General features: G+C 37.3%; 1 protein-coding gene across 1 annotated transcript; it reads right to left on the bottom strand.

Moving 5' to 3' along the window:
- Window positions 1-69,255: 69,255 nt before the first annotated feature.
- On the bottom strand, window positions 69,256-261,272 carry AGMO (alkylglycerol monooxygenase). Its single transcript, XM_056336837.1, has 13 exons — window positions 261,092-261,272; window positions 254,443-254,573; window positions 240,984-241,135; window positions 184,262-184,365; window positions 178,309-178,404; window positions 164,530-164,596; window positions 162,883-162,948; window positions 162,699-162,778; window positions 161,382-161,516; window positions 160,780-160,896; window positions 152,447-152,529; window positions 150,835-150,940; window positions 69,256-69,723 (listed from the first exon to the last, which is right to left on the bottom strand). Exons 1-13 carry the CDS (start codon window positions 261,218-261,220, stop codon window positions 69,643-69,645), a joined length of 1,347 nt encoding a protein of 448 aa, XP_056192812.1. The 5' UTR covers window positions 261,221-261,272; the 3' UTR covers window positions 69,256-69,642.
- Between the last annotated feature and the right edge of the window lie 16,941 nt (window positions 261,273-278,213).

The raw sequence follows: 278,213 nt of genomic DNA, 5'->3' as shown, positions 1-278,213 counted from the left end.
CCCCCCAACCTGCAGCACATAAATGCAAAAGGTGTGCAACAGATGTATCAGTAGCAGCTCAACATGACAAAGGGTCATGCTCTTAGCACTGGGAAGGCATCTCAAATGGCAGACACCCCTGGGACCCACCTGTGTTTCCTTTGGATAGTGCCTTCACATACTCGGCATTTTCAGCATCCACAGTAGTCAGGAGACAAGCTGTACCATGCAGCCCATAGGTCAAGGCATTAATGGAAGTACAGGTATAACTGCTGGCGCTACTTGTTGGGAAGTGTGGGCGGGGGGTGAGTGGCGGGGAAGAAAAATAGAGCACAGCTGGATCACTACATAGCCTCCCCTTCCCCTTTAAGGTAATTTAATGCATATTTAGATATACAGAAGTCACTTTTAAATCTCCAGTGTGTAAAACCAATACCTGCTTCATCTCTTGCTAACTGTGGTTATGACTTATTTAACATGTATAAACATTTCTAGTTTAAACTGATAAAGTATATACTGTTCTTGACTACAGTCTACTGAAGCAGAGTTTTAAGGTCAATCTTCATGCACTCCCTGACACCCAAAGCACTTTGAATGTTTCACAGAGTTTTGTACACCAAGTACTTCAGTAAATCAGATTTAACACAAGTGGTATTTATTTTTCACACCTTTCTGCCCCAGTTATTTCCGCTAAATAGAATTCTCCCTTCCCAAAACATTTCTTCTCAGGAAAGTTATTAGTCTGCATGTTAAAAGATAACAAAGTCTTACTTTTCCTATTTTAGGCAATCACCTGAGAGCACATCTACCAGTGGAAATCAAGCCTCAAGCTAAAGTTGTACTATTGCACCAGTAAAACCTAAGCATTATTTGAATTGTAGTTGCTAGAAAATATCAGTGCTATTTCTTGTGAGAGATCTGTAATCTAATGAATTAAAGTAATTTTATTAGTCTGCACCCACACATACAATTTACGTTCTGCAGAATGATAGCCCCTAATAGCAACCTCAGTAAAGTCAAACATTAATCAAAAAAACCCTCTGCCTTATGCTTTCCAGAAAGCAGGCACTACAGACATCAAAACAGTAACTTGAAAACTCGAGACCAAAAGGATTGTTATGTAATTTTCCATCAAGCTAAACATTATCTGCTCACATCATATGATTTTTCTTCATCAAGATTGGTGTTGTTTTGCTGTACTTTCCATTTTAACAGTGATTAATGTCATTAGACCCCAGAAGTGAGGGCTAGGGAGTAGGTGTTTATGGAGGTGGCACAACTGTAACTTTTCAAAACAAACAAACTTTTAGAGTGAAAGATTTTGGCAGCAAAGATTAAGAAACCAGATTTGCTTTTGACTAGAAGTTGACCTCATTTTCCAACTCAAATATGACTTTACGTTAATCTCAAATACAGGCATAGGGAAAAGACTTCATTACTTCTCCATAGCAGAAAACAACAAAACTTGCAATGTTACTCTTTTTAGGAGCAAGTGTATTCTAGTAAGGGGTGGGAAGGGGCACAAAAATTGCTTGTTGGAATTTCTGCTACAGGTATTTTACTTTACCTGGGTGATAACAGAGGATTACATTTTATGAGTCTATGTTTATAGGGGTTGCCCAGACAAAAGATCATAAATAAGTTCTTGTTGGCAGCCAAATTATACTCACTTGCAACTTTTAACAGGGGCTAGAAAACAAGATTTCTAGAGTCCAGATAGTATATCTGAACATCAGTCCCCCTCGTAAATACTTTATTGCCAAGGGGCTACTCCTATTTTAGAAGTAACAATAAAAGAATCTTCAGTATTCTTTTAATACTTCATTGCCACATATCTCACTCCTTTCCAATCAAGTTCAGCACTGATTCTACTTTTGTTGGTTTTGCCTGTTTTCTGATAGAGGGGCATCAGGGAGAAAAAGCAAACAAAAAACCAACAGATATAATGTTTATGCAAATGTTCATTGAAATGAACAAAACCCCCCCCCTGAAAGTTCTCTTTTGAGTGTGTAAGTCTGACCCTTGCAACTAACTCTAGCTGCAGTGAAGCCTCTCTGGTATGATATCTTCCATGTTTATTAACTCTGTGAGTGTAAACTACACATAATTGCCAAGATGTTAATAATAAGGATCTATGATAAAAACAGGGAAGTCACTATTTTTGTAAAATTTCACTTTCATGCTTCAACATTTTCTGCTCCCTGCTAAGCTTCATTTATATACCTTATTATTTTTTTGCATGTCTTCATCATATATACCTAGCAAAGCAAGAGAATCTTTGCATTATTAGCATGCCTACTTATATATACTTAAAAATCCAGTGTTTGTAGTATTTGATGCATAAGAAAAAGCATATTTCATAATTTAAAGTCCTTCAGCATGGGAAAAATACTGCTTTGCCCTGTTCATAATTTCTTCTTTTGTCATTGTGCATTTGTTTTTTTTCTTTTAGCCACTTTTCTGGAGCACGTAAGGGGAAAGTAGTTGCCAACAACGGAAAGACAAGTGGAAAACAACAAAACAAAGCCCAAACCAGGACCACAGTTAAAACAGAGATTTCTCTAGGGCTTTATGAAATGAAATTTCAGTTACCAGCAGGTGATCAATTATCCTGTAAAACAAGTAGAACAGGCTTGATGTTTCCTCTCCTTTGAGAAACCCCTGCAGAAAATAGCGACCTCTATGTGTAAGACTTTGCTTTTTACCCATTCCATAGACTCTAAAGAGATATTCACCCATTTAGAATTCTAGAGGACCATTAAGAGTCTTGGTGAGTCTTTAATAGAGTCTCAAATGTTTAGATTATAAATTTACTGACATCTAATGTGTTTCAGCAGAATAAATTTGATATCATTAGTCTTGCATCAAAGCCTACCTCCAACCCCAATAGTCACAAATTGGTCTGCTAATCACTACAAAAATAAGACATTTCCTCTAGAGGCAGAGATACAGAAGAAAAACTAAATAGGCATTCTCAATTAACATTATGTCTTTCTAACCAGTTGTGTTAACAATGTTGAAGATAACTGGTAGCTTAAAAAACATTAAACCTACATTCTGTAGGTCTTGTCCTGAGGAACTATCTATGATTTTCATGAAAGTACTGCTAAATTTTAACAGATGCGTATCGAAGCTAGGCAACCTAAAACATTAGTTGTCCTAACAGTATTTGAGGTTACATTATCTCTGCTGTCTGAGTGCAAAGTATTTCAGGTAGGTTAAAGTTAACATTTTCACCCTACCTAATAAGCCAGTGAATTCTTATGAGTATTTGCATCATATACTTTCAGCATGAAATTCGTTCTAACAAGCAGGCAGACATATGTATCAGTTTAAACTGACAGAAAGATACACTTCCCTGTTTCACAAGAAAGTTCAGCTGTTGACAGCCAAGCTGACAGCGATACGGTCTTAATTTGAGTAAGATAGTGTCTTTCCCATGTCCTTCCCCTCTCCGCAAACCTTTTCCAACTACAGGCTGGAAATGTGAGCAGCCCATAGCAACCAAGCAGCACATTGACAGTAAGTTTGTATTGAGTTGCAATTAAAAATGCGAATTACAATTTCATCATTACAGAAAGAAATATGAGGTGTGCTGTTAATTTATCTAAAAGAGATAAAGACAAGTATGAGCCCCAGCCAGCTAATACTTGTTGATATTCCCGCTCTGCTGGACACAGTGTTATTGATCCTTGGGGGCATGGGGGTGGTGGTGTCAAGTCAGAAAGAAACGAGTAGCATGCTATGTAGCTATGTATGCTATGAAATGAGTAGCATAGCTATGCTACAAGGGATTCAGATTTGTGCTTCTTCATAGTCCTAAACAGTTTAAATAAGCAAAACACCCTGACAGAATTTTGTGATATTCTTTTTGTGAGAACTAGATTTATGACATATAAAAGCAATTTTCTGCTATACTCCCTATATATGCTCCTTGTATGTATCCATTTTTCATGTTTATCTCATGAAAAAATCTTCTGTTAAGTCCTACCTGGAAGTTTCTATGATCCAAAGCTACATCATATTTTCCCCCTCTTTTTTTTTCTTCTTTCCACAGATCCCACACTCCTGGGCTGAAATACTTATTGAACTAGCACTCGTGTCCCCAACATGCTGTTCTGACAGTATCTCAGTAAAGACTTTGATTAGCATGTTTCCACTCTGTGACAGAGCACAGCACCTGGCTGATGGGTGAGCTATGGCCTACAGTGCAGGTAAGAGAGAGCCTGGAAACCTTATCCAATTTAGCTGGTAACTGTGGAAACTGCCCTGTCAACCAAAAATAGAGGGCAATGGCCGTGGAGAACTACTTGGAGCACCTCAGGGTTCCTACGATCATTATCATGAAGATCTATTTGAACCTGGTACCAAGGCCCTGAGTGCACCAACAGAACCTCAGCTGTCCCAGTCTCACCCAGGACCTCCACCCATTGGGTCTGAGCTCCCAATTTTTCCTGAGGAGAGGAAAAAAAAACCAAACCAAAACCACAAAACCACCAAAAAACCGAAGTGACAGTGGAAAGTTGTGATAGATGACTGATAAGTTGTACATGCCCCAAATCCCACAAGGTATCAATGAAGGAAAAAAAAGAAAAAGTGCAAGCTATTTTGCTGCAAATTGTGCTCAAGAGCAACTCCATTGAAATTAATTTTCAAGAAAGTTGAGTTTTAAGGAGAGAATAAAATAACTTTATGTTCTCGAGTGACAGCTTTTCTCTAAAATGTGTTTGACCTGGCCTCTAGAGTATGACTCAAATCATAATAAATTTAGAGCATACAACTATAAAGAGATGGTTCTCTGACACAGAGTTTGCAACCTCAGGATAAGAGAAGCGAACATATTCAGCAAAGCTAAGGTAGAAGAAAGGCAGGTAAAAACAGGGCAATAAGTAATTTTCACAGCATATCTCTACTTTTCTGCTGGTAAATAACATAATTACTTCTAAGGTACTTTCAAAGTGCAAAAAAGACAGACTCCTTTGAAGCTCTCCTCCTAAGCTTTCTTTTAGTCCTCGTGCAGCCTTTCTTTCTCTTCAAAGGGTTTTTCCTCAAGGGGTTTGGCTAAACAATGTGTACACTTTAGTGCCGTTTATTCTGACTGCTGGAGTTTCTACAGATTTCACCGCAAATAAAAGCCTAGTAGGATTCTGAAAAGCTGCTAAGCTTCTACCTGCAACGTCAAGTGTACAAGTCCTTTAAACTCTGGCATGGGATCAGAGGCTTTTAAACTGGAGCTGGACTAAGTTACGTAACGCGATATTAGGCATGTCAAATGACTGGATGGCTTTTAAAAGGAATAATTGCTCACAGATTTTACTGTCTTCATTTTCTTAGCTCAAAATTTGTCTCAATGTTTCTTTAGCTTAAAGAAATATATCTATAAAATGAGAGATGTTTTCACCTGTAAAAACCCTAACACAACGTACTTATAGGCCATACATGACAATGTTGTTAAACTTCAGCTGTATTCAAGACAGCTTTGAGACTAATGACATCAGCAAAAGAAAAGTTAATAAGTGCTCAAGATAGCGTACTGAAGTTTTTATTAAAGCAATAAAAATAGAAGTTTCATTTAAACTATTTACAGTGCAACATTATAGAGTGATATAGACTAAAGCTTAAGGTAAATGTGTTACAATTAATATTTTTCTGTTGTAGCTGTATTTAAAAGAAAAACAAACCACCACTTGAACCAAAAATCAAACCTTGAAATTTGCCAATTTAGAAAGTAGAAAGAATCACGGGCAAGGATTCTGACAGAGTAAGGACTGACAGAGAAGGTGGTGTGGTTTAATTCCAGCCAGCAACTAAAAGCACCACACAGAAACTCATCCACTGCCCCCGGTAGGATGGGGGAGAGAATAGGAAGAGTGAGAAAACTCATGGGTACAATTTAACAGGTAAAGCAAAAGGTGGCATGCAAGCAAAGCAAACCAAGGAATTCATTCACTGCTTCCCATGGGCAGGCAGGTGCTCAGCCATCCCCAGGAAAGCTGGGCTCCATCATGTGCAAAAGTTACTTGGGAAGAGAAATATCACTCCCAGCATCGCCCCTTCCCCCAGCTTTTTTTGGTGGGCGTGACATTATCTGGTATGGGATATCCCTTTGGTCAGTTGGGGTCAGTTCTCCCAGCTGTCTCCTCCCAATTTTTTGTGCACTCCCAGCCTATTTGCTGATGAGGTAGTGTGGGGAACAGAAAAAGCCTTGACACACTGTAGGCACCGCTCAGCAGCAGCTAAATCATCCCTGTATTATCACCACTATTGGTCTCAAATAAAAAACATAGCCCCATACAATGCAAGCTGCTATGAATAAAATTAACATTAGCCAAGCCAAAACTGGTACAAAAATCTTGGTTCTAAAGTGTTTTTTCTTTCCTTTTGCTTTTCATCACAAGTCTTGTTGTTTGTTTTTGTGGTACTTTTTTTCTCCTCAATAAAGTATTGCATAAAGGCTTTTGCATTATATACAGACAGAAAAAACAGTAAAGAGCTTAATGTTAAACTTGAATTGTTCTGCAGGTCTCCTGAAATCCACTAGAAATATCTCCTCCATTTAGAAACATCCTCATAATACCCATTACTCCCTCCCAAACTTACTTATTTCCTTTCCAGCTTTCTAAAAGTAGTAGGGTAACTAGTGTCAAGGTCTTGTCATAATCAAATTATACAAAACCTATAAAACCCTAGTAAAAATTGTATGGGCAAAAGCTTCAGGAAAAGTATACATGGTTCAAATAATCCTAATGTTTATTCATGGTAGTTTCCTCCCTCAGGGTATTTTAAAGTTCTTTTAGAAACCCATGAAAATCTAGAAGTTAGCTTTTGTTAACCGAAACAAATGTTTTCATTTACGTTTACAGGTACTTCCCATGAATTTCATTAACTATCCATCTGTGAAGAGTCCTTTAGCAGTAATATACAATTCTAATCACACATCTGACAGTGACATTCTTTGGCACAGATACTGGTCTTAAGAATATTGTTATAAACATTGAGGACCTGATGCTTAACTAGAAATAATTACATTGTCTTTCTTCAGGAGTAAAAGAATAAAATTTCAAGTGGAAAAGTTTGAAGTGAATTCATCTTCTTAATTCTACAAGTTTTAAATATGTCACTGAAGTCCTATATCCAATCCTGGTATGAATGGCAACTAACACCAATGAGAAAGATTAATGTGTGGAAGGTGGGGTGGGGGGGTAATCCATCTGTTCAGATTTTACCTTGTTAAGTATTGAAGGCACCTAGCAGAGAAACCAGATAGTAGAGCATAAGAGACAGCCTGCTCTTAAGACAGTGAAAGTGCTGAAGATCAACCATTAAGAAGACCAGAATCAGCTTTTACACAGAGTTATCTGGGACAAGAAAGGGCAGATTAAGACTCTTTAGAGAAACTCAGGAAACAGTACTTGTTTGCTCAAAGTAGTAGGAAAAATATACACGTTGCTGGGATAGACATTGCTAACTTAATTAACTCCATGGAAAAAGGTCATGGAAGACATAGGAGGGGGTTAATCTACAGAATTAGAAAATGAGAGAAAAATCTGTACTTTTAAAATTTTAATTACTATTAAATTTGACTTGTATCTCTCTGATGATTTGGCAGTTTCAACAGTTAAAGCAGGGATAAACGGCAACCTGGCCCCTCTAGTTAGCTTTACTACTGTAACTCTTATATGGCAGAGGGCTTTTCCTTTTCCCATACCCCAGCCTCAGGTTCAAGAGTTAGATCAAATGAGCTACCTTACCTTTTTGACACACCAAACAGTTCCTTTTATTAGTTATATAACTTAAACTACACAAGCTATAGAGGATGCAGCATACAGTCAGTATCTTAAATTGCAGGTAAAGACCCAGTTCAGCTTCCTGCCCTTCAGGTACACCAGTTAAGTTTGAATGTGGCAACGACTTTTTATCCAGCTGCCACCAATAAAAGCAGCAGCTTTTTATCCAGCTACCACCATGAAACGTCAGTACATCCTGCCACTTCCAGGGAGCCCCCCAGCATAAACAGTGTAACACAGGGGGCTTTCAACCAAGGGCACATCTTCTGGGCCCTGGTTCTGTTCAAAAGCCCTACAAGTCTGAACCAAGTTTCAGATTACTAGGAAAGTAATTACTATGATTTACTGCAAAAGGCTAGTTCAGGGGCTGGGGCAGCAGCATGTCCAGGCATTAGTGTGTGAAACTGAATAGCCATGCAGACTTAAAAGAGCTTGCTATTTCTGATTTGGTGAGTTCATTTATTCATTAAAATATCCAGTGATTGAACAAGGGAAAAAACTAACAAACGAACCTTTTAAACCAAAGAAATCTTTCATAGCCACCATACCTGAGCTTCTCTGTCCTTCACATCCAGAAGGACTACAGCAGCATGACTTTAAGCCAGAACAACAGAGGGGCTATTAATGTAATCACAAATTGTGCAACAGGTTTAGGGAGCTCTTCATTCCCAGAGGGCACTTCATCACTCACCACAGCTGCACCATACCCTGCAGAGCTGTGAACAAGCTCTTCCAACTCAGGCACACTGGCAGAAAAAAGACAGTCAATACCCACAGCACTTCTGCACTGCCTGGTTCATGTCACCAGATCTTTGCATTTATCACAGTTAAACTGTAGCAATAACATCTGACCTTCGCAAAAACCAGACCATATATCTTCTTCACATCTGTAGCTGGTGGTCATGTCCAGAAGTACCAGATGTACACAGGAACAGGTAAATGTCCATAATTCCACCAGCAGGAGAAGCTGTACCCTGTTTTGAGGGACACTTGGGAATACAAGTACCTGAAGGATCTACAGAGGTTCCTAGGTTACATCTGACATAAGGCATTTAATATCTCTCCTCTCCCAGAGAGGCAGGAAATGACAAATACTACTTTCCTTAGATTAGTCAGCACTCTAGAATGCCTTAAGTCCCAGCGTCTTTGCCACTGCTTGCTTTTCCAAAGTATACAGAATCAGTTCAGACATCTCCTCTCTCCTGAACAGAAGACCAAAATCTGAATTGGACATCTGGCAACCATTCTTCCCTAAGACCCTGCAAAGTCCACTCCCTTCCCCACGAAATCCCCCTTTCATGACTCTTCCACAACTGCTTCTCACCTGGTACCACAACATCTCCTTTTACAGCAGCTGCTTCCAGGAGGCTCTTTGTTACAGCAGGAATTCGTTAAGCTCTTCATTAATCCCAACCAGGTTGCTGCTATTCCACCCTTCTTAAATAAAGAGTGGAATGGCTTAGGAATACAATATACAGCTTTTTGCAAATCTTGCAGTATCAAATTTGATTTTTCATGTGTTCATATGTACTATTAAGAATAAGGAAAATTATTAATGTAGCATCTCATCAGAATGATTTAATGTTTCACCTATTGGATAAATACTTTGTGAGACCAAAAACTAATTCTTGTAGTTGCTGGAAGATTAAACTTTTTTTCCATTTTCTTAGAGGAGGTGCAGCCAGATAACATATGAAATGTAAACAGATTTTACACTGTTAACTGCCACTAATGAGATTTAGGTGTATTTACATGTAGTTAAAGAGAACATCCATCTGATGGGAAAAACTGCAGAACTTTTCAATTACACATTTAAAATAATTTGTAAGGATATGGTATGAAAAGATGTGAGTCGTGTAGTACAAATGTGTTTAAACAAACAACAATCTGGCCCTGACTGTGGATGACAAGGCACTAGGCAATGAAGCGACATGTAGATGTACCTCATGTCAAAAGCAATTTGGCTTCTAGGAGTTCGGTTTCCCGTCCTTGACACCTTCACTCTTAATTTTCAGGTTGCTGCCATAGATACTTAAAGTTTTGATGACAGATTATCCCATTACAATTTGTAAAGGTACAAATACATTAACAATCAGAGTATTAAGCCAGGTTTTTCTGTGGCTGTAAGTCAGTTCCTTTACTATGGCCTAATATTTATATTTCTTTTCACATAATCACCTCGGAGAAATGACCTGATATACTGCTAATCTTTTGTCACTTCTGAAATAACATTCTAGAAGTAACTAGAAATCTTTGTGATCTATCTTTCTTGAGCTTCCCACTTTGCATGTACAAGTCTTTTTTCTTCCTCTGGAGAAGTCTAAACAAACATGGAATCATGAAACATAGAGAGACAGTAGTTGTTCATAAATATTTATAAGCTAATGAATTCCAGATAGTTCATGATTATTCATCAAAAAATCATACACTGAAGTGAAATGAATTATTTACAATTAGTTTATAGCTTCAGCATCTGAAATTGATTATTATAGATTTTATTCCTTTTGAGTGACTCTGGATAGCATCTGTCATGATTAACGTGGCTAGAATGCACTGTAACACAAATGACAGAGCTCTGGAGAGCGAAAAGTGGAAAGAATAATTTTCAGTTGTTTATATTCTCTTTAATCACCTACATTTCATTAGTTATAAACTGAAAATTTCCCTATATGAGAATGTTATGAACCGTTTTCCATTGTTAAATTGAAATAAGGTAAAAATATAAAAATATCACAGGCAATTATAGTTGTTCTTTCTGTCTTCCTCTCTTTCTTAAAGGAAGATTAAAATGATGGTTTGGGGGTTTTGCGGCTTTTTTTTTTTTTTTTCCAAAACATCTAAGTAAAAAATACAGATGCCTAAAAATAACTGTATTTTCCTTTCTGGAAAGTACAACTCACTAGGGAATGTCTTGTGTTTACATGGAATATAAAGTTCTTTTCTGATTACATTAAAACTCAGCTATTATACTGTTTGGTGGTTGGTTTGTTTTTTTCAAAACCTGTCACTCATAATTTACTTCCTACATACTTATGGAAAAGCAGGTAGATTAAAAAGGAAATAGAATCCCATATGCACTATAAATACCCACATAAAAACGTGTGACCTGAGAAGAAAAGGAATGGCTCATGTTATTATGTCACTTTCTTTGTTTTATATATAAAATAAATGTATTTTCTGATAACACATTATGAACAGTGATGAAAGAAATACGTCATAAATTGTGACTCTATTTCACCTGTTTTCTTTTCCTAAAAAAGTTATCTTCAATACAGTGATCTGTCACTTACACAAATGGCCTTTTGCTGTATCCCTGTTTTCACCTATTTGCTTTATTCATGAGTACTGAACTGAGCTGGTTAAAATTCTCTTCTACGACCCAAAATATCTTCAGATTAAAATTTCCTAGAAAATATCCTTTTTGCTGGACAAAGTGTCAATTTTCTGACTGTACTACATGATTTGACTCAAGTTCTAATAATGTTTTCCTTGTAAAAGGACAATAGCAAAAATATTTTCTTCCATTTCCTTTAGGAGCTATTACTGTCTTTTCTGGGTACTGCTTGGAGGTCTTTTATGTTCCACATTTCAAGCAATGGCTGGCTAGGATCCTTCTCTGGTTAGGGAATGTATTTAGTTTTATATAACCTAAGGCACTCAAAGGCTTCCAAGACAGAAGTGGGAAAGGCAGGTCATGCCACTGGGTACAAAGCACCAAGAAATATGTGTGAGTTGAAACCTGCTGCCTGAACAGATGCCTCATCTTGACGGCTTACTGAGGGAAAGCTGGGTGTGAACCACCATTGGGTACATGCTGGTTTCAACTGGAAAGAAAGCCAGAATGGACAGGAAAATACAAGAGGGCATGTCCTATACATTGCAATATCCGTGGATCAAGACTCCAACATGCATTGTGGAAGACATTACTCTGCTGTGGAGACACAGCCTCTCCCGTGCTTCTTATAGGAACAAATCTTATATTTTTAAGATTAGAAACTATCTATCAGAACCTTCCAGAGATTTGATAAATTACATTTTGGCTTGGTTTTCATAAAATTGAAAGCAAAAAGCCTGTGTAAAAATTGCTGTGTAATATAGAAATATTAGGCATAGCTACTTTTATATAGTTGGCAAAGTTATATAAATATTTGCAATATTACTACTACCAGAGGATTACCATTAATAGTCACTATATGTCAACAGCACTAGGTAGCAGGGGCTTATTCTGATTATTGAAACAGGAATGGTAGGTGTTCCTATAGACATGCCCAGCGTAAAATGAAAGTGGGGCAATTTGACTTGTTATAAATACCTTTCACTAAATGGTAAACTAAGCCATATTACTTGGCTGTGGACCAAGTTTTCTTGTTTACTGTCGCACAACCTGGTTTTCTATTAGTCAGGCTTTGAAGATATCTACAAGTCATGCCTTTGTCACACACTCAAACCTCCAACTGTTTTTCCTTCCATTATGAACCCTTTTAGACTTAAAATTTTCCTCTGGCATCTTTTATAATTACTGAAATTTTAAAGAAAATGTGTGTTAAAATCTTGCGCAGAGAAATGTGAGTTTCTAACTAGACAAGTTACGGGTTTTGCTATAGGCCTTACAAATTAGCAAACATACAAAGAAGCAGGTGTCACACATGATGCAAATCCTAAAATTAAGAATTCTGTGTGTCACCTAGATCAATTTTTTGACTTTATGCACTCACACATACACAAAAATCAACAAAGGAAGAGCTAGCAGAGAACATGGTTTAATCCTTAAATACCCAGTTTACACATTAGAGCAATAATTTAATTTTATGGAAAATAGGTATGTAAAAAATAACCTTGCTTTCTATTGTCTTTATCAACACAGTTGCAACTTGATATTTTTGTCGACTGTCATATTTTTATTGCACAGGTATTTTATTCATAAAATCTACACTACTCTAAGAATTTCACATCACTATTTCTTTAAATAACACTGTTTTAGAGGGAATAAGAGATAGATTGTTCCTCAGATTGTTTTAACATTTTTGCAGAACAGTGAAACTTTAATGATCCCAAATTAGGAGAGAGAGAAATTCTTCCAGACTCAAGGCAGAATCCCATCCTGGTGAAGCAGAGAGTAGAATCTATATGTCTGCACACACTAAAAAAAAAGGGAACAGTGAGTCATTGGCAATCACTTGGAAATGTGTCCTGCCCAGCTGCAAATCAGCAAGGCTAAGAGGTTAGGTACAGATCCCAGGGGAGCATTTGCATTTCATGTTTTCTGGAGCAATGCTTTAACGGCAATAATCATACAATTCTGTAACAATCTGACTCTGTGACAGACTTACAGATAGAACTGTTATATGCTGAATTGTGCACTTCTGACATAAGGAAAAATACATAGGGTATTTACACACAGGTTAACCAGATTCAGATGTTATGCATATGCTAAAGAGGATTCCTAAATTTGCTAGAATTCTGAAGTCTTAAGGTCTTCAAGTGTTTATACCTCACTGATAGCTCAGCTTCTTAGATATGCAAGTTCTATCATGAAATATTTAGTTTATTCTTCGGCTTACAATTCTTAGTTGTAAACCAGAATCCCCTTAATTAGATACTGCACATAGAAATAAAAAACAACCCCTGCCCCAAAGATCTTACAGGCCAACCATAAGAGAAAACAGATGGGCAGAGACAGATGGGGAAACAGAAGGAAATAATGAAACTTCTATGATGGATATAAGAAATGTAATTAGGCTGATCATTTACCCACGCATGGTAAAGTTTGCCATGAATATGATGCTATAGAGAGATTTTATAGAAGTTCTGCATTACAGCCCTTTTCTCTCTCCAGCTGTAACAAGGGCACTCCTGCCACACAAAACAGCACAGTTCAGGAGTAGTTACTTGCTTACTAATTGCCTATTCACATATATTTTGCTTAAGTATCTCTTGGAAGTTAACCAGCTTCTGATCCCTTACACAGTGGGGATACAAGGCAGAGATAGCGTTTAAGGCTTTTGCTGATATTCTGTTTTGTTAATGAGGCATCTTCAGTTTGATAACAATCTGAGGACCACGCTTTCTAACAAGGGAACAAGAGACAATAAACCAATATGATTTTAATATCAAGGTATTATTTTTTCATAAGTAATTTCCCCCTATTCCCACCCTCATCCCCCGCAATGTCACAGGTTTTTTGCAGGATGTTGAAATGAACTCCTGACTGAAATACATTTCTATGTCTTCAGATGTTCACTTATTTTTAATATTTGTGAAACTGCTTTATTAGAAACTGAAGATCTAATGATTTTGTAGTCTGTTATGGTTATGTAACCTTTGGTTTTGTGCATGAATCAAACTTAAGCTCCAGAACAGAAACAATGATTAAGTTAAACAAGACAAAATATATTTGTCGGTTGTTTCATATTACATGTACAGGACATCTGCTCAGCTAGGAAACAGACTGCATGGTTTTGTAAGGTTAAAAAATATACCACAAAGTATCCAAATTAGTATAGTGTGTTTTACTTTTCAAGCAGGAATACATTTTTCTGGTCAAACACAAGGGCCTGTACTATGAATATGGTGAATAGAATAAATGGTTAGCATACATTCTCTCTAGAATTCAGATGAGATATTACAATGCCTCTTTGACCTTAAAATGCATGTGAAACTCTCATTGCTACCCAGAAATGCTCAAATCAACACAAAAAAACTCAATAAATCATAAAGGACATTGGTCATTCTTCCATTAAACAGTGGCATTTTGCTTAAATGTCTTTGTAATTCTTTTATTACACTTGACATTTGAAGAATGATAAAATTCTCTGATTCTTCAATTCTGAACACATATCAATTCACATTTAAAGCAGAACTTTATTAATTATGTTAAATTATGATTGAAATGCAAGTTAGGACTGATGGAAATTATGTACCTACACATACGCTGTTATGGGAGGCAAGGCTAAATCAGTGCAGAGCACAACATCACTCTGGATAAAATGTTAAACAGGCTAATACAATGGAAATAAAACCAAAACATCTGCAGTTAAAAAATCAGATCAAGTAAAGTTGTAACAGTTTTTGATGGACAGCAACCACCATTTCACATGCAAGGGGGCTCTAGGATCTTTATACTAAAGACCTGTGATGTTCAATCTCCTAGTCAACACAAAAGTGCCTGGAATTTATGTAAGTTCCATGTACCAGCAATTTTTCCTTTTCATGCACAAAAACCTAGTTTTGCTTCTCTTTCTCTAAATTAGGAAAAGGGATCAGTTCACAACTGGCCCCACTGAATTGAACGGAAAATTACTGCTGACCTCAGGGTGAAAGAGTTTCACTTGAAAATGTATTTTCTTCTTTTTTCCTGTCTCACAGAAGTGCTGTCAAGTGGCTGAGAGTAAATTTCATCCACGCATTTCATGTTAAGGACCTAGAGGAACTTGGTGCAAATCAGATAGTATCTTAACTGTAATAATAACTGGAGAAAATATTCCTCTTATAACATGTACTCAAGCTACATTCAGTTTTTCTTCATCTTCAGTTATAATTTAAGATTTGAACTACATTAGTACACTACAGGTTTCTGATAGTTATTATTAAAATTAATGTTCCCCTGGAATAGCCATAAATTATAGTCCAGCCAAATTTCTATTCCCTGTTTTTATTTCTTTCAGCAATTTCCCCTCTCCCTTTTGTTTCCACATTTTCCCTTCTTTTCTTCGTTATGTGATGGTAGCTAGCCTTATCTGGACTGGTCAAATTCCCTTTTTCTGTGATATTCCTCTCTACACTGAAATGACAAGCTAGTCTGCAAGCTTGGTCTACAAGCAACTTATGCATCTTCAAGGACAACTTCACCAGCCAAGATAACTAAGATTGATGCACTGCAGGCTACTTTCTCCAGATTCCAACAACATTTATATTTATTCTTTTACCATTTCTTTTATTCTACACAGTTTTACTTGCCACCTCTTAACCCAACCAATCCTTTACACTGTCAAAGAGAGAATGACCACACAGCATTGCACTTACCTCCTCTAGCAAAAATTTGGTAAATGAGTTATAGACAACCTCTATGTGGGTTGCCTTCTTGATAGTGAAAAACCATGATATTGTCATGAAACCAACAAGTAACCACAAGAAAGTAAAAGGTGTCAGAATTTGGCCCTTAATAATATTGTTACTTTGCTAACTTACAGCAAATTTTGTGTCCTTGTACGTAAGTAATTATTCTTAGAAGAAAGTGGTAATGCAAAATTAGGCACTTCTTCAATGTAATTGATATACAAAAAGCACACAAAATTTGTTTATTTGGGAAGAGATGGAGGTAAACTACACGACGGCTCTTTGCTTTTGCAGACACATTTTTTCATTGCATTTGCTACTTCCCCAATGGCGTTAAATGTGTCAGATGTGTCTGTCTTTTGAACGTCTCACACAAATGTAAAATGCTTAGCAAACACCTTTCTTTTAGTGCTTCAGGCCTTGGCCTTGATACTTAGGAAACTGCCACAACTCAGAACTCTCCATCTGGGCTACCTAGCCTCCAAAAAAAAAAAAAAGTCTAAGGACTCCCACTTTTGTTTAGCAGCTTTTTTCCAGAATAAAGAGCTTTGGAAGACTAAATGGCAGGCAAGAGAGAACCTTTGCACAGTTTCTGTAATGACAACCTCTGAGACTGAAAAATGCAATACAAAATAGAAAATACAGTAACACAAAATATTCTGCTCTCACAAGATAGAAAATATCAATGTTCCTTGCATTTTATGTGTCAAATCAGTAATATATAGTAATATTTAAAAATAACCCTTTTTTATTATTTACTACTAGTGTGATTTTCAGGGATGACTTTGGCTCTGGTTTCCAGTAAGGAATGGTAGAAATATGTTTTAAAATAATTTAATGCTTTCAAACAGCCTATTTTTATACATGTTTTTGTAGACATTTGAAAGGTTACAAGATTTAATAACTGAATTTTAGAATGATTGATTTTATATCAGAATGTAATTTGCAATATTTAAAAACAGCTCCATTTATCTTCTGATTTTATAGGTATTATGCAGCTGTGTTACGCAGGGCACAAATGGCTCCAAGAGCTTCATGAAATCTAATAAAAATTGATCTCTTTCAAAGGAAAAGTAGATCTTACAAATGTGTTACATAGCTAACCTTAAGCCTCTAAATGTTCCACATCCTGAATTGCTTGCTCCTAAGAAACTAAAAGAGAACATAATGCCAGCAAGATTTGCATCCACAAGACATAAACTATAAAATTAGGCTAGTGTGAAAAAGAAATAAGCTGTTACTGATAGTGCTCAGTGATATAAAGCAGACAGTGAGGATCACAAAGGGTACAAACCTGACTTTCAGCCATCAAATCAATATGATACATTTTAAGAAGCCAATTCAAAGTGAAACAATGATAGATTTTAGAAAGAAAATTGTATACACAAGTAATCTCCAACAGTCATGAACACAACCAAACCTGTAGGCTGGACATACCAGCATAAACTTGTACTGAAGTCTCATTATCTGTTGGGGATTGGGAATTTCCCTCAGCTGTAAGGTTTGGTTCTTTCTCACATTGTTTGAAAGAATTCAGACATTCAAAAGAAACTTACTGCAATTGCCATGTTGGCAAAAAGTCAGATGGGCAGCAAGAAAGCATTCCCAAGAGCACTGCCTACCAGCCCCCTTGGAAAACATACATATTTCATTCTGGGGTTTTCTGAACATGAGCTCTCATCTGCTTGATTAACGTGAGAATGGTGACTGGTGTATACAACCAACATGCCCAAACTCAAAGTCCAGTGTTTACCTAAGTATATTTTCCTCTGTGTTTGTCACATGGCAAGAAGTCCTAATGAAGAGCTAACCTGTCAGAGGGAAATAGCTGGTAGAAAGGACTAGAAAGGCAATTAAAATGGACAGAAGTATCAAGTAAAACATGGTGCTGAGAGGTAGTGTTGGCAGGTGTTACGGGTGAAGAGGTAATGAGACTGGTGCTATGGGTAAAAAAAATAATTAGAACTAGCAGAATCTGTTAATTCTTAGGCACAGGAGTGGCTTCTCTTGGTTTTCTTTGGTTTATTACACTAGCATTTTATTTCTCTGTTGTCAATTCCAGATTTTTTTTTCTACCGTGTTTTCCCCTCTTCCTTATGTTTTCTCCTGTGCACATTTTCCTCTTAATTTTCAGTTTCCATTTCCTCAGCTCCTTTCCAGCCACCCATGTTCCCCCTCCTCTTGCCTTCTGCTTCAAAGGCATCTGATTCTTGATCAGGAGTGAGGTACTGTTTTCTACAGATCATATCATTTACTTAGGGACATACATTCGGTTTTAGCAGTTCCACTTAAAAGCATTCAAGCTGAAAATATCGCTTTGAGTAATGTTATAGACATTTTCATAATCAGTGTTTTGAACATACAGAAATGAATGCTGTGTCTGGAAGTATGCTTGACATGAAAAGAATTAAGAGTAAGGGAATTTGTGGTGGGAATATATTATGTACTGGCAGACCAGTGTCATAATATATTAATGAAAATGAGAATGACTGTTCTTAACATCGACAGCTACGGGCCGGCTGCTCGATAATATTTTCCAACAGTGTCGACCAGCACCATGGACAGTGACAAACGCGCCTCTGAGGCGGTTCACGAGGTGCCACCACGTCTCATCGCTCCAGGCTCTGGGCAGAAGACTGGGTGACTCGGCACATACCGAGCCTTCCACTTCTATCATGGTCTATCTCCTAGCATGTAACACGCTGTGTGAAACATTCGATTTGTACCACAGAAGTACTTTAAATGTATGCTTGGTTCAGGTTTAATTTTTGCTTGTAAAGATTCTGTATTTTATTACTTTTTTTTCCTGTCTCATGCTAACTCTTGCAGTTCTTTTTAAAATCTATCTAGTTATCTTCAGCTCGTATTAAACTCCCATCCCTTGGCTGATCTCAGATTTCATTAGGAAAAGTCACACTGGGAAGCAAAGACAATGTTCCTATATGAGAATTATTTTGCTTTACAGAAACCTGAACTTTCCTAACAGTTTTCAATTAGATTTAAAAGGTTTCTTAAAACACCATCCTTTCAGACCTTGCCAAGTACCTCAATGGTGAAACAAGTCTTGAGAATATATATCTAAAGAAAGTTAAGGAGATGGATGAAATTTGTTTAAAATGCGTGGACTGTGGAATTTTGTGTGTAGTGCTCGAAATGCCATCATATCCACACTACCATCACATCTCAGCTATTGGTTTTGGATGCAAATGCAAAAGGCCCTCTTCAATGCATCAGCTTTTATATTCAGTAAGACTAGTAGACAGTCTGCAAATAAGAGATTGCAAAGCTGACAATTTAGAATCTCCCCCTATAAAATGAAGCTACTCAAGCCTTAATGCGTTAGTTCATCCCACATCATATAAAAGAAATGTTAAAGGTGCTACCAATCTCACCAAGGATGTCCAGAAAAGACCTACATTAGTATTTCTAAACTGAGTTCATATCAAAAATAAAACTCATTACAGGAAAAACAATATTATTATATTTAGCTCCTTGGGAATAAAAGCGATGCTGACATATACAATAGTGCCACCTTCTCCAAAAGGCTTTGAATCTAAAATACTCTGTCATCCCACAAAACAGGCAAATGTTTTCTGTAATTCTTTTTAATCTCACATTTCAGAACACAGAATAAATCGCTGAAGTACTTTCCCCATATTACTTTGTGTGTATACTGCTGTTCATTGAAAGATTAAAAACAAGTGGAACATCAAGCTGAGCAATCAAGAGTTGATTTTGTATGCTAGCAGCTAGCTTGAAAACAAAACCCCCTCAAATGATCAGCTGTGATTTTCCTGTAGTTTGAGTTACAGAGCCCTGGGAATGCATGTCAATATACTGTATCTTCAGTGCTGCATCTTTTATTTATAAAATTGAGGATTGTCACATTTGATTATCTATCGTGTCACAGACTATTACTTGAGATCTGTAGAATCTATAAAAGTTATATTTGTGCTTTGAATTGTTAGCAGTTACTTTTCAAAATTAAAGCTTTAGATCTACCTGCAGTTTTATTTGTTAAGGACATAACCATAATCTTACAGATAACCACCTAAACCAGAATTAAACAAACAGAAGCCAATGCACTTGTTCTGGTTAGAAACAGAATTAACTCGGCATGAGGTTGAGTTTATCTTCTACCAGGGGATAAGGGAATCCTTAATGCCTGTGGGTTTGCACTAACATAATACCATCATTTAAAAAGCATTTTTTTTTTAATTTCATTTTGAAAAAAAAATTAAAGCTTAGATTTTTTTATAAATTGAGAATAAGTGGGGAAAAAAATCAGTTAATCATGTAGTCTTTTGATTAAATAGATCACAAAAAAACCCAACCAATTGCCAGCCTTGTAAAGTGCGATTACCCCTCTAAGGTTGTTTGGGTTTTGTTTTGGGTTGGGTTTTGTTTGCTTTTGTTTATTCGGTTTACAAGAGGTTCAACATTCTTATGTAAAGAACCACTGCTGCAGGGGACTTAATTTTTTGCTTTCTACTGAAACACACTGGACCCTTAAAAGTTCTTACCGACAGAACTGAAAGATTACTGACAACCATTGAAAGATATAATTTCTGAAAACAGACGTCTGTGGAACTGCTCTAAAATCACAGATGATGAAGTGATTCTGGACCTTGTCTGAAAGCCATAATCCTGTATTTACATTGTTCCTGTTAGCAACTAGATACATGAGTCACTATTTTGTAGTATTTTATGGAAGTAAAGTTTCATATCCATATGGATATTTCATATCCGTAATCCCTTTTCTGTTTTATCCATGGCATCCCTCTGAAACACTGTCCCCTTATTTCAAATGCACTGATGTCTGCAATCTCAGGGAAATTCTCTGGTAAGAGAAGAGTTTGCACTTCTGAGCAGAGTGTATGGGAGACAAATTGGTCACGTTCAACAGCTGCAGCAGAGCTATTTCTAGTCTAAAATAGGCTAGATGGGCTCGGATGTGCAAAGGAAAAAGTGCTTGCTGAGGTGTTACCATAGCAGTAAACAATGCTGTATGTATTTTGCACAGCCTGTGAATGAGCAGTCTTGCAAAAAACACGACTCCTTTAAAACAGAAAAAAAATAAATAGTATATTCACAGGAAATATATAAGAAATTATCTTTTTTTTCCTCAGAGGTACTGTGTCTCCTTATTTCCTATTACTGATCTTTTTACCAAACCCTGCATTTTTGCTTTATCTTCATGCAGAAAGCAGGTGAATCATGCTCTGAAACAGTAGGGTTTCTTACATTGTAGGGTGAGTGGAGAATAATGAACTTTAATTGAAACTGGTTCATGTAGTACCATTCACAGCTTGTGTATAAAACGATATCAGGTTATAATGTGCAGCATGTTGCCTCTGCACTCCACTTGTCTCTATTTGTAGAAGAAGTGAGGTCTATGTCAGATTGCCAAAACCATGCAGAAATCTTTGAGATCCCAGCTTTTATTTTAAGTAAATACAGCCTTTTGTTTCCCCAAATCCATAACATTACCCATTTTCAATGCTACCCTCTCCATTTTGCTAAATTATATTAAATGACATTCTTGTGGATAAAACAATGCTTGAAGTTCTAGAAATAGTTCTTTACCAGCCCAGAGGACAGCAAGTTTCTTAAATGTGTCAATTTTAGTTACCCACTGACTCCAAAAGGCAGCAATTTCAAAGTGGAAAGAAACATGACAAAACACATACCTGTTGGCAGATCCAGTTTTAGTACAGGTCTGCAAAACTACAATCATCTCAGATAAGAATGTCTCACCTAATGTTTATTCATCCCACAATGCCGCATTTCCAACTTTTAATATCTGTTTTGCCTTTCCTGAAAGCCAGATGTGTACAATAGACAAGTGTAGTCATAGAGTCAGCTGAGCAGGTTACATTTTTGTAAGCCTTGTGTTAAAACACTAACAAGTTATCATTACATATATTATCTGTGGTGTAATTGGCTCTGATAACTTTTTCAGTGTATTCCTGTTTTATCTTTTAATACAGAACAATTCATATTAATTAATGCTTGCTTATGCAACAGCAAAGACATGTTAGATTGTATGTATCAAGCTCACATACAGCCTTGTTACTTTGAACACAGATCCAGATGAGTCATTAAGAAGTTCCAATGACCAGAAAGGCAATAAGCAGGAATTGCTATATAAAACTGTATAGTATTCAGAACGTTAAGCTCCTAATAATCCATGCTGTCCTTAAATTCTCCGACTGCATGAATCATTTTACTCAGAAACAGCGAGGGAAAAATTTCACTTTACTTTTGTGACTCTATGGCAACTGAAAAGAGAAGCACTTGGCTTTAATTCTCCTACTGAATTTACCATCAAGAAGCAAAAGAGTTATTTTACCTCCCTTTCAATGTTCTTAATCTCATTAGAATTGCCTAGGAAGCAGCATCATGGCACAGCTTTAAAGTGAATTTGTTCTCCCTATATAGACCATAATGATTGAGATAGGTTAATTTATTCTACAGAGGCAAACCACTAATTTGGAGGTAAAAGTAGCAGTACTCTTTCTGCTTGAGCATCTTGGAACAACAGAAATACAATTCTTACTGCAAATTCTGTACATACTGCTATTTTGAGATTTGAAGAGTTGCAGTACATTTTTTTGTGACAGCTTTAGTTCACAGCATTATATTTTGCCACAGAAATTTAGGACCTGAGCCAAAATGGAGGCAGTGGAAAGGTTCCCATTGACGTCAGTGAGCTTTGGATCAGGCCCCAGACGGCTAAGGACTAGGATTGTTAACATTAATGTGCATCCACACTGGCCTTAGAACAGTCCAGGCAGGAAATTCCTATTTTGCTTTTACAATCAGTTTTAGCATCTTTTAGTGGTAACTTTGAGAAAATATTAATGAAAATGAAAAAAAAAAAAAAAAAAGGAAGAAAGAAAGAAAGAAAGAAAGCAAGAAAGAAAGAAAGAAAAAGGGAAAAAGAAAAAAAGAGGGGAAAAAAAAAGATAAATGTAACTACAGCATTTCCAGGATAAAACAGAAGCTTATACCCAAACCTCTGTATAAGCTGCTATTTGCTGATGTGTAATATAATAACAGAATCCTTACATTCAGCAACACAATGGATAAAAGATAGAAAAGTCACTTTTCTTCATAGTTCAGGATTGTTGCCTTTAAGAGTCTGAAAGCTAAGTAAGGTGTCTACTTATAAAGGAGGAGTCTAAATCTAATCCCTGAATTCAGTGATGACACTGAAGTAAACATTTCAGTTTACAAGAGAGGGCTATTTCTGATGTTATAATGTGTTTACTACAAGTATTTTTAGAGGGATTGAAAAAGATTACCAATGTGGTGTGTCTGACAGAGGATCACTAGTTAATATTGCAGTGAACAGCTTCAGTAGAACTACCAAAGTTAACAGTGACAAAACTTATTATCCTATTTCTTTATTGCCTTTATATCTAAGCCTTTTTCTTTCTAAAGAATGTGTTTTGGCTCTCTACTTTGTAATTTGAGCTTCCATTTAGGTTTGGGTTTTTTTGGTTGTTTTGCGTCACTTATTCTTAAATCTGTAAAAAAATTGCAGACTTATTTTTGAGTTATTAAATATTATCTCTTTGTGTGAGGGAGACATTTTAATGAGTTGCAACTCATCAGCAGCTATATTCATAGCAGAGATGAATCACAGTTACGTGTCACAAGAATGTGATGTGTAATTAATGTAATTGCAGTGAATGATTAGTTCATAGGTTTCATTTCATTGAAATTTTCTAAATATTACCGATAGGGTCTAATATTCTAGTACTTCCTCAGACACTCGTTAAATTAAAAAAAACAACTTAATAAATAAACATCAAAGCCATAGGAGGAAGGTTGATGTAGTGGAAGCACCTGCCCAGGTATTCGCATAAACAAGCTAATGAACACTGAAGCCATTTTTATGATTCAACAGAACATTTAATTTGAAGGAGCAAATCTCCTCTGAACACTGATTACTCATTTAGTATAAAGGTACTTGTATTTTGCTGTCTTACACAGAAAATAATACTGGTAGTCAAATTCATTTCAAAGGAATGGTTGTTTTATAAAGCTTTTATTTACCCTATGGAGAGTAGAAACACTTTCAGGCAATGTTTTATGCTCCTGAAGAACCTAAGAAGCATTTGCTTCAATGAAAATATTTTCCTTCTGAAATGCTGAACATTTAGCACTTACTCATAAGCATTTTATAGCTGTAAGAGACAGTAGATGATAAAAATCACAGTGGGAACTTGGGAAAAATAGTTTGACTTATTGTTCTTGACTACAGAGAATTACAGTGCAAATGTAGAAAGAAGAGTACATGTTGCAAAATGGGATAATGTCAGAAATATTTAGGGATACATCTCTATACACCCATTTCAGTAATAAGCAACATTATGTGCTATGTCACTGAATTCAGCTACAATGTCTTTGGCAACATAATGGAGGGAAATACAGTCACCCTGATCTTTTAATCTGTGGATGACTCATTCAACTAAGTTCTAACTCTAGAAGCAATTTCAGACAGACCTGAGCAAAGACAGTTGGAATTAATAAATTTCAAAGTGCAAAGTTAAGGAGATAACTTCCTGTATTTGGGTATAGTTTCAGCAAATTCATAGCTAAAAAAAAAGGAGGGGAAAAAAGGGAAAACAAATCAAGTAGGTGAGTGTTCAGAATAATCAGATTTTTTCCTTTGACATTTTCCAAAGGAAGTATTTCAACTTCAGTATGCTTTTGTTTCTAAACTGCTTTTAGCTCCTGAAGTATTACAATATTAGAACATTCCCCACATAAAAGCAAATATTCCCACTCAAGCTTAAAGAAGAACCTCACATATAACCTTCACCTTGCAACATTTCTGGCTCAGCCACTGAGCCAAAACATCTATTAATTGTATAGATCTTCCTTTCAGTTTCTCTAGGAATGTTCTGCTTCTCTGGAAGTGGAATGATCATCACCCCCACTATCTAAACTAAACCAATAGCTTTGTTCCTCCTGACAAGGAGGAAGTCAGGCAAAAGTGCCAGGAGGCCTGCATGGATGAACAAGGAGCTCCTGGACAAACTCAAACACAAAAAAGAAGCCTACAGAGGGTGGAAGTAAGGACAGGTAGCTTGGGAGGAATACAGAGAAATTGTCTGTGCATATTCAGATGACATTCTTTACTGTGACGGGGGTGAGGCACTGGAACAGGTTGCCCAGAGGAGTTGTGGTTGTCCCATCCCTGGAAATGTTCAAGGCCAGGCTGGATGGGGCTTTGAGCAACCTGGTCTATTGGAAGGTGTCCCTACCCATGGCAGGGGGCTTGGAACCAAATGATCTTTAAGGTCCCTTTCAACCCAAACCATTCTGTGATTCCATGAAATTCCAAGGTGGGATATGGCCATATACCAAATAAGGCGTTGTCCAGCTGTTGAGAAAAATATCTGGATGTTTTTCTGAACAATTTATAAAGGCACAAATGAAGACAGAGAAAGCATGTTTACTTTGTTGTACTCATCCTTCTCATTCTCTGTTATTCTTTCTCTCCTTACACTTAAAAAGTGCAGAAAATTCATTTTGTAACGTGAAAGGTACAATGCCTTTCAAATATGATGGAAGAATTAAAAAAACCAAAAAAACCAAAAAAGCAGAATCTCTAGAAGTATGGTTATTTAGAACCAAGGGTGCTCTGTCATCATCCGATATCCAGGCGAAAAATCAAAAGCTACTGAAATACATATGTGACTTTATAAAAGCTTGAATATATTTATACATTTAGGGAAACTTAGAAATAGTAAAGCTGTAACAGAGGAGACACAGGAAGGGGTTTCAGAAAAGCAGTTTTAAATGCCTGTTTCTAAGGGACCCAAACAATAAATTCTCCATGGTGAGGACTGCACCGATAGCTTAGTGCTGTTTCGAAATGTATTGTCTATTTAAGCAATAGACAGGGCAGGATGATGGGGCCATACCTGTACCCAATTCTTCCCAAACATCCACTTTTGCAGCAGGAGGGTGGGAAAACCAACAGCTCTCCCTCTGACTACCGCTGCTGCAATCAACCAGGAAAGATAAGGGATCTCCTCTTCTGTGCAAGAGTTAGGAAACCTGAAAAAAAGAGCAAATCACCTCCCAGAGTAGAAACTGAAGCATAATATTTCTCAGCAATGATATCTATTTGATAATCTGGGGCAGGATTTGTAAAGGTCCTGTTAGTCTCCTACTTGAAGAGATAGATACATGTTCAATTGAAAATATGTGTCTATCTTTGGGCTGATGATTCACTCAGCCCCTATCCATACGAATGCAATAGTTAGATGTTTGAGAAACATTATGTTTTTCACACCTTGAGTTCAAATTTAGAAAAATAAGAATCATAAATAAGCTTCTACAAACGTGGGTCATGTCAATTTACTTAGAAACTTTGCCTTCTTTCCTGTTCATTTTTTAAAATACAATTTTATTCTCCATCGTTAAAAAAAACCAAAACAACAAAACAAAACACAAAACTAGGTCCTCCTAAACTTAATATGAGTTTCTTGAGACCAAGATACCAGGTTACTTATAGGTATTTTAAAATACTGAATATATCTATTGTTAGTTAATTAGTTTTAGATGTCTTAAGTATATTTTTGCTGCAGGCAAGACTGACCTCAGCATTTATTTCCTTATTGTACCAATTTTCAGAGTAAACTTGCTGTTTAGCAGCTTTAAATTCTCTTTAAAAAGGGTTACAGAAAAGATATCCATAAAGCTACTTTAATCCCATTCACTTTTAAGACATTTCCTGTACATCTGTCTGACTGTCCTTTCATTCTATTACTACTTTTAACAGGTGAAATCATTATAAATACTGGATGTTTAAACTCATCTTAACCCAGTTGTCAAGGTCAGCTAACAACTTAGCAAATCAATGGGAAAAAATTGAAGAAAACATGGATATTGTCTAATTGGCTCGTACCTTCTTCAGTAAAGTGTAGCATGTTCTCAAAGGGGCAAACCTCAAACACTGTTACATGTCCACTGTTGCAAATGGGTTCTCTTTTCTAGTTAAAAATGATAGTTTAAAATAACTACCTTTGTAGTAACTAAAAAAAAAGTCAATTTGGTGTTGATTGCAAAAGAGCCGAATATTAGGCAGTAGAAAACATATATATTTCCTTGAATCAAAATAATATTCTTCTATCATGTATGATACTTTGGTGTTCAATGAGAGAGTGCTTGTAGCAATTTCTTTGGAATTATATTAACAGAGTTCCATGAATTGACTGCTATAGATGAGATTAACTGACACTTGCAAATATATGAAATGGGACTGGATTTTAAGAGACACATGAGGATATGAGTCTAGCACCCCAGGAGAAGAAACAATAGAAGTACACCACACTTCAGTCAATGACTTAGGATGTGTTTTGCAATACTGTGGTTTAGTTTCTTTACTAAAGGACACTAAAGCCCTGAGAAGCAATAAATTCTTATACGCATAGTAATTACGCAGGATTTTTTGGTTATTTTTTTAAAATGCGTAAAGTGGGGAAACCCACTTATACAGTCAAATTTTCAACACCTGTAGAAACTTCAGGTTATTCCCTACTAAACCTTGAACGCTTCATCTGGATTTGTTGCCTTTTCTTCTTTGCTGTCCTGCATGACATTATGATATCACTGACCAAGAATTTGGACCCATCTGCAAAAGGACACTTAGGGAAGTTAAAGTGAATTAACTGAAGGTGTGAACTGAACTGCATCATCCAACTCTTGTGCTGCTGCTTATTTCATACAAAGGTTCACTTGACTGAAATAACTCAAGGCCACTCTTCTGAAAAAGAATGTCCATGCACATGTAAGGCAATGCAGTCTAACTTCACACCTTCAGCTAATTCCTCTGAATTTCCCCAGTGTCTCTGTTTGGAAAAATATCCTGAAGGCACACCAATCTTTGAATCAGCTACACAATCTTTGACTATAATACAAAATTGGCTACATGCCTGGAACTTGCGGTCTCTAATTTTCTTTCATCCAGCATTTTTTTTTCTAATATTCCAGACAAGTAAAGTCCAGATGTTTTCTGCTGTTCAAGAAAGCAACCACAGAACCCAGAGGGGTTCAGTCTTTTACTTTCAAAGAATGTTTAATTTGGTCCATTTCATTTCAGAAATATAGATGAAGTTTGTGTTTGGATTTCCATTCAAATACTAATTATTGCATAGTACCTTAGGGCTTCCTAGTTTTTGCATGCCTTTAAATGGAATAGGGTCCTGAAGTACTGTGTTCTCCATCACTGATCTGTATTTCTAGAGCATGTAGGGCTTCAAACAGTTAAATTACTCAGCCAGATGGTAAAATTGACTATTTTTTCTGCAAACATAGGTACAGATCTCTATCACAATCAATACTGAAACCAAAGCACTGTTTTCTTGGAAGTTCCTACTCTGTATAATGATTTAACAATTACATGGTTTGAAACATGAAACTGTCTTGGAAATAAAATTGGAATAAAACCTGATTTTAATACTGTTACAGTATTATACTCATTTCTTAACTCTCCTCCCCAGCCATCCTCATGTATCTTTAGCTGGATCTAGACTGGATTTCTTCAGACCCTTCTTGAATAAATACTGTCACTCCTAATGATTTCTAACCCAGCCTTGTGTTTATCAGTGAAAAACAGTAGCTCTTTTGATCCTACAGAGCATATTTATTAAACAGGAAGAAAGAATTTCCATTACCACTATGCCAATGCCATGATTTCACTCATCCTTCTTCTGCAGTTTTTCTCCTTGTTCACTTACGCATTAGTGAGCAACACTTAAGGAAGCTATAGTTCATTATCAGGATTTCTTAATTGTCACTAATGTACTTTTATTTCTTGCTGACTAATTACAGTATTTCCTTTGAACGGTGTCTTACTCATATTTATACATTCTATCACAACTGTAATAAGGGTGTAATTTGGCAGCTTCTTTGGGTCAGGACAATAATCGGGAAGATGTATGCACTCCCTGAATTGTAGGATTCATTGCCTTGTAGAGAACATTGCTTGTGGTCCAGAGACCTGGCCAAGGCATGGTCCCCAAGATGGTGGTGAGCAATAGGTGCTCTTTTGTCTGTTCCTTCTCTCATGCTCCTCTGAAAAAACTGATGGGCTTCCAGTGTGAAGCAGACAATTACAAAGGGTGGCAGAATGGCCACACTATGCTAAAGGTCTTTTTTCATGCCACCAGCTCCACACTAACCTGTTGCCATAGAGCCATGAGCAGCAGCCTTACACCTACCATAAGCCTGACAGCCCGTGGGTAGGGATTCCTTCCTAGCACTTTCGTGCTAAGCTGTGCCTGGTACACCCAGCTCTGAGCAGGACAGCACTGCTTTCAGAGCTTTATTGTTGCACTTCTCGGCATCTTTTCAGACAGCTCTAGAATTTCTGCCTCTACTTTTTGTGCTATCATTCTAGCTTGATACAAGTGTAAATGCCTGCACAGGAGAAAAGGAAAAGTCCCTTTTTCTAGCAAGTAAGAGACTTACAACATATACCTTACTACCTTGGTGATATTACTTATTATGTACTTATTCCACATATTATACACAGGTAAATGTAATGATTAATATAATTTCATTGTATTCTGGCTCCTTCTCTCTGAGCTGAAAATCATCATAGTTGTTTTCATTGTTTAATTTCTCTTATTTTTTTATGAGTAATTCGCTTAGTGGCTTATTGCCATACCATTTTATAACTCCTGGTCATGTTTTAATTAGTTGAAAATTGAAGCAGGAATAAAGACTGCAAAAAGATTTGGTCTTGATTTAGATTTTTCCAGACAACATTCAGCTGTCCCATGTCTGAAAATAATACTTCATAGCATAATTTTTAATTCTTAAAATCAAATCATTTTTGAAGTGTGAAATTCAGATCATTCATTATAAGTGTACAACTGCCACCAATATACTCTCTGAAAATCTTTGTGTTCCACACAGAGTCCAGCTATCACAAAGTCAATGCACTTGCATGCATGGCTCACTTTAGATATTTGAAATTCCAGAAGAGTAGGAACAGTCATGTAAATAGGTTCTCAGGAACAAGCAAGGGGAAAAAAACCTCAACAGATCTATTACTGAATATTGAGGATACATTGAAATTAAGCACATAAAAGTAGTTTCACAGAAACTGTATTTCAAATGCTCAAGATGTATTAAATTTCCTGGGTTGAGAAAGAAACTGCCTATCAATACCTTTCTGAGTAGATTACAGACAGCAAAAGGGTCTTTAAAGAGCGGAAAAAGTTAAAAACCCCAAAGGCTGAAACTTGATGTTGTGTTAGAAATGGGGGTATCAATCTAAGAAGCAGCAATGAAGTTTTCAACAGTTTACCCAAGGTGATAATTTGAAATATTTAATTAAAGATTAAGCTTTTTTTAAATTATGTTTCCGGTTAGGCAGATGTTATGGGCATGTGTCAGAAATTACTGCCTGAAAATACAGTTTGTTGTTGTTGGGGTTTTTTATTATTATATTTCATTTTTCTTGTGTTTCATAATGAAGAACAGATCAGGTAAGCATAATGCTGTCTTTAAAATATTTCCATATTCTCTATGATTGGATTTTTTACCAACTTTTAATTATAATTGTAATAAGTGCATTTCTAAACACAAACAAATTTCAAAATCTAAAATCCAAGCCATGCAGTTCCTTCTTTTGGATTAACAACAAGAACAAAAAAGAAATTCATATCTAGCATGCTATAATCCCCTTGTTCTTTGATTCCATTCTGGTGTCCCTAGTAAAGTGCTGTTGCCATTCCTGAAACGTTACCATTACAAATGATTATGCCTTGCAATTCCTTTGGTGTTGCACGTGAAGGTACGGTACAGAGGACAGACGTTCAGCTAAATCCATGTGGACCTGATTTCCTGAACAATAGATGGGATTGGTACCAGGTCACTTTATGGAGAAGAAATATCAGAGTCGAATTTTTTCAACCTCTAGGATTGCCTAAGTAATTCTGAGAGCAAATCTACCTGTCCAAAAAAAAAATAATCTGAAGCTAGGCAGGCTCTAAAGGAAATAAAAGTCAATATCTCTTTCCCTTTTAACCTTTTCCCTTACCTGTGTATTGCCTGCATACAGCTTACTCAAACACAAAACATCCCCTCTCTAACAGCACAGATATTTCTGATTTGTACACAATTTGTTCCATTAGAGTAAAACTTTCCAACTCACTGATATTTTTTTCCCCTGCCTTTGGTGTAACCAGTGAAACTACTAGTTACTGTCTGCAGCTTTCTAGGCAAATAAGGATTAGCCTGCAAAAAATAAAACACAAACAAACAAAAAAAAAGCAACCCCAAAACAACAAAAAAACCCAAAACAAACCCCAAAACAACAAAAGCAACAAAACCCTAAGAGTTCTAATTTTAGTTAGTTAAGCATCAGGAAACCTGTGTCAAGTGATTTTATCTATTCCTACAGTAAAGGAGCTGGAAAGACATAAAAAACCCCAGTAAGATCCTATTTAAAAAAACCTAGAAAGCAGACCACTATCCAAGAATTTACTTTTTCTTCCCTTCTTACCACCCCTTTCCAATGCTACCATCTGGGGTAGACACTTGTGTGAAGCTGCTGTGGAAGGAGCAAACTGGGAATGGGTTGGTGGAAGAGCACTGGGGAGTTCTACTGTCAATAAACAAACTGAAAAAGACCATCTCTTTCTTTGACCCTTCAGAGCAACCAAAAGATTATTTGTACAAATTGGTGTAAAGCTAATTTGTTTTCCCCTTTTTCCTCACTCTGAGAATTGCTGAAGTGATATAGAGTTTCTTTCTGAACATTCACAAACCTCGGGTGGGAGATTTACAAGGATGAATTCTGTCCTTGTGTGTGCAAGCTTGCCTACTTCTATCTGGGCTTCAGAGGATAATTGCTTACTTTCTACAAATGTTTTAAGGTGAGGTCAAAACAAAAACTGAAGATAATTTATTTGTGGCCTTTATTTGCTTTTGCAATAATGTTCAGGTTGGAACATTTTTTGCAATAGCATTTGTTTCATTTCTATATTTCATTGAAAGAGAAAATTTCTCCCTCTTTTAACAAAACACCATTAGCTCACTGACACACCTTTATATCACCAGTAAAGGAAGAAAGGATAAAATATGGTAGTGTATGAGCAAGCAATGTGTGTGAGAACAGGTTTTACGTCTGGATGGTATGTATGGACAGGCTGGTTTTTCAGTGCCTTTATATCATATATTTTTATGACAGACAGACATTGCAGTATAATCCTTTTCATCACGTTTTCTTCAATTTTTCACTGACATATTTGATGTTACTCTGTGTTCTTCTCCCTTCTGCTATTAGTTGTCAATTTTAAGTATTTTAAAAAATCTGTATCCTTAGAGGATTGTGCAGCAATGTGGATTAGATCAAGTCTTACATTAAACCTACATAGGACAATGACACTCCCAATACATTTTAAAAGTGGGGAAAGCTATCCTACATTTAATATGCAACAGCTATTCTGTACTGGAGTTCTTATGTTACTACTGTAAATTCCCCGTACTTAAATTTTTGTAGGGAACCCAAGTAATTTTATCCCATTTCTTAAAATGTGAAGTTTTATTTCTTGTATATCTACCATATATCGCAACCACTGTAGAGGTTACATGTATTAGCTGAAATAGACTGGAACAGAATTGCTGTGAAGTGTGTTACAGCAAACGTGAGACTTTGGCAGGTGGTGATACAATATGTTGGATTTACTTGCAATTATGATGTGATTAGAAATATCAAACTGAAAAAAAAAAACTTTATGTCTTTGCCAACAGCAAAAATTACAATTAGCCTTTTCACACAGTGCAAACACATGCTATCTGCACTATAACAGTCGCAGATATATATTTTTTTTTCTTCCATGATACTGAAATTTCTCAATTATACCATTTTCCTAATTATCATTCAATTAAACAGATTTGCCTCAAACAACACTTTCTATTTAAAAAGAAAAAAGTTACCTTCTCCTAACTTTACCTTTTATTCACTTTTGATTAGTCTTACCTAAGTAACTTTAGAAATTATGCTAGAGTTACATGAATTTTTAATGAAATGCAAAAAAATAATGGTGAAATGCACCCTGTAAGCTTATCTGGTCCAACCTTCTGTTCCGTGGCAGAATTAATTATTTCTAAATCATTCCCGGTATGTTTGTCCAATTGGTTTAAACTTTCAGTTAGACTTTTGTTTTTTTCCCCATTCTTCACTGCCCTTACTATTGTATTTGATGCTTAAAGTGTTTAAATCTGCCTTATTGTAGTATCGTGCTGCCTACTGTTTATTCCTCGTCATAACCACAATGGAGAGAAAATGTTGTGCTCCCTTCCTATTTGTAGATAACACTGAGATGTTGGAAGACTCTTGTCATGCTGTAGTTTTTTATTCTCTAACCTGAACAACCATTTTTGTTCTGCTTTTCCTCATAGGTCATGTTTTCAAAATCTGCAATAATTTTCACTGCTTTCCACTGTACAATTTCCAACAGCATTTCTTCAATGTGATAACCAGAAGGGGACAAAATACTCCAGCTGCTACTAATACTGTAGTATTAGGCAAAATAGAGATGCCATACTGAATGCATTACAGATGATGATCCTTTATTCAATTCCTAAAATATTTGCTTTAATAGCAGTCTGAAATCATTGGCTCATATTCAGTTTGTAATTCACGGTGAACAGGATCCTTTCCTCAGGAACTAGTACTACTTAACAACAAATGCCCAACCTTTCTTTCCACATTCGATGATTTCTACCAAGGACAGAACTTTGTCCATATTTAAAAGACAAAATAAACTGGAATGTCAAGAATAGCAACAACGGTAATAATAAATGTCTCCAGTTTACTAAGACGCTTCCTTTGAATTACAAGTCCATCTTCAAAAAGAGTTATAGCTACTCTTCATTTGCAACAGCTGGACAGTTCAGTGAACCATGCTGTTGCTGAAATACAGAACAATACCAGAATCAGATATCAATGAAAACCTTCAATGAATACATCCTTTCAATGGGACAGCTAGCAATTAATTGATTCTTATTCTCTTGGTACAATTACCTCATCAGCTTTGCACCCACCTTAGAGCACCTGTTTTTCTAACTTGGAAACCTCTTAGACAAAAAGAGGGGCTAAGAAAGAAGCAGTATGATACAACTTATTCATTATGATGACATCTTACAGTGTATGTTTAACTTCCCTATCAGTATTAACTCCCTCATTGGGATATAAAAATAAGTTTAATTTGGAACAGCACAGTGCATAACCACTAGTTGGCAAAAAAGTTGAAAAGCCATAAGATCTTTTTCTAACTTTATAATGATTTGAAAGGGGTTGAAGCACATCCTGAATAACACCCAGTTATTATCATCCTCATACTATATTGTAGACTAGCATAAAGAAAATACAGCAGTGAGAGAACATGGTGCAGAAAAGAACTCCCAAGTCACAGCTACGTCACCAGGTTGTATAGTACAAGTTTTGCGTACTATGGCTTAGAATGTAACTTAAAAGAAATAGTAGAATAAGACTACTAGATCTCTTCTTAAAAAGTAGAAAGATCAAGTCTAGATTTCCATGGCTACTTCTTCATATAGAAATAACACAGCTGACACTAAGGTTTTAAGTGAAAATAGAAGCAGCAGTCAGCTGAAGTAAAGGGCATGAAATAACTGGAAATAGAATGAATTTGCTTTAGCCTCTTTTTTGATACTGCAGACTGGTTTGCTGCCTGCCCCAAGTGCATTGCTGTTGGGTAACTGAGATTACTCAAACTAAAGTAGAGATTTGCAGCACAGTATGGATGAGGATACCTATGGGTTCTCTGAAAGCACAGTAGCAATATCAAAAAATCATTTTCTCCTCAGTCCATTTGCCTTTAAAACCTCACAAGAAGTATTGTGATCCTGTTACATGTTCAAAGAATAGCCTTAACTTTCTCAGAGGAGTGCTTTTGCCAATTTAAAAGTTGAAATATCTTTTCAGTTCACCTCCTGTAATAAGGAAACTGCATGGAAGAATAATTATGAACAGAATATTCACAAGTTCTCAAAGTTTATGAATGCAGAGACATACTTACAAGAAAAGTACAGATGAGAAAGCAGAATCTCATATTGGTAATTAGTTTTCAGCAAGTCTGAAATACTTTGCTTGCGTCCTTAGACACTATCTTTGTAACAGAGCCTGCACCCTGTCTGTATTATGATACTAAGCTGTTTAAGGACAGTTCAAAAGTGTAGTAAATTTGCTTTTTATATGTAAATTGTAAACTGAGAGATTTCTTTCTTCAAGCTCTGCAGGAAATACATTACAAATAGCTCTGCTTTTCAAGCACCCTTTGCCAAGGAAACCAACCATTGAAGCAGCATGGCTGAGGATTTTAGAACAGCTACAAGTGCTTTGCTCTGCCAGGGAGATGGGAAGTGCAATCACAGCCTTGGCACCCGCAGCCTCTGGAGAGGAGCTCCCCACAAAGGTCTGAGAAGTTACTTCTTTCTTCTTCTGTGAGCCAGCCTGCACAACTTAACCTCTGCAGTGCAAAAACCTGGCCACATACACAGAGAGACCTCTGAGTGTCACGAGATGTCTAATAGCACTTCTTTTTTCATTCTGTTCCTGCATCAGTCTCTACCCATCTCATGTCTCTCTCTTTACTACTCTGTGTGTCAGTGCAGTGAGGCAGAGACCTCTTTTTACTCTATAATTGCATGTTCTGTAGCATGGGATCTGAGGCTTGATTATGGCTCCAAGGTGCTGCTGTAGCAGAAATAATTATGTAGTAGAAAAGGAGAATGGGATGATCTTAGAACTTGGTCTCTGCCTAGGGCCACAGACCCAAATTGGAAAAAGCTCTTCATTATGTCTGCTGAGTTACCAATTGCCAAGTCTTCTGCAGAAGGTTTGTAATTGTAACAATTCTCATTTATGTAGGGAAAGCTATGAACAGAGAATAAAAGCAGAAAGGTATGTTGTGGAGGGGTTTTTTTGCTTTGCTTAGTGTTCACGGGCACAGGTTAAGCATTCACATAATTCACTATGTGTAAAGAATACAGAATACACCACCTTTGATTGCACTTTTGAGCGCAGCAGTCTAACCATTTTATTGCTATCTTAAGTTCTATTCTTGACATACAGGAAAGATGTTGGTAACTAAGCCTTGTTAGTTATTTCCTGAAATCTGAGAAAAGTGCTTTGAGGTGCTTCCTCTGGCAAGGTGGTGTTGTTAGCTAAATTAAAAGCCTTTCTGATAAACATAAGTAATCCTACTGTTATATATTTCCTATAGTAAACTCCATTCATTCTGAGGCAGACTACAGCTGGCATGCTGTAAACTCACAATGTAGAATAAAAACAAACCACAAGCGTGACTTTAGATGCCTCTTGCAAAACTATGTCCTAAACTGACTCAGAGATGAGGCTGTTGGAATGCATGACATCACTTTACTGCAATAATTTCAGTCCCCACAGAGCTTTAAGGCCTTATGGGTTTTGCATAAATCCTGTGAGAGACAGCAGAAAGGCAAAATCTCTCTAAAACTTGCATGTAAAATTTTGTCTGTAGAGAACTTATTCATAATACTTGCTGACTTGTTAGCATGGGAAGAAAATGCTAAAAATTGGGAGTAAATAATTCAAGTTTAAAAACCTTTATTGTCATTATGTATGGCATATGTAATATATGTCACACCTATTGTCATATACCAAAATATGGTATAGACACATATACAGAAGTATCTTACAATTCACATTAAGTCCAGCATAATTTTTACACAACACTATCAATACAGAGCAAAAGTACTAGTCAGTACTTCAAGTCATTTACATTTGGTACATGCAAAATCAAGTAATCCACTTTATAATACGACATACAACCTCACTTGATAATCTAACGGAAACACAAATAATGAAAGCCTAAGCTGAATTAAAAAGAATCATGAATGGGCAAATGAGACTTTCAAAAAATGACAGAAACTATACAGGGCAGATGCATTTCAAGAACGGTCTTCAGAGAATTAACAAAAAAATCAAAAATATACCTACAGTTTTCCAGAAAATCCTGGACAAGTTATATTTCTCAGTTGCCAAAATAGGACATTGGTGTAGTTCAAACCAAAGTGTACAAGATTCCTCCCCACAGAGATACACACCTTTTTAGAGAAAAAGAAAAATAGATTAATAAAAGAATAGGGATGAACCTAGAAGAGGTATGTGAGACAAAAATATAAAGAAATCCTGTATTTTTGTATTTAACAAAGAAAAAAAATGTTTCAGAGTAGCATGGTATACATAATGTTATACTATACTTTTACACCTAGGCTTTTGCTGCCCATCCCTATTACAGTGGTGAAACGGTTGAAGAACATTAGATTGACCACAATTTTTGTATAAATTTCACCCTGTATGACTCCAGTTCTTTTATAACATTTTCTTATATTATCATCATTATGTAACTATGATTAGGTTATGTTTAATATAATAAAATGTTATTCAAAAGTTTATGTAAGGACTGGAATATAGAAACTTATGTTTCTTATTTGTTGACTCAAAGTTAAATTTTCTGCAATACTGAACTTATGATGTCAATTTATTTACTATTAAAAAGTCCAGAGTCTGAGCCATACCAAAATCGAAATGACTGATCCTCATACCTGGCACAAAAACTTGAACTTCAGCCAAATGTAAGGAAGAGCTTTTCTGAAATGGAGCTTGATTTCAATCATATGTGAGTGAAGGATGCTGTAAGGTTTCAAGTCTTGTTTCAAGTCTGTCCCCAGGTAATAAGAAAAGCATTTGGAGTTTTATGGAGATATCTCATCATTTTCTCTTTCAAAGCCTCATCAACTCTGAAGGACAAATCTGTCTTAGCCAAACTGATACTAAAAGGAAGATGTTGGTTTAGTCTAACTTAATCATTTTTTCTTCTTAACATAGGGCAGAAGGGCTTTTGTTTCCATAGTTACTAGGATATTTCCTTTGAACTTCATCCAGAATACTTTTATCTCTTCCACATGCACAGACACACAATCCTATGAAGTATGTATGTATTTGTGAAACACTCTGTGCTTCATTAACAATTCTTTACTGGATGTAGCAGAGGAAATCTAGTCAATTGATAAAGCAAAATTTCTGACTTGATGATTTAGGTATTTTAATATCTAGTAATGTATTACTATAAATTAACTTCAGAATATTACAAGATTAAATCAATAACATTTATTCCAAGAGGCTTTTTGAAGTTATTGTTATGCAAAGCTGATTCTTGGTTATTAGGTGTTTTGAGTCAATATATTTGTATGCTTTGTAAATTAAAGAAAGCATTGTTTTGAAATTAAAATTGTGCTTATTTTTTTAAACTTTGAATCAATGTCTGTGTGCTGGCAATAGGAAACTCAGGAAAGATAGATTGTTGGGTTTTGGGGTTTGGTTTTGTTTGGGTTTTTTTGTAAGAGAAAAAACTGAACTTTAGGTGAATTTTTCTAGTTTTTCTACCTTTGAAAACATTTATATAACTTTAAAAAATTATTCCCATTTTGGCCTTCAGGGTGGAACCATTTGTAGCATTCCTCCAAAACCATTCCCTTTCAATTCAAAGTACAAGATTTTGTCAGATGAAAGCATCTATTCTATCTAGACACCCAACCATTCTAAACTGATAGCAAATGCCCACAAAAAATAATGGAAAAACAAACTTCATTATATTTCTTTTCTTGAAGGATTATTTTAAAAAGTCTTTACATAGAAATATATACAACCAGTTCCATGGAAATGTATAAAACCAGTTCCATATAACATTGTACAAGCAGTTCCATGGTCTATATCCATGGTTCTCAAAGTGTGATTCTTCGAACTAGATGACTTTTAAAGCACTGAGCAAGCTGCCCTAATAGTACAAACCAATGCTCCCACCTTCTCCTCTTACTCTGAGGTCCAGTGCTCCGCATGCAGCTTGTCCTGTGACTCCTTTCGTTGCTGCCTGAATAGCTCACTAAAAAGCCTGGAAATATGGTCTATACTGGGGCTTTCCAACACTGGATAATGGTAGTAGTAGGAAAGCTATGTTAAGGTGATGCTATTTGGGTTACCATCTTCTTTCTAAAGGGCGGGAGGCAACAAGTGGACTCCTTTTTTAGTAGTCAAATAGTTGACATTCCATCCAAATAAAAAAAGGACATAGGGCTGGAGCAAACCTCCTTCCTTGCATCCATGTGGGAGATAAAAGGATAGAAATTCCTCGTATTGTTCCCACTGCAGTACTGCACAAATACCTTTCTTTGATAAAGTAACAGTTGAACAAAACCAAGCCAAAAACCAAACTAGGTTGCCACTAAGGCCAAGAAAAGTTCCTTCAAACATTGTCTGTTAATTTTTGTGGGAAAACACAAAAACATACGTGCTAGCTTAATCTGACCAATGAGTAAGGCTATACACAGTCCACAAAACACCACAGGGGTGCACATTAAAGATCTCCCCCAACTTTAAGATAGAAAACTCCCAGTGCCTTAACCATAAATAGCACCTCATTTATTTATGTTCTTTTATATATCTTTTATATCCGTAGTCAGAAAAATCATCATTCAAAAAAAAAGTGGAATCCATGACTACATGTCCTATGTTCTGCTACTATTAAAGATTGTTAGCAATCCATAGACTATTAGGAATGTCAGCTATTCTTCTACTGAAGAGTTTAGTAAAAATAACCAGTAGTTGAAGTTTTCTATTTGCATTCGTCTAAATACAGTTGTCTAAATATTGAATCAACAGAACAGACTGATCTTTTACTCAGGGAGTGTGAGTGCTCCAAAACACGTGTCATTAACAGCTCAAGAAAGATATACGTGATACTAGGGTTCTTTCAGATAGGAAAGTTGATTTAAAGGTAATTTCTGACCTCTCTGAGAAAGCAAAAAAGAGGCTGTAATAAAAGCTTTTCTAAATTTATGCCTAAATTCCCTCACCACCTGGTATCCCTAATTATCTGACAACCATTGTTAAACATTATGGGAGTGGAAGTTATAGGGACAGAGATCTAAATGATTAGGTCATTCTTGATTCTACTTATTCAAGAATAATAGTGAGCATTTAGCCTAGTTCCCTTCAGATTCATCTGTTACAGCAGCTACATGAATTGGGCTGAGATGTCCACCTAATTACTAGGACCTAATTACTAAATCTGGATATAAGAAAGAAATTTTCTACAGTGAGACCAATCAATCACTAGAACAACCTCCTCGGGGATGCGGTAGAGTCCCTGTCATTGGAGGTTTTCAAGAGGTAATTGGACAGCATGCTAGATCATCTGATCTAACCTTTCATAGGAAAGGGATCCTAAATGAGATTATCTTCCAAGGTCCCTTCCCACCTGGGCTCTTCTACAATACTGTGATTACTTGTAAGTGAGTGATCTGGTAAAAGGTTTAATAGAAGTTACTTTGCTGCATGAATTTTAACTTCACGTAACTATGTATACCCATGAGATATGTGGAGAAGGCATGGAAACAAGGAATAGGTAAGACAAATCAAGTCTGGTGTGAGTGCAGTGACAGTGGTGTATTCTCCAGATGCTCCATTGCTCCAAAGCGTCATTTCATTTATGTGCTCAATGTGTCTGCATTGATCCCAGCAGACTTCAAAACAGGATCATAATTTGGCTGTAAAGAGTAATTTTAAGTTCATTAGACCATTAAAACAGATTCTAACATATCTCATTTATTAAAAGGAAGGCAATGGTTTGTGAAAAACAGCTCCTTATTCCCAGATGGAATAAAAGCTCCTCTCTGCAGTCACAGAGACATTTGGCAGTTGTGACGTGGTGTTGACACAGCTGCAAGCCCTGGCAGCTGAGCCAGTTTCACATGGCTCTGCTCTTTTCATCCTCCCTCTTCCCCCTCAAAATCTAGGGAAAAGTACCGGACAGTTTCTCACCTGGCCTAGCCGGTTTTGTGCACGAGTCATTACAAGACTCCATCAGTGTCTTGTTTGATGTAGGCACGTTTGGCTGTTGCACTTTCCATAGGGTTATGAAGTCAGCTCAGTGCCTTTGACCACAAAGTGGGTTGTCAGCGAGTTGAATGAGGATGGATCAACTAAGATACAACACAGATGAATTAACTCACATGGGCGGGAGTGAACCACAAAATATAAACTCCTATTGTCTGTTTAGCCAGGTGTCTCACTGGATCCTTTGCTTTTCCTAAATGTGAAAGCCTATTGTGTCAAATACATCATACAACGCAAAAAGCAGCATGAGAGGCTGGAAAGGAAGAAGACACTAATGTTTCAATGTTAATACTCACCAGAATTGTGAAATACTTCTGCTTTAGATCACTAAATAGTGATCTGCTACAACTGTTTTGCCTGGAAAAGCACTAGACGAAAAGTAGCTAAGACAGCACAGATTTCCAAGACACTAGTCTCTACCTTCCTTTCCTTTTTTTGTGACTGATGACTAATTGCTTTATATGACAAGCCCATACTGCTCAGTTACATAAAGAGACTCTGATACAGTCAGATTTGTCCCCAAAACAAAGTTTAGAGTTTTCACCCACCCCTCTTTTTAAAACTCCTCTGAACATTTAACATTCTTGTGGCAATTGCTTATCTTGGAATAGTTTCTAGAAGCTCCTCCAGAAAACATTTTCACTGTGATTACAAGAGGAAAAGGGCAGAAGAAAGGAAGCTTTGTTCTTGCAACTTTTCAAGTTTTAAATGGATCCTAAATAGGAACTACTGTGAGAGATACATTATAATTTAAAGGAAGAAAATCTTTCTGCTTATTTTGAGAACTGGTTGATGAATTATTCTTCTGTGGACTACTGGGCGGGAAAAATATGCTTTCTATAGATTATTTTATTGTATTTTTTTTCCATAGAAAGCAAGGTTCAAGGAATAAATAAGGTTTTTAGAACTACTCCCTGTGTGTAGCTACTAATAACTTTCTACATTAAGAGTATACTGAATGCCAGTTTTTTAAAGAGTATTTGAAATAGTTTTCTTTCTGTCACACTAGATTCAACATGTTTTTGTATCCTGTACTAATAGTAAATTACCATTTTTTTTTATGCTTTGACAAATCTTAAGCCAATAAAATTCAATTTGGCAACAATACTTAGTACAGATTATAAAATTTAACTGATGGCATGACAAGTACTTTTAATACTGTATCTAAATAATAAAAAAATATGTATTTTAGACACTATAACATAAGCTTCTTAATTTTACCACAAGGAGAAGCAACAGTTCTCCATTGGCTTTTAAACTGTTGTTATGCAAAAAAAAAAAATATTCCACACTTTCTACAATACCAAAAGCAAATGGGTGACATTTTCACAGTGCTCAGCAGCCCTAGCAATTCTGGAAATTGAATATACCAGAGAGAAGAAATGCAAAAGTTCCTTCTGGGATCAGGGCCTTTCTGGTAAGCCTAATGTTTTATATGCAGTCAATGAGAGAGATAATTGTCTTTTAAGACCTTTGAAAGTAAGTCCTTTATGACTAAATTAGGCTTGTCCTCCTTCCCTTGACAGGCACAGAATTTAGCCTCTCCAGGCAGTTCACCCTAATCACTCCAGGGCTCATCTGTATCTGTGTGCTCACTTCTAGTGCAACACAACCACTCCCACAGGCTTCCCCAAAAGGCAGTAACATCTTGATCGGTCTAAGGTGAGAGTAAAACTGATGGAATTGCTTGCCTCAAACGTTTACATTAGCTAGAAGACAGACAAGTATTTTCCAGCTTCCAAGTGGCCTCTAATCTAGCCTTTGCAATCCTATCAGAATAAAAGGAATTTTATTAGCAGGAAGATCACCATCTTCCTAGTGACTGACTGAAGCCCTAAAAAGGTTAATGTTTTCAAAAAAATTTAAGCATTTGAACTATATCTATCTGCCTAAATTTGGATCAGAACAGGCTATACATGTCTGGCTTTAAACAGGCATTAAATAAAACCTCAAACCCAACAAAAACCACCCCAACAACAACTAAAGTTACATACCTGGGGAATCTTCATACTAAATAGTGCTTAATGACTTTATATACAAAGGATTAACTATCTGGATTTCTGCCTGGGATTTATGTTTTATGCTTACAACTTTTCTTAATGCCTAAGTGGGATTTTGGGAGACTGCATCTCACAATACTTGAGTTTTGATTTAAAATCTATATCCACATTCTAAAGTTAATGGGAAATAATTGTACTTCACAGACTTCACAAAGCAAAGAAATGTGAATAATCAGTTAGAGAGAATGTTCATTCCATGACAATTTTTAGAGCTTTTGGAAGATAGAGAACACACCAGATTTTTATTTAACAGATGAGCTTTAAAAAGCCCTAAATAAAAGAGTGACTTCTTGTAACTGAGTTTATATTTGGAAAATCTGCTGTGTTTTGTCCCATGAGGATTGTAGCTCTGATGCTTCCTGAATAGAACTTGACCTTCTGAAATTCTCTTTGCTAAAGCAGTTACAATACAGATTACCATCCTAAAAATAGTAATTCAAATGATACTTCTGAATTTTAATCTCTTTTTGATTCCCTTTCAGGGCAGTTAGCATGCAAAAAGCCTCTCCTCCCTTTGGAATGAAGTTGAGTATCAAAGCTACCCTAAGAAAGCTTATATCTGGATAGAATGATAATCCTGCAGTTATTTGCTGTATCTAATGAACTGGATACAGCTATTTCTCATGCTTTAAAATCAGAATTGAGGCTTGAATTATTAAGTCTTCTGTAAACCTTCTTCCTCCTCTCAAAATGCATCTTCTTTGGTAGGAGTCTGAATGCTTAGCATAAGGCATGGACCAGCTTCAGAGACGTCATTAACAAAATACTTTCTTGGAATAAAATGTGGTTCTTTACACATTGCAAAAAAAGCTGGAAATTATAACTTTCATACATTGTTTGCTAGATTTTTTTAATGGAAGATCATTCAGAACAGTAGTTATTACTAAGGTTAACTAAAAGAAAGACAGAGTTGTTCTTCAGTGAGATAATCAGATGGCCACACCTCATCTAAGGAGTTGATAACTCTCTTGTTGCCAAGAGCAGATGACACGGTGTTGCAAGATTTTGTTGGTACTTCTTTTCTGACTGTCTAAAAAGCATTCTGGACAGCTCCATGCTTTTTAATTTTTTGTTTGTTTGTTTTATTTATTTGGTTTGTTTGTTTGCTTGGTTTTTTAAACACCACACTTTCTGGGATTCTGGCATATCATTGCCTTCTGGCTGCCCTTTGGTAACTAAGCCTGAGATTTTAGAGTCAAGATGTTAGAAGATAAATATCTGCTGAGGAACTGTTGCGTCTGGATACATATCTCTCACCATAGTGAGACAGAAAATTCTGCAGACTAGAGACACCATAGCCCTAACAGGTATTAATTCCAGGAGAGCATGTGACATTTTGCCTGGTGGCTTTTGAATCCTTCCTGTGGCAAAGTTTGGTATCTACGTATGGAGTAATTAGTCTGTCAAAGCTGTTGACGAAGCCACGGTGTCCTGGAAAATGTAATGGTTCCCAAAAAGGGTGCTCCACTTTGATTACTTCTTACAGCTTGGGTCTGCCTCTTCCAAGCCAACAAGTCATTGATCCAACCACAACCGAGCCACTTCAGTGATTTAATCAGAGGAGAAACTGTGTCTGCACTAACCAGAGACCACATTGGTTCAGTTATCCTTAAGTTTTGGCTTCTTTCAGATGGGTTTCTTCTTCAGACAACATGCCAAGTAATAACCATGGCTCCATGCACTGGGTCTACAGACTACAAGGATCTACCTCTCCTATAGCTTGAATATAAAGTACCAAAGCCACAGCTCTATTTCATGCACAGAGAATGAGTTCCTTAACATCAGTCAACATGTTTTTACTGGATATCATCAGGTAACTATTAAGAGTTTTGAACGGGTTTATCTGCTTTACCTGTATGCTAAATACACAGCGTCATTCTAGTCTTTTATCAGAACCACATGGTCTGTTTATGACATATCTCCAAATGTTATTTTTGGATCTTTTCCAGTCTAAGTGTCTTGATTTTACAATTACACTGGTGCTTTATATAGACCTCATTTAGTCCTTGATGGACTACAGACATCCTGCTTGCTGGCCCATTATCCAGCTTCTTATCAATTTCACTCTGAAGCATTATTTCAGTTGTACGACTACAGTAGTTAGGTCAACTCTTTCTCAAACTACAGTGTTTTAATCTACACTTTCTAAAATGACTTGTTCCAAGTATTTGAGAAACTTCTAACTAAAGAAAATAGAATATATTTTAAGATGGTCACACAGGAAAAGGCAAACAGACCAAAAGGTAATAAAACAATATTATCTGTAGCATGTGAAACAGAAATATCCCTTGTCCAACACCTGCACAAATTAGCATGTTTACAAACAGAATTCCCAACCAAACTAAATGAAGTTTTCCTTTGACCAGGGTTTCAAGAGAGACCTAGCCAATAACCTTAGACTAGAAAACAATCTCTTTGGAAATGTGTTGGTTCAAGCAGAAGACAGGTCATAAGTTTTATTTTCTGAAGACACGCATTGTCCCAGATTGAAGCAAATATTCTGTTTGCAGGCATTGTGCTCTCTGTTCTGTTTGATAAAAGCAGATGTCAGCATGTATAGCTCTGGAATTGCATGTCACACTAAAGGCATACGCTAAACTGACTATGACATACTCTTTTACTTTTTTCAAACACACTGTTCTTCCAAAATGCCGAGGTTTAGCACTAGCTATATAAGGGGCTGATCATAAGAATTCTCTTACAGATGTTACTTCAAGCCAGACACAACTGTTTGACATTAATTACTCACTGATAAGTACAGCCATTTGGAAAAGGAACATTTTAAAGATGCTGCTCACACCAACTAAACCAAACTGACCTCATCATCCTCAGCAGCACACATTGCATCACCTTAACAACACATATACTGCTGATGCAATTACACCAAAGGGTGCAATTCCCATTACATAAACAGGAAGGAAGGAATGAGAGGTAAAGATATCCCCGTGATGACCACTCATAGAACAATAGCTACTTCCAAACTAGTTCATATCAGAATATTTTTCCTTGACAAACTTCTGATTGTGAGAGGCAGAGAAAACAGGCAGTCCAGAATGGCTGTCACCTTCAGCTACCACACACAATTAGATAAAAACATCCATTTTTTAAATGATTAAAGAACTTAAATAATTTTAATAATGATAATAAAATATAATTATAATAATAATTAAACCCACAAAGATTGCATGAAGTTCTTGAATAAGCCACCAAAACATTGTTTTGCAGTTTTACCAGAGAAAGCTGAGGAGGAACTGCAGAATTATTCTTTGAAGGTGAAAAAAGTTTTTAATTCAAGAATGTCATCTGGTCTACCTATTCCCTCAGCCAAACATCTGAAGAGAATAACATTCACTGTATGCTAGCTCCCAGAAAAATTAAACAAGGTACTTCATAGTAATGGTTGTTCATTTTGCAAGTCTGAACCAAGTTGCCAAGGAATGTATCAGAAAAGGAAAATGATCTCTAAAGTTTTGCAACTTCTTTCAGCAAAAACACTGAACTGGGATTTTAGTAGCAGAGAATTACAACCAGTTTCTGCTCAGATTTCCCCAGGCTAAGCAGACCAGAAAAAACAAATTAATCCATTTTCTGACTGAGCATTTCGTTTTCTTGTTGCTTGAAGAAGTTTGGAAACATCTCCCAGTATTTGCTGGAACTGTCATGAAGGCTTAGGAGCATGTCTGCTCTTACAGTGCTGCAGCTGATGAGCCTGGTGCCTCAGAGATCCACGGTGTAGTGATTTATGAACCTCCTCTGTGAGGAATAAACACTATCATCTTTACAAACTTTTTTCCCCTTCATTAAAACACTGTCTAGAAATTTCTGGACTTCTACTCTTTTTCCAGCACAAAACAAATTGCGCATTCACTGACACAAATGAAATGAGTCAAATTATGAGCATTGCATTATTGGTTCTGAAAGTACAAATTTAAGCTATCAGCTTGCACAGCACCAAATATAGACTGACCTCAGAGCACTACAGTAGATGGCTCATTGATCTATGTCACTGTTATAAATCTCAAAGATCAGATTTTACTTTCCACTATTATGAACCCAGCACCCTTGAACTGTGGTAATGTGGTTTTAAACCACTGCATTTTGATGTGGTGTTCTGTTCCTGCTGTTTTCATTAGCTACAACTATTCTACCAGTCTACCATGTCTAGATTAAATTAAGAGCAAGAAGTATACTACACAGTCCTTTTCTCCAGATCTCATGGATTTATCTGGATGGTCCATCCCAAGACTGGAAAAAGGAATTATGAAAACAACATAGTGCTCTTTCTAACCAGGAGGTATTCATACAAAATTGAATGTATGAAGAAATGAAATCTCAGAAATTATTATTCTCCTCTTTTTTAGGATTCTTACGCTTTTTCTTCCCCAGTCTGACTTTAAAATGTTGCTAAATTGATAAAAATATAAGACCGAATGTAACTGTATCATCTGATTTAATAGAAGAACTGCTTCTCAACCTAATAAATGAGGAACAGTGAAAGCAGAACTGATTTTTTTTCTATCTCGTTCTTTGATTTGAGGCTCTACCTAAAGGAGATACACTTTCACACTACGAGGAAAGAAGCAGAAAATTAATCTTCCATTGCTGTTATGCCTTGGTTAGCAGTGGGGTATGAGGTCACACTGCTGCCTCAATAAAGATTGCTCAGCCTCCTCCGCCAAGTGCCGTGGTCCTGCAGAGTATGAACAGCTTGTCTATGAAAGAGCCTCTGGATGCGGTAGCTCTATAAATGTCTAGCCTGTGCTGTTAATAAGGTTTTTCAGCTGGCAAAAGGTCCTGCAGATGACTAAAGGCTATTGAACAGTAGTTTTCCAGCCCTGCAAAATCGCTCTCTCCCCCACCTTCCTCTTAGAGTTCACCCACAGACAGCCACAAATACAGACAGAACCGTAAGTTCCCAAGCTGCAAGATAGAAAACCAGGGATTTAATGCTCACTCTGCCCACCCCCGCCATCATTCTGCAAGATGGAGAATATAACAGAAGGGGATGTGGGTGGTGTGGTAGTGGTTCCATAGGCACCTGCAAAGCAAGTACTGCAGCTACTGACTTCTTAACAAGGCTGGGAAGCATCTGGATCCCACTGTTAACATTACCCTCAACATTACCTGTGTTTCCTCTGCGTGGTGCACAGTATGTCTGCTCTATCAAGCTGCATTTTTGAAAGGCCCACAGAGAAGACAAGGACAACAGCAGCAACCATTTTAGATACATGCAGCCCAAGTTCCTTCTCCCTTTAAAAGGTTTCCACTTGCCAACCTCAGTACAGCAGAATTTAGGAGACTCTACAGCTAGCAAACATCATCTAATACTGGTAATTTTCAACATCATCGCCATAAAATATTCAGCTGCAGGGTCTTAATAGCACATCTTGCAGATCATGTCAGAAAAGAAAGGGGAACAGATCAAAATATAAGCTCACAGGATCGCTGTTCTCCCCACAGTCAAGAAAACAGGTATTCTGTAGCTTTTTGCAGCTCAACACAACACAAAAGCAACTACTCTGGCTAAGGGGAAGAAAGCCAGTGTCAAAGGAGGAAATACAAGAGCAGGTCACTTAGCTTTCTGCTAGCCTCCAACCCGTTCAGTGCTTCATTTGAAGCCCCTCTTAAGCTGCACTTGGTTCCACTATTTTAGTCACTAACAAGCTCACGGAGGAGACATCCATTGTTGGTGACTAATAGGAGTTTTTAACACACACCTTATTCTTTGACAAGAGGTTGTACAGATCAGCTATGTATAGAAAGGACTGTCCCCTTCATTTTGCTTTGAACCTGGCATTGACTACTCAATGCCTACAGGTTGATTTTTGTTATTGTTTTTTGGTTCTTCCCCTCCTACAATGGAGAAACATCACAGCAGTTTTCTGCTCACACTTCCTGTGCTACCAATGCACTACCGTCAAGATTCCTGTCAATTGTCTTCTTTCCCTCTCCCTTGGTTGAGAGCTTCAGCTCTCTAGATCTTTTCTATTTGCAACAGAAAACTCAGGCATGTATAATTCAAAGGCAAAAGAATGTTGTCAAAAAAAAACCCCAAAACAAACAACAAACCATCCTCAAAGTCCCCACCGCATTCAGACTAGAATGCATGGTAATTTTGGAAATCACGCATCTTTTCCTGCACTACTGTTCTAGTTCTTAGGAAGATTATGATTTATTACGCCTAATAGCCAAATTTGCAATTTGACTTAGAGTTATCATATTTTACAGTTTTTAATTATTATTATTTTGTCTCAAAAAAGGAAGCACACTATAAACCTTGACTGTAGGTACTGAACATTTCAGGAAAAAAAAAACCAAACAAACAAAAAAACCCCACACACCTTATTATACTTATTTACACAGAAAAAGCATTCAGGCTTCCAGCTTCCTTCCTTCTTGACACGATAATGCAGTTTATCTACTTAAACGTCCAGTCTTCCCTAGCTTTGTTCTCTTTCTGCCCACTGAGCTGGAGGCCAGTCCAGCCTCCCCAGCCTCCAGCTCCAAGGCCTGGTGTCTTTATTTGCCCACATTCACAAGTCTCTAACCTTCACACACAAATACTTCACAGAGCTCCTTCTCTCTGTTCACACACTATGAAATCAAGCCGACTCTCAGCTCTTCTGCTCTTAAGTCCACAAGTGCCATTCTCCCCACTGCTCCAGTCAAAATAATGGAAATGCCTTCCAGTACCAAATTTCAAATTTCTTTTCCAGAGCTGTCAGTGTCTTGCCTGCTCCTGTGATGAACACCTTTAGCAGTTTTTGTGGTTGGTTTTGGTTTTTGGGTGGGGTTTTTTTGTTTGTTTTTTTTTTAACCATCTGTAGGAACAAATTAGAGGAAATTTTATGCCTCCGAGTCTGATCTTTAAGAAAGACGTTACATTTATAGATCATTTTAAAGGATATAATTATACAGAGCACAATTTAATCATTATGATTCACTGTGGATATGGAAAGAGTAAATCATGTTAAAGGAATCTGGTTACCTTTAAAAAATGAAAAATGTTATTAGCCTAGATAAACCAAGAGGCTTGACATAGCTGCGTTTTTTAAAAGCTTCAAAAGAAATTCAACATGATGAATGATTTTTATCATTAAGAAACTTTTGTTGTGGATAGAGTAAATCTTTATTAAAAATGGGCTTAAAACTTTTCTCCAATATCAAGCACTTGTGACCCAGCATTCATATTTCAAGGTAAGTATACCAAAGTCTGTTTCCCACCCTTGATCTTTAGTTTGATTTTCTGGGGGGAACCTGCTTTCCCTGTAAAACTGTAGCAACTTCAATTGACTCCAGACCTGATGCAGCTGCCTGTCTTCAGGGATCAGCAGTACCAAGGTACCAATCAATACCCAGAAAATCAGGGGATTGGAGGGAAAATGGAAAGGCAGCTGCTGACAGGTGAAGTCCTACAGGGCTGTAGATTAACACCAGCAGATTTTCATATTTTATTCAATGGTCTAGATAAAGCTGTAATAAGTCAGATCATTAATTTTTCAGATGATACTAAAAAAAGGGGAGTATTTAAGACTCAGAGGGATGTAAGAATAATCCTGACATTAACAAAATGGGCTCAGAGGTGAGATAGGAAATTAAATGAGCATTCATTTAATGAAGTGACACACTTCAGTAAAAATAATGCCCAGGACACATACTGAGGCACTTTAAATTTAAATTATACTAAGTCAATTAATATGCAGAGAGAAAGTTACAAGTTATACTTGCATTGCCATTCATACTCATAGTTTTAAAGTATAACAAAAAGACATGGTCCCTATCCTAAAAAGATAACAGATTAGCACAGACAAAATAACACACTGTCATTTAACACACAAGATATTTGCCAACACACTCCAGAAAGGAGGGTTACAGCCCTCTGGGCCAGTCAGTCATTAACAGGGCTCAGAAGAACGACTATGGCCACCACCACTACCTGTGACTTTCTACTGTTCTCTTCTCTACAAATTTATGTCTGATTAGATGTTACTTCAACATCACACGGATAGTTTTTGAGGACATAAGTCCTCAGGTATGAAAAAACCCAATGTTATATTGCCAAGTGTCTGAATAATACTCAACAAAATTCAATGTTTGTTTCTAAAAGGAGGCAAAAAATCCACAGTAAACAAACAAAAACCCCTCCATCTAAAAGTAGGCCTCCAACGCTCTTTCAATGTTGCATAAGAAAAAAGGTCTGAGAATAAAGCAAGGAGAAAGTCAGTAAGATACGAAGGAAAGGGGAAAAATGAAACAACAAAATCAAGAACTAAACAAAACCATCTTGCAAGCACAATAAAGGCAAAGGTCTTTATCTCTAGTTTATATCAAAAAAAACCAACCCAAGAAACACCATTAGAGAAACCAAAATAATTTTGTTTATATAGCAAAAAGCCAAAGCTGTTCTCTATTAGTACTACTGTGCTACTGTGACAGCGTAACACCTACCTCCAGAGTAGAATACTTCTTTTCATTTTACCAATGCAAAGTCTGAGGAAGGCTGAACAAAAAATCCCTCACAGTTTACCCTTGAACCAATGCAATCATTTACATTGAGAACAGCAGGTTCCCTGGCTGTTCTTGGTTTAGCCAAATTTCACCACCTAGCCTATTAACAGCCCCAGTTAACAGCAAGTGCCCAGCTGTAAAGCCTTAGTGAGACCTACTGTTTGTTACAATTCGAAGAACAACATTTCAAGGAAAAACAATGGCAGTGTTAGCAGAGAGAAACTGCCAAGGCCCTATGATTCATTTATCTACGAGCTTAGCAACAAAGGAGAGCTGTGAAATACTGTAATATCAATAAGCCGATGGATTAACATCAAGCAACATCTTGAAGGAGATCCAAGCAGTAAATAAAATTGAAATGCAGTGAAAAGAATTTGGATACAGTGTTTAGTTTCTTAACAGTACAAAACAGTGAATGAATTGCAAAGGACCCACACATCTTAGAGCAACATAAACAGAGAGGAGGGAAAAATAATGCCAGAAAAGATTTACCTCAGTTAATAAGAATTAAAATTAATTCCTATTCTTAAATGAAATATTTTGCTAGTGTCTTTCCTAAATAAATTACAAGAACTCTGATGTTTATAAATAATGTTATCCAAAAATATTTAAACAAAAAGTAGAACAGTTACAGGATATAATGAAATACTATTTAATATTCCCAGGAAACCAAATAATTTATCTAACCTACACTGCAGGAAAAAAAAAAAAATAAAAACAGTGACTCATACTGGTAAGCAAGTCCTCTGCTTTCAGTTTAGAAAACAGTTTGATATGTTTGTGAAAAAAATGCATTACAGTAAGTATATCGTTATCAATCAAGTCAGAGGATCTACGTAAACTATACCGTATTTGGAAGTATTACACCACACTGTAAATAAAGTCCCCAGTCTGTGATGTAAGTTGAATAGAATTTGTTACAATGTCACAAATTCTGAGTAGTCGAGATAGTTTCATTTAAACATAAACTTACCAGAGAATAAAAACCTGTTATGAATGAAGAGCATGCTAGGGGTCTGAATAACGGAGTCACTTGCACTCTGTAAACATGAGTGTATCATCCTTCAGTAGTATCTCCTTGCTGGGAGCACAAAATTACATCTCTAAAAGATTTTACCTTGATCACTTTTGTTTTTAAAGATCAACGTCTAAGCTTTTATATGAATGTATATAAGCGACAACATTAAAAAGCCTAATTTAGCAATATTCTTTCCTATGTAAAACTTTTAATGCTTCAGATACAATAATAAATATATAGAAATGGTTAATTCTTAGTAGTGACTACTATAGAAGTTTGAAGAGGCCCAAAATTTGAAATCCTAATCTCTCCCTACTGACATCTTTAGCATCTCCACTCGTGCATGACACGCCCCCGGGCCCAGCCACCTACCCACACAATTGGACTAACAGTTCTCTGTTGTCTCTGGGTTTGGTTTGCTTTCAATGAGAAGTAAGTCCTTCAAGGTGTCTGCACTTAACAACGTGCAGTCTGAGTGAGTTTTTAGTTAGTTGCATAATTCTGCTTTTCTGTTTGCAAGAGATGGTTAAGAAAGGAAGTACCTATTTTGTTTCTTTCTCTCACTTTAAATTGTAAAAATGCACATATTACTCTGTTCAGGACAAGAAGGGCAAGGAACTCTGATACTACATGTAACCAGTCATATTAACAAGCAATTCCAAAACAGCTACTTCCAAATTTTTATTCTGTATTTACTGATAATTACTTTATCTGTTGTATTTTGAGGCTTCTCTGCCAATTAGTTTACCAACTCCTCTTTTTTTACATTTACCAAGGCCTCAAAGATTATACGTAAACTGCCCTTTATTCTCCCAGGTTCTGGTGTGCATCCCGATTGTGTTCTACTACCTGCTGGCATGTGGCAAATCTTTCCACTTCTTCTTCCACCCCTATGGTACTGCCATCTAGTTATGTAGGTCCGAAAGCAGCATTTGTTGTGTCCTCGATCTGAACAAGAGGAATTCCCTGTTAATTCCAGCTACCTGCAATCTACAGACACCCTGGGAAAAAACATCATAACCGTCTCTTAGCTTTTGATTTATTTTTCAAAAGACAAATCCTTTTGCAGTCTTTAAATAGTCTTGTTGCCTTCTTCTGTGCATAGGTGACTGGAACTCTTTCTAATATTAGAGTATTATGGACGAGAATTCATCAGCATCTTGTGAAAATAGCATTAGGACTTTTCCATCTTAACAAGGAATTTCTTACTGAACACCTCCTTCTTTCCCAACCACAGCCCTTTAGAGACCCCTGGAACTGACTAGCAAACCCAGCTCTTCCTTCTCAGTTACTCTTGGTCACTTGTGTTTCGAGTTAACAGCAGGTTTTTGTCATTAGCCTTTCAGTGAATGGCATAGCTGTTCATATTACTAAAGTTCATTAATTTCTATTACTCTATTCCTTAAGATTATACTATATCCAGATCTGTCCATCCTGACATCTTTCAGCTTTATCAGCTAATTTTCACTTCTGCATTCAAACATTCCCTGCCAAGGTAAAATTAGAGAAAGGTTAAATAATAATCCCAAGACTGAGTCTTAAAGAGTTCCAGTATTAACTCCCAGGGTGGATTTTATCAGACTCTCCTAAGAAAATTAGAACAGGTTAACTAGGTGAGACCAAAATTTCCCTTCTACTTAGATGCTTAGGGAAAGTACATGATTTTTGTGTTTAATAGCCCATGATAGATTTTTTTATTCCATAAATCCATCTAAGTATTTTTGAACTCCATAAACACTTTTTATATTTATTACATTCTGTAGCTGTAAACTTCACAGCTTAATTATGTGGCAGGTGAAATAGTACTCCGTGTTCTTTTGAACCAAACAGCCTATAACTCCATTTGATGTTACCTAGATTTTCCATTATTAAAGAAAGTTAATAAGCATCCTCTACTGATGCCCTTTCTACTTGTGATTTTATAGACCACAATCACATTCCCTTTCAGCATGCTTTTCTTGAGGCTGAAAAGACCCAGTGCATTTAGTCATCCATTTTGTCTGTTTCCTTACATGCCTTATAATTCCTGCATTTATCATAATCTCTCCCGGCTTTGCTAATAATTTCCCATCCAGTATCACATACAATTATTTGTTAAAGTATTGATAGATGACCTATTATGCAGCTCTTGTCTAAAAAATCAGTTACCCCATGTAGAAATGGCAGCAATTTAGTCTGGCATGACCGCGCTTTGGTTAATCCATGCTGCATTTTATTCTGTTTCCTATTTACCTGCGCATTTTTAATTTTTCTTCCTTTTTTAAACACGTTTGAGTTTATTGAGGTCAGACTAGCAGGCATCAAACTACTTCAAGAATTTTCTTCTTTTATCTAATAAAAGTGAGGTATCTGTTACTCTCCACTGATGAAAGCTTCCTTATTCCTCATAATTTTGGAACAGTGCATAATGGGTGCCCAAAGTTGAACTCATTAAGGTTACTTAGTGTTGTTTCAAATAGTTGTTTGCTTTTTTATATAGTCAAAGTCATGAACCATCATCATTTTTCCTTTATGTTCTATATCTTACTCATAATTAAAAACTGAAACAAGGCATTCATTTGGATTTGTAGTCATACTTTTTAAATTTATTTTTCCATTTCTTTTACAACTTCTGAGCTCAATGTTTTGCAGCTTTTAGTTGATCCTTGCTAGTTTTTCCCTTCCTAGATAAAGTTTTCTTTGCTGACGAGTTCTTTTTTCCATTCCTTGTAGATTTATTCCTAGTATATTTTTAACATGATTATTCATCTAGTTGGGTTTAGAACTTTCCCTACGTATGTATGTTCCTTCTTCAGTCTACAAATTCTTTTACCTTTGCAGCTCTGGCTGGACAACCTGTTCAGGTGTCATTGGGAGGGATCATTACTTCAGTGCAGTGCTTTTCTACTACCTTGCATCAACACGGACCTGGTGATGTGCCTGAATCCACACGCTATCCCCACAGCATGAATACTGGGGAAAGGGATGTAGCAGGCATCCAGGTGTCTCTGCAGAGAGTTGCAGTCTCTCACAGCTCAGATGAGGGTGGATTTTAATAAGATAGGACAGGCGCAGGCAGGATGTCTCTGTCCTGTGCTCTCAGGACACAATGTTCCAAGGAGCCTATTAGCGCAGCAAACACAGGCTGGAGCCTTTCTGAGCAACTGTATGCTACAGAGAGGCCTGAAAACCTTTTCTGAGTCTGCTTGAGGATGGTCAGGTATATTAAAAGTTCCTGGCCATACCAGAACCAGGTACCTATACAAAAACCTTTGCAGTGGCCTCACCTTCTGTCTCTTGTGATCTTATTCACAAAGTACCAGCACAGATTTTAGCGAGTTTTACTCATTCCAGTTAAATCAATCTCTCCCTGAATATCTATCTTCGAGTCTAGAGAAAGAAGCTTTCATTTGCTGCTTCTAGTATTCTCTCCTTATATTCATTTGATCAATCAGTGGTCTTGAAAGCACAGTTAGATGGAGAAAAGTGACTCTGCAGTGTTAGCCTCCTTAAACTGATATCACTGAAACTGCTTATATGGCTGCTTATATGAAACTGCAAATGGCTAGAGTACCAAACCCAGATTACTTTGTGTAGCAATATTTGCACAGAGAAGTTGCGATACACTGACTAAACTGCTTGACTCTTTCCTGGTTTATCTTTTTACAGACACTCTTAAAACAAAATAATATGATATAATAGTATTCCTATTAAATAAAAGGTGATATTAATTTGGATATATTTTCATTATAAAAAGGGTCTTTACAACATCATTAACATTTTATTTCTCCTTCAGGCTGTGTAAATGCTGAATAAGAATGGAGAACGTAATAGTGGCTGTAAAAATTGAACATGTTCCACTCAGCAGCAGGAGAAATTGATTTATTATTTATATGAGAACAATAACTGAAGACGTTATCAATTGTTTTATATGGGATATGAAAGGGGTTTTGTATAGAGGTTTGCAAAATATGCAGTTCAGAAAATTGTCAAGTTATTCAAGGTTTTATCAAATACTTTTGCACTTAGATTGTTTGAATCAATTATTCTAAGATTGTACTTCACCTCTTCATTTCATAGTAAGATCCCTGTCTTACTAGCTCCCTGTCTGAGTTGTGTTTTTATTATCATAATGGAGTCAATAGGGTGTAAGCCATGCTGCTACTGGTGAAGTTACACCAGAATAAATAAAAGAAAAACCAGGCCTTTAGATATGTGAGACAATACCAACAAGTAAAATGCAATTAAAGCCTTTGGTTGTTTGAGAAAATACATTTCATTTAAAAAGCAGATTTATCTGAAATCAAATCATATGGAAAAAGACCCAAAAGAAAATAAAACTTTACCAAAATCTATAATCTGGCACAACAAAGAAATCTCCTACTTCTTTCAGCATTGAAATATTGGGGAATCCTTTATCATATCCCTGTAGAAAAGAAGCCAGGATAAAGCCCCCAAAGTCACAACTTCTAGCAAATAAACATGAAACTTTCTTATGAGAATATTTGTCATGGGCCAGATGTTATGGAGAGACATGGGCTGAGGAAAATAAGGCACATTTCTCTGATGTGCAGGAAGGGACTCAGGAGAACAAGGAACAGAAAGGAAAGGGGCTGCCCTGGGGACTACAGCACACTCCTTGTGGGTTTCATATCTCCTAACTTCTGGAGATTTTGTGAGGTAGTGTTACTCAGCACTGCCTACTACTGACACAAGGGACTGAATGCTAGAGTATTCTCATAGTACACGTATTTTAAAAAATTGTAAATACATTGGCTAATTTATTGTAATTTAAACCCATTAGGCACACTTCTTCACTGTGTATCGGTCTTACATCTCTGGACAAGCATACGACACTTGCCGTAAGCTCCAAACCGACACAAGCCATATGCACAATGTTATCCAGAGGTGTGAAATAATCCAGAGGTGTGAAGATGGCTTGCTTAGAAAAAAGAGAGTTAATTTCATTCTGAATGGTCTGTATGATTGTGTCCTATTAACAGCACAGACTTCAGTAGCTTACGAGGACGGCTTGCCAAGTCTGTGCTGACTGGTGAACTGCCACTGTGTCCACTCGGTTAGATTTGGTCTTGTCAATACTTGTCAGTCGTGTGTGTATCTATAGGGGATTCAGTCAAAGCCTGGATTTGTTTCACTTTGAGGTTACAGCTTTGGTTGATGCGTTTCTTCTAAACAAACTTCAGACATCTGAGTAAGTTTCTAAGCTCACCCATCATCGAAAGAGAGAAAGTCACTTTTTTTTCCTGAATCTGATTTGAACTCTTGCCACATTTTTCTTTTATGTATCTTCTTTTGTTTAGACTAAATTTTTTAGTCATTAAACAATTTTTCTTTTACTAATACATATATGGATTTATTTTTTTTTTTTCCCAAAGAGATTATTCTTCAAAGCTCCAATAGATGTCACTATCAAAATATAAAAGAGAGCTGGTTGTGTAATGCAGTCAAAGAGAAAGGCAGCAGGGAAGCTTTACTCACTGGACTGCTTCAAATCCCAGCGTGACAGCACAATTCATTAAGCTAGACACTGAAGTGAGCAGCTGCCTGCCGAACAGTGCATGTCTTTTCATTCTTTAAGCCCTTGCTATTAGATCAAAAATACCTAATAGTTTCACTGAATATGAAAGTAAGACTGAACCTACTGAGTGTCTGGGCTACTAAGCACTTTCCTGTTAGCTTTTTGCTCTCTCTCGATCCAACTACAGAAAATAGCCTACCTTTTCTTTAGCCTACTTTGCACATTACTGCACTGTGTTTTACAAACACTCATTTTTCCTGTTGTTTTGGGTCGCGTTTTGAGTAAGTCTGCTATGAAGCTTTACTACTGCTTTTGGAATGACCTGTCAAAACATGATAGCGCTGCTTGAAACGGATAAGTAAAACATGAGTAAAATGATTTCAGAGATATTTGCCCATGCTACAGAAATCTTCCAGCTTTTGTACTGACCAAGGCGATACTTTGTTCTTTTTTTTCTAACCCTTAAATCTTCTGAAAAAGCATATTTTCTGTGTGCATACTGGAATCTTTTCTTGTTCTGAATATCATTTTATACTGCTTGGAAAAGCAGTATAAACCCTACATAGCTATTGTGTCAGCCCTACTACATGATGTTGAGATGACTCTACCAGCTCTTCTGCCTTGGAAGACCAGCTACTTTAAAAAAATAAAAAAACCAGTTTGTACCCCCTAATTCCTGGGAACACACCAGGGAATGGGAGGCTATCTTCCTTTAGAAAACATAATGACTTTTTCTATAAATCTCTGTAAGCCCATATGTTGAATGGCGTTTTTATCTAGTAGAGCATTTTCACTGGTACAAGTTTTGCAAAAACTGCATCAGGATCCATCCCCAAACTAAATTGTACCACAAGATGTCAGTATCCAATGCAAACAGCTCCCATGTTCATGGCTCCCTATGATCTGCTTGTGAACATTGTTCCAGTTTGCAGTTATTTTGAGTAACAAATACGTCCAAAAGGTTGCTAGTCTATTTCAAGCAACTAGTTGAAGGACCAAAAAGACAAGAGCAGTTGAATAATTTGTTGCAAATGACACGCTAGAGCCCTATTGCTCATGTAGGAATTCTCCTTGCTCTGCCTAGAACCCTGGACCTGTGCATTAATTCAAAGACACAGACACTTGGATGGTTCAAGTGACAAGCCTGTGGCTCCCAGTCTAGGGAACCTTTGTATTATAAATGTCATTGTAAAAAATTTCTGCCCTAAGTTACAGAACTTACAATATGCTACCATACTTATCTTTTAAACTGTTTCTTACCAGGAATTTGGATAAGCCACAATTTAATGAGCTTAGGATGTGAAGAAATTCAGTGAGCCAAAAAGAAAATAACAACCAAACACTAAGGTCAGCACAGCTACCCAGCTTATGTCAGCTAAGAATCAAGCTCTTTTTAGTAAAACACTGTAGGAACAGAACCAAGCTGCTGCTCCTGTTTCATCTGCTGAAACATATTTTTTTTTTTCCCCCAAGACCAGCTTTGCTTTGGGATGATGGGAACCTGCATAAGGTATAACCATCAGTGCATGTTGGAAACCGCTAAGTATGAGCATGCACTACAGGTCGCAGGTTTTCTTTCCACCAGAAATGGCAGCACTTGAGCACATATAATCTAAAATTAGCTCTTAGGGAACACAGCAAGTGGCTTTTTCATTTGCTTTTTACCTGCTGTTGCTTGTTAGAGGAGGGGTTACTCTTTCATCTTTTACTAATCTTCTCTGGTGTGCTACTGACAGCAGGAACCTTATCTGTGAGACTTTTCACTTTAGAATTGGCTTATTAGAGAAAAGTAGAGCCCAGGTCCTCACATACAGTGTCTAAACAGTTTATTTGAGTGATCACTTCCAGAGATTTTGTAAAACAGACAGCCAGAGAGCAGACTGAAAGTGCACAGCGTCACTCTTCCTGATGTAAAGAAATCTTGCATGGGTAATCCATACACAGGAGACGGTGTAGGGTCCTTAGCCTAGCTGGCTTTCCCCATTTGTGTAGTTTCCCTGTAGAAGGTATAAGGAAGGCACTGAGAAATTTCAAAGAATCCAGCAAGAAAAAGCCAAAAGCAGTGGCGTCCAATAGCAATTGCCATAGCACAGCAAAATCATTAATGGGATTGTATTAATCAGATTTTCTTAGTCATCTAAAGTATAGAATTGTATCTAGCCTCTAATTCCATACTGGTTGTAGAGATAAAGAAAACAAAACATGAAGTAAATAATGACCACAGCTATGAAAAGCTGAAAAGGGTGGCGAGACACTGGAACAGGTTGCCCAAAGAAGCTGTGGATATCCTATCCCTCAAAGTGTTCAAGGCCAGGTTGGATGGAGCTTGAGCAACGTGGTCTAGTGGAATGTGTCCCTACCATGGCAGAGGGGTTGGAACGAGGCGCTCCTAAGGTTGCTTCCAATCAAAATCATTCTATGACTCTATGAAAAGGTTGATAGGACTTCCAATGCCTAGTTGAAAAAATTAACCTATTTTCTCCAGACAAGCAAATAAGATGCAGAAACCATGGAAGAAAAATATATTTCTACATACTATTTCTATACCTACACTTTAGCTTACTTCTTCTTAATCAGAAGCTGTTCCCCAGAGGAAGCAAATATGAGAACATAGCCATGTAGTATTATTTTGTACCTTTTTAACCTTAGCGTATGCTGCGTATGTAGTCAGTAAAAACACAGAGGTTATGGTTGCAGTTACCCAGAAATACTAGAGAGTGGTTGAGAAATATGACTATGCCTTCTGGAAAACAAAAGTATATCCACATATCCTATTCTGTAAGGATTCAGACATAAATCTCCACATCTTAGAAACCAAATCTAAATCTTCTAATCAGACAAGCTCAAGGACTCAGGCACTATTAATACTGTTGCATGTGATCTCCTTAACAGGAAAATAGGCCTTACAGTAGAGTATTTTCCACAGATTATATTTAGACTACATAACTACATTTTCCATAAGTTCCAGAAAATGTTCCAGAAAAAACAAAAACATCCCAGTGCACATTTTTGGCAAATTTGACTGAGCTCAGACGGTACAACTGAACTTGAAATGTTGAGTTACTTTTACTAATATTAAAAATACAGTGATTAATATTTTCTAACTCTTATTAACAGTACTATTGGTCATTACTGCTCTTTCCCACTAAAATCTGACTGCAAGATATCTCTGATAATTTCTTCCACACACTGATAAAAATTAACCTCATAGCAACTAGTCTGTGTTACACTGCCTACAACTATATTGTTTGTGAAATACTATCTAGGGGAAATATTACCTGAACACTTATTTATTCTGAAAACTCAGAAGAAATACATTTAATACTGGACATCTGCATCCACTAGAAGTGGTCTCTGCTGGTGATTCATATGTATTGTATACAGCCCTGTGTACTTATCCTGTTAAATGAGAACATTACAGTAGGAAATGTTCTAGATTCTGCACTTTAGTGGATGTCTTTACATCAGCTTCAATGGCCAATACTGCATCTTGCCCATTTTCTTTATCTTGCATGTAAGTGCAGTAGAATCTGACAGGACCACCAAGAAGTGTGTTGCGAATAGATGTCAAATGCTCAAACCTACCAGCATACAATTTCATCTTCTTCATTAAAATATTCATAGAAAAGTGTGTTTTGCACTTACCCTGAAACAGAGCAAGGTCTTAAAAAGATCAGTCAGGATGAGTTTGGTACAATGCTCTGGGTGATGCTCTGTGTTGAGAAAGGAATGTACCCTGAATAATAAGAAAAGTACTCTGAATAAGAAAAGGTTCCACTGAGGACGTTAAAGGAATGTACCACTGACAATGTTAAAGGAATGTACTCTGAATAATTAGAAAAGATAAGGTGGGCACCTGAAGGAGATAAGGAGGCCATGAGTCAGGAAATCATTGACCAAAGAAAGTTTTATTCCACCTAGATCCCACCTATTATGAATGGAATGATTGGGTGTCAAAATCAAATGAATATGTATGGGAAGATGTTGTAACCTCTCACATAAACCACATAAAATACCCAGCTTTTCACTGAAAACTTTGGAGCTAGTTTGTCCGGTGTGAATCGGCTAGCTCCCCAACGTTGCATGAAATAAATACCTTTGCTGCTTAAAGACAAAATTCATCTCTGAGCGGTTACTCTGTGCCGTTTTGGCATAGTGTGATGGAGAACTTCCTGAACAGGCAAAACCCAAAGAAAGAATAACAACAACAGCCACCACCACCGCCCACAAACAGGCCACAGGTACCACTTGTAGACCATCTTCTCTGTCACAGCTGTTCTTTCGAACTTTCCATTTTGAATCAGAGGGACTTCATGCTATTCATGGTATTCACTAATGTCCAATAGGCTTATAACTGCCAACCTTCTGCTGCATCCCCCTGCCAGGGCATACCGCCATGCTGCCCCAGCAGGATCTGCTATAACTTGCGCTCCCCTCTCTGCAACTTTTGCTGCCCCAGTCCATCTCCACTTCCCTGCCTGGAAACGCTGGGGAAGGAAGACTGATCATCTCACCTTGCTGGGACTGCTTGATATGTACGATGTCCACCACTGCCAATGCTCAGATGTCCCTCAGCCACACTCAGAGATGAGTTATTTTTCCTGTCACATCTTAAGAGCCAGTTGATTCCTCAGGGAAAATATTACCAGTTTCCATAAAAAGGTTCAAAGAGGAAGCCTTTAGTAGTGCACAGCAAGCTTCGGTGGTCCTGTAACACCCAGGACTATGCGAACTGAATTCTAATACAACCACAGGGCTTTCTTGCAAGGAAAAGTCCTGGGGGAAAAAACTACTGGGCAATAATTCTGCTTCTGTAGCACAATCCCTTGTTCATTGTTCTTTTTTAATAAGGTCAGTTACATACATTATATCATCCAATTATCAGACATAATTAACCATAATTAACCATAGGCATGAGGCACTCTTAGATTTTCCCATAAATAACAGGAATATTTCTGGTAATGAAAAAAGTATACTCAAGTATATATCTTATTATTGGCAATGAAGGCGTGAATACTTACTTCTCTCTTACAGCTGTATTTCAGGGAAAATTAGTCATACATAAAATAAAACCAAAAGTGATCTGACCTTCAATGGCAAACTGCTGTCAGAATCTCAGAAATGTCCCTTTCATGTCTCTCACTGACCTCTGATCATCAGGCTTTCCTCTGCTAAACACCAGTGTGAAATCCAGTTTGTGGTGATGGATAGGAAACTGTGAGTAGCTGATGTTTTCCAAAAATAAGCATCTTGGTACATACCTGCACTGCTGCAGTGTTTAACACCTTACCCTCCCTCAAAGCATTTTTTTTCACTGTAATTAAAAGCGCAAAAATAAAATATGTGCTTTCAGAATGATTAAAGGTAATGATTCAGCCATGAGTCATGAGTGGAGAGAAGGTAAAGGGCGGTTAGAACTCAAATCACAAATGCTGCTACTTGAAGCAAAGGAGTAATGCCATTATCTTCAAATAACAGACTCATGACCTCAATGCAGACAGACATAAGCAAAAGGCATGATCACACTCAGTAAGTTAATAGGTTATTCTTCGATCTAAAAAACTGTAGTTCAATTGTCTTAACAGTATTTTTCTTTCCTGGCAAACATTTCTATAACTGTAATTTATGTGCTGATAAGTACTCACATTCAAGTTTTGTGGAAATACGTAAGCAGAAGAAATACCACAAACTCCATAGTGCTTAAAATGTTCCATGATTTTCTTTATTAATTTAATCTCTTTTTAATCAAACATTATTACTACTGGGCTTCCTGCCTCCGCCACACTAAAATCAGCAGGTTAGAAAATAGTGCTTAAAAGCTGTAGTAGCACATCCTGAGGCAGAGGGAGACGGTGACAGCGGAGGCATGGCACTGAAGAGACAACAAATAATGACAAGGAATTAACAGCAAAGAAACAGGAGAGGAAATAGAAACTGGGAAAAGGACAGTGTTATGTTACTGACATGGAAATAGAAAATGAATCATTAGAGGACACTAGACACACATCTGAAATAAATAAATATAACATTAAGAATGTATGAGTGGTATATTGTGTGTTTTGAATACTAGAAGGGTCTTTTGACTAACAGGAACAGTAAAGAAAGTAGTCACCTTTACGCAAGTATGTTTGGCTCATCAATTAAAATAAAATAACATATCTGTGGATGTGAAATACGCCATTATGTACCTCCACACATAATGAACCTAAAGCAAGAAAGGAGATTTTTTTCAAAAACAAATAAGCATGAGAGAGAGACAGACAGACAAACAATTGGAAGAAAGAATAAAGGAGGAAGCATTAAAATATAGCAAGGGGCCGCTGGGAGAGGGTTCATTGTGTATCACTTTTCTTTGCCAAACCATAAACACAAGGACACTCAGCAGTTCATTCTTACTCAATGTTTCCACATTTTTCTGCTGTTTTCCATAGGTGGGGCAAAAATGACAAAGGACCGAGCCAAGTTTTCCATTGGCTCTGGTATTAATATGGAAGTGCTTCTCAGTATGTGAGATACCTTATTTTTGCTTTACCTTGCAGTTTGTACCTGCATTTCAAACTCAATATTTTTACACTTGTTTCCTCTATAGAAAGAGAAAACCCTGAAGGCCACAGTACATCTCTTGTTTGCCTTGACCAGAGCTACTGGGAGTAGTAGGTACCACAACATACTGTGGCTGAGGTCTGTGCCTGCTGAGAGCTACTGAGGGTCGTGGGCCCCCAGGGAGCTGGCTCTGTGGTCCGCTTTGTTTTAATTCCAAACTGAATAGGTCAAACACCAGCAGGGAACCAGGAAACCCAGCAAAACTCTGCCTCATGGCCATCGTATAGGGCTGTGCTGGAACCAGAGGTTTTATGGAAGAAGGATAGACCAAGAATAGTTTTTTTGCATTCAGCATTAGCAACCCCAAGAGTTTAAAAATCATGAGTCAAGCCTCATATAATTACTAGGGTGGGTTAAAAGGGAAAATACTTTAAAATATTACCTACTAAAATCTTCTTGTTTGCCTCTAGATTTTTAACCTTTTATAGCTCTTGTTTTTAGCAGTCAGAAACATTTGTTAAAGAAAGCAAATATGCATGGGGGAAAAAAAAAAAAAGAAAAAAGAAAAAAAAGAAAAAGCAGCAGTCACAGGATTCCAGAAGCTAGAGTCTTAAGAAAAACTTAAATTATGGGCAACATAGTTTGCATAATAGTGCAAGACGTGGCAATGCTTTGAGCATTCTCTGAGAACTATTGCTCTTCTTGATGAATTCCATCCCTGAGCCATAGATCTTTGTATCACAAGTTGAAAGGCAAAGTCCAAACAACTCTTACCTTTGGTGCCATTCAGCTTAGTAGTGTCTAATCGCATGACATAAAATCCTGAAAGCTCAAAGAATTTTTTCCTGTAAAAAAGGAAGCTTTAAAAGATCTGATCAACTACCTCCTTTTAGATTATGGTTTAGGTAATGATGTCCTTAATCCAGGACTTCAGAGAAAACTGGAGACAGGACAGACAACAGAAGGGAGTGCTCGGTCCTTTGTATCTGGTATACACAGTTTACAACTTTACCCATCATCATTTATCTATCAAAGGGCTCTCATTTTAATGTAACAGAACATCCTGTTAGCCACTTATGGTAACAAGGAACTGTGCAATTGTATTGCTTTTAATTAATGCACCATACCAAAGCTTGACTTGCAGTAAATATTGCATCATTCTTGTTTTGTTACAGGGAATGCTCTGCCCTGATCCTGAGGTCAGCAGCAAGTTTTCGGTGACTTGAATGACACAGGGTCAGGTCTCAAGAGAACACAGGTTTCAGCTGCTTACTTCTGGGTTTTCAGTAACTTGATATTGCTGTGTACATAGTCCAGGAAAGGCCATGTGTAGGGATGTGACATTACAACAGCTGGAAAGAACCGGGGAAGTCACTTTTTTTAACACTCTTGCTGAAAAAAAGTTCTGTTTATCTACATTTTCCCTCCAAGGTGTGCCACTGGGGACTTTAATGACAAACAAAACCAAAAGGAAGTCTTAAGCAATACTGCAAATATTACAAATGTTATTTATGAAGTTTCTCAGTTGGACATGTGAGCTAGGGCTTTAGCTTGCACAGTGTTTTTATTTCCAGAAACATGAAACAGTGGCTCTCTAAAAGAAAAATCATTACTTGCACAAAATCTATTATATCTGTATCTATCTCTATCACATAATTTACCTGATTTCACTTGATCCCATACAATTGTTTAAACCACACAACATGGTCAAACTCTTAAGAAACAAGCAATGGAATATTAAAAAGGTGAGGGGAGAAGGGTGGCTTACCAAAATATCACTAACATATCCTAGCAATAAGCAATCTTTGCAGTTAGCATTTAATTAATTCAATTAACTGCATGTAATATATTAACTACACATAATTCAATTCACTGGCTAGCTAGTCTCCGGAGTGTCTTGATTATATAAAAACAGAGATCTTTGGGATGACTGTTATACCTTATGCAGTGGCTATAAAGACAGTATGAACTAGATCCTGTACTGGTGCAGGGTGCATAAAATATTGAAATAGTTTATATTTGAAAAAACTCATGACAAGCAAGTTGACAGGGATATAGCTACCTAACATATAGCTAATGGGAGAATGATGTGGCCAAGGGTGTTTCTATTAGCTTGTTGCTGAAACTCCCTCTTCTCTGGGAAAGGCAATCTGTAGCTTCCAGTCTGTATCCAAAAGATTGCTCACACATACCCAGTGGATGTAATTGTAAAGCACAAGAGTCTTGGACACCCATGATGAGTCTGTTCAAGCCTGCAGACAGACGAGTTGTTCTCGCACTTTGTGTTGCTCAGTATGCAGTGGGAAGAATGTTGCTCCTCTCCTGCACCTTGCTTTCAAACAACCTATAGAAAATGCCAAGTCCTTAGAAGTAGGAAATTGGGATTTAAAACCCCTTGGAAAAGAGAAAATTTATTTGTCCTTTGCTTTAATGACTAGGTTGCCTTTATCAGCCACTTTTTATAAGGGATGCCGTTCTGTTAGACATGTTAGATGCTCCCAATAGTAGAACCCCCCCACCCCCTCATTTGGCCAAACTGTGGCTGCCAAATTGAAGCTGAGGAATGTTTCATTTCCAGATTCCCATCAAGCTGAGAAATGAGACACTTTTAAGGTAGGAAAGAAAGGTTTCTGTAGAGTTCATGATCTCTGAGAAAGTAAGCTGTAGCACGGGTATTTGGATTACACTTTGTGCCTGGTTCTTGCATATTTCATTTATTAGAATTGCCCTCATATGAGTACAGCTGTTTTGTTTTGGGTAAGATCTTAGTTAAACTACTGTGCCTTTTATATTTGTCACTAGCTTATATATATTTTTAAATTTATTTGTAGGCAACTGATAGTGATAATTTATTTGTAGGCAACTGATAGTGACAAGAATGAGAAACTGGCGATTTATGTAGAACATTTACATCTTCATCTAACTTAACCTTTGAAATCCCATTCCTTTCATTACTTCATGTAATCAATGGCATTCATTAAGATATCTTTGAAATTAATTTAATTTAATTCAGATCTTCATTATTGTCCTTCCAAGACTTTTAAATGCAGAAAATGTTAAATCTTTATCCTGTTCCTGTCTCTTTTAAGGATTTATTTTGTTAAGGAAACTGAATTTCAATATGACTGACTCTTCATTATGTTGCTTAGTCATTGTATTAAACCGACTTCAAAATATTCCTGTGAGGCTGATGTCACTATTACAAATTTTTACAATATAGATACTCTAACTTATGGGGTGATGTAAGAAGTTTGTAGATTGTATTGTATTTCTGGAATCAGATTCTATAATTTTCTTAAATATTTAATAATAACTTTCTAAGGAAAAGATCTCAAACACAGTACTTTGATTATGGTGAGCAACACCATCAGTGTTGCCATCACCCCTATTGCACAGATGGAGAAATTCAGGGAAAGAGACAATAGGTTTTGGTCAGAATTGGTGGTACCAGAGAAAGCTCCTGGCTACCGCACTGGTGTGTTAGGCACAAGATTGTATTTCCACTCTTAAACTCAGAGGTATTTATTTATCCATTTCTTAAAATGGCACTGGAAACTTACCTCATTTTGAATAAAAGTTGGAATTAAACATGTCTACAAGTATTTAAAATCTGATTTCTTCTAGGCCTTTTTCATGGGACATTTTTTTCATCTTCTCATTATGTAAAGTGAAGAAGATCCACTATTAGTCCTCTATTCAAACCCACCTTCAGTTTAGGAAGGTATTACCCTTATTTTGCATCCCAGATATTAGTACCTCTAATCAAAGTAACACCTGCTTTCTCAGTCAAATATTTCAAGGTCTTTGAAAACAATCTAAAGTGATAGGCACCAAGGCATTTGACACACAAATGGAGTAACTTAAAAATTGAGGTTTTAAAAAAAAGTTATATAAAATTAAGCTGATAGTATCACTAGACAATGGATCAATTTTATTTATGAAACATTACCATGTTTCTGACAATTTATTGGAAACATCCAATTATGTAGACAGTGGCATCTGTTACAGTCAGAGGTGGATAATATGGGTTAATTGAAAGTAGGCTGTCTAAATATGAGATGTCTTTAACATCTTAAAGGAAAATGGAATGCGAAAAAAAACCCAATCCAAACATAAACCCATTTTTTTATCCAGGTATTGAAGCATGCAAGACAGCCTACATATTTTAGCTACTTGACTTTAAGCACTTCTAAAAGTCTTGGAGCCAAATAAAAAGTTGGAAGAGTGTGAGGAAAGAAAAACAACCTAGCTCCAGTATTTTTGCCAGTCCTGCTGTTTGGAGACTCCCTTTACCATTTGTATTTAATTTTCCTATCTTAGTACAAACCATCTTTCCAACAGCTCCTGAAAGACAAGACGTGCATCTCCCCTGAGATCACCCTGGCAGGAAATTACCAGAAATTAAGCGCCCAGCCTTGCAAATATTTTGTCACGTGAATAACATTAGACAATGGGAAACCCATGTGTAAGTGCTGGCTTGATCAGTGTCTAAAGCTGGCAACTGCAGGTGTACTCCTTAAATAATTCAGTCTAAACTGCAAGTCTGCATTATACAACACATACATCAGCCGATCTTATTGAAGATGTTTCAGCTCATACTAGTTTGAGTTATTTTATCATGCTGCTTTTAATAATTTTCTTGCCTCAACTACTCATCCTCATGTAGCTGTATGTTATGAACACCGAATTGGGCATGACACTGAGATTCTGGTGTAATTCAATCATTACGGAAAAACTGACATTCACATATGTTTACGTTTAGCCTCAATAGGAAGACAGTCAGTCACTTTATACCAGGTTACAACAAATATGATTTTAATTATTCCTCTTGTGAAAAATACTTTTCACATAAGATTACTTACAAAATCACTGCAAAATGCAATTAGTTTTACATGGTTTCTAAGACTTTGTAATCCTTTGAATGTAAAATTACATGCTGTGAGAAAATATTTTATCTAAATTTGGGAGAAATTGCAGATTTCTTAAAAAATCAAATAAAAATGAATACACATTCCAATGAACCTTTCAAACTTTCACATGAAATCACAACCCTCTCCTATCATAAGTGAAATGATTGCGATTCAGCAAGATTCATGGCTGACTAATTCCAAGGAACTTCAAAGGTTATTCCAAGGTGATGTTCCCATAATTAAAGTGATGTTAGATCTGTTCTTTCAGCGATGTTTATCTTTAGATGAAGTGATCTGCTTCATAATTTGGATTCCCCAGAATGCAGCGCAGAGGGAAAACAAAACCTACAACAGAGAATTTAAAATGAGGAACATTACATAAGATTTCTTAAATTATACTTGTCTGTAAATATAATGAATGGGTGAAAACAGTGAGCTTTTCAGTAGAGAAAGTATACAAGAATTCTAGGCATACTGATAAATTCACTTCAGGAGCATATGCTTTCTTTTTTCTATGGTTCTTCATTCTGTACGTTCCTGTTTGAATTTGTTCTTTCTGAATGGGACCAAAACAAAATAACTGGCAAAGTCTGCATGACTGTCCCTACTTTGTGATTGAGTTTGGAGTTGGAGTACTCGGAGTCATATATAATAAGACTGGACAATAATTGCACTGAATGTGTGTCACATCTGGTGTTAAAATCTTAACTGTTTTTTTGGCAAATGATCTGAAGAATGCTGCCATGGTAAGTTGCACGGTCAGGTCCATACAACCAAAGTAGCCTTAAATAGAATCTACAGCAAAATAAGTGTTCTAGCTGCAGTAGAATAGATCAGTACTGATGCCTCAACCTACTATTTATGATGAGATATAAACTAGACTGGAAAGAACTTAAAGATGTAATATTCTTTATCTTGTCCTTGGCTTTGTGCATATTTTATTTTAGTCAGTGAATTTTAATGAAAGATCTATTAATATATATATTTAATTAGTTTACTTGCTGAAAACTGCTTTGGGATGAGTAGGAATACTTGCAGGGTAAAGTCTAATTCAGATAATAGCTTTGTCCAAAAACCAAGAAAAAGAGCAGGATAAAACGCATGTGCACGTGTATATGTGAAATTTTGTATTTTAAGTTTTCTTAAATAAACCTTTGTCTTTCATGTAGAAAAATTTCTCTAATTTAGAAAATTGAAAAATTAAGGCAGTTGTTATGGGTTACTAAAGTGAAATTTTTTACTGTGAGTTAAACAAAACATTCCATTTATACTGGAAGATGCCTTGTTGGGGTGATTTTTTTGTTTGTTTGAAGGGACAGAGAAAATTTAAAAGAAAAGGAATTTTGGGGTCAGGTTATAATATTTCTTTTTTCAGGTTAACCTGCAATCAAAAAGATACTGACTAGGAAAGCTCCATTTTTAACATAACATCATTTAACGTTCAACATTTAACAATGCATGGCCCAAAAATCTACTTCTGTCCTCATTTATACAGTCACTCACCAAAGTACATGAGATCTGAATGTCCAACATAAATAATAAATGATCATAATATCTAAAAAGGTACTCTTTTTGCACTCATTGAAGGGAACATAATGGGATCAGGTCTGATCCCTTTTCACAACATCTTTGGGACAGATACAGGCTCCATATAATCTATGCATTACATACTTAGTAGCAGGAGATGGAAATAACGCAATGCATCAGTAAGTAGAATTCCAATCAAATAAAAAAATCCAGTCCCCATTCAACCTCTATCAAGACAAATTCTCCTTGACTATTTTCATTGAAGGCTTTAATTCTTCTTGAGCAAGGGTGGTAGGCTGTGTTTAAAACCTCTGATGACACTGTTGGTGCTGTATTTGTGGTCCCATTTGTAAGAAAGACTCATAAAATTCTCACCTAAAGACTTACTTATAAGAGTTTCAGACCTTTAGGTATGAAAGATTTAACTTTTTTTTTTGCTTGCATTATCACGAACACCTTGTAAAACTGCATAGCTTTATTTTACAGCTATGCAATGGAAAGACTTTTTAAGCATTGCTGCAGGCACATACTCTCCGTGTTTTGTGAGATGTTTTATTCCTTTGCTGAGATGCCTCGTAGAAGAAAACCAACTACAAATAACTCTCTGTATTTCTGATTTGGCTGTTACGTGATTGGGATGAGTATGAATCGTGACATACAGAAAATGATGACTTACATATAACACGCTCTTAACTGTAGAAAAATTCTTTGTTGTGCTATCTCCAGAAACAGATCTTATCCACTTGTCATAATTAGTACTTGTCTGACACATGACTAAACTCCTTTCATTCCTCACCTCAGGAAGATCACTCCTATTCCTGGAAGATGCATTAAATATAGAAGTATTTCATTTTCAGAAGAAGCACGTTTAAGCACATTTAATGACTGAGGTGCAGGGCATTTGTTGGGGATTAATGACTGCTGGGAGATGATGATCACCTGAAGAAGCACAGCCATGGGCCATTAAGCCCCAGGAAATGTCCTCAGCTAAAGACGATTATTGCTATTACAGCCCAAAAATGAAAAAAACATCTCGCGTGATTTTTTCATTTCAAAATGGAGTGATGCAGTTTCTTCTTTCTTAATTAAATTCTTTATTGTGAAGTTCTCAAGCCACACAATCAATGCTTGCGGGGGCGTACTTCAAATTGTAGTTATTACATCCAGAATGAAAAAAACACATACTGCACATTGTGGATCTGCAGAACTAGTTTGGCTTTGTGATTCTATAAAAGTATTGATTCACTGCCTATCAATGTCAGGACTGCCAGTACTCGATGGAAATAACGTAGTCATGAAACAATAATGCTGCAAGGTTGTGGGGGATGAGGTTTGAGAAAAACCCAACCATCAGGGAAAAAAATTAAGGGGCCACATCCTCCCTTCCATGACAGCAATTCTGGCTGGCTCTACTGCTACAATGCTGACCTACCCTGAACAGAGCCAGCTGTACGGGGCTACCAAGCAGAAACTTGCTGTGTAGGTTGGAGCTCAGTTTCTTTTGATTGCTGCTATATATTTTGGAGTTACAAGGCTTGACCCACTTGAATGAACGGTGCAATCAGGTGATGTCAGCAATGGAAAGCCGAGATGATATGTGCCAGAATTTTGAGCAGACAATAGCGTGGGCAGCAGGAAGAAGCAGAAAAGCATTCCAACAGGCAACCTGAACTACAGTTGGCCAGTACGTTTCTAATGCCCCTGGGAAAACATATTTCCTGAATCCTATGTGCAGATATTTTTCTATTTCTGTTCAACTGTCTTGCACCCTAACAGGTTTTGTTTTGGTTTGTTTTGGTTTGATGGGGTTTTTTTGTTGTTGTTTTTTTCTTTGCAGTTTCTAAATCTATTGTCACAGAAATTCTCATTCTTTCTTGTACTGTCCAAACCAATATTTGTCCTTTGATAAAAATACTCACATACCAGTCTCCTAACTCAGCCAGGTTTGAAATAAAGATAGAATTAAATAGTACTTTTCTCTATTTTTACACTGAGAAAAATCCTCCCACAAATAATATTGTATAAGAACAATAGTTTCACTTCTGTCTTCAAATGAAAAATTACTGTGGACAGTGGTCATATATGGAACAGCTAGGCCTAAAAGTGGAATTTCTCACAACTGTATATCCAGCAAAGTTAAATGCAAACTTTGTGCTGCCTTAATATAAGAACTTGTTACATTTACCTGTTCAAGTAACTACAGATTAATTATAGACTGTTCTTTAGACTGTTGGAAAAGGACAGTCCTTTTCCAAATATTTACATTACCTCCTTTCACACAGTCTTTCTATTTCCAAAGGGTCCATATTGTCTCTCTGAACAATCTAAAGAAATGTAAATAACATTACTCACAAGAACAAAGACAGCTTAACTAATGGATTGATTGCAGGACTGAGTCTGCTCTTCACAGGAAATCCCCAGGGGAGTGATCAAAGTTTATTAGGCTGTAAAGTACTTTAAAATTATCAGCTAAATTCAGGCACCCACTTCTGCATTATTAGCTTTGCTGCTGATCACTAATGTAATTTTCTGCCATTTTCTGTTTTGTAATGGCTTTCTAAATCTGAGTTGCCTAGACACTGTGTCTTTACTTTTGCAAATTTAATCTGGATAGAATTAGAAGGCTTTAGACATTGGTCTAGATATGTAGCCAAATGTCCAAAGATAGCCCTGCTTTAAGGAGGGGGAAGAGGCCTGAACCACACCACCTTAGATCCTTTCCAACCTAAATCATTCAGTGGTTCTCTGATATTTCTCAGATTCTGCCCAGACATGTTCACTCCAAATTTCACTGCAGAGGCAGTCTGCAACTGTGCAATGAATTGGCTGTATCTGGGGTACAACACCACATGAACAGCCGTGTTTATGATACTGAATTCTCTGAACATCTCTGTGCTGGCTAATGTATTCCTAGCTCTGGAGAGGGCTCAGGAAGACCAGCACATCCACATAATTCATTAGGCTGGTTGTTCACATCATAAAGTGGACCTGGTACTGGCAAGTATGATAAACGATGAGCCCTCTCAATGTGATACTGGGAATAGTTTAACTGATACTTCAAATCAAACATGATTTGCATGTTTGCAAAACCTAAAAAAAGGTTCTTTTTATATTCTTTATCTACAAATCTGGACATGACTTCTTCAAAGGCTCAAGAAATCATTTCATACTATAAATAACAAGGGCAGCGTAATTTTTAGACTTTATCTGGGAAGACTGTATCTGGGTAATGTCATTGTCCTTTTCTAGTAAAGATGGAGATCATAAACAGACATAACAGTTAATTAAAAATGCTAATATTAATAAAAAATGATTGAATAAACTATCCCAGCTTTCACAAGTACCCAGCCGGTGCATTTTCCCCATTTCTCTGCACAGGGCTGCTTCAGGTGCTGGACTCCACAGAGGAGATAGAAAATATATGTTTCAGAAATGGGGAAAGGGGTTCACTACTTCTGGAAGTCAGGATTTGGGTAATAAATGCATGGATCTTCATTCTCAGTGCAATGTTTGGAGATGAGCAGCCTGAGGTTAGTAGAGAAATGCCATGGCATTAACAGCAGATCCAGAAATCACTGATCTAGTATAGTACACAAATCAAGATTGCACTGGCAAAAGAAGTTGGAATAACAATACCTGGAAAGGGAAGCCAAGAAACAAGAAGGTTCCTTCCCTGTGTGATGCCTTCCACACAATTGGAAATATATGGAGAAGGGAGTGGGAAGCTGAATCTACTTATTTATTCCTTTATTTATTTATTTAGGGGGGTGGGTGGGTGAAGGAACTGCGGATAGAAGGGAACAGGGACAACTGTGACAGTAGTGGCTTCATAGCATTTGTCCAAGATGTGGCAGGATGTCTGGAAATCCTCCATAAGGATTCATGACACACATACAGACTACCAGTGCAGCACACATCTCACAAATTCAGCATGTCCCTGACCTAGAACAAGGTGTAAGAGACAGCTGGCACACACAGGATTAAGCCAAGTACCTTCAACACCCACAAAGGATATTGATAGTTCACTCACAGACTGGTTTCTTGCTACTATGATATGTCTCATTAGTTTTGTACTTCATTATTAACAGATAATGAGAAAATAATAGGCAAGCGATATATGCATCTCCTTCCTATTCTGTTAAATGTTTTAAACATTCCTTCCTTTATTAAAATATGGTCTGAGACTCTAAAGCTAGATAATGCATGAAAACATAGGCTGCAAAAGCCCCCATACCTTAAAAGGCTTATATTACCTATCCAGGAAAGACAAAGAAAGACCTGGAGAAAGGATATATATTCCTCAGTTGCTTTCACAGCTGGGCACATCCCCACTATGAAATCAAGCGCACTGCAGAGATGCCTGAGCTTGCAAGAACATAAGCTGCTAAATCTCCCTCAGCACAGCACCAGGTTGACTCGGTCTTTCCTGGCATTGCACACAAGCTAGTAAGTCCCATCCCTCAGCTAATCACATCAGGATTTTTCACACAGGCAGTGCTACTGCAGTTATATTTAGACATAAAATGGCTTATGTGTATCCAGCACGATACCTTGCATCATGTCCTCCACTCAGGAGAAACCAACCCACTGCTTCTCAAATCACTTGCCTAGATATATGTACCCTATTTAGATGGTACCTATGAAATTCCTTCTCTCTTAGGTCACAGAATAATTCATAACCTAAGCAGCAGGATTTGGAAGGTTTTACCTCATTCCCCAAAAGAGAGAAAAACTCACTAAAGTGAGAAGCTTTTCTGCCATTCATGTGAATAGGAACACCAAACCATTTTAATAATTATTATATCTTCACCTTGTGATGAGCTAATGCAAGCTGGTGACAGTGTATACCCATTAACATATATATAAAATCTTTGTATCTCAGTATAAAATTTGTTTTAAAATATTTTACTGAAACATCTGAGAATACGTCCCACAGCGCTACCTAATTCCATCTATAAATTCTTAGACCATTCTAAAATGTTTAGTGATTTCAAGTTGTCCCCAAAGTACAAACTTGTTAAAAAAAAAAAATTCTTTTTAGCTGTTCAATGAACATTTAAAAATAACTTCTAGAACAAGTCTGCTTCATTGTTTTGCACATAAATGTTAAAAAAAAAACAACAACATTTTGTAATTATAAATTATCAATCATCATCCAGGCTTAAAAATTTAATGAAACCCTCAAACAAAATACATACTTTTTTACACATTCTGGAGCATAGTATCATTTTAGAATTTGTTTATTGTTCCTTCATATTGCTTTAGTTTCATTTTTGACAACACAGTACTAAATAAAAAAGTTCAAAGATCAACAGTTTTAGAAGTCCTTAATTCTGAAAGTCACCGTTTTTATTTTAAATATTCTGCATTTTTTCAGCCTCCATTTTCCCTCAAAGCTGAGAAACAACTGGCATGGAAATTTTCTGGATTACTGTATTTTAAATTAACAATTAAAAATAAAGCTTTCATAAAAGTTAAGATGAAAAAACTTAATCTGTAAACATACCACTTTAATCTGTTGCAGGCTAACAAGCCAAATGAGATTGAAAGAGATATTAGTAGCTGTTCATTGCAGAAACAAAATATTTCAGATATTCCTGTCTTGGTTTGGCTAAAGCTGTCAAGTTTATTTTCTTAAACATTTAAACAGGAAATGTACCCATTGAGATGAAACATCTCATTTACTCTCGCGCCTGTCACCAACTGTAGCATAATTACATACACCCCACTGCATCACCTCTTGCTCAAACACAAGTTGAAGAGTAAACCAGACATCTGCAAAGAACTATTTCACTTCATATGATATTAATTAAATTATATGTAAAGAGCAGTTTAATCTCCCTTATTCAAGAAATATGAAGATCAGTTTAGTTTAATCAATAGTTTACCACAGAGATCTTGTATTTAATCAAATCTAAATTGTTCTCTAAGGCTTAAGGTAATGTATGCTTTAAAATGCAATATTCTATGTAAGAAAGGCTGGACATGTGTATTTCGGTATTCTTTTCATACGGTCATGGGTTTCAGAAAAGTTTAGGTACTGGTTAATCCTGCACTGAAGTAAGTTTTTACTTAAAAGATGAGGCAAATTCATTTAAAGGAGCCCATGCCAGAGGGACCTCTCCTTTATGCCTGCATCCTTGCCTCAAAATACAGAGAAATTGCAGCTACAGAAAGAAAAACGACTGTAGTTTGAACATGGAAGAAAAATTGCTAAACGTAACATTTCAGAATTTGGACTGTATGTTACCTAGCTGTGCAACATTTACCAAATAAGCATCTATGGAGATAGTTCAATCTCTTCTATCCCTTCATTTTTACATCAGTTTAATACTATGCTGGCATTGCAGGAAAATGTCAGGGAAGTCAGTGTCCATTCTCTCCATCATTAGCAGAAATAAAATATTATACGTTTCTACACAGACGGTTTCATTTCAGAGTGTGGCAGTTGTGTGTGAGCACCCTGGCAGGGTGGTGAACAGAACCAAGAGTGCTCTGTCAGCCTGAAAGCTCTGACAAAGGTGGCTGCAAAGTGGAACATCTCCACTCACTGGTATACCAAATACCCTCTTGAGAGACTAGCTACAAGCTCCAAAATGGGAATTTTTCCATTGTGTGGGGGAAAAAAAGTATTAAAAAAATAATCCCAGCCTTTAACTATAACCCACAGACATTAGATCACTGACGGGAAAAACTTTGTTGCAGATGTTGAAAAGAAGTGATGGGAAAAAGCTGGCTACTGTGACTAAAGGCAAATTTGAAAGAAAGGAATAAGAATGTGCAGAGAGGGGTCAAACAACTGAGTGACAAGCAGAAGGGATTTCCAGCACAGTGAAAAAACACCAGAAAAGTATTCTAGAAAGACAGAGGAAGATCAAGGCTAAAAGTAATTTGAAATGAAGATTGCTCTTAAAGCCAACATGTTGTAAGAAGAAAGGAATCCTTTCGTTGAACAATGAGAGCATGGAAGGCTGTTCTCAGCATAAAAACCCCAAACCAAACCAACTGACCAGACAATAAAATCAACTTCTGACCAAATGAAATGGGTTAATATTCATTGGTACCACAGAGGAAAAATCTTGCCATAAAAGATACGTGTCCAAGTTAAAGATAGACAGAACACACCCTTCCTGCCAGCTAATCCTCTTTTGAGGCCAAATGCAGTAAGCTGTGACTTGTTAAGTTCCAAGGAGAAGAAAAATGTGCTGAGGTCAGTTCAGTCCTTTGTCCATCCCTTTACACGGAAAACTAGATCTCCTTCTGGCTATTGGTGTCTCTCCTTCTTGCCTGGTTCTAGACACTCTTCCCGTGTCCTGGCTTGTTACTTCTATTCTTGTCCAGGAAGACTCCCATTCCCAAAACTCACCATTTCTGATTATATAAACCACGAATATATTCAAATGAGCTAAATCATTGATATTGCCACTCATTATGTCAAGCCAATGTAGTTGTATTTTTTAATTACCTTATAGAAAAAAAAGAAATAAAATTAATGGAAATGATCCATGTGACTTTCTACTAGGAAAACTAGGGGACTATGGTCTAAATGAAACTTCCGTGTGGAGGGTACAGAACTGAGCGGAAGAAACTTCTAGAAAGGAAGTTTCAACTATACCAAAATGAAAGGGAAATCAGAATTTAGATGAAAAAGCAGGCATGTATATCATGACATTTCTAAAATGTAAAAAACTATGAAACAACTTTTCCCGGAAAACAGGAGGAGATTTCATAATTCTTTTTTAAAAAAAATCTGGAGATACTGAAGAAAGTGTGTAATTTAATAGAAATGGAAGATACTAGACTTAAGAGAAACCAAATACACATATATGCCTTGAGGAATAATCATTGGTCAGGACTACATCAGAAAAAAATTGGAGTTTGAGCAGTTCACAAACAAAACATCTCAGCCATACAGTACTGATACAAAAAGATCCCAGTATCAATGTGGAAGATATTAACAGAAGTATTTCATGTTAATGTACACCCACAGATATTGATCCAGTCTTCTGAAAGGTGATGATGTCTTTAAGGAAAACATGGATAAGCTGGATATTGCTGTCAAGTAGACAACAAGAATAATAAAGGCTTAGAATAGTTGACCTGTAGGAAAGCTTGAAGCAATACTGCTATGTATTCTTGGGCGGGGGAAGACTCGGGAAAGACAATAAGATCAATCTTCTGGCATGTAAAAACACAAAAAGAAAAGAAGATGATAAGCTACTGCTCAGGGTAATAAAAGCAACAAAAATACCTTTTGTAACTAAAGTGTTCATTACATAAGAGCTGGCTATAACGATGGAATAGCATTGGAATCAGCTATGTAAGGAAGCTGTGAAAGGTGGGTAAATGGCTGGACAGGCATGTGTCCATGGTGCAGCTGTACTGATCTTTCTTCAGTGCAGGCTCCCCACCAGCCTGGTATTTCTGTATATTCACACTGAATACAAAAGGACTCTTCACCTATAACACTTGCTAAGATCTACTTTCCAACAGTGGTTAATGGAGATGAGACTGCTAAGCACATGCAACAACCATTACTTAACAACTTTTTTTTGCAATAACCAACCTTGCACAAGACTTTACCAATTTCATTCTCAGATGTGGTTGTCACCTTAGTAAAAGGACGAAAAGTAGGATTTGTTGCTTCTTTAATTATTTTTGGGGTTTTTTTCCAGTTTCTGGCATTGGACAGGGTTCAACCTGCTTTCAGTCAGAGCAGTCATAGGATTATTACATTTAGAGATCAGCTTGCATTGGCTCTTCAGATGATAGCTGCAAAGACTGGAAGCAGAAGCATGAGACAGCTCACTCCTATTTTATGCTCAGCATATTCTCTACACTTAAACCATGGGACTGCATAGTAAAAATAAATTTGCCTTTAAGGCTGAACAAATAATCAAGGGGTTATGGTAAAAGCCTGGGATGCTCGCATATTCAATCTGCATTATCTGCCATAGATTAGGCAGCATATAGCAAGATATTAAGCCTTTACTGATCCTTAGCTGCAAAACAGAAAATGACTCTGTTTCCTAAAAATGGAGTTACTTTCCAATCCCTGTCTTAACTGAAAACTTCATTCACTACAGTAATGTTAAGACAAAGACATGTCAAAAAGACACAGATGTGGCCCTCTGTGATTTTTCTTTTGACAAGCCTCATATCAATAATTCTGAATTCTTACTTTTTTTTTTAATCAACAATTATGTATTTATAGTAAGACAACAGACATCCTTAAAAACCCATAATTGCATGCATTTCTTATATTGCTCCAGCTATTGAGCAATTTTAGTTCCATAAATCATGGCACTGACTACATGAAGAGCTAAAAACGGTGTGAGAATTTGTTTCCATCTCATGATTACATTGGTTTAAAAAAAGTCACAAATCACTATACTATTAACAGTTGCAGAATGTTGGAAAAAATACCAATCCAGGCTTCAGTTTTATAGAAATATATAATTTTCTTAGACTAAGTTTTTGTGTTGTTCCCTAGGCCCCCCCTTTGCTGAATCCTGGATTAAAAAGGATGTTGTGCCCTAAATACGCTTGTCTTGGAAAGGCTACTTGGTATTGTTGTATTTGTATGTCAAAGGGAGGACTGAAGTCTCAACAATTGTTAACCTCTCCCATGGTGTGCTAATAAAAGGTCAGAGGCCCACATGTGGCTTGCAGCCTGGGGAATTTCTCTCAGTGTTCTGCCAGGGATGGGACCGCCCGAATGGTCTCTCTCATAAGTTCGAAGCCATAAACTGCATCCTACTTGGCTTGCTGTGCCAAAACTGGACCCAAGGGTATCCAGAGTCTTGGCTGATGGGAAAAAATGAGTGCTTCCTATGGAAGCCACAGCTGTTTTCCTGAGAGAGAGAGAGAGCACAGATGCTCAAATATTTCTCTACTTTCCGTTTCTGACTACCTGTTCTGGCAGCAGTTCCAAGAAAGGGGGAGGACAGAGGCAGGCATCCAGCTGCTTTCAATAAGCCTTGGCAGCACAGGTACTGATTGCCTAAACATAAAAAATGTTCAAAAAGAATTTTTTTCAGGATTTCAAACTATAAAAAAGGTGAGACCATGTGCTAATGCTCCACATCTTCCCAACTTGAGCACAAATTTTGTGATCAGGATAAAGACCTTAATTACGAAAGCAGAGACTATTTCAGGGAAAAAATGATACTGCATACCATTGAAAAGATACCGCTCACAGACATGTGTGTGTCTACCTATATATATATAAATGCATGGACACAGAAATCCAAGTGCATATATAAAATATGTATAGCCTATACATTTTCTGTAAAGATTTGTTTCTTCCATCAGACTGTAGGCTGAATGACATAATATGGATTTGATTTTGAATTGTGGGGCCATATTGATCCCTTGTGTAACACTCTGAAATCAAAGAAAATGTATATGCAAAGTTATATTATACTTTGACTTGGCCAAGAATTGTATATAACATCAGCTACTTCATAAATTTCATTGAAATTACATTACATTAGTACGTGGATTGTGATACCGTTCAGTAAGTGTTCAGTAATTATTCATAGCTGCCATTTTTCACCTATATATATTGATGTCCAAAGCTCTTTTCATAGATATACTTGGTCAAAACCCTATGCTTCTGTTCTGGACAGGTTATGTAGCTTGTTTGAAGCCCTTCTATTGATACTGTTCAACATTTTTCTCCAGTTCTACCTTTTGAAGTATTATGTGTTTCTTACATGATTAATGCACACTTAATTAATGTAGATAGTTATAGCTGATAAGTAAACAGCAGAACAGCCCATGCATAAGACTGTAAAACCCCTGGATTTAATAGTTATTAATTGCTCAGTGAAATGACAGAAGCACTATCGGTTAAACTTGGAGTTCACTAGTTTATTTCCTTATTTTAAGGATAGCTCCGTCAGTCTCATTCATGGCTGCACCTGTTTGCTAACCTGCAGTGCTCAGACAGCACCTGCCCCCTCTGTCACAGTCTCTCTTCCTATGAAATGAAAAAACATCTCTATCAACAGGGGAAGTAAGCAGTTGATAAACGTTGCCTTTAGAAAGCTTTGGGAAGGAGCAGCTCTATAAAAGCGGCAATTCTCCCCATCAGATAATCAAAACGGCATTCTTCCCACAAGATGTCTGAATGATGTTTGCTCAGACTCGCAGCAGGCTGCTTGCACCACTCTTGCTCAGGGCTCTCCCTCTGCCCCATTGCTCATCAAGACCTTCCATTTACACTCAGTCTCAAAAGTGTTTTATTGGCAGTCTTGATCACTGCCTAGACACCAGGCACCTATTTCTGCTTCAGCTCAATGATTAAACTGCATTACTGATGTTCTTGCACTAACAGCTAAGCTGCTCTCCTAGCCAGCACATTCCCCCGACAGAGCAATAGCTTTGGCTTGACAGCTTCTACAAAGGTTTTCTGTTATTCAGTGTCTGAGAGCTCCTTCAGACCAGAGAAGCTTTAAAGCTGGTGAAGTCGAGTCCAGCATGGTAGATGCGATATTTCTAAGCCATAAGGATAAGAAGTTTGATCCACTCTGAGTGGTGATCTCATAGCTCAGCCACACAGGCTGCTGCTCCCCTCTTAGAAACCACCAGCAGGATGGATCACTTAAGAATCCTTCTAGGAATGGAACTAGAGGTAAAAAGTGGTGTGGTTTTGCTTGACCACACTGAGAAGTCAGTGAGTCTGAGCTGGTAAGAAAGTCACAAATTCAGAACAAGAACTACTGTATTGAAGCCACAACTTGCCCCAAACTGTTCATATGAGAATTTTGCTGCCTGTGTCATACACAAGAGCTTGATTCTGCCTTGTCTCACTTACTCCTTTGCAACTTGTTCATTGCACCTCCAAAACAGCCAGTGCCTGACCTTTCTGCTTTCTTGTCCTAGTATTTATAACACAGAACCTGGTACCCTGGCAGCTAAAAAGTGAGCAGTCCTCTGTTTCTTTCTCCACATCAAGTGACAGAGGTCTTGAAAAATGTCAGACGGCTGCCCAAGATAAAGTGTCCCTTTCTAACAACAAGAATCAATACCCCACTACCTATTTAAATAAGAACGTAATAATTTTCAATTGTTCATGAAGGATCAAAAAGGTTTTGATTATAGGTAATTAACCTAGAATTAACCTAGGTAATAGTATATGTCTGTCTCTGGTTTTAGTTTAGTTATTTGAAATATTCGGCTGTGCTAGCTCTTTTAACTGTTTTTCTACCCTTCAGCTGACTCATAATGGCACATACCGCATTTTTATTGAAAGTATCTCCTGATTTTATGTCCTTCAAGCACTCTCAGAATAGAAGCTTTTTGTAGTTAGGCATATACATCAGCCAAATCATACTTTCAGCAGTAATATAAAAACACAACATTACTTTTTTGTTGAAAGTATACATACTTAAATATTGAATCATACAGAAAATATGGAAAATAAGTATGTTATCATAAAATTATTAACAAAGGAGAGTGAAAGGGAACAGTGTTACAGAAGTGTAGGTACACTTCTGAAAAATTCATATGTATGTCATAAGAAGTAACCTTACTCACAGAAGTAATCTTAATGAAGTCTATACAGGGGTCCTCAAACTTTTTAACCAGGGGGCCGGCGCACGGATGCAGTGGCAGGCAGTCATCTGCGGCTGCTTGGTTTCCCCCCCAACCCCCGCCGGGGGGGTCTGTAAATACCGGGGGCCTGATTGAGGACCCTGGGGGGCCGTATCCGGCCCGCGGGCCGTAGTTTGAGGACCCCTGCTATAGGAATATGCACATAAAAAAAAACCAACAGGATTAACCCTGAAAGCCTGAAAGAAATCCACTTTTTTCAGCTATGAGAACAAATATTGCATCATAAAACAAATGCTGTCCAGATGAGTAAAATAGCTTAGCAACAAGATAAACTTACAGAAGACTTATAGGCATGTCTATAGTGATGACAGATAATAGAACCTGAGAAGAGGCTATTACAGACAATTTGGAATATGGCATTGAGTCTCATGATTGTTAAAGAAAATATTGTCAGATACTGCAGGAAGATTAGTCTGTAACTAAAGGGATTACTACTAATATCATAATACCACCATCATATTTTTAGAATAAAGGAGGAGTTAACTGATTTAAAAAGTGACTTAAAAGCACCTCAAGCTGCCACTAATGAGAGAAAAAGAAATGAATGAGCTATCCATAGACTGAAGAGAGCTTATCAGAGTCTACAGGATTATGTAAATGCATTTAGGAACAAAGACAAAAAAGAAGAACAAAACGCATCTGGACACAGATGTATTTTTGAATAAATAAACAAGAGTTCTTCATTAACTAAACCCGCACAATGACTTAATTTAAATGCATAGGTTTGTCCTAGCTACAGCTAGTAGTTTCCTGTGGAAACTTATTACAGGGCTGATTCACAGAAGCGGAACTGGGTCAGCATGCTTTACTGTGCGCTTAGCAGGCCATGAGCCATGCTACAATACTGGGGAACTGTAGCACAAGGGGTGACTCCCAGAGGATCTCTGCATCCACTCAGGGTGAGCTGGGACCTGGCATCTTCCACAGGCTGCTACGGAGCAATAGCAAAGGCTACTTTTCAATGGTATCCCTATGTACAGTTTCCAAAATAGGCTTGAAGGGGCTCATTGAAAAGTTGTTCTCCCACACATTCATAATAAGGACAAGTAATAATTGTAAAATGAAAAATGTATTTTTCATAGTTTTGTAATTTTGCCCAGTGGTTTGTCAGTGTTACGATTTCAGAGTCTGTTGATTCCTATGTGAATTTATATTCCGTACTGAAATATAATTGTCTGGACAATGTAAGAGAGAAAGAAGTAACATTTATTTATATATCTTTAACATAGCTAACCAATTTTAGAGTTTAAAAAGCATATGTAAAAGCATTCAGACCTATATTAATTATTTTATCTCCATAAACCCATGCTTTCTTTATGAAGCATTTTACTAGGATATTTTCATTTAAAAACCAGATCAAATGAGAGTTCTATTCTGATGGCTTAAAATCTTAACCAGAGAGTTGTGCAGGTGTGGCTGATTAAAAATGAAATAAAATGTGCAGTATGACATGTATATCTGGCAGTAGGAAATAAGAGTAAACATCTATCATTATTCTGCCAAAATGTACTGAAGCTTTTGTGTGGGATTGATATGACTGGAGCCTGCTACAGAGATGAGGGGTGAGGAGGAAAAACTTATCAACCCAAAAGATGTAAGTGTAGATTTGAGTTTTCTTGCTTGCTTTTTGCATTAAAAAATACAGTTGAAAATTTTCTACCTTCGTGAAGAAGTTTGCTATGTTTCTGTAAGATATGTTTAGATGTACTTTTAGAAGAATAATTTATTCAACACATTTCAATTCTCTTGTTATACACAATTTTTATGGAAACAGAATGACTTCACAATGGATTTTTATAATGACAATTATTTGGCTCTTTCTTTATGGATTCTGCTTTTCCTAGAGATCATGCCATATTAAAAATGCTTGATGTGTCTGCATCATATTATTAACTCAATTTTCTATTATATCTATGTTAAACATACGTCTAACCTTGTATGAAGACAGCCTATTGTATTCCAGACATCTGCCCTGTACTTGACAACTTTCGGGAAGGCAGTCCCTGAGAAGCCTCCAAGAACTGTGTCTTGTCTCTTGAGCCCAGTTGAGCTTATCTGGTGCATCAAGTCTAATACAACGGGTTTTATAGTTACTGGTAACTAGGCAGAAGCATGTGCAGGTTTAACAGTATCCAATCACCCTGATTCTCAGCTGAAATAATCAGATGGAAATTTATAGCTTTATTGACTGGGAACAATCTTTGGCATAAATATTGAATTCTCCTGGAGAAACTGGCTCATAGAATGGATTGGCATACTCTTCACTGGGTCAAAAAAAAAAACAAACAAAACCGGCTGGATACTCAGGCCCAAAGAGTTGCAGTGAATGGGGTTAAATCCAGTTGGTGGCTGGTCATAGGCGGTGTTCCCCAGGGCTCAGTATTGGGGCCAGTCCTGTTTAATGTCTTTATCAATGATCTGGATGAGGGGATGGAGTGCACCCTTACTAAGTTTCCAGGTGACACCAAGTTGAGCAGGAAAGCTGATCTGCTGGAGGGCAGGAAGGCTCTGCAGAGGGGTCTGGACAGGCTGGATCTCCATGAGCCAAAGCCAGTTGTGTGAAATTCAAGAAGGCTAAGTGCCGGGTCCTGTGTTTGAATCATAACAACCCCATGCAATCCTACAAGCTTGGGGAAGAGGGGCTGGAAAGCTGCCCAGCAGAAAAGGATGTGAGGGTGTTGGCCAGTAGCCGTCTGAACATGAGCCAGCAGTGTGCCCAGGTGGCCAAGAAGGCCACCAGCATCCTGGCTTGGATCAGAAACAGTGTGGTCAGCAGGACTAGGGCAGTGATCGGCCCCCTGTACTCGGCACTGGCACGACTGTATCTTGAATGCTGGGTTCAGTTCTGGGCCCCTCACTACAAGAAAGACATTGAGATACGAGAAAGAGCAACGAAGCTGATGAAGGTCTACAGAACAAGTCTTACAAGGAGTGGCTGAGAGAAGTGGAGTTATTCAGTCTGGAGAAAAGGAGGCTCAGGGGAGGCCTTATTGCTCTCGCTGACTACCTGAAAGGAGGCTGTAGCGAGGTGGAAGTCAGTCTCTTCTCCCTGAGTGACAGGATGAGAAAAAACAGCCTCAAGTTGTGCCAGGGGAAGTTTAAATGATATTAGGAAAAACTTCTTTACCAAAAGCAAGCACTGGAACAGGCTGCCCAGGGAAGTGTTTGAATCACCATCCCTGATGGTATTTCAAAGATGTGTAGATGTGGCACTTAGGGACATGTGTTAGTGGTGGACTTGGCAGTGTTAGATTAACAGTTGGACTTGATGATCTTAAGGGTCTTTCCCAACCTAAATGATTCTAGGATTCTGCAGAGTGAAAGATGAATTCCTATTTCACAAGCCAGAGCAAGGAGGCAAACCACTCTACCAGCACTCACTCAAATATGGCTTGTAGTCCAGGGAATGGTAGGTTTCCTAAGGCCGTACAGAGGAAAGAAAAGACCTACAATCTGCCATCACCAGGTCAACTATATAGTAGAAGAACCATTCAGAAAGAATCAAAAATTGCCTCATCTATGCAGAGTGGCACAAGGAGACCTATTTACTCATATACCAAGGCAGTTAAAGAGACAACAAAAAAGCCAAGAGGTCAGCAGCATTTGCGTGTCAGTATATATCCCCTGTTAAGCTCACAAAAGTTAAAAAGATAAAAAAACCCACAACCCCAGGCTCTTGGGACACATAACAAATAAACATATAAAGCACAATGAACATTTGCCTCTTCCACAGAAGAGCAACAGAACTCTCGTGATTTAATTTTTGCTGCTCTCCTGGGGAAAAAGCTCCTCACTCACTGTTGTAACTCCCTTAGTAGTTGTGTCTCTTTTGGTTTTTTTTCTTTTTTTCTTTTCACTGCTACACTCACCATCCTGCTATTACACCAAGAATCTCACCACCAACAGCAATAAAAACAAACAGTAAAGCTCTGCTGGTTTTAGTTCTTCCATTGTCAATCACTTTATCTTTTTTCTCTGCCCTTTAGTCACAGCAGCCTGTGTCACTCTCCAATGGTACTTGTGTACCAATGCCTGGCCTGGCATCTCACCTGCTCTACGAACAACATGCATGTTTTTATCACGTACCAACCCCTCACCCCTCACATGCCCAGTTCCCATCCTGGACAGCTCACATTAGAATCCATCTATGAATATGTGGATGGTGATACCATATCAGAATAAATAATGGGGTAAAAAGGTCAGAAAGAATTTTAGCTAATGGAAACAGTATTAAGGATTTATCATTAAGTATATAAGCAATATGTTCTCTTTGAATAGGGGGGAAAAAAGAACACGTTTTTTCTTTATATCGATATACCATTGAAGGCCTGGAAGAAGACTGCGACTGAAAACTCAGAAGGTTTCAACAAGCTTAGCTTGTGGTTGAAGAAGAGTAGCACCTGGGTCAGAAAAACCCCAACAAACCAAACCCAAAAAAAAAATTCCACCAACCAACCTAGACAGACAGGCAGACAAAAAAGTGCAAATGAGGAGCTAACAGGTAGGGTGTAACTTTTTTTACCTAGGTCATTAAAAGACAAATACAGCTACTGTAGGTCATATCTATGTGAAGTGCACATGATAGACCAATTTGGAACTTGGACTGTTATCACTGCTTAGTTATTGCAGTGATGAAACATTATAAACAAATATACATATATATATACTTGAAATCCATTACATATATCAATTCCACAATATGAAACACAAATGTACAGGAGTTTCATGGGATATGGGTATTAGAAACATATGATTGGAAGAACTTTCTGAAACAAGTTCAGTTCCCACAGTGACAGGAAACCACACAAATATTTTCTCCAGAAAAACCTATAGAACATAACACAAACTAAAGATATTTCCCCAAATGCTTTGCTAAACTTTAGTCTGTAATAAAATCACAAAATCTATAACTGCTATAGACAACAAGAAGACCAGGGAAACCATAGCAGCACTCGTAAGAAGTCCACATAGAATGTGATTACAGATCCTAAAATTCCTGGCTGTATAAACCACCTTTTCTTTTCATGCTCTGGTTAAAATCTAGTGACATACTACAGAATAGAAATATATTTTCCACATCAGACTATCTGAAGTGACTAATGCAGCCTAGAGAAAGTTCTAGAATTCTAAATTACATAACATTATAGTAATCCACATCATGAATTTTTGTATTTATTAATTCACATAAATTAATTAATTATCCCTTAGAGCATTTGTGTGGTTTCTGTAGATAATTGTGTGGCCAGGTAATATGTCACAAAAGATTGTCTGTGTACATTTATGTGTGGAACGCTTAGCCAAAGCAGTACTCTATATCATAGTAATGCACATAGAAAAAAAGACAGGAAACAAAACATGTATGTCAGGAACTTCTTTAAAAGTTTTCTGTACAGATAGAATAGCAGCGTGGCACAGAGCTACAAGTAAAAGTGAAATCCAAAACAACTGAATTGACATAAACAGGTACAACATTTTTTTAAAAAATAAAATGCACGTAGTAAACTTCAGCTATAAAACCTAAATCTTTCATCTTATCAGAAAAAAAATATAACTCTCTAAATCAGAAAAGTTGTGTGGGGTTTTATTGACACTAGCCATCGGAGTGGCCAATTTAAAGTGAGATATTTGTTCCTTTCACATGAAAAACTAGCATGGCAGTTCAGATGGTAGATCACGTTGAAAAAAATTAACTAAGAAATCAGGTATCATTTCATGAAACTCCAGAAGACTTTCTTTTCTGAAAAATATTTACAGGTAGCTCCAAATAGGAGCATCTGGGATGTAAGTGTCACTGACAAGGTTAAATTCCCTCTAAAGTTCCTTTCTCTGACAAAGCAATCTTGCCAAGTTGGTATGCTGAGGAGTGGACATTGTGGCATTCTGTGAAGTTAATCACCTTTTCACATAATTATAAAAAATAATAGTCATTTAAGTCATCAAGTCCTATAGATTGGCATTAGGAGCTTGTTTTCATTTCTATTGCAACATTGCTATAGCAAGTATAGAGAAAAAGATCTTATTTAAATATTTTATGTAACTTAGGGTTGAGGCTTTGTTTTCTTATTGTTTGGCTTTGTTGTGGTTAAAGTTTATGAATCAGGACATGGAACATCCTGTCACCAGGCAGACCTTTTGATACATAAATGATAGTTTGCAAAATATAAGCACACTGAAATTCATTGTCTGAAAATCTCTAGTCTAAACATGTTAGCTGCTTTGTATTTCCCGAGGTTTAAAGTTTTTAAATCATCTAGAAGTTGCATCTTCATCTTGTTATAACCACACACATTTTTTTGTCTTTGTAAAATTGGTACATAATAGCAACATTTTATATGCATTCCTCAAGGGATAAATGACTACCAATATACATGACTGTGGAGAATTAAGCACCATTAATAGTGTGAGTCATTTTAGTTCCTTTAAATGTAATTATTTGTGGGTTTTGATTTTTTTTAACATTAAAAATATTTCATCTTCTAATCTTAGCTATGAAGTAACTAATGATAATGGGATTACATAAACCAAATTTATCCCTTTTGTTTTGTGCCTAATTCTCATTTACGTGAACCTGGCAGTCCCGTCTGAATGATAAACATTTTAAATTAAACACAATTCAAACGACTACTCTGGTAATTAAACTTTAAAAGTTCTCAGCTCAGTATTTTTAAGCCGTCACTCTGACCTGTTAGTTTGTCTGCATTGCCACCTGGAGGACCTCACAGCAAAATCAGGTTGAATTCCTTGGGTGAGATTCTGTGTTAAGGCCCCAGGAGCTGTAGCCTCGAGCTGCAGGAAGAGACCCACCGTGGCTTCCCTCTGCCCCCTCCCTGCAAGAAGGGGCTCTGAAAGGTATGAAGATAGCCTAGAAGATGTACAGCTGCCTAACCAGCTATGTGGTAATCTGCATAGTTAGGAGATACCCTTCTCTAACTTCCCCTCCCCTCCACACTGTCATTTCTCATGTATTTGTTGGCTTACTAATTGTTACATTAGCATATATACTAATTACATTAGTTGTCTTAATCACAAAGGTCTGATACTAGCTCATAGTTAGCTACCACATACAAGAAGCTGAGGAAAAGAGAACACAGGTCCGTGAAAGCTGATGGACAGCAATACAGAGAAGTTCAGTTCTGCTGTCCAGCCTGACTACCTAACATTGTGCCAAATAGCTAGGGAAAAAAAAAAAAATCAGGCAAGAAATGGTTCAATTTTTTTAAAAAGACAAAACAAAAAACCCTACATATTGAACAAACCGTAGTTTTTTGAAACTTCTTTTTAGTCCAAGGCCTTAGATTTACATAAAAACTGAGAAACAAATGAGGAAGAACATGCTATCAGGTTGAGCAACAGAGATTTGAATAATTTTGCATCCCTAGGAAAAACAAAACTTCAGGAATATATCAATTTGCAGAACATGCCCATAAGGCATCGTATTTGGGAAGGAAAACAAGATAATGCTATTTTGAATGACTGTAAATATAAGTCATTTATAACAATTAGATATAAAGCAAAATGCTTTTCAAATAGTGCAAATACAGTGACTCTGTAGAAAGTTAGAGGATAATGTCTGATAGCAAAAAAACAAACAATCATTTTCACCAAAACTGCTGTATTTGCAAGAAGCAAAAATTTCAGAAAAAAATGAAAACTTTTCCATATGTCCCCTAAAGGAACACAATACTCCAGGCACGTTTTGGTTGTAAGTCTAACCAGTCAAGCAAGATACATACTAATCAGTGCAGATCAGTGTCTTCCCACAGATCCAGGTCATGGTGTATTCATGAAAGGAGCAGATGCTACCCAACACACAGAGGTAACACCATTGCACCAGGGAAGAAAGGCTGCTTCAGCAGGAAGGGAATCAGTATGAGTGATGAATGCCCCATCAGAACTGTCCAAGAAATAACTGGATTATCATTTTGAATGCAAGGAAGGAAAATGTGTATTAACCATAAGTTGGACACAGGTGCAGACTGTTAACATGATACTGGGCATCTGACTAATAGGCTGGAAGGGAAAATTTAGTTTTATGGAACAGAAAGATTCAAACCTTATACACAATGGGTGAGCGTGAGCTACATAAAACAATGAGGAAAATCTTGGAAAGTCAGAACAGTAGGTTTTAGCAGAAAACAAACTGTTATAGGCATGAAAATAACATTGTAGGTATATCTGGGTGTTTCAGAACAGCCTTCAGAGATAGAAAGGGAAATGGAAACTGGAAAAGAGAGGGGGGAGGGCAGGGAAAATCAGTTATTCTGATGATGGCAAGGAAGCTGAACCTCCAGGAACTAAAGAAATCATGTGGAATTATTGACAGAGCATTAGCACAGAAGTTACTTCTGGAAGAGGGCAGTGTTTTGGCTGCCTTTCACAGTACCTGGGCACAAAGAACCTTTCTGTAGCCAGGTACAACACCTTCTGCTGCTCTTAACCAGAGGGGAAGATCTCAGTTCTTGCTCCTATCTCTTTCCCAAACTAACTAGGGATTGATACCATTACCACAGCCACACCTTAGTGCCTTAGATTACCACTTTAGGAGGTTATTAGGCTGTGTGTATGCCAGCAGCTCTCTTGTAAAGCACTAGTGGGAAGCGATTGCTGCTGTGCTCCTTCTGTTTCCACTGTGTTTAGGGAAGAGATAATTAATCTGGATGTAAATATTTGTATCAAATACAAATAGTAACATAAGCATACCATTATGCCAAAGCCTCACATTGATGTATGGGGAAGAAATTCCTCTAAAATATTCTGTAGTCCTAAAGGACTATGACTACAATATAAAACATGAAGGATGTAAATAAGAAAACCTCCACGCTCTGACAGGTAAACCTAGGACTCTGACATAGAGGTGAGCAGGGTAGACATAGCACAGGATAAAGCATACAGCCTCCAAAACAGTACGAGACAAACTTGCTTTAGCATGCCAGAACTACTAATCTGGTTTAGTATTATGCTGGATACTCCTTATATTTCTTCTACAGATTTCTACACAGGAAATTAAAGTCTGTACTTACTGTATGGCTGTTACTTAACTGTAACTGTTAGGCTTCACTTAAAGTCTCTTTCTCTAGCAAAAGAGTACTAAAAAATAACAAATCAATAAGCTGCTTGAGACATGTGGTGAAGGATTGATTTGGAGGCCAAAGATTGTTTCCTACTGATGAGAACAGCCTTTCTGCAAACTAAGTGCTTTTTTATATAAATATCAAATCTATGGAAAGAGGAAATTCTTTATAGACAGAATAAAGAGTAAACAGCACATAGAAGGGGGCAGAGAAGCAGCAAAGGGATGGTCCCTGAGAGAATCCTATATATTAGTGACAGAGAGAAAACAATAGGGGGAGAGCAGGGGAAAAAAAAAAAAAAAAAAAAAAAAAAGTATAGAGCCAGAAGAAGGAACAGCAGAGAGGAGCTGAGAAGGCTGCCGGAGACAGAGTGAAATGAACACCATGTGAAAACACCAAAAGAGAAGAGGAAGGAAAATTAAGGAAAGAAAAAATAATAATAGAGATGAAAAATAGAAAATAGAAGGGCATAACATTTTAAAAATTGTAATTACTCTAAAGGTGTGCAACAATTGAAAAATAAGTAGATTAAAAGGAAAAAAGAATACAAATGCTCTCTTTCCATAGTTCGTATACCTTTCTTCTGCAGCCTTGGCAGGGAAAGAGGCTTGCTGGTGTTTCCTAAGTACAGGTGTATCGAGTGGCGACACTGTCACCCAGCGGCAGACTTTGCCATCATTAGTGCTGTGCTGCTGGACTGGGCAAGGGTTATCACAGGAGCTTCTAACCTGGGTTTTTCTGCAAGCGCACCAAACTGTTCAGCTGCCATTTCATAAAGCAAAATTCGTTTGCCAGAAAAAGGGTTAAATTTAATACAGCTGGACAGCTGAGCAGCTGCTTTCATGATTTAAATAAAAATAAGCTGAAATCTTTGCTGTCAGCTCAGTGATATACGATTTGTAATGGGATGTTTCCAACCTTTTCTTCCATATGGTCGCCTACATTAGGTAATACACACAGCCTACAGCGCAACCAGCTTTCCAGAAAACATCTGGGTCCCATTCCTGCTCTGTTAGTTTCAGTGTTGCCTCCCACAAACACAGATGATTCATAGGACAACATCCCTTTGGTTAAGGATCAGATTAGGATGTTTCATTGATAATTTTATCACGCTTCCCAACTGGAGTTATGGGAAAATGGACCTAATTCAAAAAATAATTTCTCCACACATATTTCCACCCTCCTATCTGCAGTTGATAAAGTTAAGATTTCGGAAACAGATTTTAATGACTGCTTAGAAAAAAAAAAAAAAAGTAAGAAGAAAAACTAGCCTGTCTCCTGTGAGGAATGCATTTCCGCTTGATTTCATCTTCTCTCTCACCTAGTTTTAGAGTTTTTCCCCCTTTAAAAATGTGTTCGCTGACAGGAAAATCATAACATAATGCTTATTTCTAGAAGCTGAAATCAAAACCAATTATTTCTTGTATTGATAAGAGATTAGGATCTGCTGTAAAAAAATTATTTCATGTTTAAAAAATATATAATGGAATAAAAAGGAAATGGACAGTCTGCACTGTAGCTCACATAGTGAGTGATACAGGCTGGCTGCTAGAGGTCCTGTTAAAAACAGATGAAGGTGGCAAATACCAGCCAGTCACTTCTCTAGATTAGAAGCCCCAAACTTTAATTTAATAGACCACTTAATTACCTGTTTCTGAGAATTAAGGCCTTTGTTGGTATCCATTACTTCAGTTTTTGTGGTGATGCTTTTGAACATGAATGACTGACATTGCCAGAATTTATGCAACAATTTACTGATTTGCTCAGTTGGCTGCCCACACCAGTGGTTGTGTGTGAATGGCTTTAAATTATCTTTTCCAAAACACCTTAAACTTAGCACAAGTTGCTTTGGTGTGATATATTACCCCATTAGTTACAAAAAACAACAGCAGCTGAGGTATGGCACATTCTATCTATTCAGTTTTCAAAATGCTATTTTTACCTCTCACAATTTTAGTGAGTCACAGAGAGCAGATTAGGGAGATAATTTAATTAGTTGACTATTATTAAATAAGACAGCAGCTTGCAAATGCATCTCTAATATCATTTAATATTCAAGCTTAGTTCTGTTATTTTAGATAAGTCAAAACAATATAAGGATGCCCAATAAAAAATTAAGAACCTGTCAGAATGACTTTGCTTTTTTTGGTACATAAATACTTTGCCTCTGTACTAACATAAAATTTAAGATCTAAAAAAGGATCAGGTTCTTGTCCACTCTACTCTTGTCCACTCCAGTCCATCTATACTCCCAGGTATAAAATAACAAGAAGCACAAACCAGCAATATTCTGCCAGGGGCCGATGCATACAAACGCACTCCTAAGTTGTCTTTCAAGAACCATGCAGCTGTCTCAGGATTGTGCTGGGCCACTGATGTGTGTATCAGGCCAAACTCTAGCACCGCAGAGATGCTGGGTCATGATCTTGCCCATGAGGAAACAGACTACTATAAGGCAGAAATGGATGTAACTAGAGACAGGCCTCCATAACCCAAACCTTTCAAGATTTTCTAAATCATGCCAGGGCTGGCAGTGCTGATCCAGGAGCAGAGCAAAGTCAGCGTTAACAAAGACTTACATCCACCCTACTCTCAGCTGCCAGCTCTGTGATGTGCTCAAAGGATATGTTGCACACATTCTCACCTAGTGCATCCCTAGGATTTACTGAAAGAAAAGCAAAGACTCACCTTTGTTTCAGAAAGTTGAGTTACGTATTTGTGTAAAGATCTGCTCATGCTTTTGTTCTACTGACACTTAAAAACTGCTGAACAGCTCAAACTGTGATCAGTTGTGCTATAAAATCTGCCATCTGACACCACAGAATATTCTGGAGTGATAAAAGTATATGAAAGAACAGACAAAGTTTGTTAAGAGAGTTGCTTTTCCTAGTACTGAAGTAGTTTTTCTTCCATTGAGTCATGATTTCTCTGTCAACATCCTGTTGACTTGTTGGCAAAGTAACTCAAATTCAACAGCTTATACTCAGCAGCTCAACAAACTGGCATCAAAAGATACTGACTCAAAGGGTATGTATTACAGGCAAGTTCTTTTCAGAATTAAGTTGAGGTGCATCAGAACTTTTAATGTTGTATAGACTGCTGTAAAGCAGCTGAATTCAGGGCAGTCCTCTACCTTTCAGTTTGGCAGAAAACTATTTCATATTCTCTCTAATAGGCCATTTGCTATTAAAGACAAAAATGTAATCTAAATCACTTAATTTTCTTTTATGTGATGTTACTTTTTTAGCTATTTTGGATCCACTTCTCGTCTTAATAAAACACAACACAATAGAAAAATGTAAATATTAATACAAAGGTTAATTTGGGTGTTCATTATCAAATTCTAGCACTGACATTGAAATATGTATTAGCTGCACCAGAAGCAACTTATATGGAATGTCAACACATTATAATGCACTGAGGAAATCTCTTCAGTGAATATATCCTTCTGTGCATCAAATGTGAGTAAACTCCGACACACATTATCTGGAGAAGTACAAAGCAGAGTCATCATACCATTTGCAGTGGAAGTACCAAAAAGAAACTAATCACCTTCCAGAGTATGTGAGAATATCCCTGGGTAAGTCACACATGCTCATTCCTGCTCTGCTGATGCTCAGAGCTGCAAATCCCATAAAATTCCACAGAAAGAAGCTGGATAGACTGAGGCACAGAGGATTTGGTTCAGAAGAAAGCGAGATCACAGAAATAGTGTCTCTTATTTTTTTCCTTTTTTTTTCCTTACTCATAATCAGATTTGCAATACTTTGTTTGAACAAGTGTAGAGGACAAAGACAATATATGCAAAATATGAGATACCTGCCAAAAGCCAGAGATGCTTACACTAAATCACAATGCAAAGTCTCAGCTTCCTTTACATCTGCCTCAGTGACTGGAAAACTTTATGGTGAGCCTCTTTCCCTTTCATCTTACTTATACTTTCAGAACCTCGGTAAAATAAAACTAACTCAAAGTTTAGATAATGTTTGAATTCAGAGTTAAATACTGATTGATACCGAATAATATTGGTATGGCATTTTTGCCCCCAAAGCTCAAAGCCTAAAAGGGTTAGGGACTGCATTCAGCTATAAATATGAAAAATAATGCCCTCATCAAATTTCACAGCAGTCTTTATAACATGTTAAAATGGGATTAGTTCAAAGCAGGTGATATACTTGGGTTTCAGCTTTCATTTCTCAGGACTGTTTCATTCTTTCATTTCATTTTGTCTCTCTCCTTCGCATTTTTTTGTTATTATTACTAGGAATCAGCCATGACAGAAGCTCAGGGAAAAAAAACCAACCCAGAATGATACAGCCATGAACAATGAAAGCACAATTACAAACTTTTCTAATAATGCTTAACACTAGAAAGGCAAGTAAATGGAACTGTGTCTAGACCACAAGAGCATGCATTCAGGTAACTGAATGTACATGAAACAAAAAGCATATCAAAAAGATGTACTTTCTTTTCCGTATGGGGTTTATCCAAGGCACTGTATACATAGAACTTCTTAGTCACAATTTCTAAGTATTTAACTAACCATTATCAATGCTACAGTCATGACCTATCTTGAATGAAGAAATACTGTCATGCAGCAGAAAGCTTTTCCAGCAAGAAAAATATGTATTTGAAGGATGTTTGAAAGACCATTTAACTCAGAGGAATGATAGGCATGTCTTTCTCAGAAATACACATACATCTGCAATTCTTTAAGATTCAGCTAGATGCACATAAGCACATACAAAACTGTAAGCAGATGACAGATTTAGTGTAGGAAAGTAAGCAGAAGGACCAGCGAACTACAGAAAAATTCCCTTTCTCTCTTGTGAAAATTAGTATGTTCCACCGGGCAAAATCCTGAACTGACTCATGTCTGCAGCCCCATCCTCCTTAATGAGACAACTCAAAGAGGTAACAGGGGACCAGGAGCTGCAGCTTCTGAAAACTCTTCTCAATTTCTTGTTATTGTGCACTGAGGTAACCGATTAGAGTGAAGAAATGTAAAAAAATTCTTCTAGAAAAATTAGTTCCAGCAACTTTTCTTCATCTGCTGAACAGATCCTCTGGTGCAAGGGATCTCGGCAGGAAGAGTTACCTAATCCGAAACATTTGATTCCTGCCTGAACTGATTATCAAGATATTCCCAGGCCATATCCCCGCATTTTTATTTCTTGAGACAAAAATCAGGTTTTCCAAAGATTTTTTTTTGGGGGGGGCAAAAAGCTCTTTAGAGTGATTTTTCTTGTCCCTAACAAAGTTCTGAACATAGGTATTTTTCACCATTTAAGAATTTCAGAAAGAACCATAACTCACTAGTAACCTTTGGACCTCCCATCCAGCCATTACTGAAAAGTAATTCATTAAATGTACAGGGCCACAGTAACTTAATTGTCCTATAAAATGCTCTCGAAGTTATATGTGCAGCCAGTTAAAAAACACTATGGTTCAAGATATGCTGGCCATATTCCCTTGTTTATGATCACCATACCTCCATCAACAGTGTGGATGTTTTGAAGATGACCTTGAGTCATTTAACATTTTTCTATGATTCAAGAAACATTTTTCACTCATTTTTTATGTGTGTTGGTGAAGCACAAAATTTTGAAGGTCCCCTGAAAAATCAGGCTAAAGTTAATTAATCTAGTCTATTGAATTCCTTCATGGAAGCCTAAGTATAGAACAGGATCTCTGATCTCTCCATCTTCCTTGTTTCTCTCTCTATGCAGCTAATTTCTTCCTGGACTCATTCAGCATATAATGTTGTAACCAAAACCCAGCATACATTAGTAATTTTTTTTTTCTTTAGCAAAGTTAAGCATAATGATGATTCTTACTTCAAGGCAAACAACAAAAACTTAAAATATTATCATAGAAATACTGTTGAATAATAGAACTAAATAATAATGCTAAACTATCTGCCTAACATCCAAGTAAAAGATACATGGAAAGTGTCCTGAAGGCTGGGAGTTCATAACACTGCTGGGTGTGGAGACCAGGATGGTTATGGGAGGGAACAAAGCCTGGAGCGTAGGAGATAATGCATGTCCAGGGAGATGTGCAAGACAATCTGCAAGCTTTCTCAAGGGTGGATAGAGGCTTCAGCAACAGGAAGGTTAGAAGGAAACAGCTGGCAAATAGGTGTGGAATAGAATTCTTGAAGAACTCTTGCGTGAGGGACCCAAGTTTGAACTCAGGCTAGCTTGGGGAGTTTTGTTAATCAAGTCAGAAGTTAGGAGGATAGACCTGCCAGGAATACAAAGCTTCAGTAATAAGAAGTGAATTTTTAGGACTAAACATTTCCCTGGTGCCTCAGAGAGCTTTAAAAACTGCAAAGTCTGGGAATAAACAAATGAACAAACAAAAAATCTTGCAAAAAAAATAAATTACTTTTTACTTTTTAGGCAGTAGAGGTCTAACCTACATAGACAATAATGGGAATTGGAAGGCAAACACCTGAGGCCAAATACACCTTCAGAGTACACACAGAGATTTAAAACTGCCAAAATCCAGTTCATAAATACAGGCAAACAGAGGAGGGATCCACCTAAGCTGCTCAATAGAAGGCTTAGGCATGCCTCTCAAAGATGTAGGAGCAAAGAAAACTCTTTCCTACTCTTCAGTATTTTCAACTCTGAAGTCTCCCTTGGATCTGAGTGCCTAAAAACGTAATGCATTTTAAAGTAAAAATTGGAGGAGATTCTTCTATCTTCTGAATGCTCGATATGCCCATTGAACCAGAGAGACAAGGAGTACAGCTTGGTGGCTCAATCATCCTGTTTAGCCCTCAGACCTTGCGCTCAATTTCTTCATGGAATATTGAAGATTTTGACACAAAATTGTAGAGCTTGAGTGCAAGCATGCCAGAAATTACTCTGGCTCTCTCCTGATCGGTGGGCATCCTAATTTGAAAAGCATAAGCAAAATCAGACAGCAGAAAAGCATGGTGAATTTGAATTTCCTTTCAAGTCCTAGACAGATTTAAGAAGGGCATTACCACCGCTACCCTTCTGTTATGTCTCATGGGTTAAACTGGTGATGCAGTATTCAATAAAAAAGCTCACTTCTCTGGTGCACATATGATGTTGTCTAAATTAGGAGAGCTGTAAACCAATTCATTTATGATTATCCTTCATGCAGCTAAGCCTCAGTACCTGAGTAATGAGTTGGGTGGTTAAGTAGCCCTTGACTGTAGTAATAACTCTTATTTGGCTAAGGTAGAGAACAACACTGTCCATACTGGAACTCCCGTTGACAGGTCAAAATAGGGAAGAAGAATGGAAATAGTCACTCCCTGACAACCCTGGCATGTTCCTGACAGACCACAGCCCGAGTGCCCGAGTGACAACTGAGGGAACGATACATTGTGCTTGGAATTTCTGAGAAATTACCAACTCAGGTTGCAGTCAGAATGGAAATTTGCTGATGACTAAAGCAAATCATCTCACAGCCTTACAAACGAACAGTGGTCCTAAAGTGAGACCCTGGGAGCTCTCATGATTGTGACGCCGCTCAGAGCTCACAAACCACTAAGTCTGTGATACTAGGGGGACCGTCCCAGAAAGTTGATGCCAGGGTCTGGGCTGATACCCCTGCTTCTCCACGCTCAACCCTCTGCCCATTGAGGAATGCAAAGGCATAGGACTGAGTATTTCACTGAAGCCGAGAGCAAACTTTTAGTAGGTATACCTTTGCTGTAATATATATTGAAGCTTGAAGTAGTTAGGTTAATCATATAATTTTGTGATTTAAAACAAATTTTATTGATTTGCTGCTAAAACCTTGTGAATAATTTTGAACTACAAACAAACTTTCTCTTTTTTTTCTTTCTCTCTACCCTTTAGATCTAATCTGTTTTCCAAGTCTGAGACTAGGAATAGATCCAGCCACACCTAAACACCATGAGAGTTTAGAAAGCAAGCGGGTCTATTCGGAACCTTGTGATTCAGTGGAAGAGTCTCCCTTACTCTTCACCCCACTTTCTGTATCTTTCCCTTTTAGACATAAACCATTGGCCAAGTCTGAGACTAAGGCTGGATCCAGCTGCACCTAAACTCTGTGAGAGTTCAGAAAACAAGGGGATCTACTCTAAACCTTGTGACTCAACAGGAGGATCTTCTTTAGCCCTTTATACCTTTGATCTTTGTAAACTGCTTCCAACTCTATTCTGACTTGATTTCAACGTATCTCTGTGCATTTGCTCCACAGAATAGAGTGAATCTTGCCATCTAATCTTGTGCAGTTGCATTTCCACAAATTCATATCGAACCTACTTCACTTAAACTCTTTGGTGGTAACTCTTTAAATGACCTAACCTAACCACTCCTTTTTTGACAACTATTTGTGTAACTGTGCTCTGAACATTGCTGAATTAGTTTATCCCATCAGAATGAGTGAGAAATAACTGTTCTGATACTCTGGTTGTAGTCTGACCAGCAGAGCTGTATATGAACGCGTCTGGTATACATTTGGAAGCTGAAATGCTTAGTGGCTTAGGCCACTTCTGCAGCTGGACATCTCCTAGTTTTAGGGACAGATGTCCCTCCAGCATTAAGTATAGTGAAGGGAACAGGGGCAAGGGAAGGGTTTTGATACGATGCAGAAGCTGGATATAGTTTGCATGAAAGGTAGTCAGATGTGTGTCTACTCCTGTCCAACTTTGAAAATATTTCTAGTGGTATTCTGTATACAAACTCATTTAAATACCTTTAGACATATGATAAAAATATATTCTGGAAAGACAGTATCCTAATTTTATCTTTTAAGTGGAAAACAGAACCAGCCATTTAGAAAGTAATACTGCTTATACAAATTACTCTAGCATCCAAAATTTACCATACATGAACGCTCATCTGGCTAGAATGTAAGTTTGTATCTTTCAAATACACTTTAGAGAAAACTATCCTGAAATAAACTCATCAAAATTCTTAATTAAGCATAAGAACTTACTGAAAAAATATGATCATCTTATGGAAAGAAAATATTTCAGTCAACTTTGAGTTGATTCAGTTTTGCAAACCACTCGAAAGTTTTATGTTTTAACAAGTCTAAGACTAGACGAAGAGTGACTTTAATTTTAAACAGTACTAATTTCTGTATCCCTGGGGTAATTATGAGGTAGGTAGTGTATCTTAATTTTGAATGTAAAAATGTATTGAAGGTGGCTATATTTCGAATTGAATACACTAATATTACAAATAATATAAACTGTATGACTGTAACATGGTAGAATTTGGCTCAGAATTTGAAAAAGAAACTCTCCCCGTAAGACACAGTAGAGAATATCGTATTTAAATAAGTTTAAGATGTTTTCAGTCTATTTTATTCAAGACAACATTTTTTCTTTACAACAACATAAAAAAAGAATTATATTTAAATAAGTTTAAGATGTTATCCAGTCCATTATTTTTTTCTTTAAAAAAAATAGAATTCATCTGTCAGTAAAGAAAATTATAATGTTCCTCAAAGTTTCCATCCACAGGAATAATGAAAATACCATTCCTACATAACCTGTCAAAAGAGAGAAAAACCTCTACATTCTAACATGATAAATAGACAAAATCACCTTTACAAATAAATTAAAAGAAGGAAGCAATATGACAGCTTCACAGGTTTTGCTGACCATAATTAAATAGCAAAACAAATATAGCTCATGCTTTTTTGATCTGCCATTTTCAGATACATAGTAGAATGACTCATCAAAGCGCCATCTTTATTACTTTAAAAATACAAAGAAAAACTGTCATTAACACCCTCCTCTCTGTCCCACACCATATTTTTTCCATAGCTTCTTCCTTAGTAGCCAATAATGATTTGAGATTGCAGTATATTTTGTTACTCTGTCTACAGTGAAAATCTAATTATCATTCCCTGTTTCACAGATCCTTGCAAGATTAAAAAAAACCAAAAACGAACAAAACAAAAAAGCAAACACAAAACTGATTAAAGACTAAGTAAGACCAAAATAAGGTTTTCAGAGATACAGGATGTTCTTCCTAACTACTCGATCATTTTGTCAGTCATCTTATGTGGGATCTATATAGTTCACATACCTTAAAGTAATAACACGATACCTTTAGGCTACAGCAATAAAGTACATTTTAGAGCATACCGGTGCTTTCTAAGGAGAAGGGGTGGGGGGAAGAAATTTTTTTCTAAAGCTCCATGGTCAAATCTCGTTCTACTGGAACCAGAATATCTGAACCTGCAGAGATCCCAGTCACCCATCATAGCTGCTAGCCTCAGCCACATGGACTGAAGAGAGCACGGGCATCACCTCCAGCCCATTCACTACCACCTTTTTTTTTAAAGACTTTTGATAGCCACAAATCATCCCTAATCTTCTAATGTGCATAATGATTTTGGCCTTCATTTCCCATTTGCATGCAAGGTACACTTGCTATGCAGCACTTTCATCTTCTGATGCACAACACAATCTGAGGTAATCCAAATCTGAAGAAGTACCTGAGTTCTGGGGTTTTTTTACATTTAGCATAAACAGCATTTGCAATATTTCTTTCTCCTTAAACTTCTGAATTGGAAGAAAAGTTGTTTCCAAAAAGCAGTAAGAAACTGTGACGGAAAAGTGGACTAAAGAAAGACACTTGGGAGTGTTTCATCTTAAAGTTCAAAACAACAAAACAAGAATAAAATCTCAATAAGCAGAAGAATTAGGAAATTTTGAAGGAAACGTTCTTTTTAGTCAATTAAGTCTAAATCCTACAGAATTGTTTTACAATGGACATGCCTTGTGTGTACATGCATTTTACTGATTGATTTGGGGCAGAGGTTGGGGGAGAAACAACACAAAGCAGCTGTTAACTTGTATTTTTCACCTGGGAGATGGAGTCAAGCTAGAGAGAAACTCTGAGTTTACAGTGGTTGCTTTCTGCCCTAAACAGTGCAGGCAAGGTCAGCTTTAATGCTGTGCTAATAAAGTGATTTAGGTGTTTCATCAATGCTGTTTGACATGATAGCACTGTAACAGTGACCAGGGACAACCTTGGAGATTCTGAATAACTGTTGATGTAGAACAAGCATGTACAAATACTCTGAGATTTATACAGGACAGACTATATCTGAATGCATCAAAATACAGAAATCCTCACTGCAGAAGAACTGAAAGGGGTTTCTGCAGGAAGTTCGAGTATCTGTAGCTCATAATTTGAGAAAGAATATGCTTGTCTCAGCTTCAGATTAAGGGAGGATTTATAGGCATTTTTGTAAACCCGAATGAACAAGGAAACTCAAAGGATTATACTTAAAAAAATCACTATCCCAGCAGAGGTATGGAACCTTCTGCTGCACTGCTAGAAGTCTGGTCATTTGGAAATAGTTTGATAGAATGAATGATATATTAGAAAGAAACATGGATTTATTTCATGCTCCTGCAGTGCTGAAACAGCGAATGGTTTTGTTAAGTAGGTGATTTTTCTACTTTAAAAGCCCAGTTTCATACCAAAAAAGGACCCATTTATGAACTCAGTTATACAGTCACAGACTCATTTCCTGTCTTTATATTTCCAGTTTGCTTTCAAAGTTATTCCCTTCTGCAATTTGCCTTTTAAAGGAATAAACTGCTATTGAAATTGTGGGGGCAGGAAAAAAAAAAAAAAAAAGAAATCACATTTCCTCCAATGCACTTGTGAATTTCATTATATGTGAAAAGCAGTTTTTAGTTGCAGAAGCCAATATTGCTTAGAGGAAGTCGAGTGGAGGGGCAGATGGAGGTGAAAGGCTAGTCTATACTTTCTGTGACCTGTCAAGCTGAAGCACACACATGTGATGTAGCCAACTCACAACAGAGTGACCCTAAAAAAGGTGGGAAGTTCTGCCGGTGTCATGGGGAAAGCCTTGGAGAATTAGCTGAAAACATTTGCAACAAATTGCCTAAGTAGTTCAAGTTCGATTTATTTCTTCTTGTGTTGCAAAGTGTGTCAAGAGTTCCCTATATGCCACACTTACAATTTCCTTTTTCTATCCCTGAAAATAAGCATTGATAGGGTGTGAGGAAGAAGAACAAAGTGGGAGGGACAGTGGGTTTTTTTGAAGGTAGAAAAGTGTATCTAGACACTGGGGGGTGGGGACAGAGGGAGAGAAAGGCCACTCCAAAACCAAGAATATGTGGATGATAATTCAAAACTGGGAAGGATGCCACTTCCCTTCCCCCCTAAACAAAAAAATACAGTATTTCAGAATGCTAAATCTCAAAAATATTAAATTTTCAAAATATTCTACTGGTTGATAGTTTAGCAGTAGATTTGCTGTCATTAAATTAACTTATTACCAGAAAACAAAGCAATAGTATCCTAATTTTCCACTAATTCTTTTATGTTTTTTACGGAATTAGATATATGATACTTTATAATTAGCAACATTGCCTTTTTCTCATTTCATTTAGAATAGGAGAGTTAGGGTAGCATTTTAAATTTACATTTTAATTCAGTGTGTTTAATAATGAGCCTTTTTATTTTCTGGGTATTCTTCTTACTACCACAAGCATTTAAAGACCAATTGCCAACTTTTGCATTTTCTTTCCCTATTTGGGTTTTTCTCTGCATGACAAAAGGAATCCCTAAAATACCTTGATAACCTTCAATTTGCAAATCTTAGATCTTATCTTGCAGATGGACTTTCAACAGCTCACTATTTTTGTTGCAGTTAATTGCAAACAAAAACTAGACAACAACACATAGAAAGCGTAAAAACAAATCCCTTGTCTCCTCTCATTCATTATCTCTCTGTAGATAGCTCTAACTGAAAAAAATAGTACAGCTGCTTCCGTGGTTAAGCTGTCTGTAGGAACATATTGCCTTTCTATGGTCTTCAAAGCCATTTCTGAAATGCTTCGTAATACATAACATTAAGAAGAAATTCTCAAAAATACTTCTAAATAGGAACTCATGTCTGCAAATTTCAGGTTTAAAGCCTGTAACATCTTGATAAATTAATTTAAATATTGTTTGCAGAACAAGTATAAAAAAAGGCAGATAAGAGACTTCCCTTAATATGTCTGTTTTCACAATGCAGTTTACAGTTTCAGCAGAGCTAGTTACATTGTGACAAACTTAAACCACAGATACTGATTCAGTGAATTGTATTTGTGGACTAATTGGACCATTCCTATTTTGATTGAATATAGCTGGGTTATTAATGCTCAAGTGTTCATCTGCATATTATGCAAAACTTTATTTCCACTTAAAATCAATGCTCACGTGCTGAGAAAACCTATGGGGTGAAACAAAGGCTACTCCTTGAAGCATCAGTGTTTTGGAAAAGTTCAGGCTTCTTTTATTAATTAAGATGAAATATTAATAAGAGATGGGAGTGGCCATGGTTAAGCTAGCTCAACCACTTGTTTGTTGACATATCCCCAGAGTAGTGGAGTTGAGCTTGGGGAAATGCTTCATAATGCATTTAGTGATGTGCAAAAGATGCTAAGTGAAAACAGTACCAGATTCCAGCCTCAGAGAAAAAGAAAATATAAGCTCTATACAGACAAGAGAAAGAGAGTATATAAAAATCTTGAAAATAGGGCCAAAAGCATCAGGTAATAGAGCAGCCACACGCTTTTGCAGATCTCTGACTACCAGAGATCTTGGCCTTACTCCCAGCTTCAGAAGTTGGATCAAACTAATCTTCATTTTGCCAAAGCTGATGGACACTCTAAAAATGTAAATCTGAGGTACAGCATAAAAAGTGAAAGAATACTTCTTGCCTTATACAACTTTCAAAGCACATACATTTTTAAAATTAAATGCTGGGACTGTGCAAGATTTGGACTATGCAACAGCCAAAATAAGTTACGAAAATTAATGGAAATAGGGCAGTAAGCTTTTTCAGGATTATAATGTGATGCAAGTGTTGGGCAGAGTGATGACAAGTCTGCTGCTCCTCTAGATATCTGTATTTCATTTTTCTGTGCTCAAAAGTTGCACGTAGTTGTTCCATTTACAGAAATCAACAAATTCTTGCATCTAGATTTTCAAGAGAACAATGTATCAATCTGCTCCAGCATTGTCATTTAACAAATCTCCCTAAAAAAATTTGGTTTCTAAAAAAAAGAAAGTATTAAAAGTATTAGAAATTATGTTTTATGACGTATTATCTCTTCAAAACTAGAGAGAAATAAGTGTGTGCACCCTGAAACCCTGAGGATTGAAAAAGAATGTTAGAATATTTGGAGTACAAATAAAAAATTAATGACTCACACTTACATGTGGCTTTAAGGTACAACACCACGCTGAAAGAAAACAGCATTGCTGGACAAGTTTGACTCCATTGTAACTTTCTGAATGAAGCTGGGGAAATGCTAAGTAATAAAGGAAGTCATACACAGATACTTTGTCAAGAAGGTTATATGTGATAAAAGTAAGTGTGCCACACTGTGGTGACACGAACATCGTAATTAATTCATACAGGGTACATCTACACTATGTTGTAAAGCGACAGGTTTTATAAGAACAATTAAGACTAGATCAAATGATAACATCCATTAACTATTTTTGAGCTGGTAACCCCAACTTCAGCGAGATAGCTGTTCTGCTATGGAAAGATCCCTACACACACACACACGCGCATGCATATTAAAATACTTGCATATATTTACCAAAATAAGTACACATATCCCATTTTATTTGGTTTGGTTTGAAGCAAAAGAGCAACTTTCAGAATGTATCTGAGCAAATACTGCAAAACACCGTTGGCCTGGTACTACCGACTTCAACAACAACCCTAACACATAGCCTATTCCAATACCTTACCAGTGAGTTATGTTACAACTACTGCATCTTTTGCAAAATCAGTTGGGATCTTTGGTTGGATGACCATTTTTCCTGTGTCTTACCTACTCATTAAGTTCTGTCCTGTCCCTGGACTGTGGAAAAGAGACTCATCTAGCATGATGAGATGGCGAACCTTAACAGGCGTCTAGGTATTACTGTAACACAACAATAATAACATGGGGTGATGCTGTGAAGTCAGTAGACTGACTTTACCTAATTATCCTTGTTATATGATTTCGTAATTTCTGGACCTGGGCTCAGCTGTACTGGGTATGGTTTCCCAGAAGTAATGGCAGCCTCCCATGATCCTTATATTTCTCCTTTCCCCCTTGTTTTCTCTGTGACTAGTCAGTTAAGGAATGAAATCCTGGCTCATTCAAAACCTAAATGAAAACTCTCAATTTGTTTGACAAGGCCTTTACAATAGCATAAGAAACTGAGCTCCTCAGTCCTGATTGCAAGAAGGGACGAACTCCCCTGGAAACAGAACACATGAGAATACAAGGTGACAAACTCAGCTAGATGTTGATAAGAACGCTGCTCTTGGTATAAACACTGAATTTCTACTGTACTTAGGAAAATGCTAAGGTGCGAAGAATGCATTTACCACAATGCTTTATTTGAGGTCAGCATATTCTAAAAGCAGATCTCCTGCTCTCCCCCAGTAGCTAAGCTTTGGTTCACATTGCAGCTCTGGAGTGTTAGAACTGGCTTCCTTTGGAGCAAAAGGCAAATGGAAGATGCCCTCTGGCAGCACTCCAGCTGCTATTGGGCATTCAATCTGCAGACCAGGCTACAGCAAGGCCAAAGCAACACATGCACAGCATTGGCCAAGATCCTCAGCGCCAACCAGTTTGCTCTAGGTATCAGCTGCTGTTGCGCTGCACTACTTTCTAGCGTAGACAGAGGTATATTCACACAGGCACGCAAGGAAGAACCCGAAAGGCTCATTAGTTGTACTGACGCCTCAAAAGAAACAGGAAATGTTGATTTCTGAAGCAAGTGAACACAATAGCAAAGAACTCCTATTGGTTTTGGAGGAAAACCAATACAAGCAAACATTTTTTTAAAAAAAAGTGGAATAAAGCACCTGAAATGTTGAAACTTCTCAATAAAAGTTCGTTGGTTGTTTGGTGGGTTTTTTTCATGCTGGCAGTTTAATATTCCAACTTTTGGGAATAAAGAGGGTAAACATGGAGTAAACACAAAATGACATATCTTCTAGAAAATGCTTATGACATAAAACTACCTAAAAGTGGGATGCTGCTGACAGACTGGCAAAAATTCAGCCATGAATGGGAAGGTTAGTAATAGAACTTCTTACGTGTTACCTCATTCATCCATGAATAGAAGAATACTCAGCGGTGAAAGCATAATTAATGTCCTATTTCCTTTAGGATCAATAAAATGCAAGAATACTAAGAAATACTAGTAACACTCCCTTTCTACAGCTGAAAAAGAATGGCAAAAGAGCTTATTTTCAGCTAGAGAAAAAATATCACAAAAGATGCAAACATTTTTAACCAGAATCATACCACTGAAGTGTTATTATTCTGCACAAACATTGAAAAAAAAAAAAGGAACAAATATAATATTTATAATATTAAGTCAAGTTATATTAGGAAGCGTGTAATCACATGCAACAGAAAAATATATCTTTATGAAAATCCAGAAATAATCACTTTGAGCTTTTTGTAAATATTCTCTATGAATATTGGAGATATCTTAATATGTAACTAAAAATATGGATTTAACTTTTTACATAAATCACAAGTGTATTTAAATACACTGAAGTTCCTTTGCTGTCAGAATATTGAACACAACTAGTAGGATAACTTATGGGTGATTCATTCCTTGTTGTTTTGGAAGTTTACATGACAGATGATGGTAAACCACGCAGCAGAAATTCTGAAGGAGTGGTGAACATCTGTGCTGTTTCCTCTCTAAGAACAGTTCCTATCCCACCCAGGGAGAAGAAATGACCCTGATAAAGAATGTAAGTGATCTTGTTTGACCTGTGACACAAGGCTAGCGCTGACCTCTGCTGCCTAACCACAATGCATGTTTTTTGTTATAAGAGTGAGCAAGTGTGCATTGCTAAAAAGGAATGCAAAGAATATGAATGAGGCTGAAAGTCAGAATGAAATATTGGTTGTGGAAGTGAAAGTGTGTTTGTTCAGGTAGGTACAAAAGGCTAAACAGAGGAGGAAGAGGAAGAAACTCAAGAAGAAAATGAAAATAAACATAAGCATAACCAAGCCATTTCTATTCCAGAAACACATCAAAGCATAAGCCAATTCCTTGTCCCTCCTCAGACCAATATTACTTTTGAAAAAAAAAATACTGGAACTGCCAATTACAGAATTCAAAGCAATAAATAACCCAAATATTGTCCCATATAATTATGAAAGTACCAAAACTTTAATCCAACTCTGTTTGGGAATGTTATTAATCAGTATTCTATATAATTTATATAACTTTACAGATTATAAATTAAGTAGTCCTAGCTCAGCACATAGAGAGCGTGATTAATCATTCTCATCCAGAAACCACCCATTCCCGCTCATCTTTTTCTTTAAAAAAGCAAACACTCTTGTTTGCCAATAGCTGGATGCATAAATATTTCTAATATCAGTATAAACACACTGTTCCTGAAAAATGAGCACATGAGAGATTTTGTCAGCCTTCCCACGTGGTAACATTCAAATAAAATAAAATACAATTGGCTGCTAAGTGACCATGTTTGCTATCTACAGTACAAGAAACAGCACACTTAATAGCCAGTCCTTATAAACATGTTGTCTGTGTAGGTCTTGTTAAATATGATCAATGCAACAGATGAAAAGCTGATGTCAAGTTTAATCCACGCAGTCTCAAAGCACAAATCAATGCACTTTTTTTCACATCCCAGAAAGAGGGTAATTTATTAAGGGAACTCTGGAAAGAAAGGAATTTATTAAAGAAATTCACACCAGCTGAAAATTTGGCCTCCAGTTTTAGAAGTGACTAATAGAAAAATTAGAGAATGTAACAATAAATTTAATTATATTGCAGCTATTTTTGCTGGAACACTTCAGTTGAATCCTGAAACACAGGCACAAGACTAGCATTAAGCACAAAAGAATAACACTGCCAGGTCTGATCTACAAATTTTGGTAATATGTGAAACAATTGGACAAAGAGAGTCTAACCTGTCAGCAGTCAATATGCAGTACCTTTTTAGCAACAGCAAGAATAATTTGCTGGAGCTGAATGACTCAAAAGGAAGGAAATACAACTTGGAAATTTACGTCTCTGGGTCACAGGTTCAAATGTAGCCCAAGGCAGGATCCACGGTGCAATTCCTAAACTTTAGGCACCTGCTAAGAAACTGTAACCCAGATGCCACTCACACTATGTAGATGCTTAAGACGTCTTATAAGCATTCAGGGAAAAGAAAGATATTCAAAAGGAGGTCCAAAAGGGCTAGGACACCAATCAGGGAACTGCAACCAGCCACCACAGAAAAATACCTTTTCTCCCCAGAGATTAAGCGCTTCAATTTATAGTACAACTGAACACTTCTGGACTTAACTGATGATCTATAGTGTGAGTCTACCTCGAGGGTCAGGTATTCAAGCCTGCTTCCTAAGGTGAAGCACCCGACAAATGGGTACCTCAAAGGGTTGAGCAAGACTCACTCTTCTTAAAATGTAGGTATAAAAGCAGGTGGTGATGACTGTGCCAAGCTTTTACAAAGTCACCCTCCAAGAAATTACTCTGTTATAAAGTCATGAGATAAATTGTTTAGGAAGATTAATTTTCTCCTCACATCCACACCCACATCCATTCTTCTGTGTGCTCCAACTGCCATATTAAAAATCTATACTGGGAAGCGGAAAATACTCTTTCACTCCTGGTGAAATGATACCTCTATAGAGGAATGAATAAAAGACTTAAGAAATGAGAGAAAATGTCTACCAAAAAGGTGAACGTGACTCTACAGACCACTGGATTGAGAAATCTCAACTCCAGTCTGTGCTTTTGTTGTTTTTTATGCAATTACAACATGAAAGTTTGCATTAAAAGGACATTTACCACATAAAATAAATCTGCTGATTCAAATATTGGTCTGGAAGGTAGAAGTTGTATATTTGTCTCTTCAGAAAGAAAAAAAAAGAATTGCATCTGGATCTTCTGCTTTCTGAACAACTTATGTCTTTGCTAGCCTATTATACTTCAGGGGAATGAGGAAGAAGTCCCAATAGCATGCGCACTATAACAAAACAACTGCTGCTGCATCCTGAAGGGAGCTTGAACCTGTCAGTGCCATGACAATACTCTGTAACAAAGTATACTGGAATTGGAGTCCCCATGGTATAGGCAGGGCAACTTTGTCTTGGTTCCCAACATATGTTGAGACTGCAGCAGTATTCAGCAAGCAAAGCAGCTGAAGGCTAGGTACTCCCAGTGCAAGGAAGAATTTTTAATGACAATTTTGCACTTAGCTGCATCAGATAGCCTTTCTTGAGGTTGTAAATCCTTTATCTACCAGTCTAGTCTAGCTATCAGTCACCAGGGTCTGGAGTTGCTGCCAGTTGACTGAACGCTGGCAATTCATGAGGTATACATAATTGTGATTGCAAAAAATCTCCATCAGTTGGCATCTCTTCTTTCAAAACAGGTTCTAAGCAGTGAACATAGGAAGCATAGAATACTTTCGTCTGACCAGAAATAAGGCGCACCGGCCAATTTAACAGTATTGTTTAAGCCACATTTATTTCAGTATCATCATCCAGTAGGCAGTCCAACTGTAAATATGCACACGCTAAAGGGGAAGACGCGTAAACAGCTCTATTGTGCTTGATGAATTTCCTTACAGCTTTGCTGTTTAAATGAATACCTTAACTACTATGGTGTTTATACTGTATTAAAATATGGAAGTATTCTAAATTAATACCACCTGTTACACATCAGAAATTCTAGTCAGTAGACTGGTTTCGTATTAAAAAAATCAAGTTCGAGAACATATTTTAATTCTCAGATTTTGCAGGTGCCAATGATTGAGGGATTAAAATTTCATCAGCATTTACAAATGAGGATTATTAAATTTACATGGATGGCTGTTTTGTGAGCACATTTAAATCCTCAGATGCCCAAGAGACATTAGTTGTCCCTTCACAATACATATCCCACTTTCTTTTTCAGCTATCCACAGATCACTAAACAAGCACAAGAATACAGGAATAAATTTTCAAAAAGTTAGCATCCTGAAAAATTTTCCCCTTATTGAAGTCACAGAAGTAGTAGACGGGAAACTACATTGACATTGCATAATCGCACAGCAGGTTCTAATAAACTCTTTAAAGTGATGAATTTTTCTAATAAATACTGAAAGAAATGCAAAGCAAGTTATGTTATCATGTTTCCTATGAGTTTCATCTTGTAGGAATCATAGCCTGTGAATATCTTCCTTTTCTCTTCCTGAATCTCAGTGAGGTTTGGATACTCATATTAACCCTATCCTGTTACTTTTCCAGCAAAATCCTGCCAGTAGATTTCTTCCTCTAGTAAATCTAGAAAAGCTTCTTAGTAATGCTGCTTGATACTTCTACGTGTTCTCTCAGTAAGATATCTTCCATAGCCACTGTATCATTTTAATTTAATAGAAAATAAATAAAAGGCTTCATAATACCTTGGTATGCTACCTTTTCCAACAATTATCTATTTCTTATCTTATTCTTATAGCAGCAGCAGTAGCTCACCTTTTAAAATTAATCACAGGGTTCTTACTCTGCAAAAGAATGTATTACTAATAGCATCACAAGGGACTTAAGGGTTTCTTCTGATTTTATCAATTTCATCATCATTCAAACTTCAAAATAAAGCAATGTGTCTTTTTACATCATATTTTATAGAACATTAACCCTTCTGCCCTGGGGATTTGCACAGACACCTCAGCCTGATCTCCAACAATTGCAATCAAAACTCTTGACATGTCCTGAGGTTGAATCCATTAAAGTGTAAAGGCTCTGACATTTTGGAGCATTCTCTTTATGTTACATTGACAAATGGAAGGGTTTTGTGTTTCATTGGTTAAGAGGGAGTCAGGCTTTAGTTATTTGAACCTGGGGTAACTTCATTCATGGATCAAAAAAGACCTCTTGGGGCTTCCAAAGTCTTAATTATTTTAGAGCTACAAGGCATGATTTGGTAGAGATTTGGGTAATGGGAAACATATTCTTCTGGGATCACTTCACTTTGGGGAGCTTTCCAGCTGTGAAACAGGCTCTCAAACTTAAAAGCTCTCCAAAGCTCTACCTGGCCCCAGGCCCAAAATTCCCTGTAACAAAAGTTGACTTGTGGAAGAACTAGTATAATATACGCAACCAAAAAACTGCAACATTAAAGAATTGGTAAGATTTATGATAACACCCAAAGTTGTTAAAGTGTTTTTAAAAGGTCAGCTTTTCACATTTAGAATCAGAAGAATGTTCATTTTTATATAATCACTACATACCTAATTTCACATTCAAAAGTGACAGCTATTTTATTATACAAGGTATATGAAGAGGTTTGCAGATGACAGTATTAATAAAATAAAGTGAAGGTTCCATTTGTTATCATTCAGAGTGATAAATAATTGGGGCTTTTTTTAACTTTAAGCAGTTGTCCAGAAAAACAATTCCACTATGGTGATGGCATATTTATTAGTTAATGTAAACATAAATAAATAATAAATCCATTGAAATCTCTGGGTGTCTGATGTTACTTTACAACATTTAAACAAAATGTATTACTTTTAAAGGCATATTTATCAACAAAATATATGGAAGATGGGCTACTATGAAGCCCACAAACAGTAATTTTACATTGTACATACATGGAATAGTAGATAAGAGCTGTTTCATGCAGTTTTTGATCTGAATAAGGTGTGATTTTAATTCAGAATTGTTTAAATTATTTATTTTTTTCTATTGCTATCAGTATGAAGAACAGTAACCAGCTATTGAAAAATCTAAACCCTGGAATTTTATAGGCTCAAATCTGTTTAAAAGTGCACAGAAAACCTTAGGTGCCAGAACAGACCTTCAGCATAAAGTTCAGTTTGTGCTCCAATATGATGGTTTCTTACACAGGCCAAATTGAAAATGTCTACTTAACATGAGGAGACTTAGAAGAAAACTGATGGAATTATGTATGCCATTAAAGAAAGCCATTAAGCTTGAGGAAATTACATGTGCACAGAAATCACATACAGCAACCACCAAAATTCTCTACCATATCAAAACATCAGAAAAGCATACCATGAGAAAAAACTTTCTTCTGTTCAAGTGTAGGGAAAAACTCTTTCATGTTTATGGGCTCCAACTGAAATCTGGAGCCCACATATCTCTTATACTTAAGAAAAAAAAGAACGGTAGATCAAGAGTCTTTCAGTGTCTTTATGGTCTCTCCTTTAGTATTCACCTAGAAAAGTCTTGTAAATCCTTTGTTCTACTCTGCAATGATGATTTTTTTTTAAAAAAAGTTCCCTACGACAATGATTATTAAAGCCTCAATTCTATACTATGGGCAACTTTGAATAGTATGCCAAAGCATGTATCCTCCTTTGATTCTGTCCTGATCCTTCTTTTTCCTTAGTTATGTCTCTTCTTTATGTTAAAAATTCTTCAGGCCTCTAAGAAAGCACTCCAATCAACTAACTGACTGGTAATACAAATACTGTCACCTCTCTGGTATGTATAATAACGTTGGGCATCTGGGATACCATCTGGAATAGAAAAAATGCAGAGGAGCAGAAGACAGAGAGAAGCTCACACTGGGTCAGTCCAGGTTAAACCTGGTCCATCCTGAGCCCAAACAAAGATTTCTCTTTGATCAGCTTCCTACAGACAACACAGTACATTTAGACTGTGATTTACCAAGATCAGTGTTTAGGGAGGAGACAGGTTTGCTGGCGTAGGCACAAACTGGGATGTGAGCTGTCTCCTAGTGAGAGACACAGCCCAAACAGCACGTGTTCCTGGAATTAGTAGCATTAAGGAGTGTTACAGGCAGCCATGAGAACACTGTTCCTCCATACCCAGAGCTCCACTGGATCGGGGACATGGGCAGGGATATCTCAGATGGTCATGTGTGCAGTTCCCATATCTCTCTGGCTTTATTAGTTTGTGCTCCTTTCTGAGCAAAAACTACTAGCCTGCTCTGGGACAAAAACATTGTAGAAAAAGTACAATTATATTTATCAAGTGCCATGACTGGGCCAATAATCCAGGTTGCAGGCATCAGGCTCAGTGTCTCTGTATTTATCTAGGCTGTACCCCTACAATGTAGATAAGCTGTCATGGACAACTCAAAGCAGACTGTAATAATAAATATTGGTAATAACTCAAAAATCTCAAAACAGTAATATGTGGTTACCTAATAAATTTTTAAGAGGAGGATTCTATTTATTTGTTTAAACACTAGGAATGAGGGAATTCGGAGTTTGTTTTCAGAAGGGAGAAAAGTCCAGAATTGACTTGAGAGTCTGTGATAAATATGGGACAGAGCTTGGGGGTGGGGGGGGAACAACACACCACAGCACTTGAAACTGGTCTTGTGTTCTTTTGGAGGTTTTCTTTACCTAGTAGCACTGCCTGATGCACATGTGTAGACTAAAGGAAATAGACCACACTGAACAAGCAACGCATGTAAAAAGATATAAAAATATTTGTATCTTTGGAATTAATTTACCTGACAAACTTCCAGATTTCTTTTTGCTCTGTTCATTGCTTAAGATTGTTAAGAGGGAGGTAAAGTACTTAGTAAAACAAAAAAAAGTTTGTCTAGATCAGTATCCAATTTATAACTGGCCAAAAGCTAATGCCTAGGGAAGAGTGTTAGCACAGGGCTGTCTTTCCAGAACACCCTCCCAGCCTCCAATGATTTTCAGTTCACAAACTTAAGGAAAAGATTTATCTGAAAGATGATTATGCACAATTTCTAATGCTAGAGGCAATGGCTTTTACCTAGTACATCAGCTAAATAGTCTAAATCCTAAAAATTACCTTCATCAGTAAAAATTAATATGCTCATAGAACTATTATTTCAGTGGCTACAGCTGCACTGCTCTGACCATGAAACATCTGTGTTGCATAAGCGAACCTCTAGGGCAGTCCATATCTTTACTTACAGTCTCCTGAAGGGTTCACTGCCTGCAGGGCAGGTAGGTCTGACAGGGACCCTCAGAGCTGGGCGCAGACAACACAGATGCGGTTCCTAGTTGCATTCACACCAACAGCCAAGAGTTGCCCTGAAGCTGCTCTTCACACAGGATGGACTTGTCTATCACATGCACAAAGAGCCTACTAAGATGGACTCAAGCCCCACCAGAATTTCCATGTCCAAGTCCTGCAGGTGAGACTGCACATGCACAGGCTTTCTGCAGCCTGCCACCAACACAACAGCAGAACTGGGGGGTCGAGCAGCCACAGAGCATCTGCCCCATGCTGCTCTGCACAGCCATAACTACTGCTGGGCCCCAATCCCACCAATGTGTGAAGTTATCCTAAGCCCTAGTAGTGCTCCTGTTCTATCTAGGCTTGTTGATGCTTTAAAAAAAATAAAAATCAGCTTTATGACATTATCAGTCGTAAGATTAACAACCTCTTCAGTCTATTTCCCCATTTCTTGCACTGACATGTATTAAGTATTCCCAAGGAATGGAGCTAGAAAGACAATTCCACACACTAACATATTTCACCATGAATTAGACCCACCAGGGCTGCTGCAAAGTCACCATTTGTGTCAACCTGTCACAGCTTGTGCGGCTGCTGGGCAATGCCCCTGGCCCCCAGCGACCAACAGAAGCTCACTCTCCTGGGAAAAAGATTCCTAGGAAAGAAAACAGACAAACTACCTTTTTTTTGATGTGAATAGTTAAACACATACATCTTTTTATGCAATAACTCTTTCTGTGGCTGTTGGAAGAGCGCTGACTGAGCACTCCAAACTTTCACAAGTTGAAGAGGGCTAGGCAGATCGGGTCAGTGTCCCCACAAATTCATTCCTTAACAAATCACTAGAATTTCACACACTAACTGTAAGAAGGGGAAAACAACAGCAATAACCCAAACAAACAAAACACTGTTTCAATTAGGGGAAAAAAAAAAAAAAGTCAAAGAAAGGAGGAGACTGCTGTCTCATCTGTGGATGCCCTGTATTTGCCAAAGCTGCCCTGCCTCAATGTAACATTATAAAGATAGTTATTTCAAACTGCAAGACACATCATACCTCAGTTTGAACCAGGCTTACTTCAGCTGCTGCAGCTTCTTAATGCAGAAAACTGTGAATTTAATACACAGAGCTACCAGCAGGACCTGATTTGTGTTCCTGTTTTGGCCATCCAGGTCGGTGTCAAACCAGGCCAGAACTACCGGCTTTATGCTTGCAATCTGACAGATGTTATCAGAGAAGAGTACTCCCTCACCTTTAAAGAAAGTTGCTTTAAAGCTTCCCCCTAGGTTTTGTTTCAGTAGCTACTGGAAGGAGACACAAGAGTCACGTTACACCTTCTGAAGGGCTTCCTCGCATCGCAGGCATCCCCAGCGGGAATCTTACCGACTGCTGCTCCCTGGCACTCCACCGTGCTGGATGACTGCTTTCCTGCCCCCACTTGAAAAAAAACTGGCAATTAAATCATTTTACCTGATCCACAACACCTGTTGGAATGTAGTTCTGGGTAAGAAGTCTCCATAATTCAGGTATTTGAAATCAGCTTTCTACCAAGAACATGTGGACAGCAAATTACACTATTCTGACAAAAATATTTGTCTGTGCTATTCATCATTCCATACAGCTTTCTCTCATAAGCACACACATACAGACTCATACACATCAGGGACCCAGTCCTCCTCCCATGGGTAAGAAAATTTTCATTTAAATCATGTTTATAGGTGTGGTTATACTGAACACTTGTATATCCTGGGCATATGAAAGCTGCCAGTATACATGGTCACGTGTGCCCTTTTTACAGTCAAAACTGCAAATCGTCTTCTGTACTGAAACAAGCCATCACTCATCAGTTACATGTTGTAGTAAAATCTATCTCTGTTCTCTCTCGGTAATTATTTCAGAAGCATCTGCAGCAGAGAGCAGCTACATACCTGAACAACTTAGCTTACTTTTGGCGGATCAGGTTTGTTTTTCACTTTTAGTTTTTATTTCATGTTTTTACCCCTTAACTTCATTTAAACAAACATAAAAAGCTTTCAAAAAAACTCAGCTGCAGTAAGTGATCAAAGCTATGGTTATTTAGGCTCCTTTTTTACAGGACGGTTAAAACGACATTAGCAATGGTTTTCATTCCCTCAGCTCCCCATCCCCCAACTCTCCATTATACTGGGATAGCGCTGTCCCAGTCATTACCATGTGAGTGACCTCTGCCCCAGCAGTCATGGCAGAACAGGCTATTCTTTGCCCATTTATCATGTCAAGACATGATTTCAGCCATCATGATGTACTTGCTAAGGTCATGCTGCATATAGATTTTCCTTTTTCTCTTATCTCCTCCTGCATGACTTGCCTTTTCTCACCTAGATCTAAGAACTGTAATCACCTAACCTATTTTGATGACTATGAGACAACTGTAGGTCTGCTAACACGAAGAATGATTAAAACTGGTTCAAGGGCTATTTTGGAAATTCAGCATAATGGATAAAGCACACCAGTAACAGCTAAGTCTAAATCATGGACTCAAATGTGTAAGTGTGCTGAGATGACGCTGTCAAATGAAGAAAACTGTTCTGTGGCATTATGAAGACAAATGCTTACAGGAACATTACAACAAACAAAACACAATGTTTTTATTACAGACCTTTGGAAGCTATTGTGCTTTAATTCCCTCTGATAAGCAAGCTGAGACTTGTGGTCATAAACATATTCAAATAATAGTGACTTGAGTGAGACTTGTAGGATCCGATCCTTCAGGAATTACTCATGTACATAATGTTAATAACGTATGTAAACTTTTGCAGCACCAAAACCTCAGTTTGTACATTATGCATATCACATCATAAATTCTGTTATGCAAGCACCGTTTCCAGTATTTTCACATCTTATTTTCTGTCAGCTTGTTAACATACACTTTTGTTGGTATCTAATACAGACACCACTAAAAAAAAACCCCAACAAACCTACAACAAAAATACCCAGACAGACATTCACTCGCAATGAAGTATATGCAAGGGCTCCTAGGACTCTGCTGGGCTGCAATTTCCTTGGTTCAGTATGGAAAATCTGGCTGGGTTAAAAAAAAAATCATTTGGACTTCAGCCTGAGAAGGTTTGGCAAAATTCCTGGTTTATCAAATTTCTGCTGCTTGCTGCTTGTGTTCCAGGTAGTGCAATGCTTCAGAACCTTAAAGACTTCTGCTTTAGCAATTATTTTTACAGACTTCTTGATAATGCCAATTAATTGATTCTCATGTGATTTAGTTCTTACTCCTTATAGCACGTCACTCAAGATTAAGTTAAAAATCAGATGGTAATAGAACTGCTTTGAATAACCTTATATTATATAACTTGTAGGTAAGGTTAATAAAGAAGAAAAAAAAAAGGGAGAAAGAGTAACCAGCAAAGATTTGGAACATGTGATAATCTGCTGCTTTTGCTTAAGGAGACTAGAAAAATACTCAATGTGATACCAAGTTTTCATAAAAGTCTGCATTTCTATTTGGAGTTAATTTTAGTTATTAGACTTAACAAGACCAAACTGATATTATTGAAAATCATATCCAACATCTCCACTACTTAATAATTTATTTTTTTGAATATGAGATTTTCTGTGAGTAACTAGCAAAATCCACAATATGAGTTTTGGTAATAATGCAACAATAATGACATATTTGGAGGGGAAAAAACCCTTAAGCCGTACCTAGCCTGTCCAATAAGCTTTTTTACTATACAATTCCTTGCTACAGAACATGCCAAAACAGTAAGAAGGGATGACCCTCTGTATTTGGTTCTTACTTTCAGGGGTAACACAATGAGAATATCAAAACATAATCCAACAACTGGGGTCACAGTGACCATGAAATATTACTTTGTGATGCTTGAGATAGGAACAACTAGGAAAGAAATAAAAGCAATGAACTTCAGCAATGAAGTTTTCAATAAAATTACAGAATTGGTTGTAAGTTTTCAAGAAAAATTTATCTAAAGTGAAAAAAGTTAAGGATACTTCGTAATACCTTAAAAAAAGCCCAACACACCAAAACACCCCCCCCCCCTTACTATGAAGAAAGTATATTAAGATATAAATTTGCCTGAATAATGAAGTTTTCCTGATTCCAAACACAAGATGGAATGCTGAGGAAATATTTGAAACATACGGTAACAAAAGGTCAAATGAACTATTTATAAACAGATATATATGTTTAAAAATATCCTCAAAAATACATACATAAAGGATAACAAACATAGTTGTATGAAAAACAAACTGAATAAAACTATATCCACATTGGACAGGACAAGAGATGGCAAGTATGATTCAGGCTTAGTACTTTTTTAATTGCAAGAACCATTAAAAACTGAAATACATTGCCTGGGGAATCAACACTACTGAAAGTCTTTGGAATAGGTTAGAAACACATCTGCCAGGACGGCTGTTAGGAAGTGTTCTTGACCCTGGCCTGGGGAAGGCAGGAGGACTGGAGCTTCATCTGTGGTTCTTGCAGCCCTACAGTTCAGTGTCCATTTCTATTAATTCTATCCGTTTTCTGCGCCTTTCAGAGCCCAAGTCATCACCTCACTTAACCTGTTTCTATGAATCTGTGGCTCTCCGCCATACTGCCCCCAGCATTACATTAAGGGTGGACCTTGTCCACCTCCTGTGCCTGATATCCCTGTTGGTATGTCAGGGAAAGAGGCAAAGGACATGAGACGGATGTGGTTATACTGAAGTCAGGGGCTGGAGAGAAGAGCAAAACAGGGAGGGAGTTCAGTTTCCTTGTGGAGTGTGTGTAAGGGTAAAGGACACAAACACATGTGAAATGCATTCAGTGCATTCATAGGTATAGTACCACTGCTCACAAAAGGGCAGAGCATGATGTTCATTGAACAATGTTTTTATTTTTAAATACCTGACCAAAAGTTTTAGTAAAACCTGGATTTCTGCAATAACTAAATCACGTTGCTATAGAGTAGGAGGTGTGGGGGGGGGGTGGGGTGGGGGGTGGAATTATTATTTTCCTGAAGGAAATACTTGCTGCAGTTTGTAGAAAGTCATCAAAAAAGAGCTTGCCCACAAGGGCAAAGGCCATGTGCTGCCTGAGGAAGCTCAAATGTATTAGCCTGGGTACCAAAGCAATATAGTACATGTTAGCATGATATTCCACCAAAACAATAAGCCTTGCCTTTTGTAGTTTCACATAGCTGACGTTTTGCTTAGCTTGTGAGCCTTTTCAGAAAAAAATGGGTTGATTGTCAAGCAATGGAATTTTAAACAGCTGTAATATTTAGCTGAGGTTTCTTGGTCTGTAGGGACTCTTATTAAAAGAGAAGTAACAAAGGGACAAAAAATCCCAATTATTTTTGTAATGTTTCTTATTTTCTTTACACTTTGCAATGCATTTTAGGTGTCCTCAAATCCCTAGGAGTGCAGTTGGCTAAAATAGCAATTCATTTCTTGATTAATGCAGAAAACAGTGTGAGGCCAGAAGGCAATCCCAGAGTTCCTCGTATATCCCTGATCCTACCTTTCATGTGCTGCGCACAGTGGTGGCCCTAATGCATTTTAGCCAAGGAAGACAGCCAAGGCTGAAACTGCCAAGTTCCCCTGCGATAAAGCTACTAAACAGCCTAAATTCTGTCTAGCCCTGGAGCAGCAGGGCCCTGGAAGCCAGCAGAATTTCTTGTCTTGCCTACCTTACTCCGAGCCCTCTGGGGATACTAAAGTGTCTCAAGACAACCAGCCATATAAAGATCTTGGAAGGCAGTCATGGAATCACTACTGTCACCATTTCCTAAACCATTTGGAGCTTGACAACACTCCTACAGTATCTATAACTTCATTTAAGTATGTACAAACTCATAAAAGTTTCTTTTACATGGCTGTCATTGTCAACATTAGGAAAAGGCTTTAATAATCTGAAGATCCTTCCAATAACAGCGCCACAGCTTCTAACTCCATACGAAAGCTTCTTATAAGTAACATGCACATTTGAATCCTGAAGTACTTTAAATACCCATATTCACCTGCGTACCTACCATAAACTTTACTGTAAACATGCATGTAAATCAAAATTAACATTTCTGTCTGAAAAGTAGGTTGTTTAGATACAAATGGCAAAGGTAGTAATAAGTTTTCATGTTTTGCTTTAAGTATATGATATTTCTCATTATTTTTCTGGTCTTTGAAAAGCTTTTTGGGTACAATCATATACGCTCTTTATCCAAAATCAGCGATGCATTTTGTACAATAGCTACATCTATCCATATTTGCCAGTCAAGCTGTCTTATTATGCAAATTAGACAATATGCAAATTAGACAATCAATTTCCTAAAGCAATCAAGGATTTTTTCTGAATCAGTAATTCCCTACTTCTTTTTGTTTAAGTATGATCACTGATAGCTGGTCAGTACTGTATGTAAGACTACCAGCATTTTTGACAGAACACAAGTTACTGTATTACCAGCAGATATCTACTAGGAATTAATCATACCATACTTAACTGCAAACATCAGAACATCAAAGTTTCATGGAAAATTGGTATTTAGAGTTCAAAACAAAACAACAACAAAAAAAGCCCGCAGTCCTCTAAATCCAAGTTAGCACTTCTTTCTGTCAAGTCAAACCGTCAAGTCATTCTTGCTCAAGGAATCCCTGATCCAGTCACAGGTTTATGATTTTTTTTTTTTTTTTCCATGAACTCTCTTAGCCTCTTCTTAAGCCTTTGGGAACTCCTTGGTTTTACAGAATCTTGTGAAAGTCCCAAGGCCAAAACCACATTTTGCCATCAACCACATCCTTTCACCATTCATTTTTTCTTTCTTTTTCAGTTTTGCACTTACATTTACATACTAGCTTCAGTTGATGGTAAGCAGTCTAGTACTTTTTCTTTTGTCCTCCCATGCAAGTGGTGCCTTGCACGCTGCATCAATGAAGCAGAGGCCCATCACTGAACCTGGCCATGCAAGTATGTACAAACTGCATAACCAGATAGTTCTTATTGACACATTAAGCCAACATATGTTCCTCAGATATAGATTCCCTACAACTAGTGAGGTTTGTAAAGTGACATTTTAAGCTGAAAAGTTTGATAATTTGATGTGGGGTGGAGGGGGGAAGACATCAATTAATTACTTTTAATACTAAAAGTTACAATGCATAAAATATTACTTCAGGCCCTTTTCTTTTTTAATTTACAATAATACTAATATTTTGCATCTCTGAAGACTAGAGAACATTCTGCCGTAGAGAAATATGCTATTAATATGTTACCATGCCTGAATGATTTATTCTCATTTCTGTTAGTTTTTATGTCCCATCACTAAACCCAAGCACATAGTTCAGACTGCGCATCTATGCACCTGCCAGCAGATTGGTAAAAGCTGATTAAGGGTTTACTCAGAGGGTTCCAATGTTTCATTATTCTGTTTACTGGGGTGTTTTTAAAGAAGCAAATCTAATATATAAGATAAAGACTGAACTTGATTCCTGTCTAAATTTATTAATCATCCCATCTTATATAGTGCAGCCGATAGCTATAGCACACAGCAGCTCTACATAAGTAACAGGTGAATTTTACTTTTTTTAAACACAAATGTATAATAAAAATAATGCTGCTGGACAGATGAGCCAGCACTTGGTGGGTATTGTGTAAGAAAGTAATGTCTAGCAGATAAAGGATTAGACGTGAGTAGTAATAAGAAAAATAATGAATGATCACGACACAAAACAACATAGGCAAATTAGTACATAAATTGCTTATTATTAGTTCACCTGGGAATGAAAAAAAAAAATTAGGACAGACCAGTTGGTGACATAAGGCTCTCTCGAAATTTTATTTTTTTCTTTTTTGAACAGAGGGGATTAAAATGTTTCTTTTGCAAGATCCTGTAAAAATATTTTAATGAATAATTTTCGAGGATTTTGCTTTCTCAACCATAATATTGACAAAAAAAACCTGTGGTGCCCAACAGTATACCAAGAAAAATCAATGTATCTGTAAGTGCTAGCAATTTGTGAGTCCACCTCTATTTTCGTATTCTTGATAGACAAAAGACCTCAGAAGAAAGTAGAGGCAAGAAAAAGAACTAGTGATGATCTGGCTTATCATTATGAATAAAAATACTAAATATTTTTAATATTTTCCCTATGATCCATATTGTATACTATATTGTTTGACATACAACATATTTGTGCATATGTTCAACAAATATATGTATATTTTATTTTTATGTATATATATGGAAACACATAGATATCCATTCCATTTCTGTTTGTCTGTGTCCTCTTATTGTACCTATTTGTCTCCTTAAAAAAAGTGGACAAAATTGGGAATTCATGACAAATAACATTCTTTGGTATTCATTTCAATAGGGAGTAAATAGCCATGAATGATCTTCTCGTCTTTACCTTTGATTTTTAAAATGTTTCTTGGTGCTTTAACAAATGGTTCACCAAACTTCAGTTGAAGAAGGTATCAGTGACTTGATAAGTATACTTGTAATTATGAGTAAAAAGACATTTAGCACCACATATTTGAATCATTACTACATAATTTGATGGAATACGTACAATTGAATTGCGAGAACATATTGCTAAGAAAATTGTTAAACCTTTCTGTTTGAAATCACTAAGATTAAATTTTATGGAAAGACACATAGCATTTTCCCTGAAAAATTCATAATGAAGCAAATTTGAAAGCATTTTGCACCTAAATCTTTATTGGTATTTGCTCTTAGTCTTGAAGGCAAGAATGTCTCAAAGTTTTGTGATGACGTTGAGAGTACTCAATATGTTGTGACATTCAAACAACTTCACAGCATCAGCAACAACGACAAAACAGTTACTGACAGAAGAGCTTTTTATGAAGAACTGTCATTAAAGTTGTATGCCCTAAATTAAAAAAAAATAATCAGGTTTATAATAATGACATAAGCTAATAGCTACAGGACACATACATTTTGGGAGTAGGAAAGAGGAGCTTGATTTGCTGTGGAAGGACCCTCTGGTAGTTGGAGGAGTTTCCTTTACATTAGATGCAAGCGTCCTTTAATTTTTAATCCAATGTTGGTTGCCACATCCTTTTGCAACTAGCACATGCTAAAGGGAGATGACAGACATATATGTCACTTGGGTCCAGCTTCAATAAAACACTTTGATGCCTTTAATTAGATGCCACTACACAAAACCACATTCAATAATCCCTCACAGAGATGCCTATTCAAGTTTTATCCTTTCTGAGCTAAAACTACATCTGCTGTTACATCTTTTGGCATCAGTACATTTGAAATTTCTCACCTTTCTATAAGGCAACTGAGGACTTTTGAGAAGTGATATATTACTAAAATAAAAGATTGAGCCTTACAGAATTGTCAAACCAGTATTAGTATGCAAAGCACACAAAAAGGCCTGCCAGAATGGCCAAACACACAAGTGAAAATTGACCCATATTACTTTCATATATAAGTAGTGCTCCATTCCCTGCTCCATTCCCTGCTTTTCTTACCAAAAAAGTCTTTGCACAAGTGCTTTTTGCCCTCTTTGTAATTTTTTGAGTTACTTCTATCTGTGAAAGTCAAGTGCAAACAGTTACGAACACTAGCAAACCACAACAGTGACACAATGGCCACACACAGTTCATAAAAAAAGAAACTTACATCATCTGTAAGCAGCACCTATGATGCTCTTTAACATTTGCTTTCTGTTTTCAGTTCACAGGACCCATTACAAGTCTGCAACCCAGTCCAAACACATGATTTAAGTTATTCTAATATAGAGTCTAGCAGTTTCAAAGGTGGCCCCATTTCCAGAGGTAAAATACCCAAACTTACCCATTTTTACTGCTATATTGCCAAAGTAAGATAGGCACGTAGCTACACACGTCACAGTTCTGCCCTCAGCCTTTTCCATTCAGGAATACTTCGTCACGACCCTTTGCATTCTACCACTTGTGGAAAGGAAAGGCATTATCTTAGCTTGGCCTTCAGTGCTCTCCATTTTCTCCTTTCAACTCATCTCACAAGCACTATGATATTATTGTTCATTTCCTGTTGGACTATAAACAGTCTTTCTCTTGGAATTTTTTTCAGTTGTGTGGGGTTTTTTTGTTTCTTGTTTTCCTTGCTGGCCTGTTCTATGTGCCCCACCCCCCCTTCATATTTGTCTCCTAATTGTGGCTAGCCTGAAAATTATATTTGAAAGTGGCCCCTTTTATCCAAAAGTATTTTGTTCCCCTGAATACCCACTCTCAACTGACCTCTCCCTCTTTTCTGTCCTTCCCAGCTAGTTTTACTAAAGTTCAGCCAACCCTTCCACTGCATTCAGTAGATTATTTCTTTGTAAATGATCACGTTGCAGGAGTATTATCATGTCAGTTCCCAGATGAGCAGTCTAAGTAGAGGCAAATTCTTTAAATCTTCTATTCTACCTTTGCAGTTCGACAATCTCAATCTTTCCAGCATGGACATAAATAGCATACTTTTAGTGTACTTTCCCACACTAACACAGAAATTTGTACTTTTGATATGTAGGATGTCCTAACCACTACAGCGTCAAAACCATTATAATTCGTTTTTTATAATTTGTTAACCTGAAGCTCTGAATTTCCAATCTATAAAACAAACGTTGGCATAGAGATTTAGAGATAAAGTAAGTGGGGAAAAATACCATTTGCTCTCCAAAAATTTATATTTTCCACTTTGATCAGGAAAGCAAAAGGCATAAGACCTTTGTCTCCATGGCCGTGCTGTAACTTTAGTTCAATGAGATTCCAAGGAATATGGGAAGACTTATTAATCCCCCAAGGCCTGTAAAATGGCTATTTTCCCCTTCTTCAGCCTCTCTTGTAGGCGGGGTTCTTCATTTTCTAAAATCCTCTTAAGAGCTGAGGCAGTGGAATTTTAGGCTTCAGACTTAATAAAGGAATTCTTTTCCCTTGGGTATGCAGCACTGGGAAGATGTATAAGAAAGTTCGAATTCTAAATGAATAGAATAATTTCACATCTTTTTTTATTATTATCCAGTTCAGGTGACCAAAGAACACTGGCAGTTAAGTCAATAACATGGCATCAATACAAAAATAAGTGTATTTCAGATATTGAGGTGTATACTAGCTTACTTACGAGATTTTAATTTAAAATGACAATTTACTTCCGTACTGCCAAAGTGTATTGAAAAGATTTATTTATACACCTAATGAACCATATCATAGAGAGCTGTATAGGACTATATTACTCTGTGGAGCTCCTATGAGTTCTGCATCCCTAATTAATTTTTCATCTACTGAATGGTAATTAATTCTGGTAATTTACTTTGACAGCTTTCTGTCAGGCAGCCAGGTGTAATCTACACAATACATAAAAAAGCTACAACATTGAGATTCATACCACTCTACATGTAAAACATTAAAGCAAAACATTAAAAACCTCTCTGATTTAGGATTGAAAAGGCAACAATATGGAGTGTTTTTTTCCCACGGACTTGTGCCTAGATTAAACCAATTTGGACACATAAATGGCAGGAGCTTTATTAGGCAGATCCAAGAAAATGCAATGCTTTAAGAGGCTCAAGTTCAGTGCCTATCATTCCGTGAAGTTTGCTGTACATACAAAATTGCAAGCACAGTTAATAGTCAAATAAGAATTGTGCTACTTTTGCTAATCTGGTTAATGCTTAGTCATTGGCTATTAACTACTAGATTTTCAGTATACAATTTCCCTTCTTTAATATGCCTAGTAGCTGTATAAATTCTCAAAGGATCCTGCAAAGCGTCACTATATGTTATCACGACATTTCACTCCAAAGACTATTTCAGTAAGCATATACAGCTACATTATTTCCTCTTCTGAAAATCTGGTCTAATTTATATGATCATGGTCCAACTCCCTGCTCAGAGCTTCCATCAGATGGCTCCATCAGGGCAGGAAGCTTGAATTTGTCTCAGCGGTGATGTAAAATTTTTCAGTCTGGGAACGCTGATTTAACACCTCTGCTTGAGGCCACGATTCTCAGCATGAAAGGTCTGTGCCCCTGGGCTGTTATCTATGACTCTTTTCTGTCCTCCTAACATAAATTCAGTCATACGCTCCCCTCCGAGCTGCTAGTTTCCATTTCTAGTCTCATACAGAGATGCAAGGGTTTCATTATAGTAACGCTCTCTAATACTGTTTGATTGATCCCCCGATGATTTCCAGGGCAAAGTGTACTGTGTACCTGCTTTCATGGCTTCTCCCTCCCAGCCACTGCAAAACATCTGCTGCGTGGCCCAGGACAGGGCCCTCACAGAGGTCACAGATCCCTCTTTGCAAATTCTTAACATATCTTTGGCTGAATATTGTTCACTAAGCTGTAACAGTGTCTACTAACACAGAATTCAGCAATTCATTTTGGGTAGCCTTGTCAATTTACTATTTTACCACAGTCAACTTCTACAGCTGAAATTAAGATCAGGGTTTCAATAAATGATTACAAAGAAGCCTTAAACCATCTTTTTTCTCGTGAGCTTATAACCTATAATGACAAACAAGAGCTTACAGATAAAAGGGACCATGCTGCGATGCAAGCTCGCAGCACATCCTTAAACAAGCAGCCTTCTAAAAGTTTCTTTTTGACTAGCCCTCTAACACACTGGCTCTTGCCTTTCAGAAGCCCTGAAACAAGTAGATCCTGAGAAAGGATTTAAGGAAATCATTAGTAAATAGCAACCTAAGAAATCAGTTCAACAATCATTCTATCAACCAGATAGAATGAACACTGAATCAGACAAAGGCTCAAGGTTGACATCCTGAATGAAACAAGAGGTGATGGGAGACTGACTCAATGAAGTCAGGAGCACAGAGTAGGAGAGTGAGAGTTTGCATAGAAGATCTGAAGATTAAGACAGTAAGTTTGAACTCACTAGGATTTGAGTTGGTGGAAGTTCACGAAAAGAGTGGGATAATCACAAATTATTTGGCAGGCACTGTTGTGTCACTGGACTTTCCCTTAAGGGAAAAAAGAAAAATATTCACGAACCTTTTTTTTTTTTTTTTAACTGGACTGGCGACTCTGGTTTGTGGGACCACAAGTATGAAGGGCACATGCAGCTAATGGTAAGACTTCTTTCCTTCCTTTCATATTCTCCCTTTGACCTTCTAAAAAAATAAATTTATCAACACCACAAGAAACTAATACAAGTTTATATACGCCTTCCAGCTGAAATCATATGCTGAATATGTGTGATTACAGACACTGTTGTTTTAATACATTACATTTGTAAGGGTAATTTTCAGTGTGACGCATCTCAGTCCAGTCCTGGCTAACTAAAGCCAGCTAGACACAGTCCACCTGAAGGTGGAGCAGAAAAGTATGCTTCACAAGGCAGGGAAGAATCCTGTTAGCAATGAGCAAAGCAGAGATGATAAGCATTAATGCAACTCCTAAAATCAGAAAAAAATATTTCCTCTGATATTTAGAGTCCACTCCTCTGAAACGACTCTGAGTTATCCACCAGCCAGGGTCAGAGTCTAGGTTCTACTGACTTTAAAGCACTATGGAGTCTCTAAGTTTGGTTAAATTTAGTTTATGTCTGAATTTGGAAATAACGGAGACTAGGGGAATTTCGCTTTCAGAGTTCTTGTCAGACTTGGCCCAGTTAATCCTTTAATTGGATGTTGAACTTTCTAAGTATTAAACCAGAAACTGTACATGTTTCTTATATAGGAACATATGTGAAAAAATAATGCGTGTATTAAATTGATAAAAATCAGGGGTCGTAGCTTTAGAAAATACTTTTACAGTATAGAAAAGCATTCACAAAGAGTTCTGGGGTTTTTTTTAGTAGAAAATAGAAACCAGAAATATTTACCTGTATTTTTTTATGCTAACATGGACAATACAGCTGACAACATTTAATGAGTTTCCCAATATTTATTTCAAAGTAGCGCTTTACAGCTTGAAATGAATACCAGTGCTGGCAGGTGTCAAGGCTCAATAGCAATTTACTTTCAGAGTAATGATGCAAATTACACACTTGAATTCTACAAAGAAAAGAACAGCAGTAAAATATGTAGTGACAGTACTATGAAGTTTGTAAGAAGTGTGACGGATTGGCTTCCTGATATATCTGGTTTACCCAGCACAACAAAATCTTTGTGACTAGCACTGAGTGCAGTGTACTTAAATTTAGCTATAGGATTGAACATTGCAATAGCTTAAGAGCTCGCTGTCTTTCTTCCTATTTCCAGAGCCTAACTATTCTCTGATTCAGCATTTCTCTACATTATTTTTACTAAATTGAATGCTGCATAGAAAATCTTCCAACCCAGCACAAATTCACTCGCTTCCAAAATGGTACAATAAAAATCAGTAAAATAGATAGTTCCCTTAGTTCTTTTATAGCAATGTTGCGGGAAAGTTAAAGACTTATTTAAGAGTAAAAATTAATACAAAAGTTAGACATCTTATCACTAACAATAGATATTTTTAATATAAAACAAGATTTATTTGGATTTTTATTTGAAGAGTGATCATATAAATACTTGCTCTGAAAAAGTAGCAAGTCTATACATGTTATTTGAAATTCATAAAAATGTGCCACTAACCCTAAACAAAAACAGAAAAATGCAGACATAATAAAATTAAAATCCCATGGCAACTAGGGAAGATCAATAAGTGAATTCAGACATATAAAATCTTCTCCATAGACAGAGAGAATTTTCAGCATTTCAGACCAGTAAGGTAACTGCCTCACGTAAAGGCTCAGGTTAGTGGAAAGGAAAATATAGAATACAATCCAGCAAAGATTTAAAACACATGCTTAACTTCATGCACCTAAATAGTCCCATTAATGTGAAGTTAAGCATGTGTGCGTGTCTTTGTAGGATCATACTCAAGTGATATCCCTTTGATGAATGTTTCTTCCTGTGTTAGCAGGGAATGGTGTTTGATCAGGCCAGCATGGGGTTAAGCGCCCTTTATCTTTCACCTTTCCAGTTAGAGGACCCTACCATGTCGGTGGGGGTGAGGATGAGGATGAGAGAAGAAGCGTCCAGCTCTGAATGTATACAGTTCAAATTCTGGTTATTTTAAGAAAAAGAGTCTCTAACACAGCTGTAGCTAAACGTCTGTTTGTGGGATTTGTACCTTGCAGGTTCCTAAGCTGCACTGAGTTGCAGACAAGTTCCTGATCAAAATGTTTTAGATTTTTTTGATAAATTAAATGTAGAAATTCCTGATTGATCTTGTTGTGCTAAGAATATACCAATCATTTCATTTTCCCTTCCCCTCCAACTATGCTGAGGCCCATTTCAGTATATACCCATACAATTTATTTTGCGGTTTGGATCTTAATTGCAATAGCAGTCATTGAAAAATAGCTGCATAATACATCACACCAAACAACTGTGAGCCTAAGCTGAGCTCTAATTATACAATCCTGGCTTAAAGTTTCCTCAGGCACGTTCACTACAGTAAGACCAATACAACTGCCACCATGGACAGGAGAAATATGCTACAATAGACAACAAAGTTTTGTGCAGAACAAAAACAAGAATGCAGGGAACTGTTTCCTGCAATGGTATAACTTCCAATTGCTTAAGGCCTATCACAGTGTAATTCTGAAGGCTCTTTACACACACAGTAATCATACCTAATAAACACATTATACTGTGGGCATTCTTGGATTCATTTTCTACTCAGTTAAACCAACACAAAGAGATTCTGTCATTTGCCTAAGCAGTCACTAATTTAGCAATAGGCAGGAATGGATCCTCTATGTTCCTATTCTCATTTTAGAAGTAGCTAAAGAGGTTGTATTTTTTCCCATAATTTTTATTGAAAATATATTGTTATACTTCTTCCAAACAGAAGGTTATAACTACATATAACTATTGCATTATGGACTTCCCTAGAAAGACACACAACTTGAGTGTATATGCTACAAGGACGTAACCACACATGCTTCCTAAAATGAAAAATAACTCAAAACATATGAAGTATATCAGGAGAGAATATAAAGGACAATTTAACAAAAAGACAAAAGGAATCTACCCTAGATCTTTTGGTGAAGAAAACCAACCGAGGATTACTAATGACCACAAATATTCAGTGGCTCTGAAAAAAGTTGTCAAAAGCTAAACTAATTTAGAATAGAAAAAGAACAGAGAGCTGAGAAGTTGTGTGAAAAATTATGTTTTATTCTTTTTCTTAGATTTTATTTTAATATTCTAGATGCTGTTCTAACAAAAAGTGGATTTGGATGTATTTAAATAAGGAATTGTATTAAAACTAACAACTGACTCATTATACATCACTTAAGCTGTAGCATCCCTGAATTACAGTTTGCGATGGCTTTCATATTCCTAACTTTACAGCTAACACCCCTTCCAGTTTTTATTATCACCTCGTTATTCCCATTCTTCCTTCATGATGTTATGGTGACTAAAAAATATGTGACTAGAAAATAGTAGCCTTTCATATTTCAATCCCCTGACTTCCCCTGGGGGAGTGGATTACTGCATCATAATACTGGTATCTGTTAGTTAATGCTGTGGGCTTCACTCAACTTCAAAGTAAAGATATTAAAGGCTCGTTTTCCACTACAAGGCAGGTGTATTTTTATTAGCTCTTTTTTCAAAATTGCTATGACTTCACTTGCGGATATCCCGCCAACAGCCATTATTGAAAGCTGGACTGTAATTGCTAAGGAACATGCAATGTCTGAAGCACTAAACCAGTGTTACTGCAATCCTCCAACAATTGACTGAAACCAAGTGTTACATCATTAAAGCTGAATTACAACACACCCATGGCGTGTTTTCCATGTGTGCTATTTTAAACAATAGTAGAGAAAAACCTGACTATAAATTCACAGATCCCCAATTTGTTCAAAATCCGTGAACAATGAGGGCTGTCTGACAGGCTCTGTTGGCTCTATTTTAGTCAGAAATGTCACGCACCATAATTAAATGTCTGTTTGGCTTTTATTGGAGATGGAAATGCTAGCTTTAGTCATAAATTTAAACAACCTGTCACAAGGGGAGACTCCACATTTGTATAGTTTAGGAAAGTTTAGCAATTGTAATTGCTCCAGGAAAGACAAATAAACTAATGGAAACTGTTCTATTTCTTAATTGGCTTTGCATTGCAAAAAAATAAGCTAATGTGGTGGTGGTATAGCTTTCATCTGGTTTGGACCAAGTTCTTTGCTTTGGTAGATAAAGCTAGCGCACCAGTACTTTCCATTGCTGTTGCTCAATTTTCACACAGAAATTAACTGAAGACTACAGTGATCGCAGCTTCTAGGTTAAAAGAAGACGCCATTGTCAAGTGGCAACAAAATACCATCAGTCTTCCAGAAAAATGTTTAGTTCAATTCAGTGCAGCTTGCCCTGATGTTGTCCAAGTGGAAATATTTTGCCGTCACACTGGTATGCAGCGGCTATTATAGTTTAAGCAAATCCTGCGATTTTTCTACTCAGCTTCAGAAATTTTACAGTGCCCAGATTCCAGTGGAAAAAATTTGATCACTCATATGCTTGGATAGAAATTTGTCACCTGGAATAGAAATCAGAGTAAACCTGCCAGCATCCTTAAGCAGACAGGCTCTGCAAATATATACTAGGCAAGATCTCTGCCAAATAACTTGCGTCTGGCCAATACCACCTTTCAAATAGTCTGTGAATACTAGTTGCCAATAAAGATTCATTATACCATGTATAGGTAAATATTATTTTAGCTTTTGCATCTACAGTTTTAAGCTTACACAGTAGCAATTCATTTGCTGTCCACATACTACCTGTCTGCAAGTTTCTGTGCAGCAGCCAATCACAATATTCACACTTCTCACTACCACCTAAGCAATATTCGTCTTTTCCTTAAAATAGATTATGGTCAGATGCAAACATTTCCAATCTATGTTTTTCACTAACACACAAAGTATGTACTATGGCTATTTTAAACAGTAATATCACATGCAAAAGTCCACAGTAGATGTTATAATCATCTATGTCTTTTCCTGCTGCACTGCTCTTCAAGAAGTTAATCATTTCATCTGGGTTCTATAATTTATTTAAATGTAAGTTAATGTATATTATCTTCCAGTTCTGGAAATGTATGCATATATTAAATTAATGCAAAAAAGAATACTATCTCTATATTTCTCACAGTGAAACTTTAGAGCCATTCCTGCAGGCATGGTAGATCCCCAAAATAGTCCCAAATCATGCATTGGGTTAAAGTTGTTAAAAAATAAAAATGTTTTAGAAGGGAGGATGTACCACTTTCACAATAATAATTTGCCTATACATCTTCATTCTCTCTTCTTTAGAAAAAGCATACCAACCCAGATAATGTCAGTTCAGAATTCTATTTACTTTTTCAAAATTGCACCAAACTTGCTGTTATGAAACTTTTCAAGCAGCTGTTGTGTTGATTTAATTTTCATTTTAATTTTACTACTATTTTCATCTTGTAGGAGGACTATATGAGAACAATCCAGCAAATCGCTATTAACACTCAATTCCTAGAAACGTGATAGCAATACCATTCAGCAATAATATTTTTCCATAATACTTGCCCATTTACCTGACAAATCAGGTTGCTTTTCCTACTCCTTCCTTTCCTTCTATCACATCCTTTGACACAACTTCATCACTTTATTTTTCCTCATATCTTCTCATCACGAAGTCTTCCAGTGTTCTTACATCTCACGAGAACTTGTCATTTGAACCTCTCTCCTGAAACCTTTCCTTATCATTGTTCATATATTACTCAAGATTTTCTACAAGGTTTGCTCTTTCCTTTTTTCTGGAAATGTTTATAAATATTAAGGTTTATTTTAGAGTCCTTTTTCATATGAAGAGAGCTAATAAATTAAATTTGCCCAGATTAAAGGCAAGTGTCTACACATTTATTGTGTTCACCAGCCAGGACAGACAATGGCAAAGATTTAACTGCTATCTAGCATCCTGGTCACTAATTCTTCTGGCTGTCGAATTGTCACAAGCACTGTTTAATGAATTCTCAACACTACTGCAATTTATTCCTGCTTTTGCAGAAGATATTGGTGGGTGAACAATCGCTATTTCAGAGAGGAATCCTCAGTCAATTCTCTCTGACAATGGTAAAGTCTTTTTGTAGTATTGAAGCACTGTTGCATCATGACCAGGGATAATATTTGGTCCCAGTTGCCAGAAAAAGTCATTTGCATGTGCTCAAAAAAAGTCTCACCACTGTGAACTCTGCAAGGATAAATCTATTAATCTGTTGTATATTTTGACTTTTTTTCTTTAAATAAAAAATATTTATATCATTTTTTCTTTTACTCAAAAGATCTTTTGTATAGATTAGTATAAATAAAGTTTATATTATGCCATTATGTAGGGCTCAACAGATACATCAAGTTTTTATGCTATCATGTACAGTTCAGGTACACCAAGTTTTTGTGCAAGCTCTGTCCTTGTTCTACTTTTATACTCCTCTAGATATTGTTACTCCTAGCACAAATTCTATCATCTTTATGCAGATCCCACTCTCTTCTCCAAGCCTCAACCCTTTCCCCCCACCAGATAAATTGCAGCCTTCCCAATATTACTATGTGTCTCATTGTCAGTTTAGGTTAAATATAGTTTGAATTATTTCTTTCCTCTGTTTCCAGCTAAATTTTACCTCCCTCTTTCCCTATAATTCTAGATATCATCATGATGGTTTATATATCATCTTCGATTCCATCTCTCCTGAGATTCCCCATATCCACACGCGCAGATTCTTTCCTAACAACATAACCGAGATAATTAGTCTCATTCATTCACGCATCCAGGATTCTCATCCAGGCCCTCATCTTCTCATATCTCCAATACAGCAACTCTGCCAAAACCTTTATACCTCACTGATGTCCACCCAGAATGCTATTGAAATAAATGGGTATCTTAGACTGTTCCTTTGGTTGTGTCATTCCTCTCTATGTATATTTCCTTTGGCTCTCTTGTGAAAAGTAAGCTAATTTTCAACATTTTAAGGATCTCTTCAGCATATCTCTCTGTTCCCTGAGCTAATTCTTTTAGCTGCCATTATCAACAAGCTCAGTCTTCATAGAAATACTTTGTGATTTCTCCCCCAGTGGTCCTAATACTTGTCCACATTCATCTGCTGCCTTTTGTCTCGTGTTTACACTGTACATGGCTGGGAGCAGGTCTATCATTATTATCATTTTGTTCTGGGACTTGACAGTACCTTGAACAACTCTTAGAATACCTGGACACCAACTAGGTTGACTTCAGAGTTAGTAAACAAAATTTTTATTCTTAAGCAGCACATTGCAAACAGTAATTGTAGCAATGAAGCATTTTACTATTTGCAGTCCAGCCTCTCATTAGTGCATTAAAATACAGATTTGATACTGTAGTTAATGGACAGCAAGGTGCTTCAAGACCTCCTTAATACAGCAAAGGTCAAAACCATCCAAATGTTAACAATGAGATCCCTAAAGCCCTAAATAAACAGTTGAAAAGTATTTTCCTCTCAATATTTTGAATCCGATATAATACCAATTTTCATACTTAAAAAGCATTTTTTAAAACCAGATTGGCCAGAAAAAATATTTTAGAGCTGTTTTTCCTAGCATGTAATAATCACTGGAAAGGTGAATATGATTATTTGCATTAATGGAGGGATTTATTTACACTGATGACTCCACAGTTTTTCTCAATTATCTTAACAGTGAGAGCAAAACAAAACAGGAAAGCAAGTCACTAAACTACCAAATTTCAGCTAATCACAAGGCAATCTATTCTTCTGTTCAGCAACATACTTCAAAGTGCATATCCAATCAGAGTTTTTCAATATTTTTTAGCTTCCATTAAAATAAAACAACGAGGTGTTTCATGTAATGCTAAGTGTTATTTTTAAGCTAAGCAGTATGAAAATACCGGATGTGAATGAGCTCCAGAGAGCTGGCATTCCTTAACAACTACTGTACAGGAATAGTTACACATGCATAATTATATAATTACACTTGATGGCAGCAATAGCACATAGAGAAGACTATTAATAGCATGTAAAATCTGCAGAAATCTCATGAAGATTAATATCCTCCAAAGTACGAAAAGGTGGCACTTCGTGCAGAATATATTTTAGTTTTACATTTCAGCATGACAATTACCATGAAAGAAAGGATCAAAGTCAAATGGCACAGCTGGCAGCTTGAGAATAATTTAAGAGGTGTACTGGCAATAGCTTTTTGGTTTCAGTAAGATGGACTGCATTAACCGTAATAGGGAAATGATGGTGGGGAAAAGTCATACAGCATTCTTGCCTGGCATTACTACAACATTAGCTGAACCTGCAGTTTTGATGACTTCATACAAATTTTAAGGGAGAAAACTCCTGCTGATGAATATGAACAACAGCAACATCTCCTCTGCAGTCTGGAACAAAAGAACAATCCAGCATCACATTTAGGCTTAAATGACTGATTCAGGAACTCACGAGCATAGGAGAAATAAGAATAGCATATGCCTATATTACATCCAACCACCTCAACCTTGTCCCCAAACTATAAAGAGATAACCTGCAAGGTCATGACTAAATACTTTAGAAATCAGGGCAGCTGGGCTGGAAGAATGTAATAGAAAATGTGCAGATAATGCTGTAAAAACCCAAGGCTCCTTTCTTATTTCACACTCTCCCTGTAAAGTTTGAATTTTAAGTATTGCTGGGGTGGTATCAAGAGAAGCAACTTCTTACCATTCAGTTCCTTTACAAAGGAGGTAAGAAAAGAAGTTTGGGAGAATGTACAGATCCTCCCTACTTCCTATCCTTAACCTAACTCTCTCCCAGATCATTACAGGTACCCTTTGGACCAGTCATGCCCTGCACAGACTGGAGAGGGTCTGTCATGCCTGCCTTCACCGCCACGCTGTTCTTCCACTGCGCTTTTAACCTGGCTAATATTTGAATATGCATACTCAGTGCAACAGAGAATAATGTTGCATCTAATAACATACTTGACAGTCACCAATTTCCAAGTCCTTCCCCCAAAGACGACCACACCTTGCACTGAAGGTAAAAGTGATTGTCAGCTGTCTTAGCTCAGTTTTCCTTCAGACAGCTATTCAGCTGATGACCTACCTTTGTTTTGAAAGGTATTAACTATAGCTTCTGTTTCTGAGCCATTAGGCTAACATGGCTCCCTTTCAACAACAATTTTCCAAAGCTGATTTACATTCTAAAGACTGTCTAAGCCAAGAGGCAAACAATTGTCCACACACGAATAATTCTGAAAAATCAATCTCCACTGCCAAATGCATTATGGGTTCTCTGAAATTACTGGCATATATGCCCAGACATGCAGTCCAACACATGCAGATTCTAACGTTGCAATATGCTAGAGTTTAATAGTATGGATTACTGCACATTGCAAAGCAAAATAAAGTCCTGAATACCACATAATTTGATCTCCACAAAGATCAAAATAAAACGTCACATAATGTAAAGTAGTTGGTTGGGCAGATTTTATGTGAACTGTCCAGGAAAAATGGACCAGTTTTGCTTGCATGCTGCTTTCACAGCTATTATTTTTGTTAGTTTTTCAATCTGATGTTTTCGATTTTTATTTGATGCTAATAAGTTCTGAAAGCCACAAAGTTTACAAAGCCGAAGAAATAAACCTGGTTCCACTAAAGATCCTGTTTTTCTCTTAATTCTCCACTAACCAGGAAAGGAGCAGTCAGTTTTACATCACTGCATGGAAGGAGGAGACTTGATTCATACAGTGTATTGAGACTTTTTATAAGAACTTGGAAGAAATTAGTAAATACTTCGATGGTGATAAATAGTCCAATAAGATACTTAAAACCACCAAGTTAAGATGGCATCAATTTATATAAAAATTAAGGTTATAAAACTATATTTGTTCTATCACTGTTCTTAATCAGAGTAACACTGTATAAATTGACATTACAGTGGGAAATAAAAGTTATATAAGAACATACCATGCTATTATTAAAATTTGTTTCTTTTTCTTTGATATAATTCATTGATAGCTATGCACTACATATATATGTAGAACACAGACTCTTACAACACGGACTCTTTCTCTCCCCTGCCCTCTGCCCGCGCGCCCCCCCCCCCAAGACGAACTCAGCTGGCCTTCAAGCTATGAAAGGGTTTTTTAAGTCCTTCATGGAGCCTCTACTGAGAATTTCTTACTCTAGAATGATCTGTTTCACATGAGCTACCTTTGAGATCAGCTTTTTCACACCCCAATTTGTTTCTGTCATTATACATTACTCAAACTCAAGCACTAATATTCTACCAATACCAAGGACTGTGTTAAAATTCCAGTGTTTGCTCTTTTTAATATCCAGTTGCCCTCTGCTAATGGAAAGCTTCTTACCCGCATCAGCAAGATCCTCATACAACTATTCAGATGAAACGCTCACTAATCTGTGCTCTTGTAAGTACAGATGGGACAATTTTCTCAATGTATTTCTTGAAATGTGTCATTTCAAGATCAATGAGCTTACAGCACATTGAAGACTTTTGATTTTCTTATAAATGGATAAGTTTGAATGAGATTACTTTGTTTCAGACAATATTTTCTTCTAGCATTTCACTGTTCTCATTTTATAATAGTAAGGAAAAACTACCCAACTGTAAAGTGAAATAAAAACGTATCAGTCCAAGAGTCCAAGTAGAATGAGATATGCTAATTACCTGCCCCCAGCTTGTCTGTATTTGTCTTCCATTTTGCAAAAGAAGTGAAAAGACTTCCAGTTTTGAGTGACCTCAAATTATTTTGTAGGGTTTATTTTATTTTGATTTGGTTAGTGAACCAGAAAATAAAATTTTCCTATAGTTCTCTACTACTTGAATTAAAAGGGCAGAGCACATTGAGAAATGGCAGTCTGAGACTCCAGCAGCGCTGTGCGCATTTACTGACAGATTCAAATATTTGGCACATGGATGGAACAAAATATGTTTACTACTGTGTATTTACCAACAGAGTGTTATAAAATGGTATGAACAATTCTGTCTGGAGCCAATAGATTTAATTAGAAATCATGGCCAAGGATACAAAGACAATTGCTAAAAATGATTAAAGTTGTTCTTGGAAATTCCCCATTAATAATATACCATTAATAATATATATTTTTTGCTTTTTATTTTTCTATTTTTGAATTAATTCGTCTGAGTCCTCATATTAATCTTCTCCATTTCCTTTTTAATATCTTTTCCTTTTTCACACGTAGAAAAAAAATGTAACAAAAGGGAAAAGAAGGAGAAAGGAAAGTGAAAAAATTGATCCTTTTTTACACATTTTATAGTCTGAAGATGAATTTTAATAAGCCTCAATAACCACAGAAGCTAATTAACATGCATGCATATAGTATGAAGTATACATTTGGAGTGGACTCAGTTTAGGTCAACACTTCCATTTAAAGTGGAGATGGACCAACAAGATATTAGAATTAGTCTCCTGAGTGCACCTGGTACTGTACTAGATCGTACTCAGCTGAAGACAACAGAGAACTTAAAAAAATACGTATAGATAAGCCCTGAGTTTTCTGAACAAGGGAATTGTTTAATAAGCTTCACTTGAAAGTCAGGAACAAAAAATGACCAGGAATATAAGCGGGATGATGGTGGCTCTATTCACTGCTTAGACAGAGCACAGAAGTGGGGTAAGCCCTTTTATGTATGCACAAAGGCGGGTATCTGCCCTGAGATGTTATACTCTAACTAGATTGTTTGCAGGCAATGGAAACTAGAGATAGGTATGGAGACATGTGGATATAAAACAATGCAGTTAATGGCCAGATTCTGCTTCCTAACATCCTGCTTAATTTACACTTTTAACCGTTTCCTAATATCTGACCATTCTTTCTAGCCAACTTACATGAAGCCAACAATAAGATAAATAAATATATCTAGAGATTTATAGTCACATGCAGATGTACAATGAATTCAGGTAATAGTTAAGGACAACATATAGCATCCTTTGCTCCATGAAACTGAAAACGTTTAAACTAAACCCAGGCATTTTCAACTGTGTATTAGCTTCCAACCAGCAAAATAAACAACCTATTCCAGGCATTTCATGGGCTCCATATGAAGATAAACAAAACAAATTCTGTCAGGACAGATGTGATCACTCTCACTCTCCATAGAGGGTTGCTGCATTATTTTGCCTTAGTTTCAAGTGATAACTAGAGCTTTACACGTACTTTTTTCCCATAACACCTATTTCCAACTTTTAAACATACAAAATGTTTTGTGTGTTCCGCATTTGGGAATTAGTTGTTAAATATAGCATTTGCTAATCTTCTTTCATCAGGCAATTTTTATTTGGCATTGGCAGGAGAAGGATATTTTAAAACATTCTCTTTGCCTTACGTAATACCTAAATGCAAAAATAAATATAGCATTGTCGCTTTCTCTACATTCCCTGATTCTAAACATCATAGAAAACAGAACTTGCACAAAGGAATGATATAACAAGGCAATAATAATAATAAAAAAAATCACAGCACAGATAATGGCTTGATTTTATCTTACTGATCTATTGCCCACTTTAGGCAGGAGGCACTGGCTGGTTAGAATTTAGCATGCAATTGCCCAGATGTCCTGAACTAGTTTTCAGTCTCTGTGGTTATTTCAGGTGCTGCTAGTAGAAAAACAGAGGCTTGACTTTTACTGTGCTTTTTGTTCTTTGTTTTTCAAGAGAAGCTTCTGAAAAAATAGACTGAGAAAAAGATTATTAATTTTTTTTAATCATAAATTCTAATAAAATATATTCAAGTATATTTTGATTAAATTTCTGGTTTCCTAATTACAGGTATTGATTTGGCTTTCCAATGGACTATGCTACAGCCCAGCTGTGTGTCCTGCACAGACATTCTGTTCCAGGAATGCTAAGTTTTCACAGCTGCCATATTCTGCTCACTGTTGCAGAAGTGGGAAGGGACGTTTATGGAAAGAAGAATCTTGCATCTCCATTTTCCTTGCAAGACATATAAATTGAGTTACCCCAGACTGCATGTCTTTTTACATTTGGTTTTTCTCTGTTTAAATCTTGTAAGACAAAAGTATCCAAAATGCTTTAAATACTATGCTGGTTCTTTGTGGTCACCTTATATCTACCAAACCCAGATGTATTCCACATCAGAAATAGCTAGTTTAATTAAAGCTGTCATCTTCTAAGATCTAATTCAATCCCTCAGCCTGTTATGTTGAGGATAAAATTCAAACTAAGCCATCTGCCTTCACGGTCTTTGGAATACAGGTACACTCTCCTCTCTAAGATTAGGACAATTCCCACCTGCAATAGTTTTGGTGGCAGACTTTCTGATTTTGGAAAGAAATCTACTAATCTTGCCTATCAGGTTGTCCTAATATACACATACACCAGAGGTGAGCTTGAAAGGCTAAAGACAGCTGGGCTACCAAACACACACACACAGCCGCCGCGTGCGGTGGGGCTGGAAGTCTCCCTGCTCTGAGGGGGGAGCTCAGCACGGTTGGGGACACAGTTTGACATATGCAGAAGGTACTTATGCGTGGATGGGAATCTCAGCAAATAACCCAGTGGATTTCATTCGGGACACAGCAATCATTCATGTCACCCTTGCCCTTAACTCAGAGGTTTCAATATGCTTTATGCTATACTTTTAAACCAGCACTGAATGTAAAACGTATGAGTGTAAACTGAGCAGTAAGCACTGGCACTGTCAAGCGTAGGAAACACGAGTCTGCGCCGACTGCCTGCACATCTCCGACAGAATCCATACGTCGCAGGGTCTGTCTGCATGCCTGCCTCTCAATCCAGTGCACACCAGCACTGCTTGTGTTGTGATGCAGAGGTGCCTCTGTGCTTACACAGATAACTAATACTGCAAACAAGGAATTATCTGAGTACTTCTTCACTAGAATTATTTTGTTAGCCTCTTTAATGGGAGAAAAAGAAATGTAAAAATACTCTACAGATTAGTTTTCCTAACAGTACTAGCTCTGCAGAAAAAATCCAGCTATGAAACATATACAGGCATTTGTGCATTAACAAATAATAATTAAAAGAAAAGTCAGTTAATACTTTAGTACTGGAACTGCAATTACACAGACAGAAACATCTACCCATGTGGAATATGTCAGTTGTCACCAGGGATTAATATCAGTGAAGCAATTCACTGGTATGGAGATTTCTATTATTATCCATGTGTTATTATGATGTAGAGAAGAATGCAGTTTGATGGGGTTTGTAGCATTACTGGCCTTTAGAAGAATTATGCTTTGACTAATGAACCAAACAAGCCTGCAATGCAAATTAGTAACAACATGTGTGAAATGGCACAGTTTCATTTTTACAAAGACACCCTGTGTAACTGAACATTAGTAATTTCATTTGACATGGCTATTACCTTTGAAACAAACATTACATACAGATACAAGCCAATCGCTCACTGCTTTGGGCTAAGAAGGGCCAGAAAATAATCTTCACAACTATCAACACGAGTGTTGACAGAACAAGACACAAAATTTCAAACAGCATACATGAATATGTATTTTCTATCTTCAGAGTACACCACCTTTGCTTCCTCGTTGACTGCACGCTTCTGATTTCTATTAAGTATAACTACCTCCTTGTCTTGTCAAGCAATTAAAGTGACAAAAGTAATAGCAGATGCCTCTTTCATAGTTAAAACTACAGCAAGCAGACCATAGCTTGCATTTTATTACAACCACTCTATATAGCCTAATAATTGCAAAGTAATTGAAAAGATCCTGATAATAAACCACCAGTTTACTTTTTTCAGACAAAATAAATATATAACCCAATTCAGGCTTCATTTTAATGACACGTTAGATGGTTTCCAACTTGTCTTGATTTTTGTTTTATTTTATGATTGTAAATAAACCCTGGAAAATTCCTTCCCCGATTTTACCACCTGAAACTGCAGCTGTTGGCTGACACTATCAAAGCCTCGCAATTCTGAACTCACGTGCAAATCTCATCAAGTGCAGACACTTCTAATTGATTCCAGAAGTTTTTCTTTTGCTAAGATCAGCGGGCAGAAGAAGAATAATGAGCAGCTTTTAAGCAGAGGGGGGAGGGTGTTGAGCTTGGGGAGTGGAGATTTTAAAAGCTCCAGCTTGGCTGCTCTGCCAGAAATGCGGAGCAATTTTACGGTCAATTGGCCAGAGCATCTGGAACTATACATCATAGTCTTTAGTTGATGGTGGTGAAGCCGACTCTCAAACTGGCTAAGTCTAAAATCAGTAATGACTCTGCTGTCACACCTAAGTGGAAACTAACTTAATCTACTGCCAGATTTTACTGTGACTTTTTCTAAGGGACATTATTCCCCTTAGGGCAGTTGTCAAGAATATTAAAGGTCCAGTCCCTGGGATACACTGCATGATACAGAGGACTTTTCTGAATGAAGCTAACATAGAAAATATAGATTACAACTCCTGTTTGTTTAATTCCATGTGTGTTGACAAGGCTTTTTATCATAAGGCAGTAGAGTTTCCTTCCATCTCCACCTTCATTTCTAAAATACATTTCAAATAACAAGCCAATCTAGTTAGGACTCAGAGACTGCATAAATGCAGAGGTCATAAATCATAGCACAGGGCATGGAGCTTTCACCTTAATGGAAACCAAATACGGGATATGCTGCTCTTTGAAATGTGGCACAAATGATCATAACGAGGGACTAAGGAAAAAGGCTACAGAGCAGAAAACTATCATTGATGTGGAAATAAGTTCTTATGAGTAAATGTTTGTTTTAAGTCAGTACTCATAAGTCAGTATTCCAACGCTGGTAAATTACACTAAGAAACAAGTGAGGTAACAGCAAGTCTTTGTACGATGAAAGGAGAAATAAGTACTGTGGTAATACATCACATTAAGAGGGACTGCTGTGGAACACAGAATACAGTGCAAATCAGTTCTTTAATAAAGAGATATTATATATTTTATCCAGAGAAATTAGCTGACACATTTATAAGAAATACCAGAATTGCATCAAAGGTCAGAGAAGCAGTCCATTCGGTACAGAATACTGCCTCCAAAACCATTTGGAGCTGCTGCATCTACCAAGTTTAGATACTCTGGAGGGGTAAGTGAACAATTTGACCATAATGAAGTTCACTTCTGCCTTCATTGCTTAAGGGCTGAATTATATCCTGCAGCACAAGATTTTATATGTCTTCCAAAGTTGGTTATATTTCTAACGCACCACATGTTCATATAAAACAGAAAAGAAAACAAGTTATTAATTTAAAATATCACACATGTACACAACCGCTCTTTCTCTCTTTTCCCCAGTGAAAGTTGTCCTAGATTTTTGCCCTTCCAGCCTGTAAATTAATACATGCCTGGCCATCCTTTCATAGCCAGGCGGTCCAGGAAGCTGCAGTGCAGGAGAAGGCTGAGTGAAGAGGTTTACTCTCAGATACAATGTCTTCACTGAGACAAAGGTAAAAGACAAGCAAGCACATCAAGACAGATATCTGTATTTCCTCCTCCAGCTTCCTCACTCCTAGCTTCTTAGTTTAAGAGTGTCTCTCAGTACTGAGCCACAGCCACTATGAGAGTTGGTGAAAATACTTAAAAGAGTTCCAGCAACATGTCAATGGCTCCCATTTCTACTTGCTCCTCATTAGTACTACTGTCAAATAACAGCCAGTGCTTGACCAAAATCAGCTCATGGAATATGCTGGCTGATGCCAAAGCCAAGCAGTCGGATGGAAACACTTTGAAGAGGTGCACCATCATCACAGATTTATTTTTACATATCGTGCCTGCTGAACTGTCACATAACTGAACACACAAGCAATGTTTTCTGCTACCTCCAGGTGGTTAGGAGACTCCAGGCCCAGTCTGACAGAAAGTTATTTGGCTGTAGTAATACACATGGTCATCACGTTACACAGGCATGAAGTAATCAGCCTAAAGAAAACTAACTAGTATAGGATGTGGCAGCATAGATCTTCAAGCAGAAACACGTTAGCTCTAGCTCCTCAGTTTACTATCTAACCAGTCAAATATATCTGCCCCTATCATCAAGGTTTTCAGTGACCTCCACCCAAGAAACAAGTTTCTCAAGGTCTAAACATTTGCTCAAACATCACCAACTTTTTTTTGCTTAAACACACACACACAAAACAAACCATGAAAGAACCCCTGCTTCTTTCACCTATCCATCCATATGAAATACATACAGTGCACAAAACAGAAAATGCATGCTGAGAAATGTGCATTGTTCTGCCTTCCATAAGAAAAAAAAAAAGGTCACTTTTCTAACTCTGATAACTTCAAATTACTGTCTTGTTTGGAGAAGGAAAGGGCACCAGGAGAGATCCCCCAGGATCGTATCTTGGAAGGACTTCAAATACAGCAGCAAGGAAAACAATATCTTGAAACGATCAGAAAAATAACATAATTTTCATATGGAACCAAGGCTGGTAACACACAACTTCAAAGTATCAATAAACCAATGTGTACTTACTAGACTGTGGACAATTATCAACCACATTAAAATTGCAGCTTTAGCAAAAGCAAAACTCCTTCGTTCTTACACACCTCTAGCTTAATGTTACTTCCACCTTCCCTGAGCCTCAGGATTAGAAACATTTCTTGCTCCACCACAAGTTGCATCTCTTATCTGAAGAAAAATCTTTGGCTGCGTAAGTCGGACCAGCTGGCTAACCCAATTAGCTGGGCAGCAAGGGTAAGAGGCTGGAGCCAGAGGGCAGGACTGCTCCTCATGCTGGAATTGCAATCGTTCGCTGCTTTGCTCACACCCACCCGAGCTAATTTAATGGCATAATGGGAAAGGCTTGCTCCTTGTTTTCTCTGCTCTTCTCTCACTGCTTTCCTAGTTTTCTCTCATTTCTCTATTTTCTTTCTAGTTTTCACCCAGGCGGCCTTCCTCCCATAGTAGTTCTGATAATTGTCAGACCTTCTTATGAGCTTAATGCAATCATTTCAAGTTTAAATTGCTTATTTTTGCTAATTAGAGTACCCTGCAAATAGTATTGCAAGGATATTTACTTCTGAAATCTTATCTACTGGTTCTAAAATATTCATGAGGAATATGAACATATGGAAAAAACCAGCATATATAGAAACAAGTCATATACTTTCTCACTAATGATTCAACATGCTTTTGGCACAATCAGTCTTGCGCTTATCTGCTGCAATGTGCAACATAAACTTAAGAATGCTAGGACAAAATTATTTGTTAAATTCTAGACACATTGAGTAGTGCCATCATGTTTCTTGCAGTTCATTTTTCTTTATCCCAATGTTCCCCAAAAAGCATAACTTATAGACAAAAAAAATAATCAACAGAAACTCTTTTACATAATGTCATGCACCTATTCCTATTGCTCATTAATATTGGATTGCTACAGAATTGTTTATTTGGTAACACATAGAGATGATGAGTAAGGAGGACATTATTTAAGTGTATTACAAATTATGAGCACTAGAAATATAATATTAAAAAGATTAGTCTGCTAAACCTAGGTGTATGTTAAAGATGGATATTTACATGAGGCAATCAAAATATTAAATACATATTTTCATTTACACTTCTCAAAAAATGTACGTGGATTTGAAAGCAAAACAGAACAAACGAAGCTGAAAAGCAAGCAGATAAAAATAACTAGGTCATATGTAGCAGAAATTTTTAAAATTGCTTATGAGATAGATCTATATTTATGTGCCTCATATTTATGTGCCTCTCAAGATGTTCAAACTTATCTATACTATTATTCTATGGAAGATAGATGACCTGTTGGTTGAACAGAAACAAATTTTAGACTTAATTTCAGATAAAACCTTTTATTTATTTATTTATTTATTTTACTTTCTGGTATTTCTGGTTCAAATTGATCTGGTCAATATTGACCTAAAACTCTAACATTTGAAGACTTTTCAATTGACAAACTGATAAATTGTCAAATCTCTAGCAGTTCCCCTTTGCCCTGAATTTTTTTATTAAAATCCCATCGTAACAATATTAACACTCATAAGAACATTGCTATTATTAATCCAGAAACTATAATGCATTGAGGGAAAAACAGATCACTTATATCAAAACAGGGGACCCTTTGAAGTTCCTCACAAATATTTGGACTAGATATAAAGGAGAAATATTTTACAATGAGGGTGGAAAACACTGGAACAGGTTGTGCAGAGACGTGGGGGATGCCCCATCCCTGGAAACATTCAAGGTCAGGTTGGACGGGTCTCTGAGCAACCTGATCTATTTGAAGATGTCCTTGCTCATTGCAGGGGGGTTGGACTAGATGACCTTTAAAGGTCCCTTCCAACACAAACTTTTTTATGATTCTATGATCACAAAAGCCATTAATATCATAAACTTGTTGATTTACGATGAAATGTAAGTCTCTAGTGTTGACATACTGGCATTATTCAGAAGCATTATCTAATCTGGTGTCATGGAGAGCAAACGATTCGGACAACACCTATTCTTTCAGCAAGAGAGAACTGTGAGCAAGGTCCTTCTGTTTCCTGTTAAACATGGACTACCTAGTCAGTGCCAAACAAGGGACTAAAAAAAGAGTAACGGAGAAGTATAATATAAAGGATAAAAGGAAAAACAATAGACACAAGAAAGGATAGAAAAGTACAGTAGGGAAGAACTCAAGATGGCAATAAATTTAAAATTTTAATCACTGATACATGTAAAGGACAGAATAAGAACCATTTTATTTTCTTCATGAAAAAACAGGAAGCTGTATATAGCTATAAACAATAGAAATGATAATCTGATCATTTTCTTCTACTCATTTCTTACTAAAAGACAGGCTTACCTATATGCACACATACACCTATACAAGGCAAGTACATGAATTATATTATTTTTTAAATTGAGAGTGTATCTTTTGACATATAATTCTCCCCAAATGCAGTTAGAATACATAATAATGCAAGTCTTAGAGCTATATCTCAAGGAGCATAGAATTAATTGCCAAATTTTAGAATTATTTGCTTCAAGGCTATCTACTGTTGTAGGCTATTCAGTAACTAATGAAAACATTTTCCAAATTATATTTAAACAAGTAAAATCCTTAAAATATCTCTGGAGGTCTGGCAGACTTATCAAAGGAATTCAAGAACTGTTTGATTTATACACCAAAACTTTGACAATGTGACAATATGGGGCGAAAAAAACAAACAAACAAACAAACAAACAAAACCCCAACAATTATTCATTAGTGGCATTTATCTAGCTTTAAGTACTGTCCAATAGTTATTGTTTCCTATCACAGGTAAAAAGACAAAAGAAAAAATAAAAAGAAAGAAGACCCACAGTAGCATAAGATATTTTCCCATTCTCCTATTACTTGATTTCTTAGAAAAGCAAAAGAACCAGCACCACTACCAGAAAGCTGCAATTAGGAAAATTGCTATAAATTTTGCAGATGTTTCAAGTCCAAGGAACCATTTTGAACTTGGTTTGAGTTTCAATCCTTAATGTTTTGTTTCATTTTTTTCTGGTTTTAAGCCAAAATGTAACTTTCTGGTAACAGTTCTACTAATCTAGCAACCTGTTGATAATTTTGCCAATAATTATCTCTGCTGGTAACCAGCACTTGGTAGCTTGGGAATGTTATTCAGATGAGAATTGTATTAATGATTCAGTGTTACTTAACTCAGATAATATTAAAAGTGTTATTCTGAAATACCAACCATACTGAAAAAAAATATGGTAGACTAAAAAATGAAAGTCACGAACAGGATAAAAATAAGTCCTAAGAACACATAAGCAACCATATTCAGACCAAAGGTCTGTTTAGTCCAGTATCCTATCTTTGTCAATTGCTAAAAGTCTGTTTCTGAGGTACAGTATAAGTACAGAAGAAATTATTTTATATTTAAGACACTTCCAGCCTCCAAGCATTTTCAGATTTATTCCATGAAAGGTAGGTTAATGAATTCAAATTCAGCAACATATTTCTATTGTTCACTTCAAAGCACATGGCCACTAATATATTATTCTTGCAAGAAATTTTAAATATACACTTTTCTGACTTTTTTTTCAATGTAAATTGGCATCTCTGTAACAAAATCCAATAATTTTCTTACAAATTAATCATAAGTGAGAAATAAAGAGATAAAAAATAATATTCTACTTATACAGGATAATAAAAAAGGAAGCAAAATAAAAAATGTTTAGTGTTTCTGCTTTTTCTATAAAGATAAAACATCTGGAGTCATCAACATAGATGTTTCAAAGTAAATGTCTTACCTCATATGCATAGCCCAAGGAAGAAAACTGACTCCTTAAGTAGCCAAGTTTGTACACACCTACGAAGACTAAGCAACGGGTGATTTCCAAAATTCCTGCTTTGGACCTAGGAATGGGAAGTAATTAAGATTAACGTCCAATCTTTGCTTTTTTGTTAACTTTAGTGAAAAAGAGAATGTAGAAATAGTCTGTGATGTCCTGCACTCACACCAAGCCATGTTTCTTAACCTTATAGTTAAGTTTTTATAGTGTACACCCTACATGGACTTATAACACTGAATTTTCTGGTGGTGAGAATACACTTCCTCACAAACTATACCCGAGCTCACACAAATGTAGCTGTATATATGGTTATTGTCTTTTGATCAATTGGACAACAGCACAATTCTGAAAACTGCTACATAAGTAGTTCAGAATCTTTTCATCCATTTTTTGGGGGGTTGGTGGTTGGGGTTTTTTTCCTGTAAATGTTTACCAATTCACATTAACTCCCTAAGTTATACACACCTCTGGCACACTGACAGATTTTCACCTATCCTGAAATGAGCTGTTCAGTCCATACAAGTGAAAGGTATTCCTTTCTGAAAACATAATGAATAACAGGCCCAAAGCAGAACTGACACCTTAACCTCAAAACAAGCTTCTATTCCACATTTCTGCCCTGGCAGGGAAATAGTTTCTTTGTAGGAAACTGAAGCTGCTCTTTACTCTTCTCTAGGGTCACAGTGCCCATATGGGCTACTTCTGTAGCATGTGTCTCACTGGGCTGGTGAATTCAAGAACCAATTTGATTTGATTCCATACTGATTAAATTTAGCCTTAATTCTACACCTTCCTTCACATGATTTTGAGTCTACTCTGAGCTACACTGCATGCTTTTCATACACCGTCGCAGTACCTGACACCTATGGCATGCTACACAGGACTGACAGAACTATGGTTGCAGTCTGATCTTGAACAGCCTTGGGACAGCCTGCAGGTCTCACTGGCCTGCCAGTGTCTCAGACTCAGAGATGTGGACCCAACAACAAATGCAAGCATAGAGTGTGAATGAGTAGCCCATTCTATAACTTTTCTGCAAGGGACATTATAGACGTTGCCACTAATTGCTATGGGAACACTCCTGGCTTTAGGTGCTGGTTAGTGATGCGTTATTTTCTAGTCAACAGGCAACACACGTATCGCAGCACTCTCCAGACTATCAAGCTGTAACAAGGTCTTTTACCATCTCATACCAGCATACTCTTCATGCCAGTCCCTCTGCTACCTTCTCCTCATCTCAACTCATGCAAGGCCCACTCTCTCTTCTCTTGTTTCTTCCTCTCTGCTTCTTCCTCGGCTGCTCTCTCTCCATTGGCTCTCAACCACTTAACCAGCCACACCTGCACCTCATCTACATCAGCCAACCCACCGCCCCTGAAGCCAACCCACAGCTGTATGTTATCAATGCTAATTAACCCAGCTTCATTCCACTACACACATGTGTCTCAGGGTATCTATATTTCTTTATCGATATAATATCTGACACACTTGAGATTTCCATATAGTGATAAACAATGCGGGAGCGGGGGGAGAGAGAAAAAAAAAAGAAGGGGTACGCTTTCTTTCTTGCCTGTTCTCCAAAAGTAGTCCGAAAGAGGTCAGGGACAGAATGATAAAGCCAATTCTCAGGAGAATAGTTCCCTGGGACAACATCTGTTAAAAAGTAGACAAAGCATTCATTTAGGTTAAATTTCTGAAGAGAAATTGAGTTTTAACAGTATGGTAGCTTCAATTTCTTCAGTGATGTTAGTGCCTGTTTTTAAAGTAATTTGTTACTTTCAATTTTGCAATAAAAAATATTCGTTCTGGATAGCCCACTTACCTGGAGTAACCACCTTTACAGTTGTTTCCTGAATGCTGTATTTCTAAATTAATGTTTAAGATATTCCCTTCTATACTATGTGTTTTCCCAAAGTTACTTGATTCCCTTATGCCTTTACCCAACAGGGGACAAATTCATTTCTAGATAAAAATCCCAGCAGTCTTGTTCTTTTTCTTCTTCTTCTGTTACCAGGTCTTTAAAATAGTCATCTATGATCCCAATGGACACCAAACTCAATACATTGGTGAGAATAAGAATTCACATGACATGACAACATGACCATACTTAAGAAGAAACAAAATTAATGTTGTCCCTTCATGACAACCCAACACTTAGTTCCCAATTCAGCAAAAGTCTTCAACTCATACCATTAACTTCAATGAGACTTAAAACATTTTTAAACATTAACATGTGTGTTAATACTTGGATGAGTACTAGACTGACAATTTATGTCCTTGAAACTTACATTGAAATGATATAAACAAAACTCAGGAAAACAGAAATTATTTTGTGACGCTTGATTTTTTTATTTTCATTTATTAAATATTTTTTGCATTCTACACAGCTGCCTTTGTAAATCAAATATTTAATCAGTGTTTTTGTTCCCTCCCTGACTTCCTTTCAAATATTAGTTTTAAAAAGCCTTTGTTTTTTCATTTAAAAAACAACAAAAAAAAACCAAGACAAAAATAGTAGGTCTGGCTGAGTTATAGGAATGCTTTCTGGCTTCACTAGCGATAAGGTTTATGAACAGCACCTTGCAGTTCAAGGTTACAGGCACTGGAAAAATAAAATCTATGAATGTCTGCCCTGATTTCAATAAATCCCATTCGGTGACGTGTCTACCTTCCTTTGGTGGTGGCCCCTACCCCTCGAAGAGATCTAAGGTAAGTATCTGTGAGCGTGGGAGGCCACAGGAGGATATTCTCAAGTTTTACAGCTGTGTGAACTTACAGTGCCCATGTTTGCAAAACACATCAAACCACACACTCAGGCTGGGTAGGTTTCTGCTGTTTTTCTGAGGAATCACAAGCACCTACTTAGATATCCTTAACAAAGCTATTGAACAAAGAAAACACAATCCCAGCAATGAGTGAGCTGAACAGCAGCCTCACCAGTTTACAAGCCAGAACACACTTCTCACAAATGACACCTGTCAAGGCACTGTTGTACAGATTTATACCAGGACAGACCAAACTCATTAATGCACTGTTACATCTCCAATATATTCCACTTCTCCTTACGATAAACTTAGAGCACCTCAGACTGATGATTACCACCATCATCCACTTATATATAGACCTTGGAGAAAGGATATTCTGTACGGTTTTCATTTGCTCTTACCCTGGCGCTTCTGCTATCGGCCATGACAGGAGACAGGATATTGAGCTAGATATCGAACCCTGGGGGGACTCAGTACAGCAGTTATGTGTTGAGACTCTTGCTCAAGACAAGAAAGGGAAAATTGCTCTAATGGGCTTATAATCCTTTATCAATGTTTGTACCACTTGGAATACATTTGCGAATTCCAGGTACAAGTTTTAAAATATGCCAATGAAAGACTAAATTGAGGGTCCTCTTTTTGAAAACTTCAGTTTCTAGAATCTAAAAATCCTACAGCTATCCTAAGTTTAAGACTTTCCACTGTTAACATGAAGCAATTTGTTTTGAAGTGACAACATTTTTGGACAGAGCTTTTTTATAAAAATCAGGCACAGACTCTAAGTTTAATAAAATGAGTAGTTCTTAAACTGCTCATCTAGCCACAGTAAGTTCAATTCCTACTTCAGCTTCCTGTAGAAACTGGGTCACACAAAAATTCAAGAAGTGAGCAAAGAAAAACATGATTTGGCACAGACATACGGGAACTTACCCATAAATTTCTTAGAAATGCTTTTATATGTTTTTCAATGATTGTTACTTGTCAAATAAAGGAGTTTGCCAGGGAACTAGGCCTGGAATTCAAGACTTCCCTCCTTAGAGACTGTCCTCATTTTTAAGCTGGAGAATTACACCTTTTTTTAAACCTAGTCCTTCTGGGCAGGTAGGTCTGATTTTGCTTTGTGTTTCCAGTGCATTGCACTGGCTTCTACAGACTGCCTTAAAAATGTTCCCACAGTGGCAGGGCACTATTCTGAGAAAAGGAACATAAGGTTTTGTATCCCCCTTAAGCAGGAAAGAGAACTGAACATCAAATCTATACTTTAAGCAATTAATGTAATCACTACTTTACAATATATGGCTAAAATCACACTTTATGGAAAATGAATGAACCTGCAGAAGTTTTGAGAAACAAATGTTAACATTTGAGTTCAGGAAGGATTCAGTAGTACCTGCTATTAATGCATAAGGGTGTCTCCAACTTCCAGTTTAAAAAAGCTGCATGATTTTGCACTTTTCTGCCCTCCCTGTGTTCTGAGCTGGCTAGTATTCTACAACCAGGCACCAAGTCCTAGGCATTTGGGTTTCCTTGTGATTCCAGTTTCAGAAAAATTAGGTTCTGTTTCATTCTACCTTCATGTAAATACCTTTATTGCAGTGCCTAAAAACTGGTTGTTAACTTAAGTTTTTCCTGTAATCAGTCAAGAGAGAGAACTTTCTGAATGATTCTGTTTCTTACCATTAGCTAGACTGCATGTCTACAGTCTTACTTTGGTCCCTGCACTGAGTTGGGTTTGAGTGGATGATAGAAACACTTCTCCATAGCAGATATCTTGGGGTCATATTTAAGTGTTGTTTTCTCTCATAACTTCTACTTTTTTTTTTTTTCTTTGCTTAAAGATATATTTCAGCTGCTCTTTCTAGAAGATGGAAGAAAATATAAAAAATTCTCTTTTAATATATTTTCAGGAAACAATAACAATTTTTATTATTGTTGTTCTGTTGATTGACATTTAAATAATGATAAGCTTGATATTAGAGGAACTAATTTGTATTAGAGGAACTAATATTGTAATTCAGACTGCAGCTTCCTCTCCACAAGGAAAGAAAGGACTGAATACAAGAATTTGGAGTGTGACCCTGCAAATTTCTCTTAAACATCTTCTCTAAGATGTGCAAAACTGGATCCTGGAGTTATCATTTAACTGTCCACATTTATCTAACCACAGAAGAAAGAAGTATAGATTAAGAACTTGAAAGGAAATTATTGAGTGAGTTGCAGTTCAGTTTTAAACACAGGTTTCCAGTAAAAAAAAAATAAATAAAAATGGAATAGGGATACATTTTAATGTAAGTTAGTAAATCAGAAGAACTGAAGCAACCTTATAATTTAGAAAAATCAAACTCAAATGTAAACAAGCCTTTATCTTTAAATGGTTAAAATGCTATACGAGGTTCTTTGGCATAATAACTACCTAAGCCAAGCATAATCATATTTTACAGATTCTGTTTTTCAGGCCAATTTCCACTTCACTTCAGACGCTCTCCTACTTGAACCATAACATTTTGAGTACTAGCTGTTTGTAAAACTTCATATGGTCCACTAGCATCTGTGGCCCAGAATGTGAAGGACTGGAGGACTCTAAAGCGCAACCTGCAGAACACAGTTCATTGCAAACTGGCACTATCATCGGATTCACCCAAATGCATGGCACTATAATGCCTGAATAGTGTTGCAGCATCCCACTTTCCAAGTCTTCAGCTTTCTGGAGTGATGAAGGGTGAGGCATAAAGCCTTACTTGGAAGCATGAAGATAGAAGGTGTAAGTTACCGTTCACTGTAGATACGTACACAACATTTGCATACAGCAAAATAAAATGTGCTCCCTTATTTGTGTTCCTAGTCAAGGACTATCAAGAAACTTGCAGTGAAATACAGTATGGTACCATTTGGGAAGAACAGCTTTTAGAAAACCAGCCACGTAGCATAAATTTTAGCATTATTAGTTTGCTTCCATAACTTTCTCTTTACAGCTCCAGTGGTATAGTTACATGCTGCCTCAATTCTTTTATTTACTTTCAAACACGTATCGCCCTATGAAGTGGATGCTGGCAGCTAAGGCATCCATTTTCTAGGCAATCCTCTACCAAAATCAACAAAATAGTCAGTGCGTTATATCACTAAACTAAACATCATATATTAAATCTACATACACAAGTTACAGTGTGAAAAGAACGTGTCTTTTACACCTTCATTAGTGCTAGCATCCTTGTTCCACTTAAATATAATATGCATGGATGTATATATAAAATAAATGAGTATTTATATACTGGAGTATTTGTATAAACAAAGAAGCCTGTGGGACCACAGCAGGTTCCCCAATTACAAGACAGCCACAACTTTGCAATGTGATTATTGGCTGCAATCAAACAGAAAAAAATATTTCTGTTGGATTTTGACTTCATTGAAAGCTTTAAAAATACCTTGGAGCCTTAAAAAAAAAAGGTGTGTGGGGGTTATAGAATTTGGGAAGAAGTTTACATGGCTTTATAATCAATAGAATACCATAATTATTTTATGGGATTTTTAGTAATAAAAAATAGCTCATTTTAACAAAGAAAATGCGTTATTCCAAATATGCATTTACATAAACATTCAAATATTCCAAACTGAGTTTTATATTTCAAAGATGTCAGGTTGTTTTATTCCTTTTGAAGAATAACATGGATGCATTTTCTCATCCTGATGTGTTCAGTGTTTCAAGAGAACTGCTAGGCATGGTATCAGCATGTTTTTTTAAGTTAGTAGATGCCCTGCTGTCATATATCAGACACTTTTGATATTCAAATGAAGAATGCTAACACAGTGCTATGAAATCTGTACTGTTAGGTGTCCTTGTCTGTATGAATTTATTTTAACTTAGAATTCCTAAAAAAAAAATTGTACATTCTTAGCGATATTCCATATACAGTACTTGGTGATATCCTACTGAATGGATGTACTACTTGTGTTCTCAGCTTTCAAGAAATCTACCTTAACCCTTATTACTTTTCATGTAACTGAAACTGCTTGCATATTCCTAGCATTATAAGCACAGCAAATGTTACGGTATCTATCAACAATAAAAAAGACACTGCAAAATGTGTTTAAGGTAAACTTCACTTTGATTTATGTGACACATGCAGTTCTGGAGCTATGAGATTTTTGCTTTGAACGTACTGCAGTTTTACACTCCTAGCACTCTCTGTGGGACTGATCCAAATCCCATTTTTTCAATGAGCTTTGGATCAGATCTAGATGTGCAGAGCTCAGAAGTAATTTTTGTTCTCTGGATGTAGCGCAGATCGCTATATAGAAAATAACCACTGTACACTCTCTTCTGTGGAAAATATGTATTTGTTCTTTCTTGTTTTCCTCTTTTTGAAGTTAAATACAGGTCATTCAGACTGAAGGTATATGGTTGCTCTTTATGGATAGAGAAATTTAACACTTCTGCGGAGCTTGAGACTAAACACTGAGCAACTGTAATCACTTGAGAAATGCAATAGCTGTGTGCTGTGTCTTATGGCTATTATGAAATGGAACTTATACCTAAAAATGAGGAAAACAGTTAGCTTTCTCCATTTATGGAGCTATGCCACAGTTATGACATAATTCATAGCCAGACAGAAAGTTCCAGTTGTATCCATAGACATTTCATAACTCAGGGTAGTGGAAAACTGATATTGAAGAAAGACTTTTGCCAAGTAAAGTTACTCATACACAAGCTTCCTTCTCATGACAGCTTCCCCACTGTACTGCAGAGCAATGCTGGAACTCTGCCTTGGGACCAGCACTTTCTACGCCCACGCTGAGGTTTATGCCCTGAGATGAGGTGCTTCTAGTCCCCTGTGCTCTACTTCTTATCCTTACTACCTTATCACCCTGCAATTTTTTGCAGAGAATTTTCTGGTTGTTTTTCTATAAGAAGTTCATAAATGGTGGATCTTCAAGATTTTTCCTCCATGACTGAAAGAATTTAATGATCATCTGGAGCTCAGGTGCATTTCTCACATTCCCTTATTACTTATTCTTAAACAGCTGCAGTTATCAGCAGAGAAAACAATTCGGATCACTCATTTTTCCTTCCTTGACCAGAAAAAGGCAAAAAGAGAAAAGAATAAAATAGGAAAAAACTCATGAGCAGACTCCTTACTTCTTGCCACTAAAAGCAACAGCAACAAAGTAAAAAACCAAAAAAACAACCAACTTAAAAAAACCACAGTTTGATCCCTATGCAAATATGACTTTCTTCTGGTATGTGGGAATCTAGAAGCATATCCGGAAAATCTTGCAGAGGCTTTTCTCAGTATAAGAACATTGGCAATAATTTATACTGTATATCTTGTATACATTGGCAGTATTTACCCTTACCTTTGGCTTAATTTCCTGTCCTCAGAAATTACTTAGAATAGACTAAGCCTCAGATGATTTAGTAATCTCTGAATTCCCTGCTGTTGCAGTGTGACCCTTTATAGAGGTGAACACTGTGTAGAGTAACTTAATCAGACCAGTATGCCCTAGGTAGCTTTTATATTATATCAGGAATTCTACATAAAATACTTACCCTTTAAACTCTTCTCAAAAATTGTATCACTCTACTAGTCTGATGGGCTACTCAGAATACATCTAACAACAAATGTGAAAAAAAAGGGCTGTTATCAGCTATTATATGCAGAGCTGTCAGAGCTGATATAGGCCTGCTGCCACATATCCCAAGATATTATTGCAGGCAGAGTCCCTCTCCTGCCCTTCTTGCCCTGGGATGTGAAAGGGAAGTCCAAGTCGGAAGACCAAAATGGCAAAATTCCGACTAGATTTCTGACAGCTTTGAAATAGCTTAGCAATCCTCTGGAATCCTTCACAGATAGACACATTCAGGTACACAAAAGAAACTTATTTCTAGACATCTGTGTCTTGGCTGGACTCAGACACGTTGGTCATGGGCAAAGGCATCGGGGTGCAGCGAGAGGGGCTGCTCCTGAGGAAGGGGCAGGGGGCCAGTGGCAGCCTGTGGACAGGACAATGGCCCCAGCAGGAAGGGTGCTGTCCCGCAACATCCATCATGGTGGGCAGGGGACAGTAACCACTGCTGGCCAAGGGTCAGATCGCTGGGTGAGCATGGCAGGACATCACAGGTTCACAGGCAGGTGGAGGCTGAAGAACCCAGCAGGGCCCCTGGCACCCTGACAGCAGGCCTGTGGCAACGTGGATAACGCACACACACACACCCCAAGACTGCTCTTTAACCCAGGAGGTCTTAGAAAGGGTTTAGAAGGCAGCAAAAGCACATTTCATCAAATTGAGACTTTTCTTCCATTTTGATAGGTCTTTGACTGATTTGTGGGAATATTAGATGCATTAAAATTACACTTCATAACTAGATTTTAGCTTTAGTAAAGTAGAAAGAGTTGTCGAGGAAACAAGAATGAAAAGGAGGCTGGAAGGGTGTGAATCCATGGAAGCAGTTAATCTCTCACTTCTTGTAGGTGGAGATGGCCTTGTAGTTCACCTTCAGAGACTGCCAAGTACCCACAGAGGACACACATCATGTTACCAGGGAGATCCCATCAGTCTAAACACGAGGTGGTAAATACGTGCCTCTCCTTGCTATATTTCTTTCAGTGCTGCTATATTTTTGAGAATGGAAGAAGGCTTTGCCCTAAGTTTGTGCTCCTCCAGCTCTGTCAAGTTCTGACACCAAGCTTCCCACCTGCAAGCACTGTAAGACCTTTGCAATCTTCCTTATAAAGCTTGGGCATTATTGGCATCTAACAATATGGCCAACCTTGACATCGTAAAACCTACAAAGTTTCAGGTCTGAGATATGAGGTCCTAAAAACTGAAGCAGACACATACGTCGTCTATGGAACATTCGGATTTAATTTCATTGCTTAACTTAAGCATATTCATCTTTAAATAATTAATATGCTATTTAATATTGTTTAGTAATATCAAACATTATGTGTTTAATATCACATAATTATATGATTAGCCATTTACATTGATACTTTTTACAGAATTAAATTACTATTGTAATAGTTTAAATGAGATATGAGTCAGGCTGTAGAGCCTTACTCAATGGTTTATTATTTAAACATGTTGTTGTCATGTTCCTGTTAGCATCAGATGCTATTTCATAAAGACAGGAATTACTTACAGTCACAGTAGCAAGAAGTTCAGTATAGAAGTCCACTATTACAGCAAAATGTACAACTGCATAGCAATTGAGATAAGCTGGTACACTTGGATTGAAGGGAACTTCTTTTCCAGTGATCTGTATGAAGCAAAACAGCCTTCAACAGTAACCTGCTCCAACCTGTTATTCCTTAGTATTCTTTATACTTCCAAACATAGAAAAAGATTAAGGAACATAGGTAGCTACACAAGATAATCTACTACCAAATTTATCTGCTATCTAGTGTGAGAAAGAGTTTGAAGTGAGAGAGAGAGAGAGAGTGTGTGTGTGTAAAGGAAAAAGAGAAATTACAATATTCTATAGAACAATTTTGAAAATCTCTTCAGGAAATGAATAATGAAAAGATACATAAAAAATATTTTTTCCTTCAAATTAAAAGAAAAAAATCTAGCTAAAACATTAATTTCCTTCAGTTTCTGTTTCCATTTCATCTTCCCCTATGCTTTATGACTGCTAATTTGCTAATTTAAAATAGCATGTGTAGAGTTTTTAACATTGATCCAGTAGCATAAAGAGGTCCAAGTAAATTACACAAAACTGAAAGCCTGTAAAGTTCTATTTACCACTGGGATTTCCTCAGGAAGGCCAAGTCTAGGTTTGCCTGGTCCCCAGCCTGGCCCTTTAAATATGACAGAAAGCTTACTGCAGAATCCAGGTGTGGCCCAAAATGTGTTCCAAATATGAGCCAAGGGACGTAACTGAAAAATACCCAAAAAAACAGCAAGTAATTTTTCATTGTTAGTAAAATAAAACTTAGTAAAACATTGTATGTTATTCAGTTTTAGCTCTCAAGTAAATAATTTTTCAAAGTCTCTGAAGAGAATAAATTAGGAATAGATGAAGACAGTCAGAAGTTCAGAAAACCTGACTAAAATAGGCAGGAGCCATATCAAGCCCTTGGTTTATAGTGAGGATTACAATGACTTCTGCCCAGAGGAAAATCTATCTCTCCTGTAATCAATCCAGAGCATTTAACAGTATATTGTATAGCTGTATTTATGGTAGTTTTAAACTAAAATGTGGTTACTGGCACCTTGACATGACACACATTCAAATAACTAAATTACTTATCCGACTGGCATGGATATAATTGCACAGGCTGTGGCCATCCTTCCAGTTTCCAGCCCAGACACCCCTGCAGATAGAATTTTTCATTCTTTGAGATGCCTCCTTGGGTGAAAAGTCATGAAAAGTGAACAGGGACTTCAATACTCCTCAGTCCCTGAGGTTTTTACAGAGAATTTTTATCCATTTTAAGTGAAGCCTGAACCAATAAATCCAAGTACTGCACTAAGTACTTTTTCTTCTTTTTTTGTCTTCTTCTTTTCTTCTTTTCTTTTTTCCTTTTTTTTAAAAAAAAAACCAAAAACAAACAACTATATTCAACCTGTTCTGGAGGTTTTTGTTGAAACCATGATAGCTGATATATAATACTGTCAACACAAATCATTCTGGAGTACCTTGAAGAGCAAATATGCAGAAGTGATAAAAACAGATAAGATATTACACCATGGGATTATTGATGAAACAGCAATCTTTAGAGAAGACAAACAGATGAAATATATATTTTTGTCTGTGTTTCACTGCATACTGCTCTGCATATGGCAAAATGGACACAATTCAGTCCATGGCCTATTATATTGCCATTGTAATTAGTTAATTTTACTGTGCTGTATTTTCATGATGGCTGTAAGCCCTGCACGTGCTCAATGCAGTGAGTAGAAATAATTGTTTTGTAATGAAACACTGAAGAAATTGTAGATAATTTAATTGACTGTGCAGCAATGCAAGGATGGCCTCAATCATGCCCAAGAGAGGAGTTTTTTTTGAATTTGAGTGCCTGTTGTAGATACCAGAGTTGGTGATACAAAGTATAGCACCTGAAGCATGATGGGATTGAATGAATTGACTGGATGTGTTAAGCCATATACAACTTTTGCATCTTCTGCCTCAAATGTTCCTGATGGAAGAAGAAAAAAAGAACAACCAACAATCAAATTCAAGAGCATACATATTCGTGACACACTAACTAGACAAGAGAGACAGTAGGTTTTTTCAACTTACCAAATATCCTGTCCCAAATAATAAGTGTGCCTCCATAATTTTTGTCAATGCAGTAAGGATTTCTACCTATAATAAAAATCATTTATGAGACCAGTAATTGCATGTATAAGAATACATGCAACTGAATTACAAAGGGAAATCTTCATCATTAGCATCAATTTATAATCTCAAAGGGAAATCATAATTACCATCAATTTAAAGTCTAAAAATAATTTTAGAAGGTTGCTAACCCACCACTCCTTATGCATCTACAAAATTTCTTTTTTCTTACTAGGCTTATTGATCTCTTTCTACTCAGATTCAACATACAAAACAAATGTTCATAACCAAAATTTCTGTTAAACAAATATATTCATTTGGAGACTAAATTAAATTCAAAATAGATTTATAGACAAACTAAAAAGCAAACAAAAAATCATTTCACCAGTTTATATCTAAGAAAATATATGCTAAATACATTTATACATAATCATTAATGGCTTTCAGCTGCCCCTATCTTCTATGCCATATGTCTGATCCTGCTTTCATTATTATTAAAGGAAAGGTGATCCTCCTGTTTTCTAGGGAATATCTTTGTATATAAGTTGTCCTATCAAAACTATGACCAAAGAAAAATTGATCACATGTCCTCAAGTTTGTGGAGATTGTCTGGAGCGACTGTACAACACCTGATCGGCTCCAGAGTGATACTGCTTAACTCCAATCAGGATCAGAGGATTAGTTTGGATTTACAGCAAAGCAAATAAGAGCAGAGTGTCTCCCTCCAGGATTACCAATACTTGTGCAAATTTTAAGGATTAGACACTCACAGCACCACAGCCTTTTTAAAAAGTCTACACAGTGCCATAAACACTTTACACATGAAGGATATAATAAATATTAATAACATCCTCTGTAACAACTGCATTTGAGTCTGTTTCAAATTATTTTGTTCTTCTATTCCCCTATTATTTTTTTACTTGTTATCTCTGCATGCTGGAGGAGCCAAGGGCATCTATGGAATCCACTTTATTACTCAGATATGTTCATGATATTTTTCAGCCTGTCATATAGTTATTAATCAGATTTACATATGTAGTATAGTATTGAATGCCTCTATGGATGAAAAGTCAATCATAATGGATTTGTGTTAAGTGAGATTTTTCAATAATTCAGACATTTGAAACCAAATTCCTCTAAAACAGTTGTTCTTCTAGAACTTCTTCCAGAAAGTAACCATGTTTTTTCACAGTTTCAGTCCCTGAATTTGAATGCTAAAGCATCGTAGTGATTGACAAATTGATGATGTTTTAGTAGTCAGGGAAGGGTAAAATATTTTTCTATCACTTTTCATGTTTACAAACATAGAATCGTTTTGCTCAAAGTCTTCAAATTATTTTATGTTATCCCGGATTAATTTCTGCTCAATAATTAGTCTGAAACATAAACATTAAAAAAGTTAAAATTCAATGCAAATTATAAAGAAGTTTTTTAAAATACTGTAAAATTTCTAACTGAACAAGGACTATTTTTGAAGTAATGATCAAAATTAAAATATTTCTGTAAAACTAATTTTACGATACACTTTTAGTACTTTATTATTATTATACACATAATGATCATGAGAAAAAATACACTGAGGAATAAGAGGTTACACTTTTAGCTTACCATGATGAACTCTGTGATGACTGGGAGTATTAAGAATCCACTCCAGAGGCCCAAGGCTGGTGATAACCTTAAAAAAAGTAGTGTTTCAATGAATTTGAAAACATTGTATAAAATAAAAAAGGAAGAGGGAACAGAGGTGGAGGAAATGCATGAAGAGGATGTTCACCTTAAGGAGAACTGCATAAAAAGAAAAGAATGCAATTTCTTTGCTAGAACCATTTCACTATATTACAAGAATTTTCATGAAAAAATGAAATTTAGTAAAATGCAAGTTAAAAGATATATTTCTTTTTTTGATCCAGCAGCACATTTTCTTCTTATTTTTATTTTTAGTGTGAATCTGTACAGATTATTTCAGTCACATTTTTTTACCCACATCCATCGGCACTGCTTGGGATCCAGTGTAATTCTAAGATCCCAGTTACGTGAAATCTTTACATCAACAAATGACTGGCACTAATGCAGAAATAAGTATGCCTTCCTCCTTCAGTCCCTTTGATTGCTTGTTCCTTCTAGCAATACCCTTCTACTCCAGCACAAACGCAGTAACACAACAAACCTGATTAGGGAACTGATGCAAGTTAAACCTAATTTTGTTTTGTTTTTCTAAATTAGTTTAACTGGATCAGTTCCTGAATCTGATCCAACGTATGGTCACAAATACACCAGCATGAGTCAGAGGCATTAAAAGAAAGTAGATTAGCATAAATTCATAGTGGAGCTGTGATCTAAGGCAATGATTCACCAGTACAGAAAATCCAGCCTTCATCATTTTAGTACTAGACCAAAAATGACATAAAGTGCTGATTTCTATAAACTTACCCTAATAATTCAAACTTTGTCAGAAAATGCTAATTAATTTTGTATCAGCGGGGTTTATGCTAAATTAGATACTCTCCTATGTTGTGAAGCCAGAGGAAAGGCAGCACTAACTTCAAATGTGCTTTAGTTGTTAGCTCAGCAGAAGTGTGTGGATATCCAGATAGAGCAGCCATTGCTTAATCACAAACACAAAAACATCAATGACAAATAGATGCAATCACTGGGTGGCCAAAAAGAATTTCTGGTCAAAATGTATCCTAAAATGGTATCCATTCACCATGTCTGATAATGACCATAGTATCTTGCAATTAAAAGGAAGGGGGTGGGGAGAACAGCTAAATAAAAATGCTTAGACCTTAAGAAACAAAACCCAGAACATGTAACTTTGTCTTTTACAGAAGTCAATTAGTAAATTTAATACTTATACTGCCAAAATGGGTGATCTGCAATATTGTAGTAGAGATAATATTGGCAAACAACACATTCAGTAGACAGGCAGAAAGTCATTACTCATAAGAGCAAGCCTATTCACATAAATAACTAAACATACGAGGCTATTTGTTAATTTAAGGTTTACAGAATGAAGTCCTAAAATATGCCAGGTCTATTTCTTTTTAATTCAGACTTGTGCAAGTAAAAGTAGATCTGGACTCAAAAAGTAGATGCTGGACATTCTTCAGATGAACTTAAATTTTCATTAATCAGGCAAATACTACAATAAAAGGAATTAAAAAAAAGTTCATTTTTTTTCTTTAACAACAGCTAAGAGTTTCTACTTAATATGTTAAATACAGCATTTCTGTAATTAAACAAGTATAGAAATGAGAAAATTCTTCAGATAAAGAGAACTGTAACATTTGGAGCATCTGTCTCATAATCCTGCACACACTTGACTGGAAAAGCAGAATACTGGGACAAGTTTGTTTTGTTTTGTTTAACTCAGAAGCCAAGGACAACATAAGTAGGAACACTTCTATTTCTCAGTTCTGCTTCAAAATATGTTCAAGTCTGAAAAGACCACCTAAAGGTGAGAAACGGTTCATCATTCATACTAGCTTCATTTCCCACCTTTCTCAAGCAGAAAATTTCATTGTTTTAAGATATGTGAGATGTGACCACTAAATTAATTTAATCGAAGTCAAATGTCTTGAACTGCAGCCCAGTACCTGAAAGAGCAGTGATTTATCTATTAGACCTACTAATAGACCACACCTAACTTTGATCCCCTTGGTTTTAGTCTATTTTTAGCTCAATATTTGAATTTTTTTAATGAAAATAAACCAAAACTGCACTAGGAGAGAAGGGAATCACTAGGAACAGCAGTATTCACTTTTAGCCTACAGGTGGATTATAATAAAATGGCCTCAGAATGAATGCCTTCAATTTTTCAATATCCAACTGATTAAATTAATATTTAAAATTCATCCATTTCAAAGTCTATATAATACATCAATATGCTAAAGTAGAGCTTTGTCTCTTGGGGCTCCCTAAGGACCTCAGGAATTTATGTAAAATTTTAAATAAATACTTCTGACTAATCCTAGAGAAAGTATTTTCTTTGGAAAATGAAACCTCTCATCCTTTAAAATAGTTTTTTTGGGGGGGTGATGACATTTACAAATCTACTAAAATATGTTTTCTGCAGCATAATCAGTGATTGATGCCTGAGCCTACTTCAATTAGTTCTTCAGCCAAGGTTACCTCCATTGCAGTCATACTAGCCATACGTCGATGGAAACATCATCTGAGATAACAATTATAACCACATGACTTTTAAACTCAGAGGTGGTAAAGAACTCTGTACCTGACCAAGCGAAAATCCAACATGCTGAAATTAGCAATCCATAAATCAACACTTTGGCTAAAACACACCAAAACTATTTTTTCACCAGATATTCAAAATGGTAAAGGGTGCTATTTCTAGAAACTTCCTTTTCTATCAGTAAGTTTATGTATTTAGCACATTTCTAAAACAGAAAAAAACTGTTGTCAGACGAAAACTTTTGGTGCCAAAAATGTTATCAATATTTTTTAAATGTGTATTTCATAAATATATGCATATATCATTCCAACAAACAGAAGCATATCACCTCTGGAAAGCCAAATTTTGAAGGCTCCTGCAGCACCACATGGCAAAGAACATATTATTATTATTATCATAATCATCATTATTATTATTATTATTATTATTATTAGTTTTGTTGATTTCTTCAATATTCTGCCATTTTACTGGGGCAAAACTCCTATAAGCAGATCTTTCACCAAAGTAAATTGTCAGGGCTAGGATAGTAAGACATTTTTTTGCCAGGCATGATTCTGAACCTGTCATGTCAAGCTGACAGGAATTTACTGCAATCAGGGAAAGGAATGAAGTTTGTAGGGAATGACTTGTAACAAAATTTAATGTGGTGTAACAACAGCTGATGTTCAAAAGAATGCCTAACAGGCAATGGAGAGGAGAAAGACAGTGGCAGGTACTCCATCTACCTTTCAGCTGTCAATCTGCCCTCACTTCTGTGCCTTCCCTGTGTCAAGACATTTTCCTTGGAGAACAGCAATTGCAAAGGAGCTCCTAAGTGTTCACAGTAGCAGTAACCAGGCTTACACTGCAGTTGCAACCAGTCACCAGAGCATATACACTGCTAGGTCTCAGCCATTCAAGACAGCAAAGCATTTTCAGCTTAAAATAGCTTTATATTCAAAATGGCTTTCACAATGTTCACATTTCAGGATTTTTTTTTAAATTAACAATATAAATGTGATAAGAATATCAGAACAGCTCAGGTTTTGTGGCTTGTAATCATGGTATTCATTAAAAAAGAAAAAACTTTCTGCTACTATAAATTTTGTATGCAGTAGAAAGTTTTGTTTCAGAACCTTTTTACTGGAAAGGAGTTTTAAAACTAAAAAAGAAGTAATAGTGGAACAACAGTCCAATGATGACCTTATTTGTATTTTGACTGATATTGCTGGGGAGTTTACCTTTGTGCTTGTTTCCCTGATACAGGCACCTACTGTTTTAAATCAATTCCTGTCTCCATTTTTTCCTCTCTCAACACACCACATGCACCCTCAACTCCTGTGCCAGTGACCCACAGATGAACTGCAGCATTTCAGCAAAACTCTTTTCTTGTTTACTTTGTTTATTTTTTAACATCCCATAACCACAACAATAATTTTTCACTTGCCAAATCCCTTACAAACGGACTCGATAAACTACCTACAAATCAGGTATGTAAGTATCTTATGTATACCAGTTATAAAAGCTTTGTCAGATCTCCCCACAAAACACTATTCCTCTCTTTTTTAAAACAACATATTTCCTCTGTTGTACTTGGATATTGCTATAATAGTATATTAAAAATAATAAAGCAGAATTACTGACAATAATTGAAGCAATTCCAAGAGCAGTTCAATAAATAAGGCAGGCTAAAAGCTTCATGCTTAGAAATGGTTTCCATACATTACTGATTAAAACGTGCTGGAAGTGAAATCTTCATATGCAATGAGAACTAGTTGGTTTTTTTTTTCTATAACAGTAGTTCTTAGATAAAGATGTTTCCTTTGTGACAGCAATCTCTATCCTAAAGGAAAAGAACTTTATGCAATATCGCTTTCAGCATGTAAGCACCTCTGTTTGCGGTCTCAAGAGTTTGTCAGCACCAAGGGAAATCTTTATTGCCTGGTACCTGCACCACTTCAATGTAGTTTTTGTTTAAATAATGAGAAAAAATCGTGACATGAAATCCAAGGGAAACTTTACATCTTGTGTAACAACTCCTCCTGTCACCACTACAACATGAATCTTTACTTAACTCCGTTTCAACATGAATGTTAGGAAGGAATGTCAACCGAGTAGAGCAGGCAATGTTACAGTCCTGTGTGTGTTTTATTTTTTTTCTTTGAGTACAAGAAAAGCTGTTTGTAGCACAGCACTACTTTCAATATCATAGTGTTACTGATCTGCAGGACAGGAGAGGGTACATTCATCCCTGGAGCATCACTAAGGAGCACTCTGAACTTAACTTTGGGGTTTCCGTTAGACTAGTTGGTAGTAAAACGCATATTACTATTGATTTCCTCATCAAAATCAAGCTAATATTTTTATTCCTGGCATAGAAATCTATATTTCAGACAGTCTGGTGGGGAAATTTAAAAATAAGACCTTAATTACATTCCCCAGTAGAGCTGCTGTGTTAATTCAGGATGACACACCCATGTATTTATACAGATGGCCCTGGTGATCAAACCTGTCATGTGAAATCTCTACAGGGAAGCTGGGGAAAGGCAGAACTCCAAGGGTATGTGCTCATCTGCCAGTTTCACACTTTGAAATCCTCAGCAAACCCTGATTTATACACCGCCAACTGTTTTCCTATCTTATTAGGCAGTTTTCTACTCCAGTAAGCATGTAAAATGGATGTGGCCAAATTTCCACACTGAGGAGAGAAAAAACAATATTTATAGTTTAGAAATAAAACAAGCAAGAGGAATCAGGCCTGTTGGGATCATAAAGAGTTTCATAGGGGGTGAATTTCTGATAAATCTGGATTGTAGGAATGGGAGGTGAAAGCCTAGTTTTAATGGATAGTCCAGTTTAGGGCATATTTATATAACAAACACAGACTTAGGAAATGTGTTTATAATAAATTATCTTGGAGGCAGGCTGTTGTCACATTGCATTGTTTAATGCCTCAGCAAGGAGGTAAGGTTTGAATCAAATTGGCATCTTACGTGAATATTTCAGTTAACACTTTCTGATTAACATCCACAATAAGTGGATGCAACTTTTTTTTTTTTTCTTTAAAAATCCAATTAAGCCTTGTGGGAAAGATAAGCACAGATAGGAAGTTTCAACCAATTTGTCCACTATAAATGAGGGAAAACCTACACTAACTGCTTGTTTTAATTGCAGCATTACAAATAGCAGAGCATGAAGAAAGTAATTATTTCAGTCATATATCAAGTTAAGCATTTTAAACAACTTCAGGAAGAAAAATTGCTATACAGTTTCAGTATTTTTCAGCAGCTTGACAAAAACATGCTGGCAATTGTGGGGAAAAAAACAGAATGTAATAAATCAGTACAGCAGTCCTGAAAACAACTAAAATATAGCAAAGCGTAGCTCTTCACCTTCCTCTTTAAATAGATCAAAACATAGTCACCAGCCTAAACTTTGTGTTTTTGACAAAGAAGGGTCTTCAAATGATCTGTTGGCTTTGAAACCACAACTAATTTAAATAGCTTCTCAATGAGTACAAGCTATGAGAAAAACTCAGGAGTATTACACATAATATGTTTGGTGGTTTTTTTAGAGAGAGCAGTATCCCTAACTTGTCTCCACATCAATGTTGCATCCTTCATTATATTCACTTTATCTGGTAAATGAGTTGCCTAGATCCTTTTGCAGGATGCAGAATGTACTGAAATGCGTTGCATCTCTAAATAGCTTATTTCACTTTTATCTTCATAATTCTCCAGAGACTTAATAGACACAAGTCGCTAAATAAAACTCTTGAAGTACAACTTTTAGTTTTAGGGTTTCTGCAGGCAGATTAGCAATAGTCAGGCCCACTGCTGCTGAAGTAAACATTTCACAGCTGTCTTGTGCAAGAAGAGGTTTTGGTGCAAGGACCAGAAGCCAACGCTCAAACTCAAGGACTTAACTATTAAGATGAAAAGTGAAGTTCCTGCTTATGTTCTTGTCCCATAAACTTTTCATTTCTGGCCTCACCAGTGACCCAGCTTCAACAGAGAAAGGGAAGGGTTCCTCTGCTTGGATTGTTGCCTGTCAAATGCAAATCACCAATATAAGCCAATTATCTTGGAGCAGCTGCTTTTTGAATGAAAAAGATCATGGCTTCTGTGCTGCATGTTGAACTTAGACCTACTGCGTGCAGAGCTCTGCTTAGTTCATTTAAATTACTTACATATTTTTAAAGACCCTCTCAATTGTGCAATTCAGTTGAAAGAGAAGCTAGCTGAGAATAAAATACTTAATTCACCATGTCAAGGCACTTCTGGGTAGTTGCCTAAAAGCGTGAAGAAGCACTTAGTGTTAAAATAGGAGTCTCATTTTGGGGCTACCAAGATGTAAATTCAACACTCATAACCATCACTGAGGTTCTAGGTGCCAAGGAAGGAACTCCAAACCTCATCCCACTTTTTTTTTCCTGATAAACCCATGCTCAAGTGCAGCCTACACTTAGCAGGACAGGAACAGCGTGGTCTCTTATGAATGTTTTATTTTCTCTCTCTTGTTATTTTTATTTAAAACAAAAAGAAGAGTTATACGCTTTATAAATCAAGAAAGGTAATATTTTTTTCCCCTCGTGGAGCGAGTGAAAAATGGAAAAGCAGAACACATTTTGCAGTTATTGCTAGTATTTCTACTTAGTGATATTGTTAGCTTTGCTCTTCTCCATGTTCTGGCAAGTGTGATGGTGGCAGGACTTCCATCCTGCGGGTTGCTCAGAAAATTTTGTAAGCCATTGTGGCAGGCAGGCTGGATTGAAGCAGTGAGGTCTCTTAGTTTCTTGGAACCATGTTTGAGTTATATTATCTACATTGTGTATATATCCTGTCTGGACCTACAAATACACTGTCTGCATTAAAGAAAGTATTTTTATCTCCCTGGTGTTTACTGATTTATTTGTTCTCCTCTCTACAGTAAACATTTGAGAGTTTGTGGCAGGCAAACAATAAATTTCTGAATTATAAAAGCATCAGCTATCAGGAATGGGAGCAGAACTTTATTTTGTAAACCAAAATTTTGCTCTTTATGCAAATCAGCAACTAGTTCATTCCCTATTGGTTTTAGAATAATTTCTTGGATTTTTGTAGCAGTGAGAAAATCCAGTTTCTAAAAGCCAGTAAACTGTCAGATGACATGACTTGTCTCTAGGAATTCCACTTAAATCATCTGTGTCACTGAAAGTAGTCAGACACAATCTGGAACATCAGACTAGGAGAATGGCTGTAATCACCTGTAATTACAGTTATCTTTTTGATGACTTTTAGCAAAAGTCTTGTGAATGTTAAGTTTTTGATCCCTTGTAACCTGACTAGGGCAGATGTGTGTTTTTCTAATTTGGATGGGCACATCAGACAGATTGATGTCTATTTTTTGCTATAGTGGCTTAATTGAAGAAAATAAGTTTGTTCTTTCATTACATGAACCAATGTACTAGAATACAGAAAATGAAAGGTTTTCTTGGCATATGCTACTTGAATGCAAAATGAGTTTCCAGCAGCAGATTCAAGAGACTGCAATTTCACAGTTATACCCAACACATTGGATTATTATTGAATTTACCTTTTACTGGTGACACTTTATTAAAAACAAAACAAAACAAAAAAACCCCAACAAAACAAAACAAAACCCAAACAAACCATGTTTCTCATCTTGGCCAGGAAATTATATCAGTCCACCATACTCTGTTTCCACTGTGATCCATTTAACACTATTTGTATACCACCATTTGGCAAAAACTTCTGCACGTTAAATTTGACTCATTACTTATTGACCTTATAGGAACTATTCACATTACTTTCAATTAAGCATAAACATATATCTTGTAAACAAGGCCTCAAGATTTTTTTACTTCCCAGCACCACATCTCCATTTTTCATTCCCAAACCAGTGAAGATTTTAGCTCATTACCAAAATTTTTTTTTTCCAACTCCACAAAACAGCCACAAAAACAAAACTATCTTCTTCCCACTGCAAACACTGAAAAGCATTATAGTCAAATAAGTTTTATTAAAATGCTTTTTAAATTCAAAGTCTCATTTCTTGATCAAATTTACCTTTAAATTTTAAGAAACAGATTACTAAATCACTTCTAAATTACTAAACTACTGAAAGCATTTGAAATGCACCTTGTTACACTTATTTGCTCCTGCATTCCTTTCATGCTTATTTAAATAAGGCTACAGCACACAATGGGGAAAAGGAAGGTCCAAGAAAATGGAAAAATTAAATCTGCAAAGAAATAGAGGACCAATCTCAACTGTTAGATCCTGGGAATTAATAACCAAATATTTTATCTATTGTCTCATGCTGTCACTTATTTATCACATTGACCTAAGGACACACATGCCCTCTAGAATTTCAAGAACAGATTTTGCTATTGGTAAGGTGACCACAGGTGTACTGCTCCTTAAAAGAAATATGTACATTTTTATACATTTTACTTAATTTTACTTGGTTCTTCAATCTGCCTGTTTAACTTCCTTCTTGACCCTATGCTTATATTTGGAAAAAAAAAAAACAAAACAAAACAAAACATAGAACATGTTCTCTCGATCTAGCCATCTTCCTAGGCCATCTTTCAATTCCCCGTACAAGCTGATTGATGTCAGGATTGGGCCACAACAGCTCATCTGTATTCGGGAAGCCCAGATGGGCTGTCCATGGCTTCCTGCCAGGAACGGAATTCCTTTCCATGAAAGCGTGAAGCTTCCACAATTTTTCTCTCTTTCAAAGTTTTTCGTTAAAGAAAACTGACCAGAAATCAAACGAAAAGAAAGTCATAGGCAGAAACTTAGACCAGTACACACTGCACGTAAGTACAAAATATTTTCTGACAAACACAGTATACTTGCACACCAAGTTACAGTTTTACCAAATTGGTATTTTCTGACAAAAACTGATGTATTTTGGCCTATATCTGCAATAATTTCACATCTCTTTTTCCAACCTGCATGAGGTGTTGCCAAAATTTTTCCCATTCCTTGCGTGTTTTCACCCACGTTACTCCTGGTTAATAGTAGTGGCTCACCTTTTTCTGCTCCAGAGTTTGAGGAGGTAGAAAGACTTAAAGAAGGAAAAAAAAGATGCCTTAAGAAACCTGACTTTTGTGAGTATGGTAAAGGGCAGATTACATTCTTCACTTAAATTAGAAAATTAAACAGAAACTAATGCATGTCAAAGATCAAACAGGCAAGGAATAATCTGCTTCTGCACTTACTACCATCAGGGACTGATTCAGTTGATACTTTCCAAATACAATTTGACATCTCATAAAAATTACAGCTAAACCAACAGAAACTAATTTCTGTTTTTCACAGGTGTCTATCAGGTTATAAACACACCTAACTTATTGGTTGTAATAAATGCATAATGGAAGGATATAGTTTAATATAAACCATAGACCTTCCGAATCACCTGTAAAAATAAACTGAAATGGAGTATTTCTGTCTGTCAGTAACAGTCCTGAAACATTTTGTGGCTTTTGAAAAATTAGATTTTTAGTGCTCTTTGAACAAAGTATTTTTTTTTCACTCCCCTTATGATCTAGATGAGAATAGTTGAGTCATGGAAACATTTCTCCCAGACCATTTAAGAGCAGATATACTAACTCAATTCCATTGACCTAAATAGAATTTAATAGCACCAAAGGTTGTTTTCTCTTCTTTTATTGAGAACCTATCTTTACGCACCATTACAGTAAAGTGTCTTCTTCAGTTGTTTTTGGATTGGGTATTTTTGGTTTTTGTTTTTAGTGTGGGGTTGGGGTTTTTTTTGGTTTTTTGTTTGCTTGTTTGTTTCATTTTTCATTTAAATAAACTATTATGGGTTTATTTCAATACCTTGGTGCTACACAGAGATTTTTTAAAAAATATTTGGAAGATTTCTCATATAATTTCAGATTGCCATGTACACAGTGCAATAATGCACAGGAGTGAAAAGAACGTGGTCGTCAGACAGCAAAAATTCTTGTAATGGGAGAATACAGTAAAATGCAATGTGCAAGTGAAGTAGCAAAGTCATGCTTTCAATCTAGCCCACCCAACCTTTCTTTATTAATTATATAAATGCCTTCCCTGTATCAATAGCCCATTCTGATTTTAGTAATAATAAAAGGTCTGCAATATTAAAATAACGGCATGGTGTAATCTTCATATAAAAATTATTAAAATGCTGTACTCTTTTATATAAAAAAGACCAAAAGCTAATGCATACCAAGTATGCAGGAAATACGTCTAAGTGAGATAGAATGAGTGGGTACTTTTCATCTTTATGATTTGGTATACTGTCTTCTCAAGAATATATGAGCCACTTGCGTTAAAATAAAATAGATTGTTTGATCTGCTGGTAGGAAAACTGGACAAAAAATGATGTAACAAATCTTGAAGAAGGTCAAAGTTGAAACACAAGAAACGTCCCTCAGCATTGTTTGAAACAACACTGGACACATTCAAATTTAAAGTACAGGCAAATATCAGGCATCATACTTTGGCTATAAACTTTTGTCCTAGGCTGAAACATGGCATAGAAGGGTTCAGCACTGCATGATCGTTCTCTTGTAATTACTGATTTAAATTTCAATTACCCCCAAACCAAAATATCTTCCCTCAGAAACTCTGATATACTTTTATTCTTTCCTATTACTTACATATCATAGTTTTTTTCTTGTGTAAAATAGTAAGTTGTGCATAAACTTTATAAAGCTTTCCAGTGCTATAAAAAAAAATAAATTGCCTATTAAAGAAAAGAGATCTGTATCTTCCTAGATTTTCTTTCTGAAGGAGACTGATGTACAATCAAAAGTCGTGAAGTTACAAATTCCAAACATACTTGACTAGTCAATATGGGGCCAAATCTTGTCTATAAGAAACATCAACACTGACTAAAAACAATAGAAATCTGTGGACAAACTTAACATTTCTTATCAAACGCTCCTGCATTTTAGAAGCAAACCATTACATCTTGCATGGGCAGAATAGAAATAATAAAGTGTATCTCCACTAGACCCCTAATAACGTTTACTGTCACCCTGTAACAGCACCCACGATGGGCTCCCAGAGGACACCAGAGCTGCTGGGGGATGATGAATCTCAGTAGCAGTCACTGAGACAGGATGCTGTTTTATATATAACCCCAGGCCTGCAGACCGAAACAAACCTCGTATGTTGGGAAACTGCTGGAAACTGAGACGTACCAAAAGGATTTTAATTTTATTATAATCTGTTTAAGATAATTATAACTGTTAACATTCAGCAAAAAGACCGAGAAAAAAAACAACAAACCACAACATTAGAGATGCCACAGTTTTAAACAGTTAAATTCTAATAGTTATTGCAAAAACCCCCAACAGTATAATGGTGACGTGTCATATTCATTTCACCAAAAATATTGGCTAATCTAAATGTGCATGGCTGCAATAGCTGCTACCATTTCCCTTCCTTTCCCTGCTCTTTTCTGTTATGCTCTTGCCCTTGAGAGCAGGAAATCTGCTAATACGTGGTCTAACTCTATTTCTATTTTGACATAATTTTTTACCTTAAAACATAACTTCAACGCATTTCAACTAATTTCAGCTGCACTACAAAATCAACAATATCAACATTAAGAATTACTTCCCTTAGAAACAAAGATCTATGATTGGATCAACTGGATCAGTACAAAAGATCTATTTTTTTCTACTGGCACAATAATTTCATAGTAAGGAGTGCTTATCTTTTCATTGGGAATGAAATTAATTTTTGTTTAGACTAGTGTCTAAACTTGGCACATTGCACATACACTATGGAAATTCCTTTTAAGTCCTATGAAGGATTTAGCACTTTAGAGGCAACTCATAAGCCTCTGAAATTCACTTTAGAAACTTTAGACACACAATGTGGCATGAGTGCTGAGGCTCATTGAGTTACTGCTCCACAGTAGAATGTTGGAAACCTCTCAGCCAAGGAAGAAATGGCTTCAGACAGCAGAGAAGACATAAGTGAGGCATATTATATTTTTCTTAATGGCAAGACACAGTTGGGGAACCTGAGGCATAGTCAAAGAAACTTTGCTACCATACGATACCATTTGGTATAATTTCAAAGTGTTCAGATTTTTTCAAAACATTTTGACAAGCTTAATTGTGTATTTCTTGAGTTTATGCCAGTTCTGGTGATGTGTCACACTTTAAGCCTTTTTTAGTCACATGGTGTTGCAGAGCATCAGACGTGTATTAATGATTTTAGAAATGTGCCCAACCAATGTGAAATTTCAACAACAGAAGTTTGCTATTGGGTTAGTCTAAGTAGCTTCATTCCTCTTTTTCTTTTTTCTTTTTTTTTTTTTTTTTTTCCTTAAAGAACCACACAGGAAAGAGAAAAAGAAAACAAAACCTGTAATGGAAGCAATGCAATCACCTAAAATGGAAGATAAAGAAAATAAAATTGCCTTCCAAAAGGATTGTCCTATAGATCGCATAATGTAACTACAGAGGGAAAAAGGCACCTGTATAGTCAGAATAATCAGAATAAAGTGTTGTAATTAGCCCACAGCCCACTAGGGGCTACTGAGAAATATGCTACTGACACATAACATGGGATACTTTAAACACCTCTACTGTAGTGCAAGGGAGAAGGCAGAAGGGCATTCAACTACCTGAGAAGTGTGAGAAACTGCTTACTAATTACAGTGGGTTATTAACTGTATATGTAACTAAACTAGATATGGTCTAAGCACTCACAAAACAAACAAACAGGTGCAGTCATAAACAAATAGCCATCAGATAATCAAAGAACATTTTTTGGCTGATAATTATTTGCACTAAAAAGGGAACAATATCTGATTTCAGTTGCAACTCTAAATGATCTTTAAGAAGCACTGGGTTTTGGATATTTTCCCCTAAAATATTTATCTTAGAAATGAAATCAGTTTCAGTATCTGCCAAAAATGTTTAATAAGCTGCAAGATAGGAAAATATTGTATTAAAATAGCAAAAAGTTTTGATTCCTTACAGTTACTTTTTTTTTTAATCTAATTGGGACCAACTGGCCTCATTGCTTCTTATAAACTTAGCAATATATATTCAGAAAAAGGAATAAAAATGAACAGATGTTTCTCCTTAAAGAAGTCAGACAAAGATTTTTCTTACACAATAAATCAGCTGCTAGTGGATTTCCAGGACACTGTTCAGGCTAACTGTTTAGGTATGGCTTAAAAACCTGGTTTACCTCTGTATGTATCCAAAACTGGTAAAGCAGATTAAACTGTAGATGAACAGCAAACACTGAAGGGGGAATGAAAAGAGCCATTGGCAAGTTGAAAATCTGAAAAATGAGAAAGAAAATATACATTAGATATTCTATACTTGTGATGATATAACAAAGCACTATCTCAGGAGCTCAAAGTATTGCACAAGATAATTGCTTCTTCTAATACCTCCATACAGAACAGATATTGATTATTATGTTACTACTAGATGTGCTGTAGCAAATGAGACATAAATTGATGCAAAAGTAATTTCCAGAAAGTCATACTAAGCAAGTAGAAAAATAAAGAAAACTCAGAAAATCCTGTGATTAGATGTTTATTCTGTGTACTATACGGAGTAGACAGCAACATATCCTTGACACGAAGGGTTCACTTATATGGGAGAATTACCATAGAGTAAGCAAGGTGTAAACCTATAACACTATAGCTTTTCCATGTGAACTCCCTACGTGAGCACCTTAAGGGCAAGGCAGTTTACTTGGCTTTCAAAGTTAATTACAAATTCTCACCCTGACTTTCTCACAGCATCTCCCTTGAAGCCTCGATACATTGCCAAGTTCTAAAGATGCACTACCATGAAAACAGTTTCAAAAAACTGCTTGCTTAGAAAAGATGCTGGTAACTTACCTACAGGGTAAAGTCCCAGGAATTTCACCATTAATTGCTTAACTAGCTGAGCAATAGAAAAAGACTTTCAAGACCTTCATGTTTTAAAAGTCAGTCTGCTTTCTTCAGAAAAAAGGAATTTTTTTTCTCCTACCTGACATTGTGTTATACCAGCTTCATTAAGAAGTTAATCCTTTCATAAAATAGAGATATTTTTTTCTAAACCACACAGTAGCAGAGGTATCTTCGAAACTTTAAATCTCTTTAGCACTCAGGGAAAATCTGGATAGCAGATAATAGCTCCCTGTGAAACAAAGCAAAATTAACAAAATCTGTTTTCCAATTCCTATTGTCCTGCTCATGCAAACCAATTCTCTGAACACCAGAAAGAGCAATCTCATAGCCATGGCAGGTCTCCTGAACCAGGAATCCCTTTAGCGTAGGTCTGCTCCCAGCAGTTAATGGCTCAGTCACTGCCAAGAGGCCTGCCCAACAGGTAAGATGTCACCCCGGGGCTGAGAAAGCACTGCACCCCTGTCCCCACAATGCGATTGATGCTCTTGAGAAAGTCACCACAGCCATATACCCCGGTCACAAGCCAGTGGAGGAGTAAGGCCCTGCAATCCCAGCACAGTCTGCTGGTTTCAACCGGAAAGTGACTGAAGAACTAGAAGGAAACCCTTAAGTCCCTGCAGTATCACCTGGTAGGGCTGGGACAGCAGCAACTGCAAAAACTACATTCAAAGGCTTCATGGATCACAGCTGCTCCAGAAAATACACATGGGGCATTTCTGGTTGAATATCTTGAAAGTTCTTTTCCAAGAAATAAAGACATTAAAAGGTGGTAGAAGGATTATGCTGAGCTTAGAGGAAATAATGTAAACAGCTATTTTCTTTTAATCAACCTGATTCTCAAAGGCTGAGGTGTTCACATAACATCTATAAAACAAAAAAGAAAGCAAAATATATTTTGAAGGTGAAATTTGCACATTCAGTCCCTAAGAATCACTCTAGTCTAAGTGAACTCACAAAAATTCATAGGAACTCTTACCCAAGGTGGGAGCCAGTAAATGACACTGAGGGGATGTAGCATTCAGGCATGAAGTTCTGGAGTAGAAGTGGGCAAGAGACTTCTTTAAGAATTAAAAGCACAGTCCAGACTGCCGTGTGCAGAAGACTACTAAACAGAAGAGCAACTTTCAAACCCACAATTCTCCATGCTCTAGAACAGAAATGTAGTGCAAGCCTCCCAGACTTTACAAGAAACGCCCTAAACACTAGCATGGAGTCAACCTCTTTTCCGAGTTCCTTCTTCCACCTTCTGCTAACCTGGACCCCCTTACTATTTAATTATTGAAAGTAGGCGAGCTACGAGAGAGAGAGACAGAGAGACAGAGACACTTGTGCCACAACAGCCATAAGGCTGGCACGGATTTTCTCAGAGGTTATCTTAAAAAGATGGCAACAAAGGAGTAGGGGACACAGCCACATTTAAGTAAAGGTACTGCAGTTTTTTCTTATTATTGATTGTACCTGTCTAATGGCACGATAAGAGGCAGGAAATTTTTTAAAAGGAATTGAGAAGTTGATTAAAAAAAAAAAAGTATGGTTTTCAGATTATTCATGGAAGTGGTTGCAGGACTGAAAGCAGGTTTAAAAATTATATGCTTTTTCCCTAAATGTATCAGAGGTGATTTGGTGGCATTTACATATGACTCGGAGAGGAAGAAAGGATCATCTTCATATTTATTTTCTAACCTACTTCTCACAATGAGTACTAGGATTTCCCTTCTAAGTGGCGAGATGAGGGAAGTTTTATATAAATCTACAGGTAAATTTGAGACTGACAATGGAGAATGCTTTCCTAACTGCCTCTGTTTCCTTGCAATGGGAGCTTTGTTTTGTACAAAAAGGATTTCAAAGATCATTTACAGAAGTAGAACCCATGGAGAGGAATGAAAACCCCTCCCAAACAAAAGATTTGGTTTCTCCTATTTGTGGTTCCACTGAAACAACAAGAGAAATGTCGGGGGTGGGGGTGTATAAATTACTAAATAGTTTTTCACTGGAAATGCCAATTCGCCAAATCAAAACATTTCATGGGAATGTACCAGCTTCCACTAATCTGTAGAAGAAAAGTTTTCCTGGCTCCAAGATGGAATTTCTGGCTAAAACTGCTGAAAAACGTTTATCACACTCACAGATCTTTTCCCACTTGTGGATTCAGCAACAGAGATTGAGAGCGCACCACAATAACTGATAACCTGATGGGAAAGGCGCTCAGTGAGGGCATGGAGAGGGCTTCCTACCTGGGGCTGTTGCACCACAGCTGCGTGCCTGCAGCTTAAGGCATTGCCCCCTGCACGCTCTCCGACTTCCTCCCTCTCATTTGTAAGTAAAAACTTCTAAACACTTCCACTACAGACAGGGAAAAAAATCTGAAACTCCTGAGGTTTAGCAGGAGGGATGAGTTTCCTGCACTGAGCCCCTCCATCTCCGCACTGGGTCTCCGGGGCCACCTGCCGATGTGGCCCATGGAGGGGCTGCAGGGCAGCTGCCAGCAGCTAGTTCAGGTGGCCTACACTTCTGTGAATATTCTGCAGGAGTTAGAGGTAAGGATTAAAACCAAAACCCTTGCCTTACAGATCTCAGACATGCCAGACTCCTCAGTAGAAAAGAAGTTAACTTCGTGCTGTAAAGAACAGCATTAGCTATTCCCTTTCCAGATTTATATATAGATGTTTCCACTGCTTCTAAACCAACAAGGCAGAATTCAATGCTTTATCTAAATGTATAGTCTAAAGCTATCAAATTATTATGGATCTAATACTTGCAATAAAATCTTGCCCTTGGAGGAATGTTGAGAACTGATACTCAAAGAATTAAATCATAACTTTTCAAGGTGTATGTGCAACTCTTTCCTTTAACAATTACACAAAATTCAACTGTTTCATCAGTATGTATTAATGTAGCATTAACTTGATGATTTCTTCTTAAAAATGCATATACATTTTTTTCTACCACACTTTTTTCCCACAAAATGCACTCCAAACCACCTCTCAGTCTCAACAGCAGGTCTGCTTCTCTATGGCCCCTCCACTGGAGCAACAAGCACTTGGTGTGTGCAAACAACATGAAGCAATACGCATTTGGTTCCAAGTTCAGAACATCTCACATCACTGATTGTATTTCAAACATGTTTTTCCTCTTCTCTTTCATTTCACATCTTTTCAATCAGCTTGAGCACAACCCACACAGATTAATATGCTGATTTATTTATCTTACAACGTTTAACTTAAAACACATACAGAGCTGGCAGCAGAACAGTCCCACAATCCCACACCATCCACCACAACTTTCTCACAGCCTCCACAAAACTGGATGTCAAACTGCATTCAACAGCACACATTCAGCAACATCAGCTCACTCTCAAAGATTAACTAAAGGCTTCACTGAGTTTCAGCTTCGAGGCAGATGCATCCATGGGGTTTTGGACAAGTATGGCAGTTCAAAAAAATAGCAGGGCTACAAAAATTAGCAAGAATTGTGTTCATGCACAGTAAGGCTTTGGAGAAATAAAACTGGCATATTTCTCAAAAGTTCTGGTGGAAGGGAAACCAATATTTAAATTAATCAAATGTTTCAGCTAATACCATATATCAGGTGAAAAAAAACCACTGCACACAGAAGTATCACAGATTCCTTGGTTTGTTTCCCTTTGCTCAAAGCAAATAAATTTTGAATGTACATGTATTATTTGCTGAGTGATACCAGTGTGGTCCTGAGGATGGTCTTCAGAATCTAAGGCAGCGGAGACATATTGGCCTGCCTAAATATTTTATGCTCTCTGAAGTATCATCCTCAAACCCACACAGGCAGGCAAAGTGCTCATGCACGCACCCATATGTACACACAGGCTTTTTGTCTTTTTTGAATTATTGTTTTTGTTAAGCATTTGCACATATGGTCCCAAGGGTCTATGTACAAAGGTTAAATCTTTAACATGGCAGTATTTACATAGGAAGCAGAGTTGTGACAGAGATGCATCCCTTCCGCTATTGTTCATTACGGTCATTTACATTTGAGGCAGTCTACTAACATCAGATGATTCTTTTCTGAATAAAAAAATAACAAGAATTTACACAGAAGACTTTAAGAAACAAATGTAAGAAGCAGTATCTGTTTCACAATTTGCAGAGGAACTAGTCATTTTTTTGGAACCTAGCGCTGTAACTCATTTATTGTCATCAGCTTCAAACAGCTATGAACAACAGGCTAAGTCCACGCTCAGTTATGTGAGCATAAATCTAGACTAACTTTACCAAAATTAATGGAGTTACACTGGATTTGCATGTGTGAGCACACAGTCTTGGCTTTGAGTCATTTATAGTTTAGCGGTAGAGACTGCCAAAGGACTGTGGGTTTCCTCCACCACCAGTATTATACCTCACTGGAGAAAAGCATTTATATGTTTTATATATACAAAAATGCATTGAATATTGGTTTTGAACTCTAACTCTGAAAATTAAAATTTTGAAGTTATTATTCTTTTTTGAAAAAAAACAAAGACCAACAAAACAACAAAAAAAACCCAAACAAACTAAAACCCGAGTTTAAAAAAAAAAAAAAAAAAAAAAGAGTTAAAATAGAACACGAGAGCACAACTGAGGAATCCGCAGTTATCCTGGGCCCAACTGAACGCTAAATAGTATGTTACATTTATGAATGTGTTTAGAAATATACATTTTTAAATCTCTAAATGAGTACTACACTTATACTGCATATGTACACAGCTCACCATTTAATATAAATGATATCTGAAATAACATTAGGTAAAAGAAGTGGGATACTGTCCTTACTAACTGCAGTACTAAAACATGGCATGAATGAGCAGAGACAAATAAATACATCTGCACGTCCAAAGCAATCTTTAGCAATGATTTCTTTCTCTGCATCTTTCAGTTACACCGACTAGAGTAGTTATGTTATATTCTGATCTTTTCCAGTACTTATGTATGAATAACCAAATGAAAAAAGTATCCATTTTGCTCAAAAAGTTATGAGGTTTATAATTAGCCTTCTTAAACTTAAATACTGTATCTTTTTTCAAGTTTGTTGTAAAAGCCTTAATTAATGTATTTTTAAAGCTTATGATTCTCAGATTCTTCAGTTTCAACTTCTGTGCTTTCAGTGTCAAACATCTTAAAAATTTTGTATGTTTCTCTTTGAAGGAAAATAAACACTGTGTTTTCACTTTTAGTAATTATTGTTGATATTAATCAGTTTGTCAGGTCTTGTGCAACTTACCCAGGAGGTGTATTTCTGCAGTATAGATTGTCTCAAGGCTGTGAATAAGTTGTAATCTTCAGAACTATGATGTACTTGGTGCGCTGCCCACAGAATATTAACCTCTGCAAAACACATAATTTCTAATGAGGTATGTACTAGAGAACAAAGCAACATTTGTTTCTCAAGGCCTTTTTACTTTTTTCCTTAAGCTAAAAGCAACTAATTTCCCAACTTACACTTAGCTATTTTACCATAGTATAGCAGTAATAAAACCTAATGCTCAGAGCTGAGTTTGGGTAGGCTGGGTTAAATGTCAGTAAGTGGACACAAGTCAGCGTAATTTTCATGCTGACAAAGGTGAGGCTGTGGCAGGAGCTAAAATCATCGTTGGAAGAGCAGAAGGATTTGTGATTAGAGTTAAAACAGCCAGAAAGCCTGAGCTGAGTCCTGATAATGTGAGTCTATAGGAGCTCTGTTATGGGGTTCAGAGGGATGAGCACTGAGGATGCTTTCATGCCTGTGTTTGTTTACTGAAGTTACATTTTAAGCCTAGAAGGGGACACAAAGCGTTCCAGAACTCTTACAGTTCAAATTTAAACAACTTAACTGGTGTCTACTGTTATGCTTACCGTTTTCTGGAACACGTAAATCTTCAAGGCCTCTTATACCACAGACCGCAAACACAGCCTCTGCCTGCCCACTAGTGACAAATGGCAAAACAAACGGCTGCTTGCTGGGGGCTCCAGACCCGCCACAGCAGAGCGGTGCCTCTGTGGTGTTACAGTTCAAAAAAAGGCGCTGGAATAAGGGCAAAACCAGTGTCGGCCGTGTCCTCTGAAGGCATGACACCTCTCATACACTGCAGTGAAGAAGCGTACTTCAAACTCCTGATTGTATTTCAAGGCATTTTCTCATTAGGTGCAGATCTGGGTGGCCCCTCTGCAGTGTATATTGATACTTGTGCAGTCTCAAGTGGGAGGTTAAGGCAGAAATGTTCATGGCCGTCAGATGTATAGCTATGAGGATGACCTTAATTATAGCAAAATCAGAAAGTGGGTGGTTAATGCAGCCCAAATAATGCCTATTTGGCATAAACCTAAATGGAAGGTCACCTGTATTTCTAGGGATGAAGTGTACACAAAGCCTCAGCTGATTACATAAATTAAAAGTTAATTGGCTGGCTGCCAGCTGCGCAACTCCCACTGCCACTGACTTGTTTCACCAGAGCAATTAGAGAAGTGCCTTTCACAGGCATTAGAATCACATTCACAGAATGATCTTATAATGTGTGTTTAAAGTCCTGAAATTATCTGGTGCCAGGATTACATCAAATAGTTTAGGTATAGTTTAGGTCTAATGATTAACATGTACTGGCAATGTAAAGTAATGTTAAAAAAATCCTCTTAATGAATCTCAAGGTGTCTTCACCATTTCAGGAGACAAGAGAGTCATAACACGAGGGTAACAGTCTTGTATGCTAGAAACTGAGAACTTTTGAAAGAACTAATGAATTTTGACAGTTTGGTAATTCACATGACAACAACATTCTTCAATGTCCTCTAAGTCCTTGAAGATCCTTACAATTGCTGAATTAATACTGTAATTTCAACTATCATAAAACACTTAATGCTCAGTCTGAGAATTCTTCCTTCTTTAAATGCATTTGTTCCTGAAGGAAAAATTGTTCACGATATCAAGAATTAGTGATCTCTCACTCAAAAATATCACAACATCACCTTAATGCATCTCTGCCTAATGAGCTCACTAGGAGATGAATTATTCAGGTGAGCTTCAGTACACAGTAATAATTTGTATTTGAAATGTTTCCCAAGACCTCAACAGAAGCTAAATGAGTGAACAAAGCATCTGAAAAGGTGGAGGTTAAAGACCTGTCTCTTTAGCTGTTTTAAAAGCATTTACTTCCTATCACAAACTGTGTGTAACACAAGCCTCGGCTCAATGAAGTACAGCTGTGCAAACAGGGTACAGTAACTGGATCTTGCTTCTTTCCCTCAGTCATTTTTCAGCATTATGAAAAGTTCAAGGAAGGGAATCTATGATGATTTTTACAGTCTACTCTCATTGTAGTTAAGGTCAAATGGTTTTCAAAATGAATTACTAAAAAGGCATTTTATTAGCATTCATTTTTCAGTTAAACTGCCTCTTACACTAACAAGAATATGGAATAAGGTAACTGAATATTGGTAAAAAGTTAATCTTTCAGATGTGCGAGTCAACTTAAACTATCTATTATTCAAAAATACACCAAAGGAATATTAGGGACATCAACAAACAATACCGCCACAAGTAACTTAACTGCTAAATCTATTTCTGACTTCTTCTGTTACAGCTAAGTAAATTAAATCCTGCTCCTTAATCCTATTCTTGCTGACATCAATGGTACAGACTATGCTAAATTCCTTGGCAAACAGGCAGAGTTGACAATCAGAAATAATTTTTGCCTTTAAAATTTATCTGAAGAAACTGATCATCAACAACTTTTTGTTTGAAGCAAAAGAATAACATTATGAAGAAATGTCAAATAGATCACCCCAAAACTCAGTCTGTGACCATTAGTACATTAAAAATATTACAATCGCAATGCCTAGAAGACATCTCAGAAATGTAAGAAACAGACCAAGCACTCTTCAAGGAATACAGCTGCCTGCTCACCGACTACCTGTGACAGAAACCAAAATGTATTTTTATGCGTCTATAGAAGAGTTGGGGTTTCACCTTTTTATTCATAATGATGATAACCTGAAACAAAATGAGAGAAGTTACTTGAATGAAATTAAAATTATAAAGGTTCTCTCAGATGCATTTTCTTAAATCTGTTTTTGCATAATGGCCAAAAAAAGCAAGCAAGACTGACATATGGCCAATTCCAACACAGATTTTTTTTTTTTTTTTTAAAAAAAAAGTCTATGTAGGAAACAGGAAGTATTACTGCATTTTGTGTATTTCTCCAGTCAAATTCTCCTGTGAAACTACAAGAAAAAAGTAGGCAATGGAATTGGAGGAGCCACCCAGACAATGCTCTAATAGAGTTTTTGATGTTTTCCAAGTCAAATATGATTGGTAAATACAATTTTAAAAACTACATAACTTCACTACCCATATGCACAAAAACAATTTATTGATTCAGAAGAGTGAACATCATAGAGTCATAGGCTAATTTTGGCTGGAGAGAACCACAGGAGGTCTGTAGTCCAACCTCCTGCTCACAGTAGGGCCAGCTTTACGTTCCCAAGTACTGAACCCAGTTGGGTCTTGGAAGCCTTCCTCATTGTCTGCTGTTTTAAAAACTAACAGAACATAAACGTGGCATTTCCTTTTATGTAGTTCTGAGGGAAGTTAATAGAAATTAAAACCTAGCACAGCAAGGACCTCCTTTCCTGATGTGGCTTTCCCCAGGTTCCTGTTAATTGGTGGAGACCTGACAAGCTTTTTGCATCTGGGGAGGAACAGAACAACTACATCTTGCTGCTGGAGTTAATTATTGTTTAATACATTATTATTACCATTGTGCAGAATCAATGAATATTTTCTTCCATTACTCAATATAAAAAGCAAAAGAATCAACATGTAATCCCCAAAAAAGAATGAAGGATGTAGATAAATGAAGAAGGAAAGGAAATTGGTGCTACACAGGAATTGCTGGATGATCAACAGGTTATCATAGGGCCCTCAGTTTTTGCTTTAGCTCTTTAAGTCTCCATGAAGATATCTCAGTCAGACCTGCAGCTGCTAAAACCAGTGAGCTCCAAGCGGTTATTTGTATCCTAATACTAATTCTAAAGGAAGAATGAAATTTGTCTTTTTTAGCATTAGTTTGGTATATGAATCCTACTGATAGAAGAGAGAAATGGGAGGCTTTAGGGGAACTTAATAGCAGCCTTGCAATACTAATCATCAAGAAGCTGGAGCCAGGTTTTTTGCAGCAGTCCCACTTTATCTTTTTTTCTGGGTTTTCCAGAAAGAAGAAAGATTAATTATGTTATCCTTCTTTTCCACTTCTTCCCTCCCTCCTCTTCCTAATTAAAACATAAAAAGTAATGTTTCACCATGCAATCATATTGGTATGGCAATCAGTGATCCTACCTATCTTTAATTTTTTTCTATTTCAAATTCATTTTTTGGCACTAACCAAATTCCCTTTTGTGAGACCCAAAAACAGATTCAATGCCTGGGTCGTATTTCACTACTTCTGAATTATTTCTTTCGTGGTAATAGAAACTGGTCATCATACACATAAGATTTCTCTTCAAGATTACATAATGCAGAGAGTTCAAAAAGAGACACTGTTGTTCATTTCTGTGGCTTCTCATGATTTTCACAGCCCAATACATTTAGATTAACAGCAAGAGAAAAATATGTATGCCAAAAAAACTAGTCACTTCAAGGAGTGATGTCAACGAAAACAAACATTTTACACAATCCTCAAAATCAGCAAAACGGTAAAGATTTGATAACTCTTCAGTGAACAGAAAATGTTAGACAGACCTTTTAATTAAAAGGGGGTAATTTCTTTGTGCACAGCTTTATAAAACCTGGATCTAAAGTAGAGTGGAAAAAAAAAATACAGAGGATTTAGACATACATCCACATGCTAAGTCATGTACATTTTCCATTCTCTTTCAGTCAATGCTGACACTAGCTATGAGAACAGGTGAAAGTTTCCCCTTGGCATCTACTTAAATTTAAACAAAACCTTCAGTTTCACTATGTTTGCCATCTTTTACAAGATTAGATACCTTCAGTATTCAACGAGGAACTGAACTGCAATTTACCTAACTAGAAACTCAGAAGATAGCAAAATGACATTTGCTGTGCCACAGATTACCATGTTATGATGAACTCCACAAAGCCAAGCACGCGGCCAGAAACCCCTCACCGCCAGCGTGATCCCTGCCAACCCCTGCATCAAAACTGCGGCTTCCTAGAGCAGCTGTGAACTGCAGCGCTGCAGAGCAGGTTCTCTGTGCTGCATTCACCCACAAGCAACAGAAACAGGATCATCTCATGGGTCTACTTTTCTCCAGTCAGAATTGCTAGAAATCCCAGGATGACTGAGGAATGGAAAAGGGCCTGGAAGGTAGAACTTCCCATCGTTCCTTTTCTATGCATTTCAACCCTCCCTACAAAGATCAAACAGAGAAGAATACACAGTGTTTAAATAATTTCTCCACTAAACTACTAGTTTTTCTTATTTACAATAAAACTGATAATTTACTAGCTTCCTGCCTTGTTCTGATTTCTTCTGTTGGATTTCTTCTGTTGATGCTTCTGAAATATTTGAATAAATCTCTTCTCATACAGGGCTTTTTCAAAGAGTTTCATTACCCACAGGATTCTACGCTATCATTGGATGAATAACCACCGAAACAGAGCACCACTTAAGTTTTGGTTTTGGGAGGGACAATTACTGGATTTTTTAAATAAATTTGGCTAAAAAACTGTATTTTGGGACCCAGAGTGGATGCCCTTATTAAAACTGGGAAGCCACCCTAGAATCCATTACACGTGACAGGAAAACAGAAACCTACCTACACAGATTAGTCCACAACAGAAGTAGATATGACCTACACATGACTCTCCTGTTTAGTCTGTAGTGGTGCAGTCCCTCTTTTGTTGCTCTTCTGATCCAACTTAACATTTTTTGTTTTAGTGTTGCTCAATAAGAGTTGCAAAATACCTTATTTGTCAAAAGCCTCTGCTTCCTTCTTACTAGAAATATAATTCTTATAGGAACAAATTCTTTTCTTAGTTATGCTAGCATAAGTGCAGACTTGTGTAGGTTAAATAAGAACAAGATTAGATCCAAGGAATTTATCTGGAAGATTTTCATATACCACACACAAAGAAGCATGTATACAAGGAAACATACACTTCTTTTTTTTTTCTTTTTCTTTTTTTTTTGGGGGGGGGGGGGGCGGGGGGGGGGTGTTTTTTGTTTTGGTTCAGTTTTTTAATAACAAAATTTTTCTTACACTGTGGCCTTGGCCACAATGAGCATTAGCAGTTTATATTCTCAGGATGATCACGTGTAAATCAAAATACTAGCTGTAAGGAGATCTGAGTTCAACTGGTGAATTAGATTTGATTCATTATAGAGCTTCCAACAATTTTTTCAGCTTTCTTCTTCTGCATATTTTTCTTGAGAAGGATCAATCTGTGTATGTACCTGACACAGACCAATTCTCAGCATTTAGAAAGTTGGACTTCCACTACTGCTTAGAATAATAGGAAAAACAGTCTACGTTAACCTTTGCTCCCAGAGGTTCCGTGTCAGGAGAAGTGGAACAACACAGAAGCACCTCCTCAGCCTCAACATTATTTAGTCCTATTTGGTCATATTGAAATGAAATATATTGTGGTACCCAGAATAAGCAATCATACAACATGTCACACAGCCAGTGTTAAACAGAAAATAACGCTACCACAAGACGCTCTGTAACCTACATGGTTGCAATCCAGCAGCTTAACTAGGAAATTTCACTAGGCATTCCACATCTGATCCTTCCGTAATGAGATAAGTGCTTTTTCTGTGCTTTGTTCAGTATTATCTCTGTTTTTCAGACCTCTTCTTAAGTTACCATATGTGGTCAGCAAACTATTTCATGAGTGGGCTAACTTATAATCAAGTAACACATGGTATATGGTCCCATGGCTTACAAGCCAAAAATCAGTGCAACCTTCTACAAAACCTGCCTCCAGAATCTGCGCACAAGCCAAAACCTCCTGCTTGATCTGCTGCCATACCAGTTGAAAACACAAAACTGCTCCCACACGAAAAATCCACAATAAGATCTGCAAAACTTAAGATGCAGAATGGTCTAGGGAAACGTGGGAAGAATCAAGACAAGCCAAAGCATTACATATGCTACCCAGAACAAACAACAGGCCAGATCACATCCCCTCTTAGCAAGAATCTGGGGGACTGTGAATTATACTGAAATAAACTTCTGAATCTGTAAAATATTTAAGGTATCACATGGTTAGAAAAGCAGAGACTGACCAGTCAAAAAATAATGGTCCTCTCAACCCATACACGCCCTGTGTTATTTCCTGGCATCTGCATAAGCATAAACCATCAAGGGAAAGGCTAGAAAAAAGCACAGTGTACCTGAAGGCTCAGTCCCTTCTAGTAGGACTAGTTCCCTTGAAGGCTAAGCTGCCTGGGTCAAACAAACTTCATGCAGCATAGTTATATCAATGTAAACAAGAGTAAGAGTCCCAGGTAATTACATAAGGACAGTCCCATCACATGGTCTGTGAGCTTCTCATACAGTTGCCAGGAATTGAGCAGTCTCTTTCCACACATGCCATGGAAAACCACAGAGGAATAAAGGTTATTAGGTAAGGATTCAGAAATTAATTCACAGTGACTCAATCTCTGACTTCACTCATAGTCGTAATAGAAAAATGAATGTGCATTCCTTTGTGGGGAAAGATACTGAGACGATAAACAATCCAAAGCAATTTTAGCATTGGAAACGTTGGATTTGGACACTTCCACAAGGAAAAATTAAGAAGATGAAGAAACAAACAGAAGGAAAACACAGAAGTCTTATTAGCATGTTTGTATGTAACCCCTGAAAATAGTGGAATATTTAACAAGTCTTTCAGTACACAGCAGGTCACACACAAATTCTGCTATACCAACTTGCCTAACCAACCCGTTTCTCACATCTTTCTGGATCTAATTGTTCAAGTTCCCTAGCTGCTGGGAGCAGCTCTGCAGCTGGATAAAGTTTTGTTTGCCAGAGCTCTAAATGATCTCTGCAGCAAAGCTCTGAGTCTCTGGATCATAAGGAACCATGATGGTGGCAGCTCTTACGCTGTCACTTGTGTCCTTTGTGAGTGTATAAGGCTTGATTCAGGCACCCTGTTTTCCAGTTTTTCTGACTTTCATAACAGATTCTTTAGGTGCAAGAATCTGACAAACAGCTCTGATTTGTACCAAAAAAAAAAAAAAAAAAAAAAAAAAAAGTTGCCCTGGATAACTAAATCATAGCATAAAATCCTGTTTATGAACACAGCCCCACGCCCTGTCAAGCATTTCTCACCAATATTGGGCTCAGGTTTTTCAACTATCTCTTCTTCAGTGAGGGCTCCTACTAGTTATAGCAAGTTTCATCCACCTTACATCCTCACAGTCTCCTAACTGAACGACACAGTATATGTTAACTTCTGCAGCTCACTGATGTAGCAATTTTTTGCAGCACTTAGCTCTTTCTGCACCTTTTTTACTACAAAGGGGAGCAAATGGCTCATTAATTGCACAAATATAAATCTTCCTGTTGGTGAAATTAGATTTATATCTTAAAATAAAAACCTGCAACAAATTCCTGCGTAAAGGAGAAGATCCTCAGCAGCTGGTGCAAAGTGACTTCTACAGATCTGTGCCACTTTATAGAAACTGCAGACTTGACTCAAGCTTCTCCAAATATGGCTGATTACAGCACTCGCAATCTTTAGTTCTGAGCATTTGCCAACCTGTACAATATAACTTAGTGTTACTGAATACTGATGTCAAACTGTGGCATGAATGTGCAAAATGCATTAACTGTGACCAAATTAGCACTCTACTCCTTAGCTTGATGATAAAGAGAACTGAGACTAAATTAAATAAATTCTTTTTATTTAAAAAAAAAAAAGTTACTTCGGAGAACCTACTTTTTTTTTTTCCTTGAATGCTTTCGGGGAAGGAAAAAAAAATAAATGAAAAGAGTCTCAGCCACCAAAATGTCAGCTTATGCAATTTGAGAACATATTCATCTTGGAGGATCTTAGAAGGAAACTGCTGGAATGAAGTGGAAAGAAGAGAAGATAATTCTCCTTTTGTTTTGGGTTTTTTTTTTTTGGTGGGGGAGTGGGGGTGAGAGTTCTTATTCTCCTGTATTCTGGGCTGTCTCTACAAAAGATTGATGTCTGGTGTCACCGTTAGGAAGTGCAAACTGTTCAGCTTCATTGCAATCTATGTCCTCATCCTCTTGCTCTGCAGGATACCACATACTTTGGCAGGCAATATTCAGATGGGAAGCACTTTAATGGCAAGAATGGATGCCAGTGAAACCTTTTCCCACAATGTTCAAAACTCTGAAAGTGCATACGTTAAAGCAACATAAAACTGCAGGATATTAGGAAGAAAACAATAACTGATAGGAACTCAGCCACATTAATCTTACTTTTTGCTCCTCAGAACAATAAATTTAAAGAATGCTAGAGAAACACACACACAGAGGAGAAAAAAACCCCACAATCTCCAACCAAAAACAAAACACAAAACCAAAGGATGAACTGGAATGAATTAGAAGTCCTCCAACTCAAAGGCATAAACATACTTTTTTTCAAAGGAAATATCAATGCCCCCTTCACGTAACTTCTACCTTGTAGGTTGAATCCCTGCATTCATTCAGTCAGTCAGTTCTTCATTTTTCCAAGCCAGATACAGTAAGCCATAGCACTGATAAGTCAATGGAGTTATTCTGGTGTAAAAGAGGAATTAACTCTACATAGTTTTCTCTTGCAGAGTATTTTAGATGATTTATTAAGCCAAGTTTCTGAATTACAGGTATACGGAAATGCAGACTGTTTGCAAACAAATCTATTGAAATGTACTGAGATATAAGGAATGCCTGGGGGACATCAACCTGCTTAAATAGACTTTAAAAATACTCTAGGGGAAAAAAAAAAAACCCACATCCAACTTTTGTCCCACTCCTTTGTGGATTTGCAAACCATAGAAAGAGCCACACAGACACTTTAGTTTTGTGCTCTCTACGGACCTGATCCAAAACTTACTGAATTCAGGTGAAAAATACCCATTAACTTTAACAGATTTTGAAACAACTTCATTATATATTATTATACAATTCAAAACAAAGGACAGTTAACCCTTTGAAATCAAGTTCAGGTTTTTAGTGAGATGGATGACCCATATTTATTTATACATTTGTTTAACAAGTGTCAAATTATTTCTCCGAGAATCAAAAAGAACCAATATAGTAACAGATACCATGTGTTTATTTAACAGCCATAAATCCATTGTATATGGCAGTTATATTGCTTATTTACAGAGTATATGATGCATGAAGAAAGGAAATCTGTGCTTCTACAGAATACATTTGGACCAGCATCGTCAGGATTTAAACTCCCATTCCTAAAAAGCACATAGCTGACTATAGATCCTCTGCGTCCATCAAGTAACTACCTATTGTTGCACCTGTCATACAATAGATTGTCTCTGGACACTGTTAAGCACACTGAAACTTTAATAGCCTTTCCCGTTTATCATTCTAACAAGAAGGACATGGAAGCCATGTAGAGAGATGGATTAGATAAAGAGACCAGAACAGGCAACTGTCAAAGCATGCAGCCTCAGTGTGAAGGTGAAAAAAAAAACGGGGACATAAACTTGCCTCCATACCCCACCAGCTTGGGATCCATCTGGTAAAGCCCACCCTTTAAGCACGTCAGCTAGAAGGATCCAGAGGATGCCTCTAGCACCAGAATGCTATCCTCAAGGTTTTCTCTCCCACCAGTCCCTGCCCTGTCCCTTCAGCAGGGAACACAGACATGCCTAAATTAGGTCTACACAAGCCATCCATGGGGGTCCAGGTATTGGCATGATCAAACACATTCAGCAAAAAGGCATGAAAAAGCCTTTAAGAAAGCTTTTCACTTGAGCGTCCATTGCTACTGATGGAACTCTGACCATCAGCCAGAGAAGTTACTTGACATTCCATTTCCTTTTCCCAAAAAATATTAATAAATGATTACTAGTTGAATACTGTTGCAGTAGACTTTCCAGTACATTATTCATTTCAACGTTTGCCGTAGGTTTTGGTAGTGATGTTTGTGGGGCCGAAGCTGCTCCAGCGCTGCCAGCAAATACTGAAACAGATCACAGGTCTGGGAGTGCAAAATGAGGGCTGGCAACAGCAGCAGCTAACAGATGAAGCCGGAGGTGCGGGGGAGCAGGAATACCAACAGGCTCCTATGATGCTAATTCAGACTGATTTGTCAAAGAACAGCTATAGCACTTGACCTGCAAAGGCACTCCTCCTACATGCTCACTGTTTTTTGCAGCCACATGTGTCCTGACTGATGTTGCATTTTCTGACTTTAAAGGCCCACAGCTAGTGGCTGGATAATTAGTAGCAGAGCTAACAGAAAGGAAAGGATTTCACAGAGAGAAAATACCAAGTACAGGGAAAAAAAAAAGATTTTTACCTGATTAATTATGACATTTTAATACATCCTACTAAATTAATTATTTTTTACCCTTTATCTGTTTGTTCTAAGCTAGAAAATAAGCTAAGATTGAAATCTCAATGCAGGATGCATCTGTTGTACTTGGTACTTTCCAAACACACAAAACCAAGCAGTAAAGCTATGAAGTGCAAGATACTAGACTACAGACTTACCCCAACCACTATAATTGTATATAGGAAACAGATCTGCCTAAGAAAAATAGGCTCCTCTATTTTATAAAGTGTCATTATTATCTGGCAAGGGTAGGGTATTTCCTTTTCAGTATAAAATAGAAGGGGTTTGCTACTTCGCAATCCCTGGTTAAAATCCATTGCTAGACAAAAGAACTGACCCAAAATGAGAGGGTGCTATTGTCCTCTTCACGCAGATTGTGCCAAACGTAACTCCAGTCTACCAAAAAAAACCCTGTTACTCCACAGCCAGTCTCCTCCCACAGTTAGCAGGGGAGGAGAGGAAAACAGAGAATCTTTCTCTTTATCTGCAAAGTGTTGATTTTTTTATGGAAAACATACTTGTAAGTACAAAGTTTTACAGCGTGTTAAGACATATCAAACAGTAAGCATTTATGTATAATTTCATAGCATATTTTATATGCACACCAGTACCCATTATCTCTATAGACAGCATGGAAGCTCTCAAAGCTTGTAAGTTAAATGACTACCCCATATTCATCCCAGTGCTAACACATTTTTCGGCAGAAGGCCCCAGCAACGGATGAAGGGTTTGTTTGTTTGGGGTTTTTTTCAGCTTCTTGGCCAAAAAGACTCAGCAGCAGCTGACTAATGGCCAGAGGGAGGCACAGCACAAAGGTGCCAGTTCAGGCTAAGAATATCCTTTGCTAAAACCCAGAGGAACTGTTAGGAGCTTACGCTAGGAAATCAAGACCCAGATAATCAAACTAGTTTACAGCACCTGGTGCCAGTATCACAAAATCTAGGACAGTGGCTATAGCACAGGAGTCTTTCTTATTTTATCTCCAGAGAGGGGAAAGAAGGGGAAAAGAAAAGAAAAAAAAAAAAAAAAGAAAAAGAAAAAAATTTGTATTAACAGAAGCGAACCTAATTTAGATTTAGTTGCTGAAACACATCAGGACAGTAAATTCACACATTTTTATAACAAACTTGAAGGATATGAATATTGAAATTATTTTCAGAAACAATTCAAACCAGTAAGTGATTATTTACATAATTTAATTCCCATTTAAATAAAATTCCTAATTATTTAACAACTGCTATAGAGAAGCAACATGTCTGATAAAGTAAATGGAAATTGAGACATGGGCAGAACAAAAATATTCTCTGTTCCATACTTTAGAGAGTGAAAATGTTACTTCACAGAGTTGTTTACTTCCCTCTACTAGTAGTGAAAAGAACTGTAGTTTAGGAGTACTATATACTCTCCTTAATCCCCCACAAAACTACAAGAAAGAGAATACTGCCTTGAAAAAAAAAATGGAGAAAAGAATAACAAGTGTCTTAGCAGGATGTCAGTACAGATTATAAATTGTACAAGTGTCTGTTGTTAAATCTAAAAGCAAAATAAACATCTACATTTTGTAATCAGTCAAGGCAATCATATCACCACATAGATGTTCACCTAACTTTATCACACCACTCTTCCAATCACCCACATATTTTCTCTGTAAACTAGATTACAGCCCCCTTAAGATCAGGATCATTTCTTCCCATGCATTTGCTGAGCATCCAGAACCTACCAGCTTCAATCTCTTCTGAGACTTTGTGAATGTCCTGCACCATAAGCCCACATAAGGTCTGAATAATCAAAGTTATAAGGAAAGATTTATAAAGGTGTAGAAGAGACAGATACATTTGTTTCTGGAATAGGATAGGACTGGTGAAATAGAGCTCAGTGGAAAAGCAGGTGGTTAAGATTATAACCAACCAATCAAACAAACTCAAGCAAGCTGGACCAGATGGCCTTTTTTCTGTTACTAATATTACTTATGTTCCTATTCAGCTGTAAGAAGTTACAAATAGTTTACCTGTTCAGATTTTTCTGACTCAAATTACATAAGATCAATGCTCTCACTTCACCGTCACATTAAAAGTTATCATGACACTGTCTGTAGTTGTATTTAATAATTTACAATGCTGCCTACCCAGAGGAGAAACTGGTAGGTGTAACCGAAGTTTTGCCTTTAACAACACAAATTATGTAGCAAACCATATAAAAAGGGAAAGAAAAAACAAAACAAAACCCCTTTAATCTAGAGGATTAAGTGCTACTAAGATACAAACAAAATCTAAAGTTAAACCATATTTCCTGTATTAAAAGATGAAATTTTGAAGGAAAACTAATGGGCATGACTAACCTGTAGTCACACAGATTCCATGACACGTTAATCTACAACTGCACCAACCATGCCTAAATCTCTCCTTCATCTAACATGGGTCACAGTTCAGAGGCTATAAATTTAAATTCAGGAAAGTATTTCACAGGTGCAAGGAAAAAAAATAACATCTCTAAGCTCCCAATTTGCATTAATTTATTTCAAAACTATACAAGCAATTTTCACATATAAAATAAAGCTTCTTTTAAAATTCAAACTAATATGGGAATGGCTTTTGCATGACAGTAGATTTAAATCCATGTTAGCAAAGCAAACTTAGTACCAGTCGTGGGGTATATACTCTGATGATGTAAAGATTCTAATAATCCACTGAAAAAGTTAACAAACACTACAGGAGTGACAAGTTTTACAGCATTATGACTGGACATAAAAGCAATCCACGCAACACCTATCCTTACTTTCCAGAATAGCACTCTCCACTGTATTTTAATATCATACATTATCATATTTAAGACAGAGTAAACTGTGCCTATCATACACCTCACAAAAGTTATGAGATTATTCTGCATTTATATTTATTTACAGTTCAAATGTCATCTTGATCAATTAGAGTTTGAGTTTTGATTCAGCTCTTCAAGCATTCCAGGTGCAGGCGGAGCATGAGGCCACATGAAGAACTGCCAAATTCCAGTGCACATCTACTGGGAGCCTTAGAGGAAACTACAAAAATGCATAAACTACATCTATTCCTTATATATGTTTATTAAAGCAGGCATAGAACATGGTACTTCCTTCAACTACTAATATTCATAATTATGGATTGCTGCTTCATTTTCTCATAATTATTCCAGAGGAATGCTGAAGGACCAGTTTGAAACTAAAAGTATCCTATGGCTCCCAGTATAGATTTTATTTCAGGAATTACTTTAACAACATACTTCGTACATTTTCTTGATCCTGATTCTGTAGACATACAGGCATTTTCATTGAAATGTGGTATGGGGTTTGGGCTGGTTTTTTTGCCATTTACAGTGGCAGTACACAGCAAATTTTCTTTAAACATACTGGGCTGGCCTGGCAATGGAATGACAGGTGGAGTGAGCATAACCAAAGCTGATGGAAAGAAGACTTTCCACAGAGCATGGATTATTCAAATCAGGATGTCACCATAAACTTCTTGGAGTTGCACCCCTCCCTGAAATGACACAGTGGGCAGGAAATACATGGGTTTTCCCATCTTTTTCCGGCTTGATGCATTTCAAAGTTTTTCCGTATCTGTATTCAGAGACTTTTCTTGATCTAGTTTATACATGTATCCACTGTTGCGGTAAAGCAGAGCTTTAGAGATGGGAAAGTCTTCACTATATTTCAGCATTCTTACATTTCAAGGAAAGTCAGATGAGCAGTTCTATCTCAAGAGTCTCATTAATTTCCAACCTGCTACATACGGAGATGTGATTATTTGTGTGTTCAAGTGGTTTTTTTTCAATCAGAATCACAGAGTTTTAAAAATGCTTCTTTTATTTTACACCACATAGTCTCGATAGCCTTTGTGTAAGTAACTGAACTGAAACAACTTATTTATCCATGTCTTACATCAGTTAATGCCAGCATCATTAATTCACCACAATAAAATCAGCATTAATGCAAGAAATTGAGCTGAAAGAACTTGCTATGCAGCAAAATATGCTGAGAGGTTCTTTGAGGGATTTTCTCTTGAAGTCCACAGCCATAATCCCTGTGTGATCATCTGACTAAATATTGTGTTAGCATACGGTATATACAGATGTTCATTTATGCAGATTTGATTCGGCCTTTGCATATTTTAATGAAGATATTTATTCTGGACTACTTACTCTCCCTCTGTTTTAATGCAGCAGAGAAGAGCAGAACGCTTATACATAGTCAGTCTAAATATCAGAGGGACATTTACAAAGTGAAAAGAATCAAGGGCAAAACCAATATACTCTATGCCAGCTACCACAGTCACTTCTATGACCCTTCTAGCATATTTTCAAGTGTAATTACTTCAGTCTTAGATCAACAAATGAACATGAACAAAACAGGAAGTTCGTAACAACCACACTTCTCAGAGAATTCTCAACAACACTAAATAAATAGCATGCTCACAACTTTCTGTTCACATTTAATGCAACTCCTCTCCAAGTAGAGAAATCAAGTGAACAGATCAAATTAGACTGAAACCTCATGGTTTCAAGAGTCTAACCAGGGATAAAGAACTGTTTAAAGAAAAAATCTGTGAGTGGATTTGCTGTGAGCATTGGTATTTCTCAACTCTTTAAAGGTTTTTGGACATTTTTTATCAAAATTGCTTGGAAGCTTTCATTTTATTCCAGTTTAAGGATAAAAGTAACTTTTTCTTTCTATAATTATGCTTATTATTTAAAAAAATCAGAAAAATAATGTCATTATTATATTATTTCGCATTTTGCCTTATATCACCTAAGTAGTTTTGAAATAGTTTAGGTATTCCTATCATAATCTGTTCTGACTAAACAAAAATGGTGTATAAATTGAGCTCAGGGAAAAAAGTCCCCCTCACAAGCAGCTTTTCAGATAGGGCTTAATCCTATCTGAATGCAAGGTGCTGAGGCTTCAGCAGTGTGTAGGTACAGTAGTAGCCTGTATCAGTCTTCTCTTGAGCTGCAGCACTAGACTAGAGCAACAAGAGATATTAAAGCCTGTGAAAAAAAACAGGACTCTCTAGAGACCATAAATACATTTTGTTAAACTTAAACTCTGGAAGAATTTCACACATCTGGTGTCCTATGGATGTTAGGACCTTATACATAAATTCCCAACCTCATGACCTAAGGGGTATGCAGTTTATGACCTTGTGTACCACGAAATCCACAGGTGAGGTGGTTTTCCTGCAGCTTAAAGAGTGAACCACAAATGACAAACATTTGCATTAAATTCTCAGATAAATCAAGATGATCACCAACCATAAACATCCAGAAGATTGTCCTAGTCACTTTCAGAAACCTACTTCATTTTTTTTTCCAGATAGGAAACTTGCTGATGTCACAGAACTAAAAAAAAATAAAATTGTTTCCTTTGTAACTTTTTGTTATATGTCAAAATGTTGGAGGAAGTCTTGACAAAAAAAATAACCTACTGGCTAATCTCTGGTCATACTAGAAAAGATCAATGAGATGAGAAACGTAGCTGCTCTGGCCTGAAATTTCTGGCTTCCCCCCCACCTCCCCCCCAGCCATTTATCCCAAATCTATACAAGTTAATTGTTTCAGTGTAATGCCTAACATTTTGATCTCTGGGTGTCACCAGGTCTTTGGAATGGCCAAGCGACAGCTCCAGGGCCTGTGAGAGCAACTCACCAGCTCCAACTCATACACTGCTGCTGATTTTCCAAGACATGGCTTTGTCCTACCTCAGCAACTTCCTCATGGGACACTCTGGTTTAGAATTAGGCCCGTTGCCATGAGCCCAAGTGATGCTTATGGCCCTCAACAAAGAACAAGAACACTCCTCTGCCCCTCAGGTATTTATCACTTTGCATGTAAAGATGGATTTGATGCTTCTTCAGCCCAGAAGATCAGTACAAAATCACTTAAAATATGGAAGAGAGGCAGGCTATGGACAGCACACGAGGAGATTAGGTGCGATTTTGAGCTTTTAACAAGATGGCTCCTTTGAAGACAAAGTTATACAAATGTAAAAACAAGAAAGCTGGGCAACATGCAAGTAACATTTTGAGTCCATAAACACGTTATACTCTGCAATTCTGCATGTTACTATTTTATCTAATGACATCCCCTCTGCAGTACAGTCACACATTGGTGTACGGGTAGAGGTGACTGACTATCAACACAGATACTCACTGCCTCTTTTACTAGGCCAGTTTTCACCAGAACTGAACTTTAAAACTTCAAACGTGCATGTAGGGACTTGCCTGTGGCCACTATTTTGGATTAATGAATGAGCCCCAGAACACACTGCACTGATCTGATGAGATCTCCAGCTGCAACCCAGAATTACAATTTATCACAGACGAGATATGCTGGGTTCTATTATGAAATGATTTTGGAAGTAGGGGAGTGAAGATGTCATAGGTCACAGCCAAGGGACGGCTGAGAAAGCCTGCTGCAATTAAGGCAGCCTTACACAACTGTCATGAAAATTTTTCAGCTCAAAATACATCATCTGTGCAACCAACCTTACCATAGCAATTGTGAGGACGATGACCAAAACCCAGGGAAAATGATACTATATTCTCTCATAAAACGTACATCCCACAAAAAAAAGCAGAATTTTACCAGGGTTTGACCGAGTGAAATGTGGAGGTCATAAGGAGAATTTGCAAGGGGCAAGCAGAAGGGATAAGTCAAATCCTCTGTAAATAAGGATCAGCTATGTACTTGCTACGTGTGGCCTCAGTACTGCTGAGGGAGCCATGAAGGAAAGAGTCAAAGGAAAGCCTCCAAGAAAAGAGGCTAGGGGATATAACTTAATAACAAAGAAATCGTTAATACTGAAATTCCAGGGAAACTTCAACAGTTCTAATATTAAGAACTTAACAGATATAAAGTATGCACTTTAACTATTTACTTACTAAGTCCAAAATGTCTTAATTTCTTTATAGCTGTGGGAAAGTCAATAATTTGGTTAAGCAGTTAATGGACGGAATCAATGCAATGCTAGGGACAAACGATAGTTCTTATGAAAAGTACTGTCAACAAATTTTAAAATAGATTGTGGTAAATTTAAATCTATCAGTATTTTTAAAATAATGACAAGTTTTAAATAGGCCTATTTCTTTCAGTGGGAATTCAAGTTAAAATAGGAAGTAGAACAGGATCAGCTGTTCAATAGCACTAATAAGTTATTAACAACCTATACTGGTGTCCAGCTGATCAACCATGTTTGTTCGTGGACAGCAGGATTAAGTGAAAGGTGTAAATTATCTTGCTGCTATGGATCACCCAAACGCATAGGATTCTGCAGGATTTTGCAGACTTATACCAAGTACTAAAGCACACATAAGAACCCAAAATTTTTAATATTATATTTATGCAGATTAAATGATCTTTATAACTTAAAGTATTGATGCTTCTTCAGTAAAGGTGAAATTTATCATGGATATGTTGTGACTTTGCTCTAGTTAGTAATTACTAATTGAAGTCTTGTTCTCTGTTCATTTCATACAAAAGACAATATAATGCAATGGATATCAAAATTAAAGTAAAAAATCTTTCATTTTTTTCCTACAAGAGTGTTGAAATTTAGTATATATACAGTTTTAACTAGATGAGATGATTCAGAGATGATAATAAAGATAACTATAACATTACCTGTAGCTTAAGATTGCCTATGTCTCTGGATCTTACACCCATGGAAAAGTAAAAATATGCCTTTCCTTGGCAGTATAGTGGATTAGAAAATTGAATCAGCTCAAGGAAAAAGCTGATGTGCACCTGAGCAACAAAGCAGTCAGGGTGAGAGGGCAGCTGAACTTAAAAGAGAAGAAAATGCCAGGGGATGGAGGGTGTGAATGGAGGAGGATGGTGGTGTGGCAGAAGGTTGTGTTTCTGGGTTTTTTACTTCCTGGTTCTTGGAGCATACAGCAATAACATAGTGAAATGCTGAAGCTGGTGTTTCAACCCCCGCATCATGTGCACATATTGAGCTGGGAAAGCCAGATGCTCTGTAGGATTCAGAAGTTTGATTCCTTTTCTGCAGTATAGTGGGAAGGTAAGCATAGCCAATATTATTAATGGCTTTCAACCTCTTTATGAGCACAAACCAGTTTTATATTTCTAAAAGACAACAACCTGCCTGAAAGTAGTAAAAAGGAAACCTGGTGAAACCAGAAATGCCTTCATTTCATCATCTTGCTTACAGATACAATAGATTTGTTTAGATGCCAAGTGTCAGAAACGGTATCTGGAAATCAAATACTTGAAATTTGTACCATTCACAGGCACCTGCTTTTCAATCAATAATTTTAGGCATCCATGGATGCAATAACTTCCATTTTGGCCAAGTTTATTGCACAGCCAACATTGTCCTTGTTAAATTATTTAGCTGCCTTTGCAGTTAAACTGGAAAGAACCACCACCAAAACTACATCAAGCACAAAAAACCATGAATTTGTAGGACATGAGAAAAATCCGGAAACTGAGCTATTGAAAGGAGGTGACAGCCAGGTTAATATAATATATTGCATTTCTTTAGGAGGTTGCTAAACAGCTCAACTTATTTTGAAAAAGATAATGGTGTTTCTCACCTAGGGGAGTTCACTGTGAAGATCTTTATCCTGAACACCTGACTTTTTCAACTTCAGATGATCAGCAAATTCCAGGGTGCGTTTGATATGCTCATCTTGTGTCCACCCATATTTTACAGCGTTCTCTTACATATCAGTAATGGGAGCAGATAGGAAGAATGGTTCAATCATTGAGTGGAAAGATTTAAGCTCTCAGGAAAGCATACTTCCATTGCACACATCTGAAAAAAAATATGCCTAACATGTCATGCATCTAGCTGCAGTAGTCAGGAATCTTCCCATTATTTTTTTTTTTTTAACAAGTAACACACATAAATTCATCAGCAGTTAACAGATCAGTCTGTAGCTGTGGAGATCTTATCTGTAATAATTTATTTATCTGTAAAAATTTATTAATCTTCAGCATTAGTAAGGTCATAAAGCTTGCCTCAGTATCCCTCAGTGTTCACTGTGGCTTCATATTGATCCACCTCTTTTCCATTTTCTTGATTATATGACTTGCTTATGATCATCATTGTTATATTTATGTAATTGAACCTTTCAGTTAATATCTTCCCTCCCAGTTCCCACTATTTGGAAATGCAGTAGGTCTTCACGAGTTTACTGAATTGTAACTTCCTGACAAACTTTTGTTAGGGGATCACAGTGAAAATTTTCTACTTTTCTACGGTTCTTTAGGAAGCTTTTTGCTTGATTTCTGTCAGCCTGCAAATCTTCCATTTCTTTACTCATGCAGGATGAAGTGCACCTCTGGCAAGACTCAAATCTCTACTTGGCAGTATCAGCCCTGAAAACAGAATCATAATCTTATAACTTGGTGGTTATGATCTCATAGAATTTTTATGCAATTTTTCCATCCATAACTTTTGACCATGGAAAATGGAAATTGGATCCATTTGATCTTTTCTTTACAAAGACTGTAAGATTGTTGAATCAGGCTTAGGTCATCCTGTAATGGATGTTTATAAACTCTGTTAAGAGTTTTGTTAAGTTAGAGAAGATAAAAAATTACTGTTCAGCTATAGATTCACATATTATACATTCTTGCATAGCTCATGGGAACATGAACTCTACATTTAGACACTGGTATTGAACTAGATTTTGTCAATTTGCACAAAATCTATAATCAGGATTTGAGACACAACAGGTTTGCAAAGGTTTCCATAAATATAATACTTAATTGTCCAACTAGAAACGATGAAAGGAGAAAATAATCGATGAAGTACTTTTACTGAATTCAGTTGAGTTATATCAGGCATAGATTAAACGTTATCTTTTATGCTGATGATTTCTGCATACTTTGAAATAAATAATCATTTTAGGTGAATTATATTGTTTTCACTTTGGTCTTATTTTACTCCATCCAATTATTAGTAATTATGAATTATGTTTAATGAAAGATAAAGTTGAAATCTCCAGTCCAATACCCCTTTTTCAACTTACCCACCACTACGCTATTCACTAAATATGAGCTACAAACTATGAACTGAAAAAATCACCACATCCCAGCTGAAATGTACAGATAATTGTTTAAAAGAAGAAGAAAAAAAGACTGGATATATGTGCAAGATAATGTGGAGTACAGTCAGTCCTGATTACAAGCCAGCTGTGTGAGCTTGAGCTCTCATTAGCGGGGTTTTAACTTCCTGAGTTTAGGCTAAAAGTTAGCACATATTTTCTTTTTCTTGTCCTTAAGAAAAAAGATGTGGCTTCATATAAAGAAAAAAAAAATATGTCCTTATCAGGGTCAGCGTTACTCCTCATCAAATGCAAACTTTTTAACTTGTTCAACCATAATTCTTGTTATGGTTGAATTTGCAAGTTACACATTCCAGATGTGAGGCAATAGGAAAATTGCAATGCGGGGGTTGGCTTTGGGATCTGTGTGTGTGTGTGCAACATTCTTTTCCCACTATGAACTTTTCCCACATTTATAATAATGAAATTGTGAATAATGAAAAAAAAAAAAAAGTTCCTAAACACAAGGGCCAACATTTTCAAATTATAAACAAGAATGAAGTATGTCTTCTTATGATTCATCCATTAATTTTGGAAACTGCATGTCACACCATCTATTTCAGAAATCAGAGGGAAAAGCTGGCTGATGACTTCTTTTATTAGAAATATTTTGAATCTTTGGAAATGCAGCCAGCAGGAATTTAGGATGCAATGAAGTTCAAAGTTTGTGTGCGTGTATGTTGCAGTGAAGTAAAGAATAGCAATCCAGGCTGCTTTACCTTGCCAGATACAATTTCCTTTTTCAACATTGTTTCTATGGGCTTGCTTAAAAAAATGGAAAAATTTACTTTTTATTTGCCAAATTTGTTATAGCTGGAATCAATCAAGCTGCACTACCAAAATTTTAGTTTCATGTAAGAGAAAAACAGTGACACCGGCTCAGTGTTGTCTTTCTTACCCTGAAATAGATACATGCAAATCACATGAACTGTACATGTTATAAGAACACACATAGCATCAATGTATATATATTGTGTGGATACATACACAAATCATATATGTAACCCAAGGTCAAACCCAAGATTTTCTGATGTGATCAGTCTCTAAATCCACACATTGGCAAATAAATACATCCTGTTCCTGCAAAGTACTGTACTCCTGGGGCTTCTCTAGAAATTACTTGGTGTGGCTGGGAACACCCTGGAAATAGGGCTAGGCATGCACTGTCCTCCCCAAAGTCACAGATAATCCACTGCATATGGAATGAAATCCAAACATCTTTTTTTTTTTTTTTTTTTTTTTTTTATCTCATGCTGCAGCCTTTTCCCTAACCAGGCAACAGAAAAACAGTTTATACCTGGGGTCAAGTGGGAAGACATGGCCTCGGTACCCTGGGCAGTGGGAAAAGTCCTCTGTGCCCAGAGGGACCCAATACTGCCATTACAAGGAGACCTTCCTTGTCCTCACAGCCTGTTCCTCCAGCACCCTTCCAGAGTGGTGGGATTTCTGGTCCATTTCTCCAGCCCTTCCGTGAGGACATGTGCAATCCCAGAGATTCCCAGGAAAATGAAAGGAGCTAGACTTTTTCAGCTTTCTGGCTCAGCAGATTGTGCAGTACAGACTTCCTCCAGCAAAACACAAAAGGTGTTTTGAGGGCTGGCAAAAATAGACCTGGATATCTGGTGTGGAAGAGCAAAACCAGTCTGGATTAGCAATTAAACACTTGGTCATTTTGCTGGGGGTACAAACATGACAAACTGAAATGTCATGCTACTGTGAAGAGAGGACACTTTGTGTATAATCTGAACAGGCACAGTTCTGGAGATGGCACAGGCCGGCTCTGCTGACTGACGTAAGAAAACACAGGGTCAGCTTGCCTCTCAAATCTGAATGGCTCAGACAGCTTTTTGCACTATTTTCTCTAGTCTGAACCCTAATTATTTCTTCTAGGGTATCATGGCATTCTGGCTGTCTCTAAAATCTACCAGTCAGCACCAAACAACATTCATTACTTTGTGACTTTAGCAGCAGAGATTAGAGTGATTTAAAAGCCAGCAGAGGCTTGAAACAGAAGGCCTTTCAAATGCCTATATGTGGCTATACCAGAGACCCTATATTCCTAGGATGGATATTCCTGAAGTCTCTGGTTTTAGACTACTCAGAAATAACAAACACCTAGTTGTAAAGGAAAGGTTTTTATTATGTTTTGTATAAATAATATTTTATGATGTATTGTGTTTTGGAAGAGTTATTGAATACAAAATTGAAAGATAAGTGCAAAAGAATCTGCGTGTCCTTCTAGGAAATCCGAATTTATTACAGACAGAAAAAGCTTCACCTTCCTTTTCAACTTTAAATTAGAAACAAATAGATAAAATAAAATATTCATTTCCCTTCTGAGTGTCTTTATATTATTATTTTTTTCAAGCAGCTAGGAGATACATTGCTAACAAAAAGCAGATATATTTATTATATGCTGCTGGGCCACTAGAAGTGCGTATTATAAGTTTATGAGGAGGCTTTTCTCATATGTTATGGGAATGAACACAGTAACAGTACGTATTAGAAATCCAAAGTTTAACACTTTCTGTGCTTCAACGATCAGGGGTTTTTTAACCACAGTCTGCTGAAAAAAGATTTATGCTGAAACAAAGCAAGATTTATTTCACAGTTCTTTAATTCTTCACTGATATACTTCAAATGTGAAATAATTTCAGCTACTTACACATCTTCTGAGTCCTATTCGAGGTTACTTTCTGCATTCTGTCAAGCTTTACTTGACATTAAGGATTTTAAATACAAACATCCAGGAAATGAAGTGCTTCTCCTACTTTGAGAGGCAAAGCAGAAAATAATTTTAGAGAATGAAACAGTGACAATGTACGAGGGTACCAGTATCTGCTGATGTTTTCTGGGCCTGGCCAAAGGCTATTCCTTTCACTCTTAAAATTATAGATTGTCAATACTCTGTCTCCTACAGAATTAAAATGATTTGTCTGTGTGGTGGGCTGACCCTGACTGGATGCCAGGTGCCCACCAAAGCCACTCTATCACTCCCCCCTCCTACACTGGACAGGGAAGAGAAAATACAATGAAAGGCTCTTAGGTTGAGGTAAAGACAGGGTGATCACTCACCAATTACTGTCACAAGCCAAACAGACTTGACTTGGGGGAAATTAGTTTAATATTACCGATCACAATCAGAGTAGGATAACAAGAAGTAAAACCTAAACCTTAAAAGACCTTCACTACAACTACAACTACAAATTCCTCACAATCATTCCACTTTTCACCCTCTAGCTGCATTCAGTCCATGTTTTGCCCGTTACCTCTCCAAATTACTATCTTGATCTCAAATTCCTCATGTCATGCCCCATGTTGGGAACCAAAAATGACTGTGGTGTGTTGACCCTGGCTGGACACCAGGTGCCCACCAAAGCTGCTCTGTCACCCCACTTATCAGCTGGACAGGGGGGAGAAAATGTATCAAAAGGCTCGTGAGTCGAGATGAGGACAGGGAGATCGCTCAGCAGTTACTGTCACGGGCAAAACAGATGCAACTCAGGGAAATCAGTCCAACTTTCTAACAATCAAATCAGAGGAGAATATTGAGAAAATAAAAGCAAATCTTGAAAACACCCACCACCCACACCACCCCCCTTCTTAAATACGTTATCCCAGAGGCACTACCACCATCATTGATGGGCTTGGTGGGTCTGTCCTGGAGCCGGATGGCATTGGCTTTATCAGACATGGGGGAAACTTCTAGAAGCTTCTTACAGAAGCCACCCCTGTAGACTCCCCACTACCAAAAATCTTGCCACACAAACCCAATACAGTTTGTTATCTACAAGCTTTCAGCCCAGGGTATCTTGCTCTGTTATTTTATTTCAGAATCATATAGACTCCTAAAAAAACATTGGACCAATGTAGTTCATAGTGGTTTTAAGCTAAAAGTGATTTTAAGCCAGGACAGAAATTTAACTTTAACACATTTTATGTAGATGATGCATTAAAAATAATCTTATCCAAAAGCTTCACATGAACTTACAACAGTCAAACATCAGCAAAAGCTGCTGACGCTGCAGCAGTATACTACAGGTAAGAGAAAACAGCAACACACTATCAGAGTTGACATTTATCAATTGAGGTTTTATTCTGAACTACTCTCTCTTCCCCTCTGGTAGGATGCCAGGGAGCCCCAGTGGCATGTTTTTGATGAACGTGACAGGACAGTCACTGAAGTTTTTTTCTGATGGAAAACAGAAAAAAACCCACCCAACCCACCCCCTATTTCCTCACTCAAAAGCCAAATAATAAAAAAGCAAACGAAATTGTGTGGAAAATGCTTAGCAATCAGTGAAACTGCATCTTGGAAGAAATGTGAAACAGGAGAAAAATTAGAATGATATCTGGGAAACTCCCACCTCTCCCTAGAGCTCCTGCCAGCTGCTGCTTTCACCCCCTCTTCCTATCAGCCCTGTGGATTGGCAGCTTATTCTCTTCAATGACCAGCTCTGGTTCAGCTACAGCCTTGCCCCTCTCAAAATTCTGAGACAGATTTCCTTCTGACCTTGCGTTCTCCAAAGCCCTGGAAGGAGGTGGTGATGCTTCACCTCTGGTTAGTCCTTGCCTGTTGCAGCAATGGAAAGCTGAGAGCTCTCCCTGAAGATCTGGTGACTGCCCTGGCAGCACTGAACAGTGTGTGTCCACCAAAAATAATGGAAATATGGAGATTTACAAGGGACATGCAAATCTGCCAAAACCAGTCTCATAGGGATTTCCCTTGTGGAGCCCTGGCTACGCTGGGTTCACACTAAGTGGAAAGGCCTTAAAGTCCTACTTAAGTTTGCATCTGGAGACACGGAAAGGAAATGTTTTCTGTGGGAAGGGGAACAGAACTCCAGGGAGAAGTCAGACCACACGGCAAAGCCCATCTGGTAGTTTGCTCTAACCAAAGCAGCAATCACACGTCCCTCTTCTGCTGCTCTTCCCCTCTCCCCTCCTGTACACCCACACACTCCTGCTCGCTCTGGCACTCACAACACTCAACAGGGCAGTTCAGCTCACTGGCTTAGGTTTTGGCTGGGATTGTAAAACAAGAGGAGTAGTGGGACCGTCATCCTTGGCTCTGTCATCTGTTTAGTTTTCCTTTTAACCCCTGCTTTTCCCAGCATGGATAGCATTTGGACCCAGTTATAAAAACACAGTTCTAACAACAGTGAGCACAGAAACACCTACAAGTCAGGCATGGAGCTCCAAGAGTACTTCTAGCCCACATCACGTGTGTGGGGAAAGGTATAGGTGTCCAGAAGGCCAGGCGCTGTCCTGAACTTCAGACAACCAAAAGTAAATGTCAAACAAGCATTTTCAAACTCTGCCTATCTCATGCTTTAGCATTTCCCTGCAGTCCCAATATCTGTGTCTTGGGAAAGCTGGATCCCTCACCTGAAAGGCTGCTGCTTAAAGTACTTAAGTCATCCTGTCGGATACAGACAACCGACCTGCTCTTCTCTGGTGTTAACATAGGTGCAGGGATCCCTGGACTGTAAACCCTATCCAGTCCTAGGCAGGACTGTGAATCCAGACTTGTTCCAAAACACATCTCAAGATATTAATTGCTTTTCATTGTAGAAGAGCTAATACATCAGCATTTTGCATACTTAAAGATCAACAAAATAAAAAATAGAACCATGTCTAGAAACTCATCACAGAAGTGCAGCCAAAGATCTTGTACAAAGGAGAAAGGAAGATAGATTGGACAATAAAGAATTTGAAAATAATGAAAAAAAAAAAAAGCTTTAGAGATGTGTATATATATTCACATTAAAGGTACCCTGCTTTCTGGCATGCTTGTAATTTTTTTTTTTTTTTTTTTTAATTCCTCAAACATATATTTGTTTATGCACGTGTCTGTCCTTTGGTGACCACTCAGCTCATTTATCATCTGTACATAGTGTCAGACTGTTAAAAGCCAACCTAGACACCTAAAAAATCTGCATGTACATACACACTTCTCCTTTTGAATATTACTGTGGGCTTATTCATAGCCAAGTGTTCCTACAAATTATTCATAAGCTGAGTCAGATAAAAGAAATATATTGATGGGGGGTTTTTTTGTTCTTGGGGAAGAGGTGAGTGGGAGGAGTAGATTAACTCCCAGCACTTGTTTGCTGCTGCCCACCACAGACAGTAAATATGTAAGAGAAAAGGCTTCCTCCTTTCCTGCAGAAAAGTGTGCTTTGGAAAAGAGTTGTGCAAGATTTAAAGGTGACAGTAATGTGCTACTGATACACAGATGGCACCAAAACATGCAAAGTAAAAGCAATGCCTGGGCTTTCCATGGTAAGAAAATTCTTTATATTCTTTGTAAGTGCAAAGTCAAATTGGTCATTTTTGAGTGACATTCATGAATTACTGCTTACTGAAAAAACTACTTTGATCTAACTGGCATACATATGCCCTCTCTTAACAGCAGCTTTTTACACATATTAAAATGAGGATCAGTACCACAGACACAAAGTTATCCATGACATGGTGCTTTTCAAATGTTTCTCAGTTTCCTAATAGCACACTATTTGTTAATAAAGACAGAATATATCATGAAATTGGTTTTGTCTGTTAAAATTATTTCAACAGAACACTGAAATGAAAGACATTTAAATATAGATAATTTTTACGCTGATGTTTGCAAAAGATGCTGTGAAAAGAAAATAACCCTTTGGGAGGAAATATTTAATATCATTTGTGAGGTAATGAGATATGCCAGTTGTAATGGCCATACAAAAACACTGCCTATGAATTACTGTACAGCTCAAAAAGGAATTTCATTCACTAACGGGTAAGAATTCAACGCTAGTTCTCTGGTTTTTTTCACAGGTACACATATAGAAGCTCCAGTACACGCAATTGGAAATAATTTTCAACAAACACGGGTATTTGTTTGAGCAGTTATTTGAAATACTGAGAAACAAACAGTATGCCAACTTTTGCCACTGAAGAAGAAAAAGGAAATATCTCATTTTACAGTGTAATCTGAACAACTAACTGAAATGCATTAGGGAGGAAATTTCACATTGGAATTGCAACCTTTAAAAAAAAAATATCCAAGATGAGCTGCTGAAAACTCATTAAAATCAATGCAACTCAATAAACTGTCATGTGCTTCTACTTTTAAAGACAGTTAAAACTGTACAAAACAGCACAAAATCACTTTTTATTGCTGTCTAAACTTGTTCTGGATCAGAAAGTGCAATGCTTACTACCAAAAATAATGAAAGCAGCTAATAAACCTTACAGAAAACAGTAGAGTCAAGCACATGCAAGCAATATGCCGAATAGCTGTTGATTTTCTGTCTGCTGAGTGACTTCAGATCTTGTCACCAGCACAGTCAATGGGGTACAAAATCCTATGGAATTTGCTGCATGATGCTGGCCAAGCAAAACAACCATTGGATCCTAGGACACTGGACATGTCACGTGCTGTCATCACAGATCACACTGCTGTTCTCACTCCCATGCCAGCAGAAAAGCCTGCTTTTTATATTAAATGCAGACTTTCTCAAATCAGTTTTAATAAAAAATTACTTGTGTGCAACAGGATTTAAATCTCTAGCAATTATTCTGATTAACTCAAGATGGTCTCTTTCTTCATTCAACTCTTTATACTGACTACCTAAAGGTTAGATAGAATGCATATCAGAAGCCATTTTATTCTGCATTTGTTATGGTTCCTTCTTCTAACCTTACTGCTTTAGTCATAAACAAAATATTGAGCATCTCCAAGAAACCTGTTGTCATAACAAGACTCGGCTTATCTGCTATTTTATGAAGACTTACTAAATGAATGTGTCCTTGAAAGCTGATGACGGACCATGCCCATTTTTTGCAGGATTTAAAAAAGTCAATGTATTTTGCAGAATCACATTCACAGTATATGCATTCATGTCTGGTATCTACAGCCTGTATTATAAACTGGGGGCTTGCAAATTGAATCCCTTCTTAAGATTAAAAAAAATAATAATCAGAACTTCATATAAAATGGTTTCCTGTTAAATCAGTCTAAATACTTCAGGCCCCAGTGTCAAAGCATCTAAACTGTTACTGTCAGAAGCACCTTTGACTTTTTTTAAGGGACTATGACTATCATCTGAGCAGTTTACTCATGAAGATTTCTTACAAGGAATGCAGTTCACTTATTTTGCACAATTTTCAATTCCTTACTAAGGCCACAGACAGTGGGGAAGCAAGAATGTTGGGTGAACAGTTTTCTGTTCAATGCCCTGCTTTGTTCCCCTTTGGCAGAAGGAAGTGATTTTTTTGCTGTTGCAATTACTATGAATTGGAAAACAACTCTTCCTAACCTGACTGAGAACTGAACAGGTACAGTTCAGTATAATAAAATATGGGGACCCTCTACCCTTGCTGGGTATTGAAATACAGAAATATGATGTGATACATGGAACAGTTGTTACTAGCACGCAATTTATTGATTACTTTCCCCATAATACAAAAGGTCTGTAGCTGGCTAAAATAAAGACCTCCTAGTATGGCAGCAATATGTATGCCAACATGTAGGACCTTGATTTTCTTCTAATTGCTATAACCTATTCTCTGAGCAGAGTCCATTGGGATCATACATTTGGCATATTTCAAACTTACTTACAATTGTGAAATACCTGCTAAAAATACAAAATAGCTTCAGACACATTAAAAGCTGACACCCTCATAAGGGAAATTATTAGTTGTCCCAGTAATAACATGCCCCTAGAAAAATTATTGTGGATTATTTTTCATTTAAAAATTCCATAATTAAGTTCAAAAGTTTTGGTGAACATTAGTTAGTGAGAATACAGACGTTGCTCATTTTGCATCTTACTGACCTACATACATTACTGACACACGCTGGAAAAGTGGATTTTTTTTCATTTGGTAAAGACTGGGAAGCACAGGAGTGTCAGGGCATCTCCAACGAGAATTATCAGGCCAAATTCCTTTCAGATCCACACCTTTCTGAAATTTGCTATAAAATAGGTGGCTCAGGCCACAATAATAAAATACTAACAAAAACTATCAAAAATAATTCAATCTTGACCTGTCAAATACTGAAGGTTTTTGTGGGGTTTTTTTGTTTGGTTGGTTGGGGTTTTTTTGTTTTGTTTTGTTTTTATTTTAATCGTATTTCTCCAGTCTGATAAGCTGTAAAAGATTGTGTAAAAGAACGACTGGCTAAATCATTAATGCAGAGAATCTTTCTTTAAAATCAGCATTAAATATTTTAAAAAATTTGATCTTTTCTCCATTTCTTTCTTTCTACTCTGAACTTATTAGTCTACATTTTATTTCTTTCCTGGTATGTAATTAAAATGCACTGCAATGCACAACTTGCATTCCTGATGATGGATAATGTGAATGATAACTCAGTCATATGGAAAACAACAAAGTCTGATTTTGTTTAGGTATAATGTGCTGCCTGAGAATTTCCAACATGTACAGTAAGAATTTCCTGAACTATAGAACAAAAGAGCATAGGTTATAATGTAAGGGGGTAAAAGTCTGGGCAGATTTACTGTGGAGGAACATTAATTCCACCCATTACCAGCTGTTATGGTTATCTTCATTCATTCCTGGCTCAAGGATGCCACGAGGCTGCATCTGCAAGGGTAGTACCTTTCCCTGTCAACCAGATCAGGTTGGGTCTTCCAGTGAGTAGTATTGCCCCAAGATCGCAGCTCTGCAGCGCGTATCATTTATCATATTTTCTGGAAGTACACGGAGTACATATATTAATTACACTTCAACGGCCCATTATATTCTATTTTCCATTCCTTTCTCCCGGGCTTGATATAAACACACAAAATTAGCTCTTGCTGACAATTCTGGTTTCTGTAAGGGAATCCTGAGTAGCTTTTTTATAGGATTTTAATTTCTTTTTGATTAAGCCTGCGTGAATTTAAACCCTTAATCAAAGCTCTTGCCAACGTTTTACATAAATTGCAAAGCCAATCAAGGCTGCTTGTTTGTTTTCATTATGTTTCACCTCATGTAAATTTTCCACTTGGGGGAATGATGGTATGCTGAAATGTTAAAATAGCAAATAAAGAAAGGAAAACTTGTCCTAGAAATACTACAGCACATAAACTCTACCAACATACATTCTGCTCCTGTCCCAGCTCCAAGTAGAAAAACCTGAATCTCCCTATTCAATTCAAATACCCTTAAAGCTGGCCCTGTATTCTTGTCTGAATATGATACTTTCACTTCTCTGCCCTTCCCTTTCTTCTTGCACAAGAAATATGGATTCCAGGGCAACACAACTGATTTCCAACTGGTTATGCACAACTGCACAGAGAGATTAAAAAAAAGCTTCAGGTACACACCAGAATTAGGGATTACGTCATCTCTAATACCTGCTGCAATGCAAAACCACCTAACTACTACTGTAAGCCCAGTTAGCTCAAAATGGCAGAAGTCTTGTGATTTTTGGACCTGCAAAGTGTCTATACCATTTGCAGGGTCACCAGTACACAGCTGGCAAACACCAAGGCCTGTGGCTTCAGCACAGATGGAGTGAGAAAGGCTATGTATATGCCATACACATATATCATGTTTGAACAGGTGCAAGTATTAACCACAAAGAAAGTTTCTCAGTTTCATTCTGGACTATGAGACTGGCATGCCATCTGTATGCTCCAAGGAGCTTCTTCAGTCAGCTTTGAGAAGATCCTGTACTGCAAAGCATCTCACTCCAGTGATTAGGAAATGATAACATGATAATAAGGTCTCCTGTAGGCTGACAGATAATACATTACATAAAGCTCTTTTCACCACAGTACGGCAAATACGTGGGAAGTCAAAGTGTATTCAACATATTTATATTCTAGCCACTTTATCTTTTTATGTCTTCTATTCTAATCACCATCTTTAATTACTATTCTATTGCTAAGAAAGAGAGAGTTTTCTAAGCTGAGATTTCAATGGTATTTAATTTTTCTTTTTAAGGAATTGTTACAGTTTTAAGAATTTATGCAGAAGGCCATGAGGAATCTAAAATTAAAACTGTTATTAGAAGCAGTTGAAAGCAGGCAGTGAACTGAAGCTGTGCCTTGCAGTCTTGGCTATTGTTGTATTATTGCAGAGTCCCATAGGCAGCCCTCCCATGTACAGTACAGAGACTTCACATCCTGGCTCTTTTGATTCTTTTGTCTGCCCTCCAACCTGCACGGCCAGGAACTTTCACTTGAGAAAGATTTATGAAGCCTCCCCTAACAGGGTCAGCCCTGTTATATCACCAGAGGGCTGCTTCTTAAAAATAATAACATCTCTCCGCAGCTCTGCAGGGCGGTCTCTCTTGGCACTCACTTTCCCTGTTTGTCTTAACAACCAGCGCACACAAAGCCCTCGGCTCTAGCCCAGGCGGCCAGCAGTCCCCCTAGGCACGGTAGCCCTGTCTCCTGCTATCTGCCAGACCTGTGTCAGCCAAGATAACCCGCACCTCCAAGAACCACTGTGGGTTTCTAAGGGCTTGACTTGTACCGGTGGGGTTATATACCTTTACATATTTGGAAACGTTGGCAAATCCGCAAAATCTGTAAAAGGTTTGCAAGGCAAACTAATAAAAGCATTATAGAGGCTCTGATTATACTGAATTACAGTGCAAGACCCTTTATTTTTATGTGCCAGTCACTAATATTTTTCGAGTATGTAGAGCGGTCACCCTGACTGAAAAACTCCTGTCATTTCTAATAATTAAGAGATTCTTTGCTACCATGTTAAAATGTACTTCCAAGGCCCTCATGACCTTTACAGTATAAATGGTTTGGATATTTATTGCACATATCATTTGGAAGAGGGAGAAAAATTGTTTGGGTTTTTTTTCCACTGAAGTTATCAAATATTAAAAATAGGTAGGGAAAATTGTTTTTACAGTCATTTTCCCCAAAGCAGTTCATGCTTAGAAGCTTGGACAAATCCTCTGATAATCTGTCCTACTCTGTATATTTCTTAATAACATAAAAAGTTGAACTTGTTCCCATTCCTCCCCTCCTGCTTATGAAAATGCTCTTAAATTTATTTTATTTATTAAGATTACATAAAGTGTTTCTTTCACAGTAAGCATTCCTAACAAGCTTAGTCCCCTGTGCTGGGAGGAGAAAGACTCTTTTCATGGATACTCAGCCAAGGGTTCCTGAGAGTTAATACTCCCACTCTTCTTCTTTGAGTGTCAAGGGATTTTTAACATCCGCAAAACAGACAGGAACTTGGTTTTATGCCTTAGGAAAAGAATGGATTTTTTTTCACCACATAATAATCTGCTGTGCAATTACCAATAAAAAAGTAATATTCTCTGCTATAAACTGAACAATGTGCAAGAAGCATTTATTGGTAATGTACTGCAAAAAGCATAAGGAATTTAAATCAAGTTTTAAAGTGAATATAGAAATCAACAACATAAAGAAACCACAAGCACTATACAATGCTAATTATTTGAATGATAAATAGAAGCTTGTAAAATGACAGGGTATTGATACATCACAAACTAAATTGTGCACTTTTATAAAATACTGATGACTAGTAGACTGCATTCACTGTATCACGTACTGTAAGGTCTAGATAGGAATAACATGTTCACATAAAAGAAGCATTAGTTTCAATCAGCTCTGTGTGGGAGCATTTCCCTTCACAAATCCAGCTGGAGGACAGGGCCTTTATTAAACTGAAGGCTACTGCTTCCAAAGTCTAGTAAGACAGATAGAGGGAATGAAGGTTTTGTTCCCTGACACATCCATTTACTGTGTATAGAAGTGGGGGTTATCCTGTCTTAAATTAGAATTTGCTGGTTGGTGGGGTTTTTTGGTTTTGTTTTGGTTTTGGTTGGGCCAGTAGGAGAGTACATCAATGAAACAAATCCTTCACATGATGGACAATTTTAAGAGTAAGGAAACAAGTTGAATGAACACTGACCCCCCACAAAAGCTGTTAATTTGCTTAAAGAGAACATTAACAGCACTTAAATATTTCATCATAAATTCAGCCTGAACACTGAACAACTGCAAAAGTCTTTCATTCAAAAATATATGCACATGTTGCTATTGAGGCAGAACGTGTTAGTAGTAAAATAACATCCATGCTATACAAACCCGTATTTTTCTCATTTGAGCCATTTCACACATACAAAAAAGTTTTTATAAAACCACAAATTTTTGAATCATGCTTACCTTTACAAACAACATATTAGCAATTATGGATCTGCCTTCATTAATTAAAACCACTCCCAAAAACTTAACCATCATTCTGTGCAACACAGATTTTGAAAGTTGCTTTAAGGTATGTTCTAATCCGTGGTTAAGCTCTTCCATAGGCAGTGAAACAGCAGCCAGCACAATATGCTTTCAGAGGATGCATATGTTCTATGTGTCCTTACTGGATAAACTAATTCCTGCTTAAAGCAATATGAGATAAAAGCCACCAAGTGTGAAGACTTTCCTAGGTCGGGTAGAATTACCCAAGCTAATTTGCAACTAGTTCTTTTGTGTACTGCAAACCAAGGCAGCAAAATGTAAAACAAACTGATCCTGCTTTGTCAGAACAGTCCTAGAGCTTGCAATGAGCTGTTTTTCCATGGCTATCAGAAATAAAACAGCAAGATTAAGGACATCCCCATGAGTAGCAGTTACTTCCACAAGAACAATTACCACAGAACACAGCTATTCTGGAAGAGACAATGTTACTCAGTCTCTCCAGAGAAAAAGTATTCCTTAGGTTGTTCCCTTCAGACATGAGAAAGTAGTGCAGTGTTCTCCCTTAAATCCAAGCTTCTTCAAAAAACATCAGAAATTGGTGCTCAGTTCAAACACAGATCTATAAATTTTCCTGTAATTGTCACAGTGACTCAGGATCACAGCATAGGATCAATCTAATGAATTAGTAAAATAGATTGATATATTTTGGCTTACCTCAGTTAACTGATCGGACTCATCTTACAGGTTATTGCACTGAAAAGTAGAACCTAGTGATGCAGAATCCACAAGTAACCAAGATGCAACCTGAAAATGTGGCTGACAATTCACTTTGGGCTGGCAAATGGAAAGTTCTGGTTCTGATTCTAGGTAGCTCCATACTGAGGGTATCACAAACTGATTTTTTTTAAAAAAATCCTATTTTATAATCAAATACAATTTAAAATATATTTAACATGGCATTATAAGCTATGACAAGAATATTATCTACCAGCAACTTTAGGCACTATTTAAGGTTATATTTTTATAGGTACAACTCAACAGTTGTATCATTCAGTAACAGGTGAAGTTAATATATACACAGAAAATCACACGGACGTTCTCAAGTTTTCAGGACATTGACTAGCAGAAGTTGTTTCTCATTCAACAATTGCATACTTAATTTTAAAGATGTATTTTTATCAAGCAATACATTTTGTTACCCTTGCAGCCTCACCCCTCATAGAGTCTACAGGTTTTCACTTGTCTCCAGAAAACATTTTAAAAGAGAAAATAATCCATATATTTATAAAGTTATGAACATATAAAAATAGCCATCCATTAAACGTGCACAGGTTCAAAAACATTTCTTCCTGCAAAGATGACTTTTCCATACTTCCTCCACTACGGTTGGATGTAAAGTACATTACAAGTCACAGTGCAGTAAGGGAAAGGCCTGCCCTCCTAAGCCAGCAGGGAAGTGCTACAGCCCCAGCACAGCCCCAGTAATATTTCCGTTGACCTTTTCCACATGTAAAGGAGGCTCCAACTCAAACGACCCCTTAATTTCTCAGGCAACAGCAGCGACTGTCCTCACGCCTTACTTTGCAACAGTTCACAGTTGCTTTCCCAAAGAAGCAAGACAAATAAAAATCTTGAGAAATTCAGCCCTTTCTTTGCCATGCCTGTTTCCCTCTCCACCACTAGGTCAGCTATGGTTTATACCTTTCCCCTCAGGTCACCTAATCTTCCAAAGTGATGGGAACTCTGAGTAATGGAAATGTTTTTCACTTTATCTGTAGAGCTAGTGGCGAGTTACTCCACTATGGTCCTAATGTACCAAGCTCGCGCACTCGCCTGCTCACGCTCTCTCTCAGCTAGAATAGAGATGTTTAAATATCAGCTTTGTGGAGTCACCTCTCAAAACAATGTTATTTCCACAGATACACATACCTTGATAATTAATTTTGATACATACAATTTTAAAATCTAGGGGTTTGGTACTTGCTACTGCATTGCTATAAAGCGATTACTTATTATTTAAAATTAATATATGGTTGGAAATTTATATAAATCATGTGTTAAACAAAATATGAATTCTACACATGTTCTTTTAAAATGACAGTGCCATCACCATATTCAAGACCATCACCATATTCAAGACACTACAAAATAACCATCTGCTGTAGTAATTACTCCCTTCACTACGCTATGGAATTAATGTTTCTAGCAACCAAATTATGAGTGATTTCTGAGATAACATTTTTATTTATGCTTCTTACGTCATCTATATTCACTAAAAAAGTGTTGAGTGAACTCCCCAGTCCTTCATTTCTCCTTATGAAAAATAATGTTATTTTGTGCACCCTTTAAGGAATCTATACCATTGCAAATCATGCTCATACAAAATCTGAGCACATCGCTTCAGTCAACTAGAAAATTAAAATTTCTGATTCAGTTATTAGATGAAAACAATAAAACCCCTCTCATCGGAAAAAAACTTTATAGTCCTAAAAGCAATTAATCTTATTTCATTAAAAAAATATGTCTTCAATTGCCAGGACTGTTGCATTTAATTGGAAACCTGAAAGTGTAAGAAAACTTTGGTTCTTTATCATATTTCCAGAATATAAATGAGGAACGAACTTCTTAAAGAAGTCTGCTCTGCATTTTTACCAGGTGCTCTGAAAAAAAATTAAATAGCAACAGTTATAGAGGTATAGAATACTTTTTCTCAAATATTAAAAGCAAATGTATTAACAAGTAATAAAATAGGATCATTAAACTTTGTTGTAGATTTGTATTTAGAACTTCCAGCAACAGAAAGTACTTTTAAATTATCTGAAAGAATAAATTGAGTAATACTTTGTTCTATTTAATGTGTTAGTAAAAATATAAGCACTTTAAAACAGATATCTTATCTAAGAACAACAGGGTTCACTTCTCAAGATCTAAGAATCTTTCAGGGGGTGGTGGTGGTGGTGTGTGTAATACCATTAATACCACAAGGACATGGAGGCTCAGAGCATTATGAATCTAAGAATTTTACCTGTTTCTCTAACTCCAATACTAGTCACAGCAGCAGTCTTGCAACTCACAGTAGCAATGAAATTGCAGCTCTTCTCCTACATATTATACCTGGAGAGTGCCTGTGGCGATTCTGTTTTTAAATTCATTCTATATGATAATATTCTAATTTTGAAAAGGGTTCTCCTCATTTCTCCTCTTCAATTTCTTAGGTTTTTTTCCTTTTTATAGGTCATTATTAAAGTGTTTTGCTTTATTTCGGTAGTCATGCATTTGGGTTATAACACTGCAGTTAGGGATACTAATCTGAGGAAAGACTCAGGTTTTTGAGAACTCCACAGCCACGATACCTTTTTTGTTGTTGTTTTAAAGTACTTAATCTGGATTATAAATCCATGAGTCTTTACCTTATATACAGTGAGTCACACTGTTCAGTCCTCAATAGTTTAGTAGCATACCTCACATATACACCAAATCAAACATGGCCAGGTCAGCTGCAGTACTATCAACACAATCTGCTTTGAAAACATAACCCTTAGATTACTATTGTTATGAAATCTTACTATCCGTGTCACACCACCAGATTTATTTGGCACTTGCAGTCATGACTTGTTCTTCCGGAGGAATTCCTCTATAATAGAGCATTAGTTATTGTACCATTAAACTACAGTATTTCCGTAAATTTTAAACAGATAACAGCACTTTCTAGCAAGTGTTTTTTTAGATACAATTTTATTACCTAGTTACAGGGAGAAAAAAAGAAAAATTGGCTAGAAAAGGTTTTCCTTCTCTAGTTAAAAAAAAAAAAATGAGGTTAACAGAAAACATCCTGCCATTGCTCCCAAAGGAATATTCCCCAACTACAAAATGAGTGAAGGCCATTTCTAAGTGTAAATATTTTAAAACATAATGTAATAATAAACAGTTATCCTACATATTTTTTCTAATGTAATCTTCGGTATATTTATACTATAAGCATTGATCTTTATAAGTATTTTTATCTGTTTCTTTAATTTGTGGATGCTGGCTTTAGGTTCAACATTATTAACAGTGGCAACAGTCCAGCGTCCTGGTAGAAATATGCAGTGGGCACAGATTGCTCTGGCTCCAGGGCTTACTCATATTTCAGATGAGGAGTGGGCCTGTGCAGTTGAACTATTATTTTTCCACGAAAACGCCAAGAGACTGGGATGAATAGGCTCCTTTCATTATTCTCTGAAGGAAGAGGAAGACTAAAAGGTTCATAGCGAATTGTGTCCTCACATAAATGTCAGGACAAAGTAAGGCTCCCTACAAAAACATTTTCTTAGCAGTCTTGGCAAGTCTTTCCCTAAGAAACACCGTGGAATTGTGCTCATGATGTCAGACATACTTTAGTGAGTATGAAGGATTAACATTTTGTATCTCTCTGCTGATCTGCTCACCGCTACAGGAAGCAAAAAAGGCAGCAGTAAGCTTTCGGTTAGTTTTCTCTTAAAGCAAGGTACAGAACTGTCACACCTCAGCGCTTCCGTTCAGGATGCTATGATCAGAAAGACTGGCACTTAGGCATCTAATGTAAACCATACTGCTTACTGAAATCTTATTTCCATACAGATATACATGTCAAAAGCAGAACAAATCTCTCAAGATCATTCAAAGGGCAGAGGATTTACCGTGATTTTACCCTGTAGACTCAGTCAATGCAGTAAAATTTGGTGTAGAATTAACAATTTTAGTTTGCACTGAGAATAATATTCCTGAAGTGTCAGATTACAGCATCATAAATAATGATTGTACACTAAAATCTAATCAGTATAACATCATGCTGTCTTTTACAAAATAACATATTTAATGGTCATCATACTGTAAATGTAGTGTATTAACCTAGTGGGTTATAGAGAATTCACAGAGTTATTCACAGTTATGGAGAGAAAAGAAATTCAGAAGAAAAAATTGAATTCTTCTTTAAAAAAAAATATCTGTCTCAAAATAGCTAACAGCTGTAACCTGTTTCAAAGTTTAACATAGTAGTCGATTTAATTTTAAAATCCTTAAAAGTACTGCAAGCACAATTTGAAAAATAACTAATAAATAAATAAATAAAATAATCAAAGGTGAAATTCATGGCTTGACTGTAGAATAACACCAGGCCTGCAATTAAAAGTTGCTGTGGCTCATGTACGGGGACTGACAGCATACTGTAGGACTACACCGTGGCTCATTGACCTTGTTAGTATTTAGCATTCAAAGCCACTGTCAATATCGCATTCACCTGAGTCGGACCTGGGGGCTGCAATACTTTGGTTTCAATTAGCGTTCCAAAGCTCTCTGTTGAGCAAATCACAGATACAATTTATTTCTTCCTGAACTAGGTATCATTCCCTGAATTTAGATTTTATTTGACAATACTCCTATTTTCCATTTCTTCTGGCACAGTAATTCTGACTTTACTTCTATTGTGCCACTACTGAACCAAGTGGCAAACACTTTCTGCAATGATCCAGGTTATATAAACAATTTCTACTAAAGTTAGGAGGGGCCTTGTAATCCTTTGAAAGTTAGAGATAACTACATTTCACTATTGAGCCAGCATCTCCTATGCTGAACTTTCCTGTATCATTGTCTGACATAACATAGAATATGCACTTCTGTTTTTCTTTCTAAAATAAACCAGTTTTACTCAGTCATTTTCAATTTGACTTTGGATATACTGCAAACAAATTAGTCCTGACAAACTAATAGAGATTGGGCCAATGTTTGGATGTGACACCGCTAAGGAAATCTATCTTGCAAGAAGGAAATTTAACAGCTGCTTCTGGAGGAAGCATCTTTATCACTGAGTCAGAGAGGAACCAACTGCTTAGCATAATTTTAAAGGCAGCTCCTCTGTTACAGGCACCATCATTCAGTTGATGTGTAAAAACCATTTATAAATATTAGCGATCATCTGGCATTTTTCAAAAGAACAGGAAAGTTAATCCCGTTTCCTGACTGAGTTCTGCCTTGCATAATTACATTCTGACTACCTAAGTTCCCCTGCAATTTCAGTTAATTACAGTATTATTCTTACTTCCTGTCCTAAAGTTATTTGTGTAGTAACCATATCCTACTAGAGTGGAAGATGAAGTAAGCTCTGTGAATTATTTTGATTAATGTGTAAAATGTTGTGCTATCACCTCACACAAAAGACACTACATATTAGGTATTATTCCCAGCTAAGAAAATGTGTGAAACTTTTCAGCAGTTATATTAACACCCAGTAGCGCACCTCTCAAGGGATGCTTGTATTACTCAACTAATAGATACGAATCTGTATGTAACTAAAAAATATTACTACAGCCTTTTATTGAACATAATCAAATGAAAAATCTGATATATCTCTAAAGAGATAAAAAAATATACAACCCCCCCATACAGAATATACCTAAAAATATAGTCCTCTAGCACTGCCTTTTCGTTTTCCTTTGTTACAGAGAGTAGAGGACAATTTCCCCCAACTCATCCACTAAAACCTACTATTGCCAGTTCTACACATTGAAAAATCTTTATACTTGCTTGACAATCACAAGGTTTTGAAGCATAACTAATTGGGAAGTGACTAGAGTATTTTCAGCAGACCAGAGAGGGCTGATCAAACTGCCATAGTTTCATTTTAGCTTTATACAAAACCAGAGGATTTCTTAGTGCCTCATATAAAAAGAGTACTTCATTTTTGGTGCAAACTCTCATTTTGTAACGAACAGCAGAACTTCTGCAGGCTTCAATAGGACAAAGCTTTATCCCTCAACTTTTTCATGCAGTAGCCATAAATCTATACATCATAAATTTCCTCCCTCAGCCTCAGACCACTCCTCTTAAACTCATCCTGACTCCACATACATTCCTCCACACTGCTCCAATGCCTACTGTTTTCTGTCACATTCCTCGGCTCCATCCAGCCCTCCCCACACTCTCCCCCGCATCCAGCAGCGCTTCCCTGTCCCACTCATACAGGCCGACCCACAGCATTTTCCTATCTGAATGTACCCAACTTTGCCTGCCCCAGCCTTCTCCTTCTATACAGTTATTGTTGTGGTATCTAAAATTTCTCTTAGTGCTTCAACTGCTGTAGTCTAGACCCTTTCCATTATTATAAAAGTGATTTCACTTCTCCAAGATGCAGAACAAAACCAAGTAAATGAGTCCTATAAGCACAAAAAACAAAGCCGAAGAAAAATAATCTCAGCAAAACCAACATTGCAAATAAAGTTATTGAGACAGACAATAATATTGCAAGACCTGGCAACACATGCATATAAGCCACCACAACATGCCTGAAAAACAAAAGTTTGACTAGCAAATCTGAACTATGTGTTTTGTCACTGCTGTCCTGCCCACCCCCTCCCCACATGAGGAAACCACAGCCATAAGTGGGAAGAACAGGTGGGTGGCACAGTCCAGAACCTCTGCCTTCCCAGGGGGTTGTGGTGCCCACCATAACCACAGTGATGGACCAGCTTCCATCAGGGCAGCTTCCGAGTGCCAGCTCATCACTCAACCTTTAGCTGAAGGGGTTTTTTTTCCCCAAGGCCTGGCAATTCTGTCACGAGGAGCAGAAGCTGCCCTAGGAGCAGGGATGGCCTCCCAGGACCAGGATTATACCACTTCTTTATACGTATAGATATATACACCACTGCAACTACATCGCTTCTTTTTCATGGTCACTCTTCATCCCTTTACCTTGTTCTCTCTTCTTAACCACTTCCCTTCTCTCTCTATAAGCAAATACTTGTCACAGTATGTGCTGCATCTGGTGATACCTCCACACTTTCTTTGCACCTTTTAACATCCTCCCTTGTCCCGAGTACGTGACACTTCCAAGCAATGTTTTGAGGATTAAACTGAAATTAAAACAAGCTATTTCTATACACTTGCAATGGCTGATCTTCAGGTCATGCTCCAGACCCTATTTGTTTTCATACACAACTGGGAAAAAACAAGTCAGTCATTGAAGAAATCGGGTGTTGGACAGCCTGTGTCTTTGAGACAAGGATTTCTGGAAGCTCTCTAATTTTTCTGAGGAAGAGACTGGACTTCTGTAATTATATGGTTATTATGTCTTTTAATGAATTTACACACTGGCAGAATGGGAATACAAAAACAAGTCTACATGAACACAACAAACAAAAAACCCTTCAAGGCTGTTTCCATTTACAATTACAGGCCATGCCATTTAAGGGAGTTTGCAAGGCTCGAACATGTTGCAACACTGCCAGCCCAGGAAAAGGATAACCCTGTGTAAAAGCCTTTTTCTCTTTTGGAAGAGAGGAAAAAAAAAAAAAAAAAAGGGTTCACTTTTGACATGCTTGTTTTGGAGCTCCTAAAGGAGTAAGGAGTTCACATAACTGAGTTCATCACCTCCCATGCACTGGGGCAGGCTCCAGCCCTCACTGCCTCTCTGGGGCCCTGCAGGCCATGGGAGATCTTTAGCCCAAGGAAGGAGAGAAAGATCTGGCAAGTAACAACACCTACGTGCTGGAAGGCGCCTCCTCTGCGTCGCTGCTAGTCTGGTGGCAAGACCCTCTTATCCCTCATCAGCAGAGGAAAATCCCTTCCACATTAAGTACAATTATAGGTGAAAATTGGCTGCCAATTCTTGAAAATCTGTCCCTTTAAGTTTTAAGGGAGCTGGTTTCCTTTTCAATTTTAAATATATCTCACCCATATGGGAATAATACACAATCAAATCCAATATTTTTCCTACTGCCTAGCAGCTAAGTTATTTACTTGACTTTTACAAGATTTTTCTTTCCTCTTCCCAAGTTTGAGAGCAAGCACAAGCTGAGATGAGCTGTGCTGCTCTATGAGCAGGCAGCCGCTTCCAACAACTTATTTGAAAAGAAGCAGATCTGTATGTTAGGTGGGAAAGGGAGAGACAGCGTAGGCGGGTGAAAGAGGGGAAAAAGTCAAGGTTTGAAATTTTTGTTGTCGTAAATAAGGAGCTTGAAACATGGGAACAGAAAATAGGAAACTTTTGAAGGCTCGACACACCTATTTCCTACTGCTGGAAAATTAAGACAGTTCCATAAGCTGCATCTCCCCTACCTAAATTAAAAACAATGCACAAAGGGTGTTAAGTTAGCCACACAGACATAATGGGTATTGAAAAAATCCCACTTGTGTGCAGTGCAAATTTGCATGTGCAACCTGCATCTGTTTTTAAGACGCTAGATGGAAGGCAAAACAGAATTTTTCTCTGAACCCCTTTTTTTTCCCAAAAAAGTTGTAGAAATAAAAATTTAACATGTTTACTATTTACAACTTCCTTCTCAGAAGACACAGGTAGAGCATTCATGCCTTCCAAAATGTAACCTTACACATCTGGCCTGCAAACATCTGGATATTTATCTTCACTCATCATTTCCTTCGGTAAGTCCAAAAACTGTCAGTTATTTCAGCTGAGATTCAGCCCAGGGGAGTAAAAAAAAAAAAAAGTTACATCCTTCTTTTGTCCAGGTTTTATAAACTGCTTTTTACCTTTTCCCTGGGATATCAGTAAGTATAAAAATAAGCAGTCTGGATTCCTTTGACTGTAGTTTTTATTCTGTGAATATGTACTTCTGAAGCCACAGGGAGCATACATATGCAATTGTATTTATTACACAGTTATATCTGCAATACATGCAAAATACCATACATCTTTAAACAGGCTTTTTTTTAATTTTAAAGTGTTACATATATCCAGAAGAAACCATTCAAATCAGAATACAGACTGATTTGTGAATAAATTATATAGCAAAACTTATGCCAATTAAACTTCAGATTTGGGATAGTTACAAATCAAAATCAATTAATTTAAAATAAAATAACCTTCTTTGTAGAGTTGTTTTAATGGAAGCACCGCCTTTGGACTGGAGGAACCAGCCTGAGGAGGTCACCCCTGAGTTTGTCCCTTGCTCTGCCACTGTTCTAGAAGTCTCTTCATCTGCCTGTGCTCTCCTTCCCCTATTTTAGAGAGGCATAATGACACTTATCTCCTTTGCAAAACACTTTGAAGTTTAATTATGGGGGGAATAAAACCAAAAACCGCTCTAAGAGACTCAGATGTTATTACCAAAGATACATATTTCTGTAATCATTTCTGAATCTATCTAAATATGAGTTTAGTTTTTCTTGCTATTCAGTAATTTGAAGCTACTGCTGACTTTAAATTTTCCAAATCACCAACCTGGTATCCAATCTGAATTGCTTAGCAAAACGTTTTGGACAAGAATTCAAATTATGCAACGAGGTTTTTTTAAGTCTGTTGTTCAACTGAGGTCGCATTCACTTTTCCTTTGTTATTTCTTTAAACCAGCTTCATGCTTTCTAGCTTCACTCTGCTTGGTGAAGTGGAAGTGCTCTTAGAAGAGAGGTTAACTTGAAAATCATACCATATTTAAAGACAAAAGAGCATAAATTAATATTACAGCTTCTTAAAATTCTATCATTTAGAATGTATTTATTTTATGTGTACTGTGGGCACTTTGCACACTGCCATTTGTCCCATAGGAATGCCACAAAGCATTCATGACTCAGATTCATTTTAACCATATGGTACAAAGGAAGCTACTAATGATATAACAAGGTTACAGACTTAGCTCTGCATTTCTCTATACTACTTCTAGATTTATTTTTCAACTTTAAATCAACAAATGAAATTCATGTTTAAGTACCACAACAACATTTATAATTTAAAAGAATTAAAATTTCATGTTAGAATGAGTGGATAAGAGCAATCAGAAAAGCAAAGCCACAAATAGTGGGAAAGACTTGAGAGTTGGCTTTGACAGGTTTGCTCATTCCTGCCTCACATCATTTCTAAGCAACAAACAATGCAGGAACAGTTTCTTTTTTTAATTACTTATTTATTTTGTTTCTTTTTTTAGACAGAAGGTAATTTCCAGTCAAGAGTATAATAATTAAAAGGTAGTTTTGAGTAAGAAACACTTTTTATTTTTGTATCTGTAGCACACTATAGGTTACCTTACTGAAGAAAAATGAGATTTTATGACTACAAACTTTTTAGGATCTGAGCATCCATATGTGTTAATAGGAACTATAATTTAAAATGAAATTAAATAAAAACACAAAAGCATGTAAAATATATGATGCACATATAAAGCATCTACTTTCCTTACACCACTGTGCTGTAAAATCAAAAGAAAAAACTTACCTTTTTCTGTCTCACTTTAATAGGCCAGTTTCCAGTTGATGGAAGGCATGAACCTGACATCACTGATGTCTGAAATGATTCCTTGTGAAAACATGTCGCATGGCATAGTGTTATTACAGTCTGAGATTCTGCACTCCCCTTTTTATACTGAGCAATAGTTTTGCCACTGCTGAACTTGCAACTATAAAATGGCAAGGTATGCTTAGAACAGTGATATGAGTGGAATATGATCATTAAATAGAAAGAAATTCTTCTAATTGTATTAAAAGTAGCAAGGGAGAATCTCACCCATGTTTACAAATTGCGTGTCCAGGTTGCTCTGCATTCTCTGAAGCAATACCCCCCCCCCCATTTTCCTAGTAAGTCTGCGTAATGACTGCCACTTACTTGTCCTCATCAGAGAGGCTGAATGTTGTTTCATTTTTTTTCAGAGGAAAAGTTTGTAAGAGTTTCTGGAAAGTTAGTAACTAGATAGATTCGAGAGTCCTCATGGACCCTACAAAACCTTGGACTTCCCCATGCATGCATACCAATATGACTTAAATAGTCACAATTTTTGGTTGCCATCAACAGAAAGACATTTTCACAATGCTTCGGTTTGCATTTAGCTCTCAAAATAATTTGCAGAGGCCAACATCCAGTGCCCAAATCCAAGTGCTTTAAAAAACCCAGCTATGAATACTATAACAGCTGAGTGATTCTTATTTAGGATACCTGTCTTTCATACAGCTTTATACAAGAGAACATTGCAGATATCTTCTTGCAACAGGATATTTACATTCTATTTAGAGCGTATCTTCATTAAGATTTAAAAAAGTAATTTTACTTTTAAAATATTTAACCTTGCTGAATTTATTCAGGTTTGACAATTACTAATTCTTGAGAAAAACTAATGGAGAAATACTGTAGGTTATTTAAATACCTGTGGTTGGGAAAAAAGAAAAGTTATGCCAAAAAAGGATTTACTGATAATTTTAGCTATTAAAAAGAGGGGGGAAAAGGCAAAAAAACTGGCTAGCAATTTTTATTGTTACATCTTCCACCAGCATGCTATCAGTTTAGATAGAGTGTGATGTGGAAAACATCGCCATTCCTACACTTAAAAAGCATTTTTGGCAGTTTAAATACTTTAATTAAGGCAATAAAGATGCATTGAAGGAAACATACATGCAAAGAACATTGTCCAGACACAATAATATTTTGTCTGCTCCACACACACTTTAAATATTAATTGCCAATCTTGAAATGTATAATAAAGTATTTTAAATGGTAATGGCCTCACTAGATTTTTAGCAAGCAAGGGAAACTATTACAGACATCCAGCTTCTAGAAATCTGAGTAATATCCTGAAAGGAACAGCTTGCCACTTGGGGGCTGGGGTGGAATGCACTTCTAGTCTGCTTTAAAAAGTAATTTTAAATTTCTTACTCAAAGAAAAAAAAAAAGCTTTTTCAAATTTGCAAATAATCATGTGCCTATTCTTTGCAAGGAGTGCACATCAGTCAGTAAAACTGAGGGTGTAATTAGCAAAGCACAATCTTTTTCTTAACTTATTTTTTTTTAAATTTTAGCTAATTCTGAAATGATCAATTGTACACACTGGGAAATATTTCAGTCACAACTTAATACCACATATAATTTAAAAAATGTCTGTGTATACATGCATAAGATACACATGTAATTATGGATACACACTATTTAAATTACAGAAAAAATTGCAAAAAGAGCATGAAATAAATGGAAAGAGCAATGGTATTTCTGATACATCCTTAGTCCTAATACTCCAGAAATTAGAGTTTTAACAATATCCTGCTGAAGAACAGAAGTGCAAGCCCAAGCCCTTCAGAACGGCCCATCTCCCCAGAAGGAGAGCTGCGTCCATGTCCCTGCTCCACATCCCCCAGCCACAGAACTGCACACATGCCCCAGGAGCCACCTTACCTTTCCCTGCAGGTAGACTGTGAAGGTGCTCCAAAGCTAAATTCTGGACAGTTTGAGAAGTGTTTGAAAAGAAAATTCAAAACAGCTCTTTGAAACTACGAAATACTATAGGTCTTCACAATGACTATTAAGTAAAGCGCTGCTTCAGAGGCAGGGATGCAGAGAGACAGCATGTGCATTTCTTTCTCCATGCTAAAATTATACAGACTGAAAAACAGAGCAATAATGATCAGGCAACTTTTACTAGCACAGCAGGAGAAAAACAACTTTTTTTTTGTAACAGAAAAAGCACAAGCATTTCAGTGGGCCATCTGTTTTAACAATGCCTTTTACATCTCTAGGCCTCTGCTTCTACTTTAAAACTTAAGTGACAAAAAGTAGTTACCCCTGCTGCTGTTTGCTGAATTACATGACGTGTGCTTTTACTCTAAATCGAATTCCTTACAATCACTTTTTCATATCACAAATTTAAAACTGTCACTACATTTGCTACTTTTCATTGATAACCTACTAATTCCAAGAGACTGGCAAAACATGGAAGGGGCATAAAAATGAACCTTGCCCATCTTCAAACATCCCTCCAGTCTAGGACAAAGCCCTACAGCAAGACAGTCTGCAAAGCTGCTGTATCCAAAACTGACATCTCCAAAGTAATTAAAATTGGTTTAGGAAAAAAATGTGTTTAAAATGAGCCTGAACGAAGTGATCTGTGTGCAGCTTATTCAGGAAATAGGTATTAGTGAGCATTTTTATGTTTCTAAGTAAGAAGCCTTTAGCTGAAATAAGTAACATGGCTTAAAATTAGGTCAAGAGAAAAAAGAATATATATTCTCAGGTGGGTTTTCACTTACTCTAAATGTAAGTTTCAAAAAAAGAATAAAAGACAGACATAGCTGCACTGCTTTTCTAGAACTTGGAAGTAGTTAAACTTCCAAACGTACAGTCTCTCTCTTCAACTTACGAAGTTACCTGATTGAAGGTGGTTCTAAAACATTTAGGAGGTCAAATAGTGTGTAATGGAACTATTTCAAATCTTTTTTTCAGGTAAAGCCCCGTATCTTCACACTATTGCAGAAGAATTAGTTTCTCCACTCCCACATGCACTAACTGCAAAAAGGTTCACTTTAAAACTTGGATAATTCATATTTTACTTTATGTTCTATAACACCTTAAGAAGTACAAGTGTTATGCACCATTTCATTGGTTTTCAGCAGCACACTTGGAAAAGCATGTCAAATGAACTGTTTCTCTGCATAGTGAGTTAGATGCTTTCATACTCATGTCTCCACTCAAGACTAAAAAGGGAGTGATTTTTTTCCCGGTTAAAATGCACATGCACAGACTAGAGGGCAGCAATAGCCAAGGATACAAATGTGTGAAGACAGCTGACTTTTTGAATGTTCAATCCATGCTAATTTATAGCAAAATTTCTTCTCCCACTTCATCCCATAAGATACTGTTTTAAGTTGTTCATGTGCAGTGATGCTTCTGTCAGATTAGTTTAATAGTCAGGAGCATGACTGTAATCACAACAGCCATGTGTGCAATGTGTGGGTTTCTTCATTACATCCACCTGCTCAGTCCATATACTGTGAATGTTTCCTGGTATCTCAGAAGACAGTCATTTCACAAATGCCTTTTTTAATTCATTTCAAGCTTCAGAAATTTTAGGTTTTACCACCTTAAAGAAAATTTTAAGTGAAAAAAAAAAAGTGACTTTTTCCCACAGCTTTGAATATTTAAGGATATTTATTCTACATTTTCTAATGTTTTATTTTAAAAGCATGTTACAAACTTGATTTTGTGCAAGCTGATCCAGAGCGTTTTCCCCAGTCTGTGCACTCAGGAACAATCCAGGCACTGCAGGTAGGAAAAAGATGAAACTCTACCCTCCAAACACCCATAATAGGTACCTCTAGCAAATGCATGTCTACATATAGAGCCTCAAGAATGCCGATGTTTTATGTAAACCCTCAAAGCAGGATTTGCGTGATACTTAAGAGGAATATTAACTGTGCTGGCCCCTTTTCCCAATCATAAGAAAAGATGACTAGCAAGGAAAACGGAGGAATATGGTTTCTTTTTCACTTTGTACTGGGGAGCTTGCCAGGCCTCTTCATGGTGGAAGCCTGAGAAAAGATAAACAGTGCTGAGAGGAGATGGAATTACCACCTGAATGCTTGGTGTAAGAAGTGTCATAATAGTGTCAGCTCACGCTTTCAGGAATGCATATGTCATGATATTTAAAAGATATATTGGTATATCAGAAAATTTCAAAAAGATTGCTTTCATACACATATGAAGCCCTAATAACAACCACAGAGGTCCACCTCTCCCAGTATCCTGCGACAAAGAAAAGCAATTACCAGGTATTTACAGAAAACCTGTAAAAATCATGGCAAGTGTATACTGACTTTTCTGCTGGTATCCTTCTATCATAAAAAAAAAAATAAGCTGCTTATGTCTTGAACTATATTTTGAACTCAGATCATGCAGCTTAATTCCTCACCTATAGCAATGAGACATGTCCTGTCCTCTGCTACATCATATTCCCACTCTGAGGCAGTAGCTCTAAAGAGCCAAAAATCCATGGCCAACCACTTTGTCTGCCATACAACTTCCTGGCAGATTGGTTGTCATCGTAATTCTTAATAACCTCTGGCATTTCACATATTTAGAAAATCTATTCACCTGTAAATGTCTTTTGGATATTCAGAAATTAAGATTAAGTGAGAACGCTCTAGTGGCTTTCCTCTTATTTCCATCTTCCAAGCTCTTCATGTTATGGAGATTTTTCAGAAAGTCACTTATCTCACAGCTTCTAAAGTAAAACAGAAGGGGCTTGTTATCTCTGTATGTGCCACAATAAATTTAACAGACTAAATGAGTCAACCTCACTTCATATCAGGACATTATTCTTGCCAGTATACAAGAAATCAGTCTTTCAAACAACAGGAACTTATTACGAACAATAACAACCTGAAAACAATACAAGAAGGCTCCTATAATTTTATGGGACCCTAGACCACTCCACGTCAGGAAGCCTCATTGCAGCTGAGGTAGTTTTCAGGTGAACTTTCTCAACCAAAATATATATTTACATTTCAAAATGAAATGCAACATTTTGGTTTGCTTAGATAGACGGTGGTCTTCTACAAATTTAGTGTCCTCTCAGAAAATTAAATGACACTTGGTAAAGGAGCACCTCTTATTTCTGAAAAGTCAGAGAAAGGTAAAAGATACAGGTATAAAAACAAGCATACAGAAATAACAAATGGTGTCATTTATTTACAGTGGACTTGGAAGGCAGGGAATGAATCATAATCACATGAACTCTATTTATTTTCAATTCATGTTATGCTGTCTGCAGGTATTATACTAGAATCATTCAGAAGATAGAACAGAAAATATGACAACCAGCTATTGCTTTTGCTATTTTTGTGAGGCAAGCAGAGTCAGCATTTTAATATCCTGCTCTCCCAAGCCTGTTTAAAAAAAATAAGAAAAAACACCTGACAGAATGGCAAAAAATGTTTTCTCTAAAATTCACAAGAAGAGAATATATTTCTCTTAATCACTGGGTATCAATTCCCTTTGCAATCAACACAAGCTGTGACACGAGAAAGAGCAGAGCCTCACTCAGGCACTTGACAGTTCCCAAAGTTTTCTATCTTTCACTGGGGTGGAATTAAATTTGTTTCACGCTGGATAATCAATATAGTACTGAATTTCTGGTCAGATAAGAGAGTGCAAGGACAAGCCTAAAAACCCACCAGCACACAACCCTCTCCCTCTGCCCCTCAGATGGAGTCTTTGGCATGTAAAAGAACATTGTCATTTACCATATTTCTAGGGGAATACAGATCTTCCCAAAAAGAAAACTTTGTGTCTCTGACCATATTGCCAGTAACAAAAGTCAGACATAATTTTATTATAATGACTTTCCCATAAATCTGAAATACTTTAAATCCAAGATTATATCAATATACTATCAATTCTTAATATAAAATCTGCTGAACAAGTCCATTCTAATATACCAACTTCAGACAAATACATTATAAAATGCAGATGAAAGGAGCACTTCAAAGGCAGGAATGGGTCAGATAAATAAAGATAGCACTATCATATGATTCCAATGCAACCTCCCAAAATGAGCAGTAAATGTAGATGGTGAAGAGACTGTGAGCCCTGCTGTCTTCACAGGCTTGCAAGTTCAAACTTATCTCCTCGTTCCGCATCAGCATTGCACTGGTGTCCAGAGCGATAATATCAGGATTATTATTGCAGACTACGTATATTGTTAGCAGAAAGAACAGGACTGGGGTTTACTGTTGCCTATTCCAGTCATTTTAACGGCATGAATCTTGAGATGCTACCTGCCTCGATTTGTCCATTCTGGGTCCTTATAAAAGAGTGAGTTACCTGCCTGTGCACTACCGACCGAGAAAATTCTCTCTGCTCTCTCTGAAGTCTCCAAGTTTCCCACAGATTCTGTGCTAGCCAGTCTGGTTTATGTTGCTTATGTCCTCGACCACAGCTAAGTTGACACCATGACTACTGAACTGAGCCAAATTGTTTAGGAAACTCAACACAGCTCTGTTCTTCAACATGGACTGTTTCAGTGACCTCAGGCACACAGTCGTGGTGCAGGAGGTTTTTTCCAGAACCGAGTGGGTGGCAAACTGCATCATGGTGTAGGAAAGAGCAGCCAGAAACTTCTGAAGTCAGCTCTGCTGCCGAAGAAGTTGTTCTATGAAACTGTAAGAAAAGATGCTTACTGGGAGAAAAGTAAGAAGCAATGTAAGCCATGAACAGGGAAACCCACTTTTTAAAATTATACAAAACAGAATATGAGAAGTTCACAAAGCTTCGGATTATTGGAAATCTTAGAAAGAAAACCTCCTCAATATCCTCAGCTGAGACATTCTGCCACATACCTGAGGCATGGCCTTTTGAGGGACAAAACTGAAATGAGTTTTCAGGTTTTCTTCTTCGACTTCTGACCCTTCAGAAGCTGGCTTTGGCCAAAATATCGGTCCTGTGGGGTGGGAGAATCTGTGGAACTTGGAGCCTATTTCTCCACAATATGCCTGGTATAGTAGAAGACTTATTTCTCATCCACCACAAACAAACTCAGAATTATTAAGAGACACGCCATTAACTCAACATTTTATGTAGCAGCTGGGGAATCTGCTGAGGATACGCTTATCAGTTGAGGTCTACTTTATGACCTCTGCACATAACTCAAACCATCAGCTCATATTGGCTCGGCCCGTTGCTGACAGGGACCATGTCACGTATCCCACAGGGCAGCTGGAAGCCACCAGCGGACAATGGGGGCAAGCGGCTGACACGGGCCGCCGCAGCCCTGGCAGAACAATGCAGCTGCTGCGGAGGTCGGCCTGCTGAAGGAAACGCGCTTCTCCCAGGTTGTCTGAGGGGAGGGACGCTGAAGCAATGGAAATTCCCCAGCACTAAAGGAGAACAAAAGAAGAGGTGTTGGAAGCTGCCGTTAAAAAGACACAGGCTCTCTAAATCTGCTGGCTGCCAGACTTGGACAGCTTCTTCCAAGGCCTGAAAGAGGAGAGGAGGGTCCCCTGGCTGACAGAAAATCACACTGCTCTGCAGGATGCAATCCCGCGGGGAGCACAGATTAAAAACTACTCCCTGACACTGAGGACCAGAGTTTTACAGGTCCCCACTGTCCCCTGTTGGGGCACAGGGTTGGGAGCGCAGCCGCTGCCATGGGCTCTGCTCAGACAGGGGGTGCCCCTGGGCCCAGCAGAGACCCCGCACCAGAGCCAGCCGCTCCACAGCCGGGACCTGGGCTCCACACAAGTGCGCCTCTTGTTTTTGCCTGGATCTGGAAGTCTCTAGATTTCCTCCCCTGATTAAAAGGTGTGGCTGCTAAAGAAATTAGTTTACAGAGCCTCCAAATTCCTTACTGCCGTTTTCATGTAGCTGCAACAGGAGTATCTGTGAGGCCAGGGCACGGGGAGGTGTGTGCTGCACCAGGGCTGGGGCTTGGCACTGCTCTGGGATCACCGAATCCCCCTCTCCTGCAAGAGTAACTCTGCAAGGACTCTGCACCTGGAGGGGAAGCTTCAAGGGTAATCCAGATATGATAGATTAAAATAACTGGTAAAAATCCCCCAAACCCACACATATCCTTCCCTGAAAAAAAAAATATATAAAACCAAAACCTGTGATTTTCTACAGCGTTCTTTTCTCCTTAGTACAGCCACAACGGGTGTTTTTACTGAAACAAAGGGAAGAGTTACATTGATTTATAAATTCATTAAAACACCAGGAGAAAAAGCAGTGGCTAACCAAGTACTCCCATTGACTGCAATGGCTGTTGGATCAAGCCCAGAAGAATGCTGGAATAACTGGTGAAACATTTTATTTTCTAACTTTTTAGTGGCTACTGCAAACAATGGAAAATACAAGCACATACTTAGAATAACTCTATCCTTTGCAAAATGAGATCACACCTAAAAATACTTCCTCTTGTTGCTGTATAACTTCAGTTTATGATAATAGCTATTACACACATATAGTGAAGAGGAAAAAATAGCTTCCCAAGTGCTGGGTAAAAACCTGATACTGTATAGTAGAGTTTCTGCTACAGAAGAAACTTTAAAATCTGTAATGACTCAGACGATTTCTTCAAATAGCAGAATGGACAATCCAATTATTGCATGGACAACATGAGATGAGATAAGGTAGTAAAAAGACAGGGCTTCGAATTATCACATTATTGCTTGGGAGACAAGTAAAGCTATGTGTTGATGATTATTATTTTTATCAAAAATAATAAAGTATTAAGATGCAACTGCAAAATGAATCTGAATTTTAGTTTTCCAGTTTGAAACAATTAGCGCTATTATTTACATCCCCACACATAAGCCCACACAGCTTGAATTTCCTGGGATATACATGTGCTATTAATTTTTAACTTTGCTCTGGGATCCAAGCCTGAATTACCAGGCCCTGTCACTTTCTAGTGCAAGGGTGTTTTGTCCGTTTATACCAGAGACTGTTTCAGTGCCCTGGCCTCTCAAAGTGCAAAGGTATTTTTCATGAGTTTACAATTTACTTTTTAAACCCACCTCCTACACTTAAATTTCCTTAACAACTTCCAAAGTGGCCAACTTTCGCAGCTGTGTTGCTGTGCTACAGATTTCATCATTGCTTGACCAGAGAAAAAAGCACTGGTTAAACTAAAATCTCCACTTCAAGTGATGTTCTACAATGTTGCATCAGTTCCCTGCTGAGTAGCTCAGACCTAACTGCAAGCAGTATTTCTGTAATCTGGAGAGTAAATTAACATTTATTGAATGCTCAGCACTGACCTTATTAACACAAGAGCAGTATTTTCTTATACGGTTTCCTCAACTCCATTACGTTTAGGCAGAATTGGTTTGGATTTTAATTCTAAAACAGCTAGCAAGATTCATTTCAAAGTGTGCAACCCCCTTTGAACAGAGAAAAACAGACGAGTAAATGCAAAGTTGCTGCACGAACAGAAATACATGCAATTGCTTTAGAGAGCACAGAACTGACCCTGCTCTCTTCTCTGCCAGTGGGAATTCTACCACTGACTCCAGTGAAAGCACAGCCTGGCTAGTGATTTTCCAACACTTGAAGGCAATTATTTTTATTTTAAAATGCAGGAATAGCCTCCTGCTCTGGTCCAGTTCTCAGCCTGAGGCTGTAGCCCTGCCAGCACTGTTAATGTCATTGTTTGCGAAGCATATTCCCAGTCTCGCGTACACCCACGCAGGGCTCCCAGCTCCCGGCCGCGATGTCCCCCCGGCTGCATTGTTCCAGGTCCCCCTGCTTCCTCGCCTCCCGCCCTGTCCCCCCACCATTGTTGTCCCCCTGCACCCACCCTGCATTGTTCTCACGCCTGCCTGCCATCCCCACCCGGGAGGGACCCTTCCTCCCTCCCACTCCCCGCTGCAGCTCAGGCTCCTTTCTTACCTACTTCCATATATTCCGCTGACCTATTGGCATCAAAACATTTTCCCTTTCTGAAAGCACATTACATAAACTATTGTCACTAGATCCCACCGCTTTTGCGAGCTATAGGCAGTCTGGCTTGAGAAGCCCAGACCAAAGCCTCTTAAACAACAAAAAGATTCTTACTTCATCGCTACGGACTTTAGATCAGGCCCAAAATTTGGATTGATAGAAGTGTTACTGTATTTTCAGATAGGATATACAAGGCTAGAACAAAAATATGTTGTCGGTATAGAACAGAAATATGTAATAAGACACAGGCACACAGGGATCGATATTATTACATCTTCAAATATATGTGTACAGAAATGAGTGGATGATTTACATGGGCTTCCACTGTTACAATAAATAAAAGTTAAATCCTTTCTAAGCTGTGCATTTTCTCTTCCATGTATAAAAGCTAAAAGGGATAAAAACATACTTCTAAAAAAACAAGGCAAGACTTGCATTTATGTAGTCAAGTGTTAATTGCAGACAGGATTTCTAACATGACTTATTCATACATATATACCTATGCCCATAGATATATAAAGTATAGAAAAAATTTTATTCATTTACCAATTAAACAATGATTGAATAATTAAAACTATATTTTAAAACACATTAAGTTAGTCAGCTGTCCTTTCATTATTTTGGCCACCCTTCTTTTTATTACTCTCCATTTTGTACATCCATTAGATTATTTTGAAATACTTATCTATATACTATGCTGCATTTTTCATACAGGCGTGTAGGGATACTAACCCTTAATTTTTATGTACTCCCTATTTTTTCCCTGATACTTTACTTTCACTGTGGTACTGCTTTCAAATTGATACTCTTTTCACATAACCACGTTTATTATACAGATTATGATGTATAAACTGTTTTCCATGCTCAAAGTAAAAGTGAGTTTCTGCTAACCCTTGAGAAGAAAAGCAACTATGTATGCTTATAGTAGTTTAAGTATAGAAACAAAACTAAACACCTCACTTTATTAATAAATAATTCATATAATTTTTATTTTAATACATTAAAAGCTTGTTAAATCTTACCATGGCTTATGCGATGAAAGCAGTAGTATGCAAAGTCCACTCCCAGAAGTGTCAAATACCATGTCCATGGCGAGTCCCAGGGCAGTTCAAAGAGTCTGTACTTATCCCATATATAGATATAACTAATTAAGTCAACGCTTCTGAATAAAACACTGAAACAGAGATCCAGAAAGTTTTATCAATAATTTTGTCAACTTTAATTACATAATATTTTTACTCTATACTTACCATTTATCAGATGGGAGTCTTTTTGTAACACATATAAAGCCAGTCTCCAAGTTCTGCAACCTCTGTCAAGTACTACTATTGACTTCAGTGGAACCTTTGCTTAAGATCTACAAGGTTTTTAAACTGACCCTACCTGCTCATCACTTATGTTGCAGCATGCTCAAAGGCTGAAGCACTCCAGTGCTCTGCAGGTATTATTGTGTTCCTGTTCTTCCAAGATCTGGAGGAAAGCCATCCCTGCTAATTTACAAGGTAGAGGTGACTGAAGTATAGCAGCATTTATGCTCAAATACTAATGTATGACATTAAAATACCATGACTATTTCCACTGTAAGGAAGGGCATGGATGGTGACAGGACTTTTGGAAGCCACGAGATATTCAATCTGCTCTGCATATCGCTTCACTTTAAAAGGGGATAAACACAGCAGGAGGAGACAAAGCCCAATGCCTTCAAAAAGAAGGGAAAGGGCAATTGATAGAGAAAAATGGCAGGACTGCCAGAAAGGGAGAGAAAACCCATGAATTTGCAAAGGCGGAAAAGCCACCAAACAGCAGTTTTTATTGCTGCTCAGTTCCTGGCTAACAAGGAGTGATCAACTACCCCCGACCTAACACAGATGAATGCTAACACCAGGAGAAGGAGAAAGTAGCTCTGGGATGGGCAGGCCAGATCCACTGGTAATTCTCCACAGCTGTTTAGGTTAATACAAATTTAGGTTGCCAAGATCACACACTCCCCGCAGTGCCCTACCACCTCCCACCTTGTTTCACTGATTCAGAGAGGGATCTGCCTCCAAATTGCTTTGGTTTTGCTGGTTGAGTTTTTGTACAGATTGGGATGTGTTAGCCCCAGTGTGACAGAAATGAGAGGCTGTGGACACTGGGGTGGCTCAAGTGACAATTGGCTTAGGTAGCTGAAATGGTGCCTCAGCTGTAGGTTGATGCATATTTAAACTGGCATTTTTGAGGAAGAGAGTTGTCCACAGCATGATCTGCAGCAGCCTCCTTGCACGCCCTCCCACTACCCTCCTTTGCCGTTTTGTGTTTGTGGGACTGTGGTGAACTGAACTGGAGCTGCCTCTGAAAATCAGCATGCAGAAAAAGAGTAGGGAAAAATACTAATTGTAGGAAAATCACACATATTCTTTTTTATGTATCAATGGATTAAAGGTACCTCAGTTTAGGGCCTAAGAGCCAGAAATAAGATTATCATTAGCACCATCACCTACACACAATAAAAACTAATCTAGTTCTTAGATGTTTTGCTGTTGGTATATTTTTGGGAGAGGGTGGCAGTATTATCAGCAGAACAATACCTTTGTGCAAAGTTGTGAAAGACTTTAGAAATCTGTAAATCATATTGATGGTTGAAGGAAGACTAAGGGATTCAAATTCAGAGAACTACAAATGGGGATAGCAAATGTCACACCTGCAAAAAAACCACTTGAATAGAGGTGGTAACAAACTGCACATAGGTGTGTCAGCCTTGCAAAACCTCTGCTGAAAGACTGTCACAGTCCAACATCGCTTTTTCACTTTACTCTGCCCTTAAAGCTTCACCTTACACTGAAATCAGCTGAAAGTCTCCAGGCATCTCTCTGTCCATGTCTTTTCATACTTGTCTCGGTGACACTTCTGAATGATGCTTATTCCCAAACTTGCCTTCCCCCCCCCCCCCCCCTTTTTTTTTTCAGGTAGATTGTTTTTTTATATAGTTTATAGCATGAGCCCAAAAATACTTAAATTGGCAAAACTAAAAAAGGGCACGCTATACTTCTCCTCTTAAAGCCCTATTTCACACACCTGGAATATATCCCTGAAAACAGTCCAGCCATGCTCTATTCTTTTGGGTAGCTGCACTGACACATGAGGGAACCTCAGCAAACATGACTGTGTCAGCTTGCAAACCATCCCCCATGCTATGATGCTATGACTGAACTTTACAGCCATCTCCATATTTTTGCAGAGACATCCATTCAGAGCTTTTTATTTCTGGCGTTAGCACCTCTTTCCCACAACAGTGTTTTGGATAAGGCTAGAAGGAAACACCTTAATCTTCCCACTACTAGTTTCTCTATTAACAAGGAACAAAATCAGCTGAAAATCCCAAGCTCCCGATACTAGCCTGCAAGCAGAACAGTATCACATCCACCATTTTATCGCAAGAAGCTGAAGCATTACAAGGAGTTGTTGCTCAGGAAGAAAAGAACAAATGTGTTTTCCCCAGCCAGCTGCCACACCTTGCCTGCAACTAATTCCTACCTTTAGCACAATCATCCCAGTTTTTCTCTTGCAAAACACAACAAAACCCATGAAGTTTCATTTCAGCAGCTGGCAGATGAAGAATTTCTCTTGACTAGCAACAACAGGTGTATCTACCACTTCAAAAACAACTTAGCTATGCCCAGAAGTTGGACTGTACACACCTGGAACATGTTTAATTTTCATAAGAGCTGTGTTCTATAAATATTTTTAAAGAAGATTATAGGTGTCCAACCAGATTTTTGCAATTCACCTCACGAGGCATCTGTAAAATTCAGTATAAATTCTCAATCCCTTTCAAAACCGGTCAGAAGGGAGCTGATTTTATTCAAACACAAAGAAATGGGCATTTCTTAACATCTTTTCAATGGCCAGGAAATTTAAAACACCTCTGGCAACATAGAGTATCAGTTCTTATTAGGTACTGTTTTCTTACTTTATTCTTTCACTTTTATTAACATATAATGCCTTTGCAGTACATCCAAAGATACGTGAACTGGTACATTTCCTCCATTTTTTATCAGCTTTCAGTATTTCACCCTTGAGTCCTTCCCCCCCCCCCCCAGGCTGAGGCCAAGGTGTAAAACTTGAGCTAACCCTGCAACACATTTTTTATATATGTAATTTGCTGTTCATTCTTTCCTTCATGCTTGAATCACAACTCTACAGCACATAACACTAGCTGATTACTGTAATTAGTTTAGAGTAATCCATCATATCACTATGCAGTGCTGGAAAAAGAAGAGCTGCTTAGCTAAATATTTTTTAAAAAATTTACAGTGTGATAGATAGGAAAGTCCAGAGCTTGCTTTCAATTATAATTCTGAAAGTTCAGCTGGAGTTTTAAAGGTTTATATTGCCCTTTTTTTCCTCCCTCTAGTTCCATTTTCACTTCTTGCAAATACTGAAGAGAACTTAAAAAACCTTTCTCGTCATTTAAATGTTAGGTTTTAACCATAAATATGACAGAAGCGGATAGGTAAGACTTTTGTCATCCAGTCCAGTCCTCTGCATAAGGAGTAATAAATCCTAGAACAGATAGACTGTACAGAAAACCTTATTACATACACTGCATAGATTTCTCGGATTTTGAACATTTCTGTTGAAGATTTTCTTATTATGTACGAAGTATGCACTTAGGCAACTGTTTGGACTTTGAGAGAGAGATCTCATCCCCTTGTTTCTAAAGTTCATACATACTTTACTCAAAGGTGATAATATTTGTTTTAATAAACCATTTCCCCCTCCTCCTTCTACTGGGCCAGATTATCAATTCCTCTAATTAAAAAAAATCAAAGGAGGAAATTCTGGGAGATGAAATCTCCACAAGGAAATGAAGATCTACTTATGGTAGATCCCTATGGGATAATGAAGGAGGGAAAAGGTTGAGGAAATTCAATTGGAAGAAAAAGCAGCTGCCCATTTCAAAGCATACAAAGTCCTATTTTGCATCCTCCAACTCACAGATCAGCCTTACAGCCTGAAACCAAAGGTTTAGGAAACCTCTTCCATGGTGCCCAGGACAGTCCCCCAAAGGGAAAAGGGTCAGAGACAGTAGCTGTTAACAGTCTCTCTTTTGAGCATGAAGGAAGATCCGTGTGTTGAAAGAGAAGACCCCAGGGAAACCACCTCAGGCTCTCACCACTATTGCAGTCACCAGTTTGTGTCACACTGGGAACCAACCTGGCACCCCAGAGCTAAAAACACAACTCTACAGCTGGACCTACAAAAGCTCAGCTCTCAAGGGCTATAAACAGACTTGCATCCTTGGAGGTCAGGCACAGAGGGAAACATATTAAGATACCCTGGTCACAAGGTTATATTATCATTAAAAATAGTAAGATACTACTAACACAGTTTCCCTGGGTTAAATAAATTCAGTTTTCCTAGCCTGATTCAAACTGTATGAATGTGAAGTTTCAAAATGTTGAACAAAGGCAGTTTCTTCTCAATAATATGAAATTATTCAGACCATATATGTAACAGCAGGATACATGAATAATTAAATGCTCTGTAAGCCTTTGTTTCAGAGTGGAAAGCACAAGGATTTCCATTTCCAAGGACAGTCACAGAGCGTTCTTTTCCTGATGAAAAACTGGCTCCAGTCACAACTGAAATAAACATTTTGATAACATGATTTCAGTAAAGAGAAGGGGGGAGGAGGCCGAGGAGCCTTGAGAAAAGGTCCATTTGCGAAACAAAGCAAACCTCCTGCAACTGAAATCCCCTTTTATTTCCTGTACAGGTGCCAGGTCTTGAACAGACACCCAATTTATTACCTTGTCAGCTGACTTATTAGAGTTGACACAAATCGAGCTGAAATATGCCTGACATACTGCAGTCAAAGCTTTTTTCACGCTTTAGCACAAAGCCAAACTTTCCACAAGGTGGAGGGAAAGGGAGAGAGAGCTGTGGGAGTTCTATTCCCTGTTTTCTATCATCAAGATGAATATGATCCTCTCCCATTCTTAATATGCAAAACTAGTCATGAAATAACCCAAGGCTAAAAAATAATTCACCAAAATTATACAGCTGGGAAATTATTATCAGGCTCTGGAAAGCCCTTGATTACAGGAAATAGCACCTACATTTTGAGAAAATGTTCCCACCAGACACAAAAGCTGATTCAAAGCCTCTCCTCTTCCTCAGTATGGCTTCCCTCTTTATAGCGTTTTAGCCTAAATAATGCAAATCCCCAGTTTTCCTCAAGGAGAAAAAAAAAACCTACCACAGGCAAAATGAAGTGAAATGGTGGTGACTTCAGTATCCCTACTAGCTGTGTTGTATGCAGTATTGCATAACATTTTGTCTGACAGAGCTGACCTTTCTCCACCAAGCCTATTCCTGTTGCACTTCATTTTTTTTATCCTTTAATTTAAGACACTAATATTAATTTACAGTAGTGGGTGGAATAAAACATAAAACAACAGGTTTTGGAAGGAAAAGAACAAGTCAGTGTTATGCTCTTTTATTATTAAGTCCAAGTCCTGTTTATGTAATTCAGGTCACTTGTTGTTCATCTTTGCTCTAATACATAAATAAGCAATCAATTAATAAACTAGCACAACTTAAATATTTTCATGAGAAGTTCCACTGCCTTTAGTGATATAATACATAGTAGTAACACATTTTGCCTTAAGTTTATGCAAAGTCTTCTGGTAAATTTCATTACATGTGATCTTTAAAAGATTATAAATTCTGGTTCAAAAACTTCAGTAACAGCTGAGCTTCTGGCATTGTAGCTTACTCTTCTTCCTTCATGAGAATGGAAGCTGTATTTCTCTAGACCTATGCATACCTGCCCAGCACACCCAGCAGTAAATTCTGTTCCAGTAACTTCAAGACACAGCATACTGGGAGATTCTAGAACGTCATCTTCTGCGAGCCCACACGACCTTTCAGTATTTGTATAAATAGATGTGTAATACAAATGCTTACTTAGTACCTTTTTCCAATAGAGAATCTGATTTTGACCTCTCCTAATGGATTGTTCCACTGAAGTCTGCAAATTTGCATTACCGTTTAAGTTAGATTAGGAACAAGCCTGTAATATTCTCAAAGGTCACATATAAGCAAGTAATGAGGAAAGAGAAAAGGGTATTCTATTCAACTCAGAGTTGTTCTGAGTTTATCTAGAACAAAGGAACTGGTAACAGATGACTGTACCTATGAAAATATAGTGAAATAACTTCTGTGAGACATTATAGCACATCAAATGATGAAATGAGGAAAAATATTTACATAAGAATTTCTACTGAACAGCTTTGGTCCTACTTCTGAACTTTTAAAATTATAATTTGTTTTTTTGTCTGTGATATACACAGTGGTCAAAGTCTATTCTTTTGAGATCTGTAACACTGATTTACAGGATCAGAGACATTTTCTGCCAGTCCCCATATCTTCTAGGTGTTGACCCAGGAAACTAGGTTGGCCAGCTCTAAAAACGCTACCCCTGTGCTCCATCTAGTGGAATCCTGATTTAAGCTTAATGCATCTTTTAGCAGAGAAGTGCTTCAGTCAGAAGGGTACTCTAACGAACTTCTGTGTAGAGTTTTTTCAAAATGCATGCAAACTGACACAATTTATCTTAAAGAAAAACATAGAAACATGGAATAAAGATCTACACAATGTTTAGTAGGTTTGAGAACTGGTATATTTTTTAAGCTACAGAAACTACTGAATTTAATTAATGACATATTTCCAATAAGGATAAACTCTGTTCACAGTCAGAAGAGCACAAGTATATTTGAGAACACACACTGACAGCTTGTCTTTTTTTCTGAAGACACGGCAGGTGCAAAGCTGGGCTGTGAGATGCACAAACAGGCAATCACCAAGCCATTTACTGGCCTCACTGTACCAAAAAAGGCAATGATGCAATACTAAGGATGTAGACAAATATACATTCTGCAAACAGCTGTGTCTGTGTAAGAGGTTACAGCCTAAAAGAGTAATTGGCTCCCTGACAAGCTTATGTGAAATACAGCAATCTCGAAAACATTACGATAGGTAGGGACCAGTTGTTTCAGTCAATTAGTCCAAGAACATCTCAACTCTCCCAAGTCTCTCTCCCAAATCCTTTATTATATTAAACAAAAATGTTTAGTATATATGTCATTTAATTTAGAAACTCATTTTAAACTCTGGATCAGAGCTTTCCTTACTCATCACCAAAAAGCACTCCATGCGTGTTAGGCTGTCTAGTGCTGGTCATTGGTACTCCTGGGCTCTGCTAGCAGTGCTGCCCACAGGGGTGCTCTCCAGTCTACTTCAAACAAAATGAGCCAGGTTAATAAAATTCTACGGTTTAAACCGCTGAAGGTAATGCTGCAGATATGCCTGGGAAGGACTCACCACTGACAGAAGCAGAGAAGTTAACAGCAAAGATGGAGCACCTGACAGCAGGTGAGAAGTACTAGTATCTTTACTAGGCACAGCTGGATTTGGACTTGCCTGAGGACACAGCATAATTGAAGCCAAATTTATAAAACTGCATTAAAACTGATGCAGTGAGAAGACTGTAACTCTCATGTGGATTAATTATCCTAACTTTTACTGATTTAGTTCCACTTACTTATCAATGACAAACCAGATTTTAAAAAAAAACCTAATTAGACCAAAGAAAGACTGTTCACATGGACAGTCACTGCCATGAACGGAATTGATTTAGAAAACCCGCTTCCAGAATCAGGTTTGCCTGCTGAAAACCCTACCAGCTCCTGCTGCACAGCACCACCCTCTTATTGAAATTGTTTACCCTACTCTGACTGTTTTACCTACAGAAGACTAGTGAGTTATTTCAAAACCTGTTCTCACAGAGCTGTGAGGGCTGCGACCTTTGGCAAAATGTGGGAACAATTAGCGGTGCGTATGGGACAGTGCAGCCAGGAGGGTGCTTTTGGAGAGAGGGAGGAACGGCAAGGTGAGTAGGTTCTGTCTCTTCAGGCTTGTTACCTATTAAAATCCTGGTTTTAGTAACATGCCTTGACAGGTAATGTGTTAAATTGGCACAGCTATCTGCTGCAGCCATGGTTGTGACTGCAGGTTCAGTAGAGCCTGAGCCTAGAGCCTGACAGCTCTTGGCTGCCCTATTGCCACTCACTTGCCTGTCTCTCTGCCTTAAGCAAATACCTTTTTGCTCCCACAGAGAACTGAAATAACTCCAAATAGGATCAGATGAGCACCTGACCCAACGCAAGAGAAAGGGAGGACAACATAAATGAGTACAGAAGGGCAGAAGTGCAGTAGCCAGCAGTTAGGTTGGTTTAGGGGCATGGTATGGCACAGCAGCTTTACTTGCCATTTAAGCAGGTTCAGTGATTCCCCTTCCAGTTTGGCCCCATCTGCTCATCACTGCCCTAAGTGTGGTGGTTACCAGCCCTCAGACCTGCCAGTTTAATTGCATGCATAGCCGCTCCCTGACCTGGCTCTGTCAAAATGAATACAGCTGAGTTTAAACACCTCTTTTATAGTTCTTGGGGAGCTTTTGTTTCTGCTTTTAGCTGGATCACTTTGTCAGGACCAGGTTAGGGAGCAATTAAATGTGCAGTTATGTTGGCAGATCTGAGAGGGCAGCTGGATCAGAAGCAATACATCTGACCATGCTCTAAATAAACATCTGTCCAAAGCCTTAGTCACACAGATGTGGAGAAAAAATGTACCTAATAAGCCTTGAAGTGAAAATATAACTTCTGGGAAACTGCATGTACCAGATTTTCTTCTAAGACATGCCACCACTAATTTATGAGATTATAATTTTCTGTAGTCATACATGGCGTGTCTAGTAGATACTTCAGGAAACCAGGACATACTTTAAATGGCTACATCCATGCAGGCAAGTATTTGTGTTCTGTCAAGACACTGCCAGCTCCACAAGGTTGTCAACTGCTTGCACCAACTTCAACCAAGAATATTTTAATCAGCTCTGCATTCTAATCAGTGCTGCTATTAAGAATGGAGAACCTCCGGTTTCAGATTGCAATTCAACGTATGTTTTAAAGCAGGTACTTCAGTAATGCTACAAAAGAATTGGGTATTTCTTGTCCTGCACCCCTGACTGCTTTTTTCCAAGCCAATCTCTTGTACTAGCCCAAAAATTTGCACAACCATGAAGACTGATAAAGGTTAATATGATGGGGTGGGGGGGTGTGTGTGTGCTGGACCTGCTTCCTGGGCCACTTCATCATAGGGCAACACAAATGCTGATGCTGGCAAAAGGGGAGAGAAGGTGTAGAGGCAGGAATGAGCAACCAGAAGTACAAGTCAGTCAGAGGTGCTTCATTTGGCAGCAGTGGTCTACGATGTATATGGAACTGCCTCTTCAATCTAACTTCTGGGTAAAATCTAGATGACGTACAAAAATATTAATACACTGCTCTACAGCAGAAACAGGATTTGTACTCCTTTGATTCAATCATTGCTGATGTGCAGATACCTTAAGATGCGTAATAGTGTGAACTAAACAAAAAGCATTTTCTCATTCTTTTCTGATGTTCAACAACACTTCAGAGAACTCCAATCTCCTGTTTCAGAACCCAAAGTAAATAATGTATTAATATGGTAATGTTCTCTTTAGAAATGGAGAAGTTGCAGACTCGACTGAAAAAACTGTTAGACAATATATATATACACACTCACACACTGTATGACTGTGTTGCAGAGTTGAACACTAAAAACTGGCAACTGAGCATAACCATAAAGAACAGAGACTTTCCCAACTAGTTTGAAAACGTACCTACCTCGGATCCCCCAAACACATTTTGGGTTGATTTATGTTCTGCTGCTTTAAAAGAAGAAATGGGTCAATATGAAATAATGCACATACTTGCATAGTGGATATTTATACCCAAAATAAACTTTCTCTTGGGAGTGTATTTTTAAAGCAGCATTTCAAATCTCCTGGCAATAGTTAGTTAGAAAAGTTATTTATTTATTTAGAATAAAAGTTCTCAGAAATTTTTCAACCACCAACATTTAGGATGATGGGAGTAAGCTTAGTAATTCCAGTTTCTCCCTTTCCCACAAATTACTTTTCATTGCATGTAACATTGAGTATTCACACATGCAGAGGAATGCATAGTATGCATTAAGGCAGAGAGAATTATATTTAAGAAATACATGAGCTATTTTACAAGAAATGCTGTGTATGCACAAAGCAATTCAACTTGCTACATGCTGTTGAGTCTAATAAGCCTAAAAACAAAACACATTGCCTTGCCCGATTAGACTTTGCCTCTTGCGCCTACATTTTTAGTATTTGACATACAAATATCAACAATTTATGGATTTGCATTTTCTCCAACAATGAAGTAAGAAACACTGAATAAATACTGTTTTCCCTCAAGATATGCAGTACTTCTGTTATACAGACTGTGAAATGGAAAAACATACTTAGAGGTTGAATATGGTCTGTGACTCCTAATTTTTTCATTAACGTAAAGACCTCTTTGCAACGATGCATCTGAAGCTTCATTCTAACTAATATACCGAAGCCCACCATTTTAGATTCAACCACAGATTTTTTTTAAGGAAGTGGCAAACCATTGCTGCTAGTTGAGAAAATGAAAATTAGTCCCTGGGAGAGGATACAATCAATGGTGTGTTAATCTAACCTTCAGCTGTTAATGATTTGCACTACTATTTCCCCTGATGCTGCGGGTTCTGCTGAAATATTGTTTTAGCAGTTTCTGTCAACTTTCCCTACCTTTTTTCTGCCTGAAAGGGAAAGACTGAAGTGAAAGTCTTAGCAACAGATTTTGCATTTGATTTTTGTTTCCTTTTTCCCTTTCTTTTCTGACCCAGTTCTTTCACACTATGGATGCAGAAGACAGAAATGTAAACTGTTCTAGGTTTTTGTTTCAAGCCTTTTTAGCCAGTCTATTATTCACAACTCCTCTTACAAAATAGTTGTTACACTGAGCAATCACCATTAGAATTGTGATAGTAACGTGATTAAATAATTTAGGAAGTCTGTATTTTGCCTACTTTTTTCACATTCAGTCAGAAAGTTAAAAGCTTTACAGAACTCTTTTTTTAAAAGAGCTGCTGAAGAATGTCTTCTGTTTCCAGCCACAAGAGCTGCACAAGCAACCTGGAAGATACTTCTTGTGCTGGTGTAGCAATGGATAAGTGTACTGATCCTGCAGATTTGCCTGATTTTGCAAACTTTGTGTCCTTAGGGATCATTTGGCCTACTCAGTTGAAACAACCTTGCAAAATAATTCTTATCCAAAAGAAAACTGCATAGCCCGCAAGCCAAATTCTGCAGTGAAGTACTGAGTGCCAAAATAATAAAAGTACTCAGCACCTTGCAAAGCTGCGTTCCACACACACACCACTAGTTTTCTCAGCAAGCATTTCTTCCAGGAGTAAGTGCATTTGAAGCATTTTAGTATTCTTAAAATAAAGCCAAAAAGCGTCGCAAAACCATTCAAAGTTACTTTACATATATCTCAGTCCCTTTGTTTAACTTAACCAGTCCTGAATATTTCAGATGAAAAAAAAATATTTAGCATGGTAAACTAGTCAAATGTGTGACTGTCTAGAAAATCTGGGTTAAGTTGAAGAAGCAGTATTTGAACTATTTCAATACTAGGTGCATGCAAACTAGACTAAGCCTTTATCAGGGTTGTGTGTTGGAGCACATAAGTCTAATGTATTGATATATATTATTACAGCTTAAAATATAACAAGAAAACAGATGTTTCTCCTTCAAGATTATGCTCAAAAGTCATATTAAAAGCAACAAAATGGTTTCAACATAGGTTGTATACTAGCTGCAAAAATAGCTTCATGAAATTCTCAGCTATTATGTTTGAATATTTCTCATGCTAAAAGCTTATGCCTCTTATTTGCAGATATATGAAGAGTTTGGGACAGTGTCTCTAAGTGACATTATTTATCTACCATACCCCTTAAAAGGCTTTGCCCATGATACTTCCTGCTAACATAATCCACCACAAGCTGTCTTTGTACCTAATTTAAAGGCACAGACACAGACGCTTTCAAAACTTTCCTTGATTTTAAAATTAAAAAAAAAAAAAAAAAAATCAAGTAAATGTCAAACATTCAATAGATTATAAAGTGACTGATTTACACATTTTAGAAAATGGGTGCTACTCACCAGAAGGGATAATTTTTGTGTTACTGTGCTCTTTTAATGTGTTTTATCAATACCTGGATTCAAAGAAGATTTCTAGTGAAATTTACAGTGACAAAAACCAGGGATCTCTAAATAACAAAGACAACACTTCATGGATTCAAACTATTTCAGGACAACCAAATGTACAATCTATGTATTTCTATGGCCAAGCATAAGAACATATTCCCTATGAATGAGGAATGTAAGCCACAGAATCCAAAAAATATTTGGGGATGAAGGATTGCTCAAAGGACCTGGAATATATAAAGGGAGGAACAAGAAGCAGAAATAGAGAACAAATTACTTCATTATTTGGCACTGATATAGTAGTTTCTGCAGTATGGAGTGTACTTGAGACATCAGCACCAAGAAGTCTGAAAAACTGCAGAGGATTCAGAAAAAGGACTGTGGGAATAACTGAAAGACTTGAACATATACCATATAGTCAAATTCAAATAACAAACTTTTGTTCATGTAATGAACAGATTATATGCAATTTGATGGTAACCTGTAAATTCATACATTGGGAATAGAAATGTAATCCCATTCTAACAGAAAAGACGTAATAAAATCTATCATCTGGAAACTCGTATCATGCAAAGGCAGATCTCAAACATGATATTCCTTAAAAATAATTTGACGTCCTGAAAAACACTTAGAGAAACTATATAAAGAATTTTCTGGATTCCCCGTTACTGGATATTTAGTAATCTACACTGGATATTGCTTTAAAACACAACTCTGTTCACTGTGAACTAATTCAGCTAAATCTTATGACCTTTACATTGGAAAGTAGATCAGATGACCATGTTTGCAACAATTCTCTGAGGCACTGAAATCCACTGAAGTCAAACACAGGATTATGACAGAGTTCAAAGAACTTTTGATCACATGCATATTCACAATTCTATCAATCTGGTTATATGCACACTTTTTTTTTTTAAGGCTAGTGAAAATAATGGATCTGGTTTTTTGGTTTTGTTTAGTTTTCTTCTTTCTGAAGTTTAATGAAAGAAAACTCAGATTTCAACATATAGTCTAACATAAGATATGGTCAAGTCATCTGAAGACCCAGAATCAGCAAAAGGTAACAGCCAAGATCAAATATAAATTAATATACCTGGAGCTGGAAAACATCCTGCAAGTATCATATTTAGCCTTACAGATTAGAAAGATATTTACACTCTTACTTCATTTTAGTGAAGTAAGATCTAGATGCCTTTTTTTAATCTTTTTAGGATAGCAGTAACAACTTCAATATATGTCTCTCTTCTTCCTTCTTACTGATTAAAAAAAGAGTCTTAAGCTAATATAACACACATACTTACTCTGGCAGTCGAGACAGGATACCTAAAGAAAGAGAACTTATGCCGTCATTGATCCGACCTGGCAGTTTACGCTTCTGAACCCAGCTGACAGCAAACTCCAGCCCAATAAAAGTAATGAAGAACGGAATACTCTGAAAAACAATTTGAAGAAAAGAAGTCACAACACAAATAGAATTAGCTCAACCTTTCCTAACAGCAGTTTATTCAGCCAGATACTTCTTGGTTTGGCTGGCACCTCAGTAGCTGCTACTATGATAAAGCTCCGCATGGACCTTACAAATCAGAACCACCAAGGTCACCATTTAATCCATAACACCAGCATAAACCCAGTGCACTAAGCTCTTGCCGTATTATCTTCTTTTGTCTCTTCAGCACATACATTGTTAAAGGGCATCAAAACTAAACACAAAGTCTTTCCAAACTCATATTCTCATATTCAAGTAAACCAGTGAGAGCAGCAACATTTGTAGACTCCTCTAACCACAAGGTAAAACAGAATCTGCTCTCAATTTGATACGCAAGTGGTTTTTGAATGTGTTCAGCCACTGAATTTGGCATCCAATAATATTATCTGAAAGGCAAAACTAGTTTCTTTTATGTTGCCGTGCTTTTTGCTGAAGATAGCAACAGCTCTTCTGTATGCGTTTTCGTCAGAGAACCCAGTAACTACGCAGTCCATTTTGATCTGGGCCATACAATATATTCTCTGCCCAGACTGATCAGGAATCACACAGTGCTCTCTTTTTTATTTTGGGTTGTACTAACTGGAAAATAATTTTCTGCCTTTCTGAAGAGAAATACAATGATGAACGACACTGAAACATCTCACAACACTGCTTTAGTCTAGGTTTCAGTTCACATTGTCTTGTGTCCCAAATCAACTGGCAAGTTGAAAATGCACAACAGCGGAACCCAGTACAGGAAGGTACGGCTGTGCCTAGTTGTAGCTGGTAACATTATAGGCACAACACCATTTTTCATCAGCGGACAAAGATTGTTATAGCTGCCCTCAAATTTTCATCGGCATAGGCAAGAAAAAAGATTCAATAACAGTAACTGGTAGAGCATATACTCTTTCTTTACTGACACTGGAGTTAATGGAAGGAATGACAAGGCGGCAGCAGCATATCAGTCACTGCCACCAAAATCTAGGCAGCCTGTGGCATGGTACACAGGAAGGAGCAGCTTTACTTGCATCAGAACTCTGTGCACATGAATGTTCCTTCAACTGCCTGCCTGCCTCCCTCCCTCTGTAGAAAACTTTTAAGTGACCTTGGAGACATTCAGACAACACTTCAGTAGTATTAAGGCATAAAATTCCCACCATGCTTTGCAGGCAAGACCAGTGAGACTTTCTGCACCATAGTAATCTTCAGCTGCCCCCTCCAAATAACCTGCAAACACAGATTCACAGACTGAAACCCTCCGGACTGCACTGCTGTAGAAGGGAGGCTGCTCACACCTATACAACATTTTGATGGAAGGAGCATGTTGTCTCTGCAAATGCCATTGCGTTTTGGAGGGTGCTCATTTTTGTGGCCAAGCGAGATATGATCTGGGAATTCCTACCAGGCTGGGACACTAAAGAGACAAAGATGGATACAGACCAGATTGCCCAGTCGAAGAAGAACTACGTGATTCAAACCATGCAAGCAGAAAGAGATTTATAGCATCTAGGCAATGTTAAAATTCATAAACTTCAGCAGCTCAGGGTTAGGTTACAATAACAGATGAACAGAGATTAGTATCAACATGGCACTTTTTAATTTAGATGCCTAGCTTGCTCTCAAAGCCTGGTTGGGATATGCACTAACTGATATCACAAAAAAAATTGAAACCAAGGAAGATCTACAGATAAAGCCTAAACAGCACCCAAGAAAACCAACATGGTAAGTCTTTGGATATTTTAAATCAATAATAAATAAATACAAACCAAACCGTACAACCTTCTATTTGAAATCATTTTAAAGCATTCCAGGAAAATATAAATACTCCTTGTTTTGCTCTAAATACAATAAATAATAAAACAAGAGTTTTAATGTAGTTTTCTTAATTGATATAGTTAAAGAACTGATTGTTAACTTATCAAACAAAGGTTGATGACCACAGCTGTACATTCCAGCAGTTATTATAAAGAACAACTAAGGCAAGAAACACTTGACCACAATATTAGGAGCCAGGTCTAGCACAGACTACAGACAGTTTGAAGTTACGGAACAGCAGAAGCTGCACTGTAAATTGAATGGGCTCAGGACAGAAAAAAGTGGGCCGCTTTATTCAAGAAACGAAAATAGTGAATAGGAAATACACAATGCCTGTATTCTTATGTGGCAATTCACTTTACCTAGCAACCTCCCAAACAGTTAACATACTTGACTTTGTACTAATACACACTAATATAACTTCTTTCCCATTGACTTCATTAAATATTTTCTTCCCTCTGTGAAGCTGTGAGACTGCCAAGCATTTGACAGCATTTTTAGACTCAAAAATAGGGAGTGCCATAGCAAGGAGGACAGAGAAACATTCAGCCTTAACCTCCTGCCCATCAAGCAGCTTGCATAAGGAAAGATTTATGGCATACCTCTTCGTATCTAAGACATTACTACCTTTCTCCCACACACCCACATTAAGCTTTGCCCAAAGCAGATCAGAGGGATCAACTATGTCAAGACTAGCATGTTATTATTTATGTGACCATAACACCTAACAGCTATTGTCAAGGAGCAGGATCCTACCGTGTTAGATGCCATACAAACAGAAGGAAAAGGTACTCCCTGTCCCAAACAGCCTACAGTTTAAGGATGAGATGTAAACAGTATAAGGATAATGCAAATAATTCAGAAAAAAAGGAGACAGTAAGACAGACAAGAGTCTCACTGGCTGAACCATTAATTTCGTTTTTTCGCCTTTTTTTGTTTAAGTGAAAATAACAATGAAGACATATAAGGAACTTGTTGAGGATAGGTAGCTCTGCAAGGATTTCAAGGATTGCCCCTACAAACAAAATGGCACAAAGTTAAGAAATAGCCACTGTTGGCATCGCAAGTCAGACACAGAAGATGGATCCTTTCGATACCTTCTGGTCTATAAATGTTTTATTGTCTCTGTTTCCAGTTTCTTTCTCTTCACCCATTACCAGAAATACTTACTGGACATTTGCATTAGCTTGTGGTTTACTTGAATAACTGATCCATAACTTGAAGTCTTACTCTGAGCACTGAGTAAGAGGGGTTCCCTTACAAGTATCCAACTCTTACAGAATGCAAAGGACCCTTTAAAATCAGTTTCTGCCTTACACCCAGTTTCAAAAAATAATATCCTAAGTTGAAACTCAGCATAAATTAATGGGTTTAGTGCAAGTCTTGAAACAGTTTCTATTTTCTTAAAGTCCCAAGTCCTTATAACGTAAGACACTCAACTTTCATGTAAAACTAAATACATAGGTTCTGTGCCTCATTATTTAGAAGTAAAGCCTAAAATATGAATTGAGCGTAAATGTGAACATAATCTTTAGGATCTCAAAAGCATAGAGTAAGTAGAAAAGAAAAACAGTGGTTATTAAGTTGAAAGCTTTCATTTTGGTGCTCTCAGCAGAAGAAACAGTGCACGCTTTTCCCGAGTCTGACTCATGAAAGTTTTTACTGAGCACAAGTGATAATTTCAGAAGATAACAAGGAGCAATGTAAAGTTGTTGTTCATGAAAATTATATTCAGCAAGCAAAAAGCAGCACCCGATCTTCCCATTAGTAGATTATGAAAGAATCAAAAAAGCAGAGCATGCAGAGCATAACCTTGTATCTGTAGCAAAGAGGATGCTCGTGAAGGGACAGGGAAAGCATCAGTGTATGATATAAGAGTCAGGATGTTCTGCCCTTGAGAAAGAAAACTGACATACGCCTTCTCTTCTCTAGGGAGGGATTCAAGGGTTTCAAATTCTACATGACCGAAGCTCACATAAAAATAAATTCTATGATTAGGGTCCAGGATTTGTACCCCTTTTCCCAGAATTTTGGAGATTAGTTGGAGGGGTGACTTCTTCCTGGGAATTTCTAAAGAGTTTTTCTACTAGTCACTGGTAGCTGATCAGCTTGTATTTTAAACAGGACTTGGGGCCTTCACGTACAGTCTGCCAACATACAGAGCGCAATGCAGGGACCAGGAGCTGTCCTGCCTCTGAAAACTGAAGTAATATAACCACAGCCAGGAAGTACACCACACAAGTTAAGCTAACCAACTTACTTTTTTCTCAACATCAGAGCTGTTTCACCCACTGCTGTCATTTGCTGCCCAGACGTAACAGCACAGCTGATTAGCTCAAAGGAATTACTCCTATGAAGTGCATATATTTTGTAAATCACCGAAGTGGTCAACTTTGCAGATCACAAAAAAATATGAAAATCTGAGTGAATTAGGAAGTTCTGCCACCTACCTTACATTGGAAGGTGCATAACCCCACAGCTGTAGCCATGTGATCTAAGGTACTAGAAATACCCTCAACCATCTGACAGGCATGATACATCACAGAGCCAAGATCTACATCCCACTTCTATCAGGTGTCTCAGAAAAAAAACCCAAAACTGTTTAGGAGACACTGATGTAACCAGCAGTTTGTTTCACGCACGCATCATCATTACCATCTTTTACAGTAAATTATTTGAGCTGAGGCTTTCATTTACTACCAGCTCTAAACTAGAAATTTTCTTTTGTTCTATGTTGGGCAGAGCTCAAGCATCCACTTCTGTATTTGTACCAACTCAAGGGATTACCACTCCAAGCCCCTCTGAATGGCTCATCAGGTCACTATTAAATCTAGCCCTGCTGAAACCAATGCATCTGCTCCTCTTGCAATTCTTCCCTAAGCAGTCCAAGAGAAGCTGCTGATCTAGTAGGTCAAATAAGCAAAAGCTGCTGAAGAGGAACTGTAGGTAGTTACCTTCTGCCTACAAACACATGGCCAGAAGAAGAGGCGTGAACACTGCCTAAGCTCAGACCAAAGCCATACACTTAAGACAGTTATACCGCTAAAAGACTTACACACTGATCTAACCAAGCATCAAAAGATCTGTTTGGGCAACAAACGCACTAGAGGGGGATTCTAGTACACCTAACCCAAGATAGCAATTATATAGGAAAGTATAACCGTAACGGGAAACCTTTTATTTAAGTGTAGTTTTTTGCGAGGTATATATTCCTTTACAAACTTATCACAACAGTGTTCTACAACAGCAGATGCCTGCAGGCACTTTTTTAATCAAAGAAGTATTAAGAATCCTTCCACAAACTTTTACAGATGTGTGCCCAGTAAAAGAAATTCCAGGTTTGGCCAAGGTCTGAGCTAAATATTGCACAGGTCCGCCTGGAGAAGAAAGTCCAGGGATGTTAAGGAATGCTGCTGGCAAGAAAGTGAATGATACTCCATTGAAAATGTGGGAACAGTAAAGGGATTGAGATGGACAAAGAGCAAGCTGGAGGGAGAGATCAGCTGACTGGGAAACACTGTCAAGCTTTAGACAGTCTTCCTCGAACGTGATGCTATAGCTCAGTTGCAAAATGCCTGAGGAAAGCTTTCCATCGATCAGACAGTGCATGCACAGTCTGCGTTCACAGCAGCTGTCTGCTTACCTTATCCAAAGGGCAACGTTTGCTGATAACAGCCATCAGCAAGGGAGCTGCCGCATACTACAGTTCCCAGAAAGCTGCTGACGATGCTGCAGTGCTCTGCGCAACCCAGGACACCCCCATTGCAGCCCAACAGCAGCTGCTGCGCAGCGGTCCAAGGGTCACCTGGCAGAGGAAGCAGTCAGAGCTACCAGGACCCGCCTGAAAACTGCAGATCCTCAAGCGATGCTGGACTGAATCCACTTTGACAAGGGCAAAATAGTGTTTATCTGCTGTCTGTATGAAAAGCTCACATTGGTCCAGGTTCAGCAGGAGCTGGGTGCCAAGGTCAGTGCCATAGGTAGGACAGAAGGGTGCAAAGGTGCCTTCAGGGAAGCGGAGAAGCAGGCAGGGCCGGAGGGAGGGATACGCTGCTGCCTGCTGACAAGGGAGCCGTCACCCCTGACCTCTGTACTCCTGCTGCGGAGCTTTAGGAGATTGCATGGCCCCAACACAAATATTTGTTCTCATTTTTCTTAAACAACCTTTAATTTTTATTTTAGATAGATCTTTTTATTTTTCTTTCTTTAACCAAGCGTGTAGCACTTGCCTTAATAGCACAAAGAGACCTGACTTTCTGCTGACTTTGAGAACTATAATAGCCAAATACAGTATCACATTTTCTGGTTTGCTCAGTTCAGTTTGCTGTCCCTGCATCCTGCAGCACCGACAACCTGAAAAACGTTAGCACCAACCCTCAGATGTGTGGAGTGCTTCTCTGAACATGTCCGCTCCTGGTATCAGGAGGAAGCACCTGAGCCTTCATTTAAAATACATCAGAGCGCACGGTTAGGCAGGCAGCTTGCAGAGAGAAAGCCCAGGAATGCAAGCAGTCAGTGCAAGACAAGGTATTTGATCTTAATGTAGGTGCCCTTTCGCGGACATCGTATCCCCCCAGGCCGCCGGTGGCTTTTAGAAAAATGGCACGCGGGAGCTGCGCGCGGGGCTGGTGGGGGGAGGGCGGAGGAGCTGGGGAGGGGGCTCTCACCTTCTCCACGTAGTCGGGCACCTCCTCCACCGTGCGGAAGGCGCTCTCGCCCGGCGACAGCACGTAGAAGAGAGCGCGGAGCTGCTGCCCGGGCGAGGTGGCCGGCGGGCCGCCCCCCTGGCTGCCCATGGCCCGGCCGCGCCGCCGCCGCCGCAGGTGTCCTGACAGCGGGCGGGGGAGGGAGCGCCCGGCCACACCGCTCCGCTCCGCCCGTGCGCACCGCTCCGCTCCGCCCGGCCGCGCCGGCCCCAGGCGCGGCGCAGCCCGGCCGGCCGTGCTTCCTTACCCCATGGCGCTGGGGGGGCTTGAAAGCTGGGTGCTTTGGGGAGAGCCTGGAATTTCTGGCTTCTCTATGGATCGTGCTGCTCTGGAGGTGTTTGGGGGTCTTTGTACATGACATCACACGCAGGCCACTTCTGGAGTCAAGAGAAAGCGCTCACACACCTGCCCACTGCGTGTCCCCGATTCCTTCTCACCCACAAAAACCTCCGAGCAGCAGAGCTCAGGCTAGCCTTTTTCATTTTTAGATGGGTTTCCACACACACAACATTTTGGTCAAGTTTTGACTTCAGCATAAAAAGCAGAATTTTATAAAATTAAAACGTTAAGGGTTTTGTGAGCCAAGCCAAGGTGTGCTTGTGTTGGCCTTATAGTTCAGCTGTATGGGTCAGACTAGCACTCTTCCCATTAAGAGTTTTTATTTTGTAAACTTCCAGAAGGGCTTAGCACAGCTCCAGTCAACATGACTAGAAGCTATCTATTACATTTTCATTTACAAAGGAATGTAAACTAAGAAAATACAAAGAAACAGTGCAAATATATTATGCTAGGTCCTTGTAGAAAACAGCTTTTAGAAATGGGAATAAAGACAAGCTTTGCACATTCAGGCCTCCAATGTGAAGCTCAGGAGCATGCATTTCCCTATCAAATGTTTGACAATCATACTCTCTATGTTCGGCGTTACTATAAATAATAAGCTTTGTGATAAAATAGATTAGCCAGAAATAAAATAACAGAATGTCCCACAGCCCCTTCATCTCAAATGTTCAGGCCCACTTATGGTCTTTGCAGAAGAAATGGGTGGTAAAATCCTGCTGTAAAGTATTTTACCACAATTTAAATCCTGTCAGTCAATAAATCAAGAAAAACTTTCTACTGTGAATCAACCCTGACTTTTAGAAGGGAACTATGACAGGTAATTTCATAGCTGAAAGTTTCTGTTTAGAAAAAGAAACATGTACAAATCAGCATTAAAATAACTGAAATAGGGCACATTTGTGATGTTTTTATTAAATATGTTGCCTTTTAAACAACAGCGGGGCAGCAGGTTTAAACAATATTCTGCAGTTTGAATAATTTAACAAAGTTGTAGTGGATGAATGTCAGAAAATTACTGGAAGGACCAATAAAATATTTTACTTTAATCTGAACAAAGAACAAATATTTTAAAATGGTGAAAGATTTGAGTAGTCTTATTATTATAGTTTATACTAGTACTATGATACAAGTAAAAACTAATAAACCTATTAAAATGCTTTAAAATTATACCCTAGTGTTGTCAATTTTAGTGTTTATTCATGGTAGTCACAGGTTCTTACAGACATTTATTAATTTCTAAAATCTGAATTCATGTAAATTCCAAATTTTCTCTAAATCACACAAATCAACACTGTTCTGACCAGATCCTTCACTGCAGGCAATGACACATGGTAGAAAACGTTTGCTTTTTCACGTATGTTAGCCTAAGTATTTCTGTGGCGTTACTCTCACATTCAAGCTCCTTGACCTCACCCTAACCGCAGACACCATCCCAGCAGGCCGCACTGAGCTCTTCGTTGCTCTGCTGCTGGTGTTCGTCTTGCTCCACTATCAGCTCGCAGAGCTTAAATGGCTAACACTTCATCCCACAAAAATAAAGTGTTGTTAGCAGTGAACACTGTCTGGGGACCACTCTGGTGTGAGAACCATTAGTGGGGCAAGGGAGCCCATGACCACACCAGGTGAGATACATTTCAGGTGCCATGGAACCAATACCTCCTATCACACCACTCTGGGAAAGAAGAGAATCCATCTGTTTTCTGGGACTCTATACTTTCTTTAAAATTATTATTTTGGACACCCATTTCAGTGGAAATTATCACCCAAGTATCACTATACTGAAACTCTTGTTTGCAAAACTGAAGGAAAGAATTTGGGCTTGATTATGCCTCACAGGGGAAACAGATAGGTTATGTTTTCCAGCTTCTGTGTCCAAGGAAAAATAGATGATAGCACTACAATAGCTACGCCTCTGGTGAGGAAGGGAACAATTTTAAATCCTGTCTGCAAGATCTATCAATTTTGGACAAGCTTCAGTAATCTGACTCTACAAATGTAGCTGCTGTTTTCTATTTAAGCCTTGAAACTTTTCATGTTTACAGTACTTGCTCTTTTCTTTGTTAAGAAAGGAACAGCGAAAAAAAGCATCCAGCAAAGTTGCTTTAGTGGAAGCTCTAACCCTCTAACAGACAACACTCCCTCCGTTCAGTGACCTTGCAGAGTTCTTTTTTCAAGCTTTTATTATTGTAATTATTTTATTTTCTGCAAAGAGTTAAATAAACTATTTTTTTTTCTTTTTTACAACTGAAAAATAGAAAAGTAGGTATTTCCCATCCTATGCCGCCATCAAAAATGCAGAAGGATGTTCTGTCTGGAGACTGGGATTCTGCTGTTGACTAGTAGATCATTCCAGTAACTAAGGCAACAAAACCCTCTGTTTTACTTAGAGGAAACTGGGGAGCTGGCCTAACACGATCCGTAGGTGGATCATACTTTGTTTTCTCTAAAGAACTCCATTCCACCCACTTCATGAACAGAGAACGCCCAGACGCTTCCTGTTTGGGTCTCTCAGAGCACTAAACCAGCACTAAATAATAAAGTCATAAAGGGAATTAGGGCAGGTTGAATTTGGGATGGGCGATATAGTCTGCCTTGGCAATCATTCACAGCAAACTAAATCACATCCAGAACAGAGCTGGGCTTAGTGTGCTCTTCTTACGTAATAGTATCACTGAATACAGAAACACTTTAAATGAGTACATTGTGATGAGCAGATGTCAGATTTCTTTTTGTATCACTGCTGTAGGTATTCAGCACCTATATTCATGCTTGGCAATGCATCAGTGTTATTATAAAACTGGTATTATGAAATATTTTTAATGTTGTCATTGCCCTTTATGAACCCTACATCATACAGTATCTTTAAAAAATTACCAAAGTGTTTATTTGTTCTTTTTATATAAGCTATATGTATTAATACAGAACTCTTATTAATAGCATATTACTGACTCCAGAAACCTGAAGACAGGGATATTCTGCATATTAGTCAATGCCATGCCATGCACTTAGCCACTTACTGCTACTTTTTCATTTCTTTTATGCAGGACTGCTCACCATACAACAGTGCTCATATATGATCCTTCTTCAGTGCAACTTATAAGCAAAATCAATTTATTCAAGGGTTGCCAAGATGTCCAGAGAAAATAATATACCCTCCCTGCAGTCTGTTGGGGAAACTTGCTGATAAGCTTACATACTAGTCTTCAAACTTTATCCTTTATGTTTGTTTATTATTATCTATTCTTGCTTCTATAGAGGGAGTGTGTGTGTGTATTTTGGGGGTTTTTGGTTTGGTTTTAAACACTGGTATGTCTGATACCTTTCTCCTTTCTCTTAAGAATGAAAAAATTAAAGTTTTCTGCAAAAAAATATCTTGTCTTCTCTCTCCCCCCTAGTGTACTGACCACGGGGATCACTAGCACCTTAGACTCTGGTCCCCTACTTAGCTGACTGAGATGGTGACTTCCTGCTGGAAAACGGGTGGGCAGCACCGCTCTCTCCTTCGTTACTGCTAACAGGCTTCCTCCACCATTTACCTTGCCCTTGCAGAGACTGACAGGATTCCTCTGTGAGCTGACAGACCTCAAACTCACATAGCAAGAAATTAAGCCAGAAAAGAAATAGGTTTACATTTTTCTACTGCTCTAGTGAGCCAAGTGGCTCATGAGAGGGTCTAGAAAGTGCAGGAGTTGGCATGAAAGCCCAGGAGAAAGAGGGCAGGACCACACAGCTACAAACCAGAGAGGAGAATGAGGTGGAAACAGGATGACTTTATTTCAACAGCAGCAAGTTATTAGATCAACTGAACAGCTGATGAAGTCACCACCTCCTGTGCATTTGCCAAAAACATGGCTTCAGCAGCTTATCCTGCATAAGCACGTATCTGCATCCAAACAGTTGGCGCTTCCTTTACACCAGCACTTCAGTAACGGCCCTTTTCAAAGTTACACTTTTTTTTTTTTTTGAAGGCCAGTCTCTAGCAGGATGGATTCTTCTATTTGCCTATTCACATGACTATATATGTTATATACTGTGTTTTATGGATGGGTTTTCTCTGGGCATGAAAGCTCCCTGGTACTCCATGTTCTAGCAGCCACACATGGATGCAGTCATATGGCATCTTCTGGAAGGAGATGAAGGTGGTGCTCTCCTTGGGATCTACAAGGGACCATCAGACTGCAAGGAAGCCAAGAGGGGATAGTTCAAGAGGTGTAACAGATGAAAGATGTAGAAAGAGATTAGGAGGCAAAGGCCTGACCAGGAAGAGGACAACAGCATCTCAGAGCTGCAGGAATGAGGTTCTTGTGGAGACCAGAGGAGCTCTGCACAGGTTGCTGCAATCCAGAAAGCCAGCTGAGACATACAAGGTCTGAATCTAACGGCTCACCCTGTTAGGACACAGTGAGCAGCAGGGGAATTGGCATTCATGCTCTGTATTTTTACTAGTCCTCAAACAGCAAAAACTCAGTTCTCTATTTCAGAAACTACTTTGGTTTCTTTTCTGTTCTAATAAAACAATGTTAGAGATAGAAAACCCTTTTGGTTTAGTTGCTATGCTGACCGCAATGAAGATGTGCAGGGAAATTCATCATGAAGCTCTGACTGATTTGGGGGGGCCAATCACAAGCAGAAAGCCCTCTAACATGTTTGCATTTTATCCTTCTCAAACAAAGCTGTAATGGCAAGAAGATCCCAAGAGAGCCTAAGCAGTGGTTTCAGCCCTCCCCCACTTCCAGCTGCTGTGCACTTTTGGCACTTTCCTTGTGCAACCCTGGTGGTCATTAGACACTGTGCTGAGCCATTTTAACATGCTCCATCAGCAGAAAAAAATAGCCCAACAAAAGAAAATGCTAAAACTGGCTTGAGTTGTTCTGGACTGAAGTAGAGATAGACATTCACAACAGAAAAGATGATCAGGACAACATGGTGGTCCAGACTCTACCCTGCTGAGGAAAGCTTGGGAATTTCAGAACATTAAACTTACCTCTGAATCTCATCCCTAAGCTCTGTGGAAAGATTTGTCAATAAACAGGCATGCGGCCTGACTAAATGATTGTTCAGCCTCTGCCTACATGCCTCTTTGGCTGGGCTGTTCAGCTGTCCCATCTACTGGGTGTTCAGCTACCAGTCCACTCAAGAGGTGAACTCTTAATTGGGTCAGTTATTGGCACTCTCTGAAGTTGGCTTCTTGGGCCGCTTATCTCTGCACAAGCTGAAACAGCTCCAAGCAGCTGCTTTTAAGCCATGAGCAGCCCCACACCAGCTGACTTGCTCATGCCACAGCTGCCTAATGAGTCAGGAGGCAGTCATCAGGGTGCTCAGGCAGGCTGAAGAATAAAGCAAAAAAATTTTAAGGGTATTTTTCTGTTATTTTTTCAGCATTTTCTGTTCTTGAAATACTTTAACCTTTTGTTCCTACCGAGGAAAAATGTGTTTTGTTTTTTTGGTGGGAGAGGGGATGGGAGTTCCTGGAAAAATAAATTCTATCTTCAAGGCAGGCCTATCAAGTAATTTTAGAAGAACAGCCTGCCCACCTGTTGTGATTGTTTCCAAGTTTTACTTGGCATGCTCTGCAGTGCAATTTCTTGCACTTTTATTTCTGAAAATCTTTAGTTTATTTGGAACGCCAGGGTTCAGGTTGCTGTATGCTGTAACCTATATGGTATGTCAGAGTTATATGGCTTACAGCCTTGGATACAGGATAGCTCTCTTATACATCAAGATCACTTGAGCAGACACATTATAACCTACTTAATAGGTCTTTGTACTGCCTGACCAGTGATTAATAACTACTTGTTATCACCAAAATAGTCTTTCATGTTTTTGAATTAGGAGCATATGAGTATCAACACCAAGTAGATCCAAAATTATGAAACATCCCATGACGCGAGCTATATAGCACGTGCTACCGCTTTATTGCATGTGCGCAGCAGGAATAGTTTGGGTAATTACTGAGTGGAAGCATAGGAAGTACCACCTTTCAAGCAAGACTAACCAAAACGCTGGGGGGTTTTTATTGTAAAGAACAGTCATAGAGAATTATAAAGATTATGCACATGTATCTGAACTTCAACAGGAAAATAAATAGTTTTCATAAATTGACACTGAACATTTTTAAAGATGTATTTTAGTACCAGCCACAGATGCACTTGATAAAAATCACTTGGTAATATTTTAAATCTTGATATCTTCAAGCATCATCTGGCCTTAAATCAACTATTTTTCTTTATCATGAGGAACAAGGATTATTTTATTTCCTAGGATAATCACCTGGTTTCTGTTCCTTCCTAGCCTGCAAATCCCTAGTCCTAGGGAGATACTATTTTCTGTGGATTATTACCTTAAATAAAGTACAGCATGTTATAAATGCCAAGTGCAATTAATGCATTTGAACAAAATAAAAATAAAATGCTTAGCTACCAAAGGTGATAGAACACTTTCTGAAAGGTGGAAATCCCCTTTTTTTCCTAACAGATAAGTTACCTGGCCCTCTGGCAGGCAACAAGCCTCCTGTGCCAGTAAGCCTGTTAGATGAACACACCCACCCCACCACCGCAAAGAGGGTCTACAGCCACTGTGCTCTGCCACTCCAGAACCAGTACTCACCTCTGGTCCAGCTGCCCCTGTGCTCCCTCTTAGCAGAGTTTGCTCCCTTTCCTTGGAGTCACTGTGCCAATGCTGCAAATTCAGGTCTGAGAGCAAAGAAGGAACCTTTCTCCTGCTGCCAAGTCAGAAGCTGCAAACCACCTCTACCCAGAAAACCACCTCTACCTCTCACTCCCCTTCCTTTATTACATCCTGCAGCTGATGCTCATGTTCCTCCAGGGGCCCTGTGAAAACCCTGTCCATCACCTGCTCGTCATCCTTGAAGCAACACTTCCTACTGCTGCTCCCTTAGTGCCTAACTACCTCTGCCAAAGCACACCTCCCACTCTGAAACCACTCCAGGTAGAAACACCAAATGCTCCCCATAGCATAAACCTGCATCAGGGCACCCCTCCTTGCTCCAGTACTTTTGATGCGTCCCAGGTAATTTATCTGTCATGTGTTGAGGACCAAACCTCAACATTGTGCAAACCTCAATACTGTGCAATCCCATCCTACCTAGAGACATTCCAGCATGCTCTTCACCCCCCAGCTGTCTTTACTAGCTGAAGTCCTACTGACTTGAATAGGTTCTTTCTTAATCAGCAATCAAAGAAAGAAGTTTCAGGCAGCAGCCTCCCTTTCAGAAGATAACTAACTGAAGCTGTCAGCTCCAGAAGGCCCTGGAAGATTTCAGAAACAACTAAAAGCTGAAATTTGTACCGAAGAAAAATTAAAACCAGAGCAAAAACTAATTAATAAACACAACAAAATCTGCAAATTGTTAGTGGGAAAAAATGTTATGAAAAAAACTTGAAGGAAAGCAAGCAAGTGAAAAGTTATAGAAACCCTGAAGTTTCTGGAATATTTGAAATCTGGAGCAGAATCCTAGTTAGAGGTCCCACTACAATTAAAGACTGCCATAATGCATAAGCACTGGAACTGTCTGTTAAACTTAGGGATAAATGTTTTCAATCTTTGAATGCTTTGCATTTTGCAAGCTTGAAGTTCATTGCATGCCCCATACCTTTTAATGTAGTATGTAAAGCAAGAATAACTCTAAAAGTTATTTGATAAAATAAATGATTGAAATTATCAATAAATGATCAATCAAATTACAAGCAGTCTGTATGTCACATTTTACAATAACAAAAGCTTTTTTTGCCTTTTTTGTCCTCTTTTTTTATATGATGAATATAAATGAAAAGTAAATTAAATTTCATTTATACATACACATTACTTTGAGGAAAAAAAGACTACTACAGAATTCACTTACGAAATGCCTATTTTTTCCCTCCTTCATTCTAGTTCCAAAATTTAGTTCTCCATATATTCATGAATGTTTCTAATCTCTTTTTATATTCAGGGAATTAAATAGGCTTCAAATTTGTATGTCATAAGTGTGGAATGTATTCCCTGATATTTAGTTGTGGGGAATCCTTCCAGTGTTACAGAGTAACTTATATAGCAGCTGTGAACAAGATGTCCATAAGGTTTTCTTTGCTGTGCTGTTTACCTGTTCTGAAACACTTACTGGTTTAATGTCTGAGCCAAAGACCAATCAGAACAGGAAGATTTGTATGTGTAGCGTTTTGGGGGATGCTTAGGGGCTTGTGGGTTTTTTGTGGCAATTTTTCAAGATACTGGGAGACAAAATAGTGGAAAATTAGAAAAAGATTTGCCAGAGTCCAGATGCAACTATCAAGGTCAGTTCTGTCTACTTAGAGTAGGTTTTCAATGAATCAACTCCGTAATTTTGACATGAATCATCTCTAGCTTTTAAGAGACTGATGAGCTACCTGGGGAATGCATATTCATTCTTAAAAGATTACGAAATCTAGCACAATCTGAATAGTCAATCTGAATAAAGCAACACAATTTATAAAATACATTCTTTTGCATTTTTCAGGTTGTTTTTTTTAAAAAAACCAAAACATTACATTGACCTCACAACTCTCTACAGTTACTTGTAAATTGGTGAAGATTTTAGATCATGGTTCTCAGTTAATAAAACTGCTGTTGACACATTTGAGCCATTTCTGTAACATCATTAGTCCTTACTTTTGGGCCATGAAAAGGTGTATCTTTGGATTTGAAATGCAACAAGAGGAAGGGATGGGATTGGAAGTGGGGAAACCAAAAATAAACACAGACTTTCTTATACCAACTCTTCAGAATTCAGAGAATAAAGTTAATACTAGCTTCACACTCTCTTTGAGAAGTGCCACTGAATATCAGCATACCTTTGGAGCCCAGGTGTTGTCACAGAGCTAAAGGAATCTGAAACGCTGATCTGTATCTCCAGTTTAGCTCTCAATATTTGTTTGCCTTTATAGTATTTTTCAGCTTTTTTACGTTTCAGCCTGTGCAAACCCTGCCTTTTACTGTAACGTAGCAAGCAAAAAAACCTGTTAATGAAAAGGCTTCTTAGTGGTTTCTTTACCTTTTTTTTCTGTGGGATTTTTTTTCTCTGCTGGACACTAGATATAATGATCGCATACATATCTGTATTTGCTTTAGCATACAGTTCTGTAGCTGACATTAGTATCTGCAATGAGACATTTAGTCTGTAATTCTGTACCACTAGGTAAGCAAATAGTGTGAAAAATGTTGATATCTGTCACATCCAGTCATTCTGTTCCAGTGAAGCACATTCCTACATAAACTTCCTCCACAGACATCTTGTCTTACTGACATTATCATACTAAAAATGTCTTAGACCTTATGCCAACTGGCTTTTCAGAAGCTAAGGGTTTTCTTCTTATTTGCCCAAATGAGAAGGAGAATAAGTTCTATGTTATTTTTCTTGGCTGTTTTGGACAACTGAAATTCTCTGAATTGTTCCATTGCTCACATAAGTATTTAATCTAATTATTTTTTTTCTGAATCACACTTGTGCAGGATGCCTAAGCCCCTGCAATAGTGTGAAGACAACCCAAAATTTTTCAATTTCCTAATATAAACAAAAAATGAAATATGAAAGTAGCATTCTAACTCAAAACATTTTTTTACAAATATATTTTCTACAAGTTTCAATTTTGTTTTGTAAATGTTTTCTCTGTTGATAGTTTTGTTATGAGAGGGTCACTTTGCAACTTGATTTAGAGTGAAAACTAATTTCAAATATCAAATTTTCCACAGAAGAATTAAATTTTCCAAAAAGTTCACAGAATGAGTACTCTGTGGGCATAGATATATCATAAAAGTAATAAATATAGTCTATGAAAAGTTTTGATTAATCAGGTTAATTAAATTCAGAGGAATTATTTGATTTCATCTTGGATAGGTCACTAAGTCCTCACCTGATTTTGTAACTTAGAAACACACAGAAAAAGATCTTAAATTCCTTATAAACAAGATATCCTTATTGTCTTGTGAGCATCACAGCATCACTTGTAAAATGAAATCTTATGTTTTATACCAGGTTAAGACATGCCTGTACTTGAATTGGAGATCAGTGTAGGAATTGAGCTGATGAATTTTTTTGCATACATTGTCATCCTTTCTTTGCATTTGAGAGATACAATGCCAAGGCGTGATTTTATTGATGCTAGTCTGGGGAATTGCCATTTCTTAGTTGATCTGAAATCACAAACTGTATTTTATAAAAGTATTTGTTGTAATTATATTTGGCTTTCCTAATTCACTTTTTTTAAAAGATCCATGTTTTTTTTCCAGATAGGAGAAATTAAAAAACAGAGGAGTGAAACCCAGTGTCCTAATTAAAATCCAGTTTGTGTAATTGCAGTAATCAAAGTGGTGCTAAGTGATCAAACTGCAGTTGTGGTTAGGTACGTCATTACTCACATTCATTTCTTGTGTTGTCATTCCCCAAATTGTTACACAGCTGTGAAGGTTCCCCTCGGAGAGAGCTGCACAGCAGTGATAGGCAAAAGTAGGGATTATAGGTGCTTATGGTTTGCATAAAGCTGCATATGCCTTTCAGCATGATTCTTTAGATGCCAGTTTAAATACCTGGATGATAAGATAATCTTCTGCTGTCAAAATTTTTGAGAAAACTATATCCGCCTTGGTCCTCAGAGCTTTATCAGACTCATCAACAATGACTACAAAAGGACTGTTCAGTGAAAAAGCCTTTTTTTTCATATTGTTGTGATTTTCTGCTGTTCTGAGGCAGTGGAAGGTGTTTGCATATATCTTGCAAATACGTTAAAGTATAGTCTCCTGCTAGAATTAAAATAAATCTCTGTATTGAACTGTCAAGTGGTATATTCTCAAAGTCATTCAAAGGGCCATTGTAGGCTGGACTCAATCACGAAGTTACGGCTTCATCCTCACTTAATCTGTATCATGAGCAGGTATGGGATGGATTTTAGCCATTAATGCATTACAGTACAGGAACTATTTCAGTGCAATTTTCAGTTTTGCTTCGCTTTCTCTTTAATCAAAATGTGTTCATCTAAGCCTCTATTCTGCAAATTTAATGAAGTACCCACTCTAACAAGTAAATACTAGGATTTTGATAGGTATTCAACCTCGGCCAAGAAAGGAGTTTAGGGTTTTGTGGCTTTGTTGTGTAATGAAATGTCAATGGTACATTTCAATAAATGTATTCATACAAAGTCTGCTTTTAATTTCACGAGATCCTAACTCCAGCTTCATCAGGCTTATCTTCGTGCCATTGCTGGATCTTTAATTCTTCTTTTGTTAGTCTCTTAAGAGTCCGTATAACTTTTAACAGGAATCTGGCTGAGCCAAAAAGGAAATCATCTCAATAATGCTGCATGCCAGTGCTTTGTGTACATCTCATTATTGCAATATGCTAAGTCAGTCAGAGGCTGAGCATGATATTGAAAACACAAGAGGAAGCCCTTAAGAACGTCAAACTGTTCTTCGTAGTAGAAGACTGGTAGTTCAAAATCATCCAGATGTCTCAGGGTTGATCAAAAATGTAAGAGCACTAGATACCCTGTTACTTATAGGACAGCTCTTTATCTCAGTGTCTTATCAATCTATTGTAAATATTTTGTCAAGGGTTCTGCATGAGGCTGGGGGGAAAGCTCGATTGCTTTCATCACTCATAAAGCAGACAATGCAGTCTTACTGTCAAAAGGAGTAAATGTGCCTGTGCTTTCCTCATGCTCATTTTTTTAAAACCACTAATGTCATTCATTCTGCACACCAAGATTATGAAGAGTAAAAGGACTGTTTAATTCAAAATGTCTTCTGAAAACGGTGTAGGAAATAGGAAGCCTTGCATTTATGTTGATAATCCCTCACCTCCTAACAACACTCATCTGCTAGGGAGAGAGAAGTGTTGTAACATCTGGCTCAGCGTGGTGAGTTTTCATCTTCTGTTGGGAGGACTGATGTCATGTAAGGGACAGAGGAGCCGACTAACTATCATAAATGAGAAGCAGCAGCAGTGCTTGTCCTGGGAGCTGGGGCTCGTGGGTCAGGCGAATGGCTGCCTGCAGCCTCTTGTGTTGATTCTGGCCCATTAACCATCCTATTAATCTTCAAAAAGCTTTATAGTACGAGTGTTTTGGAGGGTGAATATAGGTGAGAATTTGCAGGTGTCACTCACACAATACAGCCATCTTCCACACTCTTTTCAACAAACAACTCTCCCAGTCTTTTAAAGCACAGAAGGAAATTCTTTCCACCACCTTTTACCCTATCTGAAATCTTTGAGAGCATCAGGATTTTTAACATTTTGCAAGATGGCAGTGCAACTGTAAAGGAAAAGAAAGTCAGCTCATAAGCATCAGAAGGATATTTGTTTTGGAAAATTTATACACTTCATTCAACCCACATCCTTTAACTTTCAGGTTTTGAGTGTCACCACAATGTATACTGCTGCATGAGTCATCTCAATCCTATATCAACCAACATTTCAATTCTCTAATATTCTGTTCTATTCTTTTGGGAAAGAACAGAACACAAGAACAGGGCAATTTTAGGCAATTCAAAGGTTTTACCGTGCTTGACACCTGACTTCACTTTAGTAACACCTGCCTGAAGAATAATTAGCAGGCCACTTTTTAAAGAAAGAACTTCCATACACCACAGATGGCATTTTTCATACCAGACAGGCAACGATGTATGTTGGAAGTGAGCCAAACTGTCTGCAAAAACTGTGAGAAATTCAAGACAGACATCTGAGTGGAAGGAAAGTTTTACCTTCCTTGACACCCCTACCCCCCTGCAACCACTCGGGAACATCTGTTCAAACCTACCTCTATATATAATGTGTTTTATTTTTCTTATCTACTAATGCCACAAATTACAGGAGAAGGAAAGCAGCATAGCAACTTTCTTTTATATTGGTTATGAAACCTACAATTTAATAACATAATGTGATGATTTGCCAGCTATATAAATCCTGTATTATAAGACTCTTAGAACCAAGAACAAAATTTTCTTAACTGACTGGTAATATGGAGTCCTCAACTCACATTTCCATAAAGTGGTCCTAATTTTCACTGTGTACTCAAAACTTTGTTGAAATCAGGATACTGTGTGTCATAACGGACACACAAAGTCAACAGTCACTTTGGAAATTACTGGTTAATGTCTTAATCCCGGACTGTTCACTGATTTGTATGAACTTTTGTGTGTACTTTGGGCTAAATCCAAATCCCTGTGAAATCAATCGTAATCTTTCCATTGCCATCTACAGGCTTTAGATGAGGTCCTTTGCTTCCTTAGAAGAATCTTTACTTCTTTCTTGCAAAAAATATTTTATATAAAAGAAGTTCTGAAAATTCTTCATAATATTGTCATCAGAATCATATGTCTTATGCAAATATGCTAAAATTAGAAAAGTAACAGCTGTGTTGTACTCAGTATTGCTTATGAACTCAAAAATTGTGTATTTTATTTCCACAGTTCCAGTGAATAGGTATATATGTAGGAATTACAGAAATACATATAGAAAATTATTTACAATGTGTTGTAATTCCAAACTAGGACTTTTTTTCTCCCCTGGTAGTTTTTACTCTCTTAAATGCATTTCTGTGGTGATTGCATAAAATTTTTCTAAGGGCACTTTTCAAGATAAACTTTTAATTTGGGAAAATGCCCATTTCAGTATTTTCTCAGCTGTGCATGTGACTTTCTTGGCAAATAATGTGGTAAGCACTCAGAATAGGCATATTTCTAAAAACCCTGCAGTCCATAAGCAAACATAAGTAACATATACAGTGTCTATATGTTCATGGTGACACTAAGGATGAGAATCTGTCTCTAAATCCTAAACCACTTTTATAGGTATTTGCCATGTTCATTGCTTCATATGGTCTTGGAGTGCACTTTTATAACACAAACCCCATGATATTATCATGTGGTTATAAGACAAGAAAGTTCCTACAGAAAACAATTGTGCTGCTTACTTAAAGGATGAGTGAATCTGAAACGTGTTGGTCACTAATGTAAAATAACATTTTATAGGGTTTCATTTAATGCTAAATTTAAAAAATTTACAAGTATAATCCAAATGTTAGCAGAAAAGTCCTTATGGCCAAATTTTCTCTCTCTTGAGAGAGAGAAGTCTATCTGTGTACTAGTCATGTTGTTTTGTTAGACATCAGAACTGAATATTTACATTCAAGTATATAACCTTAATTGATATAATATATAAAATTTTCTAAAATAATCACAATGATACACAAAAATATGAAACCATATATAGAAATAACAGGGATGTGTCAGTATGTTTTATTCCAGTCAATTAGTCCTCTGAACAGAACTAATGCCATTTTAATTATTATTTAGTGTCCTGGATCACATCCTTATACCTTATCTTAACTATAACTTCCATTTGTGCTGTGAAGAACCACATATTTACCCTTTTTTTGTGAATCCTATTAGGGAAGGAGTCAGGGTTGCAAGGGCTGGAAAAGATTGTCTTAGAAAGCACTCAAGGGCCAAATATAAAAAAAGAATAGAAGAATAGAACCAAGTCCTCCCAGCAAATCTAGTGGGCACTGAACCTAATCCCAAAAGGCTTACTGGGCGTATTATAGATGGTGGCCAGAACAAATTCCTTGAGTCCCTTGTTGTTTATCAGTTAAAAAGGCTATTTCAAAACTTACTTTTCTTTAAAAAGCCTTGGAAGTCTATCTACAGAAAAGAACTGCAAAAATTGAAACTATGTTTATTTCCTACTACAACTACTATTTAACAAGGTCTTCGTTTACAACAGTTTTTGGGGTCTCTCCGTTTGTTGACTAACCAAATCTGCTTCCTAGGTGATTGCTTTCAATGGAATGAAAGTAAAATTTCACCAGATTTCTGCAGATAGGAGTCATGACAGTTCAGACGCCAGAAAAAGGACAATGACTTGCAGATTTGCATGCACAACTTGGGACAGGAGTAATAAATGGCTGAGAAATTTCTGATACATTTGCAGTTTGTACAGATGACTGTGATAACCTCTTATTATGCCATATGGAGGCCCTGCCTAGCAGCCAGAGGCCTTATATTACATTGACATAGATTCCTACACTGTAGCTTTCAGCTGCAAATGATGTCAAAAGACTATGGACTTAAAATGAAAATGAACAGAAAACAAATGAGCTCTAGTAAGTCCTGATTAATCTGAGGTAATAATGTGCATCATCACTGAAGCCCTGTGCCAGTTGCTGCCAGCTATCAGCTACATTGCCTTTTCTAAATGAATGTAGACATCAGGTCTATAAAAGGAATTCTCCCTTTCAATCCACACACATTACATAACTATATTAAATTACAGTACATAATTGGTTAAATATTACTCTCTAAAATTTCTTGAATCTTGTAGCCAATCTTAAATACTGCATGTACTCTATTAAATACAAGCTCACCCAAGAGACATAAACTGACTGAAGCCAGGAAATTCTAAATGAAGGCTGAAGCTGATATTTTGTCCCTAACTTATATGATTCCTCGTAGATACTAAAAGTGCACGTCCTAATGGTGTTTCTTTCTCTATTTGTACAAATAATATTATTGCAGCAGTCAGAGCCTTCATTTTAAAAAGCAGGATACTTAACTGCCTTGAAATTTGGCCTGTGGTGGAAAGACATAGAGTCTCTCCTTCTTGTTCTCCTTTGACTATATTTGAATCTGATGGAAAAAAAAAAGTCAAGAAAAGATAAGCATTTAATTAAATTCCCAAACTATTTCCAGTTTTTGTTTTAATAAATTCAGCCAGCTTGCAATGGTGATATTTTAACCACACTTCTTGAACTGATATTGTCAAAATAAAACTGAAAACAATGAAACTAAACAAAAACATAAAATAAAAACTCAAGAGTTATAAGGGAAGAGAAAGAAACTTTGCAAATATTATATAGCCTTGTACCTGAGACAGCAGAAAAAAGAATTCTTATCATCCATCATATTGAAAATTAAACTGTTAAACATCACTGCCTTTTTGCAGTCAGTTATATTTTCTGTGTATGTTCCATAAGGGTACACAATTTCTGTATCTGGTTCAGTAATATGCTAACAGAACATCAAAGAGAGGTAGGCTCTGGACAGATATCAAAATTACTGTAACTCAAAAAATACATCATTATTCTCAGAAGCAGGATTCATTGACAATAAGTCATGAACAGTGATTAGCCACTATTTAATAACAGGAACTAATAAAGATAAATAAACCAAACTAGGTTTCACCAGATTTCACTCTACCACCAAGTGCTTGCCCAACTTAGGGCAAATGACAATTTTTAGGGCTTGATTTTGTCCATCTGTTAAATGATAGTCTTAGCTATACCATATGGCTAGATTGGTAGAAGAACCCTGTGTTAGATTGCAGACAGATAGAAGCCAATGAAGGTCAAACAAAACTTGAAGTTACAGTTCCAAAGCCTTTATCCATAGCTGTTTTCAGCCACAAAATTGTGCTAAACCTTTGATAAAAAGTCATATGTTACAGCAGGTGATTGAACCCAGGGGCTTCCATAACCCACTTTTTGAGTAATCAGGGTATTTAGAACAAGATGAGACATCATCTGTGTCGATGAGTCCTGAGCAGATCTGCTAACCCACGAAGCGCAGCTAAAGTGCAGAGTGCTTGTTGCTGCTACGTGTGGCTTGAATTTGAGCTAGCTGAAATCTGGAAGAAGCATGTCTGTATTTCTGTGGGGCTGTGCTTGTAAGTAAATTCCTTCAAGACCATAGCAGGAAGCTCACTGTGCTTAGGCTTCAT

This window comes from Falco biarmicus, chromosome 4, assembly GCF_023638135.1.
Source record: "Falco biarmicus isolate bFalBia1 chromosome 4, bFalBia1.pri, whole genome shotgun sequence".
In the NCBI taxonomy this organism is placed as follows: Eukaryota; Metazoa; Chordata; class Aves; order Falconiformes; family Falconidae; genus Falco; species Falco biarmicus.
Note: the sequence above shows the minus strand (reverse complement) of the source record. Positions and strands in the feature narration are given on the sequence as shown.

Coding starts and splice junctions, on each gene's coding strand:
- AGMO (XM_056336837.1), bottom strand. CDS start 261,220: ATGGGCAGCCAGGGGGGCGGCCCGCCGGCCACCTCGCCCGGGCAGCAG. Junction 162,949..164,529: donor TCATCACAGAGTTCATCATG/GTAAGCTAAAAG, acceptor TTTTTATTATAG/GTAGAAATCCTTACTGCATT. Junction 161,517..162,698: donor TCAATCCCATCATGCTTCAG/GTGCTATACTTT, acceptor GGTATTTTTCAG/TTACGTCCCTTGGCTCATAT.